The sequence below is a fragment of the Cololabis saira genome, chromosome 4, assembly GCF_033807715.1.
Source record: "Cololabis saira isolate AMF1-May2022 chromosome 4, fColSai1.1, whole genome shotgun sequence".
Taxonomy (NCBI): domain Eukaryota; kingdom Metazoa; phylum Chordata; class Actinopteri; order Beloniformes; family Belonidae; genus Cololabis; species Cololabis saira.
The window spans coordinates 935,911-1,224,268 of record NC_084590.1 but is presented as its reverse complement, the minus strand read 5'-3'; the positions used below and the strand labels follow the sequence as shown (position 1 = coordinate 1,224,268).

At 43.3% G+C, this 288,358-nt stretch overlaps 1 protein-coding gene across 1 annotated transcript; it reads left to right on the top strand.

The window, feature by feature from the left end:
- Positions 1 to 108,266: 108,266 nt before the first annotated feature.
- Positions 108,267 to 272,360, top strand: LOC133442205 (endothelin-converting enzyme-like 1). The gene is made up of 18 exons (XM_061720153.1): positions 108,267 to 108,329; positions 132,165 to 133,322; positions 133,829 to 133,897; positions 134,328 to 134,438; positions 134,528 to 134,620; positions 136,793 to 136,917; positions 176,660 to 176,882; positions 196,951 to 197,049; positions 197,532 to 197,606; positions 202,183 to 202,286; positions 203,220 to 203,278; positions 218,128 to 218,179; positions 260,852 to 260,919; positions 261,857 to 261,981; positions 264,139 to 264,204; positions 270,360 to 270,455; positions 271,661 to 271,737; positions 271,996 to 272,360. Exons 2-18 carry the CDS (start codon positions 132,465 to 132,467, stop codon positions 272,093 to 272,095), a joined length of 2,400 nt encoding a protein of 799 aa, XP_061576137.1. The 5' UTR covers positions 108,267 to 108,329; positions 132,165 to 132,464; the 3' UTR covers positions 272,096 to 272,360.
- The last annotated feature ends 15,998 nt before the right edge of the window (positions 272,361 to 288,358 follow it).

Sequence of the window (288,358 nt, the reverse complement as noted above, 5' to 3'; positions counted from 1 at the left end):
TGCGCATCGTCTCAGGATCAAGACGCACATTTTGATGTATAACACACCTGGGTTCACGTTACGGTTCGGGCGAAGAAGCGGCTGAAGAAATGGCATAAATTGCAGCAAAATTACACGATTAATTCAAAATTGCTGTTCCTGTTGGGTTTCGGCCATGATGCTAAGAGACTTTTCTTTAAGTTGTGACTTGATACAGGTGTGTACCGATTTTCGTGCATGTACGTCAAACCGTATTGTGGGGTTTGAGGCACAAAGTTTTTTAGGGGGTGCTGTTGAGCCATTAGGCCACGCCCATTAATGCAAACCATTAAATATAACATTTTTCACCAAGCTTGGCTTGTGTGCAAAATTTGGTGACTTTTGGGGCACGTTTATGGGGGCAAAAGGGCCCTCATTTCATTGGAAAAATAAAAATTCCTACAGATACAATAGGGGCTTCGCACTGTAAGTGCTCGGGCCTAATTAAAGCTGCAAGCAGCGTTGGTCAGGCTCTCTCACCTATGGCTACCACCTTCCAGGTGCCACCACATTCTTGGTCAATATCACTATAAAATGTCATTGGTGTTCTCGTGAAAGTCTTACCAGTCATCATCAACATAGAAAAATTTGAAAATTCTGATGTTCTGGTATAAATGATCACACATTTACACACAGTGTGACTGTGATGACAAGTCTCTTGGCATGGATTTCCACCATTTTATACCATTTTCTGTAATTCGCTGTACCTAATTTTGGCATATCCCTCTTCTGCTCAGCTAATTTCAGTGAATGCAAAAAGTAATTAACGGACACAACATTAAAATACTTTTTATATTTCCTCATTTTTCTTCATGTTTTTCAATAAAACCAGTAACTTTGACTTAACTATATTCAATTTTTTTAAATAATTTTAAGCATTTTGTCAGTGTCCCTGAGACTCCTGAAACCATGTTGTTATAAGGTAATTGACCATTTCACAGACTGGTGTAACTAGTGACATAATCAACACCTTTTTGTCTTTTTTAATTGGGAGTTGCGTCAACTGCTGCCAACACATCAAATAAGTGCCTAATAGTTCCCAATTTTCATCATATTGTGTTTGTAGTTGGGTGTGTTCAAGCTTAACGTGTCCACACTGTAATTTATTAATATTTGTTTAAATAATCAGAAATGTAAATATATTTGATGAACAGTATGCAGGTACCTTCAATCCTGAATCACTAGCTGAAGACCCACCTCGTACTCTTTTAAAGCTAAAAGTAGCAATAAATGTCCTCCCTGTCATAGTCCACCCCATCATCAATGTTTCCATGATAGGGTGGACACATCTACATTCTTTTCAATATTGTTATATATTTACACATATTAGAACACTTTTACACTGGTTTACATAGATCTGGGAGCATGATTTTGACAGGGCCTCCCAACGAAACTGTCTCAAGTATGAAATATATCTTCAAAAAGCTTAATGTCCATTTACTTTTAATGAGACTTTACCTTATTCAACATTTCAGCATTGCTCTTCAAATCTATTACTTCACAAATTGCAGATGTTGTTTTTAAAGGGTTCCAGTCGTAATATGAGATTAAAAATGAAATAAACAACTCCAATTCATCAATCCCTGTTGATGGTGTGATTAAGCTCATGTGCTGTTCAGTGAGTGCCGGGATATTCTGTTGTGCAGACCCTTCAAAGACCAGTCATTTGGCTGTATTTCGAAAGCCCTAACTTTAATTCAGAGCCCATTTTCAGTCCATTATGCTGGGCCATTTGGGAGGCCACAGCAAATTAGAACTATCTCTACTCCACTGAGTTTTAAAATTAAAATGGCACTCAATGCACCCCACCTATCATGCACGCTCTCACACATACTTTCACATACAAACAGGCACTGGGGACTTGTGGGGTCTGAAGATACTCATGCATCACACAGTAGGAAACCCTCACATATAACAAACAGATACATTTTCACAAACTGAAAACCTTTCAAAACAATCTCAGACAAACAGAAGCACACAGAGTTATAGAGGGTCATGTCACACCCGACCCATTCCCCTATAACTTGCCCAGCAGGATAGCAAGTTAACTGCTACTTGGTCGTTGAAAGCGTATGTCTTATTTACACTGTGCTTTTGCACAGTGCCTGTGGGATGTGTTGCACAGTTTCTTTAGCTTTTGGCTAATGCAAGGAGCAAGAAAGGACAGTCAATGGGTTGATATAGCTTCACAACCTCCTTCTGACCACAGTGTTGTGCAAAATAAGATCAATAGAAAAGAATAAAGGAGAACCACAGGGTGGGAGAAGAGCAGAGGAACGAAATAGTTGCACTGACATTGCAGCCTTAGGTGTTTGCCTTTGGTAATCATACTTGTAAAACTCGATCATTAAATGGGTTTCTCTTTGAACAGAACCTACTGACGGAAGAAAACAGCACTGGCATATGAGTGAGTCAGTGATCACTAGCTGGAGCCAGTAGGTGATGTGAAATCCTAAGGTTCTATGAATCAGGAAAGCCTAGCACGCAGCCTAGTGTTCTCATACTGCTTGTCCTAAGTCCAAGTAAAGTGTCAGGGTTGTGTCAGGTTAAAATTCCAATGTCAACTGAAATAAAATAAAAAGAAAGAAAAACTACCACACCATTAAGTGGAACACAAAGGCCCACTGTGATGAACCCTAAAGGGAAAAGTCAAAAGAAGATGGTATATGTATGTTTCAGGAGATAATAAAGAAGTCCATTTGTACCACCTCTTAAAATTGAAATAATAACCCACATTTTCAATCTGTGTGGAACTTTACATTGCACAGAGAAAACAAAGTGCTACATATCAGGCCTGAGTTAGCATATAAAATGTAAAGGTTTATGGTAGTACAACTATAATGTAATATAATATAATCCAAAAAGAAGAAACAATTTGAGCACTACTAAGTACTGATTCAATAGTTTGCAGATTTACATTTACAGCAATACTAAGACTGAGACCCCAAATTCCCCACAAGTTGAAGAGAAGACATTGTGGATGTAGAGCAGGAATAAAAGTGGAGGGAGAGACGACGAAGTTAAACCAGTGCTTCCAGCTGTAATCATTTGTAACATCAGGGGTCCGTTTCACAAAGCAGGTTCAACAAACTGAGTCTAATCCTGAACTCTTAGTTGATCTACTCTGAGATCGGAAACTCTGAGTATTCGGCCCCAGAACAGCGGTTTAGAGTTAATTTACTCAACTCTAAATAGTTTCACCTGGAGTTAAGCGCGTGCACCACAACTATAAAAAGCCAGCATCAATGGAGCCCTGATTCGACGAGTCACCATGGCAACGGGAAAGAGGAGGTCTGCTTTTTTCCCGAATGGAATTAGAGATTTGAATGCGCGCATACGGCGAATTTGAACATGTTTTTCGAAAAAAGTAACACCGCAGCACAGAATATAATATAAAATTAATTTAACAGATCTCTACATCATTCACCTGCAATCCTGTGGAACCCCTTGATGGCTTGGACAGGTTTATGTAGGCTTGCCACCTGTCCCTTGAAATATGGAATTGTTCAATTCAATTCAATTCAATTTTATTTATATAGCGTCTAATACAACAGATGTTGTCTCTAGACGCTTTCCAGAGATCCAGAACATGAACATAAACATAAACATAAACATAAACCCCCGAGCAGTTATTATATAAACAATGGCAGGTAAAAACTCCCACAGTGGTAGAAAAGCCTTAAGCCAAACAGTGGCAAGGAAAAACTCCCCTTTAGGAGGGAAGAAACCTTGAGCAGGACCAGGCTCATTAGGGGGGAACCTCCTGCCGAAGGCCAATTGTTCCGTAATTGGGAATTAAAAGTTGCGTTCCGTATTGAACCAATACAGACACATATTATGCTCTTATTTATTTATGTAAAAATATACAGGTGGAGGTCGGTGACCTGAAACCGGACTGGCATGGAGACAAAATATTGTTTTCAGTAATATATTGTGATAATTGAGTGAATATTAATTGCAAAGATTTTTGCAATGGAGTTGATAATGGAGATTGGGCGGTAATTATTGACTTCGTTTGGATCACCTCCCTTGTGTAGTGGAGTGACTATGGCACTTTTCCAAGCAGAAGGGAGGGAGCAAGTTAATAAAGAAAGATTATATAAATCACAGAGGGGATACATTAAAATATGGGCTGCTAATTTAATAAATTTTATCTCAATGCCGTCTGGACCAGATCCACAGTCATTCTTCAATTCATAGATTGCGTTTTGAACTTCAATAGGGTGTAAGTTTTGGAAAGAAAAACATGAGCTACTACATGGAGAGCCAGACGAGGAGATGGAAGCTGCAGATGGACCAAACACAAGGGAGTTACCTACAGAGGAGAAATGCTGATTGAAAATGTTGGAGATAGTTAGGGGATCCTGGATTATTTCATTATTGTGGCAAATCTTGGTGGTAATATTTTTATTGGGTTTGTTAAGGACATTATTAATGTTTTTCCAGAACTGTTTGGGGTTGTGCATGTTTTCAGAGAGTTGATTTTTATAATAATCTGATTTAGCGTTACGTGTTCTTGTCTTACTTGAGTTTCTTAAAAGTCTATACTTTTCCCAATCAGCAGCATCTTTAGTTTCCCTGTATCGCTTCCACAGTTTATCCCGTAATTTGAAAAGATTTACCAGATCAGAGTTGATCCAGGGAAGATGTTTACCTTTAACTTTAATTTCCCTCCAAGGGGCGTGTTTATTGATAACATTTGTGACTTCAGAATAGATTATTTTGGTTAACGCCTCTATAACGCCGCACCTGGTGAACTAGTGGGGGGCGTGGAACTGCAACTACTTCTATTTTGCTAGGCACCTGGTTAGAGTTACCAGTTACATCATGTAATCTTATAGTTTTGTTGGCAGGCGTTGGTCCTCGAGAAGCAGCAGAGAAGTGTGTTAAACTACAGCTCTGCATCCTGGCCTGGACCCTGCGATGTCAGGGAGAGGGTCTAATGAAACAGGCCAAATTACTAGAGACAAGAGCAGCACCATCCCGGGTGGGATGAATGCCGTCTCTTCTAATCAGACCTGGCTTTCCCCAGAACGTTTCCCAATTGTCAATAAAGGCCACGTCGTTTTCTGAACACCACCGATACAACCAGCGACGGAGCGAGAGCATGCGACTAAACATGTCATCGCTGGTCAGATTGGGGAGGGGGCCAGAGAAACCTACGGAGTCCGACATGGTTTTAGCGAAGTTACACACCGAGACAATATTCATTCTGGTTACTTCCGACTGGCGAAGACGGGAGTCGTTAGCTCCGACATGGATGATAACTTTACCATATTTACGATTACCCTTTGCCAGTAGCTTCAAATTTGCTTCTATGTCGCCCGCTCTGGCCCCCGGGATACACCTAACTATGGTCTCTGGAGTCGGCTTCACATGTCTGACTATGGAGTCGCCAATCACCAGGGTCGGCTTCTCAACGGGTGTGTCGCTGAGTGGGGAAAATCGGTTAGACACATGAAGCGGGTGGTGGTGTTCCGTGAGCCCTTTACTACGCTTCCCCCGAACCGTCACCCACCGGTCCTGACTGGCCGGCTGCTCGGGAGCTGCAGGGGAGCGGCTACCCTCAGCTGCTATGGGCCGGTCCGCCGCTAGCTTAGCCTGGTTAGCTGAGGAGGCTATCGGACTATGGTCAAATTGGCAGAACCGGACCTCTAACTGACTGAGCCTCGCCTCTAGCCCTGTAAATAAACTACATTTTAAGCACTTACCGTCTTCACTAAAGGAGGCAGAGGAATAACTAAACATTTCACACACTGAGCAGCAAAGAGGTGAAACGGTGGGAGACGGAGAACCCATGCTAAGATGCTAACGGAGGCTAACGGACAGAAAATGTATTGGTGATTGGTGACAGTGAAAGTTACGGAAGAGAAAATGAGCGAGTGTTGAAATAAAGACAGTAATGTACCAGATATAGTGCTATTTTACCAGAAAACAGTCTAAGTTTAAGACAAAAAAAGTCGGGAGAGATCTGTGCCTGCACGCCGTGCAGCAGCAACCGACCGCAACACCAGGAAGTGACGCGATGCGTGACGCAGTACGTTACCCAATCAGCAAGCACGCAAGAGCAAAGGACAAGATAAAAGGACAAGACTCATAGAAAGACAAGATAATGATGGACGCAGTGTATGTATTGTGGTGAATGATGTAGTGTTTGTGTGATGTTTCTTATTGGTAAATTTGTTGCAGTAAAAAGGAATGACGTGGCGCGGTGGTGCAGCTGGTAGTGCAGCCGTCTCACAGCAAGAAGGTCCTGGGTTCGATTCCCACTGGGGACGCTGTGGGCGCTGAAGTGCGTGTTAGTTCCCCCATGACTTCAGCACCCACACCCTGGGTGGGGTTGGTGAAAGGATCTTTCTGTGTGGAGTTTGCATGTTCTCCCCATGTTCCCTTGGGGGAACATGCACACACAGTCCTGGGCTATACATGCGCCTTCTGGGAAGGCGGATGAAGGCTGCAGCAGAAAAGGGTCACCAGTCATCTTGGAGTCCATGCCACTGGATCCTGACCCCTATCTGTCAAGGACCATGTGGTGGTCTCCCCACATTAAACAAAGTCACGCATCGCGGGTTAAAGTCCTGTGGTGACCAGTAAGTGGGGACGGGGGCATGATTGTGAAGTCTGGAAGCCCCTAGTCACAAGCTGGCACATCAGGCGGTGGATGTTTAGATGATCGCTGTGGTCTTGGACCGAGGCAGAAAGAGCCCCTCGGTAGCTACATCAACAACTGAGCAGCCCTTTTTAGGATCCACTCTGCTCACCCCTAACGGGGAAGGGGCTAGAAAAGGTGCCCTAAAAATAGCCTGCCTCAAACCTCCCAACTGGATTACCGCGTTCAGAGGGATCAACAATTTGGGGTTTGAAAACACAGTTTTGTAACATATACTGTATGGGAAATCGTAGTTTGACTACTTTCAGAAGTAGGTGGTTATGGGAAGAAATTACATTGAAACATAGAGAACCTCAGACACCGTAAACATGCTTGAAACAATATTATTATTGAATAAACCAAAATAAAAGAAACCGCAACAGTTGAGAGAAATCAAAACCTCAAAGTAACTCATTCAGTCATTGGTCATAGTTCAGTGTCCTCTTAGTGGGACAGAGCCAGAGTCAAGGTGGTTCTGTGTGTTGGTGGTGATAGGGGAATGGTTGGAGTGGTTACGGAGGGGCAGTGTGGGTTATGGAGCTGAGGGCCTACCATCCTGGTAGGTAAGCAACTGGCACATACAGGCTTAGCTCTCTGGGCTTAGCTCGCCATTGTGTTTTCAGTCATCCAACATCCGCAACATCATTCAGGTCTGAAAAGAAACCTGGCCTGAACATAAAAAAAGGCCAATAATAAATAAATACTAGTGTTGCCACGATCGATCGGCCACCCGATCGATCGGGCCCGATCACGTCATTTTCAAAAGATCGGGATCGGCCAAAAGAGTATCGGGACATACTGTTATGGCTCGGCCGGCTGGTCTCCGACTCCGCGACCTGGTAGCGCGGAGTTGCCGCAGCGGCCAGAAGAGCCGGGCGGCTTCAGGCAACTTTGTCTTATTTGTTTGCTTGTTGCTCTGTGCCTATGTTTTACTCACTTACTCACTCATCTTCTTCCGCTTATCCGTTCCTGGGTCGCGGGGGCAGCAGCCTCAACAGGGATGCCCAGACTTCCTTCACCCCAGACACTTCCTCTAGCTCTTCCGAGGGGAGTCCGAGGCGTTCCCAGGCCAGCCGAGAGACATAGTCTCTCCAGTGTGTCCTGGGTCTTCTCCCGGTGGGACATGCCTGGAACACCTCCCTAGGGAGGCGTCCAGGAGGCATCCAGTACAGATGCCTAAGCCACTTCAGCTGACTCCTCTCAATGTGAAGGAACAGCGGCTCGACTCCGAGCTCCTCCCGGGTGACCGAACTCCTCACCCTATCTCTAAGGGAGCGTCCAGCCACCCTGCAGAGGAAACTCATCTCGGCCGCTTGTATCCGCGATCTTGTCCTTTCGGACACTACCCAAAGTTCGTGACCATAGGTGAGGGTAGGTGCGTAGATTGACCGGTAAATCGAGAGCTTCGCCTTTCGACTCAGCTCCCTCTGGGGGACGGTCCAGTACATCGACCGCATAACTGCGGATGCTGCACCAATCCGTCTGTCAATCTCACGCTCCATCATTCCCTCACTCGTGAACAAGATCCCGAGATACTTGAACTCCTCCACCTGAGGCAGGACTTATCCACCCACCCGGAGAAGGCATGCCACCCTTTCCCGATGGAGAACCATGGCCTCGGTTTTGGAGGTGCTGATTCTCATCCCTGCCGCGTCGCACTCGGCCTCAAACCGCCCCAGCACATGCTGAAGGTCCCGGTCCGATGAAGCCAACAGGACAACATCATCTGCAAAAAGCAGAGATGAAATCCTGAGGTTCCCAAACCGGATCCCCTCCGGCCCCTAGCTACGCCTAGAAATCCTGTCCATAAAAATTAGGAACAGGACCGGTGACAAAGGGCAGCCCTGCCGGAGTCCAACATGCACCGCCAACAAGTCTGATCTACTGCCGGCAATGCGAACCAAACTCCTGCTCCGATCATACAGAGACCGGACAGCCCTTAATAGAGGGCCCCGGACTCCATACTCACTGAGCACCCCCCACAGAATGGCACGAGGGACACGGTCAAATGCCTTCTCCAGATCCACAAAACACATGTAGACTGGTTGGGCAAATTCCCATGAACCCTCGAGCACCCTGCGGAGGGTATAGAGCTGGTCAAGTGTTCCGCGACCGGGACGAAAACCGCATTGTTCCTCCTGAATCCGAGGTTCAACTATCGGCCGTATTCCCCTCTCCAGTACCCTGGCGTAGACTTTCCCGGGGAGGCTGAGAAGTGTGATCCCCCTGTAGTTGGAACACACTCTCCGGTCCCCCTTTTTAAAAAGAGGGACCACCACCCCGGTTTGCCACTCCAGCGGTACTGTCCCCTTCCTCCATGCAATGTCGCAGAGGCGTGTCAACCAAGACAGCCCTACGACATCCAGAGACTTGAGGTACTCAGCGCGAATCTCATCCACCCCCGGTGCCACTGAGGAGCTTACGAACCACTTCAGTGACCTCGGCTTGGGTGATGGATGAGCACGTCTCCGAGTCCCCACTCTCTGCTTCCTCAATGGAAGGCATGTCAGTCGGGTTGAGGAGATCCTCGAAGTATTCCTTCCACCGTCCGACAATGTCCCCAGTCGAGGTCAACAGCTCCCCACCCACACCGTAAACGGTGCCGGCAGAGTACTGCTTCCCCCTTCTGAGGCGCCGGACGGTCCTCCAGAATTTCCTCGAGGCCGACCGAAAGTCTTCCTCCATGGCCTCCCCGAACTCCTCCCAGACCCGAGTTTTTGCCTCCAGGACTGCCCGAGCCGCGGCTCGCTTGGCCTGCCGGTACCTATCTACTGCTTCAGGAGTCCCACAGGCCAACATAGCCCGGTAGGACTCCTTCTTCAGTCTGACGGAATCCTGTACTTCCAGTGTCCACCACCGGGTTCTAGGATTGCCGCCACAACAGGCACCGGAGACCTTGCGTCCACAACTTCGAACCGCCGCGTCGACAATGGAGGCAGAGAACATGGTCCACTCGGACTCGATGTCCCCCGCCTACCCCGGGATCTGAGAGAAGTTCTCTCGGAGGTGAGAGTTGAAGACGTCCCTGACAGGGGGCTCAGCCAGACGTTCCCAAAAGACCCTCACAATCCGTTTGGGTCTGCCCGGTCTGTCCAACCTCCTCCTCCGCCAGCGCATCCAACTCACCACCAGGTGGTGATCAGTTGACAGCTCAGCCTATGTTTTAACATATATCAATTATTAAATCGTTTTATAATTGTATTTAACAATAGACAGTTGATGTGTGTTTATTATAAGATTTTGGGCGGCGCCGGCGGCTGGAAGAGTCGTTTGTATTGGAGGGGAAGGAAGCGTGGCTAACAGAAATCTAATAACAGCTAGGCTACGCTCAGTTAAATGGTCTGAAAGTTTTAAAAACAAAGAAAAGCTGTCTGAGAAAAGTGACTGTAGTGTTATGTAAATGATTATCTGTCACTCGTAAATCATCTTTTGGTCCACTTTATTGACTCGGTAACAACACGGGGATGACGGACTGCTTTTTTGCGGGACCGGTGTTACGGTCTAAACCGTCCGTCTCTGAACAACCACACCTACGCTCTGCGTGACATTACAACACAGTGACAGAAAACTATAACAGCCGCCATGAATATCTGCTGCTATTCATTTCATGCTGTTGAGAATTCTGCACTAAGGTTAAGACCCCGTCCACACGCAGCCGGATATCTGCGGATATCTGCTAAACCGGAGATATTTTCCTACGTTTTGACCTGTCATCCACACGAAAACGCAAATAAACAAAGGTTTAAAAAAACTCCGGGCAAAGTGAAGATTTTTGAAAACTCCGTTTATGTAGATGCGTGTAGACACAACCGGAGTTTTGCGTTTTTGAAAGTCACATTATGCGCCAAAACAACAACAAATCTGCTCTGACGTGCGACTTTTGTTTACTACAGAACTACAGATGATCCAGCATCTGTTCTCAAAGCTATTTATTAAATAAATGGTCTCTGCTCTTGACCACCACTTACTGCGTTACACCGACACAGAGGCTACGCCGTAGGGTACGCGGCGACGCACACCCTACGGTGTAGGGCCCGCGGAGCCCGCGGAGGAGCGGAGCCCGCGGAGGTGCAGCTTCCCCGGGAGCCGCAGATGATCTACAGCAGTGATTCTTAACCATAGGGCCGCGGCCCACACTTGGGCCGCGAGCGCCATCTAGTGGGCCGCCAAAAAAAATTAAGTTTTGTACGTGTGGGCCGCGAGGGCCGCGGGACTGCATAACAACTCCCGACCAAATGAGGAGAAGACACTCAGCTAGCTGTACGTGTAATAGTAAGAGAAATGGTGTGTATTTACAGAGAAAATCCTTCATTTTGCACAGAGTAGGTTTAGATCCGCCAGGATCAGGGATCGATTAATTGGGTCTGCGGCGCAGACTCTGCGCCCAGAGCGAGCGAGCGCGGCATGCTCATTTATCCCGGCGCGTGCCCGCGGCCGGGGAGGTCGGCTGAGGCTGCTGCTCGGGCGGCGGCTCCGTCGTTACTGCTGAAGGATGGTAGATGTAGATGCGTGGGCTGTCGTGTCTGCTGGACTGGACTGTTCGGGCTTTCGAAAAAGCATCAGAAAGTAACTGCTGCAGCGCGACCAGAGAGCTGCGGTGCGGGCTGTGCCCGTCGCAGCTGATCAGGCTCGGATGAACCCGACACACTGAGTCCTGACAACTTATTAATGTTAATAACTTAAAGTAAAATCAAACTAAGTTTTGTCCTCGCTGTATTTTTAAATATGCAACCCGGAATGGACAAATTCATCCTGTTCAGTCTTCCCACTGGGACAAAACCAGTGTCTCATACGTTCAGAGACCGTGGCGTTCAAAGTGCGACAGTAAAACGCCACTGAAACAAAACACAAAGTTTTTCATCAAACATATCCACTCAAGTCTGACCTGAAGTCACAGAAAAATAAGCTGAGCATCTTAAAACACCCATGTTTGGGTCCAGATACAGCTGTGAAGCAGCTTTCTCCACAGTGAACATAATTAAAACTAAATATCGTTTCAGGCTCATCAATGAGCACCTCCACATGCATATGAGAACCTGAACCTGAACCTTAAATTGTTAAGATGTGTTTATATTAATTTAGTATAAAAAAGTGTTGAGACAATTAACAAAGAAAAGGGGAAATTCAAACTGCTGGTAGAGAAATAAAATAAGATAGCATTTGAAAAATAAAATAAAATCTACTTTATTTTTAAGAGAAAAAAATATGTTTAATTCAAGTTAAACATGTTAATTGGCAAATATGTACTTTTTTTAATATAACAGTCAGATGCAGATGTTGATACAACTATGAGGCTACTTGAATATATATACACACACACACACACATACATATATATATATATATATATATATATATATATATATATATATATATATATATATATATATATATATATATATATATATATATATTATGATGTTCTGGATCTTCGCTTGAGTAAATTTTCTCTAAATGGACCTCTTAAAGTTGAATACCCCTGCTATACAGTGTTTATATTTAATGGGCCCCGGGCCACTCTGTACTGAAAAAATTGGGCCCCAAGGTCAGAAAGGTTAAGAACCCCGGATCTACAGGTTAGAATGCTTATGAATGTGGTCGAAAACGCAGATCTTCGGTTATGTGTGGAAGGGTTTTTTTTTAAAAACGATGTAATGTGGATGCAAATTTTTTTATAAACGGAGGGGGGAAATATTCGTTTTTAAAAATACCCGGCTACGTGTGGACGGGGTCTAAGCCAAAATGTATTTAAATGTTCTTATTGATTGTGAGTTTGACTGGATGTCATTCAACTTTTGAACCTAGTAGGTAAACTACCTCCTTTTGAAGTGAAATTGATTTATTTTTATATTGCACTATTCTGCACTTTTTGTTTTAGTTTACAATTTCATGTTTCTACATTTTGTGGCACCAGTGCTGATAAGCTTTGTTTTGATCCAATGATGTAGTCAGTAAAAAAAAAAAAAAATGACCATGTTGGAGAGAATGGACAATACATTTTTTTTACTTAATTTACTTTACTTTTTTTACTTTACTTTTTTACTTAATTCATTGCCAAAATGTATCTGATTGGGAAAATGTATCGGGAGCCAAAAAAAGTGATCGGATCTGGAAAAATCAGGATCAGCAGATACTCAAACTCAAGTGATCGGGATCGGATCGGGAGCTAAAAAATCCTGATCGGGACAACCCTAATAAATACATTTCCAAAACAATAATTTCAAAACAGTCGTTCTATAAATCATGCAAATCAAACAGTGGTTTTTGCAAATCAAATAGTCTTCAAAACCACTATTAAAATAACCAAAATCAAACAAAGACTATGTTTACATGCAGTCAAAATTCGGGTTATTGCTAATATTCCGGTTACTGAAACATTCGTAATATTCTGTTTACATGCGTGAGCAAACAGGGTTATCCCTGTATACATGGTAATTAATCATATGGGATATCTGGATCAAACCAGCGACGCGCGGAGAACGTCACGATGCAATTCCCGTCATTTCCGCTTCTCCTTCCTGTATCCAAATTCAAAACAAACGCTGCTTTGCGCAACTTTTCGCTCACCTTCTTGTAAATCTCGCTATCCCGGTACTTTCTACCGTCTACAAATGCCAAAATGTTCATATCCTTTGTTACATTTATAAAATCATTTGTCTCCTCCTCACTCCAAAAGTGTGGCGTGGTCTTGCGTTTCTCCGTGTTTAGAAGTACGTCCTGGACTCAAAAGAACAAGATTCCTTGCGAATAGAGCATGCGCAGAAAACAAATTAATGTTCCTTTTGATCGGGATATCCCGTTCGGCGTTTACATGTCCGAATATTCGGGTTTTAAAAGGAGTAACCCAGGGGTAATATTTGGGTTTTTAAAAACCGGAATATGAGCAAATTCGGGTTATTCAAAGGGGTTATTGGTGTTTACATGGCCGTGCAAATTCAGGTTATTGCTAATATTCGGGTTTTAAAAGGGTTATTGGTTATTACATGTAAACGCAGTCATCTAAACAAACCAACCAAACATTTCAAAGCAGTCAGATTAACTCACCAATTCTCTATAGCTCATCAGCTCATCAGTAACATCAGGGGGTCAGTAAGGAGTAAATGGTGTCTAAAATGTCAAGAGTTGATAGTTAGGATGTTTGTAAATATGAGTTAATATTAGTTCAAATTATGAAATGTTTGGAGGGAGAGAAAGCATACAGAACTGCCACAGCCAGTGATGTGCACCTCACTGTCTGTGGCAAAGTGCTGGCTTTAAACTGTGGGTGTGGTGTAGTGGCAATCACTGAGTGGAACCTGGTGTGAGTGATTGAGTGAGTGAGTGAGCTGTGAGCTGGTGAGTGTAGTAGAGTGGGTAACACATACTTTTGCCGTGCAACAGGGGGCGTGCTAGTTCAGTTATCAGAAGAGTTATTAATGACTGTTGGATGACAATCCTTAATAATTAATACTATCAAAATTACTTAATCAAAACGGGGCACCACCTGATGTAGTCAGGAACAATGATAATTAAAGCTGCAAGCAGCGATGAACGGGCCCTCGCACTCGCATGGCCACTGACCCCATAAGCATATCAGAAATGACACCGCTGTACAAAACTGGGAGCAAACACAACTTTACAAACTTCAGACCTGTCTCAATACTGCCACAACTCTCAAAAATATTGGAAAAGCTTTTTAACAATAGAATGGATGCATTTTTGGAAAAACACAAATTATTTTCAGAGAGCCAGTATGGGTTTAGGGTTAACAGATCAACATCACAGGCAATAATGGAATCAATCGAGGGAATCACGGATGCAATAGATGACAAAAAACATGCAATAGGAGTATTCATTGATCTCAAAAAAGCATTTGACACAATTAACCATAACATACTATTCAATAAACTGGAAAAATATGGGATAAGGGGACTGGTATTAGACTGGGTAAAAAGTTATTTGAAAGGACGGCAACAGTTTGTAAAGTTGGGTAATCACTGCTCTGGATTTTTGGACATTGTTTGTGGTGTCCCCCAGGGGTCAGTATTGGGCCCCAAATTGTTTATCGTGTATATTAATGACATTTGTAAAGTATCTAGGTGGTTAAAATAGGTCAATTTCGCAGATGACACTAATGTTTTCACCCGAATAAAAAATATTGAACAAGTGGAAACAGTTATAAACAAGGAAATGAAAAAACTAAAAATATGGTTTGACTGGAATAAATTATCATTAAATGTAAGTAAGACCAAGTTTATGTTATTTGGCAAATGCGCAGTAACACAAAGGTGCAAATAGAAATAGATGGGATTGAAATTGAAAGGGCGCACGAAAACAAATTTCTTGGGGTTACAGTAGATGACAGACTGAGTTGGAAACCACACATCAAACATGTACAGTCCAAAGTTTCAAAAAGCATTGCAGTCATACACAAGGCAAAACAACTACTGGATCACAATTCACTTCGCACACTTTACTGTTCACTGGTCTTGCCATATTTACATTACTGTGCTGAGATTTGGGGAAATAATTACAAAACTTCATTACAGTCACTTACCATACTGCAGAAAAGAGCAATAAGGACTATTCATAAGGTCAAATACTTGGAACACACAAATCCACTTTTTATACAATCAAAATTACTGAAATTCACTGACATCATATCTTACCAAACAGCAATCATCATGTATAAAGCAAAAAACAGACAATTACCAGAAAATATCCAAAATGTATTTAGGAATCTGGCGGGAGGGTATCAGTTAAGAGGGAAACATAACTTCAAAATCTTAAACATACGAACAACCTTGAAAGGTTTCTGTATATCTATTACCGGTGTCAAGCTATGGAACAACCTAAGTGAGGAACTCAAACAAAGTCCAAATATCCAACAGTTCAAGAAAATGTACAAAAATATGTTGTTTAAAGGGTACGAAGGATAAAGTTCATGTATGATTATTGTTTATTATCATTCATTTGATATGGCATGGTGATGAGAGGCAGAGAAACCTGTGTGTGTGTGTATGTATGTGTGGGTATATATATGTGTATATGTATATGTGTGCATGTATGTGTATGTATGTTTAGGTATGTGTGTATGTGTATATATGGATACAGTATCTAGACTATGTATGTGTATATGTATGTGTGTATGTATATATATACAGTGTATATGTGTATGTATATATATATAATATATATATATATTTTTTTGTTTTAATTTTAGACAAAGGGGTGAGAGCTAATAAGCTATGCTTCTTCTCACTCCTTTTCAAATATGTCATTTATTTTCGGTTTTTATATGCTTTATTATTTTGCTTCCTGGCATATTCGGAATAAACAGTACAAACAAACAAACAAACACCACCCACGACTCTCTATGTCAAACCATTCAAAAGATATTGCAGAAAATCTGAAGTATCACATATCGACCAATCAGAAGAAGGGACGGGGCTAATGCATGCCAATGAAGGTCAAGTACTCAAAACCGAGTCAGACGACACCACCCACGACTCTCTATGTCAAACCAATCAAAAGTTATGCCAGAAAATAGGGACTATCAAATATTGACCAATCAGAAGAAGGGGCAGGGCTAATTCAGGCCAATGAAGGTCAAGAACTCAATACCGAGTCCGATGACACCACCCACGAGTCTTTATGTCCATTCAAAAGTTATGGCAGAGAAAAGTTCTCTAGGGGTGCTGTTGAGCCATCTTGCCACGCCATTACTGCAAACCATGAAATATCAAATTGATCGCCAGGCCTGGCTTGCGTGCAAAATTTGGTGACTTTTGGGGCACGTTTAGGGGGGCAAAGAGGCCCTCATTTCGTCTGAAAAATAAAAAATAAAAATTCCCACAGATACATTAGGGCCTTCGCACTGTAAGTGCTCGGGCCCTAATATTAAAAAAGAGCCTTCAGGGAGGGTGACAGAATAATTGAGGTCAGTAAAAAAAACAGAAGAAGATCACAGGCTTACATTAAAGCAGAACAAAGACCAGATAGATTGAAGCCTGGACAGAGCCATTGAACTGAACATTCTTCATCAGTTTCAGATCAGAAATAAGCTCAATATCATCCTCTCCAGCCTCCAGCCAAACATACCTCTCAGCCTCCCACAGCTTCCCTGTCACACCTCAGCTGTCTCATCTTGTTGGTTAATTCAGTTTTCAGCTATGGCACCCGGAACTATTTCACCAAAGAAGAGGTCATGAACATCAGGGGAACAACATCAGCAATTTATTTCCCACTTTTCTCCTACCATTAGTGGAATTATTGGACATTCTGGTCAAAGGTGCGCCCACCTTTGTACATGCACTGAAACACCGGAGGAGAGGTAAACGATCCAGTGTGCTTGTGCGTCTCCGCCGGCGCGGACTCCGCACACCTCTACCTGGCATATTTCTCTCCAACGTGCGATCTCTTTGCAATAAAATGGACGAACTTCAGCTACTGTTGGGGAAAAATAGAGACTTTTCTTCATCTTCCGTTTTATGTTTCAAGGAGACGTGGCTGTGTGGACTCATCCCGGACCCGGGCGCCGCAGCTGGCAGGCTCCCAGCTCTTCAAAGCCGACAGAGACACGCAACTCTCTGGAAAAATGAAAGGTGGAGGAATATCTTTCTACATTCACAACGGCTGGTGTAAGGATGTGACAGTGATCCAGCAACACTGTTCTCCCGATCTGGAATATTTAATCATAAACTGTAAACTCTTTTACTCCCCCCGAGAGTTCACTTCATTCATCCTAGTCGGCGTTTACATCGCACCACAGGCCCACGTGCAGGAGGCCCAGCGCACGCTTGCTGACCAGGTACTGAACGTGGAGCAGACAAACCTGGACTCCTTAAAGCCCAGATATACTTGCAGTTCAGAACGCGTACGCATCATGGCCGCCACGTGTATCCTGCGTTGACGCGTCGACGTGCACGTTCTCAAAAAGGTCTGGTAGCGCTCTGGTAGCGAGTGGTGCTGGTCCCAGTCAGATACCAGCTGGCCACAAGTGATGACGTGGAGGTTTCTTGCACCTTTTCCTTTGCTGAGATCGCAACCAAAGCAATGTTATAATAATGTTAACTTGTTCGTTGTTCTAATCTGCTACTGCTACTACCGCTGCTACTACCGCTACTACTATATATTGTAGCACCAGAGTGTCCAGAGTGCTACGGGGCCCGACCGACAGGATAGAGAGGACACGGAGTTTAGTGCAGAACCCTTTATTGGCAAAACTTCCAACACACCGCCACACGTGCCCAAGCACCTTCTCCCACGACCAACAGCAGCTTCTCCGACCGACACAGCTGCAGTCTCCCAGTCCTCCTTATCAAGGCTGGCAGGGTGGAGAGGCTGATGGGACACACCTGTGTCCCGTCAGCCTGAGTGGCTGCAGCTACTCCACCCTGCCACAAATATTTTATCACTTTTCCAACTGTTGCTCTGCTTACTGCCCCCAATTGGTTACCACCGGTACGACGCGCTCTCCTCACGTACTACACGAGTGACGTTGCAGTTGGTGGTGCACGCGAATGGGCGGGAACGGACTTTAACAAAGGTAACCTCAGCCATGAACTCCCAAAATACAGACAGCTAATTAAATGCCTGACCAGAGAGGGAAACATTTTGGATCACTGTTACTCTACAGTAAGCAAAGCCTATCACGCCATCCCCCGAGCTGCAATAGGACACTCAGACTACCTCATGGTCCACCTGATTCCTGCATACAAGCAGAAATTAAAGCTTTGCAAACCTGTTGTGAGGACATCAAATAAGTGGACCAGCGAAGCTATGGAAGATCTTCAGGCATGCTTAGACTGTACTGTTTGGGATGTTTTCAGGACTTCTACCAACAGTCTGGATGAGTACACAGAGGCAGTGACATCTTACATTAGCTTCTGTGAGGACAGTTTTGTACCATCACGTACCAGGGGTAGTTACAACAATGACAAACCCTGGTTCACAGCAAAGCTCAGATGGCTATGGTTGCAGAAGGAAGAAATGTTCAGGAGTGGTGACTAGGACAGGCTCAAAAAGGCAAAGTACACAATCAGCAAGGAGGTGATAGTAGCTAAATGACTGTAATCCGAGAAACTGCAACAACAGTTCTCAGAAAACAATGTTTTCAGTTTGGAAGGGACTGAGACGTATAACAAACTACAAACCTCTCTGCCTCCATTGTCGACGCGGCGGTTCGAAGTTGTGGACGCAAGGTCTCCGGTGCCTGTTGTGGCGGCAATCCTAGAACCTGGTGGTGGACACTGGAAGTACAGGATGCCGTCAGACTGAAGAAGGAGTCCTACCGGGCTATTTTCGCCTGTGGGACTCCTGACGCAGTAGATGGGTACCGGCAGGCCAAGCATGCCGCGGCTTCGGCGGTCCTGGAGGCAAAAACTCGGGTTGGGAGGAGTTCGGCAAGGCCATGAAAGAAGACTTTCGGTCGGCCTCGAGGAAATTCTGGTGGACCGTTCGGCACCTCAGAAGGGGGAAGCAGTACTCTGCACCATTTACGGTGAGGGTAGGGAGCTGTTGACCTCGACTGGGGACATCGTCGGACGGTGGAAGGAATACTTCGAGGATCTCCTCAATCCGAGGAAGCAGAGAGTGTGGACTCGGGGATGTGCTCATCCATCACCCAAGCCGAGGTCACTGAGGTGGTTCGTAAGCTCCTCAGTGGCAGGGCTGGTGGATGAGATTAGCCCTGAGTACCTCAAGTCTCTGGATGTCGTAGGGCTGTCTTGGTTGACACGCCTCTGCGACATTGCATGGAGGAAGGGGACAGTACCGCTGGAGTGGCAAACCGGGGTGGTGGTCCCTCTGTTTAAAAAGGGGGACCGGAGAGTGTGCTCCAACTATAGGGGGATCACACTTTTCAGCCTCCCCGGGAAAGTCTACGCCAGGGTACTGGAGGGGAGAATACGGCCGATAGTCAAACCTTGGATTCAGGAGGAACAATGCGGTTTTTGTCCCGGCCGTGGAACACTGGACCAGCTCTACACCCTCCGCAGGGTGCTTGAGGGTTCATGGGAATTTGCCCAACCAGTCTACATGTGCTTTGTGGATCTGGAGAAGGCATTTGACCGTGTCCCTCGTGCCATTCTGTGGGAGGCACAGAGTGAGTATGTAGTCTGGGGCCCTCTATTAAGGGCTGTCCGGTCTCTATATGATCGGAGCAGGAGTCTGGTTTGCATTGCCGGCAGTAAGTCACCGGTCCTGTTCATAATTTTTATGGACAGGATTTCTAGGCATAGCCAGGGGCCGGAGGGGATCCGGTTTGAAAACCACAGGATTTCATCTCTGCTTTTTGCGGATGATGTTGTCCTGTTGGCTTCATCGGACCGGGACCTTCAGCATGTGCTGGGGCGGTTGAGGCCGAATGCGATGCGGCAGGGATGAGAATCAGCACCTCCAAAACCGAGGCCATGGTTCTCCACCGGGAAAGGGTGGCATGCCTTCTTCGGGTGGGTGGGGAAGTCCTGCCCCAGGTGGAGGAGTTCAAGTATCTCGGGGTCTTGTTCACGAGTGAGGGAACGATGGAGCGGGAGATTGACAGACGGATCGGTGCTGCGTCTGCAGTTATGTGGTCGATGTACCGGACCATCGTGGTGAAGAAGGAGCTGAGTCGAAAGGCGAAGCTCTCGATTTACCGGTCAATCTACGCACCTACCCTCACCTATGGTCATGAACTTTGGGTAGTGACCGAAAGGACGAGATTGTGGATACAAGCGGCCGAGATGAGTTTCCTCCGCAGGGTGGCTGGACGCTTCTTTAGAGATAGGGTGAGGAGTTCGGTCACCCGGGAGGAGCTCGGAGTCGAGCCGCTGCTCCTTCACATTGAGAGGAGTCCGCTGAGGTGGCTTGGGCATCTGTACCGGATGCCTCCTGGATACCTCCCTAGGGAGGTGTTCCAGGCATGTCCCTCCGGGAGGAGACCCCGGGGAAGACCCAGAACACGCTGGAGAGACTATGTCTCTCGGCTGGCCTGGGAACGCCTCAGACTCCCCTTGGAAGAGCTGGAGGAAATGTCTGGGGTGAAGGAAGTCTGGGCATCTCTGTTGAGACTGCTGTCCACGCAACCCGGGAACGGATAAGCGGTGGACGATGGATGGATGGATGGATGGATGGATGGATGGATGGATGGATGGATGGATGGATCTACAACATATTTTTTATAAATGGTCAGCGGTGTAATATTCAGTATGTGAAGCATATGTTATTCTTTGATTATAAAGAAAAATGGGCCAATGACATCTGGCATAAACCGAAACTTAGAATTTACCGGTTGATGAAGAATATTTATTGTCCTGAACCTTATGCGACTTTACCCCTGGATAGATCAAAAAGATCATTATGTGCTCAATTGCGAACTGGGATTCTCCCTCTGGCTATAGAAACAGGTAGGTATAACTCTGTTCCTGAAGAGGAAAGATTATGTAGTGTTTGTGATTTAAATGTTGTTGAGGATGAACTTCATTTTTGGTTTTATTGTCCATTATGATGAAGCCAGGCAGCTTTTATTTCAGAAAATGCACGATTTTAAACCTGAACTGTTCTGGACTGAGGATGATGCTAAGTTGGAATGGTTTTTCAGAGAGGAGGTTTTCTCTATAGCTAGCTTTATAAAGAGAGCCTGGAAACAGAGAACGGACAAATTATATGGAAACTGAGAAAGGACTTGTAATTTGTATCTGTAATCTGTAATGTATAGGTGGAATTTATAATTTTGTGTTTGTGTTTTTGTTTGTACGCAGCTGATGTTTGTTTGCTGGCGTAGTGTATCTGTGTCTTGTAAGCCCTTATAGGCTGGGCACCTTAGAGGTGTATGACACATTAATAAATAATAATTCATTCATTCATTCAATTCATGCAGCAATTCTCTGCTCTGATCTGTGATTGGTAAGATGTTGATTGTGAATCATAGCAGCAAAGCTCTGGTATCAGCAGACCTGAGACCTCTTTTCTCTCCTTTTCCATTACTCACATAGCTGATATGACTTGATGTGTGCAAGTAAGGGGAGCACTGACTTGAGAGCCTTGCCACTGTGCTACTGCTGGGAGTGGATGCACTGTGACATAGTATTGCAGGGATTTTGTTCTGTCCTCAGAACAACTTCAGGTTCCACTGGAAGAGTTACAGAAGCAAAGCACCATGAGATTACAAGTTAATGCAAAGGTTTTGAGGTTATGTGACACCATTGTAAAAACAGCTAATTAAAGACATGCCATATATCGAGCAATGTTTTTTCTGAAAATATGCACATAAAAAAATGAGTACTGTCAAATAAAATGTGTTATGCAACTTATAAATTGAACTTCTCCTTCTGAATGTTTAGAATGTCTCCTAAAACCCTCTTAACTGTTTACCCACAGGTTAACACAATGTGGAGACTTATTGTGGGGTTTTATTTTGGAAATCAGCTTCACAATTATATTCTAATTAATACCTCCATACCAGCTTGAGCTATTGGGTGTAAATTGACATGGCTTAGTCATGGCCCAAAAAACAAAATAGACATTGTTCTATTTGTTGAGATTCCGTATTAGTCATTTTACAATGATATCAAATTCCAGTTGCATGAGGCTGCAGCCAATGTGTCAGTACCACTGACCCATTGTTTTCTAATGGTGCAGAGCTGACACTTTTGAGACACTTCTAACCCACTCTGTCGTGGCTGTGAATGGGACCACACCTATTGACAAGAAGGCCCCTGATTTAACAGACCCTTCCACACCTGGTGGGACTTGCATGTGAGAAATCACAAGGCCCAACACATGACATACTCTGCATTTAGGAAAGTGGGGCCTTGTTCTCCATGTTAAACTGTACTTGAAGGAAACCCCAGTAAAATATTGTGTCTACAGTAGCGCAACTATTATAGAAAGCCTTAAGGGGGATAGTTCTTTGTATTTCGCTCCATCTTTCCCTTACTCGTGATTGGTGCAGCATTTGCAGTTATGCTGTCGATGTACCGGACCGTCGTGGTGAAGAAAGAGCTGAGTCAAAAGGCAAAGCTCTCGATTTACCGGTCAATCTACGCTCCCGTCCGCAGCGATGAACGGGCCCTTGCACTCATGGCCACCACCCCCCATAAGCATATCAGAAATGACACCACCCACGACTGTCATGTCAAACCATTCAAAAGTTATGGCAGAAAATAGGAACTATCACATATCCACCAATCAGAAGAAGGGGCGGGGCTAATTTGCACCAATTAAGGTGAAGGAGTCAAAACCGAGTCCGATAACACCAACCACGACTCTGTATGTCATACAATTCAAAAGTTATGGCAGAAAAAAGGAACTATCACATATTTAACAATCAGAAGTAGGGGCGGGGCTAATTTGCACCATTTATGGTCAAGGACTCAAAACCATGTCCGATGACACCACCCACAAGTCTTTATGTCAAACCATTCAAAAGTTATGGCAGAAAGGGACTAATCAGAAGAAAGGACGGGGCTAATTTGCACCAATTAAGGTGAAGGACTCAAAACCAAATCCGATTACACCACCCACCACTCTTTATGTAGAACCATTCAAAAGTTATGGCAGAAAGTAGGAACTATATGGACCAATCACATGAAGGGGGGGGGCTAGCTTTTTGGCGTCTATTGTCGCCACGGTAATGCTTTTGACTGAGAAAAGTAATTCCCATCGTAGAAGGATCGAGATGCACATTTTGATGTATAACACACATGGGTGCACGTTACGGTTCGGGCTGCATTAACAGCCGAAGAAATTGATTAAATTTTGTGCATATACGTCAAACCGTATTGTGGGGCTTGAGGCACAAAGTTTTTTTGGGGGGCGCTGTTGAGCCATTAGGCCACGCCCATTAATGCAAACCAATAAATATCACATTTTTCATCTGGCTTGCGTGCAAAATTTGGTGACTTTTGGGGCACGTTTAGGGGGGCAAAAAGGCCCTCATTTCATCAGAAAAACTATTGCTACGGATACAATAGGGCCTTCGTCAGTGCTCGAGCCCTAATAACAACCATAACAACTATAATCTCTAGAGATAACAAGACAAACTTGCGACGAGCTACTGGCAGTCCCACTATTTAACTTGTGTTTGTTTGTGTGTGTGTGTGTGTGTGTGTGTGTGTGTGTGTGTGTGTGTGTGTGTGTGTGTGTGTGTGTGTGTGTGTGTGTGTGTGTGTGTGTGTGCCTCCTCCTCCTTGAACTGCCACCTTATCGTGATGGAGGAGTTTGAGCGCACGAATGATCCTAGGAGCTATGTTGTCCAGGGCTCAATGCCCCTGGTAGGGTCTCCCATGGCAAACAGGTCCTAGGGGACGCCCGCTGCCCTGTGGGTTAGTCTGGGAAGACAAAAGGCTAGGGGAGCACACCCTGAGAGAAGAGCAACGTGATGGCAGCACGCGTAGGCGGGACTCAACAGACTGAGGAACCGGAAGTTGCCTGCAACTGGAGAGGGTGCTGGTCGTCTTGGGTTTCCCTTGCCACTGGAATCCACCCTCCTGCAGCCAAGTAGTGCTATTGAGGACTTCACAACCCCTGTGGCACTTTAAAAACCTATTTGCGCAGGTCTCCACTTTGACCTTGGTGACGGAACACCTGAAACCAACCACACAAGGCTGGCAACGATGGTGTGTCTGGTGACTGGGGCAGGTTTGAATAAGCTGGAAGCTCCTGGCTGGACCCCTACACATCAGCGGCACAGGGCTATCATGGTCGCTAACAGCAGGGTCTGAGTGGCAGCTGTTCTCGGCAGACCCCTGTGCTACTGAGCAGCCCTATTTAGGAACGCACTGCTCACCCCAATAGGGGAGGGACCTAGAAAAGGTGGTCCAAAAATTGGACTCTCACTCTCACCACTCCTGGACAGGTTACCGCGCCTGTCTGGATATTCCATACTGCGGTCAAAATAATAAAAAACAAACAATACTGAAACTGGCATCATGGAACGTGACCCTCCTGGACTCCAGCGGAAAGTGCAATATACCCCATCGTAGAACAGCGCTGGTTGCTGCTGAACTGAGGCGGTACAACATTGACATTGCTGCCCTGAGTGAGACCAGGCTTCTGGACGAGGGCTCCCTGAAGGAAGAAGGAATGGGCTATACCTTTTTCTGGAAAGTATTTCCTCCTGGTGGAAAACATCTGCACGGTTTAGGACTGGCAGTCAAGCACACGCCTCTTCCAAGCCTGACTGAAGCACCTGTTGGCATCAGCAAAAGACTGATGTCACTCCGTATCCCCCTTGCAAAGAAGCGCTTTGCCACCTTTCTCAGTGCTTATGCACCAACTATGCCATCTGAGAACGAGGTCCAGGACTGCTTTTATCAGTCTCTGGATGAGGCACTCTGCCAGATAGCCAAGACTGACAACATTCTCCTGCTTGGCGACTTCAATGCTCATGTAGGCTGCAACAACAGGATATGGAGTGAAGTGCCTGGAGGGCATGGTATCGGACAGGTCAATGCAAACGGCATGAGACTACTTATTCTCTGTGCTGAGCATGACATGACCATAACAAATACACTGTTCCGGCAGAAAAACTAATACAAAACATCGTGGATGCATCCCCGCTCCAAACATTGACACCTGATTGATTACATCTTTGTGAGACATAGCGACATCACGGATGTTCACATAACTCGCACCATGAGTGGAGCAGAGTGCTGGACAGACTCCACATATCAGTGCACCCTGCCCTGCGCCTGCAAAGTTCTGGTAAGAGACACCTACACCGCACTCGGCTAAGGAAGGCTAGAGTGCGCGATGAGTTCCGCTGCTCTTTAGCTGAAAAGCTGACTGAGACTGAACCAGGCCTGAGCCTGGAAGTTCCCATTGATCAGCGGTGGGCCTCACTTAGCCCCTCACTGTATGAGGCAGCAGCTCAAACCATTGGCTACAAAGTCAGAAAACACCAAGACTGGTTTGACGACAACTCAGCAGCATCAACATCAGAGATTTACTGGACAAAAACGCACAAAGCGCATATGGCTCAAAAAACCTTGCAGGCGCTGCAAGATGAATGGTGGACAAGTAAGGCCCATGAAATTCAAATATATCCAGATAAAAACGACATGCACAACTTCTATGACTCCAGAAAATGCATCTTTGGCCCAAAAAACTGTTCAGTTACTCCTTTAAAAACCGCAGACGGCCTCATTTTGTTAAAGGACCAAAACCGGATCCTGGTGAGGTGGGCTGAACACTTCAATGCCCTACTCAACCAGCACTCTACCACAGACCAAACCATTCTGGAACAACTACCTGAACGTGTGAATGCGTTTGAATGTCTATGAATGTTGGTGGTGGTCGGAGGGGCCGTTTGGCGCGATATGGCAGCCACGCTTCCGTCAGTCCGCCCCAGGGCAGCTGTAGCTACAAATTGTAGCTTACCACCACCAGAGAGAATGTGTATGAATGAATAATGATCTCTGTAAATGCGCTCTGGGTCTCTGGGTGCCTTGAAGGGCACTATATAAATCCAAGTCATTATTATTATTATTATGAACGCACCATCGATCAACGACCTCAATCAGCCACAAACCTACATAGAGGTTCGAGCAGCTCTTTGTGCATTAAAGAACAACAAATCTCCTGGCGCTGACAACATCCCAGGTGAACTCCTGAAGGAGGGAGGCTACCTCTGCACCAGGGCTCTCCATCAGTGTATCCTAAGGGCCTGGGAAGATGAGAGCATCCCCCAACAGTGGAGGGACGCTAACATTGTTGCCATCTATAAAAACAAGGGCAACAAGTCTATCTGTGGCAAAAGGAGGGGGATATCGCTGCTTTCAGTTGCTGGCAAGATACTGGCCAAGGTCACAGAGCATGTGTTGCCTGAGTCACAGTGTGGTTTTCGAAAGAACAGGAGCACGGTCGACATGATATTTACAGCGTGGCAACTCCAGGAAAAGTGTCGGGAACAACACCAAGACCTCTTCCTGGCTTTTATTGACCTCTCCAAGGCCTTTGACACAGTGAACAGGGAGCTCCTGTGGAGCGTGCTCATCAGGTTTGGCTGTCCTGCCAAGTTTGTTAATATTCTCCACCAGTTCCACGATTGGATGATGGCCCGTATGACCATTGGAGGACAAGAGTCTGCAGCCTTCCCCGTCTGCACAGGGGTGAGACAAGGGTGTGCGCTGGCACCTAGGCTTTTTAATGTCTTCCTCCTCTGTGTTACCCACCTTCTCCATAAAGAACTGGAGTCTAGCAGTGGTGTTGCAGTGGATTACAGGTTGGATGGAAACCTATTTAACATCTGGAGACTCGGAGCAACCACTAAGCTGTCCAGAGAGCGGGTCCTTGAGCTGTAGTACGCTGACAACTGCTGTTGCTCTTGTGGCACACTCTCCACAAGACCTTCAAGCCATCCTTGCTGTGGTTGTCAAGGCCTACAGCAGGATGGAGTTATCAGTCAACACCATCAAAACAGAAGTGGTCTGCCAATAGAGTTCCAGCATCCCACACACCCTGCCTTCCTTCACCATTGACCAAAAGCCACTAACAATAACACCATCTTTCAAGTACCTAGGCAGTATCCTCTCTGATGACTGCAGCATTGACAGTGAAATCCAAAATTGGATCATGCAGGCATCAGCTGCCTTTGGGAGACTACGACGAAGAGTCTTTCAGAACAACAACCTCCACCTACACACCAAAGTTGCTGTCTACCAGGCTGTCTGCATCACTACCCTCCTCTACAGCTGTGAAGCTTGGCCCACATATAACCGTCACATCAAGGCCCTGGAGCGCTTCCATATTGGTTGCCTCCAGCGTATCCTTGGCCTCACCTGGCGTGATCATGTCCCTCATACTGAAATACCTGCCAAGACCAACTGCAAGAGCATTGAGGCCATGCTCACTCAGCACCAACTGCGCTGGCTCGGACATGTCCAAAGACAAACTGCCTCGCAGAATACTGTATGGCCAGCTACACCATGGACAGAGCCTGGCAAGTGAGCCCAAGAAGAGGTACAAGGATCAGCTGAAGACCTCACTGAGGAAGTGTAGGATCAGGCCTGAGGACCTTGAGACCACTGCTGCTGACCGCGACCTGTGGCGGCAGCGCTGGGCCCAATAAAAGTCAGTCAGAAAACTCGGGTCCCTGATGAGCTGGCGGGATACCCAGCACCGCTCCTCTGGACCATAACCCACCCAGTCCACCAGAAACTGGTACCCCCGCCCACATTGCCGAACGTCCATCAGTCGGCGGACCTTCCAGTCAGGGTGTCCGTCCATGATCGTAGGTGGAGGTGGATCCGGATCCGGGGCAGGAGGCATCAGCGGGCTCAGCCGGGGGTCTCAGCTTCACGGCTGCAGGACTGAGCACCCTTGTGATCTCGAAGGGTCCCACAAACCGCGGCCCCAGCTTCTTGCCGGCCGACTGTAGGGGGAGATCCTCGGCGGAAAGCCACACCTTCTGCCCCAGGTGGTATGTCAGCGCTGGGTTCTGGCGACGGTTGGCTCCCCGACTGCTGCGTTCCGCTGCTTGGAGTAAGGCGGCCTCTGTCTGTTTGTCTGAGGGTGATAACCAGAAGAGAGACTGACCGAGGCACCCAACCCCTTGAGGAAAGCTTGCCATACCTTGGATATGAACTGGGGTCCTCGGTCTGAGACCACATCCTGGGGAAGACCATGGACCCGGAACACCTGGCTCATCCAGAGGTCCGCTGTCTCTGACGCCGAAGGGAGTTTGGGGAGGGCCACCAGGTGCACCCCCTTACTAAACCGGTCAATGATGGTAAGTATCACCGTCATCCCCTGGGAGACTGGTGGTCCAGATACGAAATCCAAGGCAATGTGGGACCAGGGATAGCTAGGAAAAGGAAGGGTTCATAGTAGTCTGGTAGGCGCCCGATGAGATGCCTTGCTGCGGGCACAAACGGGGCAGGCCAACACAAAGTCTCTCACCTCCCTCCTGATCATAGGCCACCAGAACCGTCGAGCCAGGAAGGTGAAGGTGTGGTGTACTCCAGGGTGGCAGGCAAATTGGCTGGCGTGCCCCCACTTGTAGTACTCGGGACCTGACCGATTCCAGGACAAACAACCTCCGTGGTGGCACACCGCCAAGGGCTGGATGGGAGCGCAGCGCCCGCCTCACCACAGTCTCGATGCCCCAGGCCACCCTGCCAACCACTCGGGTCTCGGGAAGGATGGGTACCGACTCCTCGGTGGCCATTCTCATCCCTTGATGTAGCTGCGAGAGGGCATCCGCTTTGCAGTTCCGAGAACTGGGACGATAGGTCAGGGAATTCGAACCGACTCTCGATTCCCGTTGTTGTAGTTCTCCTCAGCGGGGAGAAAACGTTGAGAGAACGCACAGGGGTACACCTTTTGATCCACCACCGCCCGTTGGGAGAGGACTGCCCCCAGGCTGATGTCCGAGGCGTCTACCTCCACAATGAACTGCCTCTTCGGGTCGGGATGGAGTAGAACTGGGGCGCTAGAGAACCTCTCCTTGAGGGACCGAAATGCGGTGTCGGCAGCTGGAGACCAGATGAATGGCTGGTAGGGAGAGGTCAACCTGGTGAGGGGTTCCACCACGACACTGTAGTTCTGTATGAACCGTCTGTTGAAGTTCCCAGACCCCAGAAAACTCTCCAACTCCTTTCGTGACGTGGGGCTCGGCCAGTCTACCACCGCCTGAATCTTGCGGGGGTCAGCTCGAGTCTGCCCTCTCTCCACAATCAACCGCAGGTATTCGACCGAGGCGGAGTGGAACTGGCACTCCTCCACCTTGACGTGGAGCCGGTTCAGGAGGAGAGGCTTGAGCACCCGACAGAAGTGCTGAATATGCTCCCTGAGGGTCTTGGAGAAGACCAATATGTCGTCGAGGTACACAACCACAAATTCATCCAGCATGTCACGGAGCACATCGTTAATAAGCACCTGAAACACCCCCGGGGCGATAGTAAGACCGAACGGCATTACCCGGTACTCGTAGTGACCCCGGCGTGTCTTGCACATGGACCTACACTCATCCCCCTCTCTGATCCACACCAGGTGGTAGGCGCTCCAGAGAATCATCTTGGAAAAGATGGTCGCCTGGGTCAGAGGCTCAAGGGTGGAACTCATGAGGGGGAGGGGGTATTTGTTATTTACAGTGATGCCGTTTAGTTGGCGATAGTCAATGCAGGGGCGGAGACCCCCTTCCTTCTTCTTCACGAAGAAGAAACCAGCTGCCACCAGGGAGGACGAAGGCCGAATGAGCCCTGCCGCCAGTGACTCCGGTATGTAATCCTCCATTTTCCGGAATAGACAAGCTGTATAGCTGGCTGCTGGGAAGAGGGGCCCCAGGACAGAGGTCGATCGCAAAGTCGTATGGCCTATGCGGAGGGAGAGACTGGGCCCGGGACTTACTAAAAACCTCCCCAAGATCCCGGTACACCTGTGGGACAGAGGAAAGGTCTGGGGAAGGAACACTGGGAATTGACCGGGGGTGATGGGCTAGGACCTGCCTGGAAACACTGGGCATGACAGGAGGCAGGAGGCACACAGGAGGCACACACAAGGGAAACCGAGAATCACGGGAGCCGACGGGGATGGAATGATATAGAACTGATGGGTCTCCACATGGTTTCCTTGCCACCGTGAGGGAGATGGGAAGGGTGCACTGGGTTATACGGGCCAGACAGCGGTCATCCAGTAGATCGTAAGACCTGGGTTAAAACAACAAGAACAGCTAGTTAAAACAAAGGTACCGTATTTTCGCGACCATATGGCGCACTGTGTGGAAAGGCGCACCCTCAGTTTTGTGTGTCATTTTTGGTTTTAAAACACACATACGGCGCACCGACCCAAAAGGCGCCGTCTACGGAGACGGAGCTGCACAGACACGCGTTGCAAAACACACACGCGCTAAAAATACAGCAGAAGCAAAACTTAGTTTGATATTTTATTTCACTTTTCACATCAATCAAACCCTTCAAAGGTTCATATTCTGTTTCTGCATTAAAGAATTTAAAAAAACCACCGGGTTGCTGCACAAACCTGTCTCAGCCACTGATCATCTCCTCATCCATCCAGCCCTTTTCATTTCACTCTGGCTGGAAAAGTATCTTTAGGGAACGCTTTTCTTTTAAAAATGCCGACCGCGGCGGTCCCGGGTCCCGCTCCCCGTTTGCTCCCTCGCGCTGGACCGTGTCCCGGGTCCCGGTCCGCCCCCCCCCCCGCGCTGGTCCCGCGGCGGTCCCGGGTCCCGCGTCCCGGGACCCTCGCGCTGGACCCGCTCACACACACGCGCTGTCGGGGAGCCGGTACCGGGGTTTGTATCCGACAGGAGCTCCGTTAATTCATCTGCGCCAGTCCGAATTTCCAGACCTGTCTCAGCTTCTTGATCATCATCATCCCTTCATCCAGCCCCCTCTTTTCATTCATCCTTATAATGACTCCGGCTGGAAACCTCTTATGCAAAGTTTTTCTTTTAAAAATCACCATAAGTTTCTGTCCATCAGCTGCGCCAGTCCAGCACCACATAGCCTACATGAGAATCTGTGTGTCGCGCCGCGAATACACACACGCGCATGTCGGGATCCGGTACCGGGTTTGTAACCGACAGATTTGGCTGCAAATCTCGGAAAGTGAAGCTGATCTGACCTGAGACAGACCCCAGAAATCTCTGCTCTTAAAGCGGCCAGAAACCAGGTCATCGGACCCGCTTGGGGAACCAGGAAGTCGGCTGCAGCAGCGACCATCACCGCGCTGCTGCAGCCGCTGCTTTAACCGGGGAATGTGGACGGTTCCGACCGGCCGGCGCTGCAGAACACTCACACACAAGTGTGCTTATTTAAATAGAGCGGAGCAAAACTTAGTTTGATTGTATTTTATTTCACTTTACACATCAAGCAAATCCTTAAAAGTCTTCATCATCTGTTTCGCATTAAACAGCTCAGTGGATGGTCTCATTCAGCTTCACCCGCCCCCTTCTCTTTTTACCTTCTATTGGTGGCCGACCTGACATTACCGTAATTCAGGTAATAGACACGGCGCACCGTTTCTTAAGGCGCCCGGCACATTTAAAAAAAAAAAAAAAAAAAAAAGTTGCGCCTTATGGTCGCGAAAATACGGTATACAAGAAAGACTAAAAAGAATCAGCTAAAAGCCAATTTAAAAACAAGTAACAAACCTTAATGTGCTCATGATCAGATCGTTGGAGTGGATATTATTGGTAAAATAGGGTGTGCTGCATGAGCCCATGTACTACTAGTGTTTGGTGCATGTTGCAAGAACCATGTGTGTTCATACTGATATACTAAGATAAACAGAAAATGCAGCAGGATGGGACATAAGGAAGAAAAAAAGAACAGAGAGGACAAAAAGGGAGGGTGAAAATGGGGAAAAAAAGGTGAGTTGGGGGTCTGGGAAACAATAGTGACCATAAAAAAACACCAGTGTGTGCTGTGTGTTATTGAGACGAGCAGTGTAGTAATTATTAATGATTAATATGAGAATAAATTATTCATGTAGCTATATTAATTACCAAAAGTGAAGGAATACTTTATACTTATCAGCAGTTCAGAAGAGCCAGGGAGTAGTGTTTGGGTCGCGGTACAGCTGTCCGTTGACGTAGAGCTTGTCAACCGAGATGACTGACCATGCGCCACCCTTCATGAGCCTCCTCCGGATCGGGCTTTACAAACATAAAGGAACATAAAGCTTCAATGTTTACTCTCTAGTCGTTTTGGGGGGATGTTACAACCAAAAGCTTACGGAACAAAATTACAATTATGAACTATTGCAATTATGACCTTGCAACACAAACAAACATTCAAGTTGTTCCAAGGATGTTGGATTGGATTGCATTAATTTGGACTGGTCTTCATGTTGCTGTATTCAACACATGAAGCAATCTGTCACACCTAGTTAGTCTAATCACATGTGTTCTGGTATCAGTGTATTTCTGTCCTAAATGTCAAACTGACAAGCTGAATTAAAGTTACTACAGAGCAATCCTCCTTTTGCCCTTTTCTTCAAGCAAGCATGCTTTTCCTATCTCATAGTATTAAATCAAGATATCAGCAGAGTTAATAGGACTGATGATCAATACAAATGACTCAGTGATTGCTTGGCCCCAGGCTGACATTTCTGACTTTCAAGCGCTATGGCTCTGTATGTTTAGAATGGGCACCAAACCATGGAGTCTCAGAGGTTTCAAGCATATTTACACACACACACACACACACACACACAGACACACACACACACACACACACACACACACACACACACACACACACACACACACACACACACACACACACACACACACACACACACACACACACACACACAGTGATATTGAAATTGAATGTAATTAGGGCCCGTCCACTGAGGGTTTTTTATCTGTAGTTTTTAATATTACTATTACTATATTGATTTTAAGGTTCTCTTATTAGTTTTTAAATCTCTTAACGGTCTCGGGCCTTCTTATCTGTCTGAATGGGACACATATTTGCAAAAGAATGACCAACCTGAAACGTCAGCAAGTGTTCTGTCGGGAGCAGGAAAAGAAATTGGAGATGTAATACATCATTACTTAAAGATCTCGTCTTTGTTAATAAAAAAAAGAATGGGACATATATTTGCAAAACAACGAACAACGGAAGCGCTTGTATGACTTGCATGTAGATTCTTCAGGCCTGGACATTTAGCGGATGACACCACCAACGACTCTTGGTAACCCTTTCTTTTACAGTACAGTAATAACCAGGTAATATCATGGTAATTACACTGTAATTACCTAGTAGTACCTTCTGTTTACAAGGTAATTACATGGTAACTACCGGGTAATTTACCCAGTAAATACTAGGTGATTATTACGTATTTTCTTGTACCATGTAATTATGTGTATTTACCATGTAATTACATGGTAAATACCTGGTTGTTTAAACTAAACATTACTAGGTAATTACAAAGACATTTGTATTTATCTAGTAATTACAGGTATTTACTAGGTTAATATTGGTAACTACCAGTCAATTTACCATGTAATTAGTCTGAAATTACATGAATTATTTCTAAGTAAGTACCAGGTAATTAAGTATTTTTCTGCAAACTACCAGGAAATTATAACCTATATTTGAGGTAGTTACTAGCTAATTACACTTCAATGACCATGTAGTTACCTTGTATTTACCATACATTTCATGGATAACTACCGGGTATTTACCCATTCATTATTGATTTATGTATTATCAATGGATTGGTGCATGTACCCCCGAGGGGTGTAAATGACTCTATTGACCTTCTAATTAACCTGATAGTTACCAAGTTTTACCTGGCAATTGGCAGGTAAAACCTTGTAGTTACTTGCCCAGTAAATCTATTTCCTAAGTATTTACCCAATAAGTACAGAAATGTTTACCTGGCTTTTACTCAGTAATTAAAGTGAAACTGGACTGTAAAAGAAAGCGTGTGTGGTTTCCATAATATTATCTGGTACTTCCTCATTAAGTACAGAAATAATTACCTCATATTTACCCAATAATTAAAGTGAAACTGGACTGTAAAAGAAAGCGTACACACATACACACACATAGAAATATACATTGGCTCGTTCACCTGCATGCTTGCTCTGTAGTTTTTGGGGTTAATTAATCGCGGTAGCTTAGCTCAGATTGTGATTGGATCTCGAGACTTGGGACGTTTGCTGCTCGTGTTTTGGACGTTTCTGTGGCGGTTTCGTGTCTGTTCTGTTTTTTTTGTTTTGTTTTTTTTTTTTCAGTGTTCAATGTTCGCCTCTACCTGATACACTTCAGGTAGAGCTTTGTTTGGTTTATTACACACACACACACACACACACACACACACACACACACACACACACACACACACACACACACATATAGCCACTTAGTCACATGCATATACACAAACATACACAGCCACACAGGCATATACATACGCACACACACACGCGCACACACACACGCATGATCATATACATACACACACACACACATAGACATACACACTGGCTTGTTCACCTGCATGCTGGCTCTCTAGTTTTTGGGTTTAGGTAGCGGTAGCGATAGCTTAGCTCAGACTGCGATCAGATCTCAAGATTTAGGTCGATTGCTGTTGTTGTTTTGGTTGGCTCCGTGCCGGTTTCGTGTTTTGTTTGTAGTTTTTTGTTGCAGATTTCCAGTGCTTGACGTGTGTTTCCGTGTGTTCCTGCTTCCTGGATTGGCAGTGGATGTCGTCACCCCCCCCCCCCCCCCCCCCCAAAAAAAAAAAATCACTGGGTTTGTATGTGTATATTTATGTGTGTGTACGCATATGTATGCGTATATATATGTATATATATTAAATATAGTAATAATGCACATATATATACTTTTGGTTTCTACCGTCATGGTATCAATCATTAATATGTGTGCAGACAAGGAATAAAAAAAATAAAAAATAAAAAAAATAAATGTTCGCCTCCATGTGTGTTCTCACGTCCTGGATTAGCTGGATTCTTGTTTGTATTTTAAGAACCTACACCAGAACTTAAAGGGGACCTATTATGGCAACTAATACCTATTTTAAACAGGCCTTGAATGTCTTAAAAACAAGCTTTTGATTGTTTTTGCTAAACAAATTAGAAATTCAGCCTCTGAGGCATGTCTTTATCTCCTCATTCTCTAACCTCATTATCTATGTGGGATTCTGAGTGGGCAGGGCTATGATAATGAGGCTCTGTGCTGATTGGCTGCCTGAATGACGCAATACACCGCTACGAAAGAATGGCGGAAGCTCCGGCCGCCAGAGTTAGTTGTGGGCGTGGTTTCACGCATCGGAGGCCAACCTATGTAAATCATTCAGATTCTGCGCCAGTCGTTACGTAACGACGGGCGCAGAATCTGAACGGCTCGTACAGTAGAAGCCACATCAAACTGGATGGCTCATCTGGGCGGGCTGCACAGCAGAATTTGGTTGCTTTCCTCCTTCTCTGAGTTGGCAGGCTGAGGGAAGACCACTTTATAAATTTTAAAGCAAGAAAAAACATGTTTTTCATGATAGGTCCCCTTTAAATTGGTGGGATGAAAAAGGCTCCTCGTTCTGCTTTATTGTCACATGTATTATATACTGACGGATTAAGCCCAATGTACACGTTTATTGGGTCTTACACATTGTGGATGTCCGCAATCACCTCTATCATAAGTATAACAATATGAACAATTTACATTTATATGTAAAACATGAAGCATAACGATCTGATTCCTCTGCTGCAGAAAGACAACTTGTGCGTATCGAGGTGCAAACGTGAGAAATAAAGAGCAAAGTTGCTGTAACTTGGAGTGTTGCATCCGCAGGAGGAGAGACCAGTCTTAGTCCCGGACTCCATCACAGGGAGGAGAGATCGGTCTTGATCCCGGCCTCCATCACCGGAAAAACACTTTCTGGATCCTGCAGCATCTGCGACCTACTCGATATCAGACTCTGAAAGTTGCCTAAACATTCAATAGAAACTTAATTCATTCACTTCATTCATTCATTGCTGAGTCACATCAGTTTGTACCAACCAACCTTTCCTTGACATCTTAGTTTTATTTTAAAAGACAACTTTACAGAACTGTTTTTTTGCTGCAAAATGCCTTTTAATGTTTTTTCTGTCCAGACACAGTTATGGGATGTTTTGGGATCTGGCTTTAATCTCCAGTACTCGTCCCATACGGTCGTCATGGTGACAGAGATGTCCGACCTGTAGCAGCTCCAGCTGAAAGATCATGTTGGTCTGAACCGGAGCAGCTGGTCCAGTTCAGGACAGAGATCCAGAAGGATCCTCCTGGTACCTAAACCAGCTGATGGTCCAGTCTTAGTCCTGGACCAGCAGGTCCAGACTAAACCAGCTGATGGTCCAGTCTTAGTCCTGGACCAGCAGATCCAGACTAAACCAGCTGATGGTCCAGTCTTAGTCCTGGACCAGCAGGTCCAGACTAAACCAGCTGATGGTCCAGTCTTAGTCCTGGACCAGCAGATCCAGACTAAACCAGCTGATGGTCCAGTCTTAGTCCTGGACCAGCAGATCCAGACTAAACCAGCTGATGGTCCAGTCTTAGTCCTGGACCAGCAGATTGGTGTGGTCCCTGAAGACTCGCTCCCGATCCTGCCATCAGCAGGTTCCTCTAATGGAGCCAAGGCTGCCATTGGGATTTGCGGGTTACATCGTTGAGCTCCTGCCTTTAGTTGTATGTTCAGATCATGTGGTTGATTGTGAGATTGTTTCAGTTCCACTCTTGTGTAACTTATCTGGTAATGTGGGGACTAGGGTTGTTCCGATCAGGATTTTATAGCTCCCGGTCCGATCCCGATCACTTGAGTATCTGCCGATCCAGATTTTTCCCGATCCGATCACTTTTTTTGGCTCCCGATACATTTCCGATACTTTTTCCCGATCAGATACATTTTGGCAATGAATTAAATAAAAAAAAAAAGAGGACTAAAACTAAATTATCCCAAGTTTCTTTTATTGTCCATTGGAGAACAACATGGACATTATTTCAACAAAGCTTATCAGCTCTGGTGCCACAAAATGTAAAAACATGAAATTGTAAACTAAAACAAAAAGTGGAGAATAGTGCAATAACAAAAATAATAAATTTAACTTCAAAAGACGTAGCTGAATGACATCCAGTCAAACTCACAAACACAAGAAAATTAAAATACTTTTTGGCTTAACCTTAGTGCAACATTCTGAATGGCATGAAATGAATAGCAGCAGCTTAATGCAACATGAACATATATAAAATGTCACAATTCAAACATGTAAACCATGTTAGTTTCGCTTACTTCGTCACTTCCGGCCACCGACCGATCTGCACTTCACAACGGACAAAACCTCAGAAAAGTGTATACGCCAGACATGATTTGTGCGTGAAGTACTGCACCTTTCCGACCGTGAGCGTAGAAAGTGGCGCACGCATGTTTTTTGTGTGCCGCACGTTTTGAATATGAGGCCCCTGGTGTTTGGTAGTGATGTTTGTGTTGTCAGAGTCGGAAAGCTCAGCAGCTCTGCATGAAAACCCAGTTTTAGACTGAAAAAATAAAAATCACGGTGAGAAACAATAGTGGAGGCATCAGTCTTGCTTATGACTGGAACTCACTGTGTGACTTTATTTTCACACGCCCATTGATATAAACATCACATCACATGTGAACTTCAAGACATCTTATTAGCTATCATCACTGTCCGTCACATAAAAGTAACATATTAAGTTTGCCTCTGTGTTAACAAAAATAAACATCCTGTACAATTAAGGGCACATTTATTCATATATGTTAACAGTTTGCAAACTCCAGCTCATCCTATCTCTTTCCAATCACTTGTTACTTACTTACAAGGTGACCTCGGTTCCACACCTGACTATATGAACTTTATCGTAAAGGCATACACCCCTTCACAAGCATTCTTCACAAAAACACCAACTGGGCAAGGTGATCGCAGTTAGAGACTGTTCTCTCACATTGTTGTTCAATGGTGTAACAAGTTACAAGGGACTGCAAAAGCTGAAAACGTTCCTCTTTCGAGAACATTTTCTATCGTGAAATGCCGTCCCCCTTTAACTTCCCATACTACTTGAATGTCATCTTAGTGGCACCTAATACTGTCTTATCTGCACGTGCTTTGTGACATAATACCTTACTGTGGCTTGATTGTATTCCTCTGTTGTAAGTCGCTTTTGATAAAAAAGAGCATCTGTTTAATGTAATGTTCTTCATATGTTCTTTATATCATCTTTATTGGACTACATGCAATATATTACCCTGCATTGCAGTTATAAATAAACTTTTACTGCTGAGCTAGTAAATGTGGTTTGGTATTATAAAACTACATACATAATAAAATGTATGTGGTTTTAATCAATCAGCAAATCTTTTTAATCAACATGATTTCATTGTGTCATCTAAGCACTGTAGCCCGGCACCCTCGCTTTTTTTTTTTATTCATCCGTTATATTTTTTGTTTTGTAGAGCTTGTTTCATTGTGCATACTGTACATACTCACTCCGCAGTTTTGGAGTCAGATAATCACAGTAGCCTTGCTTTGATTCCGACTCAGGGACCTGAAATGGTTGTTGCTTATGTCTCTGCATAAGCATATGTCTCTGCCTGCCCTCCCCCCATCATATATATTTAAATAAAATAAATATATATGATATATATTATATATGATAAAAAAAAGAGTGGAATCAGCTCTGCGGTGGTCCGCCTCCGCCTCCGCCTCCCTCGTTTTATGAGGGTCCAACCTCGCCTCAAACCTGCCAAGATGGTTTTCGGTTTATTCATTACTTTCATTTAACTATTTTTATTTTTTACTATATTTATTTGCTTAACCAACTTTTAGCTGGTGTTACAGTTCACTCAGTATGTTTTTGCTGATATTCTGCTTCTGCTAGTTGAGTTGCTCCAAAACTGCTCCAAGTACCTTAGTTTGAGAATCATGATTGAACATTATTCTGGTATAACACAAATTAACTATAACAGTGTATGGCACACTATTGCACAATTACTAGTTGAGGGAAAGCCAACATATGCATAGACATACTATAGACATACTGTACATCATTCATACTCCCATTTTCATCTGGAATACTATGAGTTATCCAATCAATTGCACAGGAGAGCACAAGAGACACAATAAGTTCACCCAGCTCATCCTGTTAACAATACCCTGGAGATTATGTTGACATGTGAGATACCATCACCCACCTCTTCATGCACACACATACACACAAGTGCCTTTCTTTAACCTTTTTCTTGCCCCAATTTCATTCTTCCTCTGTATCTTTCCAATCACATTTAAGATTTTGACTTTTGCCCTTCCTCTGCTTTTTTGCCATATGCCCCTTTCACCCTATCCCCACCCACCTTCACTCAGTCAATCAATCACACAGCCCCTCATCATCCAACACCTACCCTTCCTTACCTCCTTCCCACTGCTGTTGCTGTAACCTTTTTAATTACGACCAGTCGAAAATTACGAGTGCGGAACATCGAGTTGCTTGGCAGGTTGGCTTTAATTGCCTCATGTTGTAATTTTGAACATAGGAAAGGGGAGGGCAGAAAGGGTTGTGGGGTGGGTCACACATGGATGGATTAGAGGAAGAAAGAGAAGGAGAGGGAGAGAGAGATTAACTTTCAAATGACCTCCTTAATCAATTGACAGTCGATAGAGTAGCCACCGCTGCTAACTCCCTTGTAACTTGTCCCACCCTACAATATCCCTTGCGCAGGCTGTCCCTGCAACACACACACACATAGACGTCTAAATAACAGACGTGTAAGTAACTCCAGTTTTGCACTAGAATTGTTGTTAAATGACAGTGCCTTAAAGTTTGAGATTACTGAGACTGGTGTTTGCTTACTGGCAATGTTCTTGGTGTTTTGCTCGCTAATTACACAGAAATCTCTATGGGAGGCACCTTTGTCGACTATGTTTTTGACTCAATATGCATGCACAAACACACTCACACAAAACACCACTTTCATGACCAGTTTTCTATTTCTAATCATGAAATCATAATGATTTAAAATGATTTATGGTGCTATCTTCTCTATTATGGACTGCCACCAGTGAAAGCACTCTTTGATATTAAAAAAGGAATTCATTCCTGCACCACAGCCATAAGAGGTATTGCTAATAAGCCTAAACAAGCCATAAAGCTTTTCTCGTTTCCGTACATTCCAGACCGTAGAGTATGTGCAGCTTGATGACCACTCCCCTTCTGCTTATTCTTTGCTGGCTCCACCCATCTAATAATATAGATATATTTGTGTCCTCTTCAGCAAATGTGCATTAAGATATAGGTCACAGTGAGGCTAAGTGGATGTCTGTGTGAGTGCAGATGGTGACAGTAACAGAGATGTAAGCGGCAATGGCAACTGACCAAAGGATCCATATAGGGATGACATCATCCTTGGATGAAAATAAGAAAAGGATTCTTTTTTGTAAAAGTTAAATAACAGGCTCAGAATATGAATGTAGGAGGACAGCTCTAGGGAAACCTGGCACAGAAGCTACTGCCTTCTTCATCCCTCCACCCTTACACCACTCAATACCTATAACTCTTGTCTACCTATAAAGCTTGTCTTTTATCATGGGGCCCTGAAATCTGTACTTTTTTCACCCCGCTGCATGTTCATGTGTTTTTGACTCAGAATTCAGATTACCAGCTGTTAATATACTTAGTGCCTTTTTCCTATTATTGTGGTGTGACTTTCCCTTCCTTGTCTCCTTTTGTCTTCTCGTTTGTTGCATTCAGTGTGTGTATTAAGCTGAAAGGACACTTTTTTCCTGTCACTGGCACCTTGTTCCATCTAGTCAGCAGAATGTATTGCAGAATAAGTATTCATTAGTTACTTTAAACATATACTTCCTTCTGTATTCATGACTCAGTGACCTCATGTTAGCATGAATACCAGTAATTATAAAAGATGAATTGAATATATGTCCAATGTTCTTGTGATTCTCATGCCCAAAAGAATTTTGATTGGAAAGATGCTATGCCAGTTTGCCATGACTAAGACTAGAAGACTGCTTTTAGTCATACAGGCAGCTTGGCTCAATGACTAACTAGATTCACATATCAATTTCTTTGTTTCACATGGAAATATTTCAATAGCTTTGTTGATATTCCTTGAATCCTCATGACTTTGACGATCCCCACACTTCTCTTCCAGCCTTAGCATGAGGATGACATAAGGTTTTGATGAAATTGTTGAAATGTGTCTCATTCAGGATGAACTGAACTTCTTAAGAAATCTTTTATAAAGGCAAAAGATGATAAAAGTGTGCAAAATGACAGTAGTAGTAGTAGTAGTAGTAGTAGTAGTAGTAGTAGTAGTAGTAGTAGTATTGTTCATTAATATGATTGTAAAAACTGACATATGTTAGAAGACATGTATACACTTTTTTCAATAAAAAATGTTTATAATTCCATTCAGGTAACTACTGTGATGTGTCAAGCAGACGGCCCAGTCAATGCACCAGATTTTAGATTAAAACCAAAGTTTGCTTGTAACGAAAACATGCATAGATTCATCCCATATCTAGACATATCCATAAACCACATTACAATTACCAACAGCTTTGTGTCATCAGCTCATCAGTTGTTCACATGTAGTGGTAACAGACATAATTAAGAAGAGCATGTCACTGCAGCCTAAGAAATTAAAGGAGCTTGAGGCTCCTTTTAAGAAATGAGACTCTCTAGCGCCACCCTTCACCACGACGGCCGTTGGGGGTACTGCAGCCAACAGTGAAGCCGGCACGGGAGAACGGGGAGAACGCACATGCAGCGTCATGTGACGTCACATCCGCAGCCCAGCGCGGGAAATTCGGGACCGAATTGCAGCACATTTTGCAGCACACAGCCTGTTCAAGGCAAAGGAGAGATACACTAGAGGGCTCATTCTTTTGGTTTGGAACGCTTCATCTGACATTATTACTAGAAAACTTAAAATGTATACGGATTTTTTTCATAAATCCTGCCAAAATCCGGCCTCAAGCTCCTTTAAACAAATTACTACACAGAAAACATTTATCATAACATCAATAACCACAAACATACCTAGAGCTGATCCTCAGAAGAGGCTTGGTTGCAGCAATACCAAAAATTAATGACAATATTTTTCATTCAAGGCAGGATTAGCTCTGATTCCTCACTGTTCCAGCCTGTAGACAGGATGTCACAGTTTTAACAATTATCAATTTGTTGTTGTTATAATTAGGGATGCCCCGATACCGATACCAGTATCGGTATCAGGGCATCCCTAATTTTAACAAGCCGATACTGCCCTCATATACTCGCAAAAATTCTCTGATACCACGCACCGATACTTCATTGTTGTTGTAGTTACTGGTTAGCGCCACTAGGGGGAGATGTTGAGCCGCCCCGCGGCTCCCCGGGTGAGTGTGCAGCCTGGCTGAGCAGCAGCCACAGAGCTGCTGCTCAGCCAGCTGTTCCCTGTTTCAGTTTGTTCTATCTTCCTTAATTATACAAACTGGACGGTTGAGTAATTACCCTTACTCACAAGGAACTGTATTAAACACTCGTAACTCACAGTACAACATAAACAATCCCATTGTTACATTCTGGTTAGCCGGTTAGCCGCGTTAGCCGGTTAGCCTGTTAGTCTTGCTTCTGTCATCGTCCCTTATTTTGAAATATGTCCACCCTGCTGACATCCCGCTTACATTAATTGTCACTTATCTTGCCTGAAACGGCGCTGCCAGTCTCAATCACGGGCACCACTCTATATAACCGGACTGTAACAATGGGATTGTTTATGTTCTTCTTCTTTTTCTCTGTTTTATTGGCAGATCACAACCAACTTTAATACTGCCACCTACTGTACAAGAGTGTGTAACATCATTTCATTTAGGCTGTTTTTTAAATTCTATTTGATTGTTTATGTTGTTTCAGACGGACGGCTTCAGGTGAAGCACTGTATGCGCAGTTGATGTACCTGCGATAAGACTAAAGCGCAGAGGAAAGCCCCGCTGGCCGAGTTTTGTTTAAAATTGAATAGACTTATACACCGGCCCATTCACCTGCATGCTTGCTCTGTAGTTTTGGGGGTTAGTTAATAGCGGTAGCTTAGTTTAGTTGTGATTGGTTCCCGGGACCTGGGACGGTTGCTGCTTGTGTTTCTGCCGGTTCCGTGTCTGTTTTGTGTCTGTTCTGTTTTTTGTTTTTTTTTGCAGATTTCCAGTGCTCGACGTGCGACTCCAAGTGTGTTCTCGCGTCCTGGATTAGCAGCGGATGTCAACCCCCCTTCCCCCCCTTCACCCCATATGTATGCATATATATATATATATATATATATATATATATATATATATATATATATATATATATATATATATATATATTGATAAGATAAATATATGTGACATATAAAAAAAAATCATATGTATTTTATATTAACAATGCACATATGCCTATTTTTCCGTCGAAAGGAGAGCCTTTTTGCCCCCCTAAACGTGCCCCAAAAGTCACCAAATTTTGCACGCAAGCCAGGCCTGGCGAAAAATTTGATATTTAATGGTTTGCATTAATGGGCGTGGCAAAATGGCTCAACAGCGCCCCCCTAGAAAACTTTGTGCCTAAAGCCGCACAATACGGTTTGACGTACATGCACGAAAATCGGTACACACCTGTATCATGTCGCAACTTAAAGAAAAGTCTCTTGGCGCCATGGCCGAAACCGAACAGGAAGTTGGCCATTTTGAATTAATCGTGTAATTTTGGCGCAATTTATGCCATTCCTTCGGGAGTTAATACGGCCCGAACCGTAACGTGCACCCAGGTGTGTTATACATCGAAAATGTACGTCTCCTTTGACAAAACCTTCATTGTTTTTTGCCATTGAATTGTTTTTGAACATGAAAAGTTGCACAGCTTCATATTGTAGTTAATCACATGCTAACATCTCTACTACTTCAATGAGTAAACAGAGTGAAGTATGCTGCAAACCAGATCACACACTTCAATTGATGGCTGGGAGATGGTAAATAGGATTTTTGAGAGTTACATAGTCCTGTACCAGGAAACACAGACCCATTCACACACTGGCGGAAGTTCATCCTGTTATGAGTTGCTCTACCCCAAAATGATTTTAGAAACATTATGCTAGGGTTTTCAAGTTCTGTTGTGTTAATCTAACCATGGCTGATGTTTTCAAAACTGCATCTGAACAAACCCCAAGCTTCTTGAACAATGTAAGGACAGAGGAGCCCAAAGTGCACAAAAGAGAAAAAAAGGGGCCAGCACAAGAAACTACTGGAACGATGCAGCATAGGCTTATAGCAGCATATCTACCACGAAGCTATGTATGAGAATAACTATTATAGTCTTGCTCTATAGCTGTTAGTTTACACTACCTAGAGATTTACCAACACCAGCTAGAGGTTTACTAAACACTAACTATAGGCTTTACTAAACAGAAAGGTTTTAAGTTTAGTTTTAAAGGTGGAGGTGGTGTCAGCCTCCTTAACCCAGATTGGAAGTTGGTTCCATAGTAATGGTGCCTGATAGCAGGACGCTCGTCCTCCAAATCTACATTTGGATACTCTAGGAACTACGAGTAAACCTGCACTCCGAGAACGGAGAGCTCTGCCAGGAACATAAGGCACTATCAGGTCTGGCAAATATTGTGGAGCTAAGCCATTTTGGGCTTTATATGCAGGTAATAAAATTCTAAATTGGATTCTGAATTTTACGGGTAGCCAATGGAGCGACGCTAACACTGGAGAGACGTGGTCTCTCCTGCTGATTCCTGTCAGTACTCATGCTGCTGCATTTTGGATCAGCTGGAGCCTATTCAGCAAATTACTTGGACATCCTGCTAGTAACACATTACAGTAATGTAGTCTAGAAGATACAAACACATGAACTAGTTTTTCTGCATCACTCTGTGAGAGGATTTTCCTAATCTTTGCAATATTACGGAGATGGAAAAATGCTATTTTACAAACCTGATTGATATATGGTTTAAACGACAAATCCTGATCGAAAACAACACCAAGGTTTCTCACAGTTACACTGGAAGCCATCGCAACACCTTCTAGTCCCTTCCTAAGATGCTCTGGACCAAGAATGATAACCTCTGTTCTATTTCGTCCCTACTGACCGCCAGGCGGTGCTGTAAGCACTGGATATCTCCCCCTCGCGCATGCGCATGTCGAGTACAATACCAACAATGTCACGTCACCCGTGACCCCTGCATGACCCCCGGAAGGGTATATCTTCCGGCGTCAGCATGGGATCTTCTCCTTATTCTTCTCGCGTCGCGCTGAAGTACAGGACGGAAATAGAAGGCTGGTTGAAAGCTTCTTCCTTTCCTCCCTAAAACCGCCGGCCCCCGTGCAGCTTCGTGCCGTAAGGTAGGAGTAACGATCTCTGTCGTCCTCCGAGAGGCTGTGGCCGCGCGGTATTTATTGGTATTTATTGGTGTTCGTTGCGGCGGCGGCGGCGGCGTCTCCCCGCCCCGCCCCCCTGGCCCAGCTGACAGAAGGTAAGCTGTTGGCTGCGCCCGACACCTGAACATTCTGTGCAGTTATTTTTTCTGCTGAAAAAAAAAAAAAAGAAGACAGAAAGGGATTACTTTTTTCTTTGGAAAAAACAATACAAACACCTTTTTTGGTCTTTCTTACAGCCGTGGTGAAGGCCACGCCCCTCTCCCACCGGCTCATTTGTGGTGACGGCAGCGTTTCGCTCCCTCTCCCACTTTATTAATGTGACAACATTATTTTTTCCTTGCAAATTATTTTTTTCTTTTGATAAAAAAAAAAAAAAAAAGGAAAGAAACGAGAGAGGATTGTTCTCTTCTTTTTGAGTAAAGACGCCTATTTTTGCCTTTTCTCATAGCCGTGGTGACGGCAGCGTGGCCCTCCCCTCTCCCGCCTGCATATTGGCGGTGACGGCAGCGTGCTCGCTGTGGTGACGGCAGCGTTTCCGCTCCCCTCTCCCACTGACACACCTGTGTTGACGGTAGCGTGGCCCTCCCCTCTCCCGCCTGTATATTGGCGGTGATGGCAGCGTGCTCGCTGTGGTGACGGCAGCGTTTCCGCTCCCCTCTCCCACTGACACCTACGTGGTGATGGCGGCTCCTCCGCTCCCTCTCCCACCGGCACATCCGTGGTGACGGCAGCGTGACCGCTCCCCTCTCCCACCGACACATTCGTGTGGACGGCAGCGTGACCGCTCCCACCGACACATTCGTGTGGACGGCAGCGTGTCCGCTCGTCTCTCCCACTGACACATCCGTGCTGACGGTAGCGTGGCCGCTCCCCTCTCCCACCGGCATATTGGTGGTGACGGCAGCGTGCTCGCTGTGGTGACGGCAGCGTTTCCGCTCCCCTCTCCCACCGACACATCCGTATTGGCGGTAGCGTGGCCCTCCCCTCTCCCGCCGGCACATTGGCGGTGATGGCAGCGTGCTCGCTGTGGTGACGGCAGCGTTTCTGCTCCCCTCTCCCACTGACACATCCGTGCTGACGGTAGCGTGACCGCTCCCCTCTCCCGCCAGCATATTGGTGGTGACGGCAGCGTGCTCGCTGTGGTGACGGCAGCGTTTCCGCTCCCCTCTCCCACCGACACCTACGTGGTGACTGCAGCGCGTCCGCTCCCCTCTCCCACTGGCACACTTGCAGCCGAATGCACCACGTGCGGAGGTGGCCTCTAGCGCCTTCCACAGGCGCAATCCTTCTCCGGTGGAATTCACATTCCGTCTTCGTCGGATTTTTTTGAGGGAGCTGCACTCATGCTGGAGAGATGTCACAGCCGGCTGATGACCGTGCTCTGACGGCGATGGAGGACGCTGCTGTGGCTGGTCTCCACCACATGCCCCCCCCATCGAGCCCTCCATTGCAGCACTGATAGTGGCTCCTGATGAGGCTCTGAAGCCAGATCCCAAGTGCCCCTCTACCCAGAGTAGGGTTACTGATGGGCATATTTGTAAGGCTTATGAAACAGCGGCACGCTTCGGCCGGCTGGGGAACACCCTTTTTTCATCTGCTACTGGCTCTCTCCACCTCCCTGCAGGATGCACAGGTGGATGATTCCACACAGGACATGTGTGACATATCCCTACAGGCTTTTTGCCTCCCAAACGAGGGAACTGGGGCGGCTGATGTCCACCCTGGTGCACACGCGCCATCATGTCTGACTGGCGCAGTCACCCCTGACGGAGACTGCTCGTAGGGTTCTTCGTCAGGCACCGGCAGAACCGGGGGAGCTGTTTGGGGCAACTGCCCTGGAAGCTCTGAACCGCACCACCCTGGCTGATGAGACCAGGCAGCGGCTGGTGTACCTTCACAGGGGTGCGGCCGCCTCCTGTACACCGGGAGGCCCTTCACCGGCCCCCGGGCCTCGCCCCCGGCCGCCTGCCCACGGCGGCCGGCGCGGCTTTCAGCGGTCTGTGAGTCAGCCTGCTGGTGACTTTCGCCCCCCTGTGCGCGGACCGTCCCACCAGCGTCGGGGCGTTGATCCCGACCGTCGCCCCCCCGGGACGTCCGGAGCCCGGGGGAGACGGCGCTAAGGCCACGGAGCCGGTCGTCAGCTACTTTTCCGGCAGCAGCTCGGTTACTGGGCTGCCTGCTCATTGGGGCCCGGGTGGTTTCCACCCTAGCCCGGGGGTACGTATTGCAGTTCCGACACCGGCCTCCTATCTCCGGCCGGGTTGAGATGACCATCGTCAGAGACCCGGCAAACATTCCGGCTCGGGCTCAGGTGTTGCCCGCCCTACTGGCCAAGAGCGCCATCATGCCGGTGGACCCCCCGCCGCGGCCTGGGGGTTCTACTTGAGCTACTTTCTCGTCAGCAAGAGAGACGACGGACGTCGTCCCATCTTGGACTTGAGGGACCTCGACGAATACATGAAGGTCTTGCCCTTCCGGAGGCTTGTCCACAGCAGATGCTCTGCGTTGGTCAGGAGGAAGTGGTTTGCAACTGTGGACCTACAGGGCGCTTGTTTCACGTGCCGGTCGCGGCACGTCACCGGTGGTTCCGGGGGCTCGCCTACCGGGGCCACCGTTGTCGGTTCAGGGTGCTCCTGTGCGGGCTCTCTCTGTCACCGAGGACTTTTTTCACCAGGTGCGTGATGGCAACCCTTGCCCCTCTTATACCTTTGGGCCTGCTGTCGCTACGCCCCCTGCAATGTAGCTGGACAGCCTCGCCTGGATGCCAAGAGGCACGGGCGCAGGCTGGTCAGGGTTTCGCGGGTGTGTGTCTATACCCTTGCACCCTGAAGAGGCGGGACATTCCGGCTGAGGGGTGTGCCCTTAGGCGCTTTCCCCTCCCTGCCGGGAGGCTGTCATCAGTAGTCCTCCCGGGTCCGCACGCGCTACATCAACGTGCTGGAGCTCTGGGCTCTGCACTTCACACTAACATTTTTTGCAACTCCTGTGGGGGAGGCACGTGCCGGGTCGGTCGGACAGTGTGTCCACTGTTCCTTGATCGGCCACCAGAGGGGGCCCCGACTCTGCACAGCTGCTGCAGGTGTCCCGGGGCCTCCTAGCGTGGACAGCTCCTCGCCTGCCCGGCCTTCGGGCGATGTTCCTGCCTGGAGACAGGAACCGGGTGACGGACTTCCTCTCCCGGCGCAAGCCGCCTTTGCAGAGGGTCCTCCAGAGGGCTCACGGGCTCCTCTTGGTGGCCCCTTCCGACCGGGGAAACGTAGTTTCCACTGCTGCGGAGGCTCTGCTGCGACACAACATGACGCCCCCCAGAGGGACCGTCTTTTCCAGCCGGGGATTCAGGTTTTGCACCCCGACCCCGTCGTTTTTGGCTCTGAGTCTGGCCGCTGCGGCGCCCGACCCATTGTTGTCAAGCTGTCCTGAACCTGTCAGGGCTGGCATCTCGAATGCCCATGTGCCTCCCACCCGCCTCTGGTATGAGTGCGAGTGGGGGAGATTCTCTGCCTGGTGTGCAGACGGGGCAGAGGACCCTGTTCTTTGCCCCGTGGCCACGATCCTGGGGTTCCTTTCGGTCCCTCCTGGATGGTGGCCGTGCTCAGTCCACTTTAAGGGTGTATGTGGCGGTCATTTCATCGCAACATGCCCTGGTTGAGAATGCCACCGTGGGGTGCCACCGGCTGGTTTCTCTTTCTCAGGGGGGCTCTGAGGCTGCCCCCCCCCGAGGAGCCCAAAGGCCCCAGTTTTCGATTCCATTCGATTTTATTTATATAGCGTCTAATACAACAGATGTTGTCTCTAGACGCTTTCCAGAGAACCAGAACATAAACATGAATATGAACCCCCGAGCAGTGTGGGACCTGCCCATGGTGCTAGGTGCCCTCTCTTCTCCACCCTTTTGGGCCCTTGGCCCGGGTGGGCCTGAAGTGGCTCTCTACGGAGATAGCTTTTCTCCTCGCCATGACATCGGCGAGTCGATGAGTTACATGCCCTGTCAGTCAGCTCAGGGGCTACGTTGTGGCCGAACGTGGCGTTCCTGCCCTAGGTCCTGCAGAGAGTGGGCCAAGCCCTTTGTGCCCCGTACGGGCCCTTGCTGCTTATGCTACCGCGCCTGTGCGGCGGTCGGAGCAGCTTGTTCTCTGCCATGGTGGCCCCAACAGGGGGCGTGCTGTTTCTGGACAGCGCCGTCCCACTGGGTGGTGGACACCGTCGAGCGCGCCCACAGGGCCAGTGGCCGCCCCTTACCAGTGGGGGTGAGGTGCCACTCGGCCAGAAGCGTCGCAGCTTCTTGGCTGCCCTGCAGGGGGTGCCTCTGGAGGACATCTGCACCGCGACTTCGTGGACGTCGCCAGACACGTTCTCCAGGTTTTACCGGATCAATGTCGCCACTCCCCAACCATTGGGCGTGGTTCTACTCCCGGGTCCTTCTGCCCCTGATCAGTGAGGTATGTGACCGGGATTCTATGTGACATTGTTGGTATTCGTCATCCAGTGCTTACAGCACCGCCTGGCGGTCAGTAGGGACGAAATAGAACGAAAGTTACGCCTGTAACTACGGTTCTATGAGTCCCGGATGACCGCCAGGCCTGCAGGTCACTCCGAATCCTCGTGCTCTCGCGAGAAGATTCTAGGAGAAGATCCCATGCTGACGCCGGAAGATATACCCTTCCGGGGGTCATGCAGGGGTCACGGGTGACGTGACATTGTTGGTATTGTACTCGACATGCGCATGCGCGAGGGGGAGATATCCAGTGCTTACAGCACCGCCTGGCGGTCATCCGGGACTCATAGAACCGTAGTTACAGGCGTAACTTTCGTTTTATTGGAATTTAGAAGGAAAACATTTCCGGACATCCAGTCCTTGATGTCCCTAAGACATGCCTGAAGTTTAACTAACGGTTCTGTTTCATCTGACTTCATAGACAAATAGAGCTGCGTATCATCAGCATAGCAATGAAAGTGTATGCTGTGATTCTGGATTATACTTCCCAATGGCTGCATGTATAAACTGAACAAGATGGGCCCTTGCACTGAACCCTGTGGAACACCATAACAGACCCTTGACTGTTCTGAAGAAACCTCATGTACATGAACAAACTGGAACCTGTCAGATAGATATGATTTAAACCAACGTAGAACTGTCCCTTTAATCCCAACAACATGCTCTAACCTGTGCAGTAAAATGCCCTGATCTACAGTGTCAAAAGCAGCACTGAGGTCCAGTAGAACCAGTATGGACACTAATCCCTTATCTGAGGTCCAGTAGAACCAGTATGGACACTAGTCCCTTATCTGAGGCCATAAGAAGGTCATTCGTGACTCAAACAAGTGCTGTCTAAAATGTCTAAAATGGCGTCCGTATTAATGGTGCCATCGTTGTAAACCGGAGTCAAGTTCTCTCGTCTGATTTATGTCTGACCTGGCAATAAAGCTTTTTCTGATTCTGATTCTGATTCTGATTCTGGTCTCTGTGCTATGATGCATTCTGAACCCTGTCTGAAAGACTTCAAACAGATCATTTCTATACAAATAGTCACATAACTGGCTTGAAACTACCTTTTCCAGAATTTTAGATACAAATGGAAGGTTGGAAATTGATCTAAGATGCCTGGGTCAAGAGAAGGTTTTTTAAGTAAAGTTTTAATTACTGAAACTTTGAAAACCTGTGGTACATATCCTAAGTTTAGGGATAAGTTGATCTGGTCCAGTGTTGTCGCACCAATAAGAGAAAAAACGCCCACTTCTCTTCTAATTCTTGTCATTTTACTGTTAAAGAAGCTCATAAAGTCTTCACTACTGAGAGCTGCAGGAATGCATGGCTCAACAGATTTGTGACTCTTATTCAGCCTGGCTACAGTGCAGAACAGAAAACGTGGGTTACTTTTGTTATTCTCTATCAACGATGAATAATAAGCTGTTCTGGTGTTGTGCAACTCAGGTAGCTAAGCTGATCAGTTATCCAAGGCTTATTAATAATTTTATTCAAGAATTATTAATAATTAATAAAGTCGACTATTTATCAAATTGAGTGACCAATATGACAAATAAAATCCTCGGGGCACCACCCTGGGGCCTTAATCCAGGGAAATGATAACTTAACAGCAGAATATCAGTCTCAAAGTAATTACCATACCCAGTTATTAATTGAAGGAGTGAGATCAGAACACGCACTTCGTCACCCAGCCTTGGCGGCAGACATGCGCAGAATAAACAGAGACGACTTCTTTCGATCAGAAATTTATTCACACTAGTGTCAAACAGTTGGTAAACAACACTCCGAATAAATTCTGATGGTTCAATTACACAAACAGAGACAGGAAATCATAAAGGAAAGAAAAAGGGGGTTCTTCGGATCCTCCGGGCGGAGACTGGTGTGTGTGTGTGTGTGTGTGTGTGTGTGTGTGTGTGTGTGTGTGTGTGTGTGTGTGTGTGTGTGTGTGTGTGTGTGTGTGTGGGTGTGTGCGTGTATGCGTCAGAGCAGCGTATGCTGCGCGTCACGCGGTCTGGGGGCGGGTCACGCTGTGGTACGTGAGCACGTTGCCAGAAGGGGCGTGCTACGTCGCGCTACGAGAACACGCCTCCCGGAAGGCGGATCACGGCAGTACAGCCGTGAGGGAAATGTGACGGAAAGCGCAGCAGATCACAGATAAAACAACGGTGAAACACCACGTGGATCTGTCGCGCAACCGGGTTTAGTGAAGAGAGGGGGGGCGGAGGAGCGGGTCTGCGGACCGCGCTCGGACGTCGCACCGGCGTGCCTGCGGGATCTCCGACGCGTCACACAGAGCTCTAACGGCCGGTGTGGTAGATCGGCCGCAGGTCCCACTTGAGAGCCGGGTCGGGAATGAAGCCCCACCCGCTCCGAGATACAGTCGGGAGCCGCGGTCCGATCACTCGGCGGTGAAAGCTCACGTAAACAGGCGTACAGTACAATCAATACCTCACACAATGTATAAACTCAATAAACAGGATCAAAACAACCGAAATAAACTTTACTAAGTCTGCCCAGACACTAATTTGCCTCTTACTTTGCAGCAGGTGGGAGAGCAGCCGCTCTGTTTGAGGAGGAGGAGGTGGGGGGTTGCGTCCAGCCCGTGGTGCAGTAAAACGCTCCTTGCGCGCACCCGGGGGGGGGGGACTCCGTCTCGCCCCGTCCGACTCTGGGGAAAAGGAACACAGGCAGGATTGTAGGACCGGCGACCCTTATTACCAGCGCTTGACGGTCTCCAGTGGCCCTTTGTGGCGGTCGGCGCCGGGCCCCGATGTCGGGATGCTCCGGGAAAGACCTTTCTACCGCGGTGGCGCCCACGGAGCCGGCTGGCAGGATGCCCGGGGCAGATGCTACGCTGGTTGGATGTGGGAGTCGGGCTAGGAAAAATTGCACCTCTGCCAGCAGGCAAAAAGGCCGGGCAGATGAAAAAGTGAAAAGGAAAAAGAAAAAGAAAAAGAAAACTTGGAGCTAAACTCCAAGTTTTGGCCTGATGCCAAAAAAATGAGGAGTGGCAACAGAAAAACGGAAAAAGCAGAGTGAAGAGAAGAGAAGAGGGGGGCCTTCTCTTTTATAGTCTTTTGGGGGTGGAGCTGACCAGCAGGCAGTGCCCCCCTTTTTCTGGTCGTGCAGAGGCCTGGCTTTCGGGCTCCGCTGCGTCCGGCCCCCCCAGGGGTCGTAAACCCCCAGGGAGTCTGTTCCCTGGCAGAAACTTTCCTTGCTTGCTTTGATCTGGGGCTGTGTAGTGGGGTCATAGGCGGACCATCTCGAGCCAGGCCGCAAGGGTTATAAATTGGCCAGGAAGTTAGCAGCAGGGGCCGTAAAACTCTGCCTTCAGGAGGCAGGCCGAGTCTGGCTTTCACTGGAATTTGATGACAATGTAATGTCCATCCGATCGCACATGTCATGAATTCATCATCATCTTTTCACATGGGCTGAGCCCAACACTGGCTTTGCAAATGGCTTTTTTATATACTATTAGAATATCTTTCCATTCACGATAGGAGTCTACAGACTTACAAGAGTACCACTTCCATCCATCCATCCATCCATTATCTATACCCGCTTTATCCTTTGCAGGGTCACAGGGGTCTGCTGAAGCCTATCCCAGCCCATTTTCAGGCGAGAGGCAGGGATTACACCCTAGACAGGTCGCCAGTCCATCGCAGGGCAGTACCACTTCCGTTCCATTGAATTTAATTTACCCATTCCTATCTATTAATTTACTGATGCTCATCAACAAATCTACCTGAGAATGGCTGGAATGGTCTAATAAAATTCCAGAACACAATCCAATGAAAATGTTCTTGCAAAAGAGCAAGAGAGATGTACTGTACGTATATACGTGGATGCCCAAAAACTTTAGTGAACTGAGTCAATTTTAGAGAAAAGAATGGGCCAAAAAATTCACCACAATAATGTGAGAAACTGATAAAATCATGCAGGAAATACCCCATAAATTTATCTAGAAGCTATTTAATTATGAAAGCAATTAGTGTTTCCCACATTTGATCTCTTGGAAGGTCTGCTTCCCATTAAACCCAATCTGCTCTGATTGGTCAGGCCATTAACAAAAATTGGAGTAGAGTGAGAGGCAGCTGCTCATTCTTTGGTCGAGGCACCCAAACTTGCCAATAGGCAAGTACTGGTGGTGTTTAATGTGTGAGTGTTTAATGGCAAACTACATCAAAACATGAGGAAAAGGTTGGACTAAACATTCCCTTTCAGGCAGTTCAGGTGTTGACTGTTCCCTACATAAGATTAAGATTAATTCCCTTTATTATGAGGTTTGGATTTTTAAACTTTGCCGACTCCCTTAAGGGTGCGTGTGTGCGTGTGAGCATATCTGCGTGCCTGCGTGCATGTGTTTAGGGTTGGAATGCAGTTGCACATTGCTGTAGTAAATGTTTATTCCATCCGATTATCTCTTTCAAGGTTTTGCAAATTCTGATTGTTGCCCTTGGAGCTGCTTATTGCTCCAACGGAGCTTTTGTTTTTCTTCTTTTGGATTCCTTCAATTTAATGAAGATTTGATGGTTTTCAAAATGTTGAAATACTACTATCATTTCATTAAAGATAAAACTACATATTTTAATCAATGAAATATAACATGATGGGTTGCTTCATCACTTCATCATAGAGATTAAGAATAGAACAAAAAGTAAGAATGTGCATACTTGTTTTTTGTTGTGATTGCTGTGCAATCAGTTGTGTTTGTTATAAATGTACAGGGTGTCAGAGGTCGTCAATCATGTGGAAAATGGTTTCATTTGTTTACACTAATTACGGCAGCATCTCAAAGTGAATGTGTTGCTGATTTACTTAAGTAGAAAGGCTACATGTACATCTCAAAGTTGCTTGTTGTGACTTTCCTCACAGTTTACTTTTTTGTTTTGTAAAGCACATTTGTTCTGCTTTTTTTTCTCCTATGCTCTCATGCAACCGGAATTTCCTCTTTCACTTCATTCTCTCTTTTTAGAGCTGAGGCATCCTTTCTGTTTTTTTCATATATTTCCCTTTTATGCTTCCTTCACGCCCTTGCTGTTTGAATTAGAGCTCTTTGAGGGCCTACTGACTTAATTACTGTAATGGGGTTTCTGACACTTGAGACTTAATAAGGAAAAAACAGATGGACACAGAGGATGAGAGAGGGGGCAAAAGAAGGGACATTGTTTAAAGTTACAGTAATATCAAAAGGACTTTGACAAAAAAGATACCTCAGGGCTCCACATCACTTCATTTGCAGCAATTTCACATTATTTCATTCAGAGATTCATTATTGTGAATGTTTAATTACAGGTTTGTGGGCCTATGTGTGCTGCCAGAGAAAACAGATCCATTTGTGTCACTCTGTTTCTGTGCATATCCACAACATTCAGAGAGGTGCACTTTTTTTGTTTTAACTATCTACAATGTAATTACTGAACATTGCATCTGTAACCGATGACTAATACGTGTGTTATTTAGTTTTTTAGATTTATCATTGTTAGTGTCTGCTGTTCTTAACTACAGCTGAAAGCTTCAAGATATCATTGAAAGGATAAAGTGTGATTTTTGCAAACAAGTTTTATTTTGGTTATTTTAGTAGAAGTTGCCTTAAAATTTTGACCATGTAATCAGTATTTGAATTTGTTGTTTTATAACTTTGCATGATGAAATGTTACAAAACATGTGTCTAATTAGGGCCCGAGCACTGAAAGTGCGAGGACCCTATTGTATCTGTGATGTTTATTATTATTATTATTATTATTATTATTATTAGGGCCCGAGCACTGAAAGTGCGAGGACCCTATTGTATCTGTGATGTTTATTATTATTATTATTATTATTATTATTATTCTCGCCGTAAATGAATTGCCTTTTTGGAGGCCTTAAAATGCTCAAAAACTCACCAAATTTTGCACACGCTTCCAGAGTCGCGTAAAATTACGTATTTTATGGGCGACAGGCATGGGTCCACAAGAATGGGCTCTATAGCGCCACCTATTTTATGTTTTTCGACGAGCCCCATAATATGGTTTGACTTACAGCAATGTCCTTTATGTGTCTATTATATCAGACAAAGCCCTACAAAAAAGTCTCTTGGACCCATGCTCTAAGTTACACAGGAAGTCCGTCATTTTGAATAGAAAATGTCATTTTTGATGAATTCTGATCATTTCTAGGCCTTGTACTTTAACGAACTCCTCCTAGAGATTTTATCAGATTGGCTCACAACTTGGTTTGTACAATCTAGACACATGGCCGACGCTAAATTGCGAAGCTTTTAAGTTTTTAGCAGAGGGCTTGACCGTAGTGATTCGGCGAAGTTTGAGGTCATTTTTAAGCCTCGCCATCAAACATCAATTGGCTGTAATTCAGCAATACATGATTTGATGTGGTTGAAAACGTATGTGTATGATTGTAGGCTGAGCCTGAAGACATCTATGGTGGGATATTCAGGATCGGTTGTAGCGCCACCTGTTGGCACCAGGAATTGTCATGTCTTCTAGTTTGCATCTGTGCTCCAAACGAGATCAGTTTCTTGATCTCAAAGTTGGTGAGATAATAGGTAAGGCATTGACGATGAGTGACAGAGAAAACTGTACGTTTTTCTCAAAGGGCGTTGCCGTTAGAGGTGGTCAAATTTCTGTGTCTCGCCATGAACATAAAAGTTGTTGTAACTTAAACATACTTGGTCCAAATTGACCCAAAATCAATACATGTAATCAGGCTTCCATTCTGAACAAGTGGATATGACAATCTTGGATTGAAATCCATAGCGCCACCTTTTGGTCAGGTATACATTTTTCATCAAATTATGTGCTGTCATTGCTGTTTCATTCATCCAATCACAATGAAATCGACACATATTATTGTCATAAGCGTCCTTATTAACTGTGTTGAGTATCGTGGTCATAACTTGAAGGGAACTGCCATTTTACGTCACTCTGAATTTTTTGGTAAAATAATAATTTAAAATCATAGGCTTGGTCTTAAGACAATAAAATGTCAGATTTAGATACATTTCGACATGACTAAAAAATCATACGCTGGTACATATCGCTTTTGAAGAACTTTGTAACTCTCTTTTTCCAAAAATGTATACATATACAATTAAATCATATTTTTGTCATGCCATGTCCAATTAACTTCGTAAACTTCGTAAAAATATTGTTTACTGTGATGTGAAAATATATTTTTGGCATTAAGGTGCATAAAACGCACGATTGGTAATGAATATTTATTTAAATCCATTGGATTTAAAGCAAGCTGGCTCTGTGTGCCGGCCAGTCCTGCAGCGGAGCGGAGGCCGAGGGGGAGGGAGGAGGGGGGGAGCGGGGGAACGTTGCGTGCGCACCGTATTGACGTTCCTCACACGACATGAATCCTCCAGTGTTTTCACACGAGTCCCAACCTAATCTGTAAGTATTTTTTTATTGTGTGCATAATTGTAGAGTCGTCTTAAGACATCTATGGTGAAATATTCTTGTGGAATAGTTTTCACCGATGTATTTCGGCGGCGCATGTCTGTAATGCAGCTCGATTTTTTCATGTCTTTCATGTCTCTGTCTTCTACCGAGACAGAGACCACTTAAATAAAACCACACCGATTTTGAGTCAAACCCGTCTTTTTACATTCAATTTTTATACAGAAAATAATTACAGTGCATGTATTACACCTTATTTCACAGCAGCTTTGCAATTTTATTATATTATTATCGGCTTTCAGCCGAGATCTGGTCGGGACCGCTCAGCGCCGCGGAGGAGGTGCATTCAGGGACCGGTCGGAATTCTAAAAAGCCGATTATCCTCCTGGTGCGTTCAGGGACAACTGGAATTTACTGTATTTGGCGAGAATTTACCGTTGCTTCATTTGCTTAAAATGTATTTAAAGGTGACCTATTATGGCATTTAATGTATATTTTAAACAGGCATTGAATGTCTTAAAAACAAGCTTTTGAAGGTTTTTTTCTACATAAATGAGAAATTCAGCCTCTGGGCCATGTCTTTATTTTTACCGTTTCTAACCTTGTCTATGAGGGATTCTGAGGGGAGGGGGGGCTATGTTAATGAGGCTCTGTGCTGATTGGCTGCCTGAATGACGTGTAGCAGGGGAGCTTTAAGCCTGAATCACAATTGTGGGTCAATGATGTATAAGGCCTTTGAGAGGCCTATTTTTAAAATACTTAAAATAAAGATGTATTTGGCCATTTTCCAAACATTTGGAATGTAGTGTGCATATATGTGAAAACTTAAAACAAAGGTATTTTAGTGTTTTTAAACCTACATTAATAGGGCAACGACCTTAAAAAAGTAATTGGGGGCGACCGTTATTTATCTCAAAATTAATAGATTTCCTTAACAAAATGTATATTTTAATAAGTATCAGTAATTAAATTAACTTTTCAAGAAAGATAGACTCATGTGTCCTTTCATTTTTGAAAACCATTTTGAAATACATTTTATCTATAATGGAAGTGTCACCCTCATAAAGCCATTTATGCATACTATACCAATGATTTATATTTGAACCAAAACTCATAGACATTAAATTTTGAATTTGCGGATTTCCTAAGTTCTATAGTAAACCATGGTTTGTTAAGGTTTTCAGAGCTTCCTTTATCGGTACACACCTGTATCATAGCACAACTTGTCTCAAAAAAACAAAAAGTCTCCTGGCGCCATGGCCGAAACCCAACAGGAAGTCGGCCAGTTTGAATTAATCATGTAATTTTGGCGCAATTTATGCCATTCCTTCAGCCGATTCTTCGCCAGAACCGTAACGTGCACCCAGGTGTGTTATACATGAAAATGTGCGTCTCCATCCTGCAATAACGTGCATAACTTTTCTCAGTCAAAAGCGTTACCGTGGCGATGATAGACGCCAAAAAGCGCGCCCCCAATTCATCTGATTGGTCCATACAGATAAAACTTTGTGCCTCAAGCCCCACAATACGGTTTGACGTACATGCACAAAAATCGGTACACACCTGTATCATGTCGCAACTTAAAGGAAAGTCTCTTGGCGCCATGGCCGAAACCCAACAGGAAGTCAGCCATTTTGAACATTTTGAATTAATCGTGTAATTTTGGCGCAATTTATGCCCTTTCTTCGGTCATTAATTCAGCCCGAACCGTAACGTGCACCCAGGTGTGTTATACATCAAAACGTGCGTCTCCATCCTCCGACACCACGCATTACTTTTCTCTTTCAAAAGCGTTACCGTGGCGACGCTAGACAGCAAAAAGCGCGCCCACCCTTGATCTGATTGGTTCAGACAGAAAAAACTTTGCGCCTCAAGCCCCATAATACGGTTTGACGTACATGAACGAAAATCGGTACACACCTGTATCATGTCGCAACTTAAAGAAAAGCCAGGCCTGTCGATACATTTGATATTTCATGGTTTGCATTAATGGGCGTGGCCTAACGGCTCAACAGCGCCCACTAGAATACCTTTCTCTCCCATAACTTTTGAAAGGTTTGACATAAAGAGTCGTGGGTGGTGTCATCGGACTCGGTATTGAGTCCTTGACCATAATTGGCGAAAATTAGCCCCGCCCCTTCTTCTGATTGGTTGTCCCTATTTCCTGCTATAACATTTGAATGTTTTGACATAAAGAGTCGTGGGTGGTGTCATGGGATTCTGTAATGAGTCCTTGAGCTTCATTGGCCTGAATTAGCCCCGCCCCTTCTTCTGATTGGTTGTCCCTTTTTTCTGCTATAACTTTTGAATGGTTTGACATAAGAAGTCGTGGGTGGTGTCATTTCTGATATGCTTATGGTGGGCGGTGGCCGTGAGTGCGAGGGCCCGTTCATCGCTGCTTGCAGCTTTAATTATTATTATTATTCTCGCCATAAATAAATTGCCTTTTTGGAGGCCTTAAAATGCTCAAAAACTCACCAAATTTTGCACACGCTTCCAGAGTCGCGTAAAATTACGTATTTTATGGGCGACAGGCATGGGTCAAAAAGGATTCGGCTCTATAGCGCCACCTATTTTATGTTTTTGACGAGCCCCACAATATGGTTTGACTTACAGCAATGACCTTTATGTGTCTATTATATCAGACAAAGCCCTACAAAAAAGTCTCTTGGACCCATGCTCTAAGTTACACAGGAAGTCCGGCATTTTGAACAGAAAATGTCATTTTTCATGAATTCTGATCATTTCTAGGCCTCGTACTTTAACGAACTCCTCCTAGAGATTTTATCAGATTGGCTCACAACTTGGTTTGTACAATCTAGACACATGGCCGACGCTAAATTGCGAAGCTTTTACGTTTTTAGCAGAGGGCTTGACCGTAGTGATCCGGCGAAGTTTGGGGTCATTTTTAAGGCTCGCCATGAAACACCAATTGGCTGTAATTCAGCAATACATGATTTGATGTTGTTGAAAACGTATGTGCATGATTGTAGGCTGAGCCTGAAGACATCTATGGTGGAATATTCAGGATCGGTTGTAGCGCCACCTGTTGGCACCAGGAATTGTCATGTCTTCTAGTATGCATCTGTGCTCAAAGGGAGATGAGCGGATGGATCTCAAAGTTGGTCAGATAATAGGTAAGACATTGACGATGGCTGACAGAGAAAACTGTAAGTTTTTCTCAAAGGGCGTCGCTGTTAGAGGTTGTCAAATTTCGGTGTCTCGCCATGAACATAAAAGTTGTTTTAACTTTCAAATACTTGGTCCAAATTGACCCAAAATCAATACATTTAATCAGGCTTCCATTCTGATATCCATTCTATATTTGGGACAGTTTGTCACCGACTTTATTCAAAATATGAACTCATTTTGAAATAAATCTTTACTTTGTCATGCAATGTCGAATTAACTTCTAACTTCGTAAAAATATTGTTGAAAATAATATGATTTGAGCATTGTATGTGCAAGAGGCGATTTATAATGAATGTTTTGAGTTGGATTAGAAGCATGAAGCTGTCTGCGGGCCGCGTGCGCGCAGACCGCGGGAACGCGCAGCCGCAGCTCCTGGAAGCTGCCGGGGGCGGGGCGGGGGAGGGGGGTTGTTGCAACTTGCAGCAACATGTGGAGTCACGCCGTCACGTCACGTAAGTTGTATTGTGGTTTTTTAATGCGTGTTGCAATTATTTTATTTTATTATATTATTATATTATTATTGAGTTTCCATCCGCGATCCCGATCAGGAGCGCGCGGCCGCGCGCGGCCACGCGCAGAGCCGAGAGCCAGTTTCTGCCCATTTCTGCAGCTTTGCCAAAATATGCTACCTAAAGGTTTTCCACCTTTGTAGAGCCACAACTTTACTGTGTTTTACTCCCTAAACCACTTCCTTTCACCCCCAAGTGGCCCTTGTCTCTTGCCAGGCCGTCATTGTAAATAAGAATGTTCTTAATGACCTGCCTGGTTAAATAAAGGCGAATGACTGAATGAATATCAAATAAAGCCATAGAATTGTTGTTTTTTTTCTCTTTATCGTATAATGTTCACAAAGTGTAATGCATTCATGTCATGGGTCGTGTATTTTGAAGGATCAAATAATCAACATCCCATTATCCATTTTACATCGTGCAAGAAATGATGCAAACTTTGAAAATCGACTGTGCGCATGCGCAGAACCCAAACGTAGCATTTTTTCGGCAGGGAGCAGAAATTGGCAGAACACCGGCTGGGACGGACCTGATGCTCTGATGCGACAGGTCTCTGCTCACACTGACTGTACGTTCATACGCGGACGTAATATGGGGGGGGGGGGGGGGACATGTATCCTGCACTTTTTCAAAAGGCAGTTTTGGTCCCCTGCAGTTTTTACCGTCCAAAAACAATGTTACGCTATATTAAATGGAGACAGGTCAGCACTAGGACCAAGCGGAAAACGGCCGCTCAAGCTGAAGCCTGTTGTTTGGTCTGCCTGGGTCACGTCAGCTAGACGGATTTTAAGAATAAGAATAAGAATTACTTTATTAATCCCCAAAGGCAAATTCCTTTGTATGGCAGCTCATCTACTGTACCATTTGCAGAAGAGAAGCTCTTCTGAATATCTCTTGGATGAGTTGATTATGTTGAAATGTTAATAGATAACCCTCCTGTGGTCTTTTGGTCAAATTGACCCATATTCACTTTTCTTTTATATCAAAAATATGATTTTCATCCATATAACTGCCTCTGTTACACTCATTTCAAATAAAATTGATGATCACTACCAGAGCTGGTAGAGTAGCCAAAAATTGTACTCAAGTAAAAGTACTGTTACTTCAGAATAATATGACTCAAGTAGAAGTAAAAAGTAGTCATCCAAATAATTACTTGAGTAAAAGTAAAAAAAGTACTTGGTGAAAAAACTACTCAAGTACTGAGTAACTGTTGAGTAACGTCTGATTTATTTTTTTAACACACCCATTCAAAAAGACAAAAGTACAAAATAATCACCTTCAGGCAAATTAAAATCAATAAAATAATAAAATAAATTAAAATTAATAAAAAAATGAAAAATAGCTTAAATTAAAATAAGCGTAAAGTAAATTCAAGAACTTTAATAAATAATAAAATAACACAATAAAAAAATAAATTAAGCACCAGTAGCACAAAATTTCAAGCCTTTGTACTTTTCTTTTTCAACCAGGCAGAACTAGAACAAACATGAAATATGAAACTCTGTGTGTGTTTGAGTCTGTGTAAATGTGATAAAACATGCAAAAACAAACCTTTTTCCCAAAGAATCACTCAGTGATGTCATGAGATTGACGCGTACACGGATAAAAAGGATAAAAGAAAAGTAACAGCTCAACGTAGCCTAATGTAGCGGAGTAAGAGGAACAGTTTGTCCTTCACAAATCTACTCAAGTAAAAGTAAAAAGTACAGTTATCCAAAACTACTCCTAAAAGTACAAAATTTCCCAAAACTTACTCAAGTAAATGTAACGGAGTAAATGTAACTCGTTACTACCCACCTCTGATCACTACTTGCATTGAATTATGGATATTTTATTCAATTTCTCCTCTCCTGTGATATTCAATTTGACCCACCAACCACTGGCTGGTGCTGGGTGGTGGTCCAAACATTTTAAATGATTTCATTTCATTTTCACATATACCCGTCTGTGATAATCCATCAATTTATATGCCTCTGAGTTTAACTATAGTCAAAAAAATTCAGAATTTCGGCTTATCTTTATCCATCTCAAAAATGAGCTATGATTTTATGTAAATGAGGTCTATTGACCATTCATTCCAAAAATAAGTGTAAAATTGGTGGTAATGAGTTGGAGTGAAGTTGACTAACAAGGTGAAACACAGAATTGGGTGATAATTAAAGCTACATGCTTTACAACCAGTAAAACCACAAAGGGAACAGTAAACTTAAAAGTAACAATAGAAAACTAGAAGAACTACTAGAAAACACAGTGAACTGAAAGAGTTTGAGTTTTCTTTTTTTTTTTTTTTTACCTTGTCTGCACACATATTAATGATTGAAACAAGAGGAAAATTGGTTCAAAACAAGCCGGCAATGGCACAGTGTCTGCCCGGCTTTAAACAGAACCGCAGCCAGTACTCGAGTTGTAAAAAAAAATCAGGGGGGATGGTGGATTTTATCATATGGGGACAGATAATTTGTTCTGATTACAAATATTATAATATATTACAAATAATAGCAGTGACCAAAACACCTGCAGAAATACTGCAGGAATGACATAGCAGCAGTTAAATGCAGCCTTCTGTAAGCTTTAAATATCCACTGGGCTTACATCAAATACATCAAAACACAACAATAAAAAACAGTTTTCTGAACTTATCAATATGCATCTGTCTTTCACAGGATAAGTAAAATGGATCACTGCAAAAACTCAAAATCTTAACAAAAATATTTGTCTTATTTCTAGTGAAAATGTCTCATTTTAGTAAAAAAAACCTCATTACACTTAAAACAAGACTCATAACTGGAAAAAAAAACACCATTTTCATCTGTTTCACCTGTTCACCTGTTTTCACTTAAAATAAGTAGAAAAATCTGCCAGTGGAACAAGATTTTTTTTGCTTGTAATGAGAAGATGAATCTTGTTTAATTTTATTTTTTTTTTACATTTATCGTATTTTTAATATTCTCTTTTTGGGGGGGACTGGAAGGAGGGGCGTTGGCCATGAGTGCGAGGGCCCGTTCATCGCTGCTTGCAGCTTTAATTGAATAAATGAAACACAGTGACATCCTTCAAGAAATCCAGTTTACCCATGTTGGCAGGAAAAATAATGTATCTATGTCATTACCAGCTGCTCTGTTCAAGTCTAGACTCAAATGAAAGCAAAAAGCAGAAAAAGGAAAGGAAGTTGGAAATAATGGACACAAAAAAAATCCCAAAGAAGAAAGCTTTTTAGGAGGAAGTAATAGCCAAGTTCTTGTCCAACGGGGTTCATTTAAATTTGTATCTATCACAGAGATATTTCAGACATCTGACTTTAATAGAAACGCAAAGATTAACAGGTGGATATTAATGAGGCTCACCCCATTAACCATTTAATTTAATCCAAAATGTTTTTCCAACATGTGCATAGCTTTGGCCAGATTTTCATTCGTGATCCTACAAATAAAACGAAATTCGCTACTTCAAGGATAAACATACATCTCTGTACATACAATCTGCATTTAAAATTTGGTGAATTGAGTGCATCACAGCTCCTCAAATTGAAATAAAACACTCCAATAAATGCTTTTACTCATTTCAGTTTCATTTTAGATATTGTTGTACTTAATGAAATCATTGTGTAAGCAGATTTCAAGACATTCTACTTTACAAGGTTATGTCGATATGTGTGATATGTGATACAGCTGACATTTTGGCTCCGTGGTGGAAAAGAGAAAGCTCATAGATTGTCCAAAATGTGAAGGGTTTATCCTCTAGGGAGCAAGAGCAATCAGTAAATTCCATTGCAATCTGTTGAGTAGATTTCTTGTTTGTTATTATTAACCCCATAGCAACAGAATAGAAAATGTCAAGAATTGTACCTCCAAGGACTACTATGACTGACTGACTGACTGACTGACTGACTGACTGACTGACTGACTGACTGACTGGCTGGCTGGCTGGCTTGCTGGCTGGCAGGCAGGCAGGCAGGCAGCTCACACATAATGGCCGGGTTTCCCACATCCAACCTCTCTTAAGGATTTAAGAGAGGTTCAAAGAAGGTTTCAACTAAGAAGGTACCCTAAGATACGGGTGTTTCCCAGATGACTTCTTAACACCGTCCTTTAGTTTCGCTCTTTCAGAAGCTCTTTGGAGGACGGGTTTCCCAGAGTGAACGGGTTTCCCGGAGCGAACGGGTTTCCCAGAGCGAACGGGTTTCCCAGTTGCAGCGAACGCACCACGAGATGTTGTAGTATCGCGAGAAGCTACGAGACAGCAGAATCCAACATGGCGAGGTAATACTCTCGTTTTCAATAAATGCTTTAAAAACAATTATATACTCAGATTAAAATAACGAAAGGGTAGTTTATAGGCAGATTATATAGTTACGAACCCAACCTGGAGCAAAGCGAATCTTTAGACGCATCCATAGACGAGTATTTTGAGAGATTTGTCATGGTGAAGAAGTCCGGGGTCGCGTCCTCCACGCCGAAGCGTTCACGACCTGAGGATTCCCCTGGAGCAATATCTCCTCCAGGAAATACCACCGAGGACATTCTGAGGTCTATCGACACCCGTTTGGCCTCCCATGACGCCCGTTTATCCCTGGTGGAAGTCCTGCACAAGGAATTCCAGTCATTAAGAGAAGCGGTGGAATATGGTAACCAGCAGGTGGAAAAATTGATGGCTGAAAACACCAGTCTGAAGGAGTCGGTGAAATCTATGTCAGAGGATTTTAGCCGGCTCCAGAATGAGAATAAATCTTTAAAGGAGGCCGTTTTAGACCTTCAATCGCGGTCCATGAGGGACAACCTGGTATTCTCAGGGATCCCGGAGAAACCTGATGAAGATCCTGAACAATCCGTCCAGGAGTTCATCCGGAACCACCTGAAGCTTCCAGAAGACCTGGCGAACTCCATCACATTTCACCGCGTCCATCGCCTAGGAGGAAGAAGATCCGAAGCCCAGAGACCCAGGCCCATTGTTGCTAAATTCGAACACTACAAACACAAAGAGCAGGTTCGGAGGCGTGGACCACAGCTACGCGGACTGCCGTTCTCCGTGAACGACCAGTTCCCCCGGGAGATCCTGGACCGTCGCCGAGTCCTCTTCCCGGTCCGGAGGAGGCTCATGACGGAGGGAGCTCGTGCTGTCATCACCGTGGACAAGCTGTACGTGAACGGACAACTGTACCGCGACTCCAACATCACGCCCTGGCTCTTCTGAAAAGGATGAGTACAAAATTTACTTTCTTTTCCTCTCTTTCTTTCTCACTAACTGGTGATTAGGTTAGATATAGTTTCATAAAACATTCTCGGTATATATTAAGGTATTAATAATTCTTGCTCTGCTAGTCTCGGTAAGTTATAGGCTCACACTGGTGATTGCCTTTCTCTCTCTTTTTTATTAGGGCCCGAGCACCTTCAGTGCGAAGGCCCTATTGTATCTGTAGGAATTTTTTTTCTTTTTTCTTCTGACGAAAGGAGAGCCTTTTTGCCCCCCTAAACGTGCCCAAAAAGTCACCAAATTTTGCTTGCAAGGCAGGCCTGGCGAAAAATTTGATATTTAATGGTTTACATTAATGGGCATGGCAAAATGGCTCAACAGCGCCCCCCGGAAAACTTTGTGCCTCAAGCCCCACAATAGGGTTTGACGTACATGCACTAAAATCGCTACACACCTGTATCAGTACACAACTTAAAGAAAAGTCTCTTGGCGACATGGCCGAAACCAAACAGGAAGTCAGCCATTTTGAATTAATCGTGTCACTTTGGTGCAATTTATGCCATTCCTTCGGTAGTTAATTCAGCCCGAACCGTAACGTGCACCCAAGTGTGTTATACATCAAAATGTGCGTCTCCATCCTGCGACAACATGCATTACTTTTCTCTTTCAAAAGCGTTACCGTGGCGATGCTAGACGCCAAAAAGCGCGCCCACCCTTCATCTGGTTGGTTCAGACAGAAAAAACTTTGCACCTCAAGACCCATAATACGGTTTGACGTACATGAACGAAAATCGGTACACACCTGTATCATGTCGCAACTTAAAGAAAAGTCTCTTGACGCCATGGCCGAAACCGAACAGGAAGTCGGCCATTTTGAACATTCTGAATTAATCGCCTAATTTTGGAGCAATATATGCCATTCCTTCGAGAATTAATTCAGCCCGAACCGTATCGTGAACCCAGATTTGTTATACATCAAAATGTGCGTCTCCATCCTGCGACTACACGCATTACTTTTCTCTTTCAAAAGTGTTACCGTGGCGACGCTAGACGCCAACAAGCGCACCCCCCCTTCATCTGATTGGTCCATATTTGATAGTTCCCCAAAAGGCACCAAATTTGGCATGCAAGCCAGGCCTGGCGATAAATTTGATATTTCATGGTTTGCCTTAACGGGCGTGGCCTAACGGCTCAACAGTGCCCCCTAGAATATTTTTCTCTTCCATAACTTTTGAATGGTTTGACCTAGGAAGTCGTGGGTGGTGTCATTTCTGATATGCTTATGGGGGGCGGTGGCCGTGAGTGCGAGGGCCCGTTCATCGCTGCTTGCAGCTTTAATTTTCTATTATGTTTAGAATTATCTCCCTCCCCCCCACCTCACTCCCTTTCCCCTTTTTTTTCTTTTATCCCTCTATGTCCCACTCTGCTGCACTTTCTTTCTCGGTTTGGTAAATTGGTACAAATTCACATTTCACACATTTAGAATAACATGGCACACACACATACAACAGCTTCTCATGCAACATTACCACTTACATATAATGTTACTTTCAATGATTGGATTATGGATAAATTAAAGTTTGTCAACTGGAATGTAAACGGAGCCGGGAACACTTTAAAGAGATTAAAACTTCTTAACCAGATACAAACTCTGCAAGCAGACATTGTCCTACTGCAAGAAACTCATTTAGTTAAAGCTTCAGCAGATGCATTGGCCACGGCACATTTTCCGCATGTTTTCTCCGCCTGTTACAACTCCAGACAAAGAGGGGTAGCAATTCTCATTAATAAAAGAGTAAATTTCACTGTAAAGGACACACACATTGACTCAGAGGGTAGATATTTAATTTTAGTCTTGCAAATTCAAAGCTTGAATTTATGTATTTCTAATGTATTTGGTCCAAATGTTGATGACTCCTCGTTTTTTCACTCTTTTTTCACCTCACTTTCTGCTCACCTAGACAACACAGTCATCATCGGAGGAGACTTCAACATGGTTCTGGACCCTGGAGTGGACAGGCTCAGTAATGCAGGCGGACACAGGAGTTGGCAGTCAGCAAGTATTGTTAAGCAATACATGAATGATCTGGGTCTTTGCGATACATGGCGCTCTTTACACCCAACCCTTAGGAACTACACTTTTTTCTCAGCCGTTCATCACTCATACTCTAGGTTAGATTATTTTTTAGTCAGTAGCTCTCTGATGAGAGATATCTCAGAATCACAAATTCACCCAATCATTATTAGCGATCACGCACCTGTTTCTTTCACTCTGGGGAAGAGGGGGAGCGTATCATCCTCCAAAATTTGGAGATTTAATACATCATTGCTCAAAGACCCCGACTTTACTAATTTTTTTAAGAAAGAATGGGATATATTTTTACAAAATAACGACCAGCCGGAACTATCAGCGAGCGTTCTATGGGAAGCAGGAAAAGCAGTAATGCGAGGCAAAATAATTTCCTTTTCCTCAAATAAGAAAAAAAAAAGACAACTTAAAAACAAAAGAATTAGAATGTGAAATAAAGACGCTAGAGGAGGCCTTCCAGACCTCTGCAGACGAACGTATCCTTAACAGAATAAGGAAAACTAAAATAGAATTAAATAAAATAATTGACGCAAAAACACAGTTTCTAGTACAAAGGCTTCGCCTGGAAAACTTTGCACATGCTAACAGATCAGGAAAATACTTAGCCAATCAACTAAAAATAAACAAAGAAAAAACAACCATAACATCCATTAAGGACCCGTCAGGGGAAGTTACACATGATCCCTGTTTAATAAATTCAGTCTTTAGAGACTTTTACTATAAATTATACTCGTCACAAATTGAACCATCTGATCAATCCATTAATGAGTTTCTTGGAGAAATCTGCAGAAGTTACATCAGGAACAGGTTACGAATTTAGATTCACCGCTCTCAATAGGAGAACTCCATGAAGCTCTTCAACATATGCCCAATAATAAAGCCCCGGGCCCAGATGGTTTCCCAGCTGAATTTTATAAGGAATTCTGGAGCATATTAGCACCAACATTTTATAAAATGATTCTAAATGCTAGGGAGAATAAAAGCTTACCCTTAAATATGAACTCTGCTAATATTAGTCTTTTATTAAAACCGGACAAAGATCCCTTGCTCCCATCGAGCTACCGCCCAATTTCATTGATAAATGTAGACCTTAAAATAATTAGCAAGGCCCTTACTGAACGTCTGAAAAGAGTCACCCCTTCTATTATACATCCGGATCAAACAGGCTTCAATAAAGGTAGACATTCCTCTACTAATATTCGCAGATTATTAAATATTATAGACTATTCGAGTATCAATAAACAGGAGACTACTATTATATCCTTAGACGCGGAAAAAGCATTTGATAAGGTAAAATGGAAGTTTCTATTGGCAACTTTGCATAAATTTGGATTTGGCGAATCTTTCATTGACTGGATAAAAATATTATACAGCTCTCCCAAGGCACGTGTAAGGACAAATGATCAAATCTCTACAAGTTTTACCTTGCAAAGAGGCACTAGACAGGGTTGCCCTCTCTCTCCCTCATTATTTGCAATATTTATTGAACCTTTAGCAGCAGCTATTAGACAAAATCAAAATATTAAAGGTATACAATGCAAAATATTAGAGCACAAAATAAGTCTTTATGCGGATGACGTACTCCTCTTCCTCCAGAACTCACGATCTTCACTATCACAGACAATTGCACTTATAGAGGGATTTTCATCTCTGTCTGATTATTCTATTAATTGGTCTAAATCCACTGTTTTGTGTGTTAACTGCAATTTTAGGAATATAACCAATACTCAATTACAATCAGGGAACATTAGATATTTAGGCATAAACATCTCCCCTAGGCTGTCAGAGTTAATAAAATTAAATCATGTTCAGCTTATAAAGAAAATAGAAGATGATCTTTCCAGATGGAGCTCTCTCCCCATCTCGCTCATGGGTAGAATAGCCACCATTAAAATGATGGTTTTACCAAAAGTAAATTATTTTTTCTCAATGATACCATGCAAACCCCCTCTTTCCTGGTTTAAATCGTTGGACTCATATGTTTCAAAATTTCTGTGGAAAAATAAAACTCCACGTATTAATTTAAAGACATTGCAAAAATCCAAAGAATATGGAGGTTTAGAGTTACCTAATTTTCAGTATTACTTCATAGCCAATAAATTACAGTATATTGTAAAATGGTCAAAAGATCATCCTTTAGATAGTCAATGGCTGGACTCAGAGCAAGTGTTTTGTAATGAACTAGAAATCTCAGAGTTACCATTCATTAGTCAAAGTATCAAACATCATCAATGTTTCAAAAGCATTAATATTAGCACAACTTTATCAGCTTGGTGGGAATTTCTTAAAGTAGCTAAAATTTCACTTTTTCCATGTGACCGTACACCCATATGGAACAACCCAGACATCGTGAAAAATTATAAAAAGATGGTTAATTTCGTTCAATGGAGAGATCAAGGAATACGGTATTTACAGCACATAATTGTAGGAGGACAGTTTGTACCTTTCAATACACTTATTGTTCAATACGGAGTTAGCAGGAATACATTTTTAGAGTATCAACAACTTAAGGCCATAATAAATAAAACATACAAAATTAGCCAATTAGATTTACAACTTCCCGCTAAGATAACAGATTTATTGAATCTAAGCACTTTAAAGTTGTTATCAAAACTCTACAGGTTAGTGTCTAAACTGGACGATTCAGTCTCTCTCCCGATCTCCAAGTGGGAGGGGGATCTCTCTCTGAATACCGACCAGTTTTCTTGGTCACAAATATGCTTAAATACGTTTACTATGACTAAAAACCCAAACTTACAACTTATACAGTACAAAGTTCTTCATAGAATACATTATACTGGACAAAGGATGTTCCAGATGGGCTTTGTCACCTCTAATATCTGTTCACAGTGCACAGAGAACACTCCTGATAATTATATGCATGCTTTATGGTTCTGTACACCGGTACAGAGGTTCTGGAAGGAGATTTGTGAGGATTGGCTGTCTGCGCTGGGGGGGCATTGCTGCCTTGGTCCTCCGTCGCTGGGCGGGGGCCGAGTGCCCCTGCGGATGTGGGGACTCCGTGACCCTTGGGGTGTCCGCCGGGGTGGCCTCGGGGGGGAGGGGGGGGATCGGGCCTCCCCTGACCGGGGGGTGCACGGGCGGGCACGGCGGCGGGGTGGCACCATTCCCAGGTGTCTATGTCTTATGTTGTCAGTATGAATGGGAGGATGTTGGACTGTTTACCCCTCCGTCTGGGGGCTCCGGTGGCGCCGGGGGCGCCCGTGGAGGTACGGTGGGGCCCTGGCCCGGCTCGGAGGGCCGGCCCCCGTCTACTGGATGGCCGGTGGGGGGACGCGGGTGTCTTATCAGGGCCGGCTTTGCTGGTCCTGCTTCCTGGCTTCGGCCTCCGCTCCCCCTCCTTCCCCCCCTACACGATTCATACGCACATAGGCGAAGGGCGGGGGGTCCGGGTCGTGGGGGGCATTGTCCCGCGTGGCCCGGCACTCCCCGCCTCACGGTTTTAACAGCAAAATAGACACTGCACATTCAACATTTAATAAATACATTTGACAAGGACACGTAGTTCGGGAGGGGGGGGGGGGTCGGTGTCAAATCGATACTTGGCCCTCCCCCCTCCCTGTTTTTATGGCATTAATCACATGCACTCAACACCAGGGGCGGGAGGGAGTCCCACATCACCCGCGTTCCCTCACCGGCCTGGGATAGGTGGGTCGGGATACCCGGGCCTGGCGGGGCTCGCCGTGCAGCCTGGGGCACCTTCTGGCGGTGCTGGACTCCTCCGGGGAGGGGGAAACGGTGCGTGATTGTGTGTCTGTGTCGGTGAGAATGCGGTATGGAAGGGTCCTGCCATGGAGGATTCGGGCCTCCATTGGCAGGACATCAAAACTTAATAATTTATCATTATTATATTATACAAAGATGGTTATTATTATTATTATTATTATTATTATTATTATTATTATTATTATTATTATTATTATTATTATTATTATTATTATGTATAGTATATCATATTATTATTAGTATAGATATCGGATAGGTGAATGGATGAATGAATGGGATGCCTGGGTCTGGGGCCCTCCGTTGTCGGGCCTGCACGGGTGTCGCCTTGTTGGGGGGTTCCCTCTCTCCGGGCCCGTCTCTGGTCCCCCCCGCTGCCTCTGCGGCGGGGCGCCCCTCTGGTCTTGGAGGGCCACTTCGTGGGGGGCGGGTGCGCCTGCCCGCGTCGGCGGCCGGGGCGGCTCTTTCTCTCCGGGCAGGCTGGCCCCCTGCCGGGTGGGGGTCGTTGGCCTGAAGGGTGGGGGCCTCCTGGCCGCGTGTCCGGCCCGGACCGGGTGGCCGGGGATTGCCTGGGTTGCGGTCCGCCGCCGCGGGGTCCCTGGCTGCTTCTTCCCGCGCCGTGCCCCCCCCCCCCCCCCCTCTCGGCCGCCGCTGGGGGGGAGGGGGGGGTCCTCGCAGGCGGTGGGTTGCCTCCCTCCTACTTCTCCCCTCTGTGGGGTTGCCGGTGGCCTGGGTTCCGGGCTCTTCCGTGTCGGCCTCTGGTCTCGCGGGCGGCTGGGTTGCTCCCCCCCCTCCCCCACTATAGATACACTTCAGGTGGAACTTTGTTTGGTTTATTACACACACACACACACACACACACACACACACACACACACACACACACATAGTCACTTAGTCACACGCATATACACACACACACACACACACACACACACACACACACACACACACACACACACACACACACACACACATGATCATATACATACACACACATAGACATACACACTGGCTTGTTCACCTGCACGCTGGCTCTCTAGTTTTTGGGTTTAGGTAGCGGTAGCGATAGCTTAGCTCAGACTGCAATCAGATCTCAAGATTTAGGTCGATTGCTGTTATTGTTTTGGTTGGCTCCGTGCTGGTTTCGTGCTTTGTTTGTGGTTTTTTGTTGCAGATTTCCAGTGCTTGACGTGTGTCTCCGTGTGTTCCTGCTTCCTGGATTGGCAGTGGATGTCGTCACCACCTCCCCCCCCCTAAAAAAAAAAAAAATCACTGGGTTTGTATGTGTATATTTATGTACGTGTACGCATATGTATGCGTATATATATGTATATATATTAAATATAGTAATAATGCACATATATATACTTTTGGTTTCTACCATCATGGTATCAATCATTAATATGTGTGCCAAATCAATCGATGCCAGGCAAATCGATCACCGATCACTATCAGCGTATTTTCACACGCAGCACTGCTACCTAACGCACTAATTCCCTGCTGCCTGTGCGTTACAATGAAAAATTAAGATGATAAATATAATTCAATGACCCTTTTTCATGATGAAAACAAGACTGCAACTAAATAAAAAGTAGTCTTGGTAAGAGAATAATGAGGAAATTTATTGTTTTTATTAAATGTGAAAGATGGACGAAAGGAGAAATTAACTTAACGATCATTCAGCATATAGGGCCACATTGTATCCTCCTGACTAGTAAAACAGAATCCTTCACCTCAAAAAAATATTCTGAAGTTTATTTAGCTGCTTGACCGTTTTCACTATTGCATTCATCAACGTTGTATTTGCGGATGTTTGGAGACACAGCAGGTGTGTGGAGACCAGTGTTGGGACTAACGTTATTTAGTAACGGGTTACAGTAACGCCGTTAGTTTTGCGGTAATTAATACTCTAACGCATTACTTTTTAAATTCAGTCACGCAATTACCGCTACCAAACGGTGCGTTACTCCGTTATTTCCGGCTACAGTGAAGCTTTTTTTCCCCGCACGCGGAGACCGGAGGAAGCGTAGTGTGTGTGTGTGCATGAGAAGGCGAGTTTTGCAACGTGGAATTACAGCAATCCCTGGTTTTTCGCAGGGGTTATGTTCCAAAAAGACAATTATAGAGGCATTCAAATTGCAGAGATCAGCCCCGCCTCGCACGTATTCCACTGCTCTTCTGATGCTGCTGCATCCCGACTCCGCTCTGTAGCGTCTTTTTCTCCTAAAGCCGCGGTGCAGGTGGGTTTTTTCAAGAGAAGAAAATAGTTATGGGTCGTTGTCTTCGCTCTTTTTTCTTCTGGGCAAAAAGATTCTTATAAACCGACATGCTACCATTGCTTATTATATTTGAGGACTGTAATGAACGATTCATCAAAGGCCGTTCTTCAGCTGCTGCTGAAGCTCATTGGCCGTTCTCAGCTTGTTGCTAAGCAACCAACGTTATTGATACAGGAAGTGAAGAAGCGGGGAGACTGTTTAGAATGCAGAACACAAGGGACAATGCAAATCCATTTTGGTCTAAGTAGCTGAGTTACTGAGTTACTTTTTAATGAAGTAACTAGTAACGGTAACTAGTTACTATTTTTCAGTAACTAGCACAACACTGGTGGAGACACGCAGCGCTGCTCCTCAATGCACTGATTCCCTGCCATCACACATGTGGGCTCGGGCTCGGCGCTGGAGGATCAGTGTCACGGCTGCCTGGACAGCCCGGTCCGACAGCACGTCCAGGGGATTGAAGTGCTGACGCACGAATGCGTTCATAAAAACAGTTCTGCTTCGCGGTTGATTTGCAGCGAGACCATGCTGTATAGCAGCCAAATTATCAAATAAATGATATTCATGATGATCGTTTTATTTGTGCGTAATGCATAAAGCATATACATGAACACACTTGTTATTCCTTATTTTTCTTTTTTTTCCCTTTGCTGTCACCAATGAATGCTAAACAATATAAATCTAAGGTATAAAATAGATCAAAATTTGTGCGGGGGGCATTGTTTTAATATCTCATTGCTTGGTGTGATATTGATTTGCCTGACGCGGCTGGATCTGTGAGTCTTTGTTCACTAAGATGGTTGTAAAGACTGGATCAGCAGCATCTTTCTTTTCCTTCTTAATGAAAGAGATTCTTAAGCTAAGAGCAACTCTGAGAAACACGATTTTCTTTCACAGGCTCCTTAAGAATGTTTGAAAGAAGTATTTCGCTGTTAAGAGCTACTTAACTGATCTGGGAAACCGGGCCAATAGCATTCAAGTCTGGTCATGGAAAACCCTAGATACAGATATGTTTGAACAGTTGGGGATCTCGCGGGAAAATAGACGATGTAAGATGTGCTTAGGGTGAGCTCTGCGGGAATGTGATTAAATATATACTTTTTTTAAACCTAAAACTGCCCCCTGGTTTAAATTGTTAATATCCAAAGACTTTGGCCGGGTTTCCCAGATCCAACCTCTCTTAAGGATTTAAGAGAGGTTCAAAGAAGGTTTCAACTAAGAGAGAACCCTAAGATACGGGTGTTTCCCAGATGACTTCTTAACACCGTTCTTTAGTTTCGCTCTTTCAGAAGCTCTTTCAGAAGCTCTTTCAGAAGCTCTTTCAGAAGCTCTTTGGAGGAGCTGTCCAGTTCTGAAACCAAATCAATCGATGCCAGGCAAATCGATCACCGATCACTATCAGCGCATTTTCACACGCAGCAGTGCTACCTAACGCACTAATTCCCTGCTGCCTGTGCGTTATAATGAAAAATTTAGATGATAAATATAATTCAATGACCCTTTTTCATGGTGAAAACAAGACGGCAACTAAATAAGAAGTATTGTTGGTAATAGAATAATGAGGAAATGTATTGTTTTGTTATTAAATGTGAAAGATGGACGAATTAGGACAAATTATCTTAACGAACAGCATATAGGACCACATTGTATTCTCGTGACTAGTAAAACAGAATCCTTCACCTCAAAAAAATATTCTGAAGTTTATTTAGCTGCCTTTTTCACTATTAAACAGAATATTGCATTCATCAACGTTGAATTTGCGGATGTTTGGAGACACACGGCGGGTGTGTGGAGACGCGCAGCTGGTGGCTCACCTGCCAACACGGAGCTCACACCAGATGAAGAGAAGGTGATGGCCATAATTGGCAAGACGGCATCTGAGGGCATTGAGGGCGGGGTAGATGTCCTGGGGATAGAGGGGCTGTCGGAACCGGTGGATGAGCCATCTGGGAGCGGGGTCAGACCAGCACCACCAACCTCCCCGCCCCCGGCTCCAAGTACCGAGTCCGAGGAATACGTCGCCCTACACGCACTCCCGCCTGTCCCCGAGCTCCAACCTGCACCAGCAAGAACCGGCGTCCGCATGCGGGGTGGCCGCACACAGCGGCCTGCTATCACCACTATGCAGCGAGACGCTGGTGGAGCTGGAGAGGGAGAAGCTCGCAGTGCTGCGGCGTATGGAAGAGGGCGACGAATCATGATATTGATTCATTTCCTGACATGTGTTTATATTCATGGTTGAATTAAACTTGGTTCTCTTTTCATTCTTGTGTTGTGTGATTCATAGGGGTTTCAAAATTACACAGAGGGTCCCTGTGAATTGACCATTTTATTGATTTACTCCAAGAGTACTCATGCCATATAAGTCTGTGCGTAATGTACGCTTTATGCATGACACACGCGCCTCTTCCAGCCAAAACCACATGTAAACTCCCGAACACTTTCAAGAATACTTTGCTTTATTGTTCAATGCTACACCTTCAAAGCACTGAAAAAGCACTGAAACATTGCAGCAATAAAGTATTCTTGAAAGTTAGTGGCGGAGTTTAGTAGTTTTTAGACAGTTTTTTTTTTTTCTTAATGTTTGGGGATTAGGGGAGTTGGTTGGTGCTCAGGTGACTGCTTGGTGACTGGTGAAAGGGAAGTGAAATCGGAAAAACAGGTCGATGAGCTCCCGTCTTCTCTGGACACCGGCTTGGTGGAGTGCTCCTCGGGCATCGTTCGGAGGTCCAGGGACCGGAGGTCCAGGGACCGGCGGAGGTCCGAAGACCGGAGGTCCGGGGAGGTCCGGGGACCGGAGGTCCAGGGACCGGAGGTGGGGCATCGTCGTCTTCAGAATCCGCGTCCTCATCCAAGGGAGGCGGCTCATCTGGTCCGGCGCGCACAGTCATATTGTGGAGCATGGCGGTGACTACGATGACACCACAACTCTTGGCAGGTGCCCGATGAAGCCCTGAAACATTTTTGAGTGTGGTACATTATCTCATATGTGCACGCAGATGTGGGATGTGTGCAGACAAATTATGGTAAATGATGATCCTTTTATTTTTGCGTAATGCATAAAACATATAGGCTACAGGAACACACTTGTTATTCCTTATTTTTCTTTTTTTTCCCCCTTTGCTGTCACCAATGAATGCTAAACAATATAAATCTAAAGTATAAAATAAATCAAAATTTGTGCGGGGTGCATTGTTTTAATATCTCATTGCTTGGTGTGATATTGATTTGCCTGACGCGGCTGGATCTGTGAGTCTTTGTTCACTAAGATGGTTGTAAAGACTGGGTCAGCAGCATCTTTCATTTCCTTCTTAATGAAAGAGATACTTAAGCTAAGAGCAACTCTGGGAAACGTGATTTTCTTTCACAGGCTCCTTAAGAAGGTTTGAAAGAAGTATTTCGCTGTTAAGAGCTACTTAACTGATCTGGGAAACCCGGCCTTTGTTTGTATAGTGTAACAACCTCAGTGCCAAGATTAATGTAATGGTGGTGTATGGTTGAAAATTGAAGCTTCCAGACAGAGCTGCGTTAGGCCACTACATCAACCCCTGGAATCGGAGTCTGCAGCTAATGACAATATGCTATAAGCATCAGGGTAATGATGACGACTTTCAGATGGAAATTGCTGAAAAATTTGAATCAATCATATCCATGTATGTAAAGAAAGAGGTGGTGACTGCACTAGGATGAGTAGAGGCGAAACTTGCAACACTTGACTATTTTGGAGTTGGAGCATTCGTCTAGTGACCATAAGGAAAAGCTAACTACCCAAGTGACTCTTTGTGACTCTAGAGTCCTACAATAATAAAAAAATGTGAGGATCTAAAATCTCGCTCCAGGTGTTACAATACTCGAGTGTGGGGCCTGCCTGAGGGAACAAAAGATCTTACTGAATATGTGCCTGGGCTTTTCATAGACTTGCTGAATCTCAATGCTAAATATGCAGACCTAAATAACCCAATAAAGGGTAGTAAGGTTTTGCATTATTTATGACATCTTTATTGCCACATAGTTTACCTGTAGGAGACTCAATTGAGGAACAAAGATGTGGGATGTTAGATGGGCTAAAACGAGGGGTGGATGGGACAAGTTTATGTTCCTATTTTACTAGTAGATTAAGAGGTATTGCAATTATTTTGCACAAAGCTCTCCCCTTCTTTCAAGTTGATTCAATATCAGACCCTGGCAGGTTTATAGTTGATTGGACAAATTGGTCCCAACAACAATTTCAATTGTTGGCTGGACCCTTCAGTATGTCACCCTACTACCCCAGTACAATGGTCTAGATCGAGGTGATTGAAACCTTGAAGGATAAATTCAGCATTTCTGATACCTAGCAATATTTCAAACCTAAAAAGAATGAGATGCATCAGACTTTTACCCGTATCGACTTATTTATGGTGCATAGCTCACTGCTCACCTCAATATCTGGGTATAATTATGATTCAATTGTTTAATCAGACCATGCCTTGGTCTCGGTTGACATATACTTCTCTGCACTTCTCAACCACCCGTAGGGGGCTGCCATGGGTAGAGTCCCCCCCTATCGGTGGTCGTGATTCCAACTGATGCTGAGGGTTACTCCACCAGGCTTCTTAAATCGGCATCTAACAATGGGAAAAACATACTATTTGTTGTTCCACTACAGGAGAAGCTTTCTACAGAACCACTTACAGTTTTCCAAGATGCCACAATCCAAATGCATTGCATGTGGAAGTCAAATGCCTTTGCAACTGTTGCCATTGCATGTAGAGGGACGTGATGGCTCATCAACTGTAAGCTGTATTACGTCATGTCTCCTATCTCTAAGTATTTGTTTATTATATACTTTTCAAAATGTGTTTTATCTTTTAGGAGAATGAATCTGGGACATGTATGGATGAGGATTCTTCCGTTCATGAGCACCCAGTCCCATCTACCATGAGCATTAATGAAACCTTTTATCTTCTATTTTGCTTTGAAGTTTAGTAAGAAAGTATTAATAAATCCTAAAATAAAGTAAGCCGAGGTTTTAGTTCAGAATGATTTAATGCTTCCAGAAATATAAATGAATTTTCCATAACACATCTCAAACAGATTTTTTTTTTAACCGTTACACATATTTACAAACTTGAGGATCATATCATATTTCCTTTCACGAGTGAACATAACTTGTCTGCAAGATGTGCTTAACACATTTCAATATTCGTATAGTAATTTTATGTATGACAAGTTTTTTACAGATGTTTTTTTTTCCTTCTCTCTTGCAGATTTGCCCAATCTGTCATGTATCATACCCAGCTGAAATTATATCATTTCATGCAAGTGCATGTGGTGAGAGGTAAGATGGTTATGTGTAATAGATTCAGGTAACTATTAGAAGAAAGTTTTGCATATTCTGAATCAGTTATACAGACAATTCTAAAGAATTTACAGTACAATTTACAAGTACAATTTCCTTTTCCACAGCAACTCCAGATGTGCTGCGTGAGCTGACCAAGTTCTGGGTTGGGTGGGAACGCCCAACTGGAAACTTGAAAGTGGAAGTTGTAACTTCTACCTATCCAGTGGCTCTCACTTGCTTCATGAAGTTGAAGCTCCCCAGCCACTACCAGAGCTATACAAGTATTCAGCAGGACTTAATGATGGCCCTCACCTCCATAGATTCTGGCTTTGGACTTGTGTAGGGGCAAATGTGTCAGTATGGGGAATTGTGGGCACAATAAGTAATGTTCTACTTTAGTTCGGCCCCATGTTCTTTTATCTGGACTCAAGAAAGTGCTGCATGTATTGGAGAGTGTTAACATAGATGTCAGCTCTGAAACAGTCAGATTGCTGCAATGGATCTATGTTGTCTTGCATAGCCATGGTTTCCAGTTCAGAAAGAGGACTGTCCAGTTCAGGGATAGTAACACCAGGACGAGGCTCATTTGTGTAGCCACTATCCTCCCATTGAATCTCTGTGATGGGTATTACCTAAAAGACAGTTGTGTGAAAGAGAAATATGCAAAATAATTATTTTTTAACAAATTTACAATTGTGGATTTTTTTCCAATACCACTACTAAAAACAAAAAGGTTAGGTAACAGAATCCATTACATTATATTTATAAAAACAGTGTTACAACATTAAGGTTTACTAACTTATTAAAGACCAAGTTTTATTAAAACCAGTATCTTCAACAGGCTTATTTTCAGAGAAACATCTGAAACCCTGGGACAATGAACCAAACCTCTTCAGGAGGAGGTTTACTTCCTTATTTATACTGTGGTCAAAGAACAAAGCTGAACTCATTTACATCTCAAAACACATCACATTCCAGTGACTATTTCCTACCCAAAAATGATATTGATCAATGACAGAATTATTTCCACAGAGGTCTTAAAGTCGGCATAGAATAAAAGCTAAAGACTACACTACTTTTTATAAACAGTGACTATGTGGATGTTAGGCAGCTGTTTTTGAAAAATTGAGCCGAATTATTGTAGTAGCCCTATCACTGTTTAAACTAATTGTATCAAACTGATCAATAAATAGTAATATTTCACATTTTAGTCACAATAATTGGAACATCCCTATGGTAGTTAAAGTGTGTAGTTTTAATAAATTGAAGATCAATAATACTAATGCATTAGCAGGATCCGGATCTACAACAGGGTAAAGAGCCTGGCCAACTTGCCACAACTGATTTGGGGTCAGGTTCTCAGTCCTGATGGGATGGTTGTTCCACGCATCGCTGAAGACATCTAGGCTGGCCTGAATGCGCGGTAGGAAGACATAATGGCAGCAGAAAAGTTTAAGGACGTCGCTGATGTCTAGGAAGTGTCCGTCTTCAAGAGAGTGCAGGATATTGTAATAGACTCCTGTCACACTCATGAACAAATCCCGCCAGAGGCGCTCAATCCTTTAAAAACACAAAAGGAAATACATTTTATAAATTAATGTCCTTTAATGTTCTGGGTATGGGTCTCTGTAAAGCGTCTAGAGACAACTCTGTTGTATTAGACGCTATATAAATAAAATTGAATTGAATTGAATTAAGACCTTTTGAATACATTTAATTTCCCTCAGCCATTAAATAAATGGCAATGTTTGTAATTAAATCAACGACATAGGAGTGAAGGAAATTGTAAAAACGTTTACAATTGTTTCATTCTTTTCATTGTGGTAAGTAGAATTTTTGGTGAGGATATTGTCATAACAATAGCTTATGGTAGGTATTTCACAATGAAGCTGTTAATGTCAGTTCCACGAACTGAGAACATTAATTCAGCTATCCCCACATTTTCTCCTCCGTGATCCCCTCTCACTCTGACAATAAAACATGATTTTTCTTACACCTGATTTAAGAAACAAAAGTTACTCACAATATTTAATTTTGTGTGATAAATAAAATGAAACAAGAGAGAGAGAGATTGCAGGTTTTGCTTTGAAAGGTCAATCAGCAGCCAACTCAAGGCATATTTAAATCAGTAAAAAATATAAATAGATAAATAAATCACAATGAAATATCACAACCTCAGAGGAAACCCATGCTCATGCACAGCTTCATTGAAGAATTTCAGGTGGGTATCGGATCTGTTGTTGTCTGCTACCTTAAGGTACATAATCTAAAACATACAGGAACAAATACAATGAACATTAATACAGTCCAGAATTAATTTCCCCTTGTAAAGTAAGTCAACTAAGTAAAAAATAAATGCCTAAATGACAGGTAGAAAAGTAAGTACTATTTCATCCTTAAGTTCACGAAATGTCAAGGCTTGAGAGATCATGGTAACAGCTCATTTTCCTTCAGCACTGGTATGAGGAGAGGAAAGCCGAATAGGACAGGTGTACACTTGACATGGAAAATTGTTAAATGTTAAAAGTACAACATCAAAGTTAACATGTTATCGGGTCAATACAACTTAGCAAAGCCAAGCTCATGGAATTGATTTCAATAAAAGCATTACAAACCAGTGAAAAGTCTATTAAAATCAATTCACAGATGTCTTTAGAATATGCCAAAGTACAACTTCAGATAACATGTGATTCTTTGTATTTGCATGCTATCACTCACCAGTGACTTATTTTCAGATTTTACACAAACATCCAAGAGACCATCAGGATGATTTGGCATAGATTTTTGGTCTATGCAAAATAACAATCTTCAATGTTGACAAATTAAGTTTCTCCATGCCTTTCACATTTATTCCAAAAAAACAAATACATACAGATACACAGATTTGCAGGAAAAAGTTAAGTACACTTTTTGGAACTACCTGCATTTCTGATTGTTCAGGTGCGTCCGTTGGCCGAAAAAGTGCAGGCGGTTATTGATTTCCCGGTCCCACAGTCCAAGAAAACACTGCGCCGTTTTCTTGGAATGTGTGGATATTATCATGGTTTCTGTCTAAACTTTTCTGAAGTGGTGGCTCCTCTCACAAGCCTAGTAAGTCCCTCGAAAGCATTAGTTTGGTCCCCCGCGTGCCAGGCTGCCTTCCAGTCTGCCAAGGCGTTACTGTGTAGTGCCCCAGTCCTCGCTGCACCCTGCTTTACGCAACCCTTTAAACTGAAGGTTGGCGCCAGTTTGTGCGGCGCCTGTGCGGTTCGCTTGCAAGAGGATGATCAGGCTATTGATCACTCTGTGTGCTACTTCTCAAGCAAGTTTAATAAGCACCAGCTTAATTATAGCACTATTGAGAAGGAAGCTCTTGCCCTCCTGCTTGCTCTTCAGTATTTCGAGGTTTATCTCGGGTCTAGTTCACAGCCTGTACAAGTGTACACAGATCACAACCCGTTAGTATTCCTCGCGCACATGTGTAATTCTAACCAGCGGCTTATGGTCTCTGGTCTCTTCTCCTTCAGGATTTCAATCTGCAGATTCACCAAAAAAAGGGCACCGAAAATGTGATAGCGGACGCTTTGTCTAGGTGTTCCTCAGATCCACAGGAATTAAACATTTAGGAGTATGTTTAATTCTTGGGTGTGGGGGTGTTATGACTGTGGTCATATTATGTAGTCTGTCTGCTGTGTGTGTGTGTGTGCCCTGTGGTTTTCTCGTGTTAATTGAATATGCACTACCAAAACAAAAGAGGTAATCAGACTTCAGGAGGACCAGGGGAGTGACACAACCCCCACCCCACATCAGAGCTGAGGAGCTGTCAAGGTATATTAGATCGGATCCCGCTAATATCGCTGGATGATGCTGGTTCAATGCTCGTTGGCAATGTAAATGCAAGGCATGTCATTTGTCACCTCGGGCCTGAAGGCAAGTTGAGGGGAGGGAAGGTGAGTCGACAGGCGTTATCTGAAAAACAAAACGTAACCTGTGTGGGCGTGTAGAATGTTGTATTGTCCATTCATCAGCAAGATTAATCCCCATCAGACAGGTGTCATTTAAAAAAACTAGGATGGATAAACGTCGGGATGAGAGTTCTTTGGTCTGGTTTTGCTTCTTGCTGTTCTTCCTATGGAAACTGAGGAAGGCGGGTCTGGCTCCTCGACTGCTCAGACAATTCTACAGGAGCAGTGTAGAGAGCATCCTCTGCCAGAGGCGAGGATTGTGGGAGCTAAGATCCCGGACTTTGATATGTGTACGCTGATCATGTGCAGAGAAGAGAGCGAGCCATCTACATGGACAGTAGCCACCCTGGACACTTCCTGATTGGGCCAATGCCATCGGGGAAGAGCTACAGGATTATTAAAACAAGGACTAACCAGCTGAGAAACAGTGTTTTTTTTTCCCCAGAGCTGTAGCGTCCTTCACCCCTCCCCACACATGCACCCATGCACCTCCCCCTCACACATACCCCCTCCTCTTGCAACATACACGCCCCACAAACACCCACACACATACACCCATACACTTCCCCCCTCACACACACTCCTCCTCAGAAACATACACATCCACCAACCCCCCCCCCCTACACACGCACAGCCACCTGCCCACCACTCATTATCCGACCCACCCCCCCAACCCTAATTTAATCCTGCCATCTCATCTATCTCATCCATCTCTGACCAGTGCAATACACCACCAAATGTGCAATAACACTGTTTACAGTTACAATTTACAAAGGTTAATCCAACACAATGGAAATTGGCTAAATCCTCAAACTGAAACACTGTTGTTAGATATATGATAATTATTGTACTTGTACAATAGTTTAAGGGCCTAAACAATATATGATAAATACTTTTTTAAAAGGCCAAATATGTGATAGTTATGTTATTTCTGTGAGGCCAAAAAAGAAAACATAATTTAGATTTATGCAAACACTCATCACTCAGAAACTGATGTATGCTCACACCAAATCAGCTCATAACTGGCTGGCTCCTCCTCACTGCCAATCATATCTGCAGCAATCAGTTCATGTTTGTTTGCGCAGCTGCACGGGCACTGGAGCTTCTGCCACAGCCACAACTGGTCCTATTTCTATTGCAGAAACACACAAAGAGACAGATAGTGAATCCCAGGTGGAATTTTGATGATTAGATTAGCTCTGATCTCTGGCTGGGTTTCCAATTAGTACCTGATCATATACTCAACCTTCTGTAATAATAATCACGTGTTACAAGTTGGATATTAAAGTTCAGTTTTTCCCTTTTAGGCAAATATTTACCATATTTGTGGACCATAAAGTGCAACGCATTACAAGGTGTAATATCAATGAACGGGTCTAATTTCATACATAAAGCTTATTGGCTTATAGGTTGCATGATAAAACATATATAAAGTGAAACAAAACAGTCAAGTAAGTCGAACTTTATTCAACTTCACAGCAACTAAGAATATTGTTCGGATTCAACAAATACATAAAAATACACACATTTTAAATCATTCATCTTCAACAAATCCACAAATAAAAAGTGGCGGAAATAAGCAGACTACAGTGCCTTGCGAAAGTATTTGGCCCCCTTGAACTTTGTGACCTTTTGCCACATTTCAGGCTTCAAACATAAAGATATAAAACTGTAATTTTTTGTGAAGAATCAACAACAAGTGGGACACAATCATGAAATGGAACGAAATTTATTGGATATTTAAAACTTTTTTAACAAATCAAAAACTGAAAAATTGGGCGTGCAAAATTATTCAGCCCCCTTAAATTAATACTTTGTAGCGCCACCTTTTGCTGCGATTACAGCTGTAAATCGCTTGGGGTTTGTCTCTATCAGTTTTGCACATTGAGAGACTGAAATTTTTGCCCATTCCTTCTTGCAAAACAGCTGGAGGTTGGATGGAGAGCGTTTGTGAACAGCAGTTTTCAGTTCTTTCCATAAATTCTCGATTGGATTCAGGTCTGGACTTTGACTTGGCCATTCTAACACCTGGATATGTTTTTTTTTAACCATTCCATTGTAGATTTTTCCTTATGTTTTGGATCATTGTCTTGTTGGAAGACAAATCTCCGTCCCAGTCTCAGGTCTTTTGCAGACTCCATCAGGTTTTCTTCCAGAATGGTCCTGTATTTGGCTCCATCCATCTTCCCATCAATTTTAACCATCTTCCCTGTCCCTGCTGAAGAAAAGCAGGCCCAAACCATGATGCTGCCACCACCATGTTTGACAGTGGGGATCGTGTGTTGAGGGTGATGAGCTGTGTTGCTTTTACGCCAAACATAACGTCTTGCATTGTTGCCAAAAAGTTCGATTTTGGTCTCATCTGACCAGAGCACCTTCAAATTTTTTGTATCCAAATCCAGCTTTAAACTTCTCCACAACAGTATCTCGGACCTGCCTGGTGTGTTCCTTGTTCTTCATGATGCTCTCTGCGCTTTAAACGGACGTCTGAGACGATCACAGTGCCGGTGCATTTATACGGAGACGTGATTACACACAGGTGGATTCCATTTATCATCATTAGTCATTTAGGTCAACACTGGATCATTCAGAGATCCTGACTGAACTTCTGGACAGAGTTTGCTGCACTGAAAGTAAAGGGGCTGAATAATTTTGCACGACCACTGTTTCAGTTTTTTATTTGTTAAAAAAGTTTGAAATATCCAATAAATTTTGTTCCACTTCATGATTGTGTCCCACTTGTTGTTGATTTTTCACAAAAATTACAGTTTTATATCTTTATGTTTGAAGCCTGAAATGTGGCAAAAGGTCACAAAGTTCAAGGGGACCAAATACTTTTGCAAGGCACTGTACATACTGTTCTTTGAGTATTTAATCTTGGCCAGCGATAGTGAACACCTGAAGTTAGTGTGAGGTTGGATCAATGTTTTATTCCAACATTTGATTATAATTGGTTTAGGATATAGATTTTAAAATTGTTGGATTGACGTCTAATTATAGTGAGGTTAGATTGACTAGATGTTGGATGATGGTTGCTTGCCAGCACTCCATAATCACTCATCTACCCATATTCAACCGACTTTAGGCAAGGCAGGGCAAATTTATTTGCCTTATATTTATTAGCACATTTCAGCGACAAGGCAATGCAAGGTGCTTTACATAATAAATATATGAAGTGTGAGGAAGAGAAAAAAAAAGTTACATTGTAGTGGCAGTATAAAGGAAAGTTAGACTTAAACTATAGTTATAATTGAGTAAGGATGAACGGGCCCTCGCACCCTTGTGCACGTTCAGGCTGCTGTGGAAGCGCTTGTATGACTTGCATGTAGATTCTTCAGACCTGGACATTTAGCAGGTGACACCACCCATGACTCTCTATATCAAACCATTCAAAGGTTATGGCAGAAACTAAGAACTAAGAGCTACGAGAGCTACGAGGCAGCAGAATCCAACATGGCGAGGTAGTACTTTCGTTTTCAATAAATGCTTTAAAAACAAATATAAACTCAGATTAAAATAACGAAAGGGTAGTTTATAGGCAGATTATACAGTTACGAACCCAACCTGGAGCAAAGCGAATCTTTAGACCCATTCATAGACAAGTGTTTTGAGAGAATAGTCATTGTAAAGAAGTCTGGTGGTGCAGCTGCTTCCACGCCGAAGCGGTCCCGGCCTGAGGATTCCTCTGGAGCAATTTCTCCCCCAGGAAATACCACCGACGACATTCTGAGGTCTATTGACGCCCGTTTGGCCTCCCATGACGCCCGTTTATCCCTGGTGGAAATCCTGCACAAGGAATTCCAGTCATTAAAAGAAGCGGTGGAATTTGGTAACCAGCAGGTGGAAAAATTGATGGCTGAAAACACCAGTCTGAAGGAGTCGGTGAAATCCATGTCAGAGGGTTTTAGCCGGCTCCAGAATGAGAATAAATCTTTAAAGGAGGCCGTTTTGGACCTTCAATTGCGGTCCATGAGGGACAACTTGGTGTTCTCAGGGATCCCGGAGAAACCTGATGAAGATCCTGAACAAACCATCCAGGATTTCATCCGGGACCACCTAAAACTTCCAGAAGATATGGCGAACTCCATCACGTTTCACCGTGTCCATCGCCTAGGAGGAAGAAGAGCGGAAGCCCAGAGACCCAGGCCCATTGTTGCCAAGTTTGAACATTTTAAGCAGAAAGAGCAGGTGAGAAGACCGGGGCCACAGCTACGCGGATTGCCGTTCTCCGTGAACGACCAGTTCCCCCGGGAGATCCTGGACCGTCGCTGAGTCCTCTTCCCGGTCCGGAGGAGGCTCATGACGGAGGGAGCTTGTGCTGTCATCACCGTAGACAAGCTGTACGTGAACGGACAACTGTACCGCGACCCGGACATCACTCCCTGGCTCTGCTAAAAAGGATGAGTACAAATGTACTTTCTTCTCCTCTCTTTTCTTTCTCACTAAATGGTGATTAGATTAGATATAGCTACATAAACACTTGGTGATTAGATTAGATTTTCGGTACATATTAATGTATTAATAATTCTTAATCTGCTAGTCTCGGTAAGTTATAGGCTTACACTGGTGATTGCCTCTTTCCTTCTTTTTTTTTCTTTTCTCTATTTTTTATGATTAGAATTATCTCCCTCCCCCCCACCTCACTCCCTTTCCCCTTTTTTTTCTTTTTTCCCTCTATGTCCCACCCTGCTGCACTTTCTGTTTCGGTTTGGTAAACTGGTACAGATACACATATCACACATTTAGAATAATATGGCACACACATATACAACAGTTTCTCATGCAACATTACCATTTACATATAATGTTACTTTCAATGATTGGATCATGGATAAATTAAAGTTCCTGACTTGGAATGTAAATGGAGCCGGGAACAGGGCGAAGAGACTGAAACTTCTTAATCAGATAAAAACCCTGTAGGCAGACATTGTCCTACTACAAGGGACGCACTTAGTTAAAACTTCAGCAGATACATTGGCCACGGCACAGCTTCCGCATGTTTTCTCAGCCTGTTACAACTCCAGACAAAGATGGGTAGCAATTCTCATTAATAAAAGAGTAAATTTCATTGTAAAGACACACATTGACTCAGAGGGTAGATATTTAATATTAGTCTTGCAAATTCAAAACTTGAATTTATGCATTTCTAATGTATATGGTCCAAATGTTGATGACTTCTCGTTTTTCACTCTTTTTTTACCTCACTTTCTGCTCACCTAGACAACACAGTCATCATCGGAGGAGACTTCAACATGGTTCTGGACCCTGGAGTGGACAGGCTCAGTAATGCAAGCGGACACAGGAGTTGGCAGTCAGCAAGTATTGTTAAACAATATATGAATGACCTGGGTCTTTGCGATACATGGCGTTCTCTTTACCCAACTCTAAGGGACTACACTTTTTTTTCAGCTGTGCATCACTCACATTCTAGGTTAGATGATTTTTTAGTCAGTAGCTCTCTGATGAGAGATATCTCAGATTCCCAAATTCACCCAATCATTATTAGTGATCACGCTCCAGTTTCTTTCACTCTGGAGAAGAGGGGGAGCGTACCATCCTTTCAAAACTGGAGATTTAACACATCTTTGCTTAAAGACCCTGACTTTATTAATTTCTTTAAGAAAGAAGGACATATTTTTGCAAAACAATGATCAGCCGGAAACTTCAGCGAGCGTCCTATGGGAAGCAGGAAAAGCAGTAATGCGAGGTAAAATAATTTCCTTTTCCTCAAATAAGAAAAGGAAAGACAACTTAAAAACAAAAGAATTAGAATGTGAAATAAAAACGCTAGAGGAGGCCTTCCAGACCTCTGCAGACGAACGTATCCTTAATAGAATAAGGAAAACTAAAATAGAATTAAATAAAATAATTGACGCAAAAACGCAGTTTCTAGTACAAAGGCTTCGCCTGGAAAATTTTGCACATGTTAACAGATCGGGAAAATATTTAGCCAATCAATTAAAAATAAACAAAGAAAAAACAACCATAACATCTATTAAGGACCAGTCAGGGGAAGTTACACATGATCCCTGTTTAATAAATTCAGTCTTTACAGACTTTTACTATAAATTATACTTGTCACAGATTGAACCATCTGACCAATCCATTAATGAGTTTCTTGGAGAAATTAACCTGCCGAAGTTACATCAGGAACAGGTTACGAATTTAGACTCACCGCTCTCAATAGGAGAACTTCATGAAGCTCTTCAACATATGCCCAATAATAAAGCTCCGGGCCCAGATGGTTTCCCAGCTGAATTTTATAAGGAATTCAGGAGAATATTAGAACCAACATTTTATAAAATGATCCTAAATGTTAGGGAGAATAAAAGCTTACCCTTAAATATGAACTCTGCTAATATTAGTCTTTTATTAAAACCGGACAAAGATCCCTTGCTCTCATCGAGCTACCGCCAATTTCATTGATAAATGTAGACCTTAAAATAATTAGCAAGGCCCTTACTGAACGTCTGAAAAGAGTCACCCCTTCGATTATACATCCGGATCAAACAGGCTTCATTAAAGGTAGGGCTTGCTGATTGGGTAACGTACTGCGTCACGCATCGCGTCACTTCCTGGTGTTGCGGTCTGTTGCTGCTGCGGCGTGCAGGCACAGATCTCTCCCGACTTTTTTGTCTTAAACTTAGACTGTTTTCTGGTAAAATAGCACTATATCTGGTACATTACCGTCTTTATTTCAACACTCGCTCATTTTCTCTTCCGTAACTTTCACTGTCACCAATCACCAATACATTTTCTGTCCGTTAGCCTCCGTTAGCATCTTAGCATGGGCTCTCCGTCTCCCACCGTTTCACCTCTTTGCTGCTCAGTGTGTGAAATGTTTAGTTATTCCTCTGCCTCCTTTAGTGAAGACGGTAAGTGCTTAAAATGTAGTTTATTTACAGGGCTGGAGGCGAGGCTCAGTCAGTTAGAGGTCCGGTTCTGCCAATTTGACCATAGTCCGATAGCCTCCTCAGCTAACCAGGCTAAGCTAGCGGCGGACCGGCCCATAGCAGCTGAGGGTAGCCGCTCCCCTGCAGCTCCCGAGCAGCCGGCCAGTCAGGACCGGTGGGTGACGGTTCGGGGGAAGCGTAGTAAAGGGCTCACGGAACACCACCACCCGCTTCATGTGTCTAACCGATTTTCCCCACTCAGCGACACACCCGTTGAGAAGCCGACCCTGGTGATTGGCGACTCCATAGTCAGACATGTGAAGCCGACTCCAGAGACCATAGTTAGGTGTATCCCGGGGGCCAGAGCGGGCGACATAGAAGCAAATTTGAAGCTACTGGCAAAGGGTAATCGTAAATATGGTAAAGTTATCATCCATGTCGGAGCTAACGACTCCCGTCTTCGCCAGTCGGAAGTAACCAGAATGAATATTGTCTCGGTGTGTAACTTCGCTAAAACCATGTCGGACTCCGTAGGTTTCTCTGGCCCCCTCCCCAATCTGACCAGCGATGACATGTTTAGTCGCATGCTCTCGCTCCGTCGCTGGTTGTATCGGTGGTGTTCAGAAAACGACGTGGCCTTTATTGACAATTGGGAAACGTTCTGGGGAAAGCCCGGTCTGATTAGAAGAGACGGCATTCATCCCACCCGGGATGGTGCTTCTCTTGGCTCTAGTAATTTGGCCTGTTTCATTAGACCCTCTCCCTGACATCGCAGGGTCCAGGCCAGGATGCAGAGCTGTAGTTTAACACACTTCTCTGCTGCTTCTCGAGGACCAACGCCTGCCAACAAAACTATAAGATTACATGATGTAACTGGTAACTCTAACCAGGTGCCTAGCAAAATAGAAGTAGTTGCAGTTCCCCGCCCTCCACTAGCTCACCAGGTGCGGCGTTATAGAGGCGTTAACCAAAATAATCTTTTAAAAATTAAAACCAATGCACATTTGGTACCAATAAGAGACCGAAAAATTAGATGCGGACTACTAAATATACGATCGTTAAGCTCCAAGTCTCTGTTAGTAAACGATATAATTACAGAGAGCAGGAGTGATGTTTTCTGCTTAACAGAAACATGGTTACAGGATGAAGAGTATGTTAGTTTGAATGAATCAACTCCGCCCGGCTACTTTAATCATCACATTCCTAGAAAACACAGGCCGGGGCGGAGGAGTCGCAGCAATTTATAACTCCAGTCTCCAAACAAAAATTGAACCTAAGTGCAATCATAATACGTTTGAAAGCCTCACGCTTAGTCTGAAATTTCCGAGCTGGAAATCAGAGAAGCCAGTTGTGTTAGTGGTAGTGTATCGGCCCCCTGCTGGCGCTTATCTAGAGTTTTTGTCTGAATTTTCAGATTTCCTTTCTGGATTATTGATCAGTACAGATAAATTCATCATAGTGGGTGATTTTAATATTCATATGGATGTTGAAAGCGATAATCTTAAATTAGCTTTCAATTCTCTTCTAGAATCAATGGGTATCTCACAAAAAGTGGACGGGCCGACGCATTGTTTTGGTCATACTCTCGATCTCGTTCTCACCTACGGTGTTGAAACTGATGGTCTGTTGGTGTCACCTGTTAACTCCCTTTTATCCGACCATTATTTAATAACGTTGGAATTGAATGTTGTTGATGTTGAAGTGCAGGGCAGGAGGTATTATTTTAGCAGATGTTTGTCTGATGAAGCTATTGCTAAATTTAAGGAGACCATTGCTCGTCTTGCGACAGTGGAAAATAGTGAAGCCTCTACTGAAGCAATAGAGGCCAGTGACCTGGGTTCTACCTCTGATGTTGATGTTGATTTTCTTGTTAGTAACACTGCTGATCTGTTGCACTCAGCTTTAGATGAAGTTGCTCCTTTGAAAAGGAGGGTTTCTAGCCACAGGAGCTTAACTCCCTGGTACAATTCAGATATTCGCATGTTGAAACAGAGCGTGCGTAAAATAGAAAGGAAGTGGCACTCTTGTAAGTCTGTAGACTCTTATCGTGAATGGAAAGATATTCTAATAGTATATAAAAAAGCCATTCGCAAAGCAAGAACAGCTTATTATTCAACGTTGATAGAGGATAACAAAAGTAACCCACGTTTTCTGTTCAGCACTGTAGCCAGGCTGACAAAGAGTCACAGCTCTGTGGAGCCGTGTATTCCTGCAGCTCTCAGTAGTGAGGACTTTATGAGCTTCTTTAACAGTAAAATCACGAGAATTAGAGAAGAAATCAACCAGCCGGTTGTGGGCGTTTCTTCAGCTTTAGCGACTTCCCTAGGCTCTGACTTGTCTCTAGACTGTTTTGATCCTATAGACCTCCCTGAGCTGACTTCACTCGTTAATAGAGCTAAGTCAACCACATGTATGTTAGACCCCATCCCGACTCGACTATTCAAAAATGTTTTTTCTCTTATTGGTGTGACAATACTGGACCAAATCAACCTATCCCTAAGCTTAGGATATGTACCACAGGTTTTCAAATTGGCAGTAATTAAACCTTTACTTAAAAAACCTTCCCTTGACCCAGACACCTTAGCTAATTATAGGCCAATTTCTAACCTTCCATTTGTATCTAAAATTCTGGAAAAGGCAGTTTCAAGCCAGTTATGTGACTATTTGTATAGAAATGATCTGTTTGAAGTCTTTCAGTCAGGGTTCAGAATGCATCATAGCACAGAGACAGCACTGGTTCGAGTTACGAATGACCTTCTTATGGCCTCAGATAAGGGATTAGTGTCCATATTGGTTTTACTGGACCTCAGTGCTGCTTTTGACACTGTTGATCATGGCATTTTACTGCACAGGTTAGAGCATGTTGTTGGGATTAAAGGGACAGCTCTACATTGGTTTAAATCATATCTATCTGACAGGTTCCAGTTTGTTCATGTACATGAGGTTTCTTCAGAACAGTCGAGGGTCTGTTATGGTGTTCCGCAGGGTTCAGTGCTAGGGCCAATCTTGTTTAGTTTATACATGCAGCCCTTGGGAAGTATAATCCAGAATCACGGCATACACTTTCATTGTTATGCTGATGATACGCAGCTCTATTTGTCTATGAAGCCGGATGAAACAGAACCGTTAGTTAAACTTCAGGCATGTCTTAGGGACATCAAGGACTGGATGTCCAGAAATTTCTTGCTTCTAAATTCAGACAAAACAGAGGTTATCATTCTTGGTCCAGAGCATCTTAGGAAGGGATTAGATGGTGTTGCGATGGCTTCCAGTGCAACTGTGAGAAACCTTGGTGTTGTTTTTGATCAGGATTTGTCGTTTAAACCATATGTTAATCAGGTTTGTAAAATAGCGTTTTTCCATCTCCGTAATATTGCAAAAATTAGGAAAATCCTCTCGCAGAGGGATGCAGAAAAACTAGTTCATGCGTTTGTATCTTCTAGACTGGATTACTGTAATGTGTTGTTAGCAGGATGTCCAAGTAATTTGCTGAATAGGCTCCAGCTGATCCAGAATGCAGCAGCACGAGTACTGACAGGAGTTAGCAGGAGAGACCACGTCTCTCCAGTGTTAGCGTCGCTCCATTGGCTACCTGTAAAATTCAGAATTCAATTTAAAATTTTATTACTTGCATATAAAGCCCAAAACGGCTTAGCTCCGCAGTATTTACAAGATTTGATAGTGCCTTATGTTCCTGGCCGAGCTCTCCGCTCCCAGGGTGCAGGTTTACTCGTAGTTCCTAGAGTATCTAAATGTAGATTTGGAGGGCGGGCGTTCTGCTATCAGGCACCATTACTTTGGAACCAACTTCCAATCTGGGTTAAGGAGGCTGACACCACCTCCACCTTTAAAACTAAACTTAAAACCTTTCTGTTTAGTAAAGCTTATAGTTAGTGTTTAGTAAACCTCTAGCTGGTGTTGGTAAATCTCTAGGTAGTGTAAACTTTAGTGTGTTAGAGTCAGTAGTCATAGTCGCAGCTATAGAACAAAACTATAATAGTTAGTCTCAAATATAGCTTCGCGGTAGATATGCTGCTATAGGCTTATGCTGCAGGGGGGCACCGACATGATCCGCTGGGCGGTGCCTCTCACCCTTCTTCTCCTCTTCTTTTCCCTGCCTCTCTTCTCCATTACCATTTTTATTTATTATAAATATCTCATAGCTATCATTTTTGTCCATCGTTCCTGTAGTTTCTTGTGCCGGCCCCCCTTTTTTCTCTTTTGTGTATGTTTGCAGGCCGGAGCCTCAGGAGCTGCGTTCTGGACTGTGTTCCCGGCCCTCCCCCCCCTCTGGTCATCCCATTGCTTCTTCCACCTGCCTACGTGGATGTCTGCTGTTGCTGCTTCCGCCTGCCTGCACCCCCCCCCCCCCCCCCCTCTGGTCATCCCGCTACTCCTTCCACATGACTGTTGTGTGCTGCTGACGCCCCCCCCCCCCCTCTGGTCATCCCGCTGCTGCTTCCACATGACTGTTGTGTGCTGCTGACGCCCCCCCCCCCCCTTCTGGTCATCCCGCTGCTGCTTCCACATGACTGTTGTGTGCTGCTGACGCCCCCCCCCCCCCACCTCTGGTCATCCCGTTGCTGCTTCCACCTGCCTGCTGTGCTGTCGACGTCCCTGACTCCCCCAGTCTGGCCTTCGGCAGGAGGGTCCCCCCTTATGAGCCTGGTCCTGCTCAAGGTTTCTTCCCTCCTAAAGGGGAGTTTTTCCTTGCCACTGTTTGGCTTAAGGCTTTTCTCCCACTAAGGGAGTTTTTACCTGCCATTGTTTATATAATAATTGCTCGGGGGTTTATGTTTATGTTTATGTTCATGTTCTGGATCTCTGGAAAGCGTCTAGAGACAACATCTGTTGTATTAGACGCTATATAAATAAAATTGAATTGAATTGAATTGAAGGTAGACATTCGTCTACTAATATTCGCAGATTATTAAATATTATAGACTATTCGGATATCAATAAACAGGAAACTACTATTATATCCTTAGACGCGGGAAAAGCATTTGATCGGGTAAATTGAAGTTTCTATTGGCAACTTTACATAAATTTGGATTTGGCGAATCTTTCATTGACTGGATAAAAATATTATACAGCTCTCCCAAGGCACGTGTAAGGACAAATGATTCAATTCAATTCAATTCAATTTTATTTATATAGCGTCTAATACAACTAATGCTCCCCCCCCCTCCCCCACTATAGATACACTTCAGGTGGAGCTTTGTTTTTGGTTAATTACACACACACAAACACACACACACACACACACACGCACACACACACGCACACCACACACACACACATAGCCACAAAGACATGTACACACGCATGCACACATACACACACACACACACACACACATATAGCCACTCAGTCACATACATATACACACACATACACAGCCACACAAACATATACATACACACACAAACATAGCCACAAAGACATGTACACACACACGTACGCACACACATATACACACACACACACACACACACACACACACACGCATGATCATATACATACACGCATACACACACATAGACATACACACTGGCTTGTTCACCTGCATGCTTGCTCTGTAGTTTTTGGGGTTAGGTAGCGGTAGCAGTAGTCTAGCTCAGACTGCGATCAGATCTCAAGATTTGGGTCGGTTGCTGTTCGTGTTTTGGTCGGCTCCGTGCTGGTTTCGTGTTTTGTTTGTGGTTTTTTGTTGCAGATTTCCAGTGCTTGACGTTTGTCTCCGTGTGTTCCTGCTTCCTGGATTGGCAGTGGATGTCGTCACCCCCCCCCTCCCAAAAAAAAAACACTGGGTTTGTATGTGTATATTTATGTATGTGTATGCATATGTATGCGTATATATATGTATATATATTAAATATAGTAATAATGCACATATATATACCTTTGGTTTCTACCGTCATGGTATCAATCATTAATATGTGTGCAGACAAGGGAAAAAAAAAAAAAAAAAAGAAACTAAGAACTATCAGATGAAGGGAGGGGGCTAATTTGCACCAATAATGTTCAAGGACTCAAAAAAGGACTCCATGTGTGATGACACAACCCACGAGTCTTTATGTCAAACCATTCAAAAGTTATTGCAGAAAGTAGGAACTATCAAATATCGACAGACCAGATGAAGGGTGGGTGCGCTCTTTGGTGTCTATCGTCGCCACGGTAACGCTTTTGACTGAGAAAAGTTGGCAACGGGAGGTCAGGGCAGAGAACGCTGGAGAGTTTTGCATGGCAAAGAAACAATCTGGTAGTTGGCAAAGAGGAGAGTGGAGCTGATATACCTTCTTGATTGCTGAGCTAGTGAGGGAATTGTGGGCGTACTCGACCCACAGGAGTTGCTGGGACCAAGAAGAGTGGTTCCGTAACACCATACAGCGTAGTGCTGTCTCCATTTCTTGGTTCATGCGCTCCATTTGGCCATTGGATTGGGGGTGAAACCCAGAGGACAGGCTAGCGGAGGCCCCAAGCTGAACGCAGAATTGAGGTGAACTGCGGACCCCGGTCGGAGACCACATGACAGTGTTATCACCAGAAAGGGGAAGACCAGTGACAAAGTCCAGGGAGATGTGGGACCACGGGCGCCGAGTCACCGGGACTGATGAGAGGGCTTGTTTTGGTTGCAGACAGGACAGGCATTGATGTACTCGCGAGTGTCCTCCTCCAGCGTGGCCCACCATAAGCGTTGCTTCAGAACATCGCAAGTCCTCCGGATCCCAGGATGACAGGCTTGGGGGTGTGAGCCCACTGGAGGACATCCGATCTCAGACCTGGAGGAACAAAGAGACAGTTAGGGGGACAGGCGCTGGAACCAAGTTGGTTCTCTACCGCAGCTCTCACTCTCTCCTCCACCTCCCAGGTCAGGGAAGCAATCACACAGGGGGAAGGGATGATGGGGTCGACCTCTTCACTACACTCCACCTCCCCCAGGAACTGCCGCGACAAAGCATCAGGCTTGACATTCCGGGATCCGGGGCGATAGGAGAGGGAGAAGTTGAACTGGGTGAAGAAAAGGGACCAGCAGGCCTGGCGGGAGTTTAGTCTCTTGGCGGTCCGGATGTACTTCAAATTTTTGTGATCGGTCCACACCAGGAACGGTAGTCGGGTCCCCTCCAGCCAATGGCGCCACTCCTCCAGGGCCAGCTTGACTGCCAGCAGCTCCCGGTTGCCGATGTCGTAGTTCCTCTCAGCAGGGGACAGTCATCGGGAGAAAAAGACACAGGGATGGAGCTTCTGATTCGAAGCGGCCCGCTGAGACAGGATGGCTCCCACGTTGATATCGGAGGCATCCACTTCCACGACGTACTGGCGGTCAGGGTCAGGAACCTGAAGGATGGGTGTCGACGTGAAGTGTGCCTTGAGGGTCTGGAAGGCCTCGTCAGCCGCAGGGGTCCAGCAGAAAGGCACCTTGGTGGATGTGAGGACTGTGAGGGGGCAACAGTGCTGTAGTTGCGGATGAAGCGGCGGTAGAAATTGGCAAACCCCAGGAAACGTTGCAGGTGCTTGCGGGAGTCAGGGATGGGCATCACCAGGTATTCGTAGTGGCCGGTACGGGTGTTGAAGGCAGTCTTCCAGTCATCACCTTCCCGGATGCGGACCAGATGGTAGGCGTTGCGAAGATCTAGCTTGGTGAAGATGGTGGCCCCCTGGAGGAGCTCAAAGGCTGAGGAGATTAGGGGGAGTAGGTAGCGATTTTTGATGGTGTTATCGTTGAGACCCCGATAATCGATGCATGGCCTCAGTGTCTTGTCTTTCTTTTCGACAAAGAAGAAGCCTGCCCCCGCAGGAGATGAAGAGGGCCGGATGAAGCCTGCTGCCAGAGAGTCATTAATGTAGGCTTCCATAACCTCTTTTTCAGGGCGGGACGGAGAGTTTTCAGGGCGGGACCTTGGGTGGTGTGGTGCCAGGCTGCAGGTCAATGGCACAGTCATATGGGCGATGAGGAGGCAGGGATGTGGCCTTGGCCTTGCTGAACACCCCTTGAAAGTCATTGGTATTTGGAGGGAACCCCGGTCAGGGTAGGCATGGTGCTGGAGCAGGCTGAGTGCTGGGGAATGCCGGCGTGTCTCAGGCAGATCTGGTGACAGGAAGGGCTCCACCCCAGTATGGTCCCCGTAGCCAAGTCAATGTGGGGGTTATGACGGCGGAGCCATGTTTACCCCAGAATCAGAGGAATGCGGGGAGAGAACAGAATGTGGAATTGTACAGTCTCATGGTGGTTGCCTGAGAGTAGCATGGGTACCGGGATGGTCTGATGGGAGACAGTTCCCAGGAGGTGTCCATCGAGGGCGCGAGCTGGGACCGGACGAGGGAGGGGAATGCGTTCTATGCCCAACTGAAGTGCTAGCTCCTCATCAATGATGTTGGCGTCGGCCCCAGAGTCGATGAATGTAGCTAAGTCTTTGAAGAAGTTTGGCTCACCAGTATGTCCCCCCCTACTGGTGAGCCCTGGCTTTTTCCGGACAGCGAGAGATGAAATGGCCGGCCCGACCACAGGCAGATATAGGCAGAGGTTAGCCTGTCGGCATCGCTCCTTTTCCTCTGGGGAGAGACTGGTGTGACCCAGTTGCATGTGTTCAGGTTCCTCCATCTGGGCTCCAGCAAAGGAGGCAGCACCAGGAGCTGAGGTGGTCTCCTGTAGTCGTGCGGGAGGGTTCCCACTGGCTGTTCCCCGTCTCCTCTCATGACGTCGAGCCTGGATACGGAGGTCCACTCGGATGGCCAGCTAAATCAGTGTGGGAGGGAGATCGTGAGACACTAGTTCATATTTAATGTAATCAGCCAGACTGTGGAGGAAGGAGTCACGGAGGGCTGACTCATTCCAGCCACTCCGGCGGGCTCGAGTGCGAAAGTCAATGGAGAAGTCAGCCACCGTCTGATTCCCCTGTTGAAGGCTCAGCAGGTCACGAGCTGCGTCCGACCCAGAAGCTCCCATACCAAAAACCTTGCGAAGCTCCAGAATAGAGCAGTTCCCTCTGTGTTTGAAGCACAGCGTTAGTCAGTCGGCCACTTCCAGGTGTGCTATGCGCTTGGATCGCTTGGAGAACCACAAAGTAGCAGATCTCGACGGGTAGCATGGATGGACAGAACACCGGCTTTCCCATTCATTGTGTATGTGCTACTGCGGTACAAGAGCGGACTGCTCTGCCGCCAAGCTCGGCGGCGCGCGAGAAGGTGCCTGCCTTCAGATGTCTCCTTGCATCAACACACCTGATTCAAATGAACAGTTGTCACCAGTCACCACCAAGGTCTGGAGAACTCTGTTGTTGACAAAGCTCCTTGTATCACGGTGTGCTGAAGAAGGGTACACATTTAGCCCCAAATGGGGATAAATGGTCTGGTAAGAGGTAAGATTGTCCTTTACGTTTGTAAAAATAAAATAAAATATAACGGTTACAACTTTTTCATTGCAAACTATTTGAAACTGCATTCAATAAATTTACCTTGCTTTGCCAGAATCCGTTTCTAACATTTATCTCTCATTGGCTGTAGCTCAAAAAGGTCCCAGCCTGACGACTCTAGATATTTGGCATTCTAGGTATCATTTTTCTATCAGAAATGGCTGCGACACTTCTAAAAATGTCACATATAACATAACATATGTAACACATATAACAATCAAATGCTGACTGGTGACCCCCAACTGCTCCTCATTTTGTCTCGGACCCGTCTGAGCTCAGCCTAAATGTTCAATCCAACAGACACACCATGGTGCAGCCTACACACACACACACACACACACACACACACACACACACACACACACACACACACACACACACACACACACACACACACACACACACACACACACACACACACACACACACACACACACACACACACACACACACACACACACACACACACACACACACACACACACACACACACAGATCTATTTTAACTTCTCCAGGGGGTAAAATTGGCAGCTGACAGCTGAGGAAGGGTCTCAGTTGGGGTGCAACAAATATAAATGGTGCTCCTAGATCCCCATTAGTCTGTCTGAGAGGAAGATGGAGGGGGAGGATAAATCGGGTGGGGTTAAGCTTAGGTGTAAAACAGACCATTAAAAAAAGTAATTAAAGACGGTATCTTCTTGTCTCTTTTCATAAAATTGTGGGACCTTTTGGGCAAACAGCCGATCTAGTACATTTTCAGGATTTTGGTTACATCTTAGAGCAAGCTCAAACCTGACTTTTTTTATATTAGAGCCATCTGAAAGGAAGGTGCAATAATTATCAGTAGTCACTATGGCTCATATGTTATTTTGAAATCAGATAACTTTGTCCTATGTGTTCTTTTAATATTATGTTTTTACTTAACGTCCTTGGTGAGAGATCCTAATTGGGACCTTGATTAATTAAGTAAACCTGGTCAAAAGGATAGTTTTAGATGTTAAAAAATAGAGTAAGCGACTACAGACTGACTCTTACCTGTCAAGAGGAATATTTTTTTTTTCTTTTTTGTCTGATGTGTGGTGATGTTTGTGTTGTGTATGTTTTTGTGTACATTCCATTAAGAAGGCAATAGATCTCCTTGGCTGAGTCCTGTGGCAGCAGGTGTGGTGTGTAAATGACACCCTAATGTGAAATGAAAATGAATCAAAGTGCTGAGCGACTGAAACTCCTCTCATCCACACACACTCTTCTTCTCTTTGTCACTGACTTTAGCTCATCTGTTCATCATCAGGATTCCCCCAGCTACACAGGGTTCCCTTGCTCCCTCTCGCGCGGACTGGCTTACCTATTACAATTCAGGGTCTAGATGCTTCCTGGACCCCTCCCTGGTGAGGTCTCTGGGCATGTCCCACTGGGAGGCAACACCCAGGACATGCTGGAGGGAATATTGGCGCTTTTCCACTAGTACCTACTCAGCACGACTCAACTCGCCACGCCCCCGGTTTTGCGCTTCTCCACTAGGGGTGGAGAGGTGCCGAGTTGATACTTTTTCTGTATCTATTCTGCCGAGGTTCTAAGCGGCTGAGTCGGCTGTATCTGACATCATCACACTACAGGCCACCGATTGGTCGGGGGGTTGGAGTCAGACGTCTTAGTCAGGATGTGACATCAGCGAAAGAGCAGCTGGCGCCTTCTTCATTTTATTCAACAGGCAATGGCAGCACAAAAGTCTGTTTGGTGATCCAACTCTGAGGTGCAGATGTTCATAAACCTGGTGCTGAGGAGAGAATTAAAAAGGGATCTAGACGGGCGATAAGGAATTACCAGATCCACCAGGAGCTCTGTCTCTTCATAGCTGCTCGCGGCTCCAGCTGACTTTTCAGCAGCGCCGAAAAAAAACTTGCCGAAAAAAAAGCTTCAACCTTGCTGCTTGAAGCTTCTCTCACTTTCATTTTTTAACTTGATATCGAACACAAACCACAGACCCAGCAGCACATCTATCATCTCCTCCAGGTTCTACAGCTTTAGTGTTGTTGTCTTAGTTTAGATCACACAATCAAATACGTCACAACAGCTTTGCTCCAACCTCCTACTTCTGATCTGGGTTTCTAAAAACAAACGAGGGAAAGGCGAGTGGAGGCGAGACGAGCTGTGCTGAGTAGGTAGCCTACTAGTGGAAAAGTGCCATATGTCTCTCAGCTGTCCTGGAAGCGCCTTGGGATCCTCCCAGATGAGCTGGATGAGGTGGCCGGGGAAAGGAAGGTCTGGGCTTCCCTGCTGGGGCAGCTGCCCCCGCGACCCCACCTCGGATAATCAAAGGAACATGGAAGGATTGATGGTCTGTAGAGCCCAAGTGTTTTGGCATAATGTTGCCAAGTGTCCTGCTTGTGTCCAGAGTAACAGCTGAACCCAAAATATTGCTTCACTGAATTAAATTACAGACCTGTGTGCCTAGGTTGCTTTATTTCTCCATATCATCATTGCCTGTTTGTGAAATAAGCTCCGTAGGTGGAGGGGAAAGTATTGTATGACATAATGGCCCAGGATTAACATACATTAGCTGAGGAAATCAGATCTTTAAGAAGAGTAGATCATGCTGCACAAAGCTGTCTGCAATTCAACTAAATGAAAATCTTTTTTTCCTGCAAAGCCTGAATGATCTGCAGTTTAATGCAATCAAATTTACTGTGATGAATGCCTATAAATTGACATATACTAAAACAGTGTGAACAGTGAAGTTATGAAATACATAAAATAACTTCAAGCCAATAAAAAAGATGATGCATTATTATTGTTATAATTATTATTGATGTTTACTTCTGATAGAAGCAGCATGCCAGGCTTTTTATGTGATGCATAAGAATAAAATGCTTAACTTTATCTCACCTATAAAATAAACATTTATTTTATCTCTTATGTATGGTTTAGAAGTTTCAAATACTATACACTGGCGATATTGATTGGAGAGAATGCAATTTATAATGATATCACCTTCAAAAAAGGGTTTTTTTCTAACAATATCGCCAGTGACATTTTTGGAGTTGAGGAAAACTTGAGGAAGAAATGTCCTGAAACTGAAACTCATCATCAGAGGTATTACGCTTTAAAGTACACCTCAGTGGTCATGATAACAGTCCATGGTTGTTGTAGCTTTATCAAGATTATCAAGTTGTATAAAACCTGAATAAAATGGAAAGAACAAAAAAGGCAAAGTGGAGGTCAGGGGAAACCCATGTGTGTAGACCCAGCTTTAATGAGGCTAAAACATTCATTGGTATGTCTGGTAATATTTCTTTCAAAACAATATAATCCTTTTCAAGCGGTTTGGAAGAACCAGTCTTGACTAGGGGTGGGCGGTACACCGGTGTCATAGTTATCACCGGTGTGACACTGCGCCACGACATGGATTTTGCAATACCGTCAAAACCGTAATAAATCAATTATAAAATAATAAGCCTAAATAAGGCATTAAATTTTCTTCAAACGTTCAGCTGTGGTCTGAATACCTGTCCTTATATACTATAGGCTATATCTTGTTGCAAATAAAAAAATAAAACATATTTGTATCAGCTTTGCAGCTGGTAAAAAGGGAGTGGCCATTAAATTAGCGTGACGAGCACTTAACCTGGGCAATCAATAAAGAAACGACTGGTGAAACATCATAAAAAAATGATCGGGCTTGTAGCATATTATCTGAAAAGAGATGAGTGGAATGGAGACCGAGGCCGTTGGAGAGGAAACTCTCGTTCCAAAAAGAGGAGGCACCTCCGTTATTTGGAACTGGTTCGGTTTTAAATCATCCGACACGGAGCAAACTTCGGTGATATGCAAGGTTTGCCGCCGTGTTGTGACAGCAAGAGGTGGAAACACAAGCAACCCGTTTCATCACTTAAAAAACACGCACGCCCGTGAATATGAAGAGGCAACCCGGGCCAAAACGAGCGCAAGTGGGACCAGCAGCTGGTCCCACTGGGACCGCTGCTCTGCTGGTGCTGCTGAGCAGCACCAGCGGAGCAGCGGTCCCAAGACTACACAGCTTTCACTGCAGGCATCGTTTACTGCTGCTACACCTTATGACAAGATTAGTAAGAAATACAGGGCTTAAAGTATTCCGGTGTTGTGCCGGATTCAGCACCCCTGCCGTGAAAAACACCCCCTCGTCGTACACACAATGACAAAAATTATATTCTCATTCCACACACTCACATGAACACATACTTAGGAGTTTATATTCAATGATAAGTAGACCAAGAAAAAAAACAACACACTGACACTTCAATATATTTATATATACACACTCACACAAACACATACTTAGGAGTTTATATTATATATGTTTACAAATATTATGGAAGACAACACAGTAAGCAGGCTATTAATTAATGACATCAATAACCATTTACCCGATTTTTGTTATGTGTGACTGTGATTGTGGGAAAGTATGACTATTGTGGAATCCATGAGCGCATTTAAACATGAATCATTAACACAAAACTGGACGCTAAACAGTGTGTACGACGAGGGGGTGCTTTTCACGGCAGGGTTGCTGAATCCGGCACAACACCGGCACCGTGCCGGATCTCCGGCGTACGGAGTTTTTTTTCTCAGCGTGAAAAAAAAAAAGTTTGAGAGAAAAAAAAAGTTTGAGTCAACCGAGTTCGTCTACCAATGGAATGAGAGGAAAGCAGCTCTGGCTCAACCAAACTAACACTAGCCAATCAGAAGTAGAGCAGGGCGGGTCTTTGACGGCAGCGGAGCGCAGAGCGCTGTTTAAACCTGCCGGAATACGAATCCCCGACTTCAAGATGGAGAAAAAATTAATGAATGTCGGTTTATAAGAATCTTTTTGCCCAGAAGAAAAAAAGAGTGACAAAAAAATACCCATAACCATGTTCTTCTCTCGAAAAAACACACCTGTACCGCAGGCTTTAGAAGAAAAAGCGCGAGTCGGGATGCAGCGGCTCAGAAGAGCAGTGAAATACGTGCGAGGCGGTGCTGATCTCCGCAATTTGAAGCTTTGTATAATAATTGTAAAAAAAAAAAAGAGTTGCAACTATGCGGATATCACTTATCACGGGTTCTTTTTGGAACGTAACCCCCACAAAAACAACGACAGACAGACACTATATATCGCAAAGGACATGGTGCCCATTCAAACCATGGAGAGAGATGACTTCAGACATGTGGTTCACACTCTGGACTCAAGATACCAGCTGCCTGGTCGGAAATCTTTTAGCCAGAAGTGTCTGCCAGAGCTGTACACGGAGTAAAAGTACACATTATTACACTGTTCTTGTCTTACTAAACTGCTAATTTTTGTTTTGTTGTACACTGTTAAGTAAGATCTTTAGGTTTTTTGCCAAATAAATATGTTGAGAATGCATAATACTCTCCCATGTCTCTTTTTGATAAGGATACCTACCATTTACTTATTATATTATAAAAATATTAACCTTATTCACATAAAGGGACAGGACAGGCTACTCCTCCCAAAACGTACCAAAAAATACTGTGATATTATACCGTCACCGTTCAAAAGATGAAAAATACCGTGATATTCATTTTAGGTCATATCGCCCACCCCTAGTCTTGACCCCTTGTTAGATGAGGCTTTACAAAAATTGTTGCATGCATTGTGAGGAGACAAAATGAGAAGCTAGAAAGCTGTGAGGAGAAGTCAGTACACGGATGAAAAGCAATCAAGATCAAGGAGGAGGCGTTGCCTGGTTCTTGCTATGAAAGCAAACATGGCATGGTTTACATATGGCTGATAGCACTTAAATCAGATTGTGTAACTCTTCATGTTTTATCCAAATGACAACAGAAGTGGATTCGGTATTTCTGGAGACACTGCAGTGTCCTATCAACAATATCAGAGAAATATATGTCTGCAGTCTACATTTTTTATGAGAAGCTGCTTCATATTTAACCAGAAAACAGCTGAGCTTTGTAACTTAATTATAAAATATTCTCTCTGTCTCTCAGTGTGTTTTCTTCTTGTCCCTCTTTAATGTTGAGCTAGTTCTACATTTTAGTAGAGGGGCCGCCCACCCGCCTGCTGCATTTGCATATACCATTCAGAGACTGGTGTTTTCAATATAACTGCTATATGTACAGCTAAATACTGTATAATACTTTTTTATTGGCAGTAATCAAACGTATACGGACGGATAGCATCATCAACTGGAGAGCTGAGCTGTTGGTGGAGTTATTTTAGTATATTCATAGTCCTCTTAAGGACATCAACTTTTTTTTCGTCTCTTTTTTTTATTAGCAAAAACGTCTAAATGTACAATTGTGAAAGCTCTGGACGGAGTTGTGATCTTAGTCTCCAAAACCAAGCAGCGGTCTCATGAGCTTTTTCCTTCTCTCAAAGCAACAGTAATGATTTTCATAATATTAGTCATCCTTTTGGTTTGATTAGATTGGTTCAAGTGACTTCCAGACTACATGGAGATTAATGTTTTTATAACTAATGTTTAGTGCTTGTTTAGACCACAAGATTTATTAGAATAGATTTTGTGATCTGGTCGCAGGGCAAAACGCTGCGATCCAATCTGTGAAACAGACTTATTTAGAAATTAGTTGAAGTTCTCTAACTGAGCTGGTGGGACTGTGAATAATTTAAGTCAAATGTGCATTGATAAAATAGGAGAGAAACTTGAAATGCAATTAAGGTTATTGGGAATGTGCCCATGTACTGTGAAGGGCAGACTGCACAAAATGTCTGCGGTTGGTTGTATTTGGCCCAAAATCAAAAAGATTTTGACGAGGATGACGCTGTACGTGATTGCATGAATCAGTTCAATACTTCAATACTACACAAAGCTTATATTACCTGAAGATATTAAAACTAAATGCAACTTTTCATTCATTTAATAACATAATGGAAGTTATTAGAAAAAATGATTAGGCTTCAGGAAAGTAAATTACGAATAAAATATCCATTTGAGATTGAGTGTGTAGCACTAGGATATAAAGGATATACATTTTATTAATGGATAGCCCTTTGAGAGGAATCATCGCGTTTTCGAGGAGGTCCAACATAAAACATATAACACAGTACAAAACAGTCACATACAACATGCATAATACATAATACATAAGGCTCTCACACACAAACCCACTCACACACCAGTCCCCATGACCTACACACCTGAAGAACACAAGTAAACACTGCATATAACTCAGTAATAACAACAAGAACAACAATATTAATAATAATAGTCATTGTCATCATCATTATTATACAATATATGAAGACATAGATACATTATATATAAATTGAATAAAATGAGATGGCAATACCACTAGAGGCAACTGGTTTATTGAGGTTGGAAAATAGTGAGGTTTTAAAGAGAAGTAATGAATTAATTTTTCTCATATTGATAATAATAATAATAATAATAATACTGTTATTTAGCAGTGTGAGTACAGTGTGTGAATATTTATAAATACAGGTTAAATGATCAGTGAATGGGGGTAGGACTAAATAAGTTTACACTTCTTCCTACTCCTTTTTTGGCACATGTAAATCAAGACAGCAAGTTTTAAAGGATGAAATTCTTTGTTTTGTTGTTTTGTTTTCTTAAACTTCTCATGGAGTGTTGTTTCTTTTTTTTACATGTACAAAAATTTAATAAATCAAATAAAAAAAAATATGGGTAGGTTGTTCCAATCTGATGGGGCTTTAAACTTAAAAGCACGTCTGCCAATTTCTTTAAACGTCAAAGGAATGAAAAAGAAGGGTTGCTGAGAGTTTCTGAGAGAATATGAGGATGTATATGGAATCAAATATTGTTTTAAGTAAGATGGATAACTAAAGTGGATACATTTGAATATGAGTTGGAGCCAGTGGTACAGTATGTGTACGCGTGTGTACGTGTTACTTTTTCCCCATCCAAGTATTGCCCCCTCCTCTCCTCTCTCCTCCTCTCCTCTCTCCTCCTCTCCCCCCTCTGGTCTCTCCTCCTCTCCTCTATCCTCTCCTCTCTCCTCCTCTCTTCTCTCCTCCTCTCCCTCCCTCTGGTCTCTCCTCCTCTCCTCTCCTCTCCTCTCTCCTCCTCTCCTCTCTCCTCCTCTCCCTCCCTCTGGTCTCTCCTCCTCTCCTCTATCCTCTCCTCTCTCCTCCTCTCCCTCCCTCTGGTCTCTCCTCCGTACCGGGGACTGTCAGCTGCAGCCGCCGCAGAAAGCCACGCACATCCCCATCTGTTCCGACCCGCGGAGTGGGCGGGGGCTCTGAGCGGTCTGGATCTCCCTCGTTCACTCTCATCCAAACAGCCGTCAGTTCTACATCCTCACCGGGGATTTAGGAACCAAACACCACAGGTAAGCTCTTTTTTACACAAGTTTTCGTCACTCGGCTGCGGCTACAGACGCGTGCAGGCGTCTCCTCCGTCGACTTGCGGTTATGTTGCAGCAAACTATAGCAGGCAAAACTTTAAATAACGGAAAACTCTGTTAAAAGTGGAAGAAGGCAGAGTTGAGCTCAGACTCATCCTCGGCTGGCTCGCACGGATCTCTCCGTTCTCAATGCACGGAGCCATAAGTTTCGGTAATCAATAAAACTGCATATGTGGATCCGGTTTTTCGGGGAGAAAATGACTGATTGACGCACTTTGTAAATTTCATTCATGTAAATGATTTAATTGCACAGCTTTTTGCACAACCTCTTCCACCTGTTCTTGAGGATTCTGTGTAGCGACGTGATCTCCGCATGATTTCGCATAGGTAAAACCAAGCAATAAGGCATATTCGTGTTTGGGAAATAGAAACAATTGCATCTTAATGCACAACCAGTTAAAAGTTGAGAGTGGACACCTCTGCGGCTCCACCACCTCCAATCTAGGAGAAAAGCGCAATGTCTTCTTCTATTCTCAATTAAAATCACAACAGTTTTTTTTTTTTTTTTTGCAAAGTGATTATATCTGGAAAAAACGTGTAAACCTTGAATCTGTTAGTCTATACTTATAAAGTCAAGAAATCAATCTGGCGACTCAGAAAGCTTGAAAAAAATATGACCTTGCCTGTGAAAGGTGTGGGAATTGATTGAGTGAGCTATTCACGCTAATTGTTATTTAGAAAGACTATTCTGCCCTAATAAATGAACATAAAGAGAAATTAACTGCATTCATAAATAGTTCTCTATGAGATGTAGGTTATCACATATACTGTAGCATTTAAAATACTCTCTAACAGAACTTCACAGAAGAGGTTCTTCTCGGGTCCAAGTCTAAAGAGAATCCCAGGAGTCTAGAGCTGTGTGTCCAAATGTGTAGCCCTTGCAAATGCATGGCCCTCTGCTGCAGCCTCTGGCGGCCGGTGATAAGGCTCCGGGGGGCTGGCTCCTTTCTCAACCCCTCAGAGAACTGTCCTGCTTTTCAGGGAGGATCTGTAACAGGATTGATTACAGGATAATAACCTCATTTATGGAGGGCTTTGAGCTGACACAACTCACAGAAGTGGATATAAGTGAGTGGAAAGTTCTTAAATGCCCTTCTTCTTGACAACCACCAAATGACATGCGTTAACTAATTTGTGTTAGATGTTTGCACAGTCAAAATGCACATGGGTAGGATGATTTCAAAAGAAGAAATTTGTATTGTTTCAAAGTGAATTGTAAACAAAGATTGTTTCCGGAGAGGGAATTCATTTGAGGGCATTACAGGTATTACAAGTGATAGTAGGTGCATTCATTTTGCATTACTTTTAATTTAATGGGAAATAATTATTTGCACACTCAGTATATTGGCGCTTTTGCATTAGTACCACCTTAGCCCGGCTCGGCTCCGCGCGGCTCGTCGCGGCTCTTCCCGTTTGTCCCTGTGTGTTTTCGCACTGCCAGGGGAGAAGTGGTGGGGTTGGGGTGAAGCTGCTGTGACGTACTCGATTGCGCAACCGCTTTGTTCATGTCGGCGCTGATGAGAAATCAGCTGGAGCCGCGAGTGGCTGAGAAAAAAACAGCCCGTCTACATCCCTTTTTTAATTCTCTTGTCAGTCACCAGGTTTATGAACATCTGCACCTCAGAGTTGGATCACCAAACAGACGTTTAGCGCTTTATAATTAAATCGCCGCGGGTCGCTCTCGCTCTGACTCCCGCTTCCTGATTCAAACGTCTGACCCGACCAATCGGTGGCGAGGAGGGTGGTGACCTCAGAAATAGTCCCGGCTCAGCCTGCTATAGAACCTCGCTGAAATGGTTACAGAAAAAAGTATCGACTTGGAGCGGCTCTACCCGTCTCAGCCCTAGTGCGAAAGCGCAAAATGGGGCCGTGGCGGGTAGAACCGAGGAGAAGCGATACTAGTGCAAAAGTGGCTTTTGTGTCTTTAATATGTAGTGGTACAATGAACAGCTTTTTTTTTTGCTTTGTTCACAGACAGTGTTTCCTGCAGGTGCTTCTCATCCCCAGCTACAGATCTGCCAGACAGATGACGAGGAACAGTTTTTGATCTGTTTATGTGTTAACTTATAGCTCTTAGGGTCTGTCGTGATAATGCAGTTCACCTCATACTGATGAAATAACATTTATTCTTAATCAACATTTGATGTACTCATTCAAGGAATTAGATTCATTCTGGAAACAAATTTGTCCTAAATTAAAGTTGCTAATTGAGCCAATGATCCAGAACTGAATTTCATGTGACTGCTGACATTTATCTTCAGAAAAATGTAGTCCATCTGAGTCTTTGTACAAGTGATGTGAAACAAGCCACACAGACCTCTGGAATCTTTATTCATAACCCTCTTAATCAACAGAGAAACACACAATACCCATGACTGCTGAAAGTTCAACATAGACCATCATCAAGCATCTTTCTGGCAAAAACTGAAAGATGAAAGTTGAGTCAAAGCTAAGGGCTTATAATATTGGACGGAGTTGTAAATGGTTATGTCAAGGTATAAGACACAAACAAGAATAAAACAAAAAACCTCTATGCATCTGCAGAGATGTGCTGTTGATGCAGTTAAGGGTGGATATGAAGTGTGTGTGAGAAAGAAGACGCGTGTGTGTGTCTGTATAGGGTGGGTGTGAGTTTCAGCAGAATTAGTATAACTCATATATTAAACTCTGTCATGTTGGGTAAATAGCCATTTATCACACATACCTCTTTCTACAATGGTACCCACAAGATCCAATCCATTAGCCATATGCTAGATGTCCACTGAGTGTGTGAGTGTGTGTGTTTTTGCAGGCGCATTCACAAAAATGTATTATCATGCTTAAGGAGCTGTGACACAGAAAAAGTGTGTGTATATGAAGCAGAAAGGAACGCAGATGCATGAAGAAAACACACGCTTGATGTCTTGAATAGAAATTTTATCAACACTATAGTGGATTATGAGCAAGAAATGAAAGTCTGTAACCAGATACGGTTTTGTTGGTCCAGTCTGACCCTAATCGTATGAGTGTGAGGGTGTGTAAAAAAGAGAAGATTGATGGATGATAAGGTGGAGTGATAAAGACACTGCACAGATAAGCAATCCTTGGATTTCCCAAACACCCCTTTTTCTCACTTTGGTGGACCCACTTTTCTCTGATCCATATTTTTAACATGCCGGCCAGCAGCATTAGAAGGATGAAAATGCCAAAAGGTTTATGCCACAGTTGCCCACAATTTTATATATATATATATATATATATATATACACACACACACACAGGATGGTCATTGCTTCTGGGTTTGAGAAGTGAAGCCTTGTGTTTGAAGCCTGAAGTGCAGAGCTCCTCCCCAATAATTATGACAAATGGAACCCATCTCTCACTTTTTCTCTTTAAACTTTTATTTGGTGAGTTTAGTCCCTGTCACTAATAGAAATTATTTCTCACAAGAGTATGATGATCATTTTAGGAATTATGATGTAATTTAGAGTAAAAAATATGATAAAGCAATGTATATATAATTATGGCCTTACTACTCATTGGCTGAAGAGTAAAATATTGCTACAGTATGGGCATAGCAACGTACATTGGGGTTTCTTAATCTATTTACCCCTCTCTTGGTAGGTGGTTTCTGAAAAATTCCAAATAGTTACTACCGAAATTCTCAACTAAATATATTCAGAATACTGGTTTATGAACCTGGAGTTGATATCACATGGGCTTTGCCAATTTTTATATAAAGTATGTTCTTTTGGGATCTAACATCTGGATATGAAATGATATATGAATGAAATGAAATGCAGCATTTCAAATATGAAATGCTGCTATAGCATTTACAAGAGAACTCTGAATAAAAGGATTGCAATACAGATTCATGTAAGGAATGTTATTCCAACATTATATAAATTGGAGAATGTTAAAGCAATAATACAATTTAAAACCTTTGACTTTCAATGTTGTTTTCCACAATGCAATTCAGATTGTCTGTCTAACCCACCTTGACCCACCAGTGTTTTGATATGCACTAGTGGAACTAGATAGTATAAAGGAGGTCTACAGCAAAACTCAAAGGCAGAATTAAAAGTGAGTAATCATTGGAATTGTTGAGGCAGGACTTTATTTAAACATGGGAATATCATAATATTGCATATCTTTGCAGCCTTTTCTGGGTGAATTCTCAGTGATGCCTTTAGTTACCTCATACTGCTGCACCTTTTACATAAAAAAAATAAATTATATATATATATATATATATATATATATATATATATATATATATATAAATGTATATATATATTAATAAGATCCATTTGTCTATTTACAGTGAGCGAAACAAGTCAAATTCCCTGTCTGGCATGTTCATACATGGCTGATTATCTTGGAAAATAGGCTCAAAATATATGATATCTAACTTCCCCTCCTACTTTTTTCGCACCCATGATGTGAAAAATAAAAAGTATGCTATTGTCATACAGTATATTAATGTGATATGCTATTACTGTGTGTTTTGATAACTGCCATGGTGTTTTCATAACCTTAATCAAATTGTTTATTATGTGTAAAGCAGCAGAGAAAAGCACAAGGACTCAGAGAATGAATTTGGAAATCACATTTCGAAAACATACTTGTTCAGTCTCTTTCTAATTGCACTGTCATGGACTTTAACATTTAGTATGCTCTGTGAGTCTTGTAGGGGCTGAGTTGTAGCTTTAGGGTTTTTTGTATTCCTTTGAGATTTACATGGTCTCATCTGAAAATCTGCCACTATTTTGAGTAATTTCCACTTATGATGACTAACCTTTCTCACTGTTTAATGTACAAATTTTACCCCCTTTTACCTTCAGAACTGCCTTAATCCTTCGTGGCAGAGATTCAACAAGGTACTGGGAATATTCCCCTGAGAGGTTGTAGACAGCCAGATAGTCAGATCTCCCACACCGTTACCCCACCACCACCAGCCTGAACCAGTGATACAAGGCAGGATGGATCCATGCTTTCATGTTCTTGACGGCAAATTCTGACCCTACCATCCGAATGTCGCAGCAGAAATTGAAAATCATCAGACCCGGCAACGTCTTTCCAATCTTCTGTTGTCCAATTTTGCTGAGCTTGTGCAAATCTTAGCCTCAGTTTCCTGTTCTTAGAGTGGCAACCGGTGTGGTTCTGCTGCTGTAGCCCATCCGCCTCAAGGTTGGACGTGTTGTCCATTCAGAGATGCTCTTCTGCATGCCTCTGTTGTAACCAGTGGTTATTTTTGCTTATTGTTACTGTTGCTTTTCTTTTAGCTTGAACCAGTCTGGCCATTATCCTCCGACCTCTGGCATCAACAAGGCATTTGCGCCCTCAGAACTGGCATTCATATTTTCTCTTTTATGGACCATTAAACCGTAAACCCCTTGAGATTGTTGTGCGTGAAAATCCCAGTAAATCAGCAGTTTCTGAAATACTCAGACCAGCCCGTCTGACACCAACAACCATGCCACGTTCAAAGTCACTTAAATCACCTTTTCTTCCCCATTCTGATGCTGGTTTGAACTGCAGAAGATCGTTTTGACCATGTCTACATGCCTAAAACATTGAGTTGCTGCCATGTGATTGGCTGATTAGAAATTTGCATTAATGAGGACAGGTGTACCTACTAAAGTTGTCGGTGAGTGTATAAAGCGAAACTAAACAGTCGTACATGATTCAACTAATTCACAATAACTCAGAATATCGTTCAGTTGTAACTTATACAGAAAAATACACTCACATTTTAAATCATTCATCCGTCACAAATCCACAAATAAAAAGTGGCGGAGGTAAGCATAGTACTACGTACTGTTCTCTGATTGGTTTATTGTTGCCAGCCATAGCAGACACCTAAAGTTATTGTGAGGTTGTAACAACGCTGTATTACAACATTTGGTTATAATTGGATTATGATATCAATTTGAAAATTGGGTTTACGGTAAAAACCTAAAGTTGGCTTGACGTCTAATTATAAGGTAACATTGACTAGATGTGGGATGATGGTTGCTTGCCAGTAGGGCTGCAACTAACGATTATTTTAATAATCAATTAATCTGTCGATTATTTTTTTGATTAATCGATGAATCGGATTAAAAAAAAACAAACTAAAAAGCATTAAATTCCAACCATTCGAAAACAGAACTGACAGTGCAAATTCACAGTGCAGATCATCTTCAGAAAGTTCACAAACAGGTTGCTCCTTGAACATCCCTGAGCTTTTAAAGTATTGATTAAAAAAAAAAAACTAAATGGACTAATACAGAAAACATACACATGCATGCTTTACATCTGCCAAATATATAGAAATAAAGAGCACAAAAGAGGTATACTTTGTTTAAAAGGGACCTGAGCTGTCAGAACAATAAATACATTATAAAAAATAAAGAAAAATACAAATCAGAAACAGGATTTGTTTGAACATTACAATTTGTTCTCTCACTGCCTTCACTCAAAAAACTAAGGATCTTACCAAGAAGTTTTCTTATTTCTAACCTAAAAATGCCTGATAACACACATCACTTAAAAGGTTAGGTGTTTTCCCCATGTGTTTCAATTGAACTTTCATTTGTGTCAAGCCAATTTTAAGTTCTAGTTAAGTTTTAAGTTAAAGTATAAGATTTTGAGTTTTGGCAGTGTTCAAAATAAAATTATGATTCCTGCTCTATTGGAGCACATTAGACACCAGTGCTGCTTGTTTTATCCATGAATGACTACAGAGCTAAAATTGAAAACTACCCAGCTAGCTTTATTATGTTTTTATTTTTCTGACATTTTCTGCCTTTTATTTTAACTGTAAGAAAACTCTAACTGTAGCGGGAACAGATGTTTAGAGGAACCTATGTATGTACTGGGTTAGAGGGGGAACATATAGGAGAACGGACCACAAGAATATAGCGTGGATTAAAAATAAAAGTTAAGCACTGAGCTACATGTGTCTCCCGTCTGGGCCATTGCAGCAACCCAGTCTCACATAAAAACATACCCTGCCTACGTTGATCCAAAGTACAAAAACGTAGAGGGGTTACAATATTAGCCCTTGAAATGTATAACTGTTACATTTTTCTGCCTATTCATTTTGCGTCCAAGTCACGTGACTTTTAAGATTCTGGCCGTGACAGCAACAAACATGGTGGACATTTTTCATTTTTGAGTGAAAGAAATCAATATTTTGAGCTAGTTTCTGCATAGAAATATATATATTTTACTTTCATAATATTCACTCAGTGAATTTACATAATCACTTGCTTGCTCGTGGTTGCAACGTTTTTTCAGATCTCGTCAGAATAATGTAAAAGGGTAACGTTTTAAAAATGTGAAAAAGTAACATTTTGGTTGTTGGACGGTGCTGTGAAAAAAATCAATATTTTGATGCTTCCTTGTTGGGAATTATTTTCAGATCTCGCCAGAATAATAATTTGAAATTGCAACATTTTGGTGCTGGGATACGTGGCGTTGATACATACACGGCCACGTATGCAGGCGGGGATTCCCCCCCCAAACCAGATTTTGATAGCAGAGCGAGTCGAACCCACAGAAAGCAGTTTTATTTTGAAAACCAACCGGATTTTCTTGCATTCCAAAAGTCTGACTTTCGGCCCGCCAAAATAAAAGATACAGCCAGACAAATGAATGAAAAAATTAAAATAATCCCTCTGGGACGTCATAGTGACAAGGGGGATCCTGGACACGTGACAGATGCCCCCGATCGTGTGCCGGTTAATATTTAAGATAGTTAAGTTTAGAGTAATTAAACTAAGTAGGGAGGCTGTTATAATAATAATAAATAATTATAAATAATTTGAATTAATTATTAATTATCAGACTTAACCTCCAGAAATTAATGAATAATTTATATTAATCATAATATTAATATTTAGTATAATAATAAATACACCTGTAGCACAAACCAGTGTTTATAGCAAACATTCAGAGACATTATCAGACAATGATGAATGACAACATAAGTAATGTGACTGTCTTTCAACCATTTCTTAACATCAACATCAAATATTTGAAGGGATGGCACTCCACTGTTCTGGTGTCTGCAATTGAGAAAGTATTTTGGGGGAGCTAAACTGTGCAGTATAAAGTAAACAAACTTTGGCATAAAAAAAAACAAAAAAAAGTCACAAGCTGAAAAAGTTGTATTTTTCTACAATACTGCAATAGTTCGGCTTTTTGTCCAGCGCTTTAAAAGCTGAGGGAAGTTAGGAAACCAGGTTGCCAGATTGGTTTCCCCGTGGCCGTTTTTCACGCATATAGCAGTGCGTCGTTGACTAAGTACAGGCGGAGTCGTCAAGTAATGCGTGAAAAACGCTGACAATAGCAAACATGGCAACCACTAATATTTAGTTTTTTTAGCCACTTACCCAAAAACACGGTCCGATTAATTTTCCATGGATGATTGCAATTACTGTAGAAACAGTATATAATTTATCTAGACTTGAGGTCTTGAATGTGTTAACAAACCACATCTGGCATATCACATTGAGTAGCCTAACTATACTTTTGAATCTAAACTTCATCAGTCCGACCATCTTTTACCCTCAGCTCTCACTGGACCGTACTTGGACGTTCTTTGGGGCTGAGGCCTGGCAACTGGACAGAGAAGGTAGTGGTGTTGGCCTTTGCAAACCGGATTTCCACACAGATAGATTGTTTTCTGCAGTCTTCGCCGGGGGGGTGTTCGCGGCATCTTTTGCAGGCACCAAGTTGTTGTGCTGCGTACCTTCTCTCCGATGGCTTCAGGTTGGTCCTGAACTTCCTGCAGAAGTACAGTCTCTTTCTGTGCTTTGGGTCACCACAAAGTATGCAGCCTTCTGTTTCACTGCTGGACTTGGTCGTCTTTGTTCTGGCGTACTAAACTTTATCCTCTCTCTAGTGGGTTCGACAAAATCTTTTAGCTGATCTAGCTGCTCATAGATGGCTTCTTGTGACTTCAGGTATGTGATGAGCTTGTCGAAGCGGTTTTGGGTAAGAAACCGGTAAGAAACCGGTAAGAAACGGTCTACTTAATAAACATGTTACAACCAGGGGTAAATATGCAATACGGTACAGGGGGGTCAAACTATGGAATACATATTCCCATTTAGCAAAAAAATGCTTCTCTGTACAAGGTTTTAAAGGATGTCTGAAACACCACTTACATTTTGTGTTGTGAATGGAACTGCTCTGGCATAAGTAATGGATGTGCTGAAAAATTTTACCGTCTTGTGTAATCTCCTTGAAATTATTATTTTTTTGTTCATCTGGTTTGTTATTTAGTCGTTTATTTTTTTGTTTGTTTCTTAATTATTAAATTGTACTAATTTTTCATTTATCCGAACATTTTTCTTTTGTGTATATTCTTTGTAATTTTCCTTAAATTTTCTATCATCTATAGATTTCTAACTGATAATTTGTATATTTTGTTTTTATAAGTATGATATTAAATTTTATGTTAACTATAGGTGGAGGCACCTGATAAGCTCTTTGAGTTTTCGCCTCTTCCTGCACTTTAAATTTTTAAAGTTGGTACTTTTATTTGTGTAATGTTTAACTGTGCAAATAAATGAATCTAAATCTAAAAATCTAAGAAGAAGAGATGGTCGGACTGATGAAGTTTAGATTCAAAAGTATAGTTAGGCTACTCAATGTGATATGCCAGATGTGGTTTGTTAACACATTCAAGACCTCAAGTCTAGATAAATTATATACTGTTTCTACAGTAATTGCAATCATCCATGGAAAATTAATCGGACCGTGTTTTTGGGTAAGTGGCTAAAAAAACTAAATATTAGTGGTTGCCATGTTTGCTATTGTCAGCGTTTTTCACGCATTACTTGACGACTCCGCCTGTACTTAGTCAACGACGCACTGCTATATGCGTGAAAAAGGGCCACGGGGAAACCAATCTGGCAACCTGGTTTCCTAACTTCCCTCAGCTTTTAAAGTGCTGGACAAAAAGCCGAACTATTGGTCTTGGTCCAGAGCATCTTAGGAAGGGATTAGATGGTGTTGCGATGGCTTCCAGTGCAACTGTGAGAAACCTTGGTGTTGTTTTCGATCAGGATTTGTCGTTTAAACCATATGTTAATCAGGTTTGGAAAATAGCGTTTTTCCATCTCCGTAATATTGCAAAAATTAGGAAAATCCTCTCGCAGAGGGATGCAGAAAAACTAGTTCATGCGTTTGTATCTTCTAGACTGGATTACTGTAATGTGTTGTTAGCAGGATGTCCAAGTAATTTGCTGAATAGGCTCCAGCTGATCCAGAATGCAGCAGCACGAGTACTGACAGGAATCAGCAGGAGAGACCACGTCTCTCCAGTGTTAGCGTCGCTCCATTGGCTACCTGTAAAATTCAGAATTCAATTTAAAATTTTATTACTTGCATATAAAGCCCAAAACTGCCAAAACTGTCATTAATCATTGTCTGATAATGTCTCTGAATGTTTGCTATAAACACTGGTTTGTGCTACAGGTGTATTTATTATTATACTAAATATTAATATTATGATTAATATAAATTATTAATTAATTTATGGAGGTTAAGTCTGATATATAATTAATAATTAATTCAAATTATTTATAATTATTTATTATTATTATAACAGCATCCCTACTTAGTTTAGTTACTCTAAAGACTTGGACGCAAAATGAATAGGCAGAAAAATGTAACAGTTATACATTTCAAGGGCTAATATTGTAACCCCTCTACGTTTTTGCACTTTGGACCAACATAGGCAGGGTACGTTTTTATGTGAGACTGGGTTGCAATTGCAGACACATTGCCTGTGCATGTTACTAAAACCAAACAAATCCGCTGCCTCTTTCTTCTTCCTTTAATGCGGCGCCAGCGTGCTGTGCCGCATTAAATGTAGTCTGGGCGAAATACCTCAACTTCAGCTCTGCGACTTAAGGCTGATTTATGGTTCCGCGTCACACCAAGGCAGAGCCTACGGCGTAGGGTACGCGGCGGTGTGCGTCGCCACGTACCCTAGGATACGCCGTCGATTTAACGCGGAACCATAAATCAGGCTTTAGTGAGTGTAATAATCGCGCAACACAACGAATCGATAATGGAATTCGTTGCCAACGCTTTTAATAATCGATTTTTATCGATTTTATCGATTCGTTGTTGCAGCCCTACTTGCCAGCACTACATAATTAGTTATGTAACCTTGTTTGATGTTGCAACCCGTATTCAACTAAGGACAGACTTTAATACAACGTCCCTATATCAGTTGGGAACTATCCAACAATAAATCAAGCAGAACGGCTTTGTCGCTACCAAAGTCGCGACCAAAGTCGCACTAAGGGCCTGTCCTAATACTCCCACTACCCCTTGTTTTCATCCCTACCCCTAAATTTTGCGCGTTCACGTGAGGGTAGTGGTGTCCCAATTCCTGTTTCCACCTAGGGCTAGTGAAGAAAAGTAATGTAGTGGCTATGAATCTGTCCCTACGGAGCAAGTGTTTTACGATGCTGACTAGCTGATCTAGTGACAGAAAAATCTCCCAAAATGCTTTTTGTCGTCATTTGCGGACTGAATCCAAAAAAAAAAAAACATGGCGGACATTTCTTATTTTTTAGTGAATAAAATCAATATTTTGAGTTAGTTTCTGCATAACATGCGTTTTGATTACATTTCTAGCAAGAAATATATATTTTACTTTCATAATATTCACTCAGTGAATGTATATAATACCTCGCTTGCCCGTTGTTGCGAAGTCTTTTCCAAACCTCGCCAGAATAAATATAATAAATATGGTTCCGCGTTACACCAGCGCAGAGCCTACGTAGTTTAGGTAACGTACGCCGTAGGCTCTGCGTCGATGCGCGCCGTACGCCGTACCCTACGCCGTAGGCTCTGCGTCGATTTAACGCGGAACCATAAATCAGCTCCGGAGCCGGCAGGCAGAAATCTCGAACTTTTTGGAGCAAATTTCTTAACAGGCGTAGCTACAACTGTTAGATTTCATCTATTAAACTAACATTTATCTTCCTAAATGATTTATTTCAGCCAGCGGTAATTCTCAACAGAGCTGCAGGTTTCTCCCCCGAGACGACGGTGCAGGGCGATCACGTCTGTACTCCGGCTGCTGCTGCTCCGAAATCATCATTATCATCTCCGAAAACATCGGGTCAAATTTTTTTAACAGGCGTTATTTGGATAAACTGAGCCCAGGTTGGAGATCTTAACGGTTACTTTTACGCCTGAAAAAATATTAAAACTTGATAAAGTGGCAATACTCCCCCTACTTTCTTTCACTAGCCCTAAATAAGAAATGTCCGCCATTTTTTTTTTGGATTCAGTCCGCAAATGACGACGAAAAGCATTCTGGGAAATGTTTTTGTCCCTAGATCCGCTATTGAGGATCGGAAATCCCTACGTCCGTAGGCAGAGATTCATAGCAACTACACTACTTTTCGTCACTACTTCTAGGTGAAAAGAGGAATTGGGACACCACTACCCCCACGGGAACGCGCAAAATTTAGGGGTAGGGAAGAAAACGAGGGGTAGTGGGAGTATTGGGACAGGGCCTAAGACATTTTGACAGATTTTTGAGCGCAGTTTACCACATAAAATTGGTCCGATGTCAGTAAGCACAAAAAAATTATACATAAGATTATAAGGCGGACTGACGATTCTTAGGAAAATTTAAGGATTTTAAGTGCACCTTATGGTATAAAAAATACAGTAATTTAGTAATGAATTGCACAATAACTTGAACCATTTTATTTAGTCATTACACAATGAAATTATTTTTTCAGTCAAAAATATGCGTTTTATTTAACTTGTGTGATGAACAATCTTTGTTGTTCATAAGACTATAACAAATAAACAAAGTTAGGTCAAGTTAAAACCCCATTATGACCATCCTGTTATTGCCAACAGGATTTGGCAAAGTACTTCTCACATCCATAACTGCTACCTTTTAAGATATCTAGAAAATTCAAAAACTCATGGAAGTTTAAGAGGACATGAAGTAGGGCTGGGCGATTATACGATCTCGATTTGTGATCGCGATCAAATTAAGTTCGATCAAGGTGATCAGCTGTGGGTATACTTTCTCGATCACGTGCAAAACATGCTGCAGCAAAGTGCACGACAACCAATCACAACCCGCTTTCCTGGCACCGCGCTGTCTGCATTAATTGATCATGCGCATGACATGCCGCGGCAAGTTGCATGACCATAGGCAGTAAACATCTGCATCCCCTGTACCGGTGGGAGCAAGCGTGACCAGAGAGAATAAAACTACAACACAACAACAACCGCAGGCTAGCATTAGCTTAGCTTCGAGCCGACCGGGACTCACGGTTTGCGGTTATTTATTTATTTATTTCGCCGGACAACTTCTTCCGAGCGACCCTCCGAGACGGGATTCAGCACTCTTCTGACACCATGTAACATGCCTTGCTTAGGCAGTCGGTAAGGATCCAGACGGGAGACGTACGTAGCTCTGTGTTTTACGTTTATTCACCATTCCATGCATAATTCTGGTCCGTTCCTTAAAGCAGGGCTTTCCACAAGTGCCAGCTGCCGGCCATATAGCCGACTACTCGATTAGGTCCAGCCGGCTACTTTAATGACGCTTATTTTTTTAGCCTATAAATATTATTTTTCGATTTTAATAAAATTAAATGTTTTTCTCATAGACTGACAATAATGTCAAACTGGACCGCACTCATTAATAATGAGAAATGTCCGCCATGTTTTTTGGTGTCACAGCCAGAATCTTGAAGGTCACGTGACTTAGACGCAGAACTAATAGGCAGAAAAAATGTAACAATGTAACAATTCAAGGGCTATTATTGTAACCCCTCTACATTTTTGCACTTTGGACCAACGTAGGCAGGGTATGTTTTTATGTGAGACTGGGTTGGGAGTTCATATGCATGACCACAGACAAGATTCACCAGCATGTCACACAGGTAGTTGCTACTTCTCTTTCTCTGCCTTAGCAGCAGCCAACTTTGAAAACTCCATATACTCGTTCGTGTGAAAAACTTTCAAATGGCTTATCAGCTTCGTTGTGTTGAAATTCTTTTGTAACATTCCTCCTCGGGGTATCTTCTTTGCACACTCTTTGCAAACTGAAAATTTGTCACCCTAACCCTAACCCTAACCCTTCTCGGCCATTGTAAAACTCCCCTACCGGCAAGGCCATTCTCAGTGTTGATGTTTTGTTTGTTCGTTTGTTCGTTTGTTGTTTTAAACGTCATCAGATCGACCCGCTCTGAACTATTATTTTCCGATCTCCAATCAAAACCGATAGGGGCATTATCGGCCCGATCCCAATCAGTGGCCGATCAATCGGTGCATCTCTATTATTTTGTGTAACTTTTGATGACATTATTACCATATAGAACTAAATAAAATGGATTTTAGTGACCAGGGAATTACACATTTATTCTTCTTTGAATTTCGGCACCCCCATGTTTTTGGAAAACAACCCGGAATTATTGCTCGCTCCAAAAAAGCATGTTTTAAAAAAAATGATCATTATTATACCTTTTGTTTGGCAAGACAATCAACAAATTAATACATTTATAGTGCTTGTTACGTAAATGCAACCTATAAAGTACTATCCATACATATATGTTGTGTTGGACACTCACATTGTGCAATAAAGTTTTTGAAAGAAAAAAAAGATCGAATGACTAATAATGAATGCTTCAAGTTGAGCAGAGGACAAATAATAATCTCGTCCGGGTTGACGTATATATATATATATATATATATATATATATATATATATATATATATATATATATATATATACATATATATATATATATATATATATATACGTCGCCGCGTACCCTTACGCCGTAGGCTCTGCGTTGGTGTAACGCGGAACCATAAATCAGCCTTTATGTGCATGAAGAGAGCTTTTTTTTCCAAAATGATCTGTTTATTTCGCTTGTCACTTTTCAAAATGTAAATTACTATAATTCTTTATAGTCAACAGCCTCTTAATCTTGACAACTCAGTACAGTAACTTAAGTATACACTACTAAATACGTAAGGGATCATGCCCGACGAGGTATTATCAGAAATATATGGACGACGCGGGGGCGTGAATCGTCCGACGGGAAGCGGAGGACGGTTTCCCTCCGTGAAAATATTGTAAATTATTATAATTATAATTATTCAAATATTACAAAATCTCCTTGATATGGGAGAGTTATGAAGTTGGGGAGATCAGCATGTATTCTCTCATCTCTCTGCCTGTCACAGGAATGCACGTCATGTCATGAAGGGAGCGGTGGTGGCGGCTGAACCCCGAGGTTTCTTCTGGTGTTCTAATTTAAGTTGTTGGAGAGTTTGCCCGAGACGTTAGAGTTGGAGTCTGCCTTTGTTTATGACTGTAAAACTGTTAGTTTCCTTCCTGTAAATAAACCGGCCCGTTCAGAGCTGTCTCCGCCGGTCAGTGTAACGTTTCCCTGACCAGGCGGATACTTTGATCTTCCACTAGCAATCATTACAGACAGTAAAAGCTCTGTAACTATTTTCACTCCATCGCCGTTGTAATCAACAGCGAAACAGAAATGATGCCACCGGAGATTTGAATGAATCCGGTGCTTCTTCAAACTTTTTTTTCTCATCTGTCACGCTGGTGCTCATGTCAAGCAGAGCTCTGCTCTGTGTGAGCGGGGAGTGGGCGGAGCTACGAGGGGGAGTGGGCGGAGCTATGATGGGGGAGTGGGCGGAGCTACAACACTGACTCGCGGAGCACTTTTCTGCAGCAGGCACGACACAAACACGCGGATTTAAAGCAATACAAAATTATGGCAAAACCGAAAATCTGCGGCACACAAGGGCGTATTGAACCGTGGAGGGCGAACCGAACGGTTCGGTTTTATACCGAGAACTGTTGCATCCCTAATATATATATATATATATATATATATATATATATATATATATATATATATATATATATATATATATTTAATTATATATATATATATATATATATATATATATATATATATATATATATATATATATATATATATATATATATATATATATATATACAGGGCTGCACATAATTATTTTGGTCTGGTGCTCAGAGGAGCCCCTGGATATGTGACTTGGGGCTCCAAAAACGCGGTGACCCGTCTCGCCGGATCGATAAAAGAGGGATGCAGGAATAAGTTATAGGCAAAACGATATTTATTCACTTATAAAGATGAATGGCTCAATATGGTCCTTTACAAAGTTAATTTATTTCAATAATTCAACTAGAATATGGTGTAAAAGTTAATCTATTTCAATAATTCAACTTAAAAGGTGAAACTAATATATTACCTAGTCTTATTACATGCAAAGCAAGATATGTTGAACCTTTATTTGTTATAATTTTGATGATGGAATTGTTTATTGATTTCATAAAATATTCTCTAATTTATTTTTTATTTGGGGTTTTCATAAACTGTGAGCCATAATCAGAGAGCAGCGTCTTGCTGGTGCAGGAAACTGCTGCACGCAGTGACGGACACTGGCTGATTTATGGTTCTGCGTTGCACCAACGCAGAGCTTACGGGGTAGGATACGCGGGAACGCGAACCTACGGTACGTGTCGCCGCGTAACATCATGCAGCCACTTCTCGGCGAACACACGTTTTCTGTTCGATTCGGGTAGTGGTTCAGTTTGTCGTCTCTTTGTAGTTGGTGGTGGTGGAACGCCAAAATAATTACTTAATGGCGCTTGCTTCTTGGACATTTTGACGAGACGTGTAAAGCTGCTTGTGACGATAGATCCTTACATCTCTTCCTGCTCAACCCACCGCCGCAACGAGCATGGAGGGGGAGTAAGGACGCGCTGTGATTGGCCAGTACCAACTTTGAGTGGCAGTTCTGGGGAAAAGCTCTCGCAAGAGATTTTTTAATATTAGTATTCTGGTCTGGCCACAACCAATAATATGAGCCCCAGCTGTTGGTACGCAAAAGCGCTTCGCAGCACAAGATTGACAGCGCACTGTGCCAAGTGGCCTACGGGTCCCTCAATGGGACAAATTTCAAATGCTCGTGCATTTTGCCACTCATAATTAATTGTGTTAATTTTCATAACGCGCTAATTAGCAGTGTAATTAAATAATCTAATTAACGTGCTAAACTGACAGCCCTACTTTGTATATTTTAACGCTACAAGACAATGGATCAGATTGAAGACGACGATGCCATATTTCTTGCCGATGTGCTTTTGGATTAGTGTGAGGTAAGTTACTCTTAAACTGAAAACTTTGTCTTAATTCATTAGTCACCGATTGCTGTGTCTGTGTTTGGGGGATGGGTAATTTGGTGAAGCGCTTGTTTAAAAAAAAATATTTTTATGAAAAGTGCTTTACATATAGTGTGATTGCTTGAAAGTAGGACAACTCCTAAAAATGTTATACTGTAGCTATAGTGCAGAGCTGACTTTTGGTGGTAAGTGAGTACAGTAGAACCATGTGTAGGCCCACTCACTGGCCACTTCATTATGTACACCTGTGCAATCTAATGCAATCCAATACAATAGATCTGTGGTACATTCTGCTTTTAAGAAACTTTTACATTTTCAGTGTTTGTTGACATTGTCAGAAAGGTGATCATTCAACTTTGTTTATTATTGAGGTTATAGTGGATGGTGGTAGTGTACTTGAGTGCATATTGTGCAGTGTTGCATATTTTGAGGGGGACATTGCTCCATATAATACACTAAATGATTTTGTTTCACATTCTAGATCGCAATAAGCGCATCCACTCAGGAAAAAGATTGCTGTAGAAAAGAAGCCTTTGATAATGCTATGACTGAAGACAATGCTGTTGTGGGAGAAGCTGAAAAACTCCCTCCTCCTAATGAGCTCTTGACTGAGGACAATTACTCCTGGCCATGGGAATGTAAGTAATTGAAAGACACTGAATACAAAAGTGTTAATGTGCACATCTTGCCATAAATGTAAGACAGTTGACAACACTTTGTGATGGATTGCAGGTCATGGTGATATGGTACAAAACAAAAAGGTCTACAATAAGGTTATGCTCCTGACCAGACAAAGAAGAAGTAGTAATTGTGAAGTCAAGCAGAACTGGGAGTACATAAAGAATATGGCAAGAGTGACAGAAGAGCTTTCCTCCCAGCTTTCCCAAGGCATCACTGGACAAAGTACAGGTAAGTAGGATAAATTATTTGCAAATTACTTGTCTGGTAACATGTGGATTATACATTTTTATATTGTATATTTTCAGGCAGTACCGAGGCTTTGACAGAGAGAGGGGGTGAGGGGCTACTCTGTGTACTGGAGAGAAGATTACATCAGGTTCAAGCTCAGCAGGCCACAGCACGCAACACATACCAAAGTATTTTGAAGATGGTGACTTTGGATGACTCTCTGAAGAGGAAAACCTGGACAGTAGCTCCTCTACTGATGAAGAACTTAATGATCCGGATATGGTGTGAGTGACCTAAGGGTGTAAGGGTCTGTTTTTAGCACTCTACTTGGAATCAATGATGAACTGATGTTGCCTTTTTTGCCTTTATATATATATATATATATATATATATATATATATATATATATATATATATATATATATATATATATATATATATACACACACGAGAATATAGACTGTGTGGAGAATATATACATACATACATACATATATATATATATATATATATATATATATATATATATATATATATATATATATATATACATACATACATACACATATATACACACACACACACATATATATATATATATATATATATATATATATATATATATATATATATATATTACATTTTGTGTTATGTGCATCAAAACAACTTACACTTGCTGAGATGATTCTGATTTTATGTTTATGCCTTTACATTTTTATTTTACTTAATCTATTCTTTTTTTCACCAGCCAAAAGACTGTGATTGGTGTTCCTATAACAAATAAATTACTTGAATTTGAACTACTGTTGAATTTTCCTGCACTACTACACCATGTTAAATTCCTATATTGTAATCCATCTGGAAATGAGATGCTGATTGAATGAATTCAGTTGGAGCCCTGCTGCTGTCACAAAAAATACACATTTGTGTATAATATATGAAGTCAATTTCTAACTTGATGGATAGCTGTTTACTATTTCAACATTTCTTCCCTTAGACAGGGAGTCTTAGTCTATTCGCACAAGTTAACCAAATAAAGTTAACAGTGCTTTCTCTTACGTCTATAATTGTAGTCATCTATTGCCCTTCTTGGCTGGGAATGTGAAGACATAATCTTTGTAACATAAAATGAAACTTTATTAATTCCCTGAGGGAAATGTAGGTTTCATAGCAATCACAGCAATCCGAATGGAAAAACAGAGGAAGTATACAGGTAGAGAGTAGGAGAAGACAATAAAAATTAAAGCTGCAAGCAGTGATGAACGGGCCTGTTCAGGCATGCTGCAATGGAAGTGCTTGTATGACTTGCATGTAGATGTCTTCAGGCCTGGACATTTAGTGGATGACACCAGCCACGACTCTCTATATCAAACCATTCAAAAGTTATCGCAGAGAGTAGGAACTATCAGATATTGACCAATGGTGCCTGATAGCAGAACGCCCGCCCTCCAAATCTACATTTAGATACTCTAGGAACTACGAGTAAACCTGCACTCTGAGAGCGGAGAGCTCTGCCAGGAACATGAGGCCCTATCAGGTCTTGTAAATACTGCGGAGCTGAGCCGTTTTGGGCTTTATATGCAAGTAATACAATTTTAAATTGGATTCTGAATTTTACAGGTAGCCAGTGGAGCGACGCTAACACTGGAGAGACGTGGTCTCTCCTGCTAATTCCTGTCAGCACTCGTGCTGCTGCATTTTGGATCAGCTGGAGCCTATTCAGCAAATTACTTGGACATCCTGCTAATAACACATTACAGTAATCTAGTCTAGAAGATACAAACGCATGAACTAGTTTTTCTGCATCACTCTACGAGAGGATTTTCCTAATTTTTGCAATATTATGGAGATGGAAAAACGCTATTTTACAAACCTGATTAACATATGGTTTAAACGACAAATCCTGATCGAAAACAACACCAAGGTTTCTCACAGTTGCACTGGAAGCCATCGCAACCCCATTTAATCCCTTCCTAAGATGCTCTGGACCAAGAATGATAACCTCTGTTTTATCTGAATTTAGAAGCAAGAAATTTCTGGACATCCAGTCCTTGATGTCCCTAAGACATGCCAGAAGTTTAACTAACGGTTCTGTTTCATCCGGCTTCATAGACAAATTATTTATTTCACACTTTACATGAAGCCCTCCATTACAACCACAAAACAACATTTTCCAAAAAGAAAGTTTCATAGTTTGGCACTTTAACTAAATGAAAGTCTGGGATTTTAAAGCTATTGCTTTTAAACAGAGGACCAGTTAAAGTAAAAAGAAAACCCTTCATATTCCTTTCCAAAGGTGGTGAAATATTGCCTAACTAGTTTGCCGAACTTATCTGAAATAAAGGGGTTTGTTGCTTGATCTCAAATAATTTCATGAATGGATTCATGATGGATCCAGTGGCTTCACACAATCATCAACATCAAATCCGAGCAACAGTGGAAATTATCCTCATTTATTTCCACAAATTATACGAACAGATACTTCCATAAATGTAGACTAGAGGTTCTCAGGGAGAATCTCATCCACCCCCGGTGCCACTGAGGAGCTTACGAACCACCTCAGCGAACTTGGCTTGGGTGATGGACCAGCACATCCCAAAGTCCACAGTCTCTGCTTCCTCAATGGAAGGCATGTCAGTTGGATTGAGGAGATCCTCGAAGTATTCCTTCCACTGTCCGACGATGTCCCCAGTCGAGGTCAACAGCTCCCCACCTGCACCGTGAATGGTGTTGGCAGAGTATTGCTTCCCCTTTCTGAGGCGCCAAACGGGTTGCCAGAATTTCCTCCGGGACAACCGAAAGTCTTCTTCCATTGCCTCCCCAAACTCCTCCCAGACCCGAGTTTTTGCCTCCAGGACTGCCCGAGCTGCACCCTGCTTGGCCTGCTGGTACCCATCTACTGCGTCAGGAGTCCCACAGGCTAACATAGCCCAGTAGGACTACTTCTTCAGTCTGACGGTATCCCTTACTTACACACACACACTTTCACACAGGTTCTGGGATTGCCACCACGACAGGCACCAGAGACTTTGTGTCCACAACTTCGAGTCGCCGCCACGTCGACAATGAAGGCACAGAATATGGTCGGAATATGTGAGAAGTTCTCTTGGAGATGAGAGTTGAAGACTTCCCTGACAAAGGGCTCAGCCAGACGTTCCCAACAGACCCTCGCAATACGTTTGGGTCTGCCCGGTCTGTCCAACTTCCTCCTCCGCCAGTGTATCCAACTCACCACCAGGTGGTGATCAGTTGACAGCTCAGCCCCTCTCTTTACCTGAGTGTCCAAGACATAAGGCCGAAGATCAGATAAAACGACAACAAAGTCGATCATTGACCTCCAGCCTAGGGCGTCCTGGTACCACGTGCACTGATGGACACCCTTATGCTCGAACATGGTGTGATGTGTCATGGACAAACTGTGACTAGCACAGAAGTCCAACAACAGAGCACCACTCGGGTTCAGATCAGGGAAGCCGTTCCTCCCAATCACGCCTCTCCAGGTGTCCCTGTCATTGCTCACGTGAGCGTTGAAGTCCCCCAGTAGAACAATGGAGTCCCCAGTTGTAGCACCATCAAGTGCTCCTCCCAGGGACTCCAAGAAGGCTGGGTACTCCGCACTGCTGTTCGGCCCGTATGCACAAACAACAGTGAGAGACCTTTACCCGACCCTCTCGTTCACCGGGGAATCCCAACACATTGCGGCTGAACTGGGGGGCTATAAACAAGCCCACACCAGCTCGCCGCCTCTCACCATGGGCAACTCCAGAGTAGTGGACGGTCCAGCCCCTTTCAAGGAGCTGGGTTCCAGAGTCCAAGCTATGTGTGGAGGTGAGCCCGACTATCTTTAGCCGGTATCTTTCAACCTCACGCACAAGCTCCGGCTCCTTCCCCCCCAGCAAGGTGACATTCCATGTCCCTACTGTGAGGGTTTTGGTCCAGCGGTAGACTCGTCGAGGCCCCGCCACGACTGCTACCCAGACCACATTGCACTGGCCTGTCGTGGACCTTCCTGCGGGTGCTGGGCCTACGGGAAGGCGGGCTCACATCACCGTTTCGGGCTGAGCCCGACCGGGTCCCATGGGCGAAGACCCGGCCACCAGTCGCTCGCCTACGAACCTCAGGCCTGGCTCTAGGGAGGGGCCCCGGTGACGCCAATCCGGGCGACGTAACGGTCCTTGATGTTCTATTTACCATGATTAGCCTGTGAACCGCTCTTAGTCTGGCCCGTCACCCAGGACCTGTTTGCCATGGGTGACCCTCCCAGGGGTGTAATGCCCCAGAAAACATAGCTCCTAGGATTATTCGGTCAACACAAACCCCTCCACCACAATAAGGTGGCGGCCCAAAGAGGGGTTGATTATTTCACATTTTAATATTCTGACCTGATAGGTGCTGCATAGGTCAAGACTCCTGATGCTCCCTGGAATGCCCCATTGGTAGTCCAGATTTTTCTTCAGTTGTTTATGTACATCACAGTCTAATACATTTGCATAATGCTGGCCTGGGGGCTAGTCTTTAGCACCACAAACAAAAAAATAAGCAGGACCCTTACACCTTAATGTTTTTGACTCATCAAAGCAGAATTAACCTTTGGGAGGGAGTACACACGTGGACCTAAATCACTATATCAGAGTAAAGTTAACAAGAAGTACTGCACCTTTTTACAGCGTATTAGCCACCTGAACAAAATCTTTAAGACCTCTCTCCATGTTTCTCTTTCCCTATTAGTTGACACAACTTATTCACTAGTTTACAAACTTCAGCCAGATATTGAAACAAGTATGATGCACATTTTCTAATAAAGGCATGGTAAGTGATATCTCCTCACTACCTGAAACATACAATGTGTGAGCATCTTATCCCCCAAACCATACCTAATTTTGCTCCAATTAATCACTGGCAGGGGGGGGAGTGATGATGGGGTGTGTGTTCTCAGGGAGCAGAAGTAAGAGGAGTGTGTGTATATTTGTGTAATGTTGCATATCTATTCACTGCCAAAACAAAGTTTTTAACTTATCAGACCAAAAAGATTTCTTCCTCCTTTTGATGTAATCTAATCTAAATTCTTGTGCAGAAATGATTTTTGATCTAATTTGAACTGAAAGGCGCTTGACGGTAATAATAATAATTCTTACATTTACGTTGTTTAAAAAAAATGACCTCAAAATGATTTCCTACATAAAAATGTTTTCTGCTTAACAATTGCCAACATATGGTGTAAAGTGGTGGTCCATTCTTTGCAAGGTAGGAAAGTATATATTTTTTCAGTCTTTGTAAGAAAGATAATACATTCTCTTTCCCTCTGCAATGATAAGCTTTACATAAGTTGGGAATGACACAAGCTGGTTTATGGGGATTTTCACCCTTCCATACCCAGCTGATGCTCCAGCGTTTGACTCCTGTCTTGACTGATCCGTCCACAGCCCCCACGGGTACATGATCACACTATCACTATCACTAATCAATCAAGAAGCTTAAGATGACAGTGAAAGATGCTGTGGGAGAAAATATGACGAAAAAAAAAATGTATGGTGCCCATGGTGTTGTGATGACGAATTCAATTTTCTTTTTCCCATGAAGCTTACAACCTTCCTCTGTCTCATTTCTATTTTTATCGACAGGTGACCTGTAACTGGTTGGAGAGAGGGAAGAGGAGAGACAGATGGAAACGGAGCAGAGAAAAGTGGATGAGAAACAGCAAAAGGATTCCTCATACACAATGGGAACCTCTTATGCTGCACACTTTTAATTTGAAAAGAAAGAGTAGTTTGCCTGAAGAGGGCTAACACCATTTTGACACTCTACTTTTGTCACAGTAATAGTAGTCATGATAACACTCTGAACATAAGAATAATCCTTTTTTCATCCTTTTCTCCCTAAATCATCGTCTGCTATTCAACACCTAGAAACAATAATTTGCCATGGAGAAGGCCTACTCACTTACTGCCCACTATGATGAGTTTCAGGAAGTGAAATATGGTGGCCGCTACAGCAGTGACATCCTCAGCAATGGCATGACCCTCCACCTGGGGGGCAGCCTGGATCGTCACATGGGGCGGGCACAGGGAGGAACTTGGCCAAATAATCGAAACAGAGATCTTAGTAGCACCGGCAGTAGTGGTGGTCTTCCTCGATGGAGCCGGAGGGAGATCTGCCTCCTCTCAGCATTGGTCTTTGCTGCAGGCATGTGTGTCATCTTGGGAACCATGCTGGCACTCAAGTACATTTCACTGGATGCCCAGCAGGACCCACAGTGCCGACAAGACTGCCAACAGAAACGCTCCCTCCTGCGGGCAGCGCGTTTTGTTCAGGCCAATATTGACCCAACCATCCAGCCCTGCCAAGACTTCTATTCATTTGCCTGTGGAGGCTGGCTGAGGCGTCATGGCATCCCTGAGGACAAGCTCAGCTATGGCATCATTACAGCTATAGGAGAACACAACGAGGAGAAACTGCAGCGCCTCCTAATGGAACCAGTTCAGAGGCGTGGGCCCAATTCGGCAGAGCGCAAGGTCAAGGAATTCTTTCGATCCTGCGTCAACATCCAGGAGATTGACAAACTAGGCTCAGAGCCCATGACAGAGGTGCTAGACAGCTGTGGAGGGTGGGACCTGGTTGGCGCTCCTCCTGGTGCGGCTGGGTGGGAGAGAGAGGGTGCCCCACAGAGGCCAGACTTCAATGAGCTGCTCTACAGGACGCAAGGGGTGTACAGCACTGCTGTCTTCTTCTCCCTTATTGTCAATGTGGATGATAAAAACTCTTCAAGAAATGCCATCAGGGTGAGAACAATCAGGGGTTTGAGTTCACATTTGTAGAAGCATGGACTAAGATGATGAGCATCTTAGCGTGGCTTATGTTCCCTTTTAAGTATGCTTTATCAATTAAATGCAAACTACACCTCCTCTTTGCATATTTTTCATGTGATCAAAGTTTTATTTGTACAATGTTTGCAAGGTTCAATGAGGTTAAATGAGTAACTATTAATTAATCTGAATCATGGATGCCATTGTGATGTGTAGTTTTTACCAAACAGTTAAAATGCCAATACCATAAATTTGGCAATGTGTGAGTTCAATAGTGGTGTGACTATGTGTGTGAATAATATCTTGAATAATGTAAATTATTAAGATATTAGTCATACAGTGTGTTGAATTATTTGTGAATGCTAGCATTATAACATTGTGTTGAAATACTGAAAAATACATATTAGACTAGATAAATGGCAAAACAAATGTTTAAAAAAAAGAATTAGCAACTGCACTTTTGATTGTGTGTGTTTGTGCAGATTGATCAGGAGGGCCTCACGCTGCCAGAGAGAAGCCTCTACCTGGAACAGGATGAGGACAGCAAAAAGGTTAAAAGGCTTCAATCCTACCAGCTTTCTCTGCACTATCCCTCCATACCTCCCAACCATTTGGCCCGTCCTCCTGTCCTACTCTTCATAGTCTACCCCTTTTGACCATCTTATCTTGTGCTCTCCTTCCTTCGTCCCAGTTCTTCTCTTCCTCTTTTCCTTTCTCTCCTTCCCACTATTTTGGGCAAAATCAGTTTCTTTCTGTACCTTGCTGACCTAATTTTGCTTCCCTCTCTCCTTCCCTCTCGCCCATTTTACCCATCTACCCCTTTTTCCTCCTTCCATATGGCACAATGAATCTTCTCTCATTCTTCCTCATCAATCCACCTCTTTCTTTTGCTCCCCATTGTGCTTTTGTTATCCTGTCCACTTTGCCACATGTCACACTTTTCAACAAGCCATTAATTGATAATGTTACTGTACTTTTCAGATTTTGGCGGCATACAAGGCTCTGATGGAGCGCTTGTTGAGCATGCTGGGAGCTCACAACGCCACACAGACGTCCAAGGAGATTATACAGCTGGAGACCCGACTAGCCAATGTGAGCTGACTTAACATGCATGTGTGAGTCTTCTTGTGCGTCGCTTGTATTTTTGCAGGGGTTGAGCAAAATCTCCTCTCTCTCCCCAGATCACTGTGTCCGAATATGATGACCAGAGAAAAGATATCAGCACCATGTATAACCGCATAACCCTCAGGCGGCTTCAAACCATTGCTCCTAGTGTGAGTATATACACACACACACACACACACACACACACACACACACACACACACACACACACACACACACAAATAATTTATAAAACATTTGCAAGTGCATGTGTGTGCTCATGCGTTTCGGGCAGAAGCAGACGTGACAGATTAAAACTTGGACTCCAACTGAGCATTTTAAGTAGTGTGGTGATTGCATGAGCATGGTGTCAGAGGGCGTATGTGTGTGTTTGGGAAGCAATGAAGCGCTCTACACACACAGACATACAACTTTGAGAGACCCAAGTAACTCACAAAAGCTGTCCGTGGGGTGTTGAAAATGATGGAGGGAGCAGAGAGAAAGGAGAGAAAGACAGTGGGGGAACAGAGGTAAGGATGGCAACAAAAGAGAGTTGGGAAGAGGCTTTACACTGAAGAAGTTTGAACAGTAATTGAGAATCTTCAGTGTGCTTCAGGTCCAATACAGGATTGATAAAGGTAAGGTAGGAGAAGATAGAGAGCTAAAGTGAAATCAAAAAAGAGAAAATAAAAAATATTACACATGCCAGTAGCAGGTTAGAAAGGACTTTGGCTTGGAAATGGAATCCAAATGTATAAAAAAAATACCAGAGATCATTCTCTTAAAAGTTTGAATGCAGTGTTTTATACAAATAACATACAGTTTTTAGATGCTAGTGTGCACTTTAATAGCCATAAAAATTACAGGGTGGATCGTCTGAAGCACCTTTCTGAAACTGCTTGGATGGAATGGATAAATATGAGTTGTACTTTCCTTCATGTTGCACTCCTTTGAAAGCTGACACTAAAGATGAAACACAGGAGCCCCAAGCAAGAAACAAGTTGCATCATCACAGTTCATTATGGGCTCATGAAACTGCTGGACTTCAGGTGTATACTTTTTCAATAAATTACATCTCTTGTCTTCAGCTGATTTCTTATATCATGCTTATTTTAAGCAGCATCAGTTGGGTCAAAAATTATTAAAGACAAAGTCTTATTTGGGATTTCTAGAGCATATGGGTTTGAAAGACTGACCCTTCAATTCAGTTAATTTATAATCACCTTTTTGTGTGTGGTGCCAATTCAAAGAAGTTACACAAAAGAAAAATACAATTTAATCAAAAATGATCCAATTCATTCAATTGTACTTCAGTTCAACCCAATTCATTCGGTCCACATTTAAAGTTAATATAATACCAATTCATAAAAACATCTGAGGAATGCCAACCACCTCACCAGCCACCACGAGGTAACACCCCCTATAGACCACCAAAGTCCCCACCAGGCCAGCGACGACCCCCACCCCCAAGGGCCACAAGAAGCACATATCACAGCGCACCAGGTCAACCCCCAATTCCCAGAGTTAAAAGATGATCACCCACCGACCCCACTAGGTGATGAAGCCCATAAACAGGGACCAGAGAGAATGCAGTTCTACCAAATGGTGTTTAGTGTTTCTTTGCAATACATAAGGCGGTGAGAACCAAGTGAGTCAGGTTAAGTTCCATTTGGATGTCACCCAGGTGACCTAGTATGCATAATGTGAGGCACACAGGAATTCTGTAATTGAGCCACGTGGATAAATCCTCACAAATCTCCATCCAGAACCTCCTCACAGGTGCAAACAAAACCATAAAGCATGCATATAATTATCAGCGGTGTTCTCTGCACTCTGAGCAGATATTAGAGGGTGCCAAACCCATCTGGAACATCCTTTGTCCTGTATAATGTGTTCTGTAAAGAACTTTGTATTGTATAAGTTATGTATACGTTATAGTATAATTTTGCTATTCATTGTGCAAAGGATTATGCCATTTCTAATTGTTTTGAAGTAGCAACTTTCACACAGTGCTGAAAGTAGCAGATGTCATCCTGGTGTTTGGGAAACTTTTCATGCCATTCACGTGTACAACCATTTCCACTGGGGTTAATTGAGGTTGCTCAGAAGCCTACTTTGATTTGGAAGTAGCCCCAAATTTGTAAAGAGTACACCCAGACTGAAAATATTCTGCAATTAACAACTGATAAAAAGAATGACTGAAGAAAGGGAGAAGAAACTAAATGAGGTGCTCACACTAGGAAGCAAAGAGCAGTTATTGTTCAGTTGTTTTGTTCTTGTTGACAGGTTAATTGTATGACTCTTTAAGATCTAAGATGCTATCATTCTTCTTTCTGCTATAGCTTCACTGGAAGCGCTTGCTAGACAGAATTTTCAATGACAACTTCTCACAAGACGAGGAGATTGTGGTGCTTGCAACTGATTACATACAGAAAGTCTCTGACATCATCAAGACCACTTCAAAGAGGTAAGGAAATAAAGAATGAGCGCTGTTGTGGACTGAGTGTAGGGGTTTGGGTGTAGGGAGGGAAGGCTGAGGGAGGACAGGTCTATGGAAAATCATTAAAATAAGGTGCATGCTTTACTACTACTGATCTTTTTTAGCATGAATAAGCGCTTTAGTCCTGGATTTCAGGCTATCGCTACAGTTTTTGCCACAACAGTGTCACAAGGTGAATTGATTGGTTTTAGAGGGCTGCTGGGCTTGTGTGTGTGTGTGTGTGTGTGTGTGTGTGTGTGTGTGTGTGTGTGTGTGTGTGTGTGTGTGTGTGTGTGTGTGTGTGTGTGTGTGTGTGTGTGTTGTGTGTGTGTGTGTGTGTGTGTGTGCGTGTGCGCGTGCGCGTGCGTGTGTGTGTTTGAGGTGAGTCACTGTTGGGTGAACTTCCAGTTCTACTGCAGCAGATTGTTATTGATCTACTCCCAAATATTTCTACCTCCTACAGGCTCCGCACACACAAAGAAGTGCACCCTTTCTTTCTCTTTTTTCTTCTTGACAGACTGCAGGGGAGGCCTTAGAGAGCTGCTGCACGTCATGATGTGTGTTATAGCCAATGACAGCTCGCCAATAGTCACTCTGCTCTACACGAATACACAATAGCTCTCAGGCCTCATACATGGCTGACTGGCTGGATGACTGGCTGGGGGATTTTTTGCTTGTCAATTATGTTTGAGAGTGGATACATGTCTGTTTAACAGCATAACCTATTCAGACATTTTGGTAATTTCATGAATCACCAGTTCACGGCGTTACTGCTTCATTCAATATTGCTAATTTTGTCATCGCATTTCATATCAGGTATAAAAATTCACAGCATTATATTCTGCAATCCCTGATTGATTTTATGTAAAGCAGGGTTTGATATAATGCCAATCACTCATATACAGGATACAGTAATTAAGCTATATTGCTCAAAACAAAAAGAAGGAAAAATTAAGGGAATACCTAAAATACACATATGGAAATGATTATTGAAAATGTCTGCTCATCATCTGAGACTGACCGATCCAATTCATTATTTGTATCAAGGGCTGATAATCATGTAATGATCCGTATCAGTCCCCAATACAAATGTTCGTTATTAAACTCATTTTTTCAAACCTTTATTTACTTATTGTCCTACTCAGATGAAGCATTGTTGTTTTTTATCTAACCTGAAGAATTGATTATTGTAGATGTTTATTTTTTCTACAGCTTATGCACTTTTATTTCTCATATTTAAATAGAAAACAATGACTACCCGTTTTTTTATACAGAAATAAGTATCAGTTATATCTGTGTATCTGTGTATCTGTGTATCTGTGAAGCCGGCACGGGAGAACGGGGAGAACGCACATGCAGCACCATGTGACGTCACATCCGCAGCCCAGCGCGGGAAATTCGGGACCGAATTGCAGCACATTTTGCAGCACACATCCTGTTCATGGCAAAGGAGAGATACACTAGAGCAGGGGTTCTTAACCTTTCTGACCTTGGGGCCCAATTTTTTCAGGACAGAGTGGCCCGGGGCCCGTTGAATATTAACACTGTATAGCAGGGGTATTCAACTTTAAGAGGTCCATTTAGAGAAAATGTACTCAAGCGAAGGTCCAGAACATCATTATATATATTATATATATATAATATATATATAATATATATAATATAATATATATATATATATATATATATATATATATATATATATATATATATATATATATATATATATATACATATATATATATATATATTCGGAGTAAGTGCAGGTAAGGCAGGTTAAGGCATTAGGAGAGATGGTGTTTACTTACTATACAAGTCTCCAATAAATAGGGACACCCCTGATCTTACAGCATTCAGAAGCTTTTTGTATGGTTGTTTTTGTGAACAACTTTCTATTGTTTTAAATGTTAATATGCACACCTGTCCAGCAACAGTACATGTACAAAAGAATGAAAGAAAAGAACAAAGATGAAACAAAAAAACCCTTAGAGGCAACCCCCAACCCCAACCTCACCCTCTTTTTCTTGTACTGAGTGCAGCTGTGTTGCTCGGGAAGCTGATAATAACATGCCCATAATGATTAAATAATCATTATATAAATAATTATTAAATGATTCAGACCAAAACATTTGTTTTAAAACAGGCTGTAAATATGTTTATTAATTTCATTCATTCATTCATTATCTTACCCGCTTTATCCCTTGCGGGGTCACGGGGGTCTGCTGGAGCCTATCCCAGCTTATTTTAGGTGAGATGTTTATTTCAACTGTAAATGTTGACATTTTCACCTTGGAGTCAGAGATGGACTAGGTTTTGTAGCCAGCCTCTGTCGGTCGAGGAGCTGCTTTTGCCTCAACTAGCAAGTTATATGTGTAAAACCAAAATTTTAGCAGAAATTGAAAATAGAAATGAAAAAAAAAAAAACCCTAACCCATTACATTACATTAATATTCTTTAATCTTATCTGCCATTTGTTTGCCATGCAAAAATAGTATCAGCTCCAGCATTGTGGATTCTTACCACTGTTAGAGCAGTATGCATTATGTCAGTGTATATGTGAATCTGTCGGGGCTTAGTATCTTTATGCGGAGTTTCACAACATAAACCCAGCATCTTTTTGGCTTTCATGTTAGGACAATACACCTTTTACAACAGGCTGTGCTTGGGTCCCTTCCAGGCAGTAAAGGAATGCTAGGTGGTTTTCTATAGATTTATCTATAAATATTATAGAGGCTCTGAAAATACTTGCCTTAATGAAGGAACGATATCCACACCCAAATATTTAAAATGTTTGATTACTGGGATGTTGCTTATGTCAGGATTTGACATTTCCCTGTTTTATTTTGAAGCCCATGGCTGCGTCCGAAATTCCATACTTCCACCCTAATGAGTATGCAAAAACAGTATGTTACATTTTTTAGTGCGTCCGAAACATTAGTACATACACAATAGTATGTGCTATCCATACTCACTCCGGAGACATTTATTAGTATGGATTGATGGACACTAGCTAAGCAGAAACTTCCCACAATGCAATGCAGCGGTGTTTGGTTGCTAAGTGCTGCGCAGATACGTCATAAGTCATATGTCATAAGTAGTGCTGGCCAACGATTAAAAATTTTAATCTTAATTAATCCATGATTTCTGTAATTAACTGCGATTAATCTCACAATTGTTTTTCTCTAAAATTTCAAGGAAAAAGTGAAAGTAAGCTGAGATGTACGTAAAAAAGAGAAAATATTTTGTAGCATCCACAGGCTTTTATTTCACAAAGTGCATCATCAATATTTGCAGCCTCTACAGGGGCAAAAAATAACACTGTGACTGTTAGAACACAGTCAGAACGTAGCCTGAAACCAACAACAGTAGCAATCAGCATGAAAAAGAAATAACAGCTGGTCAGACTTAAGGAAAAAACCTAAGGAAAAAAAAATGTAAGTAAGTAAGTGGTGTTACCTTTTCCTTTTTGTTTTTAAACACAGCAGCAGATAGGTTAGACTCAGACTAGTCAATTAAGTACTGCATTTTCTTTTCTTTTTACACATTAGCAACATTGCCTAGTTTAGACAGCCAGAACCTTGAACCAAGAAACCCAGCAGGTAATACCAATAACAGCTTGTCAGGAAGGAAAGTCCCAGTGAGACTAAGGGGACTATACTTGTTTTTCTTAAACACAGCAGCAGACTGTAATAGTACATTAAGTACTGACTTTTTTTCTTTAGCAAGCCTATTCCTCATTATCAGTTGCACCAAGCCAGTTACTAAGGCACACAAGCTGATTAACATGTCGAGATGACAAAGAAACACGCTTCTTTTGGACAATATGCCCAGCAAGGGAAAACAGACGCTCACAGGGCACTGATGTGGCAGGTGTAGTGAGCTACGTTTTGGCAATGCAGGCCAGCCTGCTGTGCAAGCCTGCATGTTGTGACCACCACTTTAATGGACAGTCATCCTCACTGATGGTGGGCTCTGATTTGTATCTGCTCACACAGTTCTCAACAGAGTCATCTTCATTTTCATCCTCAGAATCAGACTCTGAAGCAATCAAGAGGGACAACCTTTTCTTTGGGGGCTGTGGTGGCTCTTCCACAGGTTCCTGGGGAACACTTCTCTGGCCCTCTTCCTTCAGTAAAGTGTGGAGTGAAGCCCACACCTCACCTCTCTCTGCTCTGGGAAGACATTTGAGGTCCTTGAATCTTGGGTCGAGCACAGTGGCAATCTGCAGATAGCTGATGTTGGCATTCTCGTTAGAATAGAATAGAATAGAATAAGACAGAACAGTATACTTTATCAGCAGTGATTAAAGAACATGTTTCCAATCTGTGGTCCATGATAAAACAAAGAACAATTGTATTAACTTCAGACTGTAGCAAATATATGTGCAAGCAACATGTATGCTCACTTTGCGTTTCTCCAGGTCTTTTTGGAATGTGGATTTGAATTTGACCACATAGGCAGGGTCATGTTCGGAGCTCTCCATCACCCGATGCACATGGCACCAAGCAGGAAGGACCACAGAACATGAAACATACTTCTGACCTCCCAGAAGTTCTGTCACTTTTCTTCACAAAGTAGAAGAGAAATAAAAATTGTTTACTCAAATTAATATTCACTGATTGAACACACACACAGATCTCTTCTTAGCTTTCCTCATGCCCCTGGCCTATACACTTCGCTTTTACACACACACACACACACACACACACACACACACACACACACACACACACACACACACACACACACACACACACACACACACACTTCTTTGCTCCATTTTTGTTTTACACTTTCTTCCATATACCACACACACACCCCAGAACAATGAGGTATAATAAACTTTACTGTACCTGCTGGGCTCCAGTAGTATTTCCAATTTGTGCAACTTGTCCATTTCAGATGGTGTCGGCATGGCAACTTTGGTGTTGGACAGTACATCTTTCAGCGGTTGTTCATTTCTCCGGACACTCTTTATCATTTCGAAAGTTGAGTTCCACCTGGTCGGGACGTCTTGAATTAGCGACTCCACTTGTAGCCCGTGTTCTTCTTGTTTACGTCGTAGTTCTGAGGCGTTAGCTGGACTGTGTTTAAAGTGGCCAACGACCTTTCTGCATTTGGCCAGCGCATTGTCAAACGGGCTGTTCTGGAGAGACACTGTGATGGTGTGCTGGAGACTGTGTGCAGAGCAGGGGACATGAGCCATGGGTAGTTGCCTCGCAGCTGCGATCATATTCCTGGCACTATCTGTGGTGACTGAATTTACTTTGTTTTCAACTTTCCACTCCTCTGCAATGAGCATGAAGTGCTCGGCGCACACGTCAGCATAGTGTCTCTCTTCAGTTTTCATCACCGTTAGTGCATGTGAATGCAGCCTCCATTCTCCGTCTATATAGTGGACTGTGACACCGAGATAATTGTGGTTACCCAGCGATGTCCAATGGTCTCCAGTTAGAGCCACGGTCGCTGCGTCTTCCAACTCCTTGGCTCGTGTGCCCCTCTCCTGCTCATACACGTGTATTCTTCTTGTTACCGTCTGTCTTGATGGGAGCTCGTATGTAACGTCATTTGAGGCTATTCTAATAACCTCCCTCAGGCCCTTATCTTCCACAATATAAAGTGGTCTGCAACTTCTAGCCACCCACTTTGCAATGGCATTATTTATTCTGCAAACCCTTGGTTGATCGATAGGTCTCCATGCTGCATCCAACGTAAGCTGCTGTGCTGGTTGTCTCGGCCACGTGCTGGGATCGACGCCAGTGTGTTTTGCTGACAAATGGTACCTGAGGCTCGTAGAACTTCTGTGGTAACTGAACGTTTTGCGACAGTGGACACAAATCACTTGAGATTTGTCCACTGTGCCATCTGGGAGATTTTTAAAAATAAAATGTCCATTTGCCAACCTGTTTTGCTCCATTTTTGTTTCTCTTGCATAGCGTGTAGCAGGCTGTCGTGGGCGGCGCCGTTGGTGACTCGTGTTTTAACAACAGGCTTTGTGATTGCTTGCTGACTGAAAGACAGACGAGTAAACGAATCACAAACCAGCTTTTCCTCAACACTCCGCCTCTCAGTCATTGTGACGGTTGTGATTGGTTTGTTGATTCGGAGCCAGAAGTGCTGCAGTTTTTTCGGCTACGGAAAAATATATGTTTGCCTTATGCGTTAAAAATTTTAATTGCGTTAATACGGCAAGTAATTAACGCTGAGTTAACTCGTTAATGTGGCCACCATTAGTCATAAGTATAATATTAAGTATAATAATATTATGTTTCTTGTTGTTTTGCTGTGTTTTTTTTCTTAGCTTTTTGTATGTTTTTGATCTTGCTTTTCTGATGGCACATTTTGGATACTGGCAGCCGGGGAAGGCCTGCTGGATGTGTTTCCTGTAGACTGCAATCTTTAAACTGCCGTCATCCTTGTCATGTAAGTTTATGACCAGATATGCCAGTGTTCTATTGTGTTCCTCATTGTGCATAAATTGAATGTTTCCTTGGGTATCCACGGTGTTGAGGTGGTCCATAAAGGGTCGTATGTGTCCAGCTTTTACTTTTTCCAATATTTTGGCTACGTATCATTCCCAGAGGGTGGGTTTGTCCTGTGGTGCTGGGTGTTGATGGCTTTTTGCTCGAGGTACTCCATGAAAAAACTGCTCATTATGGTGGAGAGTCACTAACTGTAGCTCTGAAATGGTCTGTAAATTATGTTGTTGAATTGGAAGTAAGTGGATCTGGCCATAAACTATGGAGTGTTTTATCCTTGTCTAGTTGTTCCCATACTATGGTCCTGATTTACTAAAGGTTTGCGTGTGTAAATGTGCAACGTGTGCAAACTTGACAGCACCCGCAAACCAAAGTGCCAGCTGATCTACTAACAGCGTGCAAAGAGGACTGCGTCTCTCAAATGCGCAAAATAGCACACGCAATCCATTTAGTACTTTTGCCCTGATGAATAATCAATATGGGGCGTACCCGCCAGAAATCGTTAAATACTGGGAGGGGAAGATGCAAATTGGTCCATTTACCACGCGCAATGAGATTTACCAAGCCTGAAAGTAATTGCGCGTATTGTGATTGCGTCTGTATTTGATACGTTCGAAAGGAAGGTGCTAATCTGCTGCTGCTGTTATTGTGGCAAGGAGGCCACATCCAAAATCAAAGAATACGCAGAGAGAGAGTCTTTATTCTGCTGCATGCTATTTTAAAAATGGTTGCACAAGTTTTATTAAAGGCCACTTTTTCTTTAGTTCTTCGCCTTATATCGCCTATATATCTATATATATGGGACTTGCTGATTGGGCCGGAGCTTCGGGAGCTGCGTGCTGGCCTGCGGTCCCCACCCCTGGTCATCCCGTTGCTGCTTCCGCCTGCCTGCTGTGCTGTTGCCGTCCCTGACCCACCGGTCTGGCCCTCGGCGGGAGGGTCCCCCCTTGTGAGCCTGGTCCTGCTCAGGGTTTCTTCCCTCCTAAAGGGGGGTTTTTCCTTGCCACTGTTTGGCTTAAGGTTTTTCTCCCACTAGGGGAGTTTTTACCTGCCATTGTTTATGTAATAACTGCTCGGGGGTCATGTTCTGGGTATGGGTCTCTGTAAAGCGTCTAGAGACAACTCTGTTGTATTAGACGCTATATAAATAAAATTGAAATTGAAATTGAATATCTTGCCACCTTCTTTTAATGTGCCCCCCTCCACTCGCCCACAAGCAGGCCAATTTGTGCCAAACTTTGTATTTTATTGATTACTTATCTTATTGAACGTGAAATCATCCTTCGTAAATTACATTTAATTAAAAGAGCTGGAGGAAGTGTCTGGGGTGAGGGAAGTCTGGGCATCCCTGCTGAGGCTGCTGCCCCCGCGACCCGGTAACGGATAAAGCGGGAGAAGATGAGTGAGAGAGTGAGTGAGTGAGTAAAACCCGTGCTTATTGATCACAAAACACAGGTTAAACATCATGACCAAATCCGCTCCGACCCGGTGTGTCAGTGATCAGCGCAGACAGACTGCAGCTTCGCCTGAATTATGGTTCTGCGTTAAATCGACTGTGTAGCCGACGGCGTAGGGTCGCGGTGCGGTGTGCGTCGCCGCGTACCCTACGCCGTCGTTTCTGCGTTGGTGTGACGCGGAACCATAAATCAGCCAGTCAGAGAGCAAGGGGTTGGGGGAGCTGGGTTGATGTTGATCCGCAGACAAAACTTATTAAGGAGCATCAAACTCACTCTTATCTACGCGGAAATAACGCTAAAATATAGGGGGGGGTGGCTGTCTGCGCTGGGGGGGCATTGCTGCCTTGGTCCTCCATCGCTGGGCGGGGGCCAAGTGCCCCTGCGGATGTGGGGACTCCGTGACCCTTGGGGTGTCCGCCGGGGTGGCCTCGGGGGGGGATGGGGCCGGGTCCGGGGATCGGGCCTCTCCTGACCGGGGGGTGCACGGGCGGGCACGGCGGCGGGGTGGCACCATTCCCAGGTGTCTATGTCTTATGTTGTCAGTATGAATGGGAGGATGTTGGACCGTTTCCCCCTCCGTCTGGGGGCTCCGGCGGCGCCGGGGGCGCCCGTGGAGGTACGGTGGGGCCCTGGCCCGGCTCGGAGGGCCGGCCCCCGTCTACTGGATGGCCGGTGGGGGGACGCGGGTGTCTTATCAGGGCCGGCTTTGCTGGTCCTGCTTCCTGGCTTCGGCCTCCGCTCCCCCTCCTTCCCCCCCTACACGATTCATACGCACATAGGCGAAGGGCGGGGGGTCCGGGTCGTGGGGGGCATTGTCCCGCGTGGCCCGGCACTCCCCGCCTCACGGTTTTAACAGCAAAATAGACACTGCACATTCAACACTTAATAAATACATTTGACAAGGACACGTAGTTCGGGAGGGGGGGGCGGGTCGGTGTCAAATCGATACTTGGCCCTCCCCCCTCCCTGTTTTTATGGCATTAATCACATGCACTCAACACCAGGGGCGGGAGGGGGTCCCACATCACCCGCGTTCCCTCACCGGCCTGGGATAGGTGGGTCGGGATACCCGGGCCTGGCGGGGCTCGCCGTGCAGCCTGGGGCGCCTTCTGGCGGTGCTGGACCCCTCCGGGGAGGGGGAAACGGTGCGTGATTGTGTGTCTGTGTCGGTGAGAATGCGGTATGGAAGGGTCCTGCCATGGAGGATTTGAGCCTCCATTGGCAGGACAACAAAACTTAATAATTTATCATTATTATATTATACAAAGATGGTTATTATTATTATTATTATTATTATTATTATTATTATTATTATTATTAGTAGTAGTAGTAGTATTATTATTATGTATAGTATATCATATTATTATTAGTATAGATATCGAATAGGTGAATGGATGAATGAATGGGATGCCTGGGTCTGGGGCCCTCCGTTGTCGGGCCTGCACGGGTGTCGCCTTGTTGGGGGGTTCCCTCTCTCCGGGTCCGTCTCCGGTCCCCCCCGCTGCCTCTGCGGCGGGGCGCCCCTCTGGTCTTGGAGGGCCACTTCGTGGGGGGCGGGTGCGCCTGCCCACGTCGGCGGCCGGGGCGGCTCTGTCTCTCCGGGCAGGCTGGCCCCCTGCCGGGTGGGGGTCGTTGGCCTGAAGGGTGGGGGCCTCCTGGCCGCGTGTCCGGCCCGGACCGGGTGGCCGGGGATTGCCTGGGTCGCGGTCCGCCGCCGCGGGGTCCCTGGCTGCTTCTTACCGCGCCGTGGGGGCCCCGCCCGCGGGCCCCCTTGGCCGCCGCCGGGGGGGGGGGGTCCTCCCAGGCGGTGGGTTGCCTCCCTCCTACTTTTCCCCTCTGTGGGGTTGCCAGTGGCCTGGGTTCCGGGCTCTTCCGTGTCGGCCTCTGGTCTCGCGGGTTGCTCCCCCCCCTCCCCCACTATAGATACACTTCAGGTGGAACTTTGTTTGGTTTATTACACACACACACACACACACACACACACACACACACACACACACACATAGTCACTTAGTCACACGCATATACACACACACACACACACACATGATCATATACATACACACACACACACATAGACATACACACTGGCTTGTTCACCTGCATGCTGGCTCTCTAGTTTTTGGGTTTAGGTAGCGGTAGCGATAGCTTAGCTCAGACTGCAATCAGATCTCAAGATTTAGGTCGATTGCTGTTATTGTATGTAGTTCATGAATGTTGTTATTTGCCTCTTCCACTAATATTTGTAACTCCACCGCGTCAAATTTCATTTTGCGCTTGCGACTATATCCTGCTTTCCATCCAGACTCCATGGCGCAAAGTTTGCGCTCGTAAACCGTAAGACGCGCAACACCTAATTTAAATACTGCAGTTTGCACCTGTTATCAATTGCGCACAGAATCTTAGTTGATCACCCGCAAAACACACCACGCCAACAACAGCACGCGCAAACTTTTTCAGTGCACACGCAATTTAGTACTCTTTATTTAGGATCTTAGTAAATCGGGCCCTATGTGTAGGGTGACATTCACTGGGGTTGTTATACAGTTATACTACGTCACAAAAAATTAGGATCTCATGAGTTTCTATTTTTATGTTGCTCATGTTGCTTATATTGCTTGTTTAGCCATTTCCTTTGAATATTTCAGTGGTAATCTGCGAGTCCGAGAAGGGGTTTGATTATTTCAACCAGTATTGGTTTTAGAAGGGCATGTACTGGTTGTCAAATCCTACCGGCTGACACATGAGACACTTCTGAAGAAGGCAACAGCTGATCGTCGAAACTGTCACGGTAACCACGGTAATCTCTTTTCTACTGTATGTTTGAACAAAAGGACAAACAACTTCAGAGGCAAAGTTTTATTTAGAGTTTAATGGAAATAGAACAGATTTCTTTCAATGATTTTATAACCGGATAGAAAGATTAATTCATGAAAAGCTTCCAAAATATGCAATATTGATGCGGCTGCACTGTCAAAATATAATATGTCATCACCATACAGATTTGGAGCGTGTGTTATTATTAAAGGTTTGGAGATGTATTTGAGTTTTTGATTAATTCATCCATCCATCCATCCATTTTCTTCCGCTCATCCGTTACCGGCTCATCTGTTACCGGGCAGCAGAATTAGCAGAGATGCTCAGACTTCCCTCACCCCCCACACTGTCCGAGGGGAGTCCGAGATGTGCCCAGGCCAGCCGAGAGACATAGTCTCTCCAGCATGTCTTCCCCGGGGACTCCTCTCGGTGGGACATGCCTGGAGCACATCTCTAGGGAGGCATCCAAGAGGCATCTGATAGAGATGCCCAAGCCACCTCAGCTGACTCCTGTCAGTGTGAAGGAGCAGTGGCTCGACTCCGAGCTCCCCCCGAGTGACTGAGCTTGTCACCCTATCTCTAAGGGAGCGTCCAGCCACCCTGCGGAGGAAACTCATCTCTGCCGCTTGTATCCGCGATCTTGTCCTTTCGGTCATTACCCAAAGATCATGACCATAGGTGAGGGTGGGAGCGTAGATTGACCGGTAAATCGAGAGCTTCGCCTTTCAACTCAGCTGCTTCTTCATCACGACGGTCCAGTACACTGTCTGCTGGTGCAGTGTCCGCATAACTGCGGACACTCCACCAATCCGTCTGTCAATCTCACGCTCCATCTTTCCCCTCACTCGTGAACAAGATCCCGAGATACTTGAAGCAGCTTTTTCCAGTGGAGAACCAGGCCTCGGATTTGGAGTTGCTGATTCTCATCCTTGCCGCTTCGCATTCGGCTTCAAACCGCCCCAGCACATGCTGAAGGTTTGATGAAGCCAACAGGACAACATCATCTGCAAAAAGCAGAGATGAAATCCTATGGTTCTCAAACCGGATCCCCTCTGGCCCCTGGCTACGCCTAGAAATCGTGTCCATAAAAATTAGGAACAGAACCAGTGACAAAGGGCAGCCCTGCCGAAGTCCAACATGCACTGGGAACAAGTCTGACTTACTGCCAGCAATGCGAACCAAAGTCCTGCTTCGATCATACAGAGACCGAACAGCCCTTAGCAGAGGGCCCCAGACCCCATTCTCCCTGAGCACCCCCCAAAGAATGGCACGAGGGACATGGTCAAATGTCTTCTCGGGATACACAAAACACATGTGGACTGGTTGGACAAATTCCTTTGTACCCTCAAATACTGTGCAGAGGGTATAGAGCTGGTCCAGTGTTCCACGACCAGGATGAAAACCGCATTGTTCCTCTTGAATCCGAAGTTCAACTATCGGCCAAATTCTCTCTCCAGTACCCTGGCATAGGCGGCGGCTGAGAAGTGTGATCCACTCCAGCGGCACTGTCCCCTTTTTCCATGCAATGTTGCCGAGGTGTGTCAACCAAGACAGCCCTACGACATCCAGATACTTGAGGGACTCAAGGCGGATCTCATCCACCCCTGGTGACTTGCCACCGAGGAGCTTACAAACTACCTCAGAGACTTTGGCTTGGGTAATGAATGAGTACATCCCAGAGTCCACAGTCTCTGCTTCCTCAAAATAAGGCATGTCCGTTGGATTGAGGAGATCCTCAAAGTATTCCGTTCATCGCCCAACAATATCCCCGGCCCAAGTTTTTGCCTCCAGGACTGCCCGAGCTGCAGCGTGCTTGGCCTCCCGATACCTATCAACTGCGTCAGGAATCTCACAATCCAAAATCGCCTGATAGGAATCCCTTACCCTTACTTTCGGTGTCCACCACCGGGTTTTGGGGTTGCCGCGCCGAAAGGCACCAAACACCTTGCGTCCACAGCTTTGAGCTGCCGCGTCAACAATGAAGGCAGAAAACATGGTCCACTCGGACAATGTCTCCAGCCTCCCTCAGAATCTGTGAGAAGTTCTCTTAGAGTTGAAGACTTCCCTGACAGGGTTCGGCCAGACATTCCCAACAGACCCTCACAATACTTTTGGCTCTGCCCGGTCTGTTCAACTTCCTCTTCCCCCAGCGTATCCAGCTCAACCTCTCTCTTTACCTGATTGTCCAAGACATACCGCCGAAAATCAGATGAAACGACAACAAAGTCGATCATTGACCTCTGGCTTAGGGTGTCCTGGTGCCACATGCACTGATGGACACCCTTATGCTTGAGCATAGTGTTCATTATGGACAAAATGTGACGAGCACAGAAGTCTTATAACAGAGCACCCCTCGGGTTCAGATCGGGGAGGCTGTTCCTCCCAATCACGCTTCTCCAGGTATCACTGTCATTGCCCACGTGAGCGTTGAAGTCCCCCAGTAGAACAATGGAGTCCCCAGTTGGAGCACCATCAAGTACCCCTCCGAGGGACTCCAAGAAGGCTGGGTACTCCGTACTGCTGTTCGGCACAAATAGGCACAATTGGCAAACAAACAAGCCCACAAAGTGTAGTCCCTGAGAGTTGGGTGGAGAGAACGCCATGTATCGCAAAAACCCAGATCATTTATACTGCTCCGGGATCCCCAAAAACACCAAATTGTCCCTCATACTCCGGGCCTGCAGGTCTAAGACGGCCTCCTTCATGGATTTATTCTCCTTCTGGAGCTGGTTCATTCCCTCTATGAGGGAATTCACCAACTCCTTCAGACCGCGGTTTTCGGCTGCCAACTGCTCCACCTGCTGATGGCTAAATTCCAGAGACTCACATAGAGCCTGGAATTCCTTATGCAGGACTTCTACCAGGGACAAGCGAGAGTCAAAGCCAAACGGCTGTCGATAGACTGCTCCAGATTGTTTTTGTAATTGTATAACCTATCTATGAAATAACCTTTCGTTGTTTTAATCTAGGTTGATATTCGTTTTTAAAGCATTTGCTGAGAACAAAAATATTACCTAGCCATGATGGATTCTGCTGCCTCGTAGTTTTCTCGCGATATTACCGCATCTCGCGAGAATTTCACAGCAGTCCATTCTAATTATGCATACATTTATTGCTTTGTATAATTTTACCTGATGTGATGCATAAAAAAAAGAATCTCCCATGAATGTGAACTCTAGCTATTGGGACCCAACCGTTTTTGAGCGAGGCTGTAAATATGTTTAATCCTGCTAAAATGTTAATCATTTTTACATGGGGTTCAAAAAAGAAAACTTCTCTATTAGACCCATCCCAGTGGTCAGTCGATGAACTGCAACTTTTTTTTTTTTTTCCCTTGTCTGCACACATATTAATGATTGATACCATGACGGTAGAAACCAAAAGTATATATATGTGCATTATTACTATATTTAATATATACACATATGTATACGCATACATATGCGTACACATACATAAATATACACATACAAACCCAGTGATTTTTTTTTTTTTTTTTTTTGGGGGGGGTGACGACATCCACTGCCAATCCAGGAAGCAGGAACACACGGAAACACACGTCAAGCACTGGAAAGCTGCAACAAAAAAACACAAACAAAGCACGAAACCGGCACGGAGCCAACCAAAACAATAACAGCAATCAACCTAAATCTTAAGATCTGATCGCAGTCTGAGCTAAGCTATCGCTACCGCTACCTAAACCCAAAAACTAGAGAGCCAGCATGCAGGTGAACAAGCCAGTGTGTATGTCTATGTGTGTGTGTGTGTATGAATATGATCATGTGTGTGTGTGTGTGTGTGTGTGTGTATATGCATGTGACTAAGTGACTATGTGTGTGTGTGTGTGTGTGTGTGTGTGTGTGTGTGTGTGTGTGTGTGTGTGTGTGTGTGTGTGTGTGTGTGTGTGTGTGTGTGTGTGTAATAAACCAAACAAAGTTCCACCTGAAGTGTATCTATAGTGGGGGAGGAGGGGGAGCAACACCGCCACCCGCGAGACCAGAGGCTGACACGGAAGAGCCCGGAACCCAGGCCACCGGCAACCCCACAGAGGGGAGAAGTAGGAGGGAGGCAACCCACCGCCTGTGAGGCCCCCCCCCCTCCCCGGCGGCGGCCGAGGGGGCCCGCGGGCGGGGCCCCCACGGCGCGGGAAGAAGCAGCCAGGGATCCCGCGGCGGCGGGCCGCGACCCAGGCAATCCCCGGCCACCCGGTCCGGGCCGGACACGCGGCCAGGAGGCCCTCACCCTTCAGGCCAACGACCCCCACCCGGCAGGGGGCCAGCCTGCCCGGAGAGACAGAGCCGCCCCTGCCGCCGACGCGGGCAGGCGCACCCGCCCCCCACGAAAGTGGCCCTCCAAGACCAGAGGGGCGCCCCGCCGCAGAGGCAGCGGGGGGGGGCCGGAGACGGGCCCGGAGAGAGGGAACCCCCCAACAAGGCGACACCCGTGCAGGCCCGACAACGGAGGGCCCCAGACCCAGGCATCCCATTCATTCATCCATTCAACTATCCGATATCTATACTAATGATAATATGATATACTATACATAATAATAATACTAATAATAATAATTATAATAATAATAACCATCTTTGTATATTATAATAATGATAAATTATTAAGTTTTGATGTCCTGCCAATGGAGGCCCAAATCCTCCATGGCAGGACCCTTCCATACCGCATTCTCACCGACACAGACACACAATCACGCACCGTTTCCCCCTCCCCGGGGGGGTCCAGCACCGCCAGAAGGCACCCCAGACCACAGACCGGGGACCACAGAGAGTGCAATTCAGCCGAATGTTGTTCAGTGGAGGCAGACATTATCTCACTACTAATATGATCTGATAAAAGATTCCTAAAATGGTTGATACATAAACTGGATTTTTGTTTCCAATTTACTAGAATGGTTTTCTTTGCGAAGGCATAAGGCAGTGAGAACCCGGTGTGTCCAATTAGGTTCTATTTGAGTGTCTCCCAGGTGACCTAATATACATACCGTGGGGCACACTGGGATTCTGTGGTTGATCCATGTGGATAAATCCTCACAAATCTCCTGCAACTTTTCTTATTTCCACATTGGCCACAACCCAGAAGCTAGAATGTTGGTGCTTTATTAAGATAAATAGAGGTTGGAATTTAATAGACAACAAGAAGACTAACAGGTGCTTCATCCAAATTACATGCTTCAGGACGATGTGATACTTGAACGAATGAGTCATTCAATCGTTGTTATATAGCGCAGGTTTCCTTTTTTTCCTTGCTTTGTTGCATTCATTGTCTTTTTTCCTTCCTGCTATTTTGATCATATTGATTAATACATTTTCCTTTATGACTTGTCTTTTTTAACTCCTGCACTTGTTTCCTTTCTGTTTCTTCATTTAATGGCCAGACCTCATCATTATCAGATTGTCTCCCTGGTACCTTTATTCCTCTGTATTTTACTTATCAATCCATCCATCATTGCCCGTTTCAAATTTAGTGTTACTTTCATCATATATCTTGTTTTGCCTTTCACTCCTTTTTCTATTGTATCTGTAGGAATTTTTTCTTTCTTTCTTTCTTCACCAAATTTTGCACGCCGGCCTGGCGAAAAATTTGATATTTAATGGTATGCATTAATGGGCGTGACGAAATGGCTCAACAGCACCCCCCGGAAAACTTTGTGCCTCAAGCCCCACGATACGGTTTGACGTACATGCACGAAAATCGGTACACACCTGTATCATGGCGCAACTTAAAGAAAAGTCTCTTGGCGCCATGGCCGAAACCGAACAGGAAGTTGGCCATTTTGAATTAATTGTGTCATTTTGGCTAAATTTATGCCATTCCTTCAGCAGTTAATACGGCCCGAACCGTAACGTGCCCCCAAGTGTGTTATACATGAAAACGTGCGTCTCCACCCTCCGACAACACGCATTACTTTTCTCTTTCAAAACGTTACCGTGCCGACGATAGACGCCAAAAAGCGCGCCCACCCTTCATCTGATTGGTTCAGACAGAAAAAACTTTGTGCCTCAAGCCCGACAATACGGTTTGACGTACATGCACGAAAATCGGTACACACCTGTATCATGTCGCAACTTAAAATAAAAGTCTCTTGGCGCCATGGCCGAAACCGAACAGGAAGTCGGCCATTTTGAACATTCTGAATTAATCGCGTAATTTTGGAGCAATATATGCCATTCCTTCGAGAATTAATACGGCCCGAATCGTATCGTGAACCCAGATGTGTTATACATCAAAATGTGCATCTCCATCCTGCGACTACGCGCATTACTTTTCTCTTTCAAAGGTATTACCGTGGCGACGCTAGACACAAAAAAGCGCACCCCCCCTTCATCTGATTGGTCCATATTTGATAGTTCCCCAAAAGGCACCAAATTTGGCATGCAAGCCAGGCCTGGCGATAAATTTGATATTTCATGGTTTGTATTAATGGGTGTGGCAAAATGGCTCAACAGCACCCTCTAGAAAACTTTTATCTGCCATAACATTTGAATGGTTTGACATAAAGAGTCGTGGGTGGTGTCATCGGACTCTGTATTGAGTCCTTGACCATAATTGGTGAAAATTAGCCCCGCCCATTCTTCTGATTGGTTGTCCCTATTTTCTGACTATAACTTTTGAATGGTTTGACATAGAGAGTCGTGGGTGGTGTCATCGGACTCTGTATTGAGTCCTTGACCTTCATTGGCCTGAATTAGCCCCGCCCCTTCTTCGGATTGGTTGTCCCTTTTTTCTGCTATAACTTTTGAATCGTTTGACATAGAGAGTCGTGGGTGATGTCATTTCTGATATGCTTATGGGGGACGGTGGCCATGAGTGCGAGGGCACGTTCATCGCTGCTTGCAGCTTTAATTCATGTTGCATCTTTATTTTTCATTCTTTAGATCCCTATTGAAAAGGAAAAGTAGTCTTTTTTTGTTTGACTTTGTACCCCACCAATCCCTTCATCTTTACAGGTACATATTGACCAAGTCCTTATTGATGTATTTCACTCTCCAGCCTTCCAATGTTCCAACACTGACTAGGTTGCCATCATGCATATCTCTATGTTTCCTCATCCTCTATCCGTCTTTGTTTTTCCCCTTTTAGTGTCTGTGTGTGTGTGTGTGTGTGTGTGTGTGTGTGTGTGTGTGTGTGTGTGTGTGTGTGTGTGTGTGTGTGTGTGAACGTGTGCGGTCCCCACGCTATGTGACTGCAGCCAGTCCCATTAGCCAGATGAGCAAACCGCCAATGAAGGGGAAAGCCTAATGATAACACCAGCGTTTTACCCACACTCCCTCCCTCGCCACTACTTCTCCCTCTCTCTCTGTCATCTCCACTCATCACGTTTGAGAATGCATGTATGCAAGTGTTGGAAACCAGCGCTTATTTTATGGTGCTAGAACAGTCTCAATAGTCACAAATGTACAGGACAAGAGTCACAAATGCACACACCGAATCACAAATGCACAGGGCAAGATTCACAAATGCACGTGATGATTTGCAAATGCACAGAACAATTGATACTTTGTCAGCCTTCTGATTGGTCCCTGACTGACCAATCAGAAAAATAATTCTCCTTGACTGACCAATCAGAAAAATGCGGAGTGGGGGAGTGGTAGCCTAATGGTTACAGAGGAGGGCTGGGGTCTGGAGGATCCAGATTCAAGCCCATGGATTGCAACAGAGGTCAACCACTTTGGGCCCCTGAGCAAGGCCCTTAACCCTTACTGCCCCACAGGGACTGTACAAAGACGGCAGCCCACTGCTCCTAGTTTGACTAGAGATAGGTTAAATGCAGAGGAAGAATTTCCGCATTGTGGGATTATTAAAAGGAAAAATTATTATTAAATGATTCTCCGTTGCTAATTCACACAGGAAGATTTAATTGAATTCTAAACAGGTACACCACAGTTATTTACTCCGATTCCTCATTATTTCATTTCTTATGTTACAAGACAAATGAATCATGTTAAATGTAAAGAAATCTCAACACTGAATGTTCACAAATGGCAACTTTATTGTTAAAAAAAATAAAATAACATAAGTTGTATATAAATAACATTTATGCACTATTGCTGGCTCAAGGAAGGACCGTGCGTCTTCTGAAGGTGTCGTTGAACAGCTTCAGGTGCTTGGAAGATCTGAAAACATAAACAGAAGAAAAATGTATTACTAATAGAGCTCCAGTGTTACCTAACGAGTGAGTGGCTCCGTTAGGTAACACTGAAGCCACGGGAGCCACTCACCGGTCCGGTCCGGTCCGGGGCTCCGGTGCTCCGGAGCTAAGCTAAATACTTAGCCCATGCAAAGATCATACTTGTAAACAAATATAAATAACATAAAAAAATAACGTCACTTACAGCTGACTCGTGTGCAGTTGCCGGGTCCGTACTGTTGGTACTGATCCTTTTATGAGGGTAAATGTCGATGCAAAACCTAATTTTTACTATCCCTCGTGGTTCAAACAGCCACACGATGCACTTATACCCTTCGGAACAATGGCGGACGCTCCGGCCAGCGGAGTTAGTTGTAGGCGTGGTTTCATGCCGCGGAGGAGACAGAGGCGTGGTTTGCATTTTGCTTACGTAACGAAATTGCTGAACGGCTCGTAGAAGTCACATGAACTTCTTCAACAGTAAAATCACGAGAATTAGAGAAGAAATCAACCAGCCGGTTGTAGGTGTTTCTTCAGCTTTAGCGACTTCCCTAGGCTCTGACTTGACTCTAGATTGTTTTGATCCTATAGACCTTCCTGAGCTGACCTCACTCGTCAACAGAGCTAAGTCAACCACATGTATGTTAGACCCCATCCCGACTCGACTATTCAAACATATTTTTTCTCTTATTGGTGCGACAATACTGGACCAAATTAACCTATCCCTAAGTTTAGGATATGTACCACAGGTTTTCAAAGTGGCAGTAATTAAACCTTTACTTAAAAAACCTTCTCTTGACCCAGACACCTTAGCTAATTATAGGCCAATTTCTAACCTTCCATTTGTATCTAAAATTCTGGAAAAGGCAGTTTCAAGCCAGTTATGTGACTATTTGTATAGAAATGATCTGTTTGAAGTCTTTCAGTCAGGGTTCAGAATGCATCATAGCACAGAGACAGCACTGGTTCGAGTCACGAATGACCTCCTTATGGCCTCAGATAAGGGATTAGTGTCCATACTGGTTCTACTGGACCTCAGTGCTGCTTTTGACACTGTAGATCATGGCATTTTACTGCACAGGTTAGAGCATGTTGTTGGGATTAAAGGGACAGCTCTATGTTGGTTTAAATAATATCTATCTGACAGGTTCCAGTTTGTTCATGTACATGAGGTTTCTTCAGAACAGTCAAGGGTCTGTTATGGTGTTCCGCAGGGTTCAGTGCTAGGGCCAATCTTGTTCAGTTTATACATGCAGCCATTGGGAAGTATAATCCAGAATCACGGCATACACTTTCATTGTTATGCTGATGATACGCAGCTCTACTTGTCTATGAAGCCGGATGAAACAGAACCGTTAGTTAAACTTCAGGCATGTCTTAGGGACATCAAGGACTGGATGTCCAGAAATTTCTTGCTTCTAAATTCAGATAAAACAGAGGTTATCATTCTTGGTCCAGAGCATTTTAGGAAGGGATTAGATGGTGTTGCGATGGCTTCCAGTGCAACTGTGAGAAACCTTGGTGTTGTTTTCGATCAGGATTTGTCGTTTAAACCATATGTCAATCAGGTTTGTAAAATAGCCTTTTTCCATCTCCGTAATATTGCAAAGATTAGGAAAATCCTCTCGCAGAGTGATGCAGAAAAACTAGTTCATGCGTTTGTATCTTCTAGACTAGATTACTGTAATGTGTTGTTAGCAGGATGTCCAAGTAATTTGCTGAATAGGCTCCAGCTGATCCAGAATGCAGCAGCACGAGTGCTGACAGGAATCAGCAGGAGAGACCACGTCTCTCCAGTGTTAGCGTCGCTCCATTGGTTACCCGTAAAATTCAGAATCCAATTTAAAATTTTATTACTTGCGTATAAAGCCCAAAACGGCTTAGCTCCGCATTATTTGCAAGACGTGATAGTGCCTTATGTTCCTGTCAGAGCTCTCCGTTCTCAGAGTGCAGGTTTACTCGTAGTTCCTAGAGTATCTAAATGTAGATTTGGAGGGCGGGCGTTCTGCTATCAGGCACCATTACTATGGAACCAACTTCCAATCTGGGTTAAGGAGGCTGACACCACCTCCACCTTTAAAACTAAACTTAAAACATTTCTGTTTAGTAAAGCCTATAGTTAGTGTTTAGTAAACCTCTAGCTGGTGTTGGTAAATCTCTAGGTAGTGTAAACTTTAGTGTGTCAGAGTCGCTCCTGTAGTTTCTTGTGCTGGCCCCCCCTTCTCCTCCCTTTTCTCTCTTTTGTCCATGTTGCAGCATCCTTTGCCGGAAACCGGAACCTGCAGTGTGGGAGTGAGGGGGGCAGGGTAACGGCCCCTTTTGGGCGGGGGAGAAGGTTCGTCCCTCAAGACTCCTCTCCCTGGCCCTGCCCCTTTTCAACCTTTCCCCGACCCTGCACCCCAACCTGGGACTTGATGATTGGGCCGGAGCTTCGGGAGCTGCGTGCTGGCCTGCGGTCCCCACCCCTGGTCATCCCGTTGCTGCTTCCACCTGCCTGCTGTGCTGTTGCCGTCCCTGACCCACCAGTCTGGCCCTCGGCAGGAAGGTCCCTCCTTACGAGCCTGGTCCTGCTCAAGGTTTCTTCCCTCCTAACAGTGTTGTGCATGAACGCGTTCAAATGAACGCGTTCATTGAACACGTTCATTTCTGTGAGAACGTTGAACTGAACGCAACATATTTACACATAAAGAACTTGAACGTGAACTTGTTCATTCTGCAGATCATGAACTGGAATTTGATCTGTTCAGATTATGTGAGCTTCATTGTTTAGGTCCAATTATTACGGAATAATCCTTCTTATTTCACCAGCGGGCAGCGCGCACATTTGAAATGCTCGACGAACCCGGTGCAGTCTTTTAGAATGTAGGCTGATTTATGGTTCCGCGTTACACCTACGTACGCGGCGTGCGGACCGTATGGTTCGCGTCGCCGCGTGCCTTACGCCGTAGTCTTCGCCGTCGTTTTAACGCGGGACCATAAATCAGCCTTGACTGGTGAAGAGAGACGTTGCAGTCGCAGCGTCAGCGAGCCGTCAGATGATGATCCGCTTATCATTATCTGAGGGAATTTTACACATCGTCTCCCAAAGAGTCTGGCGGTAGGAAACTAACCTTTCTGTGCAAATGATGTCCACCTGCGCTGAGAAAACTAGTCCGAGCGTCTGCCTCGTCAACTTCAAATTTGAAACGTCATGTGGAGTTAAAGCATCCGCCCAGTGGGAGAAAATATCTGCGATTCCTGAACAATCAAAAAAGTTCCCAGAAAGACCAAGAGGTCTGATTTCCCAGTAACAGGTAGACAAATTGATAATGCACTACAATGTTGGAGATTTACAGCCTCTGAATAAAGTTGAAACGCCACTAGGACAATACATGATTGTATTCAGCAGGGGTCTCCAACCCTGTCCTGCATGTTCTACATGTTTTCTTGCATCATCACACCTGATTCTAATTAATGGCCGTCATCAGCTTGTCATCCAGGTCTGCACAAGTCTGTTAATGACAGTCATTTATATCAGGGTTCTGAGGGGAAATATCTAAAACATGCAGGACAGGAGTCCTGAGGACCAGGGCTGAAGACCACTGGTATACGGTGGGGGCGTTTCATTCGTATTTTTCACCTAAAAATATTGAAATGAACTGAATTTGAACTAGTTCAAAATGAAAATAGTGAACTATGAACGTGAACAGTTCATTTTTAAACTATGTGAACTGAACTTTGAACTAGTTCATCATAAGTATGAACTTGCACAACACTGCCTCCTAAAGGGGAGTTTTTCCTTGCCACTGTTTGGCTTAAGGTTTTTCTCCCACTAGGGGAGTTTTTACCTGCCATTGTTTATGTAATAACTGCTCGGGGGACATGTTCTGGGTATGGGTCTCTGGAAAGCGTCTAGAGACAACTCTGTTGTATTAGACGCTATATAAATAAAATTGAATTGAATTGAATTGAAAATTGAATGACACTGGATGGATCATCCGGGCGGCTGTACAGACACTGCAGAATTTGGTTGCTTTCCTCCTTCTCTGAGTTGTCAGGTTGAGGGGAGACCATTTTATACATGTTTAAGCAAGAAAAAACGTGTTTTTCATAATAGGTCCCCTTTAAAACAAATCAAAACAAAGGAATTAATTTATGAGTAAATTAACGCTTACTTTCAGCTGAGTAAACAAACAAACAAATAAATAATTAAGCAGACCGCATTGGCAGCCATAATACAACTCCTCACGCAGGTAACATGTTTACATTATAAAGCAACACATGAGATAGTTTGTTTGCTGGACCACTGGAGAATATTATGCAGGTAGAACCGGAGATTATTTAGAAACAGTTCATTTCAGTTCAGTGAGGAAGCGTGAGCTCACCGCTAGCCTCTTTGGTCTTTTTTCCTCTTTCCCATGCGTTTTCTCCACTGATTCCTAGTGATTCCTGTATAATCTTGCCTTTCTGTTGCCGACAGCACGCCATGAACAACTCGTGTCATGTCATTGTCTCTGGCGCGAGCTGTTATTAGTTCAATTGCGCTCACCTGTTGTGCTCACCTGTTGCGCTGAGCTGCGGCGCTGAGCTCGGACACGCATGCACGTGGTGCACGCACACATGCACGTGGTGCACGCACACATGCACGTGGTGCACGCACAAATGCATATGCACCTGCTCGCAGACGCACCTCTCGGCAGATCGCCACAACTATATATATATATATATATATATATATATATATATATATATATATATATATATATATATATATATATATATATATATATATAAATAAAATAAATGTATATGATATATTAGAATATATATGATATATATTATATATTAAAAATGCATATATACATGCCTCAGGTTTTTACCAACATGGTATTAACCATTAATATATATGCAGACAAAAAAAAAGAAGTGGATGGGAGAGATGACAGTTGTGTCTGACTTAGCAACGGGGGCGGGGCTTGACAAAGGGTCAATTCACACGTGCATAGGACAAGATACACAAATGTATTTATGATGCACACACAAATATAACCTGGTTTACAAATGGTTTTTGGTCTGTGGACTTCGCTGCATTTGTGTGTAAATTGTCTTTTTTAAACACGGAATCACCGCAACGAATCAGATATCTTCCTTGTTCCAGCCAATCATAAGAACGCACCCTACGTGGGGAACAAATTCAGTCATAAGCCAATCACATTAAGCCATTCAAACCACACTATGTGCATGTGAATGTCAGTCAGTTCAACATGGCTTCCAGCTAGGGTTGCCAACATCCAGATTTGCAAATGAGGGACAACTCAAAAATTTTGGGGTTTTTGGGGGTCAAAAACGCATAAATAACAGCATTTTGGCACAATACCTATAACAGACTATACAAACACATTAGGCTACTGTATTACACTAAATACACTTACAGTAACAAGATTGTAATAACAACTCATGATCAGTTTGATCAGTTTTGTATTTGAGGTATACATGTGAGACACTTATAGTTCAAGTATGTATTTATTTTTGGCACAATGTGCAAAATAAGAAGATGACAATTGCTGTCTCATGTTTTTGTGTTTTAACAGTTTAAAACATTGTAAACAGTGTAACAGCAATAATCAATTAAATCGTAGGCCCACTAGTGCAACCATGTTGTGCAAACAGTTTTAGGTTATTGCCTAGCCTACTTATTTGAAACTTACTAACTTTACAGTAACTTAACATTTCTTTTTTTTCCAACAAAAAAAGTGCAAAATCAGAATTGCAAAATCTTCTGAACAACAAATCAACAAGGTGCAATATATAACACTGAAAGCAAACACACACACACACACACACGCACACGCACACGCACACACACACACACACACAGAAGACCCGCGACTGGTCTCCACACACAGGCTTAATCCAAACGTATTTTTCCTCCCACTTTTTGTTATATGACACAAGTCTTTTCTTGCCTGGGACATCCACGTCCTCCTCTTCATATTCTCTCTCATCATTTTCACGTCCTCCTGCAGCAGCGCTCATTTTTCCGTGCGAGACTAGATGTAAATATTGGCACGCGTTTCACTTCCTCACAAACCAACGCAGCACACCCACATTGCGCGCGCACGCCCATACACACACACAGAGACTGAATCACGCGCACATAAGCACGTGAGCACTGCATACTGAGCGGTCCTAGTAGTTAGGATTCCGCTGGCCAGACAGACACACAATGCGCGGCGCACAAAGAGAAAAAATATATGCATCCTCCCTTTACCCGTGCGGCCGCTGCGGCGGGACAAAGAGCGTCCCGTGCGGGATGCGCTCATTTTGGCTCAAATGCGTGATGTCCCGCCTAAATCGGGACGGTTGGCAACCCTACTTCCAGCAAGGACAGCGGAGCGATAAGTCAAACATCTAATTTAATATGTTTGGCTACTTAATCCCCTTGTTTGCTATGAGAAGTGTTTAGTTATTAATCTTAATCGCTTTAATTGTGCAACTACCAATACAATCCACATATTATTGTAGTTGCAGTTGTCTAGGCAGGGGCAATGTCAGGTGGGATGGTGCAGGGACTCATGGGATGACATATTCTTTTGTAGGTTTCCTTCACTAACTGTGGTTTTATGTCTGTTTTATATGTGCATTTGTGAATCGGCCTGTGCATTTGTGACTATTGAGACGGTTATAGCCCCATATTATTTGGGCTTTGAAATTTAAAGTCTAGCAGAAGAGTTTGCCATGTGTATATTTACTTAGGTGTTTCAGTTTAACCATATGAGTGTTCATGACTAATCCAGAAATGTAAAACAGCAGCACTCAAGGGTTCACTTCCTGCTAGGCCCAAGTATAGATATGCACACACTGTAGTTAAGCCAGTTAAACCATTAAGTAGTCGAGGTTGGATTCCCAGTAGCTTTTTTCTGAGCTGGAAATGTGTATTCAAAGTCATTGAAAAGCGCTTTCAAAGAAAGTCTCCACCTAAAATAATCAGTATGATTGTCTTTAATGTTTAGCTGTGCAGTCTGTCCAGCTTGTGTGTATGTCACATTATTCTACCTTCATTTTACAATAAAATGCACAGAATGATTAGACTCCAGACAACAAAAGTGTAGTTCAAAGTGTAAAAGAGGGATGGCTGTCCTTCTTCTGTTACCTAAAGGGTCATTACCTGAGCTAATGTGTTTATGTAGTGTAAGGGACAGTGTCTTTTCATCTTGTTAACTAGCCCCATTAAAATCAATTTAGCTAATGAGCCTTTCACTCAGTCCTTTAGTGATTAGGACCTACTGCTTGATCTGTGCACAGTTCTCCCACACAATGCTTTCTTTTAACTCATTTTAACTGTGAATACATTATTGCCTAATTTCTACTTCGACAAAAACAATTTGTTTGTTATATTTTACATCTTTGAGTATCTTTTGTACATTGTGTTATATATGCTCATAAAAAGTTTTGTAGTTTTACAGGTACAGTTTTTATATACTATGAAACTACAAAAAAAGAGAATATTTTAAAGTTGAATAAAGTCCCATGATTCTTTAATAATTTGAATCCACCACTTTTCAGTGCTATGCCATTAATTTGAACTTTCAAATTACTATTACAATTAAGATTTTATGTTACAACCTCTAATAGGATCATAAACTGCAGGACAAAAAGGCCTTACTGTAAAATCAATTATAATCACTTGCTACTGTGTCAGGCGGTTGAAATATCTATAGGTTGTAAACAACTCAGTCAAATGGTTAGTTCATCTCTAATTCATGTGGTGCAGAGGCAGAGAGAAATAAAGTAAATATTTCACAATTTTGATCTTATCATATTATGGCAGGTGAAGAAGATGTTTACTGGCATTGCATGGTCTATATACAAGCTTGGTGCATGTACAGAGGCTGATGTCACAGTGCCAGTTTTATGCAAATTCTGAGTATGTTGAATCTATTAAGGAAACTCAGGTTTTTCTTTGTCAGACTTAATCCTGATAAAGAGGGCTAACTGTTTCAGAGACTGAAGTAACTGGTGTCTGAGTTCTGAGTTTGAGTCACGATGATAACTTAGTTTACTTATAGACTACTTTTTTTTGTGTACTGTATTACTTTTTATAATGTCAGATATACAAGATGTAGCCTATTAGATGGGGCACAGCAAAGTGACCCTTGATCTCAAGTGGTTTTTGATTTTCTTTTCTTTTTTTCATTTTCTTTGTTCTTGTTGTTTTCTTGTTGCCTAGAAACTATTTCCTGTCCACAGACCCCTAAGAGGCAACCAAGAGGAATTTCTTGGGACATGGTTGAGAAATCGATATCATTAAGGATTTACATAACAGTAAAGTTTTCTAAAAGCACCCTGCTCCCTCGTCTGAGCCTTTACTCCTATTGAATGACTCTGTGAGTCTTTACTCAGTTTTTTACTGAGACCAAAAAAGGTATGGTCCCAGTAGGATTTCCCACTGTAATTAGATGTACTTTACTATACTATACTATACTATACTACTGTCATTTAGCTTTTATCCAAAGCGACTTACATATGAGAGAACACAAGCACTAAAATCACATAGGATGTAATCAATAAGATGTATCGATTACAGCCATATTCCCATCAAAGCTCATTGAATTATTTTGATTTTGCTACGTCAAAATGTTATTGAAGTGAGTGTCAACGATGTGCCTATTGCATTTGAGTTACCTGTCTATATTGAGTTTTTATACTTCATCTTCGACTGCTTCCAAGGTTTTCACCAGCTAAGTGCACAAAAGTGAATCTTTGGCAGATCACACATACATTCCACCACTTGTCATTAATGCCAAAAAATTAAATCAGTCATTAAATATTTAAATTATGCTCACTCTTAAGTTTCTCCCACACCAATTCTTCACTGCTGCAGCCATATTATCTTTCCATAAAAAAGGACTATATGATGGATCTGGATGGTCAACTATAATCCTAACAAACAAAATCAGGGGGATTTCTTCAAGGGGGGCTCCAGAGAATTTTTTTGGCTAAATTGCAGGTGGGCTAATCCACACAGCAGCAGGGCTCCGGCCAGTGTCACCAAAGAATCTAATACAATTCAAGGTATTTCAACGTGTTCGCTACAGGCACTGCAGGCACACAACTTCACTGTTAGCTATACAATTTATCACATGATCTGTTACTGACACAAACATACATGCACGCACACACACACACACACACACACACACACACACACACACACACACACACACACACACACACACACACACACACACACACACACACACACACACAGTGAGAGCGAGAGTGAGCAAGAGGAGAGTGACAGCTTGCAAAACAAATAATATAAAATATAGCTGTCTAGCATTTTTGTCGAGCATTTTTGAAGAACTATCCACCAGTTGTTGTGGCGAGACCCAGATTTGTTGCTGATGATCTGGACGTCCAAAGCCTTTATCCTTTGCTTGTGTGTGGCTAATAGGGCCAGATTGCTGTTTCTGAGATCCCCCTTGAACCAAAAAAAGAGGTCATAGAAATACAGATGAGTCTGTAAATCCAAAAATGCCTCTTTTTGGGTCGCATTAATTCGAGTAATTCTGTTCTATTGCTCACCACGTCCCTGTATTTTCTTCCTCACCACAACAAACTTAATCTGGTTTAGTTCTGCTATCAGGTTCTCTTCCATCAGTCCATAAAACCAAGCCATTGGCTGAAAACATTTATGGTCAGGGAAAGACGCGTGTTTGGGGAGTGCCAAGACTTCTGTTAACATACCCCAAACCTTGGTGTAAGAACATCATTTAATTCCGGGCACAAATCTGTCAGTTACTGGGTAGAAACAATGTGTGCATAGTGTGTCTGGGAATGTAACAAGTGTGCACTCAGTTTCAGCCTCAACTATGAAACCCTGCAGATGTTGCAGAGACTGCATCTGTTTCCTCTCAGATGTACTTACACCAGCTTTGGTGCCCAGGTCCATTGATATCTAGAAGTGCTGTACGAATTGTAAGCAGTGATTTTTGGATTACTTCCAAAGAGGCATATTGACATTCTTTCTGCCCCAAAGTTCAGCTGGCTGTGCATTGAGTTTCTTGATAAACAGATCATGAGTGATGGAGTTGGAGAAAAAAACGTATAACATCTACTGTCCTAAAGAAATGTGCTGCGACTTCAGCATTTCAGATCAACCAAAACTAGGTTTAGTTGGTGGGCATGGCAGTGAATATATTGCACCTCTTTCTTTAGTTTGCCCTTTACTCCGTTCTTGCACCTGGTCATCAGTTCTGTCATAACACTCTCCCACACATATAATTCAAATGTCCCACTGGCTGATGTCTGTCTGACGCTTTTCAAGAGAGATTCAGAACTCAGGCCATCTGATCATAAATTACAGGAATTCCTTGTGCATTTTTTGTCAGCTTTAAAATACTGCACAGAATTTGTTTTTGCTGATATCCTTTGTATAACAACCATAAGGGTTAAATGTTCCATATCCCAAATTTCTTTACATATTTCACATCTAAACCTAAATTATTTGTAATTTCTTTTTGAACATCTTCATGTGTGTATTAGGCATTAAGGATTGTAAGACAATTTCTTTGCTACTGTTTCGTCAAACTGATTAGCAGTTCCACAAAGTTCCCTGTAATTTCTGTCTCATCCACCTTGTAAACTCACTGAATTTTATTTCCCCATCAGAATCCAGTTTAAATTTCAACCCACGCCTTTCATGGCATGGTTCATGTTGTTGATTTAAAAGTAGTTATTGTGGTTTTACAGTTTTTGTATCCATTTGTAAATGAGTATAAATTTGTAGGTTGCGTTTTGCCAGTCTACATATTAATGATACTGTGGCAAACACAATTATGGACCTCGCACCCAGCAGGATTGTAGGGAAAGGGGCGTGCTCACGGGTAGATGCTTGGTTGCTTGGTTACGCTTGGTTACATTTCACCAGCGGGCAACGCACACATTTAAAATACAAGATAACAACTTCACACTACATTACCCACAATGCAGTGCACACACTAGCATAGCAATGGGCACCAGCTCCATGGCAACGGTGACCCGAGCCCCGTGGAGTCTTTACGAATGACCAGTGAAGAGAAAGATGTTGCGGACGCAGCGTCAGCGAGCCGTCAGATGACGCCTCCGCTTATCATTATCCGTGGGAATTTTACACATTGTCTCCCAAAGAGTCTGACGGTAAAAATCTAACATTTCTGTGCGAATTATGTCCACCTACTCTGAGAAAACAAGTCCGAGCATCTGCCTCGTCAACTTCAAATTCGAAACATCATGTTAAGTTAAAGTTAAAGCATCCGTCCAGTGTGATAAAATATCTGCAAGTGTTTGACAATCAAAAAAAGTCATCAGGAAAGACCAAGAAGACCCAACAGCCCCAAACAACCCCAGTCCCACTGCTGCTCCTTCAGGGGTTTGATTTCCCAGCAACAGGGACACATTGATGATGGACTACATTGTTGGAGATTTACAGCCTGAGTAAAGTTGAAAAGCCACTAGGACAATACATGATTGTATACAGTGAACAGTTTTAGGATAGGGTGGCATTTCATTCGTACATTCGTAATGAAAATGGTGAACTATGAATGTGAACTATTCATTTTTAAACTATGTGAACTGAACTTTGAACTAGTTCGTGAGAAGTATGAACTTGCACAACACTGGTCTATTGTATCAGACAAAGTCTACAAAAAAGTCTCTTGGACCCATGCTCTGACTCACACAGGAAGTCCAGCATTTTTTATTTATTTTTTTAAATATTTTTATCCCGATTTTTTTCCTCATTATATCACCCAGTGGTCCTACCTAAGTGACATTGCCATCCTCTACCAACCCCGGGAGGGCCCCGCACTGAGCTCAGGTCTCCTTCTTAACCTGAGGAGTGAGCATGAAACACCAATTGTCTGTAACTCAGCAATACATTCTTTGATCTGGTCCACAACTAATCTTTATGATTGTAGTCTGAGCCTGAAGACATCTATGGTGGAATATTCAGGATCGGTTGTAGCGCCACCTGTTGGCATCAGGAATTGTCATGTCTTCTACTATGCATCCTTGCTCTAAGCGAGATGGGCTGAGACATCTCAAACCTGGTCATACAGTAGGTAAGACATTGACGATGACTGACAGTGAAAAAAACTGTAACTTTTTATCAAAGACCATTGCCGTGAGAGGGGGCAAAATTCGGTGAACATAAAAGTTGTTCTAACTTGCAAATACTCTGACCCAAAATCTGTTCATTTAATCAGGCTTCCATTCCGAACAAGTGGATATGACAATCTTGGATGAACTTAATATGTGCTGTATTTCCTGTTTTGTTCATCCAATCACAATGAAATCTGCACATATTATCATAAGGGTCCTTATTGACTGTGTCGTGTATCGTGGTCATAACTTCAACGTAGCCGTCATCCTATGCCATTGAATGGGAAGTCTGGATTTCTGATAAAATAATCATTAACAATCACTGGTTTTTCCTAGGACAGTGAAATTGCAGGATCAGATGCCTTTCGACAGGACAAAAAAAAATACACTGTAACACATGGTGTCTGGAGAAATCTGTCACTTGGTTTTTTTCAAATCAATTTTTATAGTGATATTGGTCCAGAAATGTGGGGGGACCTGGAGGGAGGCGGTGGCCATGAGTGTGAGGGTCTGATCAACTCTGCTTGCAGCTTTAATTAGGGCCCGAGCACTTACAGTGCAATTGTTATTATTATTCTTCTGACGAAAGGAGGGCCTTTTTGCCCCCCTAAACGGTGGCGGTGGCCATGAGTGCGAGGGCCCGTTCATCGCTGCTTGCAGCTTTAATTTAAAATACTTTTGTCAGGCACAGTCAGGCATAACGGTAAAGCTCTCTTTTAAAGCCAAATTACGCTTAATATCTTACCAAGGTGAGTCCATTTCATTCAACTTTCTGACGTGCTTTCTCTTCAAATGCTCGTGCATTACCAACGTGCTCCCGTGATAAGCAAGGTCTGCTTTGCAAACCTTGCAAGTCATCTTTTAATTGGCTGTATCAAGGCTAAAATGCTCCCAAACTTTTGAAGTTTTGTTACGCGCAGCTGCTGTACAGGACGCCGTCATTTTTTTTTACCCGCCACCGCTCAGCAGAGACGCTATTGTGCATGCGCGACTCTCGGCAGAGATTGTATTGAAGTGAGATGCCTCACTCCATTGGAAAAACACGTCTGAGGGGGCACGGTGGCGCAGCTGGTAGTGCAGCCGTCTCACAGCAAGAAGGTCCTGGGTTCGATTCCCGCCGGGGACGCTGTGGGCCCTGAAGTGCGTGTTAGTTCCCCCATGACTTCAGTGCCCACACCCTGGGTGGGGTTGGCGAAAGGATCTTTCTGTGTGGAGTTTGCATGTTCTCCCCGTGTTCCCTTGGTAGCTAATGTGAGCTACCAAGCATGCACACAGTCCTGGGCTATACATGCCCCCTCTGGCCAACCGGGGCGCCAGATGGGGTGGGGAGGATCCGGCCGGAATAACGTGATCCTTCCACGCGCTATGTCCGGCCGGGGAAGCCCCACCCTGTCTGGTGAAAAAGATGCGGCCTGCTCACTCCTCAGGTTAAGGAGGAGACCTGAGCTCAGTGCAGGGCCCTCCCGGGGTTGGTAGGGGATGGAAATGCCCAGGACTGTCACTTAGATAGGAGCACTGGGTGATAAAAAATGGGGAAAAAAAAATCTGGGATAAAAATATAAAAAAAAAAAAAAAAAAAAAAACACGTCTGACGACAATTGTCGACAATTCATTGTCAACAATTTTGATTATCGATTTTTGACGACAACGTTGATGAATCGACCTCCTCACCATGGTGGACCGTACCACCAGGTGGCCCGAGGCATCAAAAGATGTGGCGCGTGCTTTCCTGGGCGTCTAGGTCTCACGGTTCGGTGTCCCGTCCGACATCACGTCTGACAGTCGAAGTCGTGCTTCATTCTGCTACAATACAAGTTTTAGCTTTAGTAAGTTTTAGCTTTGAATACAGTTGTTTACCTACAGCACCATAATGTCCTATATTACAAATAATTTGATTACCAAAAATATGATATTATTTATGATATTGTAATATATGTAGCGCCTGAGGAAAGTTATTTAACTCAGTATTATTTGTTTACATGCAGTATTTTGTCTGCGAACAAATGCTGGTTCAAATTACCATTTCTTTCCAAGGTTCTGCCGAGTACTGTCCCAAATATTAACTCTGAGCCAAATCTGAGCCATCAGCACATATCAAATTAATTGTGAGTTTGATTTTCATTTACCACACAGCTCATTGTGGATTATCCCTTCTTATGCCAAGAGATTATTGTCATTACTTTTCTTCAAAGATGCATCAAGTAAAGCAGCACAACCATCTCTCCCACACATACAACAGAGAATTGTACTTTTACCATTAACATATAAATAACTTCCACACATGTAGCTGCACTTCAGAGCTCACACTTCCTAACACTCACACACAAACACAGATATTTACATTGGCAATAGTTAGAATATCTCTAACCTGGGTTATTTTTCTATACCAATAAAATGGGAAAAACATGACAACAAGCCCACCTAATGAAAAGAATGCATCTACACCTGAAGCCCACGTTGATCAGTTACTGCCCTGTTCACCCATTCATTTCCTTACCTATACATTCTCAGTTTACTAAGTTCCTAAGTTCCTTTCTCTTTTTACATCAATTGAATTCACTTCACAACTGCATTATTGGGACCTCAGGGTGCTTTTGCCAAGGCGCTTCTGCCATGCATTGGGAAAATCGGAAGAATAAAAAGAAAAACAACAACATGCCTTGAGGTTTGCAGACTGCCTCACAGTAGGAGAAGGAGCATTTGTCCCTGCAGGGTAAAGTAGATGTGTAAACCGAGTTGGGGCATGAGTACGCACCAGCACTTCATCGTCTGGGGGGAGAAGACACAGCTTGAATACATATATGAATGATCTATTTTCCTCCCTACAGCTTGACATTTTTCTTAACCCTCTGCTGCCTCTCTGCTGTTACTCTGGATTGTAGGGAGTTTTTTTTTTTTTGCCCTCTTTATTGTTTAATGGTTTCTATCTGATCTACACAAGGATAAGCTGACAAAACCAAATATTCCTGAAAGACATAGTGATTCTGATTGGATTACTTATTTTTATTGTATTATGTTGTACAATAATTTGTGAAGTAGCTTAAGTCATATATTTTTTTACCCTCTCTTTATTTAGATTTCATTATAACAGTGTCAGAAAAAGTACTCTAATTAGTGGATCCTGTTTTTAAATGCATCTATGGATGGATTGATTCAATGTTAAAGAAAATATAAAAATACATGAAGTCTAAGTCAGAGCTCTCAAGCGTCTGTTTTCATGATTTCTAAGAGGATTCATCATTTCTTTTGCATTTATTTCTCCATCAAGGTAAGAGAAGAAGTTAAAGAACAAATGTCTTTCTCTTTATGTTTTTCCATTTCTCTGCCTGTTCATCATTAGACTCTTGGTAAGCAGCTGAGACATACTGTAAACTGTAAAGGAACAACTCATAATAATTTTTTTTTTTTCTTACCTTGTCTGCACACATATTAATGATTGATACCATGACGGTAGAAACCAAAGGTATATATATGTGCATTATTACTATATTTAATATATATACATATATATACGCATACATGTGCATACACATACATAAATATACACATACAAACCCAGTGATTTTTTTAGGAGCCGACCAAAACACGAACAGCAATCGACCCAAATCTTGAGATCTGATCGCAGTCTGAGCTAAGCTACCGCTACCGCTAACTAACCCCAAAAACTACAGAGCAAGCATGCAGGTGAACCAGCCAGTGTGTATGTCTATGTGTGTGTATGTGTGTGTGTGTGTGTGTGTGTGTGTGTGTGTGTGTGTGTGTGTGTGTGTGTGTGTGTGTGTGTGTATGTGTGTGTGTGTGTGTGTGTGTGTGTGTGTGTGTGTGTGTGTGTGTGTGTGTGTGTGTACGTACGTGTGTGTGTGTACATGTCTTTGTGGCTGTATGTGTGTGTGTATGTATATGTTTGTGTGGCTGTGTATGTTTGTGTATATGTATGTGACTGAGTGGCTATGTGTGTGTGTGTGTGTGTGTGTGTGTGTGTGTGTGTGTGTGTGTGTGTGTGTAATAAACCAAACAAAGCTCCAACTGAAGTGTATCTATAGTGGGGGGGGGGCAACCCCCCGCCACCCGCGAGACCAGAGGCCGACACGGAAGAACCCGGAACCCAGGCCACCAGCAGCCTCACAGAGGGGAGAAGTAGGAGGGAGGCAACCCACCGCCTGCGAGGCTCCCCCCCCCCCCGGCAGTGGCCACGGCGCGGAAAGAAGCAGCCAGGGATCCCGGACCGCGACCCAGGCAATCCCCGGCCACCCGGTCCGGGCCGGACACGTGGCCAGGAGGCCCTCACCCTCCAGGCCAACGACCCCCACCCGGCGACATTATCTCACTACTAATATGATCTGATAAAAGATTCCTAAAATGGTTGATACATAAACTGGATTTTTGTTTCCAATTTACTAGAATGGTTTTCTTTGCGATACATAAGGCAGTGAGAACCCGGTGTGTCCAATTAGGTTCCATTTCAATGTCTCCCAGGTGACCTAATATACATATCGTGGGGCACACTGGGATTCTGTAGTTGATCCATGTGGATAAATCCTCACAAATCTCCTTCCAGAACCTCTGTACCGGTGTACAGAACCATAAAGCATGCATATAATTATCTGGGGTGTTCTCTGTGCACTGTGAACAGATATTAGAGGTGACAAAGCCCATCTGGAACATCCTTTGTCCAGTATAATGTATTCTATGAAGAACTTTGTACTGTATAAGTTGTAAGTTTGGGTTTTTAGTCATAGTAAACGTATTTAAGTATATTTGTGACCAAGAAAACTGGTCGGTATTAAGAGAGAGAGATCCGCCTCCCACTTGGAAATCGGGAGAGAGACTGAATCGTCCAGTTTAGACACTAACCTGTAGAGTTTTGATAACAACTTTAAAGTGCTTAGATTCAATAAATCTATTATCTTAGCGGGAAGTTGTAAGTCTAATTGGCTAAACTGCTAACTCCGTATTGAACATTTAGTGTATTGAAAGGTACAAACTGTCCTCCTACAATTACGTGCTGTAAATACCATATTCCTTGATCTCTCCATTGAACAAAGTTAACCATCTTTTTATCATTTTTCACGATGTCTGGGTTGTTCCATATGGGTGTACGGTCACATGGAAAAAGTGAAATTTTAGCTACTTTAAGAAATTCCCACCAAGCTGATAAAGTTGTGCTAATATTAATGCTTTTGAAACATTGATGATGTTTGATACTTTGACTAATAAATGGTAACTCTGAGATTTCTAGTTCGTTGCAAAACACTTGCTCTGAGTCCAGCCATTGACTATCTAAAGGATGATCTTTTGACCATTTTACAATATACTGTAATTTTTTGGCTATGAAGTAATACTGAAAATTAGGTAACTCTAAACCTCCATATTCTTTGAATTTTTGCAATGTCTTTAAACTAATACATGGTGTTTTATTTTTCCACAGAAATGTTGATACATATGAGTCCAACGATTTAAACCAGGAAAGAGGGGGTTTGCATGGTATCATTGAGAAAAAAAATAATTTACTTTTGGTAAGACCATCATTTTAATGGTGGCTATTCTACCCATGAGTGAAATGGGGAGAGAGCTCCATCTGGAAAGATCATCTTCTATTTTCTTTATAAGCTGAACATGATTTAATTTTATTAACTCTGACAGCCTAGGGGAGATGTTTATGCCTAAATATCTAATGTTCCCTGATTGTAATTGAGTATTGGCTATATTCCTAAAATTGCAGTTAACACACAAAACAGTGGATTTAGACCAATTAATAGAATAATCAGACAGAGATGAAAATCCCTCTATAAGTGCGATTGTCTGTGATAGTGAAGATCGTGAGTTCTGGAGGAAGAGGAGTGCGTCATCCGCATAAAGACTTATTTTGTGCTCTAATATTTTGCATTGTATACCTTTAATATTTTGATTTTGTCTAATAGCTGCTGCTAAAGGTTCAATAAATATTGCAAATAATGAGGGAGAGAGAGGGCGAGATAATACATAATACATTTGTATGAGTGTGTATCAAACGAAATTACTTCTAAAAAAGAGTTTGGATCAGGCCACTTAAAGGAGACCTATTATGGCATCTATTACCTATTTTAAACAGGCCTTGAATGTCTTAAAAACAAGCTTTTGATTTTTTTTGCGAAATAAATTAGAAATTCAGCCTCTGAGACATGTTTTTATCTTCCCATTCTCTAACCTCATTATCTATGCGGGATTCTGAGTGGGCGGGGCCTTATAATGAGGCTCTGTGCTGATTGGCTGCCTGACACATTGACGCGATGGCGCGAATGATGCGATGCACCGCTACGAAAAAATGGCGGAAGCTCCAGCCGGTGGAGTTGTTGTTGTTGTTCTGGCAAGAGTTAGTTGTGGGCGTCGCTCCCGTCTTTACGTAACGATGGGAGCAGAATCTGAACAGCTCGTAAAAGTCACATGACACTGGACGGCTCATCCGGGCGGCTGTACAGACACTGCAGAATCTGGTTATTCTTCTCTGAGTTGGCAGGCTGAGGGGGGACCACTATATATGTTAAAGCAATAGGAAACCTGTTTTTCATAATAGTTCCCCTTTAAGTTTCCATAATTTTACAAGGAGAGAATTTTTCACCATCAAGAAGATGGCGTTTACATTTCTGTAAACCAGGTGTTTATAATCTCAAAGTTTCCGAACAGGTTAAGAGCTAGAGCCAATCTTGTTCAGTTTACACATGCAGCCCTTGGGAAGTATTATCTAGAACCACGTGATACACCTCTGTTTTGTCTATAAAGCCAGATGAAACAGAACCGTTAGCCAAACGTCAGGCATGTCTTAGGGACATTAAGACCTGGATATCCACTAATTTTTTTTTTCTTAATTCTGATAAAACAGATGTTATTATTTTTGGTCCCAAACACTTTAGGAAGGGATAAAATGATGTTGCGATGGCCTCCAGTACTACTGTGCGAAACTTGGGAGTTATACTTGATCATGATTTTGTCATTTAAACAGCATATTAATCACGACGTCCAAGTTATTCTCTGAATATCCTCCAGCTGATCCAAAATACAACAGCGCAAGTGTTGACAGGAATAAACAAGAGGCACCAGGTCTCTCCAGTGTTAGACTCCCTCCATTGACTCTCCGTAAAACTTAGAATCCAATTCAAGTTATATTACTTGCGTACAAAGCCCAAAACGGCCTTATAGTTCCAAGAGTATCCAAATGTAGATTTGGAGGGCGGGCGTTCTGCTATCAGGCACCATTACTATGGAAACAACTTCCAATTAGGGTTAAGGAGGCTGACACCACCTCCACCTTTAAAATCAAACTTAAACGTAAGTGTTTAGTAAAACCTCTAGTTAGTGTGAACTCTAGTGTGTTAGGGCCAGTTGTCATAGTCATAAACATAGGTCTTAAACATAGCTTCTTTGTAGATATGCTGCTATAGGCCTATACTGAAGGGGGACACCAACAGGATCCACTGCCCATTACCCCCTCCTTCTCTTTCTTTTCTTCAGATCAACCCTAAGTTACAACTAAGATGTATCTCATAACCATTATATGGGCCCGAGCACTTACAGTGCGAAGGCCCCTATTGTAGGAATATCTGTAGGAATTTTCCTTGTTTTTTTTTTTCCTTCTTCCGACAAAATGAGGGCCTTTTTTCCCCCTAAACGTGCCCCAAAAGTCACCAAATTTTGCACGCAAGCCAGGCCTGGCAAAAAATGTGATATTTAATGGTTTTCATTAATGGGCGTGGCAAAATGGCTCAACAGCACCCCCTAGAAAACTTTGTGCCTCAAGCCCCACAATACGGTTTGACGTACGAGACGTGCACGAAAATTGGTACACACCTGTATCATGTCGCAACTTAAAGAAAAGTCTCTTGGCGCCATGGGCGGAGCTGAACAGGATGTCGGCCATTTTGAATTAACCGTGTAATTTTGGCACAATTTATGCCATTTCTTCGGCCGCTTCTTCACCCGAACCGTAACGTGCTCCCAGGTGTGTTATACATCAAAATCGATCCTGCGACGACGCGCATTACTTTTCTCAGTCAAAAGCGTTACCGTGGTGATGATAGATATCAAAAAGCGCGCCCCCACTTCATCTGGTTGGTCCATATTTGACAGTTCCTATTATTATTATTATTATTATTATTATTATTATTATTATTATTATTATTATTATGTATTGTATTGTATTGAGTACTTGACCTTCATTGGCATGAGTTAGCCCCGCCCCTTCTTCTGATTGGTCGATATGTGATAGTTCCTATTTTCTGCCATAACTTTTGAATGGTTTGACATAAAGAGTCGTTGGTGGTGTCATCGGACTCGGTTTTGAGTCCTTGAACATAATTGGTGCAAATTAGCCCCGCCCCTTCTTCTGAATGATCATGATATAGAGATGATATAGAGAGTCGTGGCTGGTGTCATCCGCTAAATGTCCAGGCCTGAAGAATCTACATGAAGTCATACAAGCTTCCACTGCAGCCTGAACGTGCACAAGGGTGTGAGGGCCCGTTCATCGTTCCTTGCAGCTTTAATTATTATTATTAATATAAACAGGAACATCATATTTTGAAGAAAAGTGTTTTGGAAGAAACATTTCTAAAAGTGTTTATGTTTTAAACATATGTTAACCCCTGACTCTTGCTCCTCAAACAGTTTTTCTGACCAAGTACAAAGTATTTTTCAGAGGTGAACTAAATGCTGTCACTTTATCTCTTCTGTTCCAGGGTTCTCCATAACTACATGCTCTGGCGCATCGTGGCAGCTCTAAGTGAGCACCTGTCCACTGCCTTCCGCAGCACCATTCATGAGTTTTCCCGAGAGATTGATGGCACCGAGCAGCAACTGGAGCTGGGCAAACTGTGCCTCACCCAAGCCAACAAACACTTTGGCATGGCCTTGGGGGCCTTGTTTGTCCAGAAACACTTCTCATCAAAGAGCAAAGCCAAGGTTTGAATATATGTGGACTGATGGAGGGATGCTGGACTAGCCAAGTGTTGTAAATGAATTATATGGATGATTTGATACTTTCTTTTTTGTTTTGTTCTTTTCAGCATTTGAGTAGATTGTGTATATACAATCAGTCTTCATGTTCAGGTCAGGAGCATCCTGAGCAAATACATTTTAAATCTTTTCACAAAGAGGATTAAACCCCTATAAAACAAGGTTGTTATGAAATTGAAGAACAACAGCGCACATACAGTATATTCCCTAAGGAGGAACTTGCGCTTTGTTGTTATTGCAAAGGATTTAACCTAGCTTCTTAAAAACAATATGGGCGATATGTCATCAGAGATAAAAGGTCACCGGCTTCAAGGTGAAGTGGGATCAGACTGATGGAAGCTTTGTCAGAGTCAATGAGCAGAATGTGTTTTTTTCAACAGGTTTACCTCAGGATGGTGCTTAGGATTTTGCTCCCTAGCCTCAGCCTGCAACTCATTGGATCTTGCTGTAACTTGCACTGCCTCCCCCTTCACCCTGTCTGTCCCCAGCAGTCAAATAAAGAGACAGCTTGAGAGTCTCAAGTGGAAGTGTGAGGGCACCACAAAAAATATTAGAAAAGAAAAGAAACCAAGTGTCGCAATGGGCAAGTCAAAGTCTATACCCTAACCCTGTTGAACTAGTGTGGGATTTCAGGTAAGTAGGATTCCATAGCAGATGCTATGCCTTAGTGTGAATTTGAAGAATAGCCCAGTGCTGTGAAAGACATTCTTACTTGTTTCAATCTTAAAAAGAAAAAAATATCTGCCTTCATCAACTATATATACCACTTGCCCTAATGTCGCAATATGAAAGTATGAAAGTCCCGAGAGATGCAATCATCTTCGTGTCTTAGCAGCCTACTCATATCGGGATAAAATAGCTAGCATTGACATGATCACATTTTTTTATTTTTACTGCTTTTAAAACAATTCAGCTTGATTTGCTTTCTGGAAAAACTCTAGAAAACACAAGTGGATGCCTCCACTACTGACCACCAGGCAAACAGACCAGTTTTAGCAACAGAAGGATTTTGTGTCTGAGCAGGTGGTCACCTGTACACATCGAATTTCCTGCCAAGAGTCCTGCCATCTCAGAAATACTTAAATACTTGGCATTGAGGTATTGTATCAGCAGTGGACAGAAGGCTGAGTACAGAGAACTGGTGGACCAATTTGTGGCATGGTGGGCGAGCAATCACCTCATCTTGAACTAGACTAGTGCAGATGATGCAGATGATGAGGTAAAAATATTTCCATGGTGGGAGAACAGCTGGAGGTGGCGGAGGATAACAGGAGTGGTTACATACCTAGTGGTTACTAACCTAGTGGTTACATAGGTGGGCTTGGGTTTTGAGGACCCAGCTTAAAGTCTCCAGGTTGGTACCCAAGGTGAACAAGGCCCTTAACCCCAATTGCTCACTGGGTGCTGGAAAATGGCAGCCCACTGCTCCAACTAGTAATGGGTCAAAAGCGGAGGACTAATTTCAGTGTGTTTCGTGAAATGTATGCTGATAAATAAAGATTATTATTATTATTATTACCAAAAGATACAATTGGACTGAATGGAGACTGAAAAGAACAGAGTAGACTCTGTTGCTTGTGGAAGCTTAGATCATTCAAATGTTTGCAGCATGTTTCACATGTTCTCTCAAAAAGATAGTTCAAATCTTGGATGAGGTCTTTCTTTGTTAAATGTGCTGGGCCTGTGTGGGGTTTTCCACGTACTCTGGCTTCTTCCCACAGACTAAAAACATGTATGTTAGGTTAATTGGTGATTCTAAACTGAAGGTTGTGAGTGTGAGTCTGTCCGAGTTTGTGTCTCTCTCTGTAATTCATTTGATGGACTGACGATTTGTTCAAAGTCTTGCCCTGTGACCCAGTACTGCTGGGACAGTCTCCCTTCCACTGCCCACAGTTTAATTCAAAATGTAATAACCCAGACATACAGAAAAGAGACAGCAGTCAAACACTGTTTAGGGCCTATCCACCAGCAACAGCTGCTTACACTTTGATATACAAGATTAGATTAGAGAGATTAGATAGTCCTTTATTCATCCCTCAGTGGGGAAATTTGCTTTGAGCAGCAGCAGTACACACAACACAAACATGCAGCAAAAGAGGGATAAAAAGTAAAAAATATGCTTACTCCTCAGGTTAAGAAGGAGACCTGAGCTCAATGTAGGGCCCTCCCGGGGTTGGCAGAGGATGGCAATGCCCAGGACTGACTTAAGGCTGAAATATGCTTCTGCGTCACCCCAACGCAGAGCACACGCCGCAGCCGTGACGCTGTGTTGAACCCTTCTGACTTCTCCGTCTCTCCATTTGGTCGCGGTGCAGTACCCCCCGCGGCCACTAGTTAGCGATCTTTTTCTGAATGGTTTATCCGACTTTTTCCGGTCACAGTAAATCAAAGAAATAAGGACAACTATTGTGCAAAAAAACAAAAACAAAAAAAATCACACATAAACGAAGAAAAGAGCCCTGGAAGTTCACTACTGATTCAAACCGGAAACCGGAAATGCTTCGCTTTCAAACGAACCAATCACAGCCCTCTCGGTCTGCGTGTGGACGGCGTCTCCTCGACGCGTAGTTACAATTTTCAGGAGGTGCACGTCAGTGACGCCGCAGGTGACGGCGTGTCCTCTGCGTCGATCCAAACCACACGCCGTAGGCACGGCGTCATTTTGACGCAGAAGCATAACTGAGCCTTTAGGCAGAAGCACGGGGTGGTAACAAATGGGCAAAAATCGTGGATAAAAATATAATTAATATAATTACAAAATATAAACCATATATACAGTGGAATGAAATTAAAGGTTGTGCAAAAGAAAGCCGATAGGATGTGTATGAGGTATAAAGATATTGCACATCTTGTTGTTACTGTCCATTTGCTACTGTGATCAGCCTGGTTGTGGAGTCTGATGGCAGCGGGGAGGAAGGACCTGTGATGCCTCTCAGTGATGCATCGTGGGTGATGAAGCCGGTCACTGATGGAGCTCTCCAGGGCTCTGACAGTCTCATGAAGGGGGTGGGAGACATTGTCCATGATGGATGGCAGTTTGCCACCATCCTCCTCTCCCCCAACACCTCCACCGGATGGAGACTGCAGCCCAGGACAGAGCCGGCTTTCCCCACCACCTTGTCCAGTCTCTTCCTCTCTGCTGCTGTGATGGTGCTGCTCCAGCAGACCACACCATAAAAGATGCCCGACGCCAGCACACAGTCATAGAAGGTCCTCAGGAGGCCGCCCCTCACTCCAAAGGACCTCAGTCAGCGCAACAGGTGGAGTCGGCTTTGGCCTTTCTTATAAAGTGCCTGAGCGTCTATGGTCCAGTCCAGTTTTTTCTTCAGGTGAACACCCAGGTACTTGTAAGAGTCCACAATCTCAATATCTGTTCCCTGGATGTTCACCGGAGAGGGGGGAACTTTGCGCCGGTGGAAGTCCGCTACCAGCTCCTTCATTTTCCCTGCATTAATCTGGAGGCGGTTCCGCTGGCACCAGTCTACAAAGCTGTGGTTCAGTTCTCGGTACTCCCTCTCGTCTCCGTTGTTGATGAGACCGATGATGGCGGAGTCATCCGAGAACTTCTGGAGGTGGCAGGTTGTTATGTGGTGGGTGAAGTCGGCCGTGTAGACAGTGAAGAGGAGGGGGGCCAGGACGGTCCCCTGTGGAGCTCCTGTGCTGCAGACCACCGTGTCAGACACACAGCTTCTTGTCCTCACAAACTGTGGTCTGTTTGTGAGGAAGACCAGGACCCATGATGTCAGCGGCTGGCAGACTCCAGCATGGTCCAGTTTGTCCCCCAGCAGTTGTGGCTGGATGGTGTTGAAGGGACTGGAGAAATCATAGAACATGATCCTCACAGCGCTTCCAGCCCGCTCCAGGTGGGCCAGGGACCTCTGCATCAGGAAGATGACGGCGTCCTCAAACCCGATGCTCGGCCAGTAGGCAAACTGCAGCGGGTCCATGGAGGAGCTCACCAGGGGGCGCAGGTGGTGGAGGACCAGCCTCTCAATTCAATTCAATTCAATTCAATTTTATTTATATAGCGTCTAATACAACAGATGTTATCTCTAGACGCTTTCCAGAGATCCAGAACATGAACATAAACATAAACATAAACCCCCGAGCAATTATTATATAAACAATGGCAGGTAAAAACTCCCATAGTGGGAGAAAAGCCTTAAGCCGAACAGTTGCAAGGAAAAACTCCCCTTTAGGAGGGAAGAAACCTTGAGCAGGACCAGGCTCATAGGGGGGGACCCTCCTGCCGAAGGCCAGACCGGGGGAGTCAGGGACGTCAGCAGCACACAGCAGGCAGGTGGAAGCAACAGCGGGATGACCAGAGGTGGGGGGGGGGCGTCAGCAGCACATAGCAGTCATGATGTGGAAGCAGCAGCGGGATGACCAGAGGGGGGGGGGGGGGATGCAGGCAGGCGGAAGCAGCAACAGCAGACATCCACGTAGGCAGGTGGAAGCAGCAACGGGATGACCGGGGATGGGTCCGGAAACACAGGCCAGAACGCAGCTCCCGAGGCTCCAGCCTGCAAACATGCACAAAAGAGAAAAAAGGGGGGCCGGCACAAGAAACTACAGGAACGATGGACAAAAATGATAGCTATGAAATATTTATAATAAATAAAAATGGTAATGGAGAAGAGAGGCAGGGAAAAGGAGAGGAGAAGAAGGGTGAGAGGGATCATGTCGGTGCCCCCCTGCAGCATAAGCCTATAGCAGCATATCTACCGCGAAGCTATATTTGAGACTAACTATTATAGTCTTGTTCTATAGACAAGTTTACGAGCCGTTTCCGCTCTACTTCCTAAACTCCTCCCTCTAAGCAGTCCACTTCCGTTTTGGCGGTTTCCAATTGATTAGAGTGGCAACATTGCTCTGACAAAGAGGGACAAAATGGATATTTCTAAGAAAAAAAGTGGTTCGGGAACGACATGTCTCGGCAGTTGGATGTAAGAACTCGAGGAAGCACCTGAAGGAGTGGTCAGATAGAGAGAGCTGCGACCAGAAAACCAGCTGCAAAGAGACACGTCCATGCGCTGCTTTGTTTACTTTTTTCCGCTGCCTCCCCCGGAGAAAAAACATGGATCTGAGGGTAAGTTCAGCAACTTTAGCTGTGAAGCTGACAGTACTGTTAATTATGAAGAAGTTGTCATACACTAACATTGCTACTGGTATTTTTATAAGGCAGTTGATGGTTTTGAGATGGGACAAACAATGCGTGTGTGTGTGTGTGCGTGGCTGCGTGTGAAAAAATCTGCCAGTGGAACAAGATTTTTTTGCTTGTAATAAGAAGATAAATCTTGTCCCACTGGCAGATTTTTCTACTTATTTCAAGTGAAAATGTACTTGAAACAGGTGAAAATTGTCAAATAAGTTATTTTTTTGGTAAATACTCTTGTTTTAAGTGTAATGAGATTTTTTGACTAAAAATGAGACATTTTAACTATAAATAAGACAAATATTCCTGGTAAGATTTTGAGTTTTTGCAGTGCAACGTAAATATAATGCAATTTGGCTGGCTGTTGTGATGATTGTGTGTGTGTGAGTGCAATGTACAACACAAACACAAATGGTACAATTTTGACCATTGTGATGTTTTTCTCTTCCCCTTTTTAGATGGTCCTGAAACCTGTCAGCCTGCCTGAGGCCGAGCCTGCTACACAAGTGATGTTGTTCATTAAATAAAGATAAACAGCAAATACTGTGTGCATTGTATTTTTTAATATTATATATGAATATTTTTTATAGTGATGTAATTGTGTGGGATGCTTTTGTATTTTACTATGGAGGTAAGGGAACTGTTAATTGAATTTGTGCACATAAATCAAATGTGTGCATATTCTACAGTTGTGCATAAATAAATAGAAATGTAAACATTTAAGTCAAATCATACATATAATATGTAGTGTATTTTCTCTGTGATTAGAAGATTATGAACACGGATTACAGAGAAAATACACACTATATGTATGATTTGACAAATATTTAAATTTTTTATTTATGCATAACTGTAGAATAATATGCACACATTTGATTTATGTGCACAAATTCGATTGACAGTTCCCTTACCCCATATTTTACTTTTTTATTCCTGTTAAGATTAAACATATGAATTTTATTGTTGAAGCCATTTGTTTAGTTTCCTCAAAACTCAAAATTCATCCATTATTAATGTACAGTATGAGCTTACTATGAATGATGAACTGTTAAAAGACATTGTAGCACTCTAAGGAAGATAAGGCCTATCATTCATGATCGTAGTTCAGTGCAATAATGAAATGAAATTAAGTTTCATCAAACTTTATTTTCACAGTACAAACATCTGTTGGTTCCTAAATAAGGCTGCTCATTTTGGTTTTAAAATTCTGAGATATTTACTGCAGAACTGTAACCTTCCCTCAACAAAATCATCAATTTTTGGGAGTATGTGTGAAAGTTGGTTGGGTGATGGCGGGAGGCAGAGCTGCAGGAGAATATTCCCAGGGCTGGTCCTCCACTCTTCATGAGTCCTACAGAGTTTCACCTCCTGTGCCGGTTCTGGAGTGGTAGAAGATGGCTGTGAAGTTGGTGACGACTGGTAAAGATCCTTCCTGTTGTGTGTGTATTGTGTTAAAGTTCTTTATTTTCTGTAATGCAATTAAAAAAACAAAAATGTTATACATTCTGGATTCATTACAAATCAACTGAAATATTGCAAGCCTTTTATTATTTTAATATTGCTGATTATGGTTTAGAGTTTAAGATTAAGATTCGCAGAATATTCAACATTTTTTAGATAGGATATTTGAGTTTTCTTAAGCTGTAAACCATGATCAGCAATATTAAAATAATAAAAAGCTTGCAATATTTCAGTTGATTTGTAATGAATCCAGAATGTATGACATTTTGTTTTTATAATTGCATTATAAAAAATGCCCAGGCAGCACGGTGGCTTAGTGGTTAGCACTGTTACCTCACAGCAAGAAGGTCCCCGGTTCGACTCCCAGGCCCGGCAGGGGCTTTTCTGTGTGGAGTTTGCATGTTCTCCCCGTGCTTGCGTGGGTTTTCTCCGGGCACTCCGGCTTCCTCCCACAGTCCAAAAACATGCATATTAGGTTAATTGATGATTCTAAATTGCCCGTAGGTGTGAGCGTGAGTGTGATTGTGAACATGGTTTGTGTGTCTATATGTGGCCCTGTGATGGACTGGTGACCTGTCCAGGGTGTGCTCACCTAAAATGAGCTGGGATAGACTCCAGCAGACCCCCGTGACCCCGTAAGGGATAAAGCGGGTAAGATAATGAATGAATGAATTGCATTAGAAAAAATCACAATATTCTAATTTTCTGAGACAGTCCTGCACTTCATCTTCTGACCAGCATTTCTTTCAGACCCAGCTGTTCTGTCAGTCAGTGCAGGCAAGCCCGGTTTTCCCGTCTCACAGCATTTTCTACCTAGAGAAAAAAAAAGCCAAGTAGACTATGATGTAGTTTGGATACCAAAAATGAAGACATATATGTCAAATAATCTTGTTACCTTCCATAAGATTGCAGCTGAATGGGAACACGATCTCCAGGTCCAGCAACACGAACATCCCGCAGGTCTGACTTCTCCAGCTTCAGTTACAGAAGCCGAGCTTTATGCCCTGCATTGTTCAAACACTGGCTAGGCTCGACATTTGCTTTCAAATAAACAAAACGATCATGTTTGTATGACATGACAAAACCGACTTTGTCTCTGTGCAGATATTGATAAACCTCAGAAACTTTCAGTTTGTCCATTGCGGATTGCAGGAAGTAGGAGCAGATCCTGCTGTCAGTTCTGCTGCTGTCATCACGTTATCCTCCCAGTTTTGCACTGAATTCGGGTGGGGGGAGTAACGCCATCTCCAGTCAAAGTAGTAGAACCGTGTTCCCATGGCTAAGACATAGTTGTCGACATTAAAAACTCACGAGCAGCGACTCTTTGCTTTAGGTTTGTGTCCACGCCGCTGTGTTTACACCGGTAAATGCTGCGCAAACCCCTCCCACCGGAAATGACATGCATTGATGCAGAGGAATGGCAGCGCCCGTGTTTTGGCGCGTAAACTTGTCTATAGCTGCAACTATGACTACTGACTCTAACACACTAGAGTTTACACTACCTAGAGATTTACCAACACCAGCTAGAGGTTTACTAAACACTAACTATAGGCTTTACTAAACAGAAAGGTTTTAAGTTTAGTTTTAAAGGTGGAGGTGGTGTCAGCCTCCTTAACCCAGATTGGAAGTTGGTTCCAAAGTAATGGTGCCTGATAGCAGAACGCCCGCCCTCCAAATCTACATTTAGATACTCTAGGAACTACGAGTAAACCTGCACCCTGGGAGCGGAGAGCTCTGCCAGGAACATAAGGCACTATCAAATCTTGTAAATACTGCGGAGCTAAGTCGTTTTGGGCTTTATATGCAAGTAATCAAATTTTAAATTGAATTCTGAATTTTACAGGTAGCCAATGGAGCGACGCTAACACTGGAGAGACGTGGTCTCTCCTGCTGATTCCTGTCAGCACTCGTGCTGCTGCATTCTGGATCAGCTGGAGCCTATTCAGCAAATTACTTGAACCAACTTCCAATCTTCCCTTATGAGCCTGGTCCTGCTCAAGGTTTTTCCCTCCTAAAGGGGAGTTTTTCCTTGCCACTGTTTGGCTTAAGGCTTTTCTTCCCACTATGGGAGTTTTTACCTGCCATTGTTTATATAATAATTGCTCGGGGGTTAATGTTTATGTTTATGTTTATGTTTATGTTCATGTTCTGGATCTCTGGAAAGCGTCTAGAGACAACATCTGTTGTATTAGACGCTATATAAATAAAATTGAATTGAATTGAATTGAATTACAGTAATATAGTCTAAAAGATACAAGAACTACATGAACTAGTTTTTCTGCATCACTCTGCAAGAGGATTTTCCTAATTTTTGCAATATTACGGAGATGGAAAAACGCTATTTTACAAACCTGATTAACATATGGTTTAAACGACAAATCCTGATCGAAAACAACACCAAGGTTTCTCACAGTTGCACTGGAAGCCATCGCAACACCATCTAGTCCCTTCCTAAGATGCTCTGGACCAAGAATGATAACCTCTGTTTTATCTGAATTTAGAAGCAAGAAATTTCTGGACATCCATTCCTTGATGTCCCTAAGACATGCCTGAAGTTTAACCAACGGTTCTGTTTCATCCGGCTTCATAGACAAGTAGAGCTGCGTATCATCAGCATAACAATGAAAGTGTATGCCGTGATTCTGGATTATACTTCCCAACGGCTGCATGTATAAACTAAACAAGATTGGCCCTAGCACTGAACCCTGCGGAACACCATAACAGACCCTTGACTGTTCTGAAGAAACCTTGTGTACATGAACAAACTGGAACCCGTCAGATAGATATGATTTAAACCAACGTAGAGCTGTCCCTTTAATCCCAACAACATGCTCTAACCTGTGCAGTAAAATGCCATGATCTACAGTGTCAAAAGCAGCACTGAGGCCCAGTAGAACCAATATGGACACTAATCCCTTATCTGAGGCCATAAGGAGGTCACTCGTGACTCGAACCAGTGCTGTCTCTGTGCTATGATGCATTCTGAACCCCGACTGAAAGACTTCAAATAGATAATTTCTATACAAATAGTCACATAACTGGCTTGAAACTGCCTTTTCCAGAATTTTAGATACAAATGGAAGGTTGGAAATTGGCCTATAATTAGCTAAGGTGTCTGGGTCAAGAGAAGGTTTTTTAAGTAAAGGTTTGATTACTGCCACTTTGAAAACCTGTGGTACATATCCTAAGCTTAGGGATAGGTTAATTTGGTCTAGTATTGTCGCACCAATAAGAGAAAAAACATTTTTGAATAGTCGAGTCGGGATGGGGTCTAACATACATGTGGTAGACTTAGCTCTATTAACGAGTGAAGTCAGCTCAGGGAGGTCTATAGTGTCAAAACAGTCTAGAGTCAAGTCAGAGCCTAGGGAAGTTGCTAAAGCTGAAGAAACGCCCACAACCGGCTGGTTGATTTCTTCTCTAATTCTCGTGATTTTACTGTTAAAGAAGCTCATAAAGTCTTCACTACTGAGAGCTGCAGGAATGCACGGCTCAACAGAGTTGTGACTCTTTGTCAGCCTGGCTACAGTGCTGAACAGAAAACGTGGGTTACTTTTGTTATCCTCTATCAACGTTGAATAATAAGCTGTTCTTGCTTTGCGAATGGCTTTTTTATATACTATTAGAATATCTTTCCATTCACGATAGGAGTCTACAGACTTACAAGAGTACCACTTCCTTTCCATTTTACGCACGTTTTGTTTGAACATGCGAATATCTGAATTGTACCAGGGAGTTAAGCTCCTGTGGCTAGAAACCCTCCTTTTCAAAGGAGCAACTTCATCTAAAGCTGAGTGCAACAGATCAGCAGTGTTACTAACAAGAAAATCAACATCAACATCAGAGGTAGAACCCAGGTCACTGGCCTCTATTGCTTAAGTAGAGGCTTCACTATTTTCCACTGTTGCAAGATGAGCAATGGCCTCCTTAAATTTAGCTGATAGTTTCATCAGATAAACATCTGCTAAAATAATACCTCCTGCCCTGCACTTCAACATCAACAACATTCAATTCAAACGTTATTAAATAATGGTCGGATAAAAGGGAGTTAACAGGTGACACCAACAGATCATCAGTTTCAACACCGTAGGTGAGAACGAGATCGAGAGTATGATCAAAACAATGCATCGGCCCGTCCACTTTTTGTGAGATACCCATTGATTCTAGAAGAGAATTGAAAGCTAATTTAAGATTATCGCTTTCAACATCCATATGAATATTAAAATCACCCACTATGATGAATTTATCTGTACTGATCAATAATCCAGAAAGGAAATCTGAAAATTCAGATAAAAACTCTAGATAAGCGCCAGCAGGGGGCTGATACACTACCACTAACACAACTGGCTTCTCTGATTTCCAGCTCGGAAATTTCAGACTAAGCATGAGGCTTTCAAATGTATTATAATTGGACTTAGATTCAATCTTTATTTGGAGACTGGAGTTATAAATTGCTGCGACTCCTCCACCTCGGCCCGTGTTTCTAGGAATGTGATGATTAAAGTAGCCGGGCGGAGTTGATTCATTCAAACTAAAATACTCTTCCACCTGTAACCATGTTTCTGTTAAGCAGAAAACATCACTCCTACTCTCTGTAATTATATCATTTACTAACAGAGACTTGGAGCTTAATGATCGTATATTTAGTAGTCCGCATCTAATTTTTCGGTCTCTTATTGGTACCAAATGTGCATTGGTTTTAATTTTTACAAGATTATTTTGGTTAACGCCTCTATAACGCCTGGTGAACTTGTGGAGGGCGGGGAACTGCAACCACTTCTATTTTGCTAGGCACCTGGCTAGAGTTACCAGTTACAGATTGTCCCAAATTAACATGGCTGTTTCACTCGCGGGATACAAGATTCAGGCATTCGTTTGAACTGCACTTTTCAGTCTTAGCCGCTAGGTGGAGGCAGAAACTACGACTTGATATGAGTTCTGTTTTTACAGAGGGCGGGAGTCGGGCTGCATCTGACGTCATCACCCTCCACCACTGATTGGTTGGGGGACGCTGGGGGGGCGGGGCCCATCTGGGGGGGCGGGGACATCAGACGGCTGAGTCAGGAGGCTGAGGATTCCTCGTTGCATTTTGTAATAAATGTCCAAAATGTAATAACTTTTTCATTTTGCATTTTGTAATAAACTGCCCCATTTTGTAATAGATTTTGCCACATTATGTAATAAGTTATTGCATTTTGAGAAGATTATTATAAAATGCACTTGCAACTTTTTTTATTTTCTACGAAATGTAATAACATGGTGCATTATGTAATAATACCTATTATTGTTATTTGTTTAACAATGAATTTATACAAGAGTTGCTTTTGTTGTTTTTTATGCAATTTCCCTTAGAGCTATGTAGCCCAATAAATCTATGTATAAAACTCCAAATATAACTTTAGTTTCCTATTTGAAGTTTGGAATTATATAGGCCAATGACAAACAAATAAACTATGCTTTAGAGTTGTTATTACATAATACACCATGTTATTACATTTTAGAGAATAAAAAAGTTGCAAGTGCATTTTGTAATAATCTTCTCAAAATGTAATAACTTATTACATAATGCTGCAAAATGTATTACAAAATGCGTTGGGGTAGTTTATTACAAAATGTGGCAGTTTATTTAAAAATGCGGCTTTATTACAAAATGAAATGACAATGTTATTAAATTTTGGACGTTTATTTCAAAATGCACCGTCATTACAAAATGCGGCTCAACAGAGCTGCTGCGCAAGGGACAAACCCGAGCATTTATCCAATGACGGTGTGTTTGGCTGCAGTGGAACAACCCACTGCAGTTTCAGCTTCATAAGCTGCAGGAATGAATCAAATCAAATCAAACTTTATTTATAAAGCACCTTTCATACATAGAATGCAACAGAAAGTGCTTTACATAAAACAAATAAACATAAAACGTATTAATGCCCTTCCCTCCTCCCCCCTCCCCGCACACACGCAGAAACATGGTGTAGACATGGCTGAGCACTGAGGATCCAGGTGAGGAAACGGTATCAGGGAGCCGTCCACACCAGGATGGCTTCATATGAGAAGGAAGTCGCGTCTGTGACTGTGATAAGATTCTGAACTTAAGCTGAACACGTTCAGGCGCATACAGTCAATGAAATGTAAACACTACAGTACATATTTGACCACTTATTTTTTGACATTTTAAAGGAAGCTGAGATTCCCTTGTAGTCTTAGAGGAATCGCCAATACTGAGGAGAGAATTAAAAATCTAGACGGCGATAAGTCGTTGTCACTTCAGACAAAGGCCTATTGACCCAAGCATTCCTTCCTAATTGCTTGACAAAGGCGCAATCTCAATTCCCCTTCATTCGCCCTTCTTTTCTTCCCTACCCCCTAAAAAAGAAGGGGGAGATTTTAGGGCACTTGAAATCTAGGGCACTTGGCCCAGGTGTCTGTCCCATTCTCCTACTCCCTCTCGTTTTCATCCCTACCCTGATCAGGAAGCTGAGAGCCAAAAGCTGTTTTAATTTCAGCTGTAGCGCTGTTAATATGCCACTTTATTAAGTTTTAATATTTTTTCAGGCATAAAAGTAACCTTAAGATCGCCAACCGGGGCTCAGTTTATCCAAATAACGCCTGTTAAGAAATTTGACTCGACGTTTTCGGAGATGAGAAGAACAAGAATAACAGAATAAGATACAGAAAGCCCATTCTGATCTGCTGATCTGCAAAGCGCAGACCTCCCGTGGCTTTCCCATTCATGTGTATGTGCTGCCGTGGCGCAACAGCGGGCCGCTATGCAGCCGAGCTCGGCTATACCAGAGGCCGCATGTCGTGGTGAATTGAACTTTTTTTTTTCTCCCGCACTAAGATATTTGCGGAGAAAGAATCTCTGTGAACCTCATGTGATCACTATCACATCTCGGTTGAGGATGCTCAAAATTCACTCTGAATTCATTCAGCAACTGCGTCGGAAGGTAATGTTATAAGAGTGGCGTGGTTCCTTTAAGGGACGGGGCAGCGTGTGCGTGTGTGGGAGAGCGAGAGAGAGAGAGAGAGAGCGGAGCGGAAAAGCAACGCGGTGTTCGAGTGACTGGGAAAACAGCAAGCAGAAAAGTTAGTTAAAGGAGCTTGAGGCTCCTTTTAAGAAATGAGACTCTCTAGCGCCACCCTTCACCACGACGGCCGTTGGGGGTACTGCAGCCAACAGTGAAGCCGGCACGGGGGAACGGGGAGAACGTGCATGCAGCGTCATGTGACGTCACATCCGCAGCCCAGCGCGGGAAATTCTAGACCGAATTGCAGCACATTTTGCAGCACACAGCCTGTTCAAGGCAAAGGAGAGATACACTAGAGGGCTCATTCTTTTGAGTTTGGAACGCTTCATCTTACATTATTACTAGAAAACTTAAAATGTATACAGATTTTTTTCATAAATCTTGCCACAATCCGGCCTCAAGCGTTAAGCCGGAAAAGTGCAGTGTAAACGTTGTTGGCCTTATGAATAAAACCTGCAGCATTCGAGACGAAGTGGAGTTCCCGTAATAAAGAAATCAGATTTTTGATGTGATTTTTATTTTGAAGATACGAAAAAACAACAACAAACTGGAACGTGAATAAAGTGCCCCTTAGATGGGCAACAAACAGTGAAATAAAACGCAGCCTGCATTTATAAAAATAAAACGACATCCTTTTGAAAAGGTAAAATAGGTATATAAAATTAGAATAATATTTTAACATTTTGATTTATGTGCAAATGCCAAGCAAATCAGTGCAAGGGTAAAACGCAGCACCATCTTCTCTTTTGTCAGACCCAATTATTGATCCAAAAGCTTATGTAATTATTTACAGAGTCACAGCACCCAGGTCGGGATTCGAACCTGCAACCACAGAAGGTCTGTATCCTTAGAACCTCTGCTAACGCCACTGCGCCACCAAACAGTTGACTTTTACTTTTGAGCTCTGAGCAGCCCGAGAACGGGACGCTTTGACGAATCAATACAATCAATGGTGGCATGTCGGTTTATAAGAATCTTTTTGCCCAGAATAAAAAAGAGCGACAACAACGACCCATAACTATTTTCTCGAAAAAAACACCCCTGCACTGCGGCTTTAGGAGAAAAAGACGCTAACAGAGTCCAGATGCAGCAGTGGATATGAATGACTGTATTTATTTTGGTCGTTTTTCAATATTGTTTACATGTGTCCTACATTAAACAGAAAAATAATTATAATAATAATAATTTATTTATTTATTTATTTTTTTTCCCCTTGTCTGCACACATATTAATGATTGATACCATGACGGTAGAAACCAAAAGTATATATATGTGCATTATTACTATATTTAATATATATACATATATATACGCATACATATGCGTACACACACATAAATATACACATACAAACCCAGTGATTTTTTTTTTTTTTTGGGGGGGGGGGGGGGGGGGTGACGACATCCACTGCCAATCCAGGAAGCAGGAACACACGGAAACACACGTCAAGCACTGGAAATGTGCAACAAAAAACCACAAACACAACACGAAACCGGCACGGAGCCAACCAAAACAACAACAGCAATCGACCTAAATCTTAAGATCTGATCGCAGTCTGAGCTAAGCTACCGCTACCGCTACCTAACCCCAAAAACTAGAGAGCCAGCAGAGCCAGCAGAGATTTGATCATTTGTCCTTACACGTGCCTTGGGAGAGCTGTATAATATTTTTATCCAGTCAATGAAAGGTTCACCAAATCCAAATTTATGTAAGGTTGCCAATAGAAACTTCCAATTTACCTTATCAAATGCTTTTTCCGCGTCTAAGGATATAATAGTAGTTTCCTGTTTATTGATACTGGAATAGTCTATAATATTTAATAATCTGCGAATATTAGTAGACGAATGTCTACCTTTAATGAAGCCTGTTTGATCCGGATGTATAATAGAAGGGGTGACTCTTTTCAGACGTTCAGTAAGGGCCTTGCTAATTATTTTAAGGTCTACATTTATCAATGAAATTGGGCGGTAGCTCGATGGGAGCAAGGGATCATCCTGACGCACCAGCAGTGTAGGAAACAGGCTGCAGGCATGCTCAGCAGGCTCATTTCTATACAAACACAGTCATGAAGTAGTTTGCATTGATCATTCATGGTAGAAAGTGGGCGTGTAGAGGGCGGGATATGATGCAAATTCACCTGCGCAACCTTCCAGGTGGACTGTGATTTATAAAGAGAACATTGCGTGCAGATGTACGTGCACATGGTTTTATAAATCAGGATTTTTTTTGTGCGCACACCATTTTCGGCTTTTGAGCGCACGTACACTTTTAGTATGAATCCTACGCACTCTTTTATAAATGAGGCCCCTTGTCCTTGAGCAGGTCTTGAATCTCAGGGGTGATCCATGGTTTGCTGTTTGCAAACACTCTAAGGGCCCAATTTACTAAGATCCTAAATAAAGAGTACTAAATTGCGTGTGCACTGAAAAAGTTTGCGCGTGCTGTTGTTGTGTGTTTTGCGGGTGATCAACTAAGATTGCATGCGCAATTGATAACAGGTGCAAACCTCAGTATTTAAATGAGGTGTTGCGCGTCTTACGGTTTGCGGCGCAAACTTTGCGCCATGGAGAGTGGATGGAAAGCAGGATATAGTCGCAAGCGCAAAATGAAATTTGACGAGTTGGAGTTATAGAGATATTAGTGGAAGAGGCAAATTGTTGTATTCAGCACCCCTGCCGTGAAAAGCACCCCCTCGTATATTCAATGATAAGTAGACCAAGAAAAAAAACAACACACTGACACTTCAATATATTTATATATACACACTCACACAAACACATACTTAGGAGTTTATATTATATATATTTACAAATATTATGGAAGACAACACAGTAAGCAGGCTATTAATTAATGACATCAATAACCATTTACCCGATTTTTTTATTTTTACCCGAATCCATGAGCGCATTTAAACATGAATCATTAACACAAAACTGGACGCTAAACAGAACATGGACAACAGAACATGAATAGAACACGGAATGAGAATATCATTTTTGTCAGACGAGGGGGTGCTTTTCACGGCAGGGGTGCTGAATACGGCACGACACCGGGGTATGACTGCAGAACATAGGCGCACAATGAGAAACACTTTTTTCTCCATGAAAACACGTGATTTATTTATTATCACAAATAAAAAAATGAATGTGCCTCCTGTGGCAACCTTTTGCTGAATAATACTCGATTTAACATTCAAATAAAATATTTCTCCTTTTGCATCTGGAGATTAGCACCTTCCTTTCGAACGTATTAAATACAGACGCAATCACAATCCACGCAAAAACTTTCAGGCTTGGTAAATCTCATTGCGCGTGGTAAATGGACCAATTTGCATCTTCCCCTCCCAGTATTTAGCGATTTCTGGCTGGTACGCCCCATATTGATTATTCATCAGGGCAAAAGTACTAAATGAATTGCGTGTGCTATTTTGCGCATTTGAGAGACGCAGTCCTCTTTGCACGCTGTTAGTAGATCAGCTGGCACTTTGGTTTGCGGGTGCTGTCAAGTTTGCACACGTTTTTACACACGCAAACCTTTAGTAAATCGGGCCCTAACTGTCTTAGTTGGTATGGTGGAGTCTACACAGAGGTTTATGTAGTCCGTGACACAGCTGGTGAGTCAATATCCTCCCCATGGTCCTCAGAGAACACATCCCACACCGTAGTCTCAAAACAGTCCCGAAGAGTCTCCAGCGACTCTTGGTGTGTGTCTCTGGTGTGGGTGACTGCTGGTTGTCTGCGTACCAGAGGCTAATACAGGGGGAGAAGGTGTATAAGGTCATGATCAGATCTTCCCAGGGGGGGAGAGGGGATGATGTATCTTTAAGGTTGGCATAAAAAAGGTCCAGTGTTTTATTTCCTCTGGTGCTGCAGGTGACGTACTGGCTGAAGGTTGGCAGTGTGGATGAAGGAGAGGCATGATTGAAGTACCCGGTAATTAAGAGGAGGGCATGTGGGTGCTGTGTTTACAGCCTGCTTACGCTGGAGTGTAGGACATCACGGGCTGAGTCTGCATTAGCAGAAGGAGGGACATACGCAACTATCGCGATAACACGCGAGAGTTCCCTCGGCAGGTAATATGACCTCCTGATAACAGCTAACAGCTCAATGTCCCCACTGCAGAGTTCCTCTTTAATAGTGATGTGTCCAGGGTTACCCTATCTATCCTTCACAAACACAGCAAGCCCCCTTCCTTTTTTCTTACCACTCTCCCCTGTCCTGTCTGCCCTTATCAAATGAAATCCATCCAGAGTGATGTTGGAATCCGGTGTTTGCTCCGTTAGCCAGGTCTCCGTGAACAGCAGCATGCTACATTCCTGGTATTCCCTTTGGTACCGTGCTAGCGCCGTTAGCTCATCCATCTTATTACCAATGGATCTCACATTCCCGGGGATGATGGTGGGGAGTGTCGGCTTGGAGCGTCTTCTTTTGCTCCTCTTCAGTTCGGGGGGAACTTCAGGCTTGTAGTTGGTTAGCTTCCCTTGGCTTCAGAAGGCTAACCGCTGTTCACGGTTGTAAACAATGGAGTGTCTGCTTCCTGTTGCTTTGGTGGTTGCTGGGATGATGAACCAGGTGAAAAATAGCATAAATAACAGGGCCAGCCTCACAGTTTTAACAAACATGATGCCGCCCGGTAAAAAAAACACGCTCCCACAGAAAACAGGACCAACAAATAGTCCACAACAGATAGGAATGGGACAATAAGTCAAACTAATCGATGGAGCTGCTGCAACAAGTCGCCATTAGCGCGGCGCCATCTCATACATCAGCAAACAAACACAAATATAGTACATACAGTATATGATTACTTAGCCTTGTAAACCAGCCAAGTGACCTAACCAGATTTTTTACATGTTCTATTCTTATCAAATTTAAACCAAAGAATTATATTGTCCTCCTTGCACTAAATGAACTGCTAAGATATATCTAGTCTTTGCCTTTCTGCTCACGATGGTTCTTTTAGAAGTGTTGGATTCCAAAGCTGAATACAAATATTCTTGTTTGTTATTGTTTATTTCTTAGAAAAAGACATAACTCTTTGCGCATGTATGTAATGACCAACTTAAATACCCCAGCCTCCTGACTCTACTCATGAATACATATATTTATTTATTATTTATTTATTGGTACAGATCTGAATCTGTATTTTCTGTATTTTCTCTGGAGCAATACTTATTAGTTTTGCTCTTTGTCTTGGTCAGTCACACTCAGTTCCTCCTCCTCATACTTTCTGTTTCTCTTTACTTTCACCTGAGTCCTCTGCAATAGGATTTCTGTTTCGGTCTTATGTCCACTCTATGGGGATATAGGTCCCAATGGGATTTCTAACCTCTGTAACCTCATGCTCTTTCTTTAAACCCTTCATCACCTTCTTTCACCTTCCTCATATTTGTGCTCCCCATCCCCAAAACTTCATCTTACATTAATCTTTTCTCCTCTCTCCTCTCTTCTAAACTCTAACATCTATGCTGAAGCTTAGTACTACTGGGTGGTAATTACTTTCTATGTTTGGGAATTTAATTGAAAGTTAAGTTATCGGGTTCCTTACATTTCATTTAAGATTATAATAAGATACCAAGTATAACTTATATAAATGCTTCAAGCTAGTGGAGGTTTTTGATTAATCTTTAGAGCAATGATTTTTATGATCATGACCAAAGCAGTGATGGCAATCATAAAGCATCTTAAAATCTTTTTAAAATCACAAAACCAGTTGTATCAGTGCTTCATGTATTCTGCGGCCCTTGTCTGTGCTATGGAGAAGCCTTTATGAAGTTCACTACATTTTTGTCCATGCGTTGTCATGTGTTTCTTTAACATTGTTTAGTCCTAACTATGTTTCAGTGTGCACACAGGTAGCGGACCTCATTAGACACGAGTGATGTACCAGAACAGAGGCCATTGGCAATGCTTGTAACTTTCACTTACGCTGCTTACCTTGGCATGAACACCAGTTAATAAATCTCAGGAGTTTTATTTGAAATGCAGGAGGCACAGAGGAAGAAAAACAAACTTTTTCCTTATCCTCATTTACAAATGTAAAATACAGCATGTCCAGGTGTCTTAGTTGTATTTTGAGAAAGCACCTGTCAAATTCCTAAATAACTACCTATTGGTACACAACTGCCTATTGGTACATATCAAAGTTTATTTCACCATGGTAAGCAGCCAGCAATAGTTATTTTCATTCAGTAAAATAGAGGAACCGGAGCCAATGAGGAACTAACCAACTACAAGGTCATACTGTTGTATCCTGCTTATGATACAAGAACAGGAATTGTATTCTCAAACCTTACAAATACTTTACACATTTTTCAAAGTCCAAAGTCCTGAGCAAATGTTATTCACATGCGATGCCCTCTGCCTTCCAGGTACAGGAACTGGTAGAAGACATAAAACATTCTCTGGACCTCCGCCTACAGGAGCTTGACTGGATGGATGAAGCAACAAGGGAGGCTGCCCGGGCAAAGGTTATCCTAACTCAGCCTCTGCAACACTAACATAGCTTGCTGCAAGATCAAATTAGTATTTGAAAAGGATTTAATTATTTCTTTATGATTATTTTCTTCAGGGAGGAGTTTGATGGATTGCGTGGTTAGATAGTGTGATTGGATACATCAAGGGCTTGACATTGAGAAAAAAGGATTGCCTAATCCGGTTCTCTCTATGGTACTGATTTAGGTTCTGCACTGGAAGATATCCCTTCTAATGCTTTTACAAGCTAAAGTTAATCCTTTTAGTGGGCCATGCTGAATATAAAGAGCTTCCCTGTAATCCTATTACATTTGGTGTGCTTGATTAGTTGATGCATGTCTGTGTGCTCAGATGGCAGCAAAACAAAGTGTACTGTATGTGAGGCTGTTAGTTACTACAGGTGGATGTGGGATAGAGTTGGACAGGTCTGGTTGTTTCTCCTTCCCTCATCCACTGAGTTATTCATTTCCATTCCCAGCTGAAGCACATGATGGTGATGACAGGATACCCAGACTTCCTGCTCAAGCCTGATCTCATTGATCAAGAATATGGGGTGAGTCATGAAAATCCTATTTCACTTTGAGTCATCACTTCACACAAAAACTCAAACATCACACCTTCCAATCACTTCTCCCAGCAACCTGTTCTCTCTGTTCACCCCTGTTCTGAATTTTTCATCAGTTATTACTGTACATCCTGAATGAAAATACACACTTTCATTTGCAAGATGCTGATAAGACCGTTTAGATTAAAAAAGAAAAGTTGATCATGTGTATTGATTTTGGTGATCCAACTATCACGTGTCCATACACGCATGTCATGAGCAGAGGCCACCCCTTTAAATAGCATTCATCGATCTGACCAAAGCCTTTCATCTGGTGAGCAGGAAAAAGTCCTCTTCACTGTACTTAAGAAGATTGGATGCCCTCCCAAGCTCCTGAGGATGATCATGTCTTTCCATGAAGACATGCAGGGGTACTGTCCTGTATGATGGCTCTTTCTCAGAGCCTTTCCCAATCAAGAGCAGAATGAAACAAGGCTGCATACTTGCTCCCACATTCTTTGGTGTCTTCCTCTTGCTGTTAACTGTCCCATGCCTTCAGCCAGTCAGAGGTTGTGTACATTCACACAAGGAGCGATGGAAGCCTCTTCAACCCTGCCTGCCTTTGAGCCAAAACAAGCTGTGGTAGACCCTGATACATGAGATGTTCTTTGCTGGTGATGCAGCTCTGACGGCACATTCTGAAGAGGCTCTACAGTGACTCAACTGCTTCGCCAATGCATGCCGAGAGTTTGGCTTAACAAGCCTGAAGAAGACCAACCTCATTGGTCATGATGGGAGCAGCAGGCCGAGCATCTCCATTCGGGACTACACCCTTGAGGTTGTCAAGGAATTTACATACCACCATCTCCAGCCACCTCTCCCTGGATGCGGAACTGAGCCAACAAAGCAGCAACGGCAATGGCTCGTCTGGCAAAGAGGGTCTGAGACAATCCCATATTGACCATCAGAACCAGGATGCAGGTATACTAAACCTGCATACTCAACAAACTATTGCAGAGAGTCGTGGGTGGTGTCATCCGCTAACTGTCCATGCCTGAAGACATCTATATGCAAGTTATACAATTATAATTATTTTTATTATTATTATTATTATGATTTGCATTAATGGGCGTGGCCTAATGGCTCAACAGCGCCCCATAGAAAACCTCGTGCCTCAAGCCCCACAATACGGTTTGACGTACATGCACGAAAATCGGTACACACCTGTATCATGTCACAACTTAAAGAAAAGTCTCTTGGCACCATGGCCGAAACCGAACAGGAAGTCGGCCATTTTGAATTAATCGTGTAATTTTGGCGCAATTTATGCCATTTCTTCAGCCATTAATGCGGCCCAAACCGTAAAGTGCACCCAGGTGTGTTATACATCAAAATGTGCGTCTCGATCCTGCGATGATGGGCATTACTTTTCTCAGTCAAAAGCGTTACCGTGGCGACGATAGACGCCTAAGAAGCGTGCCCCCCCTTCATCTGATTGGTTCATATTTGATAGTTCCTACTTTTTGCTATAACTTTTGAATGGTTTGATATAGAGTTGTGGGTGGTGTCATCGGATTCGGTTTTGAGTCCTTGACCATAATTGGTGCAAATTAGCCCTGGCCCTTCTTCTGATTGGTCGATATTTGATAGTCCCTATTTTCTGCCATAACTTTTGAATGGTTTGACATAGAGAGTCGTGGGTGGTGTCATCCACTAAATGTCCAGGCCGGAAGAATCTACATGCAAGTTATACAAGCTCTTCCACTGCAGCCTGAACGTGCACAAAGGTGCGAGGGCCCGTTCATCGCTGCTTGCAGTTTTCATTTCTAGTATTATTTCATGGACATATTGATCTCAGAAAAAAACTAGCAAGTCCCATTGTTTATTTAACTTGTACCCTTCAGTGTGTCAAATTTTCTGATAAACAGCCTAATAATCGAAAAGAGCTGTACTTATCATTTTTGACTTGACTGTGAACATTAACCTCACACAATGAGACTGAGAGTGTAGATCTTGCAGATAAAATCAATGAATTTTCTCTTTGCCCACAAGTTGTTGCTTTCAGTTTCAGAACATCCATTTAAAGATGTTAGTTTCTGGAAAGAAATGAGAACCACCCTGGTTGAACTGCAGCAACAGTAAGATTTTCCAATTGCAGCTAAAATCCTGATATAAGCAGGCATGATCTTTTTCTTTCTTTCTCTGACCAGAGCAAAAAAGTAATTTATACTTTTATGTACATTATTTCCTGTTATCATATCTAGTAAAAGGCAGCACGGTGGCTTAGTGGTTAGCACTGTTGCCTCACAGCAAGAAGGTACCCAGTTCGACTCCCAGGAGTTTGCATGTTCTCCCCGTGCTTGCGTGGGTTTCCTCTGGGTACTCCGGTTTCCTCCCACAGTCCAAAAACATGCATGCTAGGTTAATTGATGATTCTAAATTGCCCGTAGGTGTGAGTGTGAGTGTGTCTGGTTGTTTGTCTGTATATGTGGCCCTGCGATGGACTGGCGACCTGTCCAGGGTGTAACCCCGGCCTCTCACCTGAAAATAGCTGGGATATGCTCCAGCAGACCCCCGTGACCCTGCAAAGGATAAAGCGGGTATAGATAATGGATGGATGGATATCTAGTAATCTGTTCCACAAAAGATTGCTTCACATTTTAAAACGTAAATGGTTGTGATGTTGTGATGTAGGTAAGCTCACAAGTGATGTGTCATTCAGTGGAACAGAGTGGGGTCCTCCAAGAGTCTCCTACCAGTGATGTTTATTACATGTGCTTGCTCATGTGTGCACAAAGAAAACACCCCATTTGCTTAAAACAATGCAGAGCAGTAGCAGAGGTGAAACAAAGCACATGGCACCTCAACAAGAAGTAAATGACAACACAGACATTAAACAAAACTTTAGTTGGCCTAATTAGACTTCAGTTCTTGTTCATATAAATGGGCTGCTGACAGCTTATGTACATCATGCTATATTTGCTACAGTGCAGTTGTATAAACTGTAATATGGAGAAAAATCATTTACATTTGAAACATTTATCTTTCTTTAATTAAGATGTCATATGTTTACTTAAAGTTAATACTATTGAAAGTTTTTAGGCTGTAGCTTAATATACTTGTCCTTATGAGAGCTGAAATAATTACGTATTTAAGATTTCACAAGATATCATGGATACTTGAAATGTCAGATTGTAGCTTTTGTTTCAGCTTTGCCTATAAGCAATGTGTTGTTTAATTTTATTATTAGTTAGTTAGTTTAGTTGCTTCTCCCGACGGGAAAAACGTGGAGTGTTTAAAAAATATTTACATTTGTGACTATTAACACATCTACAGTCCGGAGGGCAGCACAAAGTTTGGAATCAATGGTGACATTCACTTTTACCCACTTTTAAGTAATTCAGATCTCCTGTCCGGTTTCCTACACCTGTGTTTCCAGCACTGGAAAACAAAGAGTATTTCTTACCCTTCGGGGGACATATTTGAGAATTATCCCTTTTGGGCTTTAATCAGGTGATGCAGATATGTGATATCTTGAAAGATGAGTTGTTTCACTTCTTTCAAATTCTAGAAAACAAAGAAATACGTTTTTAAACAGACTCCAGTGTTTCGTAGGCTGTGAAGTACTTACTAAAAGGCACACAACAACTAGTATCTTCTACAATACTCTGAGAAACGAGCCTGCTCTCCCCTTGGGGACTGAGATAGGGCTGGCAATGGGGGATGCGTGTGGAAATTACAGAAGACGTGGGAGGACATCTGGAATAATTCTTGAAAAATAACTTCTGTAACCCAACCAAAGCATTGAAAAAATATATTACTCAAGTTACTATACATCTGTCTCCCTATCACATGTCCAAAGTTAAGCCGATGGCTTCCTTAATGTTAGATAAATGAATACAGGAACACTTACACACTGTTTTTTCATCGTGCCCCAAAATACAAACATGCTGAAAATCTTTCCTGAATGAACTACAAAATATGTTCCTTGAAACAGATACAGGTAAGATCTCTTAAGTTCACTGACACATGTAACACGAAACAATCTGATGACTTTGCAAGGATAATATATATAGCTACACTGGACATCTGCAAAACCTTTAAAATCTCCAGCTGGCTCAAGTTAATTATGCAATATATCCCTCAGCCATTTGACATGTCTCATACACTCCAGAACTGACTAATAAAATGTGGAAACTCTTGCTTGATTATGAAACATGAACACTTCTTCCATCACCATAAAACTTTTTTGTATGGTGTGAGACACTTAAAAATAATACACTGTGGATCACCATTACAGTACGTGTTTATATTGTATATGTGGTTGTTCATGGTAACATGGGAAAAGAAAACTCGCTCACATATATTATTTTATTTTATTTTGTAAATATTTAATGTATACAGTTTCATATTTTCAACAAAGGGTGAGGCTGTTCTCATTTGGTCACTATTGTGTTTATTTTGCAGATTTGAAAATGTTATTTCAACATGAGCACATTTCCCTAAATGTCAAAATATAATTTCAGTGCCTAACATTCAGTGAAAATGTTCAGTGTCTGACTCACCTTGTGTCTGGGGCTTGCAGTTTGAAGTGAATGATAAAACATACTTCAAGAACATCCTCAACAGCATCAAGTTTAACATCAAGCTGTCTATCAAGAAAATCCATGAAGAAGTGGACAAGACAGCGTGAGTGTCACATTTTATCAAATATCATGTAAGCCACACTGCCTTCTTAACTCTGACATGCAGTATGGAGTTAAACAAAAACAAGGCTGTCATCTGACATTCAGCCTGAGCTCGTGCAGCTGGAGCTCTCACCGCACATTGCATTTGGACCCAGCTGAATGTGTTTCTCCAATATGTTTGACATGCCCGACATGTGTCCTAGTGAATTTCTTTTTTTTCTTTTTAGTTTGACATATTTTTTGCTGTTCATTTAAATTAAAGCAACATATACCAAATCAACATAAACAGCTGCAGAGAATCCATTTCCATTATCTACAGCAGCCAGGCAGCAGCAGAGTGCTGTGGGACATATGGTTACTTTTATAAAATACAGTCCAGGATTGAGTGCTCTCTATTATGACAGCACAGCACAGTGCCGTGACATTAATATTCCAAGGTGCTAGAAACTAGTATATCATTAGTGCCCTGAAGAGTTAAATCATATACTTCCTCTTTATCACAACAATGTGAATGTGTCATTACTCACTCTGTCTTGTCACTGTGATATATAAAAAAAAAGGTAGAAACATACCTCCTCATCTATCTCCCCCTGTTTTCCTCCCCTACATTTATCTGCTGTTTATGCAATGCCATCCGTCTTAAAACAAAACATCTCACACTTTTGGATTTAGTCTTTTGGAGGATTCTGTGCCAATCGATTTGACTGGTTTTAAGTGGATTACCATAGAAGTAACTGTGTTGTCGTATACAGAGAGGAACTTTGGCCATGAGACCGCACACAGTGAATGTTTCCCAACAGGGGATTTAAGAGGAGCTCGACAGATGCGTTTCAAATTCTGTTCAACATTCAGTGGCTGGGTTGGTGATTTGAAATTTGCTGTCAGGAATCCTGTGTCTGAAACCCTGTTTGTCTGATGCTGTTTTTGTCCTCAGGTGGCTTCTTCCCCCACAGGCCCTTAATGCTTACTACCTCCCTAACAAGAACCAAATGGGTAAGAACATGACTCGTCATTGTAAATACTTCTATTTCTATTCAGCACCACAACATGGACCTTGCTTTAGTCATACGTCAATTACACAGTATTGGTGTCTGTTTTCAGTAAGTCCTGCAGTGGCTTCAGGGGGGAAAAAGCCCCTCATCTTGTCATATTCCACCTCATAACTCGCCTTTTACTTCGATCTCAACCTCTCACACTTAATGCCTCCCTGGAGGAAACAGAAACAGTTAACCCCTTCCTGAATTTTAACACATCGAGCCAGACTATCAACACTCCCCTTCCATCTCATATTCTCCTAAAATTAGCTCACTGAATGTGTCTGCTTCCCTACTGGATTAGATCTCTTCTAGAAAAAATCAATGGAATGCTTACAAACTGATGCTGGAGGACACGAGGAGTCATACATGCACAAACCTGTTTTTTTTTTAAACTCAGAAAATTAATTTCTTTTCTTAAAGAAAATGTATATATAAATTAAAGCTGCAAGCAGCTTTAACCGTCCCCTCGCACTCATGGCCTGCGCTGAGCTCTCACCTGAAAGCAGCTCTCTGGAGTTACCAACCTGCCAGCCAAGAGTTTTTTTGTTGCCGGGTAGGGTCTGAGTTTCATCTTCAAGCGCTTCATGAATGCGTAGCGGAGGTTATAACACACATCACTCTTAACATATACACAGACCCACACACACACACACACACAGAGGGACAGAATAACCACCACCGTTTAATGTATTTTTCTTTAAATCTTTACATTTTCTTTAAATTTGGAGTATCCGCAAATGTAAAATGGGCTAATTCAAATAAACATCTTCTTTTAGTCCATTTGGGGCTAGATGTGTTTTTCTTTAAATCTTATAATGTAATAAAATAATAAAACAGAATGATATAAAATAAACACAAGAAATATTTTAAACAACTTTGCTGCTGATATGTAGATAAGATAAGATAAGATAAGATAAGATAAGATAATATTATCCTTTATTTCTCCCTCAATGGGGAAATTCACTTTGTGCAGCAGCAGTACTTAACACACACATGCAGGGAAGGGTAAAAAAGTAAAAAATATATAATTACGAAATATAAACAGTATATACATTGGAATGAAAAACAACAAGTAGAGCAGTACGGGAAAGAAAGAAAAAAAAAAGCAGGTAGGATGTGCATGAGGTAGACAGATATTGCACATCTTGTTATTACACATGTTATTATTGTCCGTTAGCTACTGAGAGCAGGCCTGGTCATAGAGTCTGATGGCAGCGGGGAGGAAGGAACTGCGATGCCTCTCGGTGGTGCATCGTGGGTAACGAAGCCGGTCACTGATGGAGCTCTCCAGGGCTCTGACAGTCTCCTGAAGGGGGTGGGAGACATTGTCCATGATGGAGGACAGCTTAGCCACCATCCTCCTCTCCCCCACCACCTCCACAGGACAGAGCCGGCTTTCCTCACCACCTTGTCCAGTCTCTTTCTCTCTGCTGCTGTGATGCTGCTGCTCCAGCAGACCACACCATAAAAGATGGTCGACGCCACCACAGAGTCATAGAGGCCCTCAGGAGGCCGTCCCTCACTCCAAAGGTCCTCAGGAGGCCGTCCCTCACTCCAAAGGTCCTCAGGAGGCCGTCCCTCACTCCATAGGTCCTTAGGAGGCAGTCCTTCACTTTGAAGGACCTCAGTCTGCGCAGCAGGTGGAGTCTGCTTTGGCCTTTCTTATAAAGTGCCTGAGTGTTTACAGTCCAGTCCAGTTTTTTGTTCCAGGGAACCCAGGTACTTGTAAGAGTCCACTATCTCTATCTCTATGTCCGTTCCCTGGATGTTCATCGGAGACGGGGGGACTTTGCGCCGGTGGAAGTCCGCTACCAGCTTTGTTTTCCCATTATTAATCTGGAGGCGGTTCCGCTGGCACCAGTCTACAAATCTGTGGTTCAATTTCAATTCAATTCAATTCAATTCAATTTTATTTATATAGCGTCTAATACAACAGAGTTGTCTCTACACGCTTTACAGAGACCCATACCCAGAACATGACCCCTGAGCAGTTATTACATAAACAATGGAAGGGTAAAAACTCCCCTAGTGGGAGAAAAACCTTAAGCCAAACAGTGGCAAGGAAAAACTCCCCTTTAGGAGGGAAGAAACCTTGAGCAGGACCAGGCTCATAAGGGGGGACCCTCCTGCCGAGGGCCAGACTGGTTCAGTTCTCGGTACTCCCTCTTGTCTCCGTTGTTGATGAGGCCGACGATGGTGGAGTCATCCGAGAACTTCTGGAGGTGGCAGTTTGTTGTGTGGTGGGTGAAGTCGGCCGTGTAGACGGTGAAGAGGAGGGGGGCCAGGACGGTCCCCTGTGGTGCTCCTGTGCTGCAGACCACCGTGTCAGACACACAGCCTCTTGTCCTCACAAACTGTGGTCTTTTGGTGTGGTCTTTTGGTGGTCTATAAAATGGTGATAAATTGTGAAAAATGCCCAGCAGGGGGGTGGGGGGTGATGGTGGTGCAGCAGGGGGTGGGGGGTGATGGTGGTGCAGCTGGGGGGGATGGTGGTGATGGTGGTGCAGCAGGGGGGATGGGGGTGATAGTGGTGCAGCAGGGGGCGTGGGGGGTGATGGTGGTGCAGCAGGGGGGGTGGGGGGTGATGGTGGTGCAGCAGGGGGGGTGGGGGTGATGGTGGTGCAGCTGGGGGGGATGGTGGTGATGGTGGTGCAGCAGGGGGGATGGGGGCGATGGTGGTGCAGCAGAGGGCGTGGGGGGTGATGGTGGTGCAGCAGGGGGGGTGGGGGGTGATGGTGGTGTACAGAGTGCTGTGCAGCTGGCCTGATCGACGAACCTGCAGTAAAAACTGTTCAGCTGGTTCTGTGCCTGAGGCTGCCTGCAGGGCGTGGCGCTGTTCTTCTGAACCCGGTGATGTTCTGCAGACCTGTCCACACAGAGGAGAGGTCAGGGTTGGCAGAGAGGCGACTCTCCAGTCTTTCGCCGTAGTTCCTCTTTGCTTTCCTGATCTCCCTCGTCTGAGTGTTCCTGGCCTGCTTGTACAGGGCTATATCACCGCTCATGTAGGCCTCCTCCTTGGCTCAGCCGCAGCTTCCTGAGGTTCGGTGTGAACCAGGGCTTGTTGTTGTTGTATGTGCCGAAGGTGTTAGTCTGCACACACATGTCCTCACAAAAACTAATGTAGGATGTCACAGTGTCCGTAAGTCCATGCAGGTCTGTGACTGCAGCTTCTAAAGCACTCCAGTCCGTGCAGTCAAAGCAGGCCTGAAGCTTCAGCTTTGACTCCTCTGTCCACTTCTTTAGTCCTCACCACTAAAAACAGAGGTTTTTAGTTTCTGCCTGTAGGTCGGGATCAGATGAAGGAAACAGTGATCAGAGTGTGCGAGTGGGAACAGAGCAGTATGCTTCCTTAATTACAGTGTATCAGTGGTCGAGAGTCTGCGTGTCCCTGGTGGGGCACGTCACATGTTGCCTGTATTTAGGAAGTTTGTGAGTGAGGTTTGCTCTGATAAACCTTACAGATACAATATTGTCCTCGTACCTTCAGTGTTCGGGCCCTAATAAACCTTACAGATACAATAGGGTCCTCGTACCTTCAGTGTTCGGGCCCTAATAAACATTACAGATACAATAGGGTCCTCCCACCCTCGGTGTTCGGGCCCTAATAATAATAAACACGACAGATCCAATAGGATCTTCGCACCCTCAGTGCTTGGGCCCTAATTAATTGATCTATTCTTAATTCTTCCTTTTTCCGTGTTTTATACATTTTCATAATGATCTCATGTTCTTGTGATTTTGGCTCTGTCTCAAGAAAATGGTCAGAGGTTTAGTTTCTAAATAACAGTTAGCATATAATGGATTCTTCTCTTTTGATGAGGCATTTGCTTATTTCATGAAAATGCTCACAATCAGAAAAGGACAACTGTGATGTTGAGGTTCCTGCAATATGTTGGGCAACATTGTCACTTTTTTTTTTTTTTTTTTAATTCAAGATCTTTTTATTTAAATTTTCACAAAGTAAAAAAGGTGAAATGCTGAATGTCAATTACAAATATTTTGAGTAGGCATGGGCATGTTAATCATAGCATACACCAGTGTACAAAATATAAAAAACAATTAAACAGTATGAAAAAATATAAAATAGTAACAAAAACAGACTTCAGACCAAACTAATCCCTCCCATGTCACTGCCAGATTACTAATCACAATATGAGGTCATTCTAACATCAAAAGTCTGCACTAGGAATACAAAAGAAATATGAAGTATAGTTCACAGGGTCTGGAATGCTTCTAGAAAAGGTCCCCACACTTTCTGGAACTTATTTGATTGCTGAAGCGAGTATCTAATTTTCTCCAGTTTTAAGCAGGACATGATGTCTTCCAGCCATTGTGCACGAGTAGGAGGGAAGGGATCCTTCCACCTGAACAGAATTGCCCGACGAGCCAAAAGGGAGGCAAAAGACAAAGTGTGCCCCTGTGCAGTGGTTAACTTCCTTCCTCCCTCCATGACCCCAAACAGGGCAGTCAGTGGGTTTGGTTCTAATCTGATTTTAAGCACCAGAGAGAGAGTATGAAATACTTCCATCCAGTACTTGTTTAGACATGGGCAGGACCAGTACATGTGGATGAGAGAGGCTTCTGCTACTTTACATCTTACACAGTATGGACTAATATCTGGGTACATGGAGGATAACTGCTTTGGAGATATGAGCCCTGTGTACCACTTTAAACTGAATTAAGCAGTGACGTGCGCACAGGGAGGTTGTATTAACCAGTTTAAGTATGGACTCCCAGGTATCCTCTGATAAGGGAAGCCCTAAGTCCTGCTCCCATGCTGCTTTGAGTTTATCTGTAGGGGCACTCCTAAGATCCAGCAACATGCCATAGAAAGACGAAATGAGCCCCTTTTTGAATGGGTCTGTGGCAAGAACTTTGTCAACTGTGGTCAAGCCTATCGATGCACCAGGGCTGGGTGTCTGGGAAAGAACAAAATGTCTAGCCTGAAGATACCTAAAGAAATGTGATTTTGGAAGGCTGAATTTACTACTTAACTGCTCAAAAGATGCCACGGTGCCATCTATGAACATATTTCTAAAACGAATCATACCCCTCCTGTGCCATTCCTGGAAGGTGGGGTCCTCAAGGGATGGTTTGAAAAAGTGATTTGATGCAATGGGGCTAAGAAGAGAGAAGCTGTGAAAGCCAAAAAACTTCCTAAATTGGGCCCAAATTCTAAGGGAATGTTTAACCACTGGGTTTTTGATTGATTTAAGTGAAGGAAGTGGAAGTGAGGAGCCGAGTAGGGCAGGAATTGACAGGTCATCAGTTGGATGTAACTCCATCGCCACCCAGTCAGGGCGGTCAGCGCCGTCGCAGGTTAGCAGCCCAATAATAATAACGAAAGTTTGGGAGGGCCAGACCACCTGCAGACTTTATTTTTTGAAGGTGAGTCTTGTTCAAACGTGGCCGTTTACCCCGCCATAGGTATGAAGATATAACTGAGTCAAGGGACTGAAAAAAAGAACCAGGAATAAAGAGTGGTAAGGTCTGGAAAAGGTACAAAAATTTAGGTAAAATGGTCATTTTAACTGAATTGATGCGACCCACAAGAGACATTGACAGGGGTGACCATTGTGTAAGGATTTTTTTGGTCTCATTTAACAATGAGATAAGATTCTCTTGGAGCAGGTCTTTGTGTTTCCTTGTCACAGATATGCCTAAATAGGAGAATTTGTCATTTACGATTTTAAAGGGAAAATTGGAAAGGTCTAAAGCATGCGATTCGAGATTGGTAGGGAAAAGCTCACTTTTGCTGAGATTCAGTTTATAGCCTGAGAGTTTCCCAAACTGACTGAGAAGTGACAGCGCAGGGGGTAATGAGGCCAGAGGGTGAGAGATGAAAAGCAAGAGGTCATCGGCATAAAGCGAGACCTTATGTTCCCTGCCACCTCTCCAGATACCGGACACATCCTCACAAGATCGGAGCATGGGACTAAGGGGGCACCCCTGACGGGTTCCACGATGCAGATTAAATGGTTTTGACCGTTGAGAGTTAGTACGAATTGAGGCTGTTGGGTACAAATAGAGAAGTTTAATCCACAGAGCAAAGTTCGGACCAAAACCAAACCTGTCCAGCACAGCAAAGAGATAATCTCATTCGACGCGGTCGAATGCTTTCTCCGCATCCAGAGAGACAACGCATTCAGGGATAGCCTCAGAGGCAGAGTAGATAATATTGAACAGTCGCCTTGTGTTGAAGTGAGACTGCCTACCTTTAATGAAGCCAGTTTGGTCTTCAGATATAATTGTGGGGAGGGCATTCTCCAGCCTATGGGCTAGGACTTTAGCTAAGATTTTAGCATCTGTGTTTAAGAGGGAGATGGGCCTGTAGGAGGCGCATTCAGTAGGATCCTTCCCTTTTTTAGCTATGAGGGTGATACAGGCCTCTGAAAAAGAAGGAGGGAGGGAACCGTGGCTGAAGGATTCTGAAAGAACTGTAGATAGCAATGGGGAAAGCAGAGTAGAAAATTTATTTAGAAATTCCGCCGGGAAGGCATCAGGGCCAGGACATTTACCCGACTGTAGTGAAGAAATGGCTTGAGTTATCTCCATCAGGGATATTGGTTCTTCTAATGTCTTCCTTAGATCTGGTGAAAGACTGGGAATACTAAGACTATTTAAAAAGTCCGCAATCTCATCTCGATCAGTCTGAGATTCCGAGGTGTATAGCTGGGTATAAAAGTCCCTGAATGCTTCATTTATGAGTAAGTGATCTGTAGTTACATGGCCATTTGGTAATCGAATCTTAGAAATATTTTGTTTAGCCTTAGAGCCTTTAAGTTGGTTGGCTAATAATTTGTCAGATTTGTCTCCATAAACATAAAACCTGGTTTTACTTTTCAGAAGTGACTGTTCAATTGGGTGAGTGGTAAGCAGGTCAAATTTAGTTTTAAGTTCTAGCCGCTTTTTGTAAAGATCTGGGGATTTAGTCCGAGAATATTCTTCATCGACCTCTTTGATTTGGCGGGCAAGGTCTGATCGCTCCCTATAAGATTTTTGCCTCACCCTAGCAGTGTAGGATATAATCTGTCCCCGGAGATAAGCCTTGAGGGAATCCCAGACAGTTAGACTAGACATTCCTGGAGTCATATTCGTGGATAGGAAAAAGGCTATTTCCGTTTCCATTGATTTAACAAAATTTCTGTCCGACAGCAGAGTTGAATTGAATCGCCACTGTCTGTCTCTCTGAGGTAGGTCAGGAAGGGACATGGTTAGGACCACAGGAGCGTGGTCGGAAATGACAATGCTCTGATAAGCACAGGAATGAACCAGGGGAATCAGTTGATTATCAATAAAAAAATAATCAATCCTCGAGTATGTGTGGTGCACTTGTGAGAAAAAGGAGTATTCTCTGTCACATGGATATAAAGAACGCCACACATCACAAACACCGTAGTCAGAAAGGAACGCCTGAATAAGACGGGCTGACTTACTTGCTGTGCCGGGGTTGGTAGAGGATCGGTCTAGGACTGGGTCGAGCCAGCAATTAAAATCACCACCAAGTATGAGAGAATATGTATTAAGGTCAGGGAGCAGTGAAAACAGTCGTTCAAAAAAGACTGCATCATCTGAATTAGGGGCATAAACGTTCACAAGTACGACCAATGTATTGAATAATTTCCCAGAAACGATCACGTAGCGACCAAACTTGTCAGAAATCACATTGTGCTGCTCAAATGAAACATCCTGACTGATCAGAACTGAAACTCCTCGGGCCTTAGCTTGAAAGGAGGAGTGAAATCCCTGCCCTGACCACCTCGGGAACAGGCGGCTATTATCAGAACTGCGAATATGAGTTTCTTGTAGAAAGGCTATTTCTGTTTTAAGATGTTTTAGATGTGAGAAGACCCTTTTCCTTTTAACAGGGTGATTCAGACCCTTAACATTCCAGCTCACCAGCTTCAAGTATCTATTCATAATATCTAAGAAGAAAAATTAGGAGGTGAGCACAATGACCTAGGCAAAAAAAAAGAAAACGGAAAGGAGGTTGAATGTGACCCACATTAAGTAATGAGTTGAAAAGAGTTAATGCAAAGTTTCTGGCAGTGACATATCCCCCCGACCCACCCACCCCAAATAAGACAGCTGCTATAGAAAAAGAAAAAAAAAAGCAGCAAGCTCTTCAAAACAAACAAAGTGCAATAACGCATCTTCCTGTCCTACACACTAATAGCTTTTGCTCCCGTATCATGGGTATATACATATTAGCACCTTAAAACGTGTAGATATAAATAAAAAAAAGAAATACCCTCTCAAATCTTGACCTGGAAGTCCCGATATGAGCCCAGAAATATTTGTACAAAAATATAAAATATAAAACCTCCGACTTAAGCAGCGTAAAAGTAAGGTTAACAGCTTACAATTATTACAAAACTTATAGATAATTCGGAAAAGCTTTTATTTTTTCGTTTCTTTTCTCTCCCTCTCCACCACTTATTTTTTCCCCTTTTTGCCCCTCCCCTCAAATAGCCAAAAAGAACTGCAAATTAATAACATTTGCAAAGGGGCAGTCAAACTAACAACAGAGAAAATAATGTTCTAAACACACTAACCCCTAAAAGATTTCAGGCAAAAAAAAAAGACTGAAAAAACAGTTGTCGCGGGGTACTCACCCTCCCCTCAGGAATAATATAATGACTCACGTAAAAAAAAAGAGAGAGAAAAAAAGTCAGTCAGGGAGCGCCAGTGAACCACACCGGGCTGCAGGGCGGAGCCGTGAAAGCTTCCAACAGTCCCGTTACGGCGGGTTTGAAGCTTTGCTGCGACTCGTGATGAATTTGCGCGCCTCATCCACGGAGCCGATCCACTTCCTGGCCCCCCCGGACAACGTGAGCCGGAGCCGGGCGGGGAAGAGCAGAGCCGGCTTCAGACCCAGGTGATAGAGCTCCGACATAACTCCGCTGTATTCCGCTCGTTGGCTGGCAACTTCGGGGCTGTAATCCTCCACGACCCGGATCGGGTGGCCGTGATATTCCAGCCTCCCTCTCCGCCGCGCTTCCCTCACGAGGATATCCTTGGTCTGGAACCGGTGCAGGCGGAGAATGACCGGACGAGGTCTCTGTCCGGGTGCCGGCTTGGCGGCGAGAGAGCGGTGCGCTCTGTCTATTTCTGGCGGTGACGGCAGCGTATCATTCCCGAACACCTCACACAGCAGCTTGGAGAAGAAAGCCGTAGGAGACCTCTCAGTAGACTCCGGTAAACCCAGGATACGGATGTTCTGCCTCCTGCTACGGCTTTCCAAATCTACGACCTTAGCCTTTAGCCGAGCATTATCATCCCGTAAAGTCGAGCAGATGCCTTCAAGGTCCGTAACTCGCTGGCTGAGGTCTTCTGTGGCGAGTTCAAGGGACGAAACACGTTGGCCATGGTCCTCGACCGCGAGCCGCGTTTGGTCGAGTTTGGAGTCGAGCTGACTGAAAGTATTTTTGAACTCGGCGGCCAGGGCAGCTCGGTGTTCCTCCAGCAACGTGGTAATGGCCAGGGTTAAGACAGCGCCAGCATCGTCCTTTTTGCCCGACTTGCCGCTCTTCGAAGCCAATCTCGGAGGTAAGTGGGCTCGTTCGAGACAAAAAAAAAGAAAAACAGCAACAGGGAATCCTTTTTAAAGGAAAAAGTTTGAAAGTTTGAGGGCTTGGTGGTTTAAAAAGTTTGGCACTCACGGGAGCACTCGCGAAACACGTCTACTCCATCTGCTCACCAACCGGAAGCCTCAACATTGTCACTTTTAATTATTTTTTTTCATGTGCACTGAAATGGGTTGCTGATGGTACTACTACTAAATACTACTACTACTACTACTACTACTACTACTAAATATATGATCGTTAGTACTAAATATACGATCGTTAAGCTCCAAGTCTCTGTTAGTAAATGATATAATTACAGAGAGTAGGAGTGATGTTTTCTGCTTAACAGAAACATGGTTACAGGAGGAAGAGTATGTTAGTTTGAATGAATCAACTCTGCCCGGCTACTTTAATCATCACATTCCTAGAAACACGGGCCGAGGCGGAGGAGTCGCAGCAATTTATAACTCCAGTCTCCAAACAAAAATTGAACCTAAGTGCAATTATAATACATTTGAAAGCCTCACGATTAGTCTGAAATTTCCGAGCTGGAAATCAGAGAAACCAGTTGTGTTAGTGGTAGTGTATCGGCCCCCTGCTGGCGCTTATCTAGAGTTTTTGTCTGAATTTTCAGATTTCCTTTCTGGATTATTGATCAGTACAGATAAATTCATCATAGTGGGTGATTTTAATATTCATATGGATATTGAAAGCGATAATCTTAAATTAGCTTTCAATTATCTTCTAGAATCAATGGGTATCTCACAAAAAGTGGACGGGCCGACGCATTGTTTTGATCATACTCTCGATCTCGTTCTCACCTACGGTGTTGAAACTGATGATCTGTCGGTGTCACCTGTAAACTTTTATCCGACCATTATTTACTAACGTTTTAATTGAATGTTGTTGATGTTGAAGTGCAGGGCAGGAGGTATTATTTTAGCAGATGTTTGTCTGATGAAGCTATTGCTAAATTTAAGGAGACCATTGCTCATCTTGCGACAGTGGAAAATAGTGAAGCCTCTACTGAAGCAATAGAGGCCAGTGACCTGGGGCCTGTACTACGAAGCGGGATTTGGGGTTAGCGAGGTAACTTCAGGTTTAACCCTGGGTTTTCAGGACTACGACGGTGGTTCACTTCTTATCGGGGCACATCGCCATGGTAACTTATGCTGAACAGCTAACCTGCTCCGGAGCAGGTTATGTTCGAGATGCTGATCGCCGGGTGTAAAAGCACCGCCCACTGACCAATCAGCTCTCTTGGAAAATGGCATGCCCTTTCGAAGAGAATCCAGTGGAGCTTGGTGCGCGGATCGTGAGAGGATCCCTCCGAACAGAACGCGTATTCAGGGACCACCAAAACCCCTTTGCTTTCCCTGTATGAACGATCCAAAAAAATCAAAAAAAAGGAAAAAAGGAAAAAAAGAAAAAAGAGGTGGAGGAGAAAATAAAAAATAAATCAATCAATGAATAAATAAAACAAATCATCACCCAAAATCCGATGTACAGTCAATCCAAAACTAATACCAATTAAATAAATAAATCAAGAAGAAATCAAAAAGAAGATGCATTTGTAAGGGGATAGCAAAAAAGGGATTTTCAATTTCGTCCCTCGAACATTCTGAGAAGTCACTGTAAAATACTAAACACCCCCCTCCTGAAAAAATAAAAAATAAAATAAAATAAATAAAAAAACCCAATTCTTTGGTACAGCATCAGCACAAGTTATCGGTCAACAACAATAGTTATAGAACCAATATATACAGGACTGTCTCAGAAAATTAGAATATTGTGATTTTCTGTAATGCAAACACAAAAACAAAAAAATGTCATACATTCTGGATTCATTACAAATCAACTGAAATATTGCAAGCCTTTTATTATTTTAATATTGCTGATCATGGTTTACAGTTTAAGATTAAGATTCCCAGAATATTCAAATATATGTTTATATCCCTATGAATTTACACATTTATACAGTCAGCGATCTTTTGCAGTTGCATTTTGCAGCTGCAACTGTGTTGCTTTTTGCCTGTATTATATGCCTGATACTCATCATATTTCCGTAAAATTATTGTTTGCTCTTCGCTACTGAAATAAGCGGCTCTGACAGCGGACTTCTCCATGCTTGCGATTGGTCATGCGCTGAAAACACTGCCCCTTTTATGTGCACGCGCTCATATCCAGATTGGAGAAACCTGGGTTGATATACCGAGTTGATAACCACCGTCTTGTGACCGCTTAGCGTGATTGCAATTGTCCGGGTTAGTGTATCTGGATAAGGAAAAGATATCCTGGGTATGTTGAACTTGCTTCGTAGTACAGGCCCCTGGGTTCTACCTCTGATGTTGATGTTGATTTTCTTGTTAGTAACACTGCTGATCTGTTGCACTCAGCTTTAGATGAAGTTGCTCCTTTGAAAAGGAGGGTTTCTAGCCACAGGAGCTTAACTCCCTGGTACAATTCAGATATTCGCATGTTGAAACAAAGCGTGCGGAAAATGGAAAAAGTGGCACTCTTGTAAGTCTGTAGACTTCTATCGTGAATGGAAAGATATTCTAATAGTATATAAAAAAGCCATTCGCAAAGCAAGAACAGCTTATTATTCAACGTTGATAGAGGATAACAAAAGTAACCCACATTTTCTGTTCAGCACTGTAGCCAGGATGACAAAGAGTCACAACTCTGTGGAGCCGTGCATTCCTGCAGCTCTCAGTAGTGAAGACTTTATGAGCTTCTTTAACAGTAAAATCACGAGAATTAGAGAAGAAATCAACCAGCCGGTTGTGGGCGTTTCTTCAGCTTTAGCGACTTCCCTAGGCTCTGACTTGACTCTAGACTGTTTTGATCCTATAGACCTCCCTGAGCTGACTTCACTCGTTAATAGAGCTAAGTCTACCACATGTATGTCAGACCCCATCCCGACTCGACTATTCAAAAATGTTTTTTCTCTTATTGGTGCGACAATACTGGACCAAATCAACCTATCCCTAAGCTTAGGATATGTACCACAGGTTTTCAAAGTGGCAGTAATTAAACCTTTACTTGAAAAACCTTCTCTTGACCCAGACACCTTAGCTAATTATAGGCCAATTTCTAACCTTCCATTTGTATCTAAAATTCTGGAAAAGGCAGTTTCAAGCCAGTTATGTTTATGTTTATATAGAAATGATCTGTTTGAAGTCTTTCAGTCAGGGTTCAGAATGCATCATAGCACAGAAACAGCACTGGTTCGAGTCACGAATGACCTTCTTATGGCCTCAGATAAGGGATTAGTGTCCATATTGGTTCTACTGGACCTCAGTGCTGCTTTTGACACTGTTGATCATGGCATTTTACTGCACAGGTTAGAGCACGTTGTTGGGATTAAAGGGACAGCTCTACGTTGGTTTAAATCATATCTATCTGACAGGTTCCAGTTTGTTCATGTACATGAGGTTTCTTCAGAACAGTCAAGGGTCTGTTATGGTGTTCCGCAGGGTTCAGTGCTAGGGCCAATCTTGTTCAGTCTATACATGCAGCCGTTGGGAAGTATAATCCAGAATCACGGCATACACTTTCATTGCTATGCTGATGACACACAGCTCTATTTGTCTATGAAGCCGGATGAGACAGAACCGTTGGTTAAACTTCAGGCATGTCTTAGGGACTTCAAGGACTGGATGTCCAGAAATTTCTTGCTTCTAAATTCAGATAAAACAGAGGTTATCATTCTTGGTCCAGAGCATCTTAGGAAGGGACTAGATGGTGTTGCGATGGCTTCCAGTGCAACTGTGACAAACCTTGGTGTTGTTTTCGATCAGGATTTGTCGTTTAAACCATATGTTAATCAGGTTTGTAAAATAGCGTTTTTCCATCTCCGTAATATTGCAAAAATTAGGAAAATCCTCTCGCAGAGTGATGCAGAAAAACTAGTTCATGCGTTTGTATCTTCTAGACTGGATTACTGTAATGTGTTGTTAGCAGGATGTCCAAGTAATTTGCTGAATAGGCTCCAGCTGATCCAGAATGCAGCAGCACGAGTGCTGACAGGAATCAGCAGGAGAGACCACGTCTCTCCAGTGTTAGCGTCGCTCCATTGGCTACCTGTAAAATTCAGAATTCAATATAACATTTTATTACTTGCATATAAAGCCCAAAACGGCTTAGCTCCGCAGTATTTACAAGATTTGATAGTGCCTTATGTTCCTGGTAGAGCTCTCCGCTCCCAGGGTGCAGGTTTACTCGTAGTTCCTAGAGTATCTAAATGTAGATTTGGAGGGCGGGCGTTCTGCTATCAGGCACCATTACTTTGGAACCAACTTCCAATCTGGGTTAAGGAGGCTGACACCACCTCCACCTTTAAAGCTAAACTTAAAACCTTTCTGTTTAGTAAAGCCTATAGTTAGTGTTTAGTAAACCTCTAGCTGGTGTTGGTAAATCTCTAGCTAGTGTAAACTCTAGTGTGTTAGAGTCAGTAGTCATAGTTGCAGCTATAGAACAAAACTATAATAGTTAGTCTCAAATATAGCTTCGCGGTAGATATGCTGCTATAGGCTTATGCTGCAGGGGGGCACCAACATGATCCGCTGGGCGGTGCCTCTCACCCTTCTTCTCCTCTCCTTTTCCCTGCCTCTCTTCTCTATTACCATTTTTATTTATTATAAATATCTCATAGCTATCATTTTTGTCCATCGTACCTGTAGTTTCTTGTGCCGGCCCCCCTTTTTTCTCTGTTGTGCATGTTTGCAGGCTGGAGCCTCGGGAGCTGCGTTCTGGCCTGTGTTCCCGCGCCCCCCCCCCATGTTCATGTTCTGGATCTCTGGAAAGCGTCTAGAGATAACATCTGTTGTATTAGACGCTATATAAATAAAAATTGAATTGAATTGAATTGAATACTATAAGCCTTCCAGGAGCTTGGTCATAAATCAAAGCCTTGAACAATTCACCTTTTTTCTGGTCACACTCATGTATGTACTTTGCAAGTTTGGAGCTCACTCAGCCAGTGAGGTGTTTGTCCATATATTGACATCCATTTTTGAGTTTCATGAATACTCCTTTTGTACCTGTTTGAAATAGGATCAGTTTATTTTTTATATATTTATGTATTCTTTTTTTAATGTATTTATTAGCACTGCATTACCCATGTATCAGGATAAGATTTAGGATTTCCCCTTGAAAGGAATTTGGTGATATTCATGTCAGATGTCAACAGTTTGTCTAATATTCTGTGACATTTTTTTTGTCTTATTTATAGTTTTTCCTGCCGGCATCCTTCAGCCCACTCTGTACAACCCTGAGTTTCCACAGTAAGTACCCCGTCGCCCACCACTGCCCCGGCCTCTTCATAGAGAGCCAACAGTCTCCAAAACTGCAACAGCATATGTCATTAAAGGCAGTGTTATTCTGGAAAGCCTTTGCTAAAGTCCCAACACACCTTATTAACTAATTTAACTACCCATCAAGAGCTCAATTATTGAACAACCCTTTGCTAATGGAACAGATGTCATTTAGAGGTCGCCTCCCTAAAGTTGACACCATTGAGTAATTTGGTGGTGCAGATGTAAATTGCCTCCTCTGTCTCTTTTATCTCTGATTCTGCCTTTAAGATATGATCTTCATGAAAAAATATTAATGAACACTGAAGTGGTCGTGCAACTAAATCAGAACACATATTAAGCCAGGAACACATTTATGACTGAAACTAATTACATGCCCAACCCAAACTGAACACACAAACTCATGGGCAATTCAAAATTCATGACTAGAATCATCTCTGCTGTTTTGTTTCCTGCTAAACTAGCCCATGAATTTATATTCACATCACCGTATGTGTGTGTGTGTGAGGGAACAAAGCTCCTCCTTAAAAGCTGTATCAAAATTGCAGTTGTGATGACAAAATTATTCTATATTCTGAAAAGAAGAGAACATTTGATTGAACAAAAGTAGCATTTAATCAACTTCATAGAAAATATAATTTAAATCAGAAACTATATGAACAAATATGTATTTCATGCATACGTCCAGTCTTGACATCACAGGTTACAGAAATTATGACAGTTCATGGAAAATAATATATAGCTTGGTGAATAGATATGACAAGCAAATATAATAATAAATTAAAGCTGCAAGCAGCGATGAACGGTCCTCCACCCTTGTGCACGTTCAGGCGTGCTGCAGTGGAAGCTTGTATGACTTGCATGTAGATTCTTCAGGCCTGGACATTTAGCAGATGACACCACCCACGACTCTCTATGTCAAACCATTCAAAAGTTATGACAGAAAGTAGGAACTATCAGATATCGACCAATCAGATGAATGGGCGGGGCTAATTTGCACCAATTATGTTCAAGGACTGAAAACCATGTCCGATGACACCACCCACGACTCTTTATGTCAAAGCATTCAAAAGTTATTGCAGAAAATAGGAACTATCAGATATTGACCAATCAGGAGAAGGGACGGGGCTAATTCATGCCAATGAAAGTCAAGTACTCAATACCGAGTCCGATGACACAACCCACGACTCTCTATTTCAAACCATTCAAAGGTTATGCGCACATTTTGATGTATAACACACCTGGGTGCACGTTACGGTTCGGGTGAAGAAGCGGCTGAAGCAATGGCATAAATTGCGCCAATATTACACGATTAATTCAAAATGGCCGACTTCCTGTTCGGTTTCGGCCATGGCGCCAAGAGACTTTTCTTTAAGTTGCGACATGATACAGGTGTGTACCGATTTTCGTGCATGTACGTCAAACCGCATTGTGGGGCTTGAGGCACAAAGTTTTATCTGTATGGACCAATCAGACGAAGGGGGGGCGCGCTTTTTGGCGTCTATCGTCGCCACCGTAACGCTTTTGACTGAGAAAAGTAATGCACATCGTCGCAGGATGGAGACGCACATTTTGATGTATAACACACCTGGGTGCACTTTACGGTTCGGGCGAAGAAGTGGCTGAAGAAATGGCATAAATTGCGCCAAAATTACACGAATAATTCAAAATGACCGACTTCCTGTTCGGTTTCGGCCATGGCGCCACGAGACTTTTTCTTTAAGTTGTAACATGATACAGGTGTGTACCAATTTCCGTGCATGTACGTCAAACGGTATTGTGGGGCTTGAGGCACAAAGTTTTCTAGAGGGCGCTGTTGAACCATTAGGCCACGCCCATTAATGCAAACCATTGAATATCGAATTTTTCGCTATGCCTGGCTTGCCTGCAAAATTTGGTGACTTTTGGGGCACGTTTAGTGGGGCAAAAAGGCCCTCATTTCGTCGGGAAAAATAAAAACGAGGAAAAAAATAAAAAATAATTCCTACAGATACAATAGGGCCTTCGCACTGTAAGTGCTCGGGCCCTAAAAAGGGATATTTATAAATAGCATGTGTGTAGAAATGGGTACAAATTCAATAATTTTGGGCCCTGTTGGAAGGAAGCCAGTTTAACTTTACGCATTCAGTATCATCAGTATCATGATACTTATTCCACTCGTTTTCACTAATTTCTATAAATGTCAACATCTTTAAAGTATTTTTTTTTAATTGAACTTTAATTGAATAATTTTTCATCTTTTTCATACCACTTGTGACCAATATATGCATATTCTGTCTTTAACCAGTCAAGTCCTTTTGCATGTTTGCATGATAAATGTCAGAAATTGACGAGGAATATTCATTCCCATTCTATGACATTGATTCAGAGGAGTTTGTAGACACTGATATGGAGTGTTCTGGTGACCAAAGCAAATTTCCATCCATCCATCCATTGTCCACCGCATTATCCGAGTCCGGGTCGCGGGGGCAGCAGTCGGAGCAGGGATCCCCAGACTTCCCTCTCCCCGGACACTTCCTCCAGCTCTTCCGGGGGGACTCCAAGGCGTTCCCAGGCCAGCCGAGTGACGCGGCTCTACTCCGAGCTCCTCCCGGGTGACAGAGCTCCTCACCCTATCTCTAAGGGAGCGCCCCACCACCCTGCGGAGGAAACTCATTTCGGCCGCTTGTATCCGGGATCCCGTTCTTTCGGTCATGACCCAGAGTTCATGACCATAGGTGAGGGTGGGAACGTAGATCGACCGGTAAATCGAGAGCTTTGCCTTTCGGCTCAGCTCCTTCTTCACCACGACGGACCGATACAATGACCGCATTACTGCGGCCACCGCACCGATCCGCCTGTCGATCTCGCGCTCCGTTCTCCCCTCACTCGTGAACAAGACCCCAAGGTACTTAAACTCCTCCACCTGAGGAAGGAACTCTCCCCCGACCTGGAGGGTGCAAGCCACCTTTTTCCGGTCGAAAACCATGGCCTCAGACTTAGAGGTGCTGATTCTCATCCCAGCTGCTTCACACTCGGCTGCAAACCGCCCCAGTGCATGTTGAAGGTCCTGGCTCGAGGGAGCCAACAAGACCACATCATCTGCAAAAAGCAGAGATGAAATCAAGTGGCTCCCGAACCGTACCCCCTCCGGCACTTGGCTGCGCCTAGAAATTCTGTCCATAAAAATAATGAACAGAACCGGTGACAAAGGGCAGCCCTGCCGGAGTCCAACACGCACCGGGAACAGGTCTGACTTACTGCCGGCAATGCAAACCAAGCTCCTGCTCCGGTCATACAGGGACCGTACAGCCCTCAGCAGAGGGCCTCCGACCCCATACTCTCGGAGCACCCCCCACAGGATGCCACGTGGGACACGGTCGAAAGCCTTCTCCAGGTCCACAAAACACATGTGGACTGGTTGGGCAAACTCCCATGCGCCCTCGAGCACCCTGCGGAGGGTGTAGAGCTGGTCCAGCGTTCCACGGCCAGGGCGAAAACCGCATTGTTCCTCTTGAATCCGAGGTTCGACTATCGGCCGAATTCTCCTCTCCAGCACCCTGGAATAGACTTTCCCCGGGAGGCTGAGGAGTGTGATTGGGTAGTTGGAACACACCCTCCGGCCCCCCTTTTTGAAGAGAGGGACCACCACCCCGGTCTGCCAGTCCAGAGGCACCGTCCCCGACTGCCACGCGATGCTGCAGAGGCGTGTCAGCCACGACAGCCCCGCAACATCCAGAGACTTGAGGTACTCAGGGCGGATCTCATCCACCCCCGGTGCCTTGCCACCGAGGAGCTTCCGAACTACCTCGGTGACTTCAGCTTGGGTGATGAATGAATCAACCTCTGAATCCTCAGCCTCTGCTTCCTCGACGGAAGGCGTGTCAGTGGGATTGAGGAGATCCTCGAAGTATTCCTTCCACCGCCCGACGATGTCCCCAGTCGAGGTCAACAGCTCCCCTCCTCCACTGTAAACAGTGTTGGCGGAGCACTGCTTCCCCCTCCTGAGGCGCCGGATGGTTTGCCAGAATTTCCTCGAGGCTGACCGGTAGTCCTCCTCCATGGCCTCCCCGAACTTTTCCCAGACCCGAGTTTTTGCTTCCGCGACTGCCCGGGCCGCAGTCCGCTTGGCCTGCCGGTACCCGTCAGCTGCCTCGGGAGTCCGCCGAGCTAGCCAGGCTCGGTAGGACTCCTTCTTCAGCTTGACGGCATCCCTTACTTCCGGTGTCCACCACCGGGTTCAGGGATTGCCGCCGCGACAGGCGCCGGACACCTTACGGCCGCAGCTCCGGACGGCCGCGTCAACAATGGAAGTGGAGAACATGGTCCATTCGGACTCAATGTCTCCGGCCTCCCTTGGAATCCGGTCAAAGCTCTCCCGGAGGTGGGAGTTGAAGACCTCCCTGACAGGGGAATCTGCCAGACGTTCCCAGCAGACCCTCACGATACGCTTGGGTCTTCCAGGTCTGACCAGCTTCCTCCCCTGCCAGCGGATCCAACTCACCACCAGGTGGTGATCAGTTGACAGCTCAGCCCCTCTCTTCACCCGAGTGTCCAAGACATACGGCCGAAGGTCAGATGAAACGACAACAAAGTCGATCATTGACCTCCGGCCTAGGGTGTCCTGGTGCCACGTGCACTGATGGACACCCTTATGCTCGAACATGGTGTTCGTGATGGACAAACTGTGACTCGCACAGAAGTCCAACAACAAAACACCGCTCGGGTTCAGATCGGGGAGGCCGTTCCTCCCAATCACACCTCTCCAGGTAACACTGTCGCTGCCCACGTGAGCGTTGAAGTCCCCCAACAGAACGATGGAGTCCCCAGTTGGGGCACTTTCCAGCACCCCTCCCAGGGCCTCCAGGAAGGCCGGGTACTCTGCACTGCCGTTCGTCCCGTAGGCCGAAACGACAGTGAGAGACCTATCCCCGACCCGAAGGCGCACGGAAGCGACCCTCTCGTTAAGTGGGGAGAACTCCAACACATGGCGGCTGAGCTGGGGAGCTATGAGCAAGCCCACACCAGCTCGCCGCCTCTCACCATGGGCAGCTCCAGAGTGGAAGAGAGTCCAACCTCTCTCAAGGAGTTGGGTTCCAGAGCCCAGGCTGTGCATGGAGGTGAGCCCGACTATCTCTAGTCGATACCTCTCAGCCTCCCGCACAAGCTCAGGCTCTTTCCCCCCCAGCGAGGTGACATTCCATGTCCCTAAAGCCAGAGTCGTCGTCCGGGGATTGGGTCGCCAGGGCCCCCGCCCACGGCTGCCACCCAAATCACACGGCACCTTCCCCTTATGAACCCTCCCACGGGTGGTGGGCCTACGGGAGGGCTCCAAAGCAAATTTGAAAATCTAAATTTTTCTACTTTTAGTCACACAGAGCACACAAGGTATGGGCATGAGAATAACACAGACTCAGATATTTCTATAATAACTTTGACTGTAACTGTGAATACTACACTGAAACTGAAACATATTGTATTGGACCACTCTCTATCAATTATACATTTAAACAGCAGAAGTATTCACAGTAACTTTACATCTATTAAGGATTACCTGAGCAAACTCCCCAAGTTTAACATAATTGCAGTCTCTGAGACATGGCTTAGTGAAAAGAAAGAAGCAGAAATTGAACTGGATGGATATGTTTTGTTTACAACCAATAGAGAACAAAAAAAAGGGAGGAGGAGTAGCCCTCTTTGTCAATAACAAATTAAATTGCAAAATAGTAAAGGACATGTCTACAACAATACAGAATGTGATGGAATGTATAACTATAGAAATTATAACCGAAAACTCTAGAAACATAATTGCAAGTTGCATCTATAGAAAACCAGGTTCCTGCTCAGACATATTCAAGGATGTGATGGTTGAAATGTATGGACAAATTAAATATATGAAAAGGGTCCTTCTATGTGGAGACTTTAATGTAGATCTGCTAAACCCAAATGAACAAAAAGAAAATAGTGATTTTATTGACACAATGTATAGTTTACGTCTAGGGATGCCCCGATACCGATACTGGTATCGGATACTGGTATCGGTATCGGGGCCGATACTGCCCTCATATACTCGTACACGCAAAAATTATCCGATACCACGCACCGATACTTGTAGTTACTGGTTAGCGCCGCTAGGGGGAGACGTTGAGCCGCACCGCGGCTCCCCGGGCCTGGCAGCCTGGCTGAGCTGCTGCTCTGTGGCTGTAGCAAGAGTGTGCAACATAATTTCATTTAGCCTGTTTTTTAAATTCTATTTGATTGTTTATGTTGTTTCCAGAGGTGGGTAGAGTAGCCAAAAATTGTACTCAAGTAAAAGTACTGTTACTTCAGAATAATATGACTCAAGTAGAAGTAAAAAATAGTCATCCAAATAATTACTTGAGTAAAAGTAAAAAAGTACTTGGTGAAAAAACTACTCAAGTACTGAGTAACTGTTGAGTAACGTCTGAAGTACAAAATAATCATCTTCAGGCAAATTAAATCAATAAAATAAATAAAAAATAATTGGTGATTCTAAATTGCCCATAGGTGTGAGCATGAGTGTGTTTATATGTGGCCCTGTGATGGACTGGTGACCTGTCCAGGGTGTAACCCCTGCCTCTCACCTGAAAATGACAAAATTTCAAGCCTTTGTACTTTTATCTATTTTTTTAGATTTAGATTTTTTTAACCAGGCAGAACTAGAACAAGCCCATGAACTCATAGAAACTGTGTGTGTTTGAGTCTGTGTAAATGTGACAAAACATGCAAAAACAAACATTTTTCCCAAAGAATCACCCAGTGATGTCATGAGATTGACGGATAAAAGGGATAAAAGAAAAGTAACAGCTCAACGTGGCCTAGCTGGCCGAGTTTTGTTTAAAATTGAATTTCTGCAAATAAAACCTGTCTTCCAATTCATTGCATTTGTCATTGCATTTTTAGCCTAGTTATTTTTGTGATAGAAGTATCGGATCGGTACTCGGTATCGGCGAGTACACAAATTAAAATACTCGTACTCGTACTCTGTGTGAAAAAAATGGTATCGGGACATCCCTATTTAGGTCTACTCCCTACTATCTTAAAACCAACAAGGATAACCAGCAACAGCGCAACTTTAATTGATAATATTTTTACCAATGAACTGGGGAGTAAAATTGTAAGTGGACTGCTACTATGCGATATAAGTGATCACCTTCCAGTATTTGCCACATTTCAGAACCTTCTAAAGAACAAACCAAACAATGATACTGATAATAACAGATTGATGAGGCTTAAAACACCAGCTGCCATAGAGGGTCTTAAGGATGACTTAAGGAAACAATGTTGGAGGGAGGTCTATTCCAAACATGATCCCAATGAATCATATGAGGAATTTCTGAAAGTCTTTAACATCCTTTATGATTTATATTGCCCTATAAGAACACAACGGCGGAAAAATAAATATGAAAGCAAGCCCTGGATGACCAGGGGGCTGGAAAATGCATGTAAAAAAAAGAATATCCTATATAAACAGTTTCCAAAAAATAGAACTAAGGAAGAAGAAAGAAAATGTGAGAAATATAAAAACAAATTGACAAATATAATGACAATCTAATACACATTCTCACTGGTGGTGGTAAGCTACGTTTTGTAGCCACAGCTGCCCTGGGGCAGACTGACAGAAGCGTGGCTGCCATTCCGCGCCAAACGGCCCCTCCGACCACCACCAACATTCATACACATTCATACACATTCACACGGGCCAGGTGGGTAAGGTGTCTTGCCCAAGGACACTACGACAGTAACTGGGATGGAGCGGATCATTGGACGACCCGCTCTACCACCTGAGCTACTGCCGCCCGGATTATTACTACCAATTATTGGAAAAGAACAAAAATAATACACAGGGCACATGGAAAGTGCTCAACACTATTATTAAAAAGGGTACTGGAAAATCTGATTATCCAAACTATTTTATTAAAAATGATAAACAAACTGCAACCACATTAAAGAAACAGCAAATGAATGTACTGACTATTTTGTAAATGTAGGCTTTAATTTAGCAAAGGATATTGCTGATCCCTTACTAAGGGACAGGGTAGAGGTGGATATTATCACTAGAAACCCAAACACCATCTTTCTGAAAAAAGTAGAGGAGAATGAGTTAGTAGATGTGGTTCGCAAGTTTAGAAATAAAAAATCCACCGACAGCACTGATATTGACATGGCACTAGTAAAAGATATTATAGAATACGTAGCTAAACCACTTACACATATTTGTAATCAATCATTTCTAACTGGTACTTTTCCCAACTCAATGAAAATAGCCAAGGTTATTCCAATATACAAAAACGGAGATAAGCACATTTTTTCAAATTATAGGCCAATTTCACTTCTTCTCAAAAATAATAGAAAAACTCTTTGCCACAAGATTAGACCACTTCATTGAAAGTCACGCCCTCTTTAGTGAACATCAATATGGATTTAGGTCAAATAGATCAACTGCAATGGCAGTGATTGATTTGACTGAGCAAATATCCTCAGCCATTGAAAAAAATGAATACACAGTTGGGATCTTTATAGACCTTAAAAAGGCCTTTGACACAATTGATCATACTATACTCTTGGAAAAAATTGGAAAGATATGGAATCAGAGGAAAAGCACTTTCATGGCTTGCAGACTATCTGGCAAATAGAAAACAATATGTACAGTCAAATCAGATCTGATGCGAGTAACATGTGGAGTTCCTCAAGGATCAATCCTGGGCCCAATACTGTTCACTCTGTACATAAATGATATCTGCAATGTGTCTTGAAATGTGTTCTTTTTGCTGAAGATACCACCCTGCTGTGCTCTGGAAAAGATTTGGTCGAGCTCCTGAATACAGTTCAAGAGGAATTAACTAGATTAAAACGATGGTTTGACATTAATAAATTATCTTTAAACATAAATAAAACTAAATTCATATTATTTGGATACCGTAAACCTAATGACCAGCCACAAATTAAGATTAATAATATCAAATTAGAAAGAGTATATGAGAATAAATTCTTAGGTGTTATTATCGATTATAAACTATGCTGGAAGCCACATGTAAACCACGTTAAGTCAAAATGAAATCCAAAGCCATAGGAATATTGTATAAAATAAAGGACATCCTCAACCAAAATTAATTACATCTGTTACAGCTGTTTCCTAGTCCCATACATTAACTACTGTGTGGAGGTCTGGGGACACACATATAAATCAATAACAAATTGAGTAAGATGCATGCACTTATGACAAGATGATGTTTTTTTAGACGTAGCTTTCGTGTATAAAGGGACTGTTGGTTGGGCGAAGGGAAAAAAAAAGATTCTAGCACTGGCATGGCAGCACCTGCGTCCAACTGGACTCACAGCAGTCTGACCAGCACTGATCCAGCTATACCCTCCTATGGGATTTTGTGCTTGTGTTGTTCTCTCATATGTAAGTCGCTTTGGATAAAAGCGTCTGCTAAATGACAGTAGTAATAAGGTAGCTGCTTCCAGAACACATGATGGTGTGTCTGATTCTTCTCAGGTACAGGCTAGGACTTTGTATGCAGCTGACATTTCTTCTGGTTATGCTCCACTTGTCTCAGAAGGTTCTGTATCTTTGGTTGGCAGTGAGGAGAAAGTGCCTGTTAAGATATTCAGGCCTATTGAGGGATGCTGGTGCTTTGTTACTTTTGTTGTCAGTCTGGTTTTTTTTGCCCAACATGACACTGATAGCTGTGTTCCAATACGAAGTATCGGAATGAACACACTATTTGTTCCTGTTCATAAGGTATACTTCTGCTGTGACCTGGTACAGGGGAATGTAGATGCAGGTGTCATCCAGAGTTGCCATTCACTGGTGTTGATATTATCTTGGGTAAAGACTTGGCAGGTCCACGTATGTGGCATGATCTATTAAAACATTCACCTCTAGCCACAAGTTTCTTCTGCCTCTGTGGTAAAGCATTCAGTGAGTAGTTTGAGCACGGATAGGAGGAAGCCAGCAGATAATTTAGGAAGACATATCATTCCATGTCCTTTGTCGTTGCCTGTTGACCAATTGAGTGTGTCTCTTGCAGATCTAGTGGCAGATCAGAAGGCTGATCCTTCATTAAAAGAACTGTTTGATTTTGTGCCGACTTCTGGTGTAGAGGTTGGTCCATCTTATTTTCTGAGCAATGATTTGCTGATGAGAAGATGGGTCCCCCGTGTATCAGGCTTGGATGGCCTGACAGTGATCAAATTGTCTTGCCGTGCACGTGCAGAGCTCTGGACCATTACGTCAGAATTCCCAGCGTGCAACACTCTAGAATGCAAAAACCCTAATTTTGTGGAGTTTCTGCGCTGGTAAACAGTAGTAACAGTGCCCGATAGCTGTTGTGCATCGGGATGCCAGAATATTAGAAAAGGGGGGACAGAGCTTTTTATCTGATTCATAAAGATCCAGAGAGGCGTGATAAAAATGTATTTATGCCATGAAACCCACGAACAAGACAGCTGACACATGAGAGCAGCTCTCCAGCTTTGAAGTTGCAGTGGGCTCCAAGCATAACACTATCCTTTCTGAGCATTACCCATGCCTTCATATAAGTGCCATTTAGTCTTTGTGAATGATCAACTTGAGGGAAAAAAAAGAAAAGGCATCATAACTGTCATAGACATATGGAATATAATGCATGAGGTGGCACCTTCAAATTTTCATTCACACAGTGAAAAAATCGAATTTATCCAGCGAAAATCCACGCTGATTTTAATTAACATGGTGATTACATTAGCCTACATTGAATGTGTTGTGCCTTTATTAATTAAATAAATATGCGCTTACCCTTCCAGTAATGATAAAATAATCCTTTGCTGGCAGAGTCAGAAGTGTCACGCCTTGTAAAGCTGTCTAAAAAACAAAAAAAACAGACAGATGTGAGCTGTATGGATGGATGAATGGTGTTTATTTTTCTGTAGAAAGTAGAAACTATCAAATATGGACCAATCAGATGAAGGGGGGGCGCGCTTTTTGGTGTCTATCGTCCCCACGGTAACGCTTTTGACTGAGAAAAGTAATGCGCATCGTTGCAGGATCGAGACACACATTTTGATGTATAACACACCTGGGTACACGTTACGGTTCAGGCTGCATTAACGGCCGAAGAAATGGCATAAATTGCACCAAAATGACACAATTAATTCAAAATGGCCGACTTCCTGTTTGGCTTCGGCCATGGCGCCAAGAGACTTTTCTTTAAGTTGCGACATGATACAGGTGTGTAGCGATTTCATGTACGTCAAACCGTATTGTGGGGCTTGAGGCACAAAGTTTTCTAGGGGGCGCTGTTGAGCCATTAGGCCACGCCCATTAATGCAAACCATTAAATATCAAATTTTTCGCCATGCCTGGCTTGCGTGCAAAATTTGGTGACTTTTGGGGCACGTTTAGGGGGGAAAAGAGGCCCTCATTTCGTCGGAAAAATAAAAACGAGGAAAATAAAAATAAAAACGAGGAAAATAAAAATAAAAATGAGAACTGCCACAGAATAAAGGAGGACCTTGTCGTAAAGATTATTATATTTCAGCATAGTTTAGGATCTTGATGGTAGTGGGTAATAGATGGATTAACTTGTCTCTGAAAACATGGTTAACTATTATAGCTAGGAATGACATGCTCGAGCAGGTAAAAATCTTGAAATGGTGTTGTTATCATGTTGATTTTGCTCCAAATCAAATGGATGGTACCTATAAGAGATGGGTTAAACAGGGTCTCTCCTTATACTGCACATTTTTCAACAAGGCAACAATAAAGAGCTTCCAGACGTTGAAAAGACTACATGGTTTAAATAATAAGGATTTTTTTAGATTTCTTCAGGTGCGCCATCACATAAACAATGTTATGGGAAAAGGCCAGAAAGCAAATGATAATAGCTTATTAAAAGTATTTATGAGCGCTTACAGTGATGATTCAGGGCTTAAAGTCATCTCTAGACTTTACAGGGGTCTTCAGGAGGCTAAAACAGTAAATACCAATTATGTTAAGTTAAAATGGGACAGGGAAACCAACCTATCAGAGGATGTTTGGATGAAATACTGTGAATTCCAATGGAGAATATCACAGTCAACTTCATGGCGATCTTTCAGCTGGAAGTCTCTTATTAGATATTTTATTACAGCTGCTCAGAGCTGTCACCATTCAGGCTCCTCCAGCTGCTGGAGGTTATGTGGCTCCCAAGAGGCTAACGACTACCACTTGTTTTGGGCCTGTCCAAAAGTAAATGCTTTCTGGCATAAAATCCATTCAGAGTTAGTGAAGATTTTTGGTTCAGATGTTGCTTTTAACTGGGACAAATTTCTGGTGGAGGAGGAAGTTGGACAGACCAGGCAGACTCAAACGTATTGTGAGGGTCTGTTGGGAACGTCTGGCTGTATGTATGACTCTTCACAACCTGTTATTTTAGAGGAGCTTGCCGTTCCAACGATCACCCCAGAAGACAGCTTATGGATAAACAGACATAATACAGCAGGCAATTAAATCAATGCAGAATTGCAAGTTGATGGGTTTTCAGTCGAAATATACTGGGGAATTTGCAGATACTTAGCCAGTTGTATCGGTACATTTTTAAATAACAAAATCTGCCACAAACCATGACACAGGCTACAGTTTCAGCACTGCTCAAAAAAGACCCTTTATAATGCAGCTCATACCACTCAATAAGCCTTTTAAACTGTCACTGTCACACTGACAGTGTGATGTGTTTAGTTTGGTTTTAATTTTTTTTCAAAATTCTTTTTTCGTTTTTTCCCTTATAGATATCAACAGTCACGTTCCATTACAGACCTAAATGTGTACTAGTCTGTTTATATCAATAAATATATGTGCAATGATGCGCGTGTCTGTTCAATACAACTGATCAGACCAAGCGCAGACACAAGCTGCTCTGATCCAGATGGGTGGAGTTGGAACAAACTGTCACACAATGTCGAGAGAACGAGACAGAATCAGGAAATTTCCATCAGAGGATGAAAAAAGAAAAAAAACTAAAGAAAATGGAAGAGTTTAATGCCTCTCTGAAAGGCTCGTTTGATAAATTTGTTACAAAAATCACAGATCCAGCCGGGTCTCAAGCAGCCGTTGGGCCCCGCGTCGAGGCAAGCCCAGATGATGATGAGGCAGGGGAAGGTATCCAGTATTTTGCTAATTGTAGAGTTAAAATTGCGCATATAGACACCCGATCCGACCCGAAAAACCCCAAAAAATTTGCGCGAGGGCCATCCCTAGCCATTTCGCACAGGGCCTCGCAAATCTCCCAGGTGGCTCTGTATATATATATATATATACATATATATATATATACAACATACATACATACATACATACATACATACATACATACATACATACATACATACATACATACATACATACATACATACATACATACATACATACATACATACATACATACATACATATAGTAGCTCAGGTGGTAGAGCGGGTTGTCCAATGATCAGAAGGTTGGCAGTTCGTATCCCGCTGTGTCCCAGTTACTGTCGTAGTGTCCTTGGGCAAGACACCTTACCCACCTTGCCCCGTGTGAATGTGTTTGAATGTTGGTGGTGGTCGGAGGGGCCGTTTGGTGCGATATGGCAGCCACGCTTCCGTCAGTCGGCCCCAGGGCAGCTGTGGCTACAAACGTAGCTACCACCGCCGGTGAGGATGTGTATGAATGAATAATGATCTCTGTAAAGCTCTGGGTGCCTAGAAGGGCGCTATATAAAACCAAGCCATTATTATTATCTTATATATATATATATATATATATATATATATATATATATATATATATATATATATAATATGATGGAATAAAACATTTCTAAACTACAGGGTAGTGGCTAGACTACCAGTCCCTGAGATTATTCTGCCCCGTATTGCTTCCTTCCAACTAACTAAAAGGTTAACTTAACAACAGGTTTCACAACACGTTCTGAACGTGTCATCTTGACTCTTGGTGTCAGTGTCACAAAAGTATCGGCACAGTCAGGGCCAGGGAATTTCTGTCTGGTAACACTGCTGCCTGGTGGGGAGGATGTTGTTCCTGATGGAGTTTCTGTAACTTCCTTGTTAACGATCTGCAAGTGCCGGCGGTTTCGTCTGATGGTGTCCCCGCCTGGCGTTTTCACAACAAACGACCATGGTGTGTCGCCTGGATGTCCCCAGTTCCACTCCATCCCTTCTCGATGTCGGTTTTGAGATGTACCCCCTGTCACCCACATCCAAAACATGAAGTGTTTTTGCTGAATATCTCCTGTTGTAGGTGCTTTAATATGCTTTTTTGACTTTGGTGTTGTTCTGCTTCACTGTAGACAGATCAGGCCAAGCTGGTCTCAGCAAGTGGTTCAGCTTGGGGACGGTGGTCCTTAGTCTCCTTCCCATAAGGAGTCTAGCTGGACTCTCCTTGGTTGGTTCTGTAACCTCGTCTCGGTAACTCAGAAGGGTGAGCATTTGGCTGTGCGAACTGCTCGCTCAGCGAGCCCATTAGCCTGGGGATAATACGGGCTCGACGTTGTGTGCAGTATGTCATACTTAGACGTAAAGTGCTTGAACTGCTGCGATGCGAACTGTGGGCTGTTATCCATTATCATTTCCTCCGGTATTCCAAACCGTGCAAATATGCTCAACAGCTCTCTCATCACAGCTTCACTAGTGGTACTGGTGAGGCTCAATATCTCCAGCCACCTTGAGTAGTAGTCCATGACTACCAGGAAGTACTTTCCTTTAACCTCACACAAATCAACTGCGAGTTTCTGGCAGTGGGGTTGTGATAAGTGGCTCCCGGTGCTGGCTTGGTTTGTGTTTGTTGCAATGAGAGACTGCACCTTGTGCTTTACTGCTGAGCTGATTTTAGGCCACCAGATGGCATCTTTGTACCTTTCTCGACATTTGATCCCCATGGTGGATCCTTTCCAACATCTCTGATCTTAGAGTTTGTGGAATCAGTATTTGGTTTGCTCTTTTCAGCAGGCCGTTTTGTTCACTTAGACTGCTTCTGTCCCTGAAATAGTCCATGGCAGGCATGGCGAAACTTCTCTCATGTTGTGGCCACCCTGACATGATATAGTGTCTGACCAGCTGCAGAGAGTCGTCTTTAACAGTTTCCGCCTTTGTGCGCTCTACCACTGACTGGTGCTTTTTCTGTTCCTCAATAGCATCCACATATGCTTGGCCATCCTCGTTTAGTCCAGTATCATCCACTTTAGACTCCGGGTGCCTTGACAGTGTGTCGGGCATAACCAGGTTCTTGCTGGGATGTACTCAGCGACTGGGTTGAACTTCATGAGACGGATAAGAAGACACTGACATCTTAAAGGAGCTCTCCCCAGGTCTCTGTGGTTGATGAGCCTCACTAGCGGTTTATGGTCAGTCAATAGTCTATACCTCTCCAAACCACACAAATACAGGTAAAATCTCTCTGAAGCCCACACACCAGCGAGACATTCTTTCCCTATTTGTGCGTATTTCTTTTCTGCTTCAGTGAGAGTACGAGAGCAGCAGGTTTGAGCGTACCTCCATGATCCTGCAGCAGTACGCTACCAAGTCCATAACTGGATGCGTCACCGCCTACTACTGTGGGTCTCTTTGGGTCAAAGTACTGGAGCACGGGAACAGAGGATATCAGTGCTTTAACCTTCCTGAAGCCTTTATTCCTGCTGGGGGCCCCATGTCCATGGCACACCTGTTTTTATTAATAATAATAATAATAATAATAATAATAATAATAATAATAATAATAATAATAATAATAATAATAATAATAATGACTTGGTTTTATATAGCGCCCTTCAAGGCACCCAGAGCTTTACAAAGATCATTATTCATTCATACACATCCTCTCCAGTGGTGGTAGCTACATTTGCACCCACAGCTGCCCTGGGGCAGACTGACGGAAGCGTGGCTGCCATATCGCCCCTAACGGCCCCTCCGACCACCACCAACATTCATACACATTCAAACACATTCACACGGGGCAAGGTGGGTAAGGTCTTGCCCAAGGACACTACAACAGCAAACTGGGACAGAGCGGGATTCGAACCGCCAACCTTCCGATCATTGGACGACCCGCTCCACCACCTGAAGTACTGCCGCCCCAACAGTTTCGTTAAGAGGATGCAAAGTGTCAGACAAGTGTGGTACGTATCTGACAACATAGTTCACCATACCCAGCACCCGCTTCATTTCAGTTACCGGTACATTTTTTAGTGTCTCCAAGGCTGTGATGTCGGACACCCTCTTTGGGCAAGTGGCGATGCCGTCCTGGCTAACAACATGGCCTAAAGAGTGAAGAGAGCTCTGTCTGATCTTACACTTCTGGCAGTTAAGTTTCAAGCCAGACCTGTGGATAGTTTCCATAACTTTTTCCAGATGGCGGTCGTGTTTTTCCATTGTGGCTCCGAACACTAGAATATCATCCATATAGACCACTGTTCCCTCATGGTCCTGCAACAGCTCCTGTATTTTTCTCTGGAATATTTCTGGTGCGGAAGTTATTCCAAAAGGGACTCGTTTAAAGCAGTAGTGGCCTTTTGGAGTTATAAATGTGGTTAGCTGTGAGCTGTCTTTAGCCAGGGCTATTTGCCAAAAGCTGCTGGCTGCATCCAGCGTCGTGTACACTGAGCCTCCAGCTAGTTTAGGCAGAACACTGTTGACAGTGGGCAGGACATACTTTTCTCTTTTAACATTCTCGTTCGGTTTGGTGAGTCCTACACAAATCCTCACTCCTAGTCGGTATGATCACTGCTACCATAGGCGCAACCCATTCTGTGGGCTCCGTCACGCGCTCTATTATGCCATTCTTCTCCATCCACTTTAACTCCTCTTCAACTTGTGGCAAAATTGGAATGGATATACGGCAGGGTGCTGCAACACAGTATGGCTCTGCGTTTTCTTCAAGGACTATTTTCAGCAGTCCTAAGCCCAGTAAAGTTGCAACTGATCTGCTCAGCAAATTTTCGCATGTAGACTTAGCAACTATCACTCTGAAGTAGCAGTCTTTAGTTTTACTTCCTTCAGATACCTGAATAGTGACCAAAAACTGTCCTTTATGGTCCACCTTTCCTCCTGGACTGTCGATTTTTGACGTCACAGATCTCCGTTTTGGTTTTTCACAGAATGTTGCTTAATTTATTATTGTGGTGTCTGCACCTGAATCAATTTTCAAGTTGACTGCAGTCCTGCATATCACTAGTGTAGTACGCCATAGTGGCTCTGTATCAGTGACGACTTGATCCACTGTTGCTCCGCTCTTATTAGCAGTCTTATCTATGGAGCCCAGGAATAAGCTGTCAATTTCCTCTGTCACTTCTTGGACTTGTCTGGTCCTGCATTTGACAGCAAAATGGCCTATTTTGTTACATTTGTTACATTCTTTATTCTTTGCTGGACACTGGTCTCTCTTATGAATGCATCCGCACACACACTTACCCGAAATAAGTCACTTGGAGAAAGTGAAAACTTTATCCACTGGACTTTGCCTGTTTGTTCCACTCTCACTATGGAGGTAGATTTGTGTCTTAATTATTAAATTAAAAAAAAGATTGCTTCAATCAAAAAAATATATTTTCAATTAAAAAAAAATTCACTTCAATCAATAAAAATGATTTCAATCAAAGAAAAAAAGTATTTGAATGCAAAAGAATATTTGACACTCAAAAAAATGCATTTGAACGCTGTTTTTCTTTGATTGGAAATGTTTTCTTTGATAGAAGTGAAGGTTTTTTTGTTTGAAGCAACTTTTTTGATTGACGTAGTGTTTTTTTGTGTTTGGGCCATATTATGGGTAGGACAATCAAATAAAAAAAGTGTTTGAATGCAAAACAATATTTTAGACCCAAAAAATTGCATTTGAACACTTTTTTTAAATTTAAAATATTTTTTTCGATTTGAAGTGATTTTTTTTTTGATTGAAGTGAAAAAGGTTTTGAAGTCTTTTTTTTTTATTGAATCATTTTGACCCAAACATCCCGCAGTGGGCGGATGCTTCCCTATTGGTCAGACCAGGGTCAGGCATGTTTGAGTGACAAGTGTCTACACCAACCACGTCTTTCTGACAAGCAAGTTATGGTCGCCAGCAAGACCTGCGTGAAGCTGCCATGCCACCCCAAGCAAAACTCAGTGAAAATATTCTCAATCATTTGTGCTGGTTTGTGCAGAAGGACATTTTGTTTGTGCTGCTTTAGTTTTTAAGATATCGCTCCCTTAGAGATAGGGTGAGGAGTTCGGTCACCCGGGAGGAGCTCGGAGTCGAGCCGCTACTCCTTCACATTGAGAGGAGTCAGCTGAGGTGGCTTGGGCATCTGTACCGGATCCTCCTGGACGCCTCCCTAGGGAGGTGTTCCAGGCATGTCCCTCCTCCCTAGGGAGGTGTTCCAGGCATGTCCCTCCGGGAGGATGGATGGATGGATGGATGGATGGGTGGATGGGTGGATGGGTGGATGGAATTTGAGATGATGCGTTCATGCTGGTATTGCGCAATGCCCGGGCAGCCTCCTACAGCTGGGCTTTTTCATCCAAAATAACTGTATATATATATATATATATATATATATATATATATATATATATATATATACATATATATACATATATATATATATATATATATATATAGTGGTTTTTTTTATGTAGTGGTTTTTAAAGATCAGTCATATGGAAGATGGCGGCAGGTGCAGCAGTGCGTGCTGGAAGTGCTGCGTGCCCTCGATCAAAATCGGAGATTTTAATATATAAAACATCTGATGGTAAAGTGATAGTGGAGGACGAGCTCTTGAACTTTATTGTCATCAAAATGAAAACTCTGTCACATGATGAGGTTGTTTTGTTGGCCTCGAACAACTTCTCATCTGAGTGGATTGAGGAATCCAAACGAATGCTGTTTGACGTGTTCGCGACTACTATACGCTGCATCAAGCACAAAGGCCCGCAAAAGGACAATAATAACATCAAAGACTGTCTGAAGGTGCTAAATGAGTGCGGTGAAAACATCCCTAGATTTGTTTCGCACTACCTGGATGAACTTCCACCTGTTGGATTTGGCAGCATGGATGCGTCTGCGCTGCTCAGTAGAGTGGAACAGCTGAGCCATGAAGTCTCCAGGCTGAGAGAGGCCCTGGACGCGCAAGCAAGCGTAAATGAGGACCTCGGGGCGGCTACAGCGGCCATGGATCGCCGGGTGACGGCAATGGAAAAGCTCCGTGGATCTCCTAGACGGGCTCACCGGGACGGTGGCGCGTCCGCGTCTCCGGAGAGAGAGGGGCAGAGAGAGCGGCAGGCGGCGCCTGCTCACCTGTCACGGGGAGGAACCCCGAGTCTCCTGCCGCAGTCACCGGCGTGGAGCACGGTGGTGGGGAAAGGAGCGCGCAAGAGCCAGAAACCTCCAAACGCAGCCGTACAGCCCCATACAGGTGCTGTGCAGGCTCGTCGGAAACGGGAGCAGCGGAGAAAAATGGGGATAATTGGTACCGTCACCGAGAGCAACATCCCAGTTGTTACAACTAAACTGGTGAGTGTGTTTGCAACCAGATTTTCTCCCGATCTGGATGCTGTCACTCTCTGTTCCTATCTGACTGAGAAACTGGGCAGACCGGTGACCTGTCGAAAGATTGACTCAACCCGGAACAGATTCAGTTCGTTTCATGTGTCTGCTGAATGTAACGAAGTGGCAGACATGTATGACACAGAACTTTGGCCGGCGGGGATCTATGTGCGCCGCTACTTTGAGGCTCGCAGACCCAGGGCTGACAGTGTCAGCGCGGCCCGCGGATCAGCTGATCTGTCACAGCAGCCTTCTGTGTCTGGCATTACACCTGCAGCTCCACGGGAGAGCAGCAACCAGGCCGGGGCCCAGCATAATCAGAAATAAATGAATATCAATATCATGGCACAAAAAATATGATCAGTTGGTTAACGTGGTCAGATTAGATGTGGTCTGGGCCATAGGAATTGAATTCTGCTGTGGTGACAAAAAATGTGTTATTCTGAACATCTATACACCCTTTGAAAGTCACCAGAATGAAGATGAATACCTGCACAGGTTGGCTTGTGTTATGTCTTTCATACAGGACAACGTTTCCACCTGTTTTTTTATTGTGGGTGACATGAATGCAGATATTTCTGATGGCAACTCCTTATTTGCAAATCATTTAATACGGTTCTGTTCTGATAATGGTCTGACTCTCTCCAGTAAAGTGCTCTTGCCAGATAATAGCTTCACTTACATCAGTGAGGCGTGGCACACAACCTCATGGTTAGATCACTGCATATGTACATCTTCTGCACATGACTCCTTAGAGTCCATGTCCATTAATTATGAACTTGCCACTTCTGACCATGTGCCTTTGTTTTTATCTGTGAATCTGGGCAACCTACCTGCTCTCTCATCTATGAGCAATGATATGCGTGCAGGGAGAATAGATTGGTCCAAGTCGACTGAGGAGGATCTTAAAGCATACTATGTTCAGTCTGACATCTTGCTGAGTAATGTGAAGCTACCAAAAGATGCAGTTATATGCGGTGATATTAACTGTAAGAATCCGCAACATGGTATAGAGTTGTGCTCCCTGTATGATCATATTGTAGAGTCCCTCCTTGTGTCAAGTAGGCCTCTGTATAAGACACACGAGACATACACAGCCAAGCCAGGCTGGAATGAATATGTAGAAGAGGCTCATGCTGAAGCTAGGAGGGCCTTCAAAGCCTGGGTGGAGTCAGGGAGACATAAACATGGTCCCTTATTTGATTACAAGAAACGGGCAAATGCAAATTTTAAATATGCGTTACGTCTTATTAAAAGAAATGAGAATTAAATCAAGTCTGACTCACTTGCAAAGAAAATGCAAAATAATAATTTAAATTAAAGCTGCAAGCAGCGATGAACGGGCCCTCGCACTCACGGCCACCGCCCCCATAAGCATATCAGAAATGACACCACCCACGACTTCCTATGTCAAACCATTCAAAAGTTATAGCAGAAAATCGGGACAACCAATCAGAAGAAGGGGCGGGGCTAATTCAGGCCAATGAAGGTCAAGGACTCCATACAGAATCTGATGACACCACCCACGACTCTCTATGTCAAACCATTCAAAAGTTATAGCAGAAAATCGGGACAACCAATCAGAAGAAGGGGCGGGGCTAATTAAGGCCAAAGAAGCTCAAGGACTCATTACAGAATCCCATGACACCACCCACGACTGTCTATGTCAAAATATTCAAATGTTATAGCAGGAAATAGGGACAACCAATCAGAGGCAGGGGCGGGGCTAATTTTCGCCAATTATGGTCAAGGACTCAATACCGAGTCCGATGACACCACCCACGACTCTTTATGTCAAACCTTTCAAAAGTTATGGGAGAGAAAGGTATTCTAGTGGGCGCTGTTGAGCCGTTAGGCCACGCCCATTAATGCAAACCATGAAATATCAAATGTATCGACAGGCCTGGCTTTTCTTTAAGTTGCGACATGATACAGGTGTGTACCAATTTTCGTTCATGTACGTCAAACCGTATTATGGGGCTTGAGGCGCAAAGTTTATTCTGTCTGAACCAATCAGATGAAGGGTGGGCGCGCTTTTTGCCGTCTAGCGTCGCCACGGTAACACTTTTGAAAGAGAAAAGTAATGCGTGGTGTCGGAGGATGGAGACGCACGTTTTGATGTATAACACACCTGGGTGCACGTTAGGGTTCGGGCTGAATTAATGACCGAAGAAATGGCATAAATTGCGCCAAAATTACACGATTAATTCAAAATGTTCAAAATGGCTGACTTCCTGTTCGGTTTCGGCCATGGCGCCAAGAGACTTTCCTTTAATTTGCGACATGATACAGGTGTGTACCGATTTTTGTGCATGTACGTCAAAGCGTATTGTGGGACTTGAGGCACGAAGTTTTATCTGTATGGACCAATCAGATGAATTGGGGGCGCGCTTTTTGGCGTCTATCATCGCCACGGTAACGCTTTTGACTGAGAAAAGTTATGCACGTTATTGCAGGATGGAGACGCACATTTTGATGTATAACACACCTGGGTGCACGTTACGGTTCTGGCGAAGAAGCGGCTGAAGGAATGGCATAAATTGCGCCAAAATTACATGATTAATTCAAACTGGCCGACTTCCTGTTGGGTTTGGGCCATGGCGCCAGGAGACTTTTCTTTAAGTTGTGCTATGATACAGGTGTGTACCGATAAAGGAAGCTCTGAAAACCTTAACAAACCATGGTTTACTATAGAACTTAGGAAATCCGCAAATTCAAAATTTAATGTCTATGAGTTTTGGTTCAAATATAAATCATTGGTATAGTATGCATAAATGGCTTTATGAGGGTGACACTTCCATTATAGATAAAATGTATTTCAAAATGGTTTTCAAAAATGAAAGGACACATGAGTCTATCTTTCTTGAAAAGTTAATTTAATAACTGATAATTAAAATATACATTTTGTTAAGGAAATCTATTAATTTTGAGATAAATAACGGTCGCCCCCAATTACTTTTTTAAGGTCGTTGCCCTATTAATGTAGATTTAAAAACACTAAAATACCTTTGTTTTAAGTTTTCACATATATGCACACTACATTCCAAATGTTTGGAAAATGGCCAAATACATCTTTATTTTAAGTATTTTAAAAATAGGCCTCTCAAAGGCCTTATACATCATTGACCCACAATTGTGATTCAGGCTTAAAGCTCCCCTGCTACACGTCATTCAGGCAGCCAATCAGCACAGAGCCTCATTAACATAGCCCCCCCTCCCCTCAGAATCCCTCATAGACAAGGTTAGAAACGGTAAAAATAAAGACATGGCCCAAAGGCTGAATTTCTCATTTATGTAGAAAAAACCTTCAAAAGCTTGTTTTTAAGACATTCAATGCCTGTTTAAAATATACATTAAATGCCATAATAGGTCACCTTTAAATAATTTTTAAGCAAATGAAGCAACGGTAAATTCTCGCCAAATACAGTAAATTCCAGTTGTCCCTGAACGCACCAGGAGGATAATCGGCTTTTTAGAATTCCGACCGGTCCCTGAATGCACCTCCTCCGCGGCGCTGCGCGGTGCCGACCAGATCTCGGCTGAAAGCCGATAATAATATAATAAAATTGCAAAGCTGCTGTGAAATAAGGTGTAATACATGCACTGTAATTATTTTCTGTATAAAAATTGAATTTAAAAAGACGGGTTTGACTCAAAATCAGTGTGGTTTTATTTAAGTGGTCTCTGTCTCGGTAGAAGACAGAGACATGAAAGACATGGTAAAAAGCGAGCTGCATTACAGACATGCGCCGCCGAAATACATCGGTGAAAACTATTCCACAGGAATATTTCACCATAGATGTCTTAAGACGACTCTACAATTATGCACACAATAAAAAAATACTTACAGATTAGGTTGGGACTCGTGTGAAAACACTGGAGGATTCATGTCGTGTGAGGAACGTCAATACGGTGCGCACGCAACAACGTCCCCCCGCTCCCCCCCTCCTCCTCCCTCCCCCTCGGCCTCCGCTCCGCTGCAGGACTGGCCGGCACACAGAGACAGCTTGCTTTAAATCCAATGGATTTAAATAAATATTCATTACCAATCGTGCGTTTTACGCACCTTAATGCCAAAAATATATTTTCACATCACAGTAAACAATATTTTTACGAAGTTTACGAAGTTAATTGGACATGGCATGACAAAAATATGATTTAATTGTATATGAATACATTTTTGGAAAAAGAGAGTTACAAAGTTCTTCAAAAGCGATATGTACCAGCGTATGATTTTTTAGTCATGTCGAAATGTATCTAAATCTGACATTTTATTGTCTTAAGACCAAGCCTATGATTTTAAATTATTATTTTACCAAAAAATTCAGAGTGACGTAAAATGGCAGTTCCCTTCAAGTTATGACCACGATACTCAACACAGTTAATAAGGACGCTTATGACAATAATATGTGTCGATTTCATTGTGATTGGATGAATGAAACAGCAATGACAGCACATAATTTGATGAAAAATGTATACCTGACCAAAAGGTGGCGCTATGGAGTTCATCCAAGATTGTCATATCCACTTGTTCAGAATGGAAGCCTGATTACATGTATTGATTTTGGGTTAATTCTGACCAATTATGTTTAAGTTACAACAACTTTTATGTTCATGGTGAGACCCCGAAATTTTACTACCTCTAACGGCCACGCCCTTCGATAAGAACGTACAGTTTTCTCTGTCAGTCATCGTCAATGTCTTACCAATTATCTGACCAACTTTGAGATCATTAATCTCATCTCGCTTGGAGCACAGATGCATACTAGAAGACATGACAATTCCTGGTGCCAACAGGTGGCGCTACAACCGATCCTGAATATTCCACCACATATGTCTTCAGGCTCAGCCTACAATCATGCACATACGTTTTCGGCCACATAAAATAATGTATTGCTGAATTACAGCCAATTGATGTTTCATGGCGAGGCTTAAAAATGACCTCAAACTTCGCCGAATGACTACGGTCAAGCCCTCTGGTGAAAACTTAAAAGCTTCGCAATTTAGCGTCGGCCATGTGTCTAGATTGTACAAACCAAGTTGTGAGCCAATTCGATAAAATCTCTAGGAGGAGTTCGTTAAAGTACGAGGCCTAGAAATGATCAGAATTCATGAAAAATGACATTTTCTGTTCAAAATGCCGGACTTCCTGTGTAACTTAGACCATGGGTCCAAAAGACTTTTTTGTAGCTCTTTGTCTAATATAATACACACATAAAGGTCATTGCTGTAAGTCAAACCATATTGTGGGGCTCGTCAAAAAACATAAAATAGGTGGCGCTATAGAGCCCATTCTTGTGGACCCATGCCTGTCGCCCATAAAATACGTAATTTTACGCGACTCTGGAAGCGTGTGCAAAATTTGGTGAGTTTTTGAGCATTTTAAGGCCTCCAAAAAGGCAATTTATTTACGGCGAGAATAATAATAATAATAATAATAATAATAATAATAATTAAAGCTGCAAGCAGCGATGAACGGGCCCTCGCACTCACGGCCACCACCCCCCATAAGCATATCAGAAATGACACTTACGACTTCCTATGTCAAACCATTCAAAAGTTATAGCAGTAAAAAGGGACAACCAATCAGAAGAAGGGGCGGGGCTAATTAAGGCCAAAGAAGCTCAAGGACTCATTACAGAGCCCCATGACACCACCCACGACTCTATGTCAAAACATTCAAAAGTTATAGCAGGAAATAGGGACAACCAATCAGAAGAAGGGGCGGGGCTAATTTTCACCAATTATGGTCAAGGACTCAATGCCGAGTCCCATGACACCACCCACAACTCTTTATGTCAAACCTTTCAAAAGTTATGGCAGAGAAAGGTTTTCTAGGGGGCGCTGTTGAGCCGTTAGGCCACGCCCATTAATGCAAACCATAAAAATCAAATTTATCGCCAGGCCTGGTGCAAAATTTGATGACTTTTTGGGCCGTTTAGGGGGGCAAAAAAGGACCTCCTTTCGTCAGAAGAAAAGAAAGAAAGAAAGAAAGAAAGAAAGAAAGACAGACAGACAGACAGACAGACAGACAGACAGACAGACAGACAGACAGACAGACAGACAGACAGACAGACAGACAGACAGACAGACAGACAGACAGACAGACAGACAGAGACACACATACAGAGAAAATCATGGCGGTACAGATGAGAGGATAGTAGTTAAAATCAGATCACTCAAATGAACGACGATCATACAGTACAGCTGTATCTCATGGTCCAGAATGTATGATATTATATTAATCTATTATACCATATTATATTACATGTTGTTATATCATATTAGCGTACCCAGTAATATAGCATATTGTATTATTATATTGTATGTTGCTTCATTTCATATATTTTTGACTGTATTATATTGTAAAATTATATATCATAGCGATTGCATTATTATATAATTTCATTTATAACACTAAAATACAATTCCTCACACACACACTCCTTCCAAATGTTTCTTTTTTTTGCTCCATTATGACAATTGTATGCTGTCATCCATTATGTTTTTTGTTTTTAAGTTTGTTATGTCTGTTATTCAAATATATTAATACATTCATTAATATGCTATACTGTATTTTGTTTTGTGTATATTGTGTGTGTGTTTGTGTATGTATATATATATATATATATATATATATATATATGTGTGTGTGTGTGTGTGTGCGTGTGTGTGTGTGTGCGTGTGTGTGTGTGTGTGTATACCTGAATAGCATAACCAGTAGTGTGACTACCTGCAGAACGTAGTTTAGCATGAAAGCCTGCATATTTAACGTACATCAAGCATCCTGTATCGTAGCTACATGTCTGCCGTTTGTAACAAAGAAAACTGCGTGAAAATCGGTTGAAAATTAAGCAAGTTATAGTTATTTTACTTATGCAGACACCTCCTTCCACAATAGAAGTGAACGCACTGGAGTCAAAGCGATACCGATCCAAGGAATTTCTCGACTAACTTATGCTGCTTATCACTACATTTAGATAATAAAATTAGTAAAACTGTTAACCAGATGCTTTTTAATTTCCTATGGAAAAATCGTATACATTACATTAGAAAAAGTATAGTCATGAATACTTATGAATCTGGAGGGCTTAATTTCCTGGATTTTAAAACTTTAAACAATACATTTAAAATTAATTGGGCGAAAAATTTTATGAAGAATCCCACCTCAATCTGGAATTTTATTCCCCACCATATTTTCTCTCGTTTTGGAGGCCTTCATTTCATACTGTCTTGTAATTATAATGTAGAAAAAATTCCAGTTAAGTTATCTGTATTTCATAAACAGGTCCTCCTTGCATGGACTCTTATCTATAAGCATAACTTTTCACCCCACCGTTATATTATTTGGAACAATAGAGATATCCTAGTTAGAAATAAATCCTTTTTTTTAAACCTGGTTTCAGAACCGGATCTGGCTGGTGAGTCCGCTGCTAAATGAGGAAGGAGTTGTGCTGTCTTACGGAGACTTTTCATCACGACATAGTCTTCAAATAACTCCTGAAGAATTCTCAGTTGTCGCTAATGCTATTCCATCAGGCACCTTAATGCTTTTTAAAAACAGTTGTACTTCCTCGTCTAGAAATGTGTCTGTCCCATTCTCAACTGACTCCCCAATAGGTAAAATATGTTTTTCACTGACCCAAAAGAATAATAATAAAAGGGTACGTGCCTTATTTCAAAAAGATATTGTTGCTACTCCTAATATTACTGTTTATTGGAATCGTTTCACAGATCATATTGATTGGAAAAAAACTTGGATGCTTCCTAACAAGTTTTTAATCACAAATAAGGTTAAGGAGGTCTCTTACAAAATCATACATAAATATGATCCTGCTAACCATTACATGCAGAAATTTAAAAAGGACATTAATACAAATTGTTCCTTCTGTAATTTACATCCAGAAACAGTTGTCCATTTATTTTGGCTTTGCTCTCATTCGAAAAAACTATGGGCAGATATTAGCAAATTTATTATTGACTCCTTTGGTATAGATTTTAATTTATATTGGGAAAATGTTGTTTTTGGTTTCCATTGTTTCTCTAAAAAAGAAGGAAAATGTTACTTTTTGATAAATCTGTTTTTATTTCTTGCCAAATTCCATATTCATAAGAGTACATTTTCAAAGAAAACCCCTTGTTTTTTTGTTTTCCAGAAAGAAATGGAACTTTACTTGAAATTAATCCTAAAATCAACAAATGAAAAGGCTTTTAAAACCGTAGACTTGTGTTACGTTTAATCTTCTTGAATAACAAACATCACCCCTGGCACATGTTCTGTTTTTTATTTGTATACTGTTTTGTGATAATTCTTTTAAATAAAGTAAAAAAAAAAAAAAAAAAAAAAAACCGATCCAAGATGGCGGCCACGCCCGATGTTCTCAGGCAGTCAATGCGGCGCCTTGACCAAGATGGCGGCCGCGCTGAACACCAGCCCGCACGCCTGCGCGCGCATTCCAAACTCCACCCCCTCCACCCACCCCCACCCCCCCGCCCCCGGGGGAGCTGCGCACGCATTCCAAACACCTTCGCCCGGCGGGAGCTCAGCCCCTCCCCTCTCCACTCTGCTGGAGCTGCTGGAGCTGAGAGACTGAGAGATCAACATGTCAGGCAGCCTGATCACACATAAATATTATTTAAAAATCACTCATGTATCTTTGACTTATGGAATTAACATGATATTTTTTCTCATTATAGTAAACAACATATCTATGAAGTCGGATGTCAATTTTGACATTTTGTGACAAAGACATAGCTTTTTATGTTATTAGTTCATTTTTTTAATTTTTAGAGTGACGGAGTTCTTCAAAAATAATATGTTCCAGTGTATGATTTTTTAGTCCTGTTGTAAGCTATCTGAAACTGCCATTTAATTTTCCTTACACAAAATCTCTGATTTTTAATTAATATTTTACCAGAAATACAGAGTGACATAAAAATGCCAATTCCTTTCAAATTACGACCATGATACGCGACACGGTCAACAAGGGACCTACTGACAATCATATGTGTCGATTGGATTAAGATTGGATAAACCAAACAGCAACTAAAGCACATAATTTGATGAAAAATGTATACCTGACCAAAAGGTGGCGCTATGGAGTTCATCCAAGATTGTCATATCCACTTGTTCAGAATGGAAGCCTGATTACATGAATTGATTTTGGGTTAATTCTGACCAATTATGTTTAAGTTACAACAACTTTTATGTTCATGGCGAGACCCCGAAATTTGACAACCTCTAACGGCCACGCCCTTTGACACAAACTTACAGTTTTCTCTGTCACTCATCGTCAATGCCTTACCTATTATCTGACCAACTTTGAGATCAAGAAACTGATCTCGTTTGGAGCACAGATGCAAACTAGAAGACATGACAATTCCTGGTGCCAACAGGTGGCGCTACAACCGATCCTGAATATTCCACCACATATGTCTTCAGGCTCAGCCTACAATCATGCACATACGTTTTCGACCACATCAAATCATGTATTGCTGAGTTACAGCCAATTGATGTTTGATGGCGAAGCTTAAAAATGACCTCAAACTTCGCCGGATCACTACAATCACGCCCTCTGGCAGAAACTTAAAAGCTTCGCAATTTAGCGTCGGCCATGTGTCTAGATTGTACAAACCAAGTTGTGAGCCAATTCGATAAAATCTCTAGGAGGAGTTCGTTAAAGTACGAGGCCTAGAAATGATCAGAATTCATGAAAAATGACATTTTCTGTTCAAAATGCCGGACTTCCTGTGTAACTTAGAGCATGGGTCCAAAAGACTTTTTTGTAGCTCTTTGTCTAATATAATACTCACATAAAGGTCATTGCTGTAAGTCAAACCATATTGTGGGGCTCGTCAAAAAACATAAAATAGGTGGCGCTATAGAGCCCATTCTTGTGGACCCATGCCTGTCGCCCATAAAATACGTAATTTTACGCGACTCTGGAAGCGTGTGCAAAATTTGGTGAGTTTTGGAGCATTTTAAGGCCTCCAAAAAGGCAATTTATTTACGGCGAGAATAATAATAATAATAATAATAATAAACATCACAGATACAATAGGGTCCTCGCACTTTCAGTGCTCGGGCCCTAATAAAGCTGCAAGCAGCGATGAACGGGCCCTCGCACTCACGGCCACCCCCATAAGCATATCAGAAATGACACCACCCACGACTATGTCAAACCATTCAAAAGTTATAGCAGAAAAAAGGGACAACCAATCAGAAGAAGGGGCGGGGCTAATTCAGGGCAATGAAGGTCAAGGACTCCATACAGAATCTGATGACACCACCCACGACTCTCTATGTCAAACCATTCCAAAGTTATAGCAGAAAATCGGGACAACCAATCAGAAGAAGGGGCGGGGCTAATTAAGGCCAACGAAGCTTAAGAACTCATTACAGAGTCCCATGACACCACCCACGACTTCCTATGTAAAACCATTCCAAAGTTATAGCAGAAAAAAGGGACAACCAATCAGAACAAGGGGCGGGGCTAATTAAGGCCAACGAAGCTCAAGGACTCCATAACGAATCTGATGATACCACCCACGACTCTCTATGTCAAACCATTCAAAAGTTATAGCAGAAAATCGGGACAACCAATCAGAAGAAGGGGCGGGGCTAATTAAGGCCAACGAAGCTCAAGGACTCCATACAGAGTCCCATGACACCACCCACAACTTCCTATGTCAAACCATTCAAAATTTATGGCAGAGAAAAGTATTCTAGGGGGCGCTGTTGAGCCGTTAGGCCACGCCCATTAATGCAAACCATGAAATATCAAATTTATCGCCAAGTCTGTCTTGCATGCCAAATTTGGTGACTTTTGGTGAACTATCAAATATGGACCAATCAGATTTCAAAATGGCCGACTTCCTGTTCGGTTTCGGCCATGGCTCCAAGAGACTTTTCTTTAAGCTGTGCCATGATACAGGTGTGTAGCGATTTTCGTGCATGTACATCAAACCGTATTGTGGGGCTTGAGGCACAAAGTTTTCCCGGGGGCGCTGTTGAGCCATTTTGCCACGCCCATTAATGCAAACCATGAAATATTAAATTTATCGCCAGGCCTGGCTTGCATGCCAAATTTGGTGCCTTTTGGGGAACTATCAAATATGGACCAATCAGATGAAGGGGGGGTGCGCTTGTTGGCGTCTAGCGTTGCCACGGTAACACTTTTGAAAGAGAAAAGTAATGCGTGTATTCGCAGGATGGAGACGCACATTTTGATGTATAACACATCTGGGTTCACGATACGGTTCGGGCCGTATTAATTCTCGAAGGAATGGCATATATTGCTCCAAAATTACGCGATTAATTCAGAATTTTCAAAATGGCCGACTTCCTGTTCGGTTTCGGCCACGGCGCCAAGAGACTTTTCTTTAAGTTGCGACATGATACAGGTGTGTACCGATTTTCGTTCATGTACGTCAAACCGTATTATGGGGCTTGAGGCGCAAAGTTTTTTCTGTCTGAACCAATCAGATGAAGGGTGGGCACACTTTTTGGCGTCTAGCGTTGCCACGGTAACGCTTTTGAAAGAGAAAAGTAATGCGTGGTGTCGGAGGATGGAGACGCACATTTTGATGTATAACACACTTGGGGGCACGTTACGGTTCGGGCCGTATTAACTGCCGAAGGAAGGCATAAATTTCGCCAAAATGACACGATTAATTCAAAATGGCCGACTTCCTGTTCGGTTTCTCGACATGACGCCCAGAGACTTTTCTTTAAGTTGTGCCATGATACAGGTGTGTACCGATTTTCGTGCATGTACGACAAACCGCATTGTGGGGCTTGAGGCACAAAGTTTTCAAGGGGGCGCTGTTGAGCCATTTTGCTATGCCCATTAATGCAAACCATTAAATATCAAATTTTTCGCCAGACCTGGCTTGCATGCAAAATTTGGTGACTTTTTGGGCACGTTTAGGGGGGCAAAAAGGCCTTCCTTTTGTCAGAACAATAAGAAGAAGAAGAAGAAGAAGAAGAAGAAGAATTAAAGCTGCAAGCAGCGATGAACGGGCCCTCGCACTCACGGCCACCGCCCCCATAAGCATATCAGAAATGACACCACCCACGACTTCCTATGTCAAACCATTCAAAAGTTATAGCAGAAAAAAGGGACAACCAATCAGAAGAAGGGGCGGGGCTAATTCAGGCCAATGAAGGTCAAGGACTCCATACAGAATCTGATGACACCACCCACGACTCTCTATGTCAAACCATTCAAAAGTTATAGCAGAAAATCGGGACGACCAATCAGAAGAAGGGGCGGGGCTAATTTTCACCAATTATGGTCAAGGACTCAATACCGAGTCCCATGACACCACCCACGACTCTTTATGTCAAACCTTTCAAAAGTTATGGCAGAGAAAAGTATTCTAGGGGGCGCTGTTGAGCCGTTAGGCAACGCCCATTAATGCAAACCATGAAATATCAAATTTGTCACCAGGCCTGGCTTGCATGCAAAATTTGGTGACTTTTGGAGAACTATCAAATATGGACCGATCAGATGAAGGGGAGGCGCGCTTTTTCGCGTCTAGCGTCGCCACGGTAACACTTTTGAAAGAGAAAAGTAATGTGCGTCGTCGCAGGACAGAGACGCACATGTTGATGTAAAAAAAAAAAAAAAAAATTGCTGACAAAAATTTCAGGATCTAGCCAGGCTCGAACTCCCGACCTCTGGCACCAAAGACGGATATGCTCTCGGTGAGCTATGTCTCAGCCATAACTTTCGCTTTGACTTACTGCTTTAGCAGAGACCAACATAGCAATAAAATGTCTGGGTCTTTTTTTCCTAATTTTTTAAATATTTGTAAGGTATAAATATTAGTAAAACACTACTATTTTATTTATAACTCTTTCTGTAACCATTCTACCGAGGTTCTAACCGGGCTGAGCACGGGACTATTACTGACGTCACCACATTACAACAGCTGATCGGTCGGGGGGCGGGGCCGTCATCACCCTACTCGCCACTGATTGGTCGGGGGGCGGGGCCGTCATCACCCTACTCGCCACTGATTGGTCGGGGGGCGGGGCCGGCAGACGTTTGAATCAGGAAGCGGGAGTCAAACCATTAAAAAGTTATAGCAGAAAAAAGGGACAACCAATCAGAAGAAGGGGCGGGGCTAATTAAGGCCAACGAAGCTTAAGGACTCATTACAGAGTCCCATGACACCACCCACAACTTCCTATGTCAAACCATTAAAAGTTATGGCAGATAAAAGTATTCTAGGGGGCGCTGTTGAGCCGTTAGGCCACGCCCATTAATGCAAACCATGAAATATCAAATTTATCGCCAAGTCTGGCTTGCATGCAAAATTTGGTGACTTTTGGAGAACTATCAAATATGGACCAATCACATGAAGGGGGGGCGCGCCTTTTTGCGTCTAGCGTCGCCACGGTAACACTTTTGAAAGAGAAAAGTAATGTGCGTCGTCGCAGGACAGAGACGCAAATGTTGATGTAAAAAAAAAAAAAAAAAAATTGCTGACAAAAATTTCGGGATCTAGCCAGGCTCGAACTCCCGACCTCTGGCGCCAAAAACGAATATGCTCTGGGTGAGCTATGTCTCAGCCATTCCTTTCACTTTGACTTACTGCGTTAGCAGAGACCAACATAGCAATAAAATGTCTGGAACTTTTTTTCCTAATTTTTTAAATATTTGTAAGGTATAAATATTAGTAAAACACTACTATTTTATTTATTACTCTTTCTGTAACCATTCTACCGAGGTTCTAACCGGGCTGAGCACGGGACTATTTCTGACGTCACCACATTACAACAGCTGATCGGTCGGGGGGCGGGGCCGTCATCACCCTACTCGCCACTGATTGGTCGGGGGGCGGGGCCGTCATCACCCTACTCGCCACTGATTGGTCGGGGGGCGGGGCCGGCAGACGTTTGAATCAGGAAGCGGGAGTCAAACCATTAAAAAGTTATAGCAGAAAAAAGGGACAACCAATCAGAAGAAGGGGCGGGGCTAATTGAGGCCAACGAAGCTTAAGGACTCATTACAGAGTCCCATGACACCACCCACAACTTCCTATGTCAAACCATTCAAAAGTTATGGCAGATAAAGGTATTCTAGGGGGCGCTGTTGAGCCGTTAGGCCACGCCCATTAATGCAAACCATGAAATATCAAATTTATCGCCAAGTCTGGCTTGCATGCAAAATTTGGTGACTTTTGGAGAACTATCAAATATGGACCAATCACATGAAGGGGGGGCGCGCCTTTTGGCGTCTAGCGTCGCCACGGTAACACTTTTGAAAGAGAAAAGTAATGCGTGGTGTCGCAGGATGTAGACGCACATTTTGATGTATAACACACCTGGGTGCACGATACGGTTCGGGCTGAATTAACTCTCGAAGGAATGGCATATATTGCCCCAAAATTACGCAATTAATTCAGAATGTTCAAAATGGCCGACTTCCTGTTGGGTTTTGGCCATGGCGCCAAGAGACTTTTCTTTTAGTTGCGACATGATACAGGAGTGTACCAATTTTCGTTCATGTACGTCAAACCGTATTATGGGGCTTGAGGCGCAAAGTTTTTTCTGTCTGAACCAACCAGATGAAGGGTGGCCGCGCTTTTTGGCGTCTAGCGTCGCCACGGTAACGCTTTTGAAAGAGAAAAGTAATGCGTGTGGTCGCAGGAGGGAGACGCACATTTTGATGTATAACACACCTGGGTGCACGTTACGGTTCGGGCTGAATTAACTGCCGAAGGAATGGCATAATTTGCGCCAAAGTGACAGGATTAATTCAAAATGGCCGACTTCCTGTTCGGTTTCTCGACATGACGCCCAGAGACTTTTCTTTAAGTTGTGACATGATACAGGTGTGTACCGATTTTCGTGCATGTACGTCAAACCGTATCGTGGGGCTTGAGGCACAAAGTTTTCAAGGGGGCGCTGTTGAGCCATTTTGCCACGCCCATTAATGCAAACCATGAAATATCAAATTTTTCGCCAGGCCTGACTTGGGTGCAAAATTTGGTGACTTTTTGGGCATGTTAAGGGGGGCAAAAAGGCCATCACTTTGTCAGAAGAAAAATAATAATAAGAAGAAAAATTCCTGCAAATACAATAGGGCCTTCGCACTGAAGGTGCTCGGGCCCTAATAATTCCTGCAATTACAATAGGGCCTTCGCACTGCAAGTGCTCGGGCCCTAATAATAATAATAATAATTAAAGCTGCAAGCAGCGATGAACGGGCCCTCGCACTCACGGCCACCCCCCCCCCCATAAGCATATCAGACATGACACCACCCACGACTTCCTATGTCAAACCTTTCAAAAGTTATAGCAGAAAAAAGGGACAACCAATCAGAAGAAGGGGCGGGGTTAATTCAGGCCAATGAAGGTCAAGGACTCCATACAGAATCTGATGACACCACCCACGACTCTCTATGTCAAACCCTTCCAAAGTTATAGCAGAAAATCGGGACAACCAATCAGAAGAAGGGGCGGGGCTAATTAAGGCCAACGAAGCTTAAGAACTGATTACAGAGTCCCATGACACCACCCACAACTTCCTATGTCAAACCATTAAAAAGTTATAGCAGAAAAAAGGGACAACCAATCAGAAAAAGGGGCGGGGATAATTCAGGCCAACTAAGCTTAAGGACTCATTACAGAGTCCCATGACACCACCCACGACGTCCTATGTCAAACAATTAAAATGTTATAGCAGAAAAAAGGGACAACCAATGACAAGAAGGGGCGGGGCTAATTCTAGCCAATGAAGGTCAGGACTCCATAAAGAATCTGATGACACCACCCACGACTCTCTATGTCAAACCATTCCAATGTTATAGCAGAAAATCGGGACAACCAATCAGAAGAAGGGGCGGGGCTAATTAAGGCCAACGAAGCTTAAGGACTCATTACAGAGTCCCATGACACCACCCACAACTTCCTATGTCAAACCATTCAAAAGTTATGGCAGATAAAAGTATTCTAGGGGGCGCTGTTGACGCCCATTAATGCAAACCATGAAATGTCAAATTTATTGCCAAGCCTGGCTTGCATGCAAAATTTGGTGACTTTTGGAGAACTATCAAATATCGACCAATCACATGAAGGGGGGGCCCGCCTTTTGGCGTCTAGCGTCGCCACGGTAACACTTTTGAAAGAGAAAAGTAATGCGTGTTGTCACAGGACGGAGACGCACATTTTGATGTATAACACACCTGGGTGCACATTACGGTTCGGGCTGAATTAACTGCCGAAGGAATGGCATAAATTTCGCCAAAATGACACAATTTATTCAAAATGGCCGACATCCTGTTCGGTTTCGGCCATGGCTCCAAGAGACTTTTCTTTAAGTTGTGCCATGATACAGGTGTGTAGCGATTTTCGTGCATGTACGTCAAACCTTATTGTGGGGCTTAGGCACAAAGTTTTCTGGGGGGCGCTGTTGAGCCATTTTGCCACGCCCATTAATGCAAACCATGAAATATCAAATTTATCGCCAGGCCTGGCTTGCATGCCAAATTTGGTGCCTTTTGGGGAACTATCAAATATGGACCAATCAGATGAAGGGGGGGTGCGCTTGTTGGCGTCTAGCGTCGCCACGGTAACACTTTTGAAAGAGAAAAGTAATGCTTGTAGTCGCAGGATGGAGACGCACATTTTGATGTATAACACACCTGGGTGCACGTTACGGTTCGGGCTGAATTAACTGCCGAAGGAATGGCATAAATTGCGCCAAAGTGACACGATTAATTCAAAATGGCCGACTTCCTGTTCGGTTTCGGGCATGACGCCAAGAGACTTTTCTTTAAGTTGTCCCATGATACAGGTGTGTACCGATTTTTGTGCATGTACGTCAAACCGTATCGTGGGGCTTGAGGCACAAAGTTTTCAAGGGGGCGCTGTTGAGCCATATTACCACGCCCATTAATGCAAACCATTAAATATCAAATTTTTCGCCAGGCCTGACTTGGGTGCAAAATTTGGTGACTTTTTGGGCATGTTAAGGGGGGCAAAAAGGCCATCACTTTGTCAGAAGAAAAAAAAAAATAATAATAATAATAATAATAAAAATTCCTGCAAATACAATAGGGCCTTCGCACTGCAAGTGCTCGGGCCCTAATAATAAACATCACAGATACAATAGGGTCCTCGCACTTTCAGTGCTCGGGCCCTAATAATAAACATCACAGATACAATAGGGTCCTCGCACTTTCAGTGCTCGGGCCCTAATAAACATCACAGATACAATAGGGTCCTCGCACTTTCAGTGCTCGGGCCCTAATGATTTCTGGAAAGAAATTAAAAAGATTAATAATTGTAAAACCTCTCTGCCAACAAATATTGATGGTGTAAGCGGTCCAGAGGAAATTACTCAGTTGTGGCAGAAACATTATTATGAACTGTTCAACTGTGTTAAGAGTAACAGCTTCACAGTGGGCAGTATTGATAACTCTGAAGATGTGGCAGTCTCTCCACAAGAAGTCTTTGATGCAGTTATGATGCTAAAAGATAATAAGGCATGTGGTAAGGACAAGATTTCTGCAGAGCATTTAAAATTTGGAAGTAGAAGACTCTGTCCTCTGCTTGCCATTTGTTTTACTGGGTTTTTAGTTCATGGTATTTTACCTGATTCTATTTTATCTGTTGTATTGGTGCCTATTATTAAAGACAAAGCTGGCAAAATAAATAGTAGCGAAGATTATCGGCCTATAGCCTTAGCCAGTATTTTATCCAAAATCCTGGAGAGGATCTTACTGAATAGGCTAGAACGGTTTCTCCTCACATCTGATAACCAGTTTGGTTTCAAACGTAGACATGGGACCGATATGTGTATTTTTGCTCTAAAGGAGATTTTAGATCTGTACAATAGGCATAATTCCACAATGTTTCTGTGTTTTATTGATGCTTCTAAAGCCTTTGATCGTGTAAACCATGAAAAATTGTTTTATAAATTGCACAGCAGAGGTGTTCCCAAGTATCTTTTAAGGATTCTGATTTTTTGGTATGCTCATCAGGCAATGTATGTAAAGTGGGGTAACTTCATGTCTGCTCCGTGTGGAGTATGCAATGGAGTTAGACAGGGCAGCATTTTATCTCCATTTTTATTTAATATTTATATGGATGACTTATCCAAGCTGCTCAGTGGTTGTGGTACAGGCTGCGTGGTCGGTAACACCATCATCAACCACCTGATGTACGCTGATGATTTAGTTGTTTTTTCACCATATAGTGCTGGTCTTCAACAGCTACTGAGGGTCTGCTCACAATATGGCCTCCACTTTGACATTCTCTATAATGCAAAAAAAAGCAACATAATGATCGTCAGGACCAAAGAGGACAGCAAACTGTCATTTCCTGACTTCTTTTTGTCTGGCACTGTCCTCAAAGTGTGCAATGAGGTTAAATACTTGGGACACTATTTTAATGACGACCTGTCTGATGATAGGGATATTTATAGACAGCGTCGTGCATTGTATGCGCAAGCGAACACACTTGTACGCAAATTTGGTGTGTGCTCTGTACCTGTGAAGGCTGCACTTTTTAGAGCCTATTGTACTCCCATGTATACTGCTCACTTGTGGCGTCGCTATAAAAAGAGCAGTATGCAGAAACTTCATGTAGCCTATAATGATGGGATGAGGCTGTTGCTCAAGGTGCCACGCTGGAGCAGTGCAAGTCAGCTGTTTGTCAGGGTCGGTGTGCCTACCTGCACTGCTGTACTGCGTAACCTTATGCACAGATGTATGTGCAGGTTGTCGGACTCTGGGAACAATATCATTTTCAAACTGACTAACCCTGCTCAGAGCTCAGTCAGGTTCTTTTCCAGAATCTGGAATCATTGGCGTATCAGCCTTTATGTAAATATGATGTGATTACTGTGGATTTTATCCTTATTTTTTGTACCCTTTGTCTGTTGTCTGTTGTGCTATGGACCCTGTGTCCTTAATAAAGCTTATTATTATTATTATTATTATTATTATTATTATATATATATATATATATATATATATATATATATATATATATATATATATGAATTTCACGGAGACTGAGATGGAGATGTTGTGGATGAGGTGGAGGACAGGAAAACCACATTATTTGGTGGTCACAATAAAAGTAGAAAAAGTATATAAATAGTATAAAATTATGCGAGTGAGTGGCAGCACTCTGTTGCTGCCCGTGAGTGCCACGGCACAATTTCCACTGGGGACAGCACCCCCTCCTCCCCTCTCCCCTCAGTGCTGCTCAAGGCTGATTTATGGTTCCGCGTCACACCAACGCAGAGCCTACTGCGTAGGTGCGCGTCGCCACGTACCCTACGGCGTAGGCTCTGCGTTGTTTTAACACGGAACCATAATTTAGGCTTACACCCGCACGTAAAGGTTTCACGCGCGCGTAAAACTCATTATATATTTTAAAAGAAATCTGTGTCCCTTTAAGACTCTACGGAGCCCCTCATTTGTTCTGTCCTCAGTCACTCTACGGTTGCCGCGGTGGGTGACGAGGAGGTTCCCGGCGTGTCCTGCACCTCGGCTGCAGCTCCAGCACCAGAGTCTTGACTGACGCTGTGCTTCAAACACAGAGGGACACGATAAGCGCTATTATGTTATAAGTCTGATATGTGATGAAATTATTACGAGTATGACATGAATCTGGCTTCATTTCACCACCTCACCGCCTGCGTTGCCAGTATCTTAAGTAAGTTCCTACGGGAGGGTCAGGGTTGCCGTAGAGATACGCAGATTTTTCGGTTAGTTTTTTCTTTTTAAATCCCAACCTTTGCGTAGAAGGTGGCTTTCGCATCTTTCAAGCCCTGTTTTGTGCGCAAGCAAGCTTTATAAATGAGGCCCCAGCCAGTATTTAGTCCAAAATACATTATTATACCAGTAAATATCCACAAACAGCCGCTGCATCATTTGAAATTAGCCGCTCAATGTCCCAAATTTTCAACGTATTATTCGCTGTAACTCCGCTTTGCATGTATACATCACAGATATCTTGGTCTCAAAATGCAGTCTGTACACTGCCCTTTTGATTGACACCTTATTCGACCATACAGGAGCTTCCCTGTCCTCTCCACAGCCTACAATAGCTAATGAGCGCCTGTATTGAAAGGAAGCCCATCCCCCCTTTTGTCATGAAAAAAATGGGCCAGTTGGAACCAATCGTGCTGATAACTGGCACATTGTATAGCCAATGAAATTCTGAAAACAACAATGTGCTGCTTCAGGGGGTGATAACAAAGCCACAACAAGGAAGTACATGCATAAAGGGAATTACTTGCAGCGAATGAAACGTGCCTCCGTGTTTTGACTCTTTTACTGTATATGCAAAGTTTAGCTTAATGTTTCTGTCTTTTTTTCAGCAATATTGGTAGTGAATCTGGATATGGGATAAGATACCTCTAAGTGTCAACTTTCATTAGAGGCCAAAATTATGACTGTACGTTGAAGAGTTATGCCCTTTTATCCTTTTAGGTACAGTATGTGACCATGGTTAGCCAACTGTTCTTTTGGCGTCTCCACATGGCCATTTCTCGAAAGGTCTAGTTACAATCTTGCATGTGTAAAATACTAATTTTTTTGTGGTATTGATGTCAAATTTGAACTTGCACTAGATAAGGCTGCTGGCTGTGGTGCCATTGTGTTTTCCAGCTAATACTGTAAGTCACAGCTACACTCATCTGCAGACATCTGGTTACAAAACAAATTTCCGGCAGAAATAAAAACCTTCTATTTCAGTGTGTTTAAACTTATATTTATGGAGCTAGAACAGTCTCATAATTGACAAATGCACAGGACAAGTTTTACAAATGCACAGACCGATTCGCAAATGCACACACCGTTTCACAAATGCACAGAACAATTCACACGTGCGTAGGACAAGATATACAAATGTATTTTTGATGCACACACAAATATAACATGATTTACAAATGTTTTTTTGTCTGTGAGCTGCGCTGGATTTGCGTGTAACTTTTGAGACTCCCCTGACGTGACTCGATCCACAAATACGTTTTTTTTTAACACGGAAGGATCTGCAACCAATCAGATGTCTTCCTTTGTTTCAGCCAATCATAAGAGCGCACCTCACTTGGGGAGCGATTTACTCGTAAACCAATCAGATTAAAGGTGGCGGATACACCTGCTGTTTGAACTGCGTTAGCGCCGTTCGCTTAGTTTGATAAATCACAGAGCGTAGGCTGTGCTATTTTAATCTATTTACATTTTCTTCCTTCCAGTATTGTGCAAAATAGTGTGTAAACGCCATATCTTGCATATTCCTTGAGAAAAACTTATTAACTAATAAGGGCTATTTTGCATATTTGAAAGACAGTCCTCAGTGCAAATCTGTTAATAAATGGGGTTGTACATTTATTTGAGTGTTCTTACTGTGCTATGAGGTTTGCACACACTACATGCAATGTTTTAGTATATCCAGCCCAAACACTGCATCCACATGCTCCTGGCCCGTGAGTCAAAAAGTTTGCCCCCCCCCGGGCTAGCCGTTATCACTTCCCCATCTGTAATCACCATGCTACCGCATTTAGCGAGGCATTCAGCATCGCTAAATGCCAACCCAGCATTGTATAAACGCTACAGTCATTTTTGATTTCGCTGTTGAGTCAACATGTTAAACGGTATATCCTGATTTAAGGATCAGGATATACGATATAAGTAAATAAAAGCTCTGTTGATAGTGACCACCCCTGGTCACTATCAACAGAGCTTTTATTTACTTATAGAAGTCATTTTTATAATGTTTTTTCAGTGGATGTAACAGCATAGACAATGTTGTTTTAATTGAAAAAAAACGGACATATCATCAAGTGTAAATAAAATATAAAAATATTGTTAAAAAATGTGGTTGGTTGTTCATACGGTATGTAGCAGCACTATGGACTGCTAATCTGTCCAGGGTGATACCAGCACCCTGGGGGGAACCAAACAGAGCTGGCATAGGTTCTCTCAGAGCCCTGGGATCCTAAATAGGAACAAACAGGTACAGATATGGAAAGTTGAAAAGAGTTTCCTAGAAAGAAGTCAGGAGTCTGTAAAACAGATGAGGGACCAGCACCACTCTGGAGCCAAATCAAGGCCAAAAGTTTTGCTAATTTGAAAATAAAATTTGAACCTGAAAATTATTTTTTACAGTTTCAATTTTTCAAGTGATTGGCAGTGGAAAAAAGGGTTAGGGTTAGGGTTAGGTACTAGATATGAAATGTGTCACTAGATACTAGTGTGTCACTAGATACTAGTGACACATTTCTGTTTAAAAAGCTGTTTTAGACCGTACTTGGTAGTATGTGGAAGTGGGAAATGTCAAACTTTAAAGTGTGGCTGTTGAACTGTACAGTCTGGCATAGTTTATTGCTTTTATACTGCGATTGGTGCCAAGTATGGTCTAAACACATTTCTGTTTTTAAACAGAAATGTGTCACTAATATCAGTTTTTTCCACTGCCAATCACGTGAATATGGTGTATATACAGTGTTCAATCATACTTCTACTGATATCTTCTGCAACCTACGTTTCCTGAAGGCAACATGACTGAGGAACGTCCCCCGCCTTCTCTGTTCTGCTGTCACTCATGATGCCACGCCCCTCTCAGTTGATGCCACGCCCCCAAATTTGAAACTGAAAAAAAATATCTGAAACTGAAAAAAAAGATGTGAAACTGAAAAAAAAAGATCTGAAACTGAAAAAAAGATTTGAAACTGGAAAAAAAGTTCTGAAACTGAAAAAAAGATTTTTCAGGTTCAAATTTTATTTTCAAATTAGCAAAACCTTTGGCCTTGATTTGGCTCCATACACCACCTCCCTTTATTCTGCAGGAAGTGCTGGCTCTCAGTATCAACAGAGAACCACAAATAACATTGATGGTTTTCTTAAAAAATATTTCCTGTTCAACCCCAGTCCCTTTTCTCTCTGTTGTGCACTGATCAGTGAGCACAACAAACCTTGCCTTGCCAACATGTTCCGAATGTTTCTATGGTAATTGACATACTTATATTCACTACTTAGTGATCAAACCTGTTTTCTGGAATACCCCTCCGATTTTTTTGTACTAAAAATAGGGTGAATTATCTTTTTCACACGACCATTTTTCCCTACATTCTGCTAGGTCTCTGAACTACGGAGGAATCGGAGCCATCATTGGACATGAGCTGACTCATGGATATGATGACTGGGGTAAGAACCATAAATCTCTCCCAAGACATTCACTTTTATCACCTTTTTAGGTTTTGCTTTTCTGGTACCTCATGTTTTGTTTTTGTGTATTTGTCATTTTGGTTTTTCTTTTTTAACTTTTGTGAAATATTTAGACCAATGAAAAGTTAAGGTTTGGAGTCACAAACTACAACTTTGATTTTCAGTCAAAAGTGCTGTCCTTTGCGATTCATCTTAATACAAGAAGGATGCAGCATTTCTGCTAGCCACCCATATAACATGTTTCTGGTACGTCTGTATCCTATCAGCTTATTGCTTAATGCTCAAAAAGGTTTATTTGTTAATTGTTTGTTGTTAATTTAACCAGGTCTATTGCTCACGAAGAAAATACATTTGTCAGTGTCACATCAGAATTTACAACCCTGAACCAAAGTAAACTGGGCCGGGATGGAAAATGAATTTTTTAAATAAATTGATATTGGAGTTAATTAGGATAAAAGGATTCTGCTTTTATATCAAGTTGTTGTGATCACATTCACTTCTTGACATCCCCCATTTGAAATTACTTTTTTTCATCTCAGAACCTACTAGCCCTTATTGAGAATGTGCCACATACAGCAAGTAGTGTATATTAATAAATGAAATGAAGTAAATGAGATCAAATATTAAATATTTTGGATTCATTTTATCGACAATTAAATTACATTTAGGATAATTATAAAATGGTTGAATTTTTTTGTTTGTTTACTTGGTTTTACTTTCTACACCATCTCAACTTTTTCTAATGAGCATATGAAACTGGGCTTTAATGGGTTTGGTCTTGCCACTACCAGTAACTATTGAAATGGGTCAAGTCATTTGGACTAAGGGCCAAAGTTGTAGGTTGTGTTTTCTTCACGCTAACCCGCCCCCGCCATTTCACCTCTCATCTTAGTGATGCAATGGTTCATGTCTCTAGGGGGCCAGTATGATCGCCATGGCAACCTCAAACAGTGGTGGACCGAGGACTCTTACAGGAAATTTCAGAGGAAGACTGAATGTATCGTCAAGCTCTATGATAACTTCACTGTATATAACCAGAGGGTGGGCTTGCACACGCACACATACACACATACAAACACTTTATGACATTCTCGGTATACGAGTTCCCTCACTTTAAGACCGATATAAGATTCATACTGAAAACCCTCCCCAGTGTCTGCTAGAAAATAGTTTGAAAATTTACTTCTGACCAAATTTACTTTTTTTACTCTTGGGTGATCATAATTACAGGTTAAAAAAAGAGAGAAATTATTACGAATATATTGCCCACAGGACAAAACAGCTTTACAATTTAAAGATCATACTGTTGTTCACAGTTTGTACAATTCTGCAACTCTGCAAAAGTCATAACAAGCTTTGTCAATTAGACATGATAGCTTGCTGTTAATGCTTTTTGGAACATTGAATTAACTAAAAGATACAATATCTCAGTTCTTTCTGCCTTAGTTTCTTTTTAATCGATTAAATTCTTTCATCTAAAAAAGGTTTGTTTTTAAAGCTTTATGGTTTGGTGGTATTTCATTAGCTTTACTACCCAATAAACACATTCAATATTGATCACTTTAGCACTTGTCAAATGTAGAGGAAGACACAGTTCAGAGGTTTATAGGCATTATAATAGTTTTTTTGTTTTTTTATTGAAAATATCCTGATCCTGCTGATGTCTTACAATGAAATAAGAACAGCCAGTGACATACGACATATGATATTTAACAAATATGTTTAACATATTTAACAAAAACTTAGCCAGTGTGCATCAGTTTTAGTAGTGCTGGCATTCATTTATGCAAGTCTCTTAAAGTCCCAGCATAGTATTCAGTCAGATTTTACAAGACTACATCAAATCTTGATACCTTTCTTTATCAGACTTTACATGTCCGGTTAGGTTCCTTGTCATGTTACGTGAACAAATTTTAGGTAAACTTCAGAACCGGTGACGTCCCGGTAATTTATACATCCTATTTTTTATAAGAGTCAAAGTGTAAAAGCCTGATGTTTTCATATTCCTATTCGTATTCTCATAGCATTTTTATTGTTATTGGACAATGCCAGAAAAGTTGCTTCACCCTGGTTCCAATATTCGCTAGTGTAACCTGACTCCATCCTAAAAGACATGAACGTAAGTCAGATGGAATACTTTTCTTGTTTCTGTAAGATGTTCCCCCTCTCATCCAAAAAGCTTCTTCAGTTCTAAGTGGCTGGCGGATTGTGTGTATAAACTGCAGTTGAGATAGTTGTTTAATGTCTCCTGTAAATCACTTAATCCACATTGGAGTCTTTTGTCCAGTGTAGCTGTTCATGTCGTCAGCACATGAGATGTTTTGGTCACATGAATGTGGGTTGGAGATTCAGGGCTGCATTGAAAGTGCCGTTTGTGTTCCAGTTGGCAGTGTAAATATAATCTGTCCATCATCAGAAATCTGCACATTCAGGCTTAATCTAATACTTTTTAACAGAGGCAAAAGGAAAAAGAGCACAGATACATTTCCAACCAGAGGTTATCCAAGCTGGGCCTTTGTGAAGTCAGCGAAGACATCTGGAAAAAAACAAAACAGCACAACATGAAACAGAGCCACATGTAGAAAGAGCCTGAGACAATTTGAAGGTTCTTCTCCAAGAACATCCCAGTGCACTTCAAACCTAATACCACCCTCAGACAAAACTGTACTCACACCAAGGACAAAACACCCAATCAGAAACTGAGTGGTGATGTGTGTGCAGCCTTGTGCAACGAGGGGTGCTTAGGTCTTATTTTACACTAAACTCCACAAACATCTTACCTGACGCAGTCCACCAGTCCACAAGGAGGGACTTTCTTTTGAGGACAGTAATATGCACATTTTGGACGAATACGACAGGTTTGTGAGGAGGAGTATCGACGGCTGGATCAATGATCTACACTCACAGAAATGAACGTCCCAATAACACGCCTGAAACTCAGTCAGTTAAAACTAAATAAGCCCTTTGGATAAAAGATAAAACATCTTCAAACGCAAGAAAATAAGTTACATTTCCTTCAAGCTTTTCAGTATTACCATGACTGACAGAAAATATAGGATACACTAAAAGAATATTGTGTTTTGCTTTGAAATTGTTCACTTTACAAGGCCTGTGAAAGCAACCACTCTGCCATTTAGATACATAACGGAGGTTAAGAGTTCTTCTTGTTTTGTAAGCTTGCTTTGTGTGTATATGTAGGTAAATGGTCGCCTGACACTGGGAGAGAACATAGCAGACATGGGAGGACTAAAGCTGTCATACTCTGTAAGTAAAAGCTGATGCAGTCGTCGTTCTAATATTCCAGCAAGATCATGGGCCCGATTTACTAAGATCCTAAATAAAGAGTACTAAATTGCGTGTGCACTGAAAAAGTTTGCACGTGCTGTTTGCGTGTGGTTTGCGGGTGATCAACTAAGATTGCGTGCGCAATCGATAACAGGTGCAAACAGCAGTATTTAAATGAGGTGTTGCGCGTTTTAAGGTTTGCAAGCGCAAACTCTGCGCCATGGAGAGTCTGGATGGAAAGCACAGTCACAAGTCACAAGCGCAAAATGAAATTGAACGAGTTGGAGTTAGAGATATTAGTGGAAGAGGCAAATAAACACATTCATGAACTACAGCAAAGAAATTTAAACATTACCAAAAGAAACGCAATATCGGAGAAAACCTGCGATAGAATAAATGCAGTTGGTAACACAAAAAACGGAAAAACGTCTGGTTTTTCATATTTCAATTTTAGGCACAGATCAAAAATACGAAATAGAAAAACGGGCCACAGGACTGAATTTGATTTTAATATTGAATTGGTCGGGTTTGCGTGACCCGGCGGTGCTCGGCATGATCTGAGGAGAAAAAGACAATCAGACGCAGAGCTGGAGAGCGCTTTGATTCAATCTATTTATGAGTTAAGTTTTTATTCAGATGTCCACAGTATATTGCAAATATTATATATTATATAGCAAACACTGACAGTAAATGTGTGACAGACGGGACCATCATATGGCCGTCGATTTAACGCAGAAGCATAATTCAGGCGAAGCTGCAGTCTGCCTGCGCTGATCACTGACACAGCGGGTCGGAGTGGATTTGGTCATGATGTTTAACCTGTGTTTTGTGATTAATAAGCACGGGTTTTAATTAGGCTAAATGTTATTTACGAAGGATGATTTCACGTTCAATAAGATAAGTAATCAATAAAATACAAAGTTTTGGCACAAAGGCTTGGCCTGCTTGTGGCCGAGTGGAGGGGGGCACATTAAAAGAAGGTGGCAAGATATAAGGCGGAGAACTAAAGAAAAAGTGGCCTTTAATAAAACTTGTGCAACCATTTTTAAAATAGCATGCAGCAGAATAAAGACTCTCTCTCTGCGTATTCTTTGATTTTGGATGTCGCCTCCTTGCCACAATAACAGCAGCAGCAGATTAGCACCTTCCTTTCGAACGTATTAAATACAGACGCAATCACAATACGCGCAATTACTTTCAGGCTTGGTAAATCTCATTGCGCGTGGTAAATGGAGCAATTTGCATCTTCCCCTCCCAGTATTTAGCGCTCTCTGGCGGTTACGCCCCATATTGATTATTCAATTCAATTAAATTCAATTTTATTTATATAGCGTCTAATACAACAGATGTTGTCTCTAGACGCTTTCCAGAGATCCAGAACATGAACATAAACATAAACATAAACATAAACCCCCGAGCAATTATTATATAAACAATGGCAGGTAAAAACTCCCATAGTGGGAGAAAAACCTTAAGCCAAACAGTGGCAAGGAAAAACTCCCCTTTAGCAGGGAAGAAACCTTGAGCAGGACCAGGCTCATAAGGGGGGACCCTCCTGCCGAAGGCCAGACTGGGGGAGTCAGGGACGTCGACAGCACACAGCAGGCAGGTGGAAGCAGCAGCGGGATGACCAGAGGTGGGGGGGGGGGGGCGTCAGCAGCACACAACAGTCATGTGGAAGCAGCAGCGGGATGACCAGAGGGGGGGGGGTGCAGGCAGGCGGAAGCAGCAACAGCGGACATCCACGTAGGCAGGTGTGATAGAAGCAATGGGATGACCAGAGGGGGGGGAGGGCCGGGAACACAGGCCAGAACGCAGCTCCCGAGGCTCCGGCCTGCAAACATACACAAAAGAGAAAAAAAAAAAAAAAAAAAGAGAAAAAAGGGGGGCCGGCACAAGAAACTACAGGAAAGATGGACAAAAATGATAGCTATGAGATATTTATAATAAATCAAAATGGTAATGGAGAAGAGAGGCAGGGAAAAGGAGAGGAGAAGAAGGGTGAGAGGCACCGCCCAGCGGATCATGTCGGTGCCCCCCTGCAGCATAAGCCTATAGCAGCATATCTACCGCGAAGCTATATTTGAGACTAACTATTATAGTTTTGTTCTATAGCTGCGACTATGACTACTGACTCTAACACACTAAAGTTTACACTACCTAGAGATTTACCAACACCAGCTAGAGGTTTACTAAACACTAACTATAGGCTTTACTAAACAGAAAGGTTTTAAGTTTAGTTTTAAAGGTGGAGGTGGTGTCAGCCTCCTTAACCCAGATTGGAAGTTGGTTCCAAAGTAATGGTGCCTGATAGCAGAACGCCCGCCCTCCAAATCTACATTTAGATACTCTAGGAACTACGAGTAAACCTGCACCCTGGGAGTGGAGAGCTCGGCCAGGAACATAAGGCACTATCAAATCTTGTAAATACTGCGGAGCTAAGCCGTTTTGGGCTTTATATGCAAGTAATAAAATTTTAAATTGAATTCTGAATTTTACAGGTAGCCAATGGAGCGACGCTAACACTGGAGAGACGTGGTCTCTCCTGCTGATTCCTGTCAGCACTCGTGCTGCTGCATTCTGGATCAGCTGGAGCCTATTCAGCAAATTACTTGGACATCCTGCTAACAACACATTACAGTAATCCAGTCTAGAAGATACAAACGCATGAACTAGTTTTTCTGCATCCCTCTGCGAGAGGATTTTCCTAATTTTTGCAATATTACGGAGATGGAAAAACGCTATTTTACAAACCTGATTAACATATGGTTTAAACGACAAATCCTGATCGAAAACAACACCAAGGTTTCTCACAGTTGCACTGGAAGCCATCGCAACACCATCTAGTCCCTTCCTAAGATGCTCTGGACCAAGAATGATAACCTCTGTTTTATCTGAATTTAGAAGCAAGACATTTCTGGACATCCAGTCCTTGATGTCCCTAAGACATGCCTGAAGTTTAACTAACGGTTCTGTTTCATCCGGCTTCATAGACAAGTAGAGCTGCGTATCATCAGCATAACAATGAAAGTGTATGCCGTGATTCTGGATTATACTTCCCAACGGCTGCATGTATAAACTAAACAAGATTGGCCCTAGCACTGAACCCTGCGGAACACCATAACAGACCCTCGACTGTTCTGAAGAAACCTCATGTACATGAACAAACTGGAACCTGTCAGATAGATATGATTTAAACCAACGTAGAGCTGTCCCTTTAATCCCAACAACATGCTCTAACCTGTGCAGTAAAATGCCATGATCAACAGTGTCAAAAGCAGCACTGAGGTCCAGTAAAACCAATATGGACACTAATCCCTTATCTGAGGCCATAAGAAGGTCATTCCTAACTCGAACCAGTGCTGTCTCTGTGCTATGATGCCTGACTGAAAGACTTCAAACAGATCATTTCTATACAAATAGTCACATAACTGGCTTGAAACTGCCTTTTCCAGAATTTTAGATACAAATGGAAGGTTAGAAATTGGCCTATAATTAGCTAAGGTGTCTGGGTCAAGGGAAGGTTTTTTAAGTAAAGGTTTAATTACTGCCACTTTGAAAACCTGTGGTACATATCCTAAGCTTAGGGATAGGTTGATTTGGTCCAGTATTGTCACACCAATAAGAGAAAAAACATTTTTGAATAGTCGAGTCGGGATGGGGTCTAACATACATGTGGTAGACTTAGCTCTATTAACGAGTGAAGTCAGCTCAGGGAGGTCTATAGGATCAAAACAATCTAGAGTCAAGTCAGAACCTAGGGAAGTTGCTAAAGCTGAAGAAACGCCCACAACCGGCTGGTTGATTTCTTCTCTAATTCTCGTGATTTTACTGTTAAAGAAGCTCATAAAGTCCTCACTACTGAGAGCTGCAGGAATACACGGCTCCACAGAGCTGTGACTCTTTGTCAGCCTGGCTACAGTGCTGAACAGAAAACGTGGGTTACTTTTGTTATCCTCTATCAACGTTGAATAATAAGCTGTTCTTGCTTTGCGAATGGCTTTTTTATATACTATTAGAATATCTTTCCATTCACGATAAGAGTCTACAGACTTACAAGAGTGCCACTTCCTTTCTATTTTACGCACGCTTTGTTTCAACATGCGAATATCTGAATTGTACCAGGGAGTTAAGCTCCTGTGGCTAGAAACCCTCCTTTTCAAAGGAGCAACTTCATCTAAAGCTGAGTGCAACAGATCAGCAGTGTTACTAACAAGAAAATCAACATCAGAGGTAGAACCCAGGTCACTGGCCTCTATTGCTTCAGTAGAGGCTTCACTATTTTCCACTGTCGCAAGATGAGCAATGGTCTCCTTAAATTTAGCAATAGCTTCATCAGACAAACATCTGCTAAAATAATACCTCCTGCCCTGCACTTCAACATCAACAACATTCAATTCAAACGTTATTAAATAATGGTCGGATAAAAGGGAGTTAACAGGTGACACCAACAGATCATCAGCTTCAACACCGTAGGTGAGAACGAGGTCGAGAGTATGACCAAAACAATGCGTCGGCCTGTCCACTTTTTGTGAGATACCCATTGATTCTAGAAGAGAATTGAAAGCTAATTTAAGATTATCGCTTTCAACATCCATATGAATATTAAAATCACCCACTATGATGAATTTATCTGTACTGATCAATAATCCAGAAAGGAAATCTGAAAATTCAGACAAAAACTCTAGATAAGCGCCAGCAGGGGGCCGATACACTACCACTAACACAACTGGCTTCTCTGATTTCCAGCTCGGAAATTTCAGACTAAGCGTGAGGCTTTCAAACGTATTATAATTGCACTTAGGTTCAATTTTTGTTTGGAGACTGGAGTTATAAATTGCTGCGACTCCTCCGCCTCGGCCCGTGTTTCTAGGAATGTGATGATTAAAGTAGCCGGGCGGAGTTGATTCATTCAAACTAACATACTCTTCATCCTGTAACCAGGTTTCTGTTAAGCAGAAAACATCACTCCTGCTCTCTGTAATTATATCATTTACTAACAGAGACTTGGAGCTTAACGATCATATATTTAGTAGTCCGCATCTAATTTTTCGGTCTCTTATTGGTACCAAATGTGCATTGGTTTTAATTTTTACAAGATTATTTTGGTTAACGCCTCTATAACGCCGCACCTGGTGAACTAGTGGAGGGCGGGGAACTGCAACTACTTCTATTTTGCTGGGCACCTGGTTAGAGTTACCAGTTACATCATGTAATCTTATAGTTTCGTTGGCAGGCGTTGGTCCTCGAGAAGCAGCAGAGAAGTGTGTTAAACTACAGCTCTGCATCCTGGCCTGGACCCTGCGATGTCAGGGAGAGGGTCTAATGAAACAGGCCAAATTACTAGAGACAAGAGCAGCACCATCCCGGGTGGGATGAATGCCGTCTCTTCTAATCAGACCGGGCTTTCCCCAGAACGTTTCCCAATTGTCAATAAAGGCCACGTCGTTTTCTGAACACCACCGATACAACCAGCGACGGAGCGAGAGCATGCGACTAAACATGTCATCGCTGGTCAGATTGGGGAGGGGGCCAGAGAAACCTACGGAGTCCGACATGGTTTTAGCGTAGTTACACACCGAGACAATATTCATTCTGGTTACTTCCGACTGGCTGATTATTCATCAGGGCAAAAGTACTAAATGGATTGCGTGTGCAATTTTGCGCATTTCAGAGACGCAGTCCTCTTTGCACGCTGTTAGTAGATCAGCTGGCACTTTGGTTTGCGGGTGCTGTCAAGTTTGCACAGGTTTTTACGCACGCAAACCTTTAGTAAATCGGGCCCCATGTGTTTTATCTGAATGTCAATTACTTGACAATGTTTTCAGTGTTTTATTGGACAGCAAAGTCTCTTGGATGCTGCATCATTCATTTCAAGGCTGAGCACCTAAATAGTTTGTGGAGAGTGTTTTATAGATGCAGATACAAAAGGACAAAGGGAGGGAATGGACCATTGACATTATTAATTACTTTTGGTCATGTCAGTCAGAATAAACAACAAATCAACTTCATGAAGCGTCTCAGGTTTCAGATCCTAAATTGACTTGACTTGAAAAGATGTTAATTTAGACACATGTAAGAAGGATCATATTTGTTTGTGTATCTCCTGTCGTTGATCACTCTGTCTCTCTCAGGCGTATCAGAAGTGGGTGAGGGAGCACGGTCCAGAACGGCCCCTGCCGGGCCTCAAGTACACTCATGAACAGTTGCTCTTCATTGCCTTCGCTCAGGTACATGAGGGTCTCAGTAGAACCCAGATTAATGCCTTTCATTACATTTACATAATAAATCCTTTTAGCTTCCACTTGCATTTGTAGAGATTATCACAGAGGGCAAGTAGGAGTTAAATGATACCACCATTAGCTGGGAGATGCAATCGCTATTGGAGAGATTGAAAATGCAGCCCTGATGACAGAAGAGAATCTCCAAGCAGTGGACCACCTATGATCCTCGTAACGATTACAACTCATCATTCAAGTTCAGCGCTTTCATTGAAATTCATGGCTTAATGTAACAGTGGCAAAAACTAGGCACGTTTAATAATGCAACACAGAGTATCTCAGCCCACAGCAAAGTTTTATGAAGATCAGGAATATGTGCATGCATTCATTTGAAATGTCATTTGTATGTGTGAATAAAAAGCTTGAGGCAATTCAAGCAGCTTAGTCAACATTAATGCAGTGAAGCCCAGGAACCTGCACAGCAGGCCAGCAGGCTTTTAAACATACTCTAGCTTACAAAAAACATCAAGAATTGAGGTTTTAAAAGCATTGATCAATGTGTTAAATATTGTTAATAACTGTCTGGTCAATATAATGTCTGATTGTATTGCTCATGGTCACAGTTCAGGATGTTTTTGTTATAAAGTTATATTCACATTTGGGAAGACTGAACTAAAAGAGGTTGTTAGATTCCCTTCATGTCGGCATATCTGACCACTATTTACACTCATTTCAGTTAAAAAGAAAAAGATTTTCAAATATAAGACGTTCACATGTTTCTTGTGCATCCGGTATGGGCCATTACTCTTTTTTTATTTATTTGATTAGCTTTGGTAGCAGTGGAAGAAATGCTCAGATGTTTATGAAAATAAATGAACTATTTTATGAGTAAAGAGATTTCATTCAAAATCTTACTTCAGTATATTTTCTGATAAGTGATTCAGAATCCTATAGTTATGAAAAATTAACAGCTCTTTTGAGAGGAAAGGCCCTTGAGTAACATCACGACGTATGCTCTCTTCATATGAAGTAACTTTTTATATTTTATTGTCGTAAAGGCAAAGAATAATATGAGTTCAAGTAGCTTAAAATAGTAATTTTAAGACTGTTCTTTGCGACTGTTTACTACTGATCCTTCCGAACAGGTGTCCTATTGCAGTTCAGCTGTATCCATGTCACTGAAAATCATTGTTGTATTGATCTTCTCTTTTCAGAACTGGTGTATGAAGAGAAGATCTCAGTCTATCTATTTGCAGCTGCTAACTGACAAACATGCACCGGAGCATTACAGGTACAAAGTGGTACTAAATGGACTCACCTAATGGAAATTAGAACATCTTCCTTGTCATACTTTTATGTATTTGATTTTAGAAACAATTAAAACTAAGAAATCATTTCCAGATCCCAGATTTTGGTTGACTCAGTTAAAAGTTAAAGGTGTAGTCAGATTGTGGTTTATAGTTTGTGCATTCAGTCGTGCAAGGTGTGGGGAGCAAATATACAAATGTTCTCGAAGTCCACAGTTCATTTTTTTTTTTCTTCCCTGCAGGGTGATTGGCAGTGTTTCCCAGTTTGATGAGTTCTCCCGGGTTTTCCACTGTCCAAAGGGATCCCAAATGAACCCTACGGACAAATGCTCCGTTTGGTGAATTCTCTGTCTGGACTGATGACATTCATTTTTTTTTAGCTTTCACTTAAAGCTCCCTACCTGTCCCACATCAGCTCCCTACCTGTCCCACATCACACATACTACAGAGCCAGAGGGAAATACAAAGAAAATAAACCCTTTCATGCCACACACATTACAGAGATAATCTTTACTATTTAGTTAGTAACATGTTCATTAGTATAGCATGGCTCACGTGAACATTTATTGTTTACAGTACATACACATACATACATATATATATATATATATATATATATATATATATATATATATATATATATATATATATATATATATATATATATATTGGGGGGGGATTGTGCTCTTGTGTGTCCTGTATAAAAGAGGGATTTTCGGTAAGCGAATATATATATATATATATATATATATATATATATATATATATATATATATATATATATACAAACACACACACACACACACACACACACACACACACACACACACACATTTTTTTACATTTAAGTTTATTTTGAAATCATCTATTTTTATACTTAATATTTCACAAACATTATGCATAGGATTCTTGAGCAGTTAGATTTTTAATTAAACATGTTTTTTTTTTTGTAGCATCATCTAAAAAACAGAATACTTACCTTAAAACTTTTGTTATGTAAATTAGGAAAAAAAGCCCAATTTAAAATGTACAAGATCTGTAGCATCTTTGTTCCTGCCAGAACATTGTTATTCTTTAAAGGAGGTCCTGAGGTTTGTTTTGTGTTGCAGTGCTGCACTCTTGTGGCTGCAACGATCCATGCTCAGCTGCCTGTCCTGCCTGCACTGCTCCCTTGTGCTTGTGTTTGTACATTTTTAAGGATTTGTCACTTTTTTTAAAACAAAAAAAAAAGGTAGACTCATGTTGGATATTTTTCTCAGGATTTGTAGCAAAGTGCAGCAAAGGATGGAAGATCTTTTTTGTCATCATCAACATTCAACTCTTCAACCAACACTGTAAAGACACAGAAGCTGGTAAACCTTGGCAGGATTTCCACTGAACTCTTGATCTTAAGCAAGCCAGGAATCAACACAGAGTTTCAACTCATAGTTAGAGTCACCCTGTACATTTCAGTACAAATATCATAGGTGGAAAAATCCTACATTTCTACAGTGTTACTTAAAAAAAAAATTAAAAAATATGAATTTTATATAAATACAAAAGTAGGAGTCTTTGTACAGCATAGATGTATATCAGATGTTATGGTTGTGGAAGCAGGTGCATGTTCCATCCTCACCAGCATTCATTTCTCATTAATAAAAATAGAAGACCTAACACACGTCCTTACAGCTGCTAGTTCACATGTTGCTGCTATCTCTTCTCCCTGTTAGTCACCGTCTAATGTTTGAATAAATACAAGGGATCACTGTCTGTGTTCGTGTATTTGTATAATCAGCGTAATTGTTTTTCCAGTTGTATTCTTGCAGCATTCACGTATTCAACCTCCTACAATGCAAACCAGGTCTCTGAATGTTTGTTGGCTAGAGTCCACCGCTCTGCCTCCAGCTGCCTTACCTCAACCTAGAAGAGATTCAATTCATTCATTATCAACAAACTGTGTAAACAACCCCACAGCACTGTGTAGCAACCCCACAGCTGTTGCTGTGGGGTTGCTATTACATGCTTATCAGCTCATTTCTATCTTAGTTGCACATCATGACATCCAAAACTTAAAAGTTTAAAATAAACAAAACCACATTGCAGAGTGCGGGGAAACCTGAGTACAGCCACAGCACTTCCACAGGAACTAAGAGGAGAAGTAGAAGCCAAGTTCTGTCATGAAAATGCACTTGATTTATTGATTAACATAAAGTTTAAGCATCTCTTTAAACCACATATACAAGTACACATGGAGTGGGATGTTGATTGCAAAGTTATCAGAGGCAGTGGGAAAGAAACTGTTCTTGTATGTATAAAAATGCAGCTGGTTTAATACAAAACTACTATAGTTTTATTAAGAAGTACAAAAGCTGTATTAGTAAGAACACAAAAGCTTTATTGAAAAAAAGAGGTTGAGAAACTCATCCAGCTTACATCCATCCATGATGCCATGCTGACAATGGATGTCCTCGTAGCTATGGAAAAACTGATGTGTTCATTTTATTTGTTTATAATATAAAACACACATATATATATATATATATATATATATATATATATATATATATATATATATATATATATATATATACACACACACACAAACACACACACATACACAAACATGTATTTTTTTTAACACACAAACAGATAAACGTTTGTAAACATTTTCTATTTTTTTTTATTTTATGGTAATGTATGCCTTTATATGGGTCACTGTTATCAATTGAGTTGAGTAAACAATTCAATTCAATTTCAATTCAATTCAATTTTATTTATATAGCGTCTAATACAACAGAGTTGTCTCTAGACGCTTTACAGAGACCCATACCCAGAACATGACCCCCGAGCAGTTATTACATAAACAATGGCAGGTAAAAACTCCCCTGGTGGGAGAAAAACCTTAAGCCAAACAGTGGCAAGGAAAAACTCCCCTTTAGGAGGGAAGAAACCTTGAGCAGGACCAGGCTCATCAGGGGGGACCCTCCTGCCGAGGGCCAGACTGGTGGGTCAGGGACGGCAACAGCACAGCAGGCAGGTGGAAGCAGCAACGGGATGACCGGGGGTGGGGACCGCAGGCCAGCACGCAGCTCCCGAAGCTCCGGCCCAATCAGCAAGTCCCAGGTTGGGGTTCAGGGTCAGGAAAAGACTTGTGCTCCGTAATGCAAGCTACAGCCACCCACGACCACCTGCAGGACAAAAGAGAGAAAAGGGAGGAGAAGGGGGGGCCAGCAACGGGATGACCAGGGGTGGGGACCGCAGGCCAGCACGCAGCTCCCGAAGCGACGCTAACACTGGAGAGACGTGGTCTCTCCTGCTGATTCCTGTCAGCACTCGTGCTGCTGCATTCTGGATCAGCTGGAGCCTATTCAGCAAATTACTTGGACATCCTGCTAACAACACATTACAGTAATCTAGTCTAGAAGATACAAACGCATGAACTAGTTTTTCTGCATCACTCTGCGGGAGGATTTTCCTAATCTTTGCAATATTACGGAGATGGAAAAAGGCTATTTTACAAACCTGATTGACATATGGTTTAAACGACAAATCCTGATCGAAAACAACACCAAGGTTTCTCACAGTTGCACTGGAAGCCATCGCAACACCATCTAGTCCCTTCCTAAGATGCTCTGGACCAAGAATGATAACCTCTGTTTTATCTGAATTTAGAAGCAAGACATTTCTGGACATCCAGTCCTTGATGTCCCTAAGACATGCCTGAAGTTTAACTAACGGTTCTGTTTCATCCGGCTTCATAGACAAGTAGAGCTGCGTATCATCAGCATAACAATGAAAGTGTATGCCGTGATTCTGGATTATACTTCCCAAAGGCTGCATGTATAAACTAAACAAGATTGGCCCTAGCACTGAACCCTGCGGAACACCATAACAGACCCTCGACTGTTCTGAAGAAACCTCATGTACATGAACAAACTGGAACCTGTCAGATAGATATGATTTAAACCAACATAGAGCTGTCCCTTTAATCCCAACAACATGCTCTAACCTGTGCAGTAAAATGCCATGATCTATAGTGTCAAAAGCAGCACTGAGGTCCAGTAGAACCAGTATGGAAACTAATCCCTTATCTGAGGCCATAAGGAGGTCATTCGTGACTCGAACCAGTGCTGTCTCTGTGCTATGATGCATTCTGAACCCTGACTGAAAGACTTTTCAGTCAGGGGTAAACAAATTCATTGAGTCTTCTTACCTCATAATATCCCTCTCTGCGACAAGTTCTGCTGTTTACAATCAAAAAAAGTTACATTACTCTCAAATTCGTATGAAATTGCATTTCATTGGAAATAACAAAAATTCAAAGCCACTGTACCTTCAACTGGGTCCCAAGATGTACTCGGATAAGCTCATCCCAGTTGGCCCCTCCAGCACCGGCCCACCGGCTGGTCTCCTGTATGGTGTCGACTCATTTAAAAGGTTGATATTGGTCAGTTGATAAATGTTAGGTTTCTTGCACAAACTATTACAAGAGATGAACCTCTGCTGTTACATTAGACATTTTTTTTTTAACTAATGGCAAGATGGCGACGACAATTTGTCATATCCTAAGGTTTCTTTTTTCCAGACAAAGTTCTGACTTCTTACCTTCCGTCTGACAGTTTCGGCGGTTCTCCCGCCTTCCTCAGAGTGTCACGTGATGGGAAGTGACAACGTCCTTATCAGCTGTTTTTACTATGAGGGCGTGACCGACCTGCCAGGTTTGACAGGTCGGTCATGGATGTGGTCTCCGACCGGGGTCCGCAGTTCACTTCTATCTTCTGGAGGGAGTTCTGTGCTTAGCTTGGGGCCTCCGTTAGCCTGTCCTCTGGGTTTCACCCCCAATCCAATGGCCAAATGGAGCACATGAACCAGGAAATGGAGATGGCACTACGCTTAATGGTGTCACGGAACCACTCTTCTTGGTCCCAGCAACTCCTGTGGGTCGAGTACGCGCACAACTCCCTCACTAGCTCAGCCACCGGTCTCTCTCCCTTTCAATGCTGCTACGGGTACCAACCCCCACTCTTCTCGGCACTTGAGGGAGAGATCACCTGCCCCTCTGTCCAGGCCTTCATCCGTCACTGTCGCCGCACCTGGACCCAAGCTCGAGCAGCCCTTCTCCGAGCCTCGGACCGCTACTGCTTGTCGGCCAACCGGCGTCGCACTCAAGCGCCAACCTACCAGGTTGGCCAGAAGGTGTGGCTCTCCACCCGGGACCTCCCTTTCCGGGTGGAATCTAAGAAGTTGGCTCCCAGGTTCATCGGCCCTTTCCCCATCTTGAACGTCATTAACCCCGCCGCAGTGAGACTTCAACTCCCCCAGAACATGTGCATCCACCCCACCTTCCATGTCTCTCAGGTCAAGCCAGTTTTGGGGAGCCCACTGGTGCCCCCCACTCCACCACCACCGCTTCCTCGCCTCATGGATGGAGGGCCAGCATACTCTGTTCATCGCCTGCTGCGCTCCCGCCGTCGTGGCCGGGGACTCCAATACCTCGTTGAAGGCTATGGTCCGGAGGAGAGGTCATGAGTCCCTGCTGGTCGCATCCTCTGCCCTCGTCTCATTGCAGACTTCCATCGGGAACACCCTGACCAACCCTCCAGGTCGACCTCTGCTAGGGCTACTCGTCCTGGGCCATCGGGCCCTTCCATGCCGGTCATCTCAGAGGTGGATGGGGTCTCTTCCTCCTCCGAGGACTCATCCTCGGACAACGAGAGTTCCCTCCCCCTGACCCCCTCCGCCCACCCGGCTGAGGTGATGGACTGGTCTGGCTCTGAGGAGTATTAGGCCCTCCTCCTGGCCCCCTCCTCCCGGTGTTGCTTTTTGGGACGTCAGGAGCCATCCCTTGAGGTGGGGGTTCTGTCATGGTCAGTCCTCCGCTCTGATCTGCCTTCAGTACTTTTCCACTCCCCTCTCTCGTGCTCACCCCAACTGCCTGCCACGCCCACCTCGTCACTCACTCCACTCACCTACTCTCCCAGCTGCAGCTCCTCAGCAATCAAGAAGGTACATAAACTCCACTCTCCTCTTTGCCCACTGCCAGATTGTTCCTTTGCCATCCAAGACTCTCCAGCGTTCTCTGCCCTGACCTCCCGTTGCCGACCCTGCCTGTTCCTGGACTCTGCCTTGTCTCCTGCTTTCCGGTGCCTTGTCTTCCGAACCTGACACTGATTCCTGCCTTATCCTGGTCCCGTATTCCTGCCTGCTCTTCGCTCCTGTTGAGAAATAAAGTGAACCAGACTACTACCACTTTGTGCTCTGTGTGCCGCTTTTGGGTTCTCTGCCGGCCGTAACACAATTACATGTTGTGTCGAGCCATGGTAGTTTAAAATAACGACTTTGATGGGATCATAATACAATTGGATTAAAATAGTAGTGGCCCTAGCACTCCCAGTCAAAACACCATTATGCTTTTCAAAGGTCGGATTACGGTTGCATTTTGGTGAGTAGCTAACCAGAAATCGGAATATAACAAAGCCGTACGAGTAAGGGCTTACAATTGAACTCCAAATATGTACATTACAGCCACAATATCATGAAACAGTAATATATTTCACATACATTTTGTGGGCGCAGGTCAGGATGTCAGAATATAGCAGACATCTACACGGACAGGTGGAAGCAGCAGTGAGATGATCAGAGGGGGGGGGCTGCAGATCAGCATGCAGCTCCTGAAACTCCAGCCTGCAAAGATGCACAAAAGAGAAAAGGGGGGGGGGGGCATTTTAGAGAGTGATTTCATACTAAAAAGGAGTGTGTTGCTCTCTCCGTGATCCAAATGTTTTTTTTTAGTCTTACTACTTAAGCATTAGATATGGAGTTTGTTTCTTTGTTTACTGTTTAAACATAAAAGTGTAATGCTACAGTGTGACATTACACATAATATCCTTATTTTGATGGAGCAGCAATGCGACCAAAATGTGCCTTCTGATGATGTCCAACTTCAACGTTTACAGAGAATATGTATGAAATTAGTTGCTGTTTTAATTTCACGTTTAAGATTTCCAATTTCAGGGGTTGGATTATGTCGACTAGCTCACCAGTTTCTTCAACTGATAGAGGCGCAATTAGTCACACAATGCATTTAACACGGCATGGAATTTTAATGAATAGAGATGCATTACCATTGCTGTCATTGCCACCTAATCAGAAGCCATGAATGCAAAAAAAATGTAATGTGTGAGTTTGAAATGGCAACGGCAGGCTACAGGAATAACTGAAACATGTTCTTATATTTACAAATATTTTGTCGAACTATTGTTTGTTTAATCCTACGTGAAACTGCGGTTCTGAAAGCGGACCAGGCATTGTCTTCCCCTTACTGGTGTGTGTGTGTGTGTGTGTGTGTGTGTGTGTGTGTGTGTGTGTGTGTGTGTGTTGTGTGTTGTGTGTGTGTGTGTGTGTGTGTGTTGTGTGTGTGTGTGTGTGTGTATGTGTGTGTATGCGTGTGTGTGTGTGTGTGTGTGTGTGTGTGTGTGTGTATGTGTGTTGTGTGTGTGTATGTATGCGTATGTGTGTGTGTGTGTGTGTGTGTGTGTGTGTGTGTGTGTGTGTGTGTTGTGTGTGTGTATGTATGCGTATGTGTGTGTGTGTGTGTGTGTGTGTGTAATAATCCTATCAAAGCTCCACCTGAAGTGTATATATAGTGGAGGAGGGGGGGGCGCAACCCCGCCACCCGCGAGACCAGAGGCCGACAAGGAAGAACCCGGAACCCAGGCCACCAGCAACCCCACAGAGGGCAAGAGGAGGGCGGGAGGCAACCCACCGCCAGGGAGCCCCACTCCCACCCCCCATTGGCAGCTGAGGAGACCCGCGGGCGGGGCCCCCACGACCATTGGAAGAAGCAGCCAGGGAACCTACGGCGGCGGACCAGGACCCAGGCGAGCCCGACCACCCGACCCGGGCCAGACACGTGGCCAGGAGGCCCTCACCCCCCAGGCCAACGACCCCCACCCGGCGAGAGCCCAGAGAGCCCGGAGAGACAGAGCTGCCCCGGCTGCCGACGCGGGCAGGCTCACCGGCCCCCACAAAAGCGGCCCTCCAGGACCAGAGGGGCGCCCCGCCGCAGAGGCAGGGGGGACCGGAGACGGGCCCGGAGAGAGGAAACCCCCCAGACTCAGGCATCCCATTCATCCATCCATTCACCCATCCGATTCCTGTAATAATAATAATAAAATATACTAACAATAATAATAATAATAATACCAATAATATTGATAACCATCTTTGTATAGTAATAATATGAATGAATTATTAAATTTTGTTGTCCTGCCAATGGAGGCCCAAATCCTCCATGGCAGGACCCTTCCATACCGCATTCTCACCGACAAAGACGCACAATCACGCACCGTTTCCCCCTCCCCGGGGGGTCCAGCACCGTTTCCCCCTCCCGGGGGGGGGTCCAGCACCGTTTCCCCCTCCCCGGGGGGGTCCAGCACCGCCAGAAGGCACCCCAGGCTGCGGGGCGAGCCCCGCAGGCCCGGGCACCTCAACCCGCCCGTCCCAGGCCGACGAGGGAACGCGGGTGATGTGGGCCCCCCTCCCGACCCTGGTGCTGAGTGCATGTGACTAATGCAATAAAAACAGTTACGTAACGTTTTGTGTTAGTGGGGTCACACTCTTACGCAGGCAAAGCCTGTACGATATGGAGGTATCACACACGTTTCCATAGTTTAGCTCTTAATCACTTGAAGTAGTTACCGTCAGGGCTGCCCCTCTCTAAACGCAGAACACACGCTGGCCGCGCAATGATTGGCAGCACCCGACATGTGACCAATCAGAGGAGGGGCACGTGCAGGCTCTTGCAGCGATGCAGAAAGTGAGATTTCAACATGTCGTCCAAAAGACATCACGAAAGAATCAGGAGCGAGCAAGAAAAAAATACAATACACTTGGAAACTCGTGCTTCACTTAAAGGAGCATGAGGCAGGATTGAGGCAGGATGTTACGTGTACTAGTATGGGGGGGCAGTTTGGTGTTTTCTCCTTGTTATGCAAACGTCATCAACTTTATAGTTTACAGATAAAGGATGAGACGGAGAGGTGCGTTCAGTTTAACTGTTTACTATCTTTCCATCGGTGTTACATACAAAACGGTCCGTGTAGAAACCCAAACCCTTACAGGACACCTTCCCCTTTCAGTAAGAAATATCACACTTAATAAAATATCAAACGGTACCATGTTATCACCTGTTTTCACCTCTCTATCCTTTTTTTTTTTTTTTTTTTCAGAAAATAAATAAGCAGTCTCAGAATATCAGAACAAAACATCCATACCATCACAATACGTCTTTTTCTTTTTTTTCTTTTTTTTTTCCAGAACATAATAGAATGAAGAAGAACGAGAAGAAATATTTACCCCTCCCCCAGTCTCTCACAAGTTCAGCCTAACCGGAGGGCGCAACACTCTCCCAGAGGAGGTCACATAGGGTGCATTGGTGGTATCAGAGTGTCTATTGTTCCTGTCACCCAGAGCTGGTTCGTGTGTGTGTGTCTCTGTGTTACCTTGTTCCATGGTTGCCTCAGTTATGATAGGTGTTGTCATCTGTGGAGCAGGTTGCTGAAGAGTGCGCAGGTGAGCGCGGTTTCTCCTCACCTGTCCGTCGTCCGTCTCTACGATGTACGACCTGGGTGTTGACGCCTGCTGCATAACAGTCCCTCCCCTGTTCTCCCTGGGGAGCCATATATTTTGGCCACACTGCAGTGTAGGTAAGGGCCGGGCCCCGTGCCGCAGGTTGTAGCGACGTTGTTGACTCTCCTTCGCCAGCATCTCTGATTTTCTGAATTCTCTGATGTTTGGCCAGCGAGGGAGTAGTGCCTTTGGGTGTTGTGGTATGTTGGAGCGAATCTCTCTCCCCATGAGGAGTTGCGCAGGAGAATAACCGCTCTCCAGGGGGGTTGCACGGTACGCCATCAGCGCCTTTGCCTTGTCTCCTCCTCCTTTCCACAGCCCCTTCACTGTAGCCACAGCCCGCTCAGCCTCCCCGTTTGCCTGCGGATACCGTGGACTGCTGGTCACATGGGTGAACCCATACTCACGAGAAAAGTTCTGGAACGTCGACCCACTGTATTGAACTCCGTTGTCTGAAACCACTGTCTGCGGGGCGCCGTGACGACTGAATATGTCCACCAGCGCTGCCACAACTGTCTCAGCCGTAGCCACCTTGAGGTGTGCAACCTCTATGTAGCATGAGAAAAAGTCCACTATTACCATATAAATCTTTTTCTCCCAGAAGAACAAGTCTGTAGCGACGCGTTGCCAGGTCCTGCACTGGTGTGGGGACCAAGGGCTCTCTGCGGTCTGCCCTATGTTGTGAACATGTGTCACATTTTTCCACTAATTGGTTGATATGTACTGACAGTCCAGGCCACCAGACTGACTGACGTGCTCTCTGACTGCACTTCACGATCTCTTGGTGTCCTGTGTGCAGGTCCTTGAGCACTTCTTGTCGGTCAGCTAGGGGGATCACAATCCTCTGACCACGCAGCAGTAGCTCCCCTGCCAGGGTGAGATTCTCTCTTTCAGGCCAGTATGCTCCCAGCTCCGGTGGGAGGTCATGCTTCTCAGGCCAGTTTTGCACAGACAGGGTCGACACTCTGTTTTTCCTGAATGCTCCTCAGCCTGGCTTCCATGGCTGGGAGGCTTTGAACAACTGCATCCACGAACACTTTAACTTCTGTTTCTCTGTCCACCTCCTCTTCAGAGAAAGTGTGTTCGACAGGAGCCCTCGACAATGTGTCCACCATTATCAGACGCTTACCCGGTACATGTACAACCTCGTATGTGAATCTCATTAGTCTCAGTCGAAACCTCAGGACTCTGGGTGGGAGCTCATCCAGCGCTTGGTTACTAAGCAATGGCACAAGTGGCTTATGATCCGTCTCCAGCCTGAATTTGAGCCCCAGAAGGTAGGATGACAACCGCTCACACGTCCATGTAGCTGCCAACGCTAGTTCTTCTCTGCACTCGACAAGCTCCTAGAGATGAATACGACTGGCTTCCACGTCCCATCTTTCTGCTGCTGTGTCAGGACTCCCCCGATACCATAAGACGAGGCATCTGCAGATACACAGGTCTCTGCTGTGGGCGAGTACGGGGCTAACCCCCTCGGAGAATTCAATTCTGCTTTCAGTCTCTGAAACGCTTCTTTTTGGGGGGCACCCCAGACCCATTCATTATTTCCACACAGCAGATCTTTGATTGGGCGAGTGTATGTGGCCAGATGAGGTAAGAACTTCCCTATATATTGGGCCATTCCCATCAGTCTTTTCACTCCCTCAACGTCGGTGGGCTCAGGCATGTCCAAGATCGCTCTGACTTTAGCTGGATCTGGGGTCACCCCATCTGCTGTGATGCGGTGCCCCAGGAACATGATACTCTTTTGAGAAAACTCACATTTTTCCTTGTTCAGCGTCAGGCCTTCTGCCTGTAGTGTCTTCAGGACAGTCGCTCATTGTGCTCCTGTATGTCCTTGCCATACACGAGTATGTCATCAGCATGACACTGGACCCCTGCGCAGCCTTCCAGCATCTGCGACATACGACGTTGAAAATGCTCTGGGGCTGATGAAATCCCGAACGGGAGGCGGTTGAATGCATACCGCCCGAACGGGGTAATGAAGGTCGTGAGAAGTTTGCTTTCTTCCGACAGCGGGATCTGCCAGAAACCAGCAGTAGCATCCAACTTTGTGAAAATATTTGCCCCCTCAAGCATGGCCAGAGTCTCATCTACTGCAGGCAGAATGTGTCTCTCTCGTCTGACATACTTGTTCAATGGTGTCATGTCTACGCACAGCCTTATTCTTCCTTTTGGTTTGGGGACCACGACTAAGCCAGTGCACCACGGTGTGGGGCGTGTCACCTTGGATATCACCCCCATTTTCTCCATTCGTTCCAGTTCTGCTCTCACCGTCTCTCGCAGGGGCAAGGGGACACGACGTGGAGTTGAAAGCGTGTGTGGGACAGCATCGGGCTCTAGCTCAATTTTGTAGGGCTCTTTTAACTTCCCTAAGCCCGAGAACACTTTAGAGAATTTAACCCTGACATCTTCTTGTTGGACTGCGACTGTGTGCAGCCGTTTTATAAGTCCAAGGGCCTCTATTGCAGGAAGGCCTAGAAGGGGCCTGGTTAACTCTTGAACAACATAAATTATTTGTTTTGTTGTTTTCTGTCTGATGGTCAGCTCACCTCTGAAACAGCCTTCCGTGTTCAACTTGTATCTTCCAGGTCCATACAGTACTTTTTGTGGTGACTGTAGAGGTCCATGTTGTCCAACTGAGTGCATGCTGCTTGGAACCGCTGTGACTTGGGCGCGTGTATCCAGCTTGAATATAGACTCCTGTCCATTTAGTTCGAGCAGTTCCAGCCATTCATCCTCTGGTTCCTCAAAATTCACCACATTCAGGAATGCAAAGTCCTCCTCCTCTCCATCATGAAAAGACTCAGTGTGTGCCAGTGTGATATCATGGAGTCCTTTTCCTGATCTGCAGATCTTCGCGAAATGTCCCTTTTTATGACACCATTCTGCATCACGAGCAGGGCACTCCTTCCACATGTGTTTTCTTATATTTCCACACCTGCCACACCCGGGAGAACGTGTGTCAGATTTGTACTGTATTTTCTGCCACTTGTCTCTTTGTATGACTTCCACACAAGGTTTGCATAGACAGATTGTCAAAAGTTCCATCTGTACATTTCCACATCTGCCACATCCCGTCTGTTAAAACGCGCTCTTTCAAATATGACGTTCCTCTTACTCACACAATGTGCGTTGAAAGCGTCCGTGACATCCTTGTAATTTTCCTTCTGTGCGTCTGTGAGCGGCAACACACTTAGGGCCAAATCCACAAAAGGATTGCGCGGCTTTTGCGGCCGCTAAACCGGTGCAAATGAGACAAAAAGAGAGCGTCTAATTCACAAAGCACCCGCAAAGGGCGAATTGCTCCACAAACTGCGCTGCCAAGCAAATAGTGGCAGTCTGCGCCGGTGCCATTTGCATGCATGCAAATTAGGTAATATTCATACATTCGGCGCAAAATTGCCCCCTTTCTATGCAAATAAGCCCCATTGCAAAAAGCGCCTAATTCAGAAAGGCCAGCGCTATTTGCCACACGCAAAAATAGTGGAGCAAATACCGTCTTTCAGAAGCGTGTATTAAACTGCGCGCAAACTCAGCTCATAAAAGTAACAGGATGGAGTTCAGGATTCATAAGGGGCTGCTTTATTACAAACAATTCCACCATATAAACATATAAATCTAGAATGTGTGTGTTTAACAGCTGACCTGTAGGTGTGTGTAGCAAAACAAAGAACATGAATTACCATCAGATCCTGATCTGATCCCGATCCGGTGTTAATGAAGTTACTGGTGCTGTGCCTTGTGCGTAAATGCGCACAACCTCTTAACATTTGACATTTCATTAGCTTACGGTATGTCATACAGACACTGAGGTCTTTTGATGTGTGTGTGGAGATGATGGCTATGTTCTACCACACGATGGTGGCCAGTGCACTCTTTTTTGCTGCTTTGTGTTGGGGGGGCAGCCTTGCAATCAAAAACACCAGGCGACTGAACAAACTGGTAAAAAAAAGCGGGCTCAGTGTTGGGCAGGAGTCTGGACCCGCTAAGATCTGTGGTGGAGAGGGGCACACTGGAGAAGCAGGAGCAGCTGCAGCGGCCGGCTCCGCAGCCTCCGCTCACTGCGCTGCAGAACGAGCGGTTCAGGAGATCCTTGCGTCCCCGCAGCAATAAGACTGTTTAAGTCGTCCTGAACTCAGTTTCACACACTCACCTCTGCCACAACTGGACTATATTTTAGTTAGCACTTTACATGATATTTGTTTAAAAACCTTATATGTTTATTTTAATATTATGAATGTGCTTTTATTGTCTGAATGGAAGTGTGGTTGATTTTTATGTTTATGTTTTGATGAGCTGCTGGATGGTTGAATTTCCCTTTGGAGATTAATAAGGTTCTATCTATCTATCTATCTATCTATCTATCTATCTATCTATCTATCTATCTATCTATCTATCTATCTATCTATCTATCTATCTATCTATCTATCTATCTATCTATCTATCTATCTATCTATCTATCTATCTATCTATCTATCTATCTATCTATCTATCCATCTATCTATCTATCTATCTATCTGCATGCGAAATACTAGTACAAATACGTGAAAGTTGAGGCTACTGTGCTCTCTGCAGTTTTCATTAGGGACCAATCTGTGTGCTGAAATATGGAGAACAATGGAAACAGCTCCGCTCACTCAGACAAGTGCAAATTGCACTCAGCCGCAAAACTTTATGGGCGTGTTTGCTCCGGTATATCATTAGAGCAAAATCTTTTGTGAATAGGACCTTAAAGCAGGGCAAATTGCGGGCGCAAATGCGGCGCAATTCACAGCGCTATTTGCGGGCGCAATCTGTTCTTTGTGGATTTACCCCTTAATATGTCCTCGGCATCGTCTCCCGCCGCATACATGAAGGCATTTACTTGGAATTCTTCTGATTGTTTATCCAATCCGGACGCTATCCTATAACGTTCAAACCTTTTCATCCATCTCGACCAGTCATTGATGTTGCTGAAATCAAACTTGCCCGGCGGGGCTAACTGTGGTAGCGCCGGCAACGGTGCTGCTTCGTCTCCCATTCTGTTGTCGTCTTTTCCTTTCTTTCACTTTTCCACGTGTGTTCTTATTTAAATCCGATCTTCTGACACCATGTTATGTAAACGTCATCAACTTTATAGTTTACAGATAAAGGATGAGAAGGAGAGGTGCGTTCAGTTTAACTGTTTACTATCTTTCCACTGCCGACGTGCATCGGTGTTACATACAAAACGGTCCGTGTAGAAACCCAAACCCTTACAGGACACTCCTCTTTGCTCCTGCTCCTCTCTCTCTCCCTCCACTCTGTCTCATACTCACAGGTCCAGCCCATTCCCTCCACTCGGTTCCACCCCTCTCCACCGGTTGGGCCACCACTCAGCGGTCCCACCAATCAATTCAGCTCATCACCAGATATAAAGCACCTGTGTCCCAGCCATCAGGCTCTTCTCCTCCAGCTGCAATCCTCCTGTGCTCCAGCCAACAGTCTCAGTACTTTGTTTCTCAGTTCTTAGTTTGAGCTCTCAGTTAACCTTCCCCAGTAGTGCATTTTCAGTTTGCAAACTTTCTCACTCAGTTTCTTACGGGGAAGGGACAGGGTAAGATGGGGTACCCTGTACACTGCATCACGTAGGTAATTTTTTGTTATGTACACCAGGTTAGAGGTGAGTGCTACATGTTGTAACTTCTTTTTTTAGGTAGAGTAGGGAGTTTTATTTTGGCTAGGTAGGTTATATTTTGTTGACTATTAGAATAGCATTGTTTTGATTGTACTCTTTATTTGGCACCACCAGTCCCTTCCCTTAACCTTTTGTGTTGTTGGATTTTCAGAGGCTTTTAGTTAATAAACAAGTCTTTTCTGTTCACTTTACCCAGTTGTCAGTATTCCATTTCTTTCATTTTTGGGTATACACATGTTAATGTCCCTATCGAGCCAATTACCACCACCTTGGGACATTACATTTGGGGGCTCGTCCGGGAAACACCTTGTTATCCAATCAGTATACCCAACAGTGACGGATATTGTGAACTGAATTTTTGTTTAAGTATCCAGTCATGTTTGACGTTGAAGTTTTTCTGGCTCAGCCAAGCTTTGAAACGTTTAACAGATTTTTGAAGGAGGATTTGATAGACCTTGCAAGCCATCTTAGAGTGCATGTTACAAAGCCGGTACGTAAAGAGGATGTTAGGACTAGAGTTTTGGACAAACTTATTGATCTGGGTCTGTTGTCTGTTCCACACCCATCTCCTGGAGGGCAGGTAGAGGGTGCAGAGAATGTGTTTAAAAGTTCACTGTCAGACAAGATAGTCACTTATCTAAATGAGAGAAAAGAGTCTTCCTTGTCACATTTTGGCCGATGAGTTTGTCCTCACACACAAACAGGTGTTTGTGTCTTCCCAAGCCCCAAAATGCTTTGTGTTTAGGCTTGTGAAAACGGATCACAGTTCTTCACAGCCTGACAGAACTAAAACTGATGTTTCGTCCTCAAAGGAGGAACGTGAGTGTTTCCTATTGCCGTAGGAAAGGCCATATCATTGCTGATTGTTTGACATTAAAGAGAAAGCAACAGTCCTCGTCAGGTTCTTCATCAAACCCTTCACAACCAAAAGCTGTGAGTCTGATTAGAACTGTTCCGGGGTCCTCTACAGAGCCCCCCCCCCCCCCCCCTCATCAGGCATTAGATGCTTGTTTCAGGCCTTTCATCTTTAAAGGTTTGGTCTCTCTAACTGGAGATCATAAAGACCAGAAGCCAGTTAGAATATTGAGGGATACTGGAGGGTCACAGTCCTTTATCCTTGCTGATGTTTTGCCACTGTCTGAAGGTTCCTCTTGCCAGTCTAATGCAATTATGCAAGGTATTGAAATGGGGTTTGTTCCAGTACCCCTGTGTAACCCAAGGTTGGCCTGGTGAGCAGTGAGCAGGGGAAAGCAGGTGAAAGCATTTGCCAATCAGTGTGTGTGTGTGTGTATATATCCGGGTCAGCCTGGGGTCACTTCCTCTTCCTGCATCCA

What these genes read in the sequence shown, in the direction of transcription:
- LOC133442205 (XM_061720153.1), top strand. Translation starts at nt 132,465, where the DNA reads ATGGAGAAGGCCTACTCACTTACTGCCCACTATGATGAGTTTCAGGAA. An exon ending in ATCAAGACCACTTCAAAGAG is followed by an intron (nt 136,918 to 176,659) that starts GTAAGGAAATAA and finishes CTTCTGTTCCAG; the next exon opens with GGTTCTCCATAACTACATGC. An exon ending in GGGAGGCTGCCCGGGCAAAG is followed by an intron (nt 197,050 to 197,531) that starts GTTATCCTAACT and finishes TTCCATTCCCAG; the next exon opens with CTGAAGCACATGATGGTGAT.